Source organism: Colias philodice, chromosome 7 (genome assembly GCF_061535455.1).
Source record: "Colias philodice isolate Cphi_HAF_F1 chromosome 7, ilColPhil1 Martin Lab GWU primary, whole genome shotgun sequence".
Lineage (NCBI taxonomy): Eukaryota > Metazoa > Arthropoda > Insecta > Lepidoptera > Pieridae > Colias > Colias philodice.
The window spans coordinates 10,172,839-10,461,196 of NC_143092.1; the positions used below are offsets into that span (position 1 = coordinate 10,172,839).

The window sequence follows — 288,358 nt, forward strand, 5'->3', positions numbered from 1 at the left end:
ATGACAATAATTACAGGTAGTATGTGACTCTGACCTTAAAATCTGCGATATTGTGTGTCACTGGAGAGGAAGTACACATGATTCCCGCATATATAGAGAAAGCTCAATAAAGCGGAGGTTTGAGGAGAATGAATTTCATGGGAAGCTGATTGGAGATAGCGGGTATCCTTGTACTTCGCATCTTCTAACACCAATATTAAGACCAAGGACACAGGCAGAAGAAAGGTACAACCTGAGTCACATACGAACGAGGAATACTGTAGAGCGTTGCTTTGGGGTGTGGAAGCAAAGATTCCGCATACTCAACGAAACAATGCGAGGGTCTCTGCAAGTGATCAAGACCACTATTGTTGCTTGTGCAGTTTTGCACAATTTAGCAATACTCTTTAATGAGTCTATTTTAAATCAAGGTATTTGTGCAAACTAATATGTAAACAAAGTATATTTAATAATGCCAATACATAAAAAATAAGCATATTTTAATTCTTTATTTTGTATTTTTCTAGATCCTTCAGGCCTTGAAAATCAATTATTAATCGATCCAACTATCCCTGATAATATAGAAGATGAAGACGAAAATATAAACAGGGCCATTTATATTGAAACTTATTTTAATCAATAAAAACCATATTTTATTATTTTTCAAAATTTATTTTTTTTAAATATTCCTCCTCTAATGCAAGTATTTGGAGCTTCTTCTCGTGAAGCTCCCTCTCTTGTTCTATTCTTAATAGGTGAAGCTCCCTCTCTTGCTCTATTCTTAATAGATGCAACTCTTGTTGTTGCTTCATTAATTCCTCCCTGCTTTTTTTTGCAAGGAGGAATAATTGATGCTCGTAATTGGAATTTGATTTCCCACTGTAAAAATAACATAAACATTAAACATTATTTCACATAAATCACAGCTGAACAATAAGCACAGGAAATTTCATGAAATTCTATTTTCAACATTACATACTTACGTTTTTTTTGGTTTAGCTTTGAAAATATGATGTGTAGGATTTATACGTGGCAATTCAGTGGAGAAATTTGGCAATTCAGGCTAAAAATAAAAAAATAATAATTATTTTAAAATAATATAAATTTTATTTATAATACTGATATTTTTGTATAACATAACTGATAAAAATATTATACAAATTATTATATAATATGATTACCTATGCATGTGCAGTGCTTTCATCATTTTCATTCAATTTCAATGTATCATCAGCAGACTCCTTAGTAACTTCCTATAAATATATAAAATATAATTACTCAATCTCACAATAAAAAACTATATATGCATAGCGCTATTATCCCTTAATGGATATTCCAAATTAAGGAATAATAGCAGTAGAAAATGTAAAAAATATAAACCTGTTGGCCATGTGTTGCATCGCTATCGAAAGGATTGTTATCAACCACAAACTCATTAGGAAGAGCTGCTATAAGCTCTTGATCTTCAGGCGGAGGACTTGGTGGCGGAGGTCCCCCGCCTGTCATGTTTCTTGCCGTTCTAAATTTGTGTTCCGAAGCCTTAGCTTTCTTCAAATTCCTCCACTGATTTTGTATTTGGCTTAAGTCCCTTTTATGGAGTGAAATGATATTATAACTGAAATATAAATACAATAATAATGTTATTACACTGTAACAATTTATTAAATACAAGAAACTGTTAGAATAAGTAAAACTAAAATAACCAAGACAAAACATCTTCCCATGCAAGTTTTTTTGCTGTATTTGTATTAGTCGACGTATCCTTATTCTCTAATATAATATGTGCTCGCTCGAGTACTAATTATTTTCGAAGCACTTTCTAAAGAGCAATAAATATTTATTAATAAGCATTAAAACATGTAAGGAAATAAGTACATTCTATTAGATTTCTTGTGTACATTACGTACCTTATCCTCCTCACTCCAATTCGTCGAACGAGAACGTTTATTGATCATTGAACTCATTTTAAATTAAAACTGAATTTGAATTTATCAAAAATCTCAAATCTGTACAAATGTTTGAAATTTGAAAGTTATCAATATCCTGTCAGTTAAACGTCATACAAAATAAAGTCTACCATTCATATTTGTCAAAAAGTACATTTTTAGTCAAGTTTTACGTGAATAGCGGGTTTTATTTCGATAATGTTACTAGAAAAAAATACATATATTGACGTAACTTAGTTGAGAGACTGCTGAGATAGGTTTATAAGTACCTAAGATTATTTTAATCATTGTTTAAGGAGTTGAGAGTTATTTAACTGAGAGGTGTTTATGCAACAGATCAGTCAGTTTTTATAAGTAAGGCTGGTAATTTTTTACGACATCACATTAGAAACCTCAAAAATAGCAGTACTTCTCCACTATTTAATGGATGTTATTATACATATAAACCTTCCTCTTGAATCACTCTATCTATTAAAAGAAACTGCATCAAAATCCGTTGCGTAGTTTCAAAGATTTAAGCGTACAAAGGGACATAGGGACAGAGAAAGCGACTTTGTTTTATACTATGTATAATATAATAATGATAGTGATAGCACAGTATTACAATATTATTTCCTACAGTAAGGAAACGCCTTTGATGTCGCGCGATGCCGCCGCCAGCGTAGGTACTTACGCTGCCACACGAAAATACGCTAGGGTTGCAACAAATGGGAAATAAAACAATTGTGATTATTAATATTATGATGAAATCATTTATTCATATGTACATTCAAAATAATTGCGATTATTAAATCTGATGTAATCATTTGTTCATAAATATATAATTACAGATATTGCACTGCTAAATATTATTTACGTGGACACTTTATTTTTGGATGTTCTTAATTGTATATTATACCATTTAAGAAGTAATGCATTCGCATTGGGATGTACAATCTGATTAGAAAATAATGAGGACAACATATACATAGCTTTGATTTTAATTCAACAGATACAATTATTAATACAATCTTTCTGAAATATTGTTTCCTTCTGGGATTTCAATGTAGATTTACATCCGTAAACGGAACAGTTTTTGCGCGCCATAATAGAATATGTAAGTACCTATGTATAATAAAATTATTACACAAAAAATACGACTGCGTCGTCCTTTCGCGATAGTTAATGCAAACTCAGCGTGATTGCATTAAGCGGCCCGCGTCGCCCGACCCCCCGCCAGTTCCCCTCCGTTTCTCTGCACAAGTACATTCGTCGCCATACTGTAGGAAATATGGTGATACTGTGGTGATAGTCCGGCTAACGAAAGATAAGACTGGAAAAGGCGGCAAATTCAAAAAATCATCATATTAAGGTAACCTAATGGTAACTTAGGTTATAGTTGGAAATAAAGTTTTGATACTTTAATTTATTATTACGAGCTTTGTTTTTTTGAGAGATTAACAACCTCTACAAACTCTTCATCTATATAATATTATATATATGTAATCTGGTACAGTTATCTGATACAGATAAAAAAAAGAACAGCTAGTGAAAGTAATAAAAAACATAATAAAATACAATTAAATTTTGTTTAATCAATATAATCATATTAAATCTAAAAGCCGCGTTCAGCCGCGAATAAAGAATAAGAATCACTATCATTATCTCTGACATCATTAACTCTTCCATTTCTGCAGTTATTCCATCTTGTTTTTTTTGTACTGCTCTTCAACATGAATAACATGGTTCGGTCATAGAAGAAATCTCGTTGAGATACTGATTTTGTGTCTTTAAACATTTTGAACGGACAGATCGTTCAATTTTATATTGTTGCTTTAATAGTTTATAACTGGATTACTGGTATCATCCATGCAAAATAATAATAATAATATTAAACAAATCATATAATGTGCAATGCAATCAAGATGAAAAGTATCAAAATATCAAGTCACACTGTGTGTTTTTCCTTGAAAACTACATCTCTTTCAAATTGTTTCTTTTTAAATTTATTAATCATAGTTTAAAGTTTTCGTCATGTTTTCAACTCAGTTTTCAATTATTAGAAATCACTAAAATCCTAAGCTAAAATCGCAGAAAATAAAATCACTTTGACAAGCTTTGACACATCAACACTCGGAGCAATTAACAAGCCTGGAGAAGTAACAATTAATTGAACGTTTCTTATATAGTGGCTCTCTTTTATTCAATACCCTAATTAATGCGATAGAAAGAGATAACACACTGTTATCGGCTTGGCATTCAAATCCACATGTAGCCACTTTTTGTTCTAAAAAGGTAGTGCTTGCCACTTTATCGAATACTAAAATATCGATAAATAAAAAAATTAAGTTATAAAATTGCTTGAAGATAATTTAAGATTCTTTTAATTTTGAATTATGGATAGGTAATTCCAAATTTTAAGATTCGTTTAATTTCGAATTATTCATTTACGATGCGTATTGCATTGTATGGTAGTGGTATTTATAAAAAAATATTTTTAGGTATTTCGGTTTAGGTTGTTTTTTATGGTTTCGTAAAAAGGTACGTATTTTTTCCTGTTTTCATAGATTCATTCATAGAATTATACGGAACCCTTCGTGCGCGAATCTGACTTCCACTTGGTTGATCTTTTTACAAATCAATAATCGTATCCTGCTAATATTATAAAAGCAAAAATATATAAGAATGGACATTTGATATTCTTTCACGTAAAAACTACTGAATGAGTTTTTATGGAACTTTACAATTATACATATTATAATATATTATAGATTAAACATCAGAATAACATATAGGCTACAATTTACCGCGGGAAAATAACTCATTCCCACAGGAAAAAAATTGGTAAAAGTTTAAAATAAATTGCTTCAAATAAAACAAATAAAATTTAAAAAAATTTTTACAACATTTTATTTCGATACTTAATTAACAAATTACAATATTTATTATTTAAAATAGATGCCACCTTAAACTTGTGGCACAGCATCTCTGCAAAGCACTTTACGTTTCTTCCCGTCTGATTCGAAATGATTTGAACAAGGCCGAGAATGTTTTGAAGGCTTCCAATTTTCCCTGTGCTATAGCTTTAACCCAAACATCTTTTAATTTTTCTCAAGCCAGAAACCTGCAAATAACAATAAAATCCATACTTAAATACCTTTTTTTTTCTCCTAACCTAAAGCAGTCATTATCAATGAAGTACTTCGTACCTACTCAAGTATCGATAATTGCACAACACTATGGAAGTTATATTTTGCATTTTTTCTAAAAACTAAGCTGATTATGATTTCATTTCAATGATTACGGTTAGATAAAACATAGATGATTATGAAAATAACGTAAATTAGCTTATTTATAATACAATTAACAAAAAAATTGATCGAAACACTAACCTGTGAAAAGACAAATTCCAATCTTCATCCGATTTCCCAGTACTACGGCTTTTACAGCCGTGAACAACACAAGCCATGTAATCTTTAGTAAATTATCTTTTCAGAAAATAACATAAGAAACTAGAAAACACGTTTTTCACTTCAAAAACAATAATTAAAATCACCATGCGTTAGTGACCAGACTGGTCACTAAAACAAATTTCAATGACTACATGTCATTTCAAACTGTCGAACTGACATATATCTGTCCTCTTTTTTCGCATGACATTTTGCCATAAGCCAAAAAGGCCAAACTAGTGCTTTATTGTTCAATTAATTGTTACTTCTCCAGGCTTGATAATTGCTCCGAGCATCAACAACTCAGGTTTTAATGACAGTTAACTGTTAAGTGTTGCCAAATAAATTTTCGAATTTCGAAATAAAAAGCCAGTCTCATCTTTCGAACCAGACGTGACTAGTATAGATTTATTTATTGATTTAATAAATGAAACGATACCAATTTAAATTTCGCGCTGTTTATGTATGATGTGCGCATGTCTTAATGCTCTAAGGCGCATGCGCAGGTTTCAATTATTTTATAACTAGTGCCCCGGCTTCGCCCGTGGTACATATTTAGTATCCTATATCCTTCTCCTGGCTCTAAACTACCTCCCTGCCAATTTTCAGCTAAATCGGTTCAGCCGTTCTTGAGTTATAAGTGGAGTAACTAACACGACTTTCTTATAAATATATAGATTTTAATAAAATAAATAATTTAACAATTTCAATGATGGACCTATACGGACCTAACGGTAAAGAATACGATTTTGATAAAATTCGCCAATTTTGATATGGATGAGGTGCTAAAGTGTAATTTTTTTATACCCAAAATTAAAAAAAAAATATTTAAAAAAAAACTAAAGGGGACCTAACGAAAAAATTGTGGGACCTTATAGGACCTAACGAAGACCTATAGATTAAGGTCATTTTTGACCCAAAATTCTATGGATGGGGTGCTAAAGTGTAATTTTTTTATACCTAAAATTTAAAAAATTATTTAAAAAAAAACTAAAGGGGACCTAACGAAAAAATTGGTGGACCTTAAAGGACCTAACGGGGACCTAACGATCAAGGTCATTTTCGACCCAAAATTCCATAGATGGGGTGCTAAGTTTGCACTGGTATTTTTGTCTTTGATATTTGTCAAAATCGATTTTGGTAAAAAAAAATAATGTATTTTTCTTAAAAACATAGGTATATCTGTGAACTATCAGTATTGTTATAAATAATTTGAAATAACCACGAAATAACTCAACCCAAATCATATTTATTTCGTATAAAATATAAAAAAAATTGAATTGTTATGAAAAATCTTAGTGAAAAAGACACTTGACGATATTGGCATATTCCTTTTTTATTTAACAGCTGTCAGTCATTGTCAGTGTCAACGTGAAACGTCAGTCAATTTGACAAATGACAATTAAATATTAGGTTAAATTGCAGATTACAGGTTGTTTTTATAAAAAAAATTTCAATTGAATACTCTAAAATCATGTTCATAACTAATGTTTTGCTAAAAAAAGCCAAAAGCAAGTAAGTTTTTTTGAGAATACATTTTATGAAACATAAATTTCACTGTATTTTTTAAAGCAATTTCATTTAAAAAATTCTAAAATTTTTATTAATTATTAATCTGAAATCTTTACTTTGTAGACATATAATGGTTCTCATGGAAAGTGTAGTTTCGGGACATAAATTTAACGCTGTAAGAGAGAGACTAGCAGATAAATTGGAAGTACTCCGCTACGATCCATACAGTAAGTAATTATGTTTTAAATCTATCTGAGATTAAGTCCACAGACACTGTCCTGTGTAATTAAAAGTGTTTGATAGATGTTGCGGCTGTTTATTATCTTATCCTCTAATTTCCTTAATAATTATTAACCTTTCTCTTGTTTTACATTAAGAATAAAATATAACAGAAATTGGGCTACATTTACGCTTATAATTGGCTTATGAGTCATTTCAGATGTATTGCTACTTGCAACCAACACTTTATAAAAAGGCATTTGATATTTTAAATTAAGTATAGATTTTAAATCAGATAGTGTGGATTATTAAGCAGTTTAATATCATTTATCCAAGTCTAGCTGTTTAATTGAAAGTTAAAAAACATAGTTCAGGCTGCTAGATAATTGTGCTGTTCATTATGAAGAAGTTATGTATAATAATTATATTAGCTTTAACACTTATACAGTGTAAACACATTGCCTCAATCAAGCCAATAAGTAGGCTGCTAATTGAGATAGTTGGCTGCAGTACATATAAGTACATAATAATACTGTTAGATGTGTTATTTTAGATTTAAAGTTTGAATCTGCTAAATCTCCAATAAAATAAATAATGGTTTATTATAACTGTTCAGCGTATATGTAATGAAAGAATGGGGTGTTAAATAAAAAACTATATATTTTACATATAATAGATTTAATGCATTCTGGGAAACATAATCTTTTTGTGTTGGATTGCAGACTGGTACAATATTTAACTTGTAATAAGTATAATAAAACCAAGAGATCTTTGAGTGGTTCCAAAAGTTACAGATTAACTTGAGTGTCATGCATACATTATTACAGTAAATCGCTACTGCACCTTCTAATGTATCTACCTTTAATGTAGTACCTGTGTGTACCTCGAAATGACATGAACCTTACAAGATTTCTTCTTTTCTAATTTCAATTAATGAAAAGAGTGCTATATTGTACCTTCATCTATTTTTTTTAAACATTGGAGTGTATGTTACTTCAATATAGCATCAGCAAACTGGTAAATTACCCAAAGCTACCAGATAGATTCTTGTTATTTTTATTGAAGCGTGGAACAACCTCTGTTAGAATTAATAAAATACTTGACTCATATTAGTATTAATAACTGAGATATTATCCAACTTATATTTATTTTCATGATCAAATATCATGGTATTATTTTTTTCTTTTGCAGTTCAACATGAAAGTCTATACAAGGAGAGGAAGAAGATAAAAAGTATCAAGAAGTAAGATTAAATATAGGATAATGAAAAATGTGTAGTAATAATGTACAAATTAATTATTTCAATAGTTTATTTAGTTACTGTATTTTAAAACAATAAACAAGTCTTTGGAATAATTGTTTTATTTCTATAAATTCTATCGCATGTCGTATATAGGGTTGCCAACTATTTAAACTTTCATAGTACATATTTTAGTAGGAATTTTTTGATCTTATAATAAACATATTTTTAAGAAACTGTACTGAAATTTACTCAATTAAATATCTTTATGTTGTTTTTTTTCTATTTTCGTTATTCTTGATTGATAGATATCAATGATGTTGGCAACACTATTCACTTGATAAAAACAAATGTGTTTATTTTAGTATGAATACCTTATTTATTTCATAGATGTCATGAGAAAGAAATAATATTAACATTGCTACAATACTTAGGATTTAAAATGGAAATCCTAACAATGTTTAAAACATTATAGAATAATCCAATTACAATATAATAATAATTATGGTAATAATTAAAATTGTGATTATAAATAATGTGAATGAATTATAATATACTTTATGTTTAATTTAGAACATGTCTACATAGTAAATTCTCTATTCTTAAATACAATATTTATTTATTAAAATTAAAACAAAGTGCAGTGTTGAAATTAAGTGCAATTTCGTATTTCATTTTTTATATATTTTTTAATACTGGCAATGAATGCTACGCTAATAAAACATTTATAATTTATATTACATCCAAATATTAATTATAGGCCAAAAATATTAAATTAATTTTACATATTTGAAAACAGTAATAATTTTAAATATCAATGAATAAAATATGAATAAAGGAACACTTAAAACTATTCTCACTATTTCCTATTTGATAAAACTTTACAATTACAATAACAAGTTACCGATTTTAAATAACTTTAAGTTAAGATGTGGTCATACTGGCTCAGAATTAAATTGACTAGAATATGCAAAATACATAGTTATGACATATTTATGTACTTTTACAAAATATTGTTAAAACCGTTAAGTACAATAACATCCAGAAAGTAATAAGACAATTAAAATGTAAACTGCAAGCTTCCATTATGTACTGTAAATAAAATTAGATTTCAGAATCCTTACAAAATTAATTATTTTACTCTCTTACATATGAAAGTTAGGGCTGTCACAATTTCTTAAACATTCATGGTATAGAAATTAGTAGGAAGAATATTATAAAATCTGCCCGCTATAAGAATAATTATGAATATTTTACACTCACAATCATTGTGATTTGTTATTTTTTAGATATTTCCTTAACTTTTTTTCTATAATAATTGTACTTAATATACAAGACAACATGAGTTGTTTTTATTTTAATTAATATATTATTATAGTCACGTATCAATATGTAAGTCCAATATTCTTAAAAATTAATTATTTTATATTATTTTTATAATTATTCTAAAGAACTGAATAAGCAAATGTCATAGTTTCATAGTTGGTCCTCTAATGACGAAAATATAAGTAGTATTCATAGAAAAGAGTGGAATGAAAAATATCTACTTGTAGTCATGGACGTATAAAAAAAGACGGACGCCATATTACGAACAAACAACGTGAAGCCACCATAGTAAGCTAGCGATCGTGTAAAGACAATAAACACGCACACCCTCTCACCATAGTAAGCTAGTCGGCCGCCATTACGTCGTGAACTACCGACTGATTAACTGCGTCACTGTTTCACAAAAAATATTTAAAATGCCGTCTTGCGTGGTTAAATGGTGTCGCAACAGTACAATTTTAAATAACAAAACACAAGGGATTACATTCCACAGGGAAGCAAGTTATTTCTTTTATGTTTTAATGACAAAATTATTACGGCAAAATTTATAGAAAAAAATACAGCCGCCATTGTCAACAGGACAGCTGTTGCCATGGCAACATGGCACACACACATGGATGTTTCGCCGCCATTACTAGGCTTCACTCAATGTTTAGGCGATATACCGTCCGTCTTTTTTTATACGTCCATGCTTGTAGTTATAAAACATGAAATATGAACTAAGTAACGGTCTTACTAATAAAATGTTACCCATTCGCTATGCAATGGATTAGTTATTGCAATAACCTGTCTTGCTTTTATGATTGACGTTTCATGTGAGCAAGAGCAGGACACAGCTATGGTAGAAAATGGTAGAAATTTGTCCATTGTTTAACTTTTTATTAGTAGGGACGTGAGACAATATTTTTTGTTATTGAAAATAATTAAAATATATTTAAAAGTGCGTTACCCGTAAGTACCTTTATCTTGCTTTAGAAAATATTTACTAAATAAATATAATTTTTTAACTAGCAACAAGAAATAAGTTCCTAATTTATTAGTGGTATTGTGTCCTATATTTTCGTTTATTCTACGTTATTAAAAATCCTAGCTATAATATTATGAATTATGTGATATAAAAACACCAAGGATAAGATTCGAGGCACAATTTTGAGGGAAAATTATCTTTTTCCCCCACCCCTCTTTATTTCCTAGGAAAAATTCTAAATTTCCTAATATTAGATAAGAATAGGGTTGTCAAATATGATTCTCTAATTTTAACATTTTTAATTAAGTTACACACTACTAGCTCAAATCCATATCAATGATAAATTATTTTAATCAAATTTTAATATAATTTTATAAAATAAGACAAGAATATAATATTATCTGTACTAATAAAATTTCAAATTCCATTACTTAATAAAATATAATCTTACATCTTAATAATTCAAGTCATAGTTTATGTGAAATCTTATTCTAAGATATAGTTAAAAATATTTACAAATTAAAATTTATTTAGAATATAACGCAGAGATTCATGTATTTAAAACATATAATTGACTTAAAGTATTTGAAAGTCCCAAATGAAAATGATAAATAATTTAAATTTGTAAATTAAATTATTCTCCATTTTTTTATCTATAAACATATTTAAACATAAATACATATAGTATGAAGACAAGGATATTTCTTTTTTTATTAATTTTTTTGCAAATTTTTTATCTACTGTACTCATAATGTTCTCTTAAGCTACCTTCGATTAAAAAATTCTTAAAACTATTGACAGTTGAGATAAGGAACATTTTTATAATTTGTTTATTTTACATATAAATGAAGATTGCATAAATAAAAAATTATGAAACATATTCCAAAACATTAACTTAGCGTGTAAGTTGGAATAACTTACAAGTTCTAAGCTACTAAAGATAAAAATTACTAGCGCCTACTAAACACACACTTTTTGGGACAGAAAATTCCAGAAATCGCATCAAAACAAGACATTTTTATAAAGATATTGACACATATAAATATATAGAATTTGAGAGACAACATTATCCTTAAATTAAGTTACATAATATACTTACATAAGTTTTATTTTATTCAAACAGGTTTTAATACCATTTTTTAAATGATAGAGAAATATTTAGAAATAAAGTATTATACACAAGGTAAAATACTTCTTTGGAGGAATAATAAATATTCCTGTCAATAAATTAAATCTGCATTCATTTTAAAGGTGATTTTGTTTGTAAATGAACAATTCACCACAATAATAAAGATTTTTATAGTCTATATGACATGAAATAACGAAGTAAATATTGAAATGAGACCCTATTACAAACAGCTTAAAATGGATAATGGCATAACTACATTTAAAATTCGAGCATTTTATAGTATGAAATGTATAACGAAGAAATGAGTTCAAATATCAACCTTATTTGAATGAGTTTAGAGTGGTTTACAGTTTAGCAAAATATGTATCATATATTTTTTCGTCGCGGTCTAAGACAACCGAATTTGATCTTTCATTCGAACGCATTGCAGACTAACATTAGAGCGGTTTAAAAGATTTTTGACTTCCAAATTCAAAAATACATTAGAGCAGTTTACAACATTTCGAATTCCAAATTCAAACGCCTAGCAGAATAACATTAGAGACGACATTCGGAATTCGACATTTTAGAATTCCATATTTAAAAAATACTCGACTAGCGGTTCTCGAATTCCAAATTCAAACTGTCATTGTCACAGATAACACAGATTCACGCACTAGTCACTTGTCAAGTCATTTGCTCGATCAGCGGAGCAATGTCGGGATACTTTCATGCGAAGAACTCCGCTTTGCTCGCCATGTCGAACTCGGATTCCTCCATCTTGTACATCTCGATCAGCTGGAAAATATTTCATAAATTAAATGCATCTTAGTTAAGTCAATAAATTAAAAATTATTAAATATTTATAGCAAACAAAAAGAATAATGTTCTTTTTAAGTTCTGTTTAAGCGCGTTGAAAGTAAAATTTCAAGGTCGCTTCATGGCAATACCGTCACGTCATCGAGTAAGGCGACGATTTTGGTATCTTTGAATCTTGCGAAAGAAGTTTCACTTCTGACACGTGTGCTCGGCACACACGCTCTTTATTACATTTACCTTCTTCAATTGATAAAATTCAAAAGGTATTGGTCGTTCTTAACTTAGTTCCCAAAATTTTAATGAAACTGAAAGTATTTACATAATTAAATCCATTTCTATATAATCTACCTACTTAATTTCATCAAAATCATCTATTTCATCGTTGGTAATTTAATTTTGAATTTTATCTGTTAAATATAGACTTGTTCAAAACTACTCAACATTATATCACAATATAAACTGTGATGATCTACGAATAGCTCCTTATATTATTACAAAAAAATATTCTCACAAACTACAAACACTTTTAAGATGAACTTACGTTATCAATGTCCTTAGAGAGTTCTTCCACTTGCTTGTCATGTGTCGCTTTCAGCTTCTCTTTTTCGCGGTTTTGTTTGATTGTTTGGGTCTGGAAGTTATTCATCACTATTTTTATTTATGAAATAATGACATCTAATTCTATTTTTTTTTTCATTTCTACTCTGCACTTGTTCAAAACTACTCAACATTATATCACAATATAAACTGTGATGATCTACGAATAGCTCCTTATATTATTACAAAAAATATTCTTCCAAACTACAAACACTTACATTCATAGAAGACAAACCAAAATTAATCAATAAATGTTACAAATATTATAAACCCGAAAATTTTAAAAATTTACATCTTATCGGGTTTTTATCTTTGGTCTAAATTAGCACCTAAGCTGCTTTATAGAGTTCCTACTAAATAAATATACCTTTCTCTCGTCCATGAACTTCTTAGTATTGTTCTGTTTCTTCTCTCGCAAGCGGCGATCTTTTTCCTGTTTGGTCTTCAATGTTTTGTCATTAGCCACTTCCTTGCTTGTCTCTACGCTGATTTTCGCTTGACGGGTGTTCATTTCTTTTAGTTCCCTGGTGGAAAAATGGTCTGATATAAATAACTAGATTTGGAGTTTATCTTATCTGAAATCTGGATATACTATTATCAGTTATTCAATAATTTTGTCTTTTATTTATAGCCAAAAACATAATTCATTTAATAGGCATGACGACAGTATCCATAAACGATCGAATTAGTGTTTTTAAGGGAAAATTTATAATAAATAAATTAAAAATAGGTACTTAGAAATAGTAAAAACATTAAGATTAATGAGATTATCAATAAAATAAAACATTGAAATTCTGCAGTCGGCCATCTTGACTGAAACACGCGTGACGTCACGTCTATGTAAACAGCTTCGCGTCAGGTATATTTTGTTGTTATGAATATGTTGAGAATACGCATTTTTATTTATTTTCTATTTTTTAACGTATGCTTTATCGACTCAGAACAGAAATATAATTGCGAATTTACGAATATGTGGTTCGGGTTCCTCTCCGTCCAATTTATACAATCATTTCATATTATTTTCTCTTTAATACTTTTTTTGGGTATTATTTTTATGTAGATTCATATTGCAATACTGCACACCACTTATAAACTTTGAAATTAGATTCTATAATACTTAATAATTAAATATTTGTTTAATTTTGCTTCGCTATGCATACAGATAATTATGTATTTACGTAATAGTGACGTCACGCCTACGCCATGACACCTGTGAGTTGTTTTGGCACAGTTAATAAATATTTTTTGAAAAATAGCTTTTATCTTCGTTAAATTTAAGTATATTAGCGAAATATAGGGTTTTTCTTGTTTAATAAACGTATACACACATTATGGAAGAGGTTTTGAAAATCTTTCGTCATGCCTTAGGTTTTTTTTTGGTAAATTTAGTAAACTTGATTAACACTGTTTGTTATACCTTAAATTTTTTTAACAGCCTCGTTTTTGCAGATAACTGCCTAATAATTTTATACTTATAATCATCGTTTATCTATAGCACATCGCGCCGGTAGTAAGGCTGTAGTTCATGTTATAAAAAATATTGGCACCCTATAGATCTGACCTGTCTTGCAAGTCTTTATGTAGTGATCACCAGTTAGCTCACCTGTTTCTTTTCTTATTTTGCCCTGATGATAAAGCTTACTTTAAGTGATGATCAACAGTTATTCCATCTACTTTTGTGTTCGGTTTTTAATTAATTACGTCTACGACTAAGTGACTAATTAATTTGTGTGCATCAATCAGTAATAAAACAGATTCTATAGAGGAAAGACGTTTTCAACACGAAAACACAGTTTAAGCAAAATTGAGCCTTATTGCCGCAACATTTTGACTGACCGGTTGGCTTAGTTGGTAGTGAACCTGCCTTCAAAGCCAGAGATCGTGGGTTCGATTCCCACCCGGGGCAAATATTTGTGTGACGAACATAGATGTTTGCTCTTTGTCTGGGTGTTAATTATCTATATAAGTATTTATTTAAAATTATATACATATGTATGTTTATCAGCCATCTGGTTTCCATAACACAAGCGAAAGCTTAGTATGGGATCAGATCGTGCCGTGTGTGAAAATTGTCCTGAAATATTTATTTATTTTGCTTGTTCTGCCTATATACCTCACCTCTCATGCTTGGCCTCCAACTGCTTCATCTGCGCCAGCTGGGTCTGCTCCATCATCTTCTTGAGCAGTTCCCTCTGGTCATTGAGCCGTGTCCGAGCAGCAGCACATTCCTCACGTCTGTGCCGAGCTGCCAGTTCTGCCCAGGCGGAGGATTGTTCCGTTACTAGAGTGCGGAATGTGGCGTCGTTGCTTAGTTGCTCCTTGCTGGAATGGATTTTTGTTAGCATTGGAGAAAACGTTACTTGAAAGAAAGAAAGAAAAGAAATTTATTGCCAAAAAAAAACAACATTATAAAATTTATCTTAAAATAAGGCAAACGGATAAAGCCTCAGCAAAATGCTGCACAAAAGCAGCGCTGATTTAATTTACTTAATTGTTTCTTGCTGGAAGGTAGTGCTGTTTGGGTAGTGTATCGAAATGGCGCTCTAAAACTTATCGCACGAGACATGTCATTTTCTTTTGGCTTTAAGTTTCTGTTTGAGTAAAGTTTTGATTCATATGGTATGGGAAAAGTAAAGAGAAAACAATGCGTAGTGCGCTCAGGCAATAATTTTGTTGAATCTATTGCATATTTACATTAATTATGTAGGAACTAATTTTACACTACTTAAAACAAGCGAATCACCAAATAACATTTAGTTTCCTATAAATTCTGCCAAAACTACTTTTAAATATAACATTTTCAGCCGAGATCCACACCAAATAAAATCCAACAAACAATTTTACCCATAAACATAAAATAAAACATCAAACTCACTTTTTCCCCTTAATCATTTTCTCCAACGCAGAGCACTGCTGCTTCTGCAACAGCATTTTCTCTTTGGCGTGACGTTTGCGCATCGCTTCTAGATCCTTCTGCTGTTTCTTCCCGGTCTTCAGGAAGCCCTTGTCCTGACGGAGGGACTCCACCGTTATGGGCTCGAAGACTAGGGGCTCTGCAATTGTACAATAATAATAGTTAAAAAAAAACTAAAAAACACGCTTTTTATAGAAAACCGAACTAAAAAATATAAAATTTTATCAAATTAGTGTATTGTCATCGGTCCTCAATAAATCTACAAAGTTTGAACGAAATCTGGCCGTTTATAGTGGGTCAAAATCGCGCCCAAAGAAGTCGGTTACAAACAAACATACAGGTGAAGCTAATATAAAGCGTGCTAAATATATGCTAAGTATTGCCATAGTAACGAAAATCTTGCTTGTTTTTTCCCGACTGCGCCAAGAAGGTAGTGTTTTTTGAAAGTATGTATTGTGCATAAGAAATTTGTCTTCCTAGACAAAAATGTTTTCAACAACATTTTTTTTATCATTGATCAAAAGCTCAATTTAAAGGAACTTCCAGTAAATTTTTTGCAGCAGTAGAATCAAAGGCCAATGTCCAGAACGCATCTCTTATATTGGCCATTTCTGCATATGACCATAAATCAACTCAATAAAATATTATTCTTGGTATAATATCTTGCGTTTATATGTTTGTTCATGGAAATACTTGAACCTTCATCAATGAGGTGCAATTATATGTAATTTATTGTCTTCTTGGCCTTCGTGCAGAGCCAAAATAATAAACGCTATAATATTTAGAAACATTTCCACGTCTGTTTATGTTGTCTGTCATATGTTTCCTTTAAATATTATGAACTTTGGTTGATGACACGCAGCATACAACGGCCTGAGGGCCAACTTAAGATATTCGTTTTTGTGTACATTTTTAGAACATATTTTGAACTCATATGGCACAAAGAATAGGCAAAAGTCTTAAAAACCTCAATACCCGCTATTTTAAAATATTAATAGTCTTCTAGAATATAAGAGTTTGATACCTATTATGTTTACAATGTAAATATGCAAATTATGTAAATTACGAATTGAAGAGTTGAGCCTGATTTACGGCGTGTCTATCTATGGATTTGAAATTTTTGTGCCAGTGTTTGTTATCAAAATCCCCTGAAGCTATTTGCCCTGGATATTTACTTGGAATTTTACCATTTTTTACGACAAGTTTGAACTGTTTTTTATCCTACTTATTGATCGATAGTATTTTCATAAGCCTAATTTTAAAGCGTGTGATGGTACACTGGGTTTAATTTCATAAAAATACTCTGTTGGTCTAGTAAAGGAGAATATTTGGAAAATCTATTACCTTAATATTACCCATGTTTATCTAGAAAGGATATAAAATCTGCAGATGCATATGGCGAACAAAAATAACTTTCTAATTTAGTTCAATGACAGAGTTGAATATTATTATTATAGTAATTTGAAATATCAGGTAAGTTGGAATTTTGATGTCATAATTATAACAAGAACAGACCTTTTTTTTCGTTGTGTATTTACATTTATTTTATCCAATAAACATGCCGACGCGGTCGGTAAAAGTTTTTAAAATTGGTCGAGTAGTTTATTAGGTAGTTAATTAATGAACAAAGAAACAATAAGCCAAATCTTTTCTCTGTATAATGTAAACCAGACTAGACTGGATAAAACCAGTTTAGATGATAATGTAAAGAATGTAAAATATTATTGCTATAATTTATATTTTCATAATTTTTTGTCGAATTAAAAAAATAACTTCAAAACAATAACTAGCTATAGGTATTAACAAATCCACCTTTAATTAGCTAGTATTTTTTCCAAAAAATATCTTATAGTACATATTAAGTACCAAAACAAATCAATAAAAATAAATCTCTCAAATTCTATAATTACCTATTTAATCTTTTAATTGATGATTAAACAACATTACCAAGCTAAACACCACTAAAAATATTACATTTTTTTAAAGTAAAAAATCCATAGACACATAAAAAAAACCAAACCTTTATAATTCCTACTAATCCAATTCATTTCACAAAACACATTTTACACAAAAAACTGAATAAAACACCGCTTTCAGCTCTAGAGTTCAGAGCTATGAAGCCGCGTATCGCAGGAACGTTCTAAATTATTTTTAGTTGCGAGATGACGCGAAACCGAGGTTTTGAGATTATGCTTCATATATTTACTAGCGACCCGCCCCGGCTTCGCACGGGTGCAATGCTGATACTAAATACACTACAGAAAAACTGTGAACGTTGTATATAAAAACATAGCGGCCCGCTCCGGCTTCGCACGGGTATAAAATAGATAGCGAGGCGGCCGGCCGGTACCGCCGCAAACGCTACGTCCCGCAATTTTTAAATCTGTAATATCTTCGAAAATATTCACTTAAGAGGGCGTATAAAGCCAGATAATTCTACGATTAAGCCCCGCACATTACGCGCCATGCCGCGCGCCCTCACAATACCCTCATACACCCGGCTCATCCAACGTACGTAAAGTTCATCGCACGCTAAATTATACACAATATTCTTCGCTCGTTCAACGCGTATTTTCGGTAGTTAGTAGGTATGTTGTCTAAAATAATTCTATAAAACAGTGAAGTTGAAATCCTCACAAATTATGTAATATGTCTTTTTATTATTATTTGTTTATAATTATTATTAATGATAATCGATACATATTATAAAACAGTAAAAAAACTGTCTGTATGAAATATATAAAAAAAAAACAATATTAGGGAAACAGTATAGAGCACGAATCCGTAAAAAAAGTCTGTCGAAATAGCGAGTATAGCTGATACTATTTTTAAATAAACATACGCAGTCGACGACACACATTCCTCCAGAACTTTATTTTGATTAATTTGGTTATAGTCCATTGAATGAGTCCCTCCAAGGGGGGTCTAGAGTGCATGAGTTAGTAACGTAAGATGTTTCTTCGGAAACATGTCAAGAGTCCCTAGGTAATAAACATACTAAAACCCCGGGCCACTAGGAGGAGCCCCGGAGTGGGGGGAGGGGGGAAATGGGTCCATTTTTTCATTTTTCGCTTAAATCTCAAAAACGGTACATGTTAGAGAAAAACTTTCAAGGAAAAATTGAAAGGCCATAAAATTATCTACAAGTTGTACCTGAATCATTTTTTCCTATATCCTACCGTTTCTGAGTTATATGCAGTAAAACATGATTTTGGCTCAAACAATTTCAACATCAATCGATCAAAAAATATTTCTTTCTTCCAAAAAACTCAAATGTGCAACTTGTGACCAGTACTGATAGATTGCTCTTAATTAGGTCTATAATTGGTAAAATAAACACATTCCTCCATGGAAGCCTTTAGGAGGAATCGATTGTCAAAATATTATATTAGGGCAGTTTGAGTTACTGAACTTGATCTTTTTATTTTTTTCTTCCAAAAAACTCAAAAGTGCAACTTGTGACCGGTACAGATAGATTGCTCATAATTAGGTCTATCATTGCTAAAAATACCAGATTCCACCACGGAGGCGTTTACGGGGAATTGAATTTTATCAGGGTAGTTACGATACATGAACTTTTTATTTTTTTTCTTCCAAAAAGCTCAAAAGTGCAACTTGTGACCGGTACAGATAGATTGCTCATGATTAGGTCTATCATTGATAAAAAATACCAGATTCCACCATGGAGGCGTTTACGGGGAATTGAATTTTATTAGGGTAGTTAGTTAAAAAGTTCATGTATCGTAACTACCCTAATAAAATTCAATACCTCCTAAAGGCCTCCATGGTGGAATCTGGTTTTTTTATCAATGATAGACCTAATTATGAGCAATCTATCGGTACCGGTCACAAGTTGCACTTTTGAGTTTTTTTGGAAGAAAAAAAATAAAAAGTTCAAGTATCGTATCTACCCTAATAAAATTCAATTCCCCGTAAACGCCTCCATGGTGGAATCTAGTATTTTTATCAATGATAGACCTAATTATGAGCAATCTATCTGTACCGGTCACAAGTTGCACTTTTGAGTTTTTTGGAAGAAAAAAATAAAAAGATCAAGTTCAGTAACTCAAACTACCATAATATAATATTTTGACAATCGATTCCTCCTAAAGGCTTCCATGGAGGAATGTGTTTATTTTACCAATTATAGACCTAATTAAGAGCAATCTATCAGTACCGGTCACAAGTTGCACTTTTGAGTTTTTTGGAAGAAAGAAATATTTTTTGATCGATTGATGTGGAAATTGTTTGAGCCAAAATCATGTTTTACTGCGTATAACTAAGAAACGGTAGGATATAGGAAAAAATGATTCAGGTACAACTTGTAGATAATTTTATGGCCTTTCAACTTTTCCTTGAAAGTTTTTCTCTAACATGTACCGTTTTTGAGATTTAAGCGAAAAATGAAAAAATGGACCCATTTTCCCCCTCCCCCCACTCCGGGGCTCCTCCTAGTGGCCCGGGGTTTTAGTATGTTTATTACCTAGGGACTCTTGACATGTTTCCGAAGAAACATCTTACGTTACTAACTCACGCACTCTAGAACTTTTTATTCAATGGACTATTAGATTGTACGACATTTTTCGACTCAGCAATTATTCTAAAAATAAAATCATTCTTATAAATGTGTAGCTGGGCTCTTATGGGTCTATATCAGATGTTCCAGATCTTTGATTTTTTTTAATCAACAGAAAATTTCCATCAGACGCAACAATTTTTGTTGACGTCACTCCTATAAATGTTAGAGTGTGATCTCAGGGTCCCTTATCATACATTCTAGATCTTCGAATTTGTATATTTATATTGCCCAGATAATACCTACACAACAAAATAACTTTCATTCAAAGCCGTCCAATAGTTCCGGAGATTGGCGTGTACAAACAAACAGACACATAGAGTTTTTTTAGGATTTACGGGAACAAACCTATCCAATGTCCTTTCTCAGGTCTCAAGCTATCTCTGTATCAAAGTTAGAGCTTAGAGAGCCAGACATACATACAGACAAACAGACAAAAATTCTATAAACTATGTACCTATATTTTTGGCTCCTATATCGATTGAAAATCACGCCCCAAGTAGGTATTCGTAAAAATATTCAATGTACAGTTTTTACTTTCGTACAATTTTTTTTATACCTATGTGATTGTAATATTATTATCTAATACAGATTGTAAATATATATAATGTGTAGTTACTATTCACAACTTGTATTGGTTATTTACTGGAGCAAACATAGGAATCTACCTATAGTAATACTATAATATATATATATATATATATATATATATAATATTATAAAACATTCCCGATTTTCCCGAAACGAATTTACAGAATTTACACAAATAATAATATCCAAACTCGCCTGGATAAACTTTCTCAAATGAATCTATAGTTTAGGTGGTCTGTTGCGGTTCTGCATCAGGTGTTTCAGTTTTCAAAATAAATTATTATTTTATATTTCCCGGATAATATAATAGTACCTACACAACAAAATAACTTTCATTCAAATCCGTCCAGTAGTTCCGGAGATTAGCGTGTACAAACAAACAGACAAACACAGACAGTTTTTTTTATTTACGGGATAAAACTCATCCTATGACCTTTCTCAGGTCTCAAGCTATATCTGCACCAAAATTAGAGCCCAGACATACATACAGACAGACGTACAAAAATTCTAAAAACTATATTTATGTATAGATATGTACTACATATTACTATGTAATACAGATTATGAATATATTATATATATACATATACATATTATGTATATTATAAAAAAATACCTATTCAATGTAAGTACAGTTTTGACTTTCGTACGAATTTGTTATACCTATGTATAGATGTTATGTATGATTATCTAATACAGATTGTAAATATAATACATATGTACTATTCACAACCGGTTTACATATTATTGATATTATTATTTACTGGAGCGAACATAGGATCTGCCTATAGTAATAATAATAATATAAATCTTTCTTGACTTGATTGATTGCACCGCGACTGTAAGAATTAGGTACCACTATGAATTTTATTTACCTATCTATAGTTGCTGCTGCTATCGCGTCAATACTCAGCCCGCGGAAATTATTTTACAGAAACTAAACTTTCTCAAATAGGTAAATCAAGACTTATCTTTTTATATTATAATTATTATTTATTAATATTATAACAATACTATTATAACTTACCTTCGACATTTAGTTATCTTTTCAATTTGAATCTTTTTTAGTTCTCGTTTCTTAAGTCTTTTCATTTTGTTGTTTACAAATCAATATTCGGCGTAATTATAAAACACGGCGCAGCAATTTTAGCGTGGTCTACTCGTCTCAACGGAGCGATAGCGTCTGATGTATGAAATAGAATTATGTTTTTAGCTCCCGGAACGTGCGATGGAAGATGATTTCTTGCGTAATTAAAAATATAGTAAGCGCCAAAAGTGTTTTATCGTGATTAAACCAAAACTAAAAGTAATTACACAAAATGCTCGGACAAATATCTTGCAAATGTTTTAATATAATTGTTTATGAAAAAAAAATCTTAATAAGTATTACCATGTCCAGTAAAAAACGTAAAAGTGTGAAATTTAGAGGTAACTTCGTGAATTTTTTCTATCGAGTCAATTTCAATATTTTATGTTTTTGATCTGACAATATAATCGAAAATATCATCAAGTTTTACATATATTTTATTTTTTATATTTGGTCTTGAATATTACACGTATCAACTAAAAGTTGATTGGTGATTTGACTTTATACGCGCCCTTAAATCATACGGAGGGCCATATAGATCTATATTAAATGAACAATGTATTCAAGGTATTTAATTGGTTAAGGATTAATGCTGTATTGGTTAAAATCGCATCGAAAATTAGCCATTATTTGTCGTAAAAAGTAAATGACAAAAAAAAGTTATTGTGGGTTATCCATAAGAGATAGACATATACCATCGCGGACTTTTCTGTAGACCTTTTCAATGTGTATAATACTTAGTACATTATTTTGATAATACTCGTAGGGTTCAGCCTGCGTTTGCAATGTAAGCGGAAAAAATGTAATTTTTTACGACATCACATTAGAAACCTCAAAAATAACAGTACTTCTCCACTATTTAATGGATGTTATTATACATATAAACCTTCCTCTTGAATCACTCTATCTATTAAAAAAAACCGCATCAAAATCCGTTGCGTAGTTTCAAAGATTTAAGCGTACAAAAGGACATAGGGACATAGGGACAGGGAAAGCGACTTTGTTTTATACTATGTAGTGATTAGTATCAAGGAACTAGATGAATAAACGTTGGAGATAATAAAAGTTTTTACCGGTTTTAAACGCGGGTTTTTCACTATGTCATCAAAAGAAACATACGGACGCTTTACGCTGAAATATAGATTTTTTTCACACATAAGTTTTAAGTCGAATTGAAAATCCGTTAAAAATCAATCATCATCATCATCATCATCATCATTCCAGCCTTTCAAGACGTCCACTGCAGGACATAGGCCTCCCCCAAAGATTTCCAAAACGACCGATCACCAGCGACCTGAATCCAGCGGCTCCCCGCCACTTTGATCAGGTCGTCTGTCCATCTCGTTGTAGGCCGTCCCACACTGCGACGTCCTGTACGTGGTCGCCACTCAAGAACCTTTTTGCCCCAACGGCCATCGGTTCTGCGGGCTATATGCCCAGCCCAGCGCCACTTCAACTTACTAATACGGTGGGCTATGTCGGTGACTTTAGTTCTTTTGCGGATCTCCTCATTTCTGATTCGATCACACAAAGAAACCCCAAGCATAGCCCGTTCCATAGCTCGTTGAGCGACGCGAAGCTTCTGCACCATGCCCGCGGTTAGCGACCACGTCTCAGATCCATAAGTCAACACCGGTAACACACACTGCTCGAAGACTTTCGTCTTCAGGCACTGAGGGATTTTGGACGAAAAGATGTTGCGTAGTTTCCCGAACGCTGCCCAGCCGAGTCGGATTCGACGATTGACCTCTTCCCCGAAGTTGGACTTACCTAATTGGACGCTTTGTCCCAGGTAAACGTATTCGTCAACAACTTCGAGAATAGAGTTTCCAACTGAAACCGGAGTGGGCACAACATGGACATTTGACATGATTTTCGTCTTGTCCATGTTCATGCTAAGGCCCACTTGTTGTGAAACTCTGTAGAGGCCACCGAGCATTGTATTGAGGTCTTCCAGGGATTCTGCCATGACTACGATATCGTCGGCAAATCGAAGGTGAGTGATGTACTCGCCATTAACATTGATGCCAAGTCCTTGCCAGTCCAGGAGCTTGAAGACATCTTCCAAAGCAGCGGTAAACAGTTTCGGAGAAATAACATCTCCTTGTCGGACCCCGCGCTGCAGAGGAATTGCCTTTGTGCAATGCTCCTGAACCCGGACTGACATAGTGGCATTTTCATACAAACTTCTCAACACTTCGATATACCGATAGTCAATGCGGCAACGCTGAAGAGACCTCAATACGGCCCAAGTCTCGATCGAATCAAAGGCTTTTTCATAGTCCACAAACGCCAAGCATAATGGCAGATTATACTCCTCCGTCTTCTGTATAATCTGCCGCAGCGTATGTATGTGGTCCATGGTGCTAAAGCCTCTTCGGAAACCGGCTTGTTCGGGAGGCTGGAAGTCATCAAGCCTGCGTTCGAGACGATTCGTGATGACTCTCGAGAACAGCTTATAGACATGGCTCAGCAGTGATATTGGCCTGTAGTTCTTCAACAGGGTTTTGTCTCCCTTTTTGAAGAAGAGGACAACCATACTGCTGCTCCATGCTTTTGGCGCAGTGCCCTCGAGTAAGGTGGAAGTGAATAACCTCTGTAGCACTCTGAGGATTGGTTTGCCACCCGCTCTCAGAAGCTCAGATGTGATTCCATCCTCACCCGGCGCCTTGTTGTTTTTAAGCTGTTTGAGAGCCATCCTAATCTCGTACAGGCTGATGTCCGGGATATCTTCGGTGTAATGTCGGGTTAGTCGGGCTCTAGGATCTTTCGCCGGACTCGCAACAGGCTTAGCAATGGAGGTGTAAAGGTGTCCATAAAACTTCTCGACCTCGCCTAGTAGCTCCGGTTGAGACGACACAATTTTGCCACTATCCGTCTTCAGCTTAGTCAACCGGCTTTGCCCAATAGATCCATCTCTTGCGAACACTTTTGAGCCTTTATTTCGCTGTATCGCTTCTTCAATGTTTTTCGTATTGAAGGAGCGGATATCGTGTCGCAAGGACTTTGTTATTCGTCTATTGAGCTGCCTATATGACTTCGCTTCATCGGAAGTATTCAGTAGCAAAGAGCGTCGCTCTGCCAGGAGCTTGAGGGTATGGTCGGAAAGTTTTTGTGTTCGATTCTTACGGGGAATCTTGCAATGATGCAACCCTACCGTACGAATCGTTTCGATAAGCCTGTTGTTCATATCGTCCACAGATACGTCATCGCCTAGGCAAGCGAAGCGATTTTGGAGCTCGAGTTGAAAGCTTTCGGGGTTCTGAATTTGGGTGCGGAACGGTCGAAGAGTTGACTTAATCAAGCGAGACCTTTCGAGTTTCACATCTATATTCAATGTGCCTCTTACCATACGGTGATCGCTGCCGGTTTTGACCCTGTTGATCACAGAAACATCATTGAATATATGTCTCTTTGTAGTCATGATAAAGTCAATCTCATTCCTCGTTTTACCGTCGGGGCTTAAAAATCAATAAATAAAATAAATAAATATATAATATAAATAAATAAAAATCAATAAATTCCGAATATTACTCGAGTAAAACCCCGTCAACGAAAACACAATCTTTACTGGAAACTGGGTTTCCTGAGTTTTGCTATGAATAGAATGACTAAACAAAATTGCAATGCAATTTGTTAAATGGCTGGGCAATTTTTTATAACAAAGACGTATCTTAGATAATATTGATATAGAACTTTTAATAGTTCTACGCATCACTAGATTGTGCTGATTTTTCTATTTACATAAATAAAGTATCCGCTATTATTTCAACACTACATTGCTGATTCATATCTTGCGTAAAATGTAAAGAAGAATGTAGCATTGAATAAATCTAAAAAAAAAATCTCCTACGACTAAAAAGCCTCCGTCGGTAAATCGGTAAGTCGGAAAATTTCAATAATTTATGTGATTTTAACATTTTGTATTATAAAGAAAATAAAAAGTACATTTTCCTCGTAGTAAAATTAGAAATATTCTTGTTATTCTCAGTTAATACACGCGTTCTATTTATATGTTCAAAAGTAAATACACATTTACCTGTAGCTTCGTGACCTTGGGACTGTATTTTGAGTATTTATAGAATTTTATGGGAAAGCCGAAAGTCTATATTATATTAATATAACAGATACTACATATTTGCAGTATGTTGAAGTGATAAAACATATGAATTGTAATTTTTAATCTATGAAAAGAAAGGGATAATTTAAAAAGTATTAAGTTGGGGATTTGTTCTTTCTTGGATATTTCGTGATACAAAAAATGGTTGCACTACAGATTATAGCTGTTTTTGTAAAGAATTACAATTATAATATTATAACTCTCAGAATAATTATTATAACTCTGAGATTTTTATCTCCTAATAATTTCTAAGTAGAAACTGTCAAAAAAGTTCAAAAACTGTTCCAGAACCACTTACATTTGACCAAGTTGGTAAAACTTGCTAAAAACCAGTAAACAAAAAAAACTGGTTGTTTGTAAAGTAGGTTTACGATCGAGATGTTTACGTGATAACGTCTTATTGGTGGCAGCGCTCGAGATGAGACGGGAGATCGGTCCGTCTCTCTCTCGTTATACCTGCGATCGTGCTCGTGAGGTTTTGGTGTGACACAAGTTTCTGAACATGTCACCCGACTAAAACGATTTTAAAAACGTTATCACGTTAAAACATCTAGATTCAAAACTGACCTTCCTTCTTCACCTCCTCCGGTTTCTTCTCCGGCCCACTCTCTTCTATTCCCATGGCTTTCATGTTATCTGTCCGTTCTTTAGCTGCTCCCATGAACGCTCGGGGATCGGATAGGGCAGCCATGAAATCTAAGGAATAATAGAAATATGTGTAATTTTGTAAAACATGTGCTAACTACAAAAAAAAAATTGAAAATTTTAACTTTAATTTGACCACCTCCTTGGTACAGTGGTTGACGCGTGAGCGTAGTACCGAGGGGTCCTGGGTTCGATTCCCGGTGGAGACGAAGAAAAAAAAATGTCTCGGTCTGGCAGGACACAGAAGGCCGATCACCTACTTGTCCCTAAAGAAAAATCGATCAGTGAAACAGATGTATGCATAATACATCTGCCCCTTACCCCACTTGGGGACACGGGACTGCACTATTTACTTTAATTTAAAAACTTATATAGAATTATATGAAAATTGTTATTGTGAGACGGAATTCGAATAGTAAATAGGCTGTTAAATAAACCATGATCTTCTATCACTACTCTATAAAAGTTTCTAAATTGTATTTTAATGCTACAAGAATATTATATAATATCAACATATAGTGCTCTGGTAGTGGTTGATCAATAACTTTTTTGTAAATTATAATGATAGACACACGTGTTACACATTACGTGTGGTAACATGTTTCGAGTGATGGCGTGTGGAGGCGTGTTATAGCGTAAGGCGACATGTGGCAACGTGTGATGGTGTGTGGAACAGTGTTGTGTGTGATAAGTGTGTTGTTAAGCCAATAATTCTAAATCCCGACTTAATTTCTTACTTTCAACTCACCTTCAAACCCATCCGGCACGTAGATCTTCAGCTCAATATTACAGAACAGCATAGGCAGTGACATCGGGAAGTTGGCTTCTGTGCGCAATGAGATGTGTCTGTACCCAGCTTGTAGGCCATCTAGCGGGAGGATCCGTTGGCCGAGCAGCTTGCCGTTCTCGTCGTATACTCCGAAACGGAGGACTGCTAGGTCTGGGAGTACTACCTGATGAAGAGCAAATAAAATGTATGCGTGTACTAGAGTACACACGTAAGAAGTGAAACTTCTTTATGACCTTAAAAATGTCACGAGTATGGCGTAACGCAAAAATGTCACGCGTACGGCGTAACGCAAAAATGTCACGCGCACGACGTAACGCAAAAATGTCACGCGTACGGCGTAACGCAAAAATGTTACACTAAATTTTTGTCCAACCCCGATAAAGAAGTTTCACTTCAAAAATAAAATTTAATTTGTCTCTTCACAACGTAAGTATTAAAATTAGTGGCGAACGTATACTCCGAAACGGAGGACTGCTAGGTCTGGCAGTACTACCTGGTGAAGAGCAAAAATAAATAATTTGTCTCTTCACAACGTAAGTATTAAAATTAGTGGCGAACGTATACTCCGAAACGGAGGACTGCTAGGTCTGGCAGTACTACCTGGTGAAGAGCAAAAATAAATAATTTGTCTCTTCACAACGTAAGTATTAAAATTAGTGGCGAACGTATACTCCGAAACGGAGGACTGCTAGGTCTGGCAGTACTACCTGGTGAAGAGCAAAAATAAATAATTTGTCTCTTCACAACGTAAGTATTAAAATTAAAATTACTGGCGAATATTAATGTATTTAAAATGAGCTACGTTAACTTTATTAGCTAAGTTTTATAAACAGCATCGCTTTTTCCAGTATAACCATATATGGACAGATAATCTAATATTATGCACATTTTACACATTTTCATACAATATATTCTTTATTTAAAGGACTTCGATGTTTGATATTTGATAAGTCTGAGAATATGTTGTAAATTATGTTATACCTAAGTTCTAAATGTTAAGGTAAAACAAAGTAAGCCGGGTTAGTCAATACTCTTAGTACAATATGATAGTCTTCTTACAACTTAAATTCAAATTTTACACAAAGCCTTATTCAAAATTGACCATTATTTACAGGTTTATACAGCACTATATCTTTTTTATGTATAAAACCCTGTCAACCCACCTTCCTAAACAAAAACGGCTCTTCATTATACACCGGATTCAGTCCATTGGCCGGAACCATGCGAGTCCTGAACTCCTTACGAATGGTATCTGAGGGTAGACCATACATGTCCACTTCTACGTATGTTCCCACTTTCTTGTCTGAGAGAAACTGCCCGGCTATTACCTGGAGGAAGAAATTTAGAAATCTATACTAATATTATAAAGCTGAAGAGTTTGTTTGAACGCGCTAATCTCAGGATTAAAAAAAATTCTTTCGGTGTAAGATAGCCCATTTATCGCGTGGCACAGAATAATGTGGCAATAATTAATTAATTCATTCATTACGATTTCATAAGACCTAAAGGGTTACTTGTTAAATCTCAAATATTATATGACCTAATCAACTAAAGTTTCTTTATACTTACAAGAATGGCGAACATTGCGTTAAGCTCATCTACCAGTCCGTTAAAATTCGGGTTCAATGTTAATTAACTTTTCGTTTAAACAACTTCCCACATTTTGCTAATTTTGTTAATTTCTTCCGACCTGCACAGCACAAAACAATAACGCCAACCACCGGTCAGCAAACGGCCAAAGCATAAAATTTTAGCAAGTACCCTCCTTTTCAGAAAAGTTCCATCAATACCTGCACAGCACACTGTGCCGCAATAACTCCATCTACGGGCGCATCAGCGAACGGATCGAAGCTCCTATCGGCTCGCCGCATGAAGTCCGGCTTCAGCAAGTACCCGCAATTCCCGTTGTATTCGAACTTTCCCTGGTTGAGTTGCATGGGGAGATCGGAGGTCTGGAAGTTCAGGGACACCATCTGGCAACCCGCGTTCCAGAACACCTGGAGAGAATAAAAACAGTATAAAAATAAGGTCAAATTTATGTCAATTTTGTACTATAACAGTAAGGAATTATGGAAAATATCAACGATAGCTAGGTCTGTGTTAAACTGGTCAAGAATAATTAGAAAAATGTATAATTTATTAGAAAACGGGAAAAATATAGGTATTATACTTGGCTAAGTTCTGTATAAGCTATAAAGATATCTCGTAGAACTTGTCAAAATTAGTTGAAGCCAAGTCAATAATAACTTCCATTTATTTTATCTGCTATTAATAAATATATTCATGACATACATTATAGGTCTACCAGAATCTGATGGCATATTTATATTTAAGAAATAAAAGATTTTCATGTGGCAACTTATTTGACAACTATCAAATTGGTTGTCAAATTATTTGTCTTTTTTGCAGTTGATAAATAATTTTTAGGATTTTGTCTAAAAAATCTTCGAAAATGTCGAAAAAGCCGCTGTGATCACAAGCAAGAGGTGTTGTTTATAATGTGTATAGAAAAATATTTGATGAAGAAGGGTCAAACACATCACAATTTTCAATTTAGAAGATTTTATTGGTAAATTGGACTTACCCGCTTTGATACTTTCAATTAAAAATATTATATTTAGGTAATTATAATATGGTTTGTTGATTGGAATATAATTTTATGAAAACTTATTACAGGAGTTTTCCAATACGGCTATTCGTCAAATCCAAGCTGTCCAAGTCAATTTTATAATGTGTGTATCTGTTAATACTTACGAAAATAAACATAGTTTTATTTTATTTTTATTTTATTTTATAAAAAATTATAAGCAGTCTAGTTTTCTATCGATATAACATCGATATTTTCACATGGCATAATGATAATGAACATACAAATATAGGTATGTGTAAATAATAATATGTATTACCTGTATAAAAGTAATATGTATATTATACATGTAAGTATGTACCTACATAATATTAAGTGGATATCTCATTATTAAGTACAGTATTGTCCACTTATGTAATGTGACTAATGATATTGAGAACAAACTAAAAAATAAGCAGTATCAAGATCGTTCAGTCCATTTTCCCTAGGGTTGCACACTCAAAATTTTGATTTCCCTAATTGCCATCAGATTCTGGTTTACCTATAGCTATTAAAGTGTTTTTTCTGAAATTTCAAAAAAGTTCTAAAATAAATCACCATATTAAAGTTACAGAATTAAAACAAAATATTTGAACATACCTGGGGCATATAATTAGAGGAATCAGCTCTAGTGCCCTTGGGGTAAATTCTCGACATCTGCCTCTTGTTATAATTGACGAAATCTATGGCTTGGCTCTTCAAGTAATTCATGCCGGTGGTTTCAGCGAAGGAAGACATGTTGTGGTGGATATTGCGTTCTGGAACAAGTATTAATTTTATTTATATAGAGATTACTTTTTATTGTATAAAACACAATCTGACTGATCAACAACACAAAGATTTACTATTTCTATTGTACCAATCGGGATGCAATTTTACACGCAGATGTTATACTTACAATCTACATAAAGCCACTATATAGATTGTAAGTACGCACTAAGAAAGGATCTTGAATTCTTACCCCTAAGGGGATAAAAGAGGCTGAAAATTTGTACCCCGGAAATTTATCTCGACTACTCGGGTAAAGCTGCACGCAAAATATATAAGCGTATTGCGTAGTGCGTCATTACTTTTCCAATCATTTAATCCTTTTATTAAATCTTTATCTTTCTCACTTTTAATAAAACTATCAAATTATAGTAAAGGAACACAATTCATTAATTCCACTATATTTAGATTATTATTACAATAAATTACGACCGGTTTCGAAACATCATCGTCCTGACGATATGGATATGGAATTAGTGAATTGTGTGTTTCTTTACTTCAAAATGCAGTTCCATGAAGAGGTAACAATACAAAGTATAAATTATACTATGAAATTATTTGAAAAGGTTTAGTGGCTTTGTTAGAAGTCAGAACGCGTAAACAAGGCTCATCCAGTGTTACGGATAGGTACTGGCCGTTTATTACAATAGTTACTACGAGCTAAATTGACGAAGTATTTCCTCACTTCTGCTAGCTTTTTAGTTCTGCAGCTGCTTCTACAATACTATCTCTCTCTCTCTCTACTCTCTCTCTCTCTACTCTCTCTACTCTCACTCTGTACTCACTCTCGGCCTCCTCGAAGCTGATGAACTTGATGGGCTGCGCGTAGTTGACCATGGAGGAGAGCCAGGGGTGCACGTTGGTGGTGGAGCCCGTGTACTGCACGGGGGGCGGCGCGTCCTCACCGCCCACTGCGGCTTCTGCTACTATCTCTTCGGGCTGGAAAATTTATATTATAAAATTAATTTAAACAATACAAACCGGTTTAGAAGGACTCTTGATTTCCATTGAGAGACTTTTGTAGTGTTGGTAAAAATTGAGAAAGTGGGTAAAAATTGAAAAGGCATGGTTCGACGCGGTCGTTCACTTCCTCATAAGAAAGTATGATGCCGAATGACGCAAGTGGTGCATCTGTACTTTAAAATTTAGTAAAACTTGATATTATATTGGATAAATAATGCACTGGTGGAACATAATTTCCAAAAACACAGAAGAATAATTTCGACTTCTTGTCTGATATGAATATGTAATAATTTCTTGCTCTCATTTATATCTGTCTGCTAAAATCTTCTACTTTGCTTCAATTAAAACAGAAATTAGATTACCCTAATCACTACATAGTATAAAACAAAGTCGCTTTCTCTGTCCCTATGTCCCTATGTATGCTTAAATCTTTAAAACCACGCAACGGATTTTGATGCGGTTATTTTTAATAGATAGAGTGATTCAAGAAGAAGGTTTTAGTATACAATTTATTATGTTTTAGACAAAGCGGGCAAAGCCGTGGGCGAAAAGCTAGTTAACTATAATTGAAACTTATTATCTTTAATTATTATATTTAAATCAAAATCATCTAGTTACCTTCTTATCAGCAGGCAAAGCAACAGCTGAAGCATCTTCCTTAACCTCATCTTCAATAACGAACTGTCCTTGTCTGAACAGCTCCAACTCTTGTTTCTCTACTTCCGGCTTTAATCTCTTGTTCTTGATCATTATCTTGCGTTTTAGAGCTGATGGTGGGGGGAGGGGTTGGCCTGGTTCCAACTGTAAGGTAAAGAAACTTCTTTGGACAGGTATTTCTTTTATTTTTGAGCTCTAAACACATTCTTCATGCACATTTTACATAAAATGGTATGTAAGTGGATACATTATTTAATTATTAATTATTTTTTTTACAGACGATACAACAGAGATAAAATCATGGTGTGGAATTAAATCATTAGTTCCAAACAATTCTACGTTCATCATTATATGCGTTTTAATTTTTATCCTTTAAAAACATTCCATAAGATACGAAAAAGGTGGCACCTATAAGCATCCGTAACATCTGTTGCGAATGTGTTGCCAATTCAAAATAATCTTAATATTTAAGATATTTATTTTTTAAGATATTTATTATCCTTGGGCATTCCTTACCATTGTCCGAACTAAGCATGCAATCTGGGTACTTTATTTTCTAAAAGAGAAGGGCAAACGAGCTGACGTACCTGATTTCAATACGCCCATAAGCATCCGAAACTCAGTCGCAGTGACAATTCAAAGTAAGGATCTAATTTATTTTATAAGTAACATAATGATAAAATAAATAAGGATCGTCTTTGTTGCTGCAATAAAAAAGAGTGCATGCCGAGCAGGTGTCAGAAGTAAAACTTCTTTGGCAAGATTCAAAGAAACATAAAAATTGGCCATACTCCATAACGGTATGGCCATGACGCAACCTTGAAATTTTACCCACAACGCGCCTAAAGAAGCTTCACTTCAAAAACTTTTTACTTTCCACAAAATTATATCGAACTAGTAATTATTTTGACTTGAATTTATCATGGGAGTATCTAAATTTTAATTAAAAATATGTTGTTTCGTTTCCTTATTGTTTATTTGGAGTGACAGTATTCACGTATAAAGCTTTGGGTATTTAAGCTATTCCTTTTCAATTCGAATAAAAATTGGTAACATTTCCTAAAACCCTGAAACTATGACACATCCGCGACTGTATGTAACGGATGCTTATGGGCCAAGGTACTTACCCAGGGAAGAATTTTCTGCTTATTTGCCCTCCTGTCCTATAAATAGAGAATATATTTTATTTGATGAATGAACGAGCTTTATTTGAGCTTCCTTTTTGCTTACCATGGGCATATATTGTAAACTTTAAGAAAAACGGCCGACACAAATATAAGCAACTAGTTTCTACTAGGAGGGTCATAATTTTACAATATACTAAATAGGATGAAAGTACAGAAATCGAACAAGATAGCTTCCAGATATATCAATTATCGAATGAAATTATTTCCTGAATTGTACTAAAATTTGCACGAAGTTGTCTAGCCTAAGATACTACGAGAGGATAATGACAGTGATCATTTTTATAGCAATAGTTCTATAGATGTGTATTAAATCTATTCAATCTTACCAGAAAAATTTGCCGATTGTTGGAAATTTCGGGACTCCCCAAAAGACCTAAAAAATAAGATTTTCCATTTCCTTACCGGATAGTCTGCCAAAGGTTCCTTCAGCAGAAGATCTCCCAGGATTTCATCGCAATACTTGGCTAATTTATACTGCTGGGCCTTACAGCAGTGGTTTTCAAAGGACAATATGACGGGATAGTCTGAGGTAACAAAGGCTGTATCTCTAAGGGCATAGATGACGTCTTTGAATAGAATATCTGTGCACATCGCCATGCCGTGGGTGATAATGGGCTCTTCGTCTTCGCCTTTACCGTCCCAGCAGTCGAGTTCTACACACCTGTGAAGTTTTTATTTATTTAAATTGTATGTAGCAATAATAGGGGACCAAAAAGATAAATTTTCGTCATAGCTTATATTTTCGTCAGTGGGGTTATTTTAAATCTGAGAATTTCTTTATTATATGTACAAGAAAATATGATTGCAGAACGAGTATACGATTATTAATTTGGAAATTGATGAGAATTCACAACTTATGATAAAAGGAAACCAAAAAAAGATTTATACGTCATATTCTAGATGGTCTGGTGAAAGAAATAATTGGACTAGACCTAGCCATGTCATAAAAACTTTCCGTTTTCACATGAACAAACGAACAAACACTTTTGCATTTATAACAATTAAAAATTAAGAATTACTTTGGCTACTTACCGACATCCAGCCAAAAGCACCTGCCTATACATTTCCACAGAGCTCTTCCCACCAAACTGTCTCCCAGACAAATACGTATTATGGGACGAGTTTATGTAATAGTGAGATAGTGGTTGGTCCATTTCCATATAGAAGTCGAGTCTGTCGAGAAACACTGGCGCGTTCTCGTCTGACATCAGGTAGCGGATTAAACCGTCCTTTGTGAGGCATTCTGTAAGAGGTTGTTGTTTATTTATTCCTTACTAGCGGTTCGCCCCGGCTTCGCCCGTGGTACATACATATTTACGTTTTCTCTACATAAAAACCATCCTCGTACTTCAAGGAATATAATAAAAAAAGAATTATCGAAATCGGTTCAGCCGTTCTCGAGTTATGCGCTTACCAACACATTTTGCGATTCATTTTTATATATAAGAAGATTGTGTACTAGCCGTGTAAACATATGCATTTAGTATTATTGAAATAGTACAAAAAGACACTCAAATTTTAAGCTATTGCATAGCTTCTATCGCGGGCCTTGAGCGCGGGGACCGAATCCAGAAATTCCGTAACGAAAAAAACCTCACGCTCCCCACTCCGACGGTGGTGTGGCTTGAAGGCATAGCATGCAATAGCTTTACCGCGGCAGTCCCCGAGTGCCACACGTCTTTTTATTATTTGTATAGACATGTACATCAAAACAGATGTAAAAATCTAAGATACAAAATAGTCGTAGGTGTAGAAATTGGTTGGTAGATGTGACTATTTTTTTTGTTGAATAAAAATATTCTATAGTAAGTTTATCAAATTGTAAGGATATAGTTACCCGACTACGGCAAAGCAAAAGGAGGGTTATGATTTTGACAGGCTATGTATGTATGTATGTATGTATGTATGTATGTATGTATGTATGTATGTATGTATGTATGTATGTTCATCTGTTCCCTCGTAACTTCTAAACTACTTATCAGAATTCGACAAATAACATATCATTAGAAGCGTCTTAATTGTCCGCTGGTTATAGGCTATATGGGGTTTCACAAAATCTAATGTGGCGCCCTCTAGCGGACAAAACATACAGAGTAAAAAAATAAAGTTAAGATAAATATGCCGTGTTTGGTATCATTTGAAAGCTTTTTACTTGCACATTTTGAATATATATATATCTATATATTACTAGCATTTGCTTGTGACTTTACCTGTATTCATGGGCTGATTGCATATAATTCACATCTTTTCGTTCATAGCTTCTTTATTAGTTCATCAATTTAACTTTTGTTTTATACTTTTTCAGCGTCGTTTTTTGTCGTAGTTGGGTTTTAGTTGTTTTACTTTTTATCTTGTTAGCTATATATTGAGGACAGATTGAAGTAAATTTGGAAAATCCAAAAGTGCACGCCTCATAATTTTTTTTTAATAAATATTTATTAATTATTATTTTTGTTTATTTAATAACAATTAAACCACATCGAATCAGACCCTGAAAAATGAAAGGGTTCTATTCCTGAGCATACTCAAGCGTAAGAGAAAAAAAAAGACTCGATTAGTAAAGTATTTCGGTCGCTATCGTGTTAACAAGAAAAAGGATCCGCACATACAGACACACGGACGTCCAAGACAGAACTTTTTTAAACTGTTTTTTAACTAGTTTAAATAACAAAAATGACATCAAAAATATCATGAACGTTAAAAATAGTGTTTTTTCTTAATATGTGTGTGTATGTATTATCTTACAAGTGCAATGTATGATACATACAGACATTTTAAGTTTGAAAAATCAGATGTTTTGCGCGAAGTGACAGTAGTACCCACCTCAACGCTTCGCTTATGAGGCGTGCAATAGGTTTACAGTTAAGTATAACAAAATATCAACGACAAACATGTAGGGATAAATTCATTTAGTATTGTTGAAATCCTTTTTGAGTGTATATTGTACTATTCTGTAAATATAACTTCCAAAATCGTACGAAAAGGGTTAAGTATTTGGAAAGATATAATAGTGAGCCAAGTGTACTTCAAATTGTAAGGGCTTTGCAAATAACGAGATCATTATGTAACAAATAGATTGAATATAGTGAGGTCAGGGGTTAGGTCCTTTGAAAGTCGTTGAAGAATATGCAGAGGCTATTCTTGACAAAATATATGGAAGAATTTTGTATTAGCAGGTATATAAGCAGTGGGTAGAAAGATTTGTAGCCATTGATATAATTATTATATGATTAGGTACGTATTATAATCACTACATAGTATAAAACAAAGTCGTTTTCCACCGTCTTTTTTTGGGTTTTTTTAATTGATAGAATGATTGAAGAGGAAGGTTTTAGTATATAATTTGTTATGTTTAGGAAAAAGCTATTATAACTCTAGTCTATTAAAATTTAGGTTTACAGGTAGGAAGGTACTTGGAAGTTTCTGAAATTTTACGAATAAGTAATGTCTAGGGCCTTGTTTTCGAAGCAAATTCCCGGGACAAATAGCCTTATTTATTATTCACGAGCGAACCTGTCGTACTCCGTACTGATAAAAGCAAAAAAATAGGCATTCGATGTTTTCACAGTTATTTTTCTAAGAGCCTCATTGTGATTTTAACAAATGTAAAAAATAGAAAAATATATATTCAATTTTTTTGTTATTTTAAAGCTTAACAACACCTTCTTGGTAGTAAGGCATAAATTCATAAATTTAATTATATTTTAAAATTTCTAGATCCAGGATGGCGCGATGGGTAGTTTTAAAATAACAATATACCGTGAAAGGTAAGACGTCAGACTAATTTAGACAGGAGCTTCTACTCATGAAACTGAAGTTGAAGACTGTAAGGAAACTTCGCTAATCAGCTGACCGATTTCCATACAAAGTCCAATTTTTTTTTCTACGAATTCAGCAAAGTTGTAGAACAAAAGTTGTTCAGTTTCATGAGAAGAAGCTCCTGTCAAAATGCGTCTGACGTCTTACCAGTCACCCTGTATATATTAAAATATTGCATCAGTAGATTTGTACTTTGTAGTAACCTTCTTAGTAATCTGTGTCAGTATTTAAAAAAAAAGTAAATTCCCAGTAATACTCACTAGCTGTTTTCGCTTCTTCATTCTGTTCATATGTATCAATAATTTCCACGGCTCGTTTATCATCGTACAGTGGGTAAAGGATTTCATTAAGGCGGGGGTCGCGTTGCTTCTCGTTTAGAAAGTTCACAAATTGTTCCAAGTTGATGCGGTCTGATTTGCCTTGCGTACTGAAATTATTGTGGATAATTTTAAGATTAAGTATTTAAAGATTTCAAATTATCGAATATTTCTGATGAATCTGATCAACATTTTACCTAATACATATGTGAATTTCAACTTGAGTTTTTAAAAGCAGTACAAATACTGTAACTATGCACGAAGAAAACACAATAACAACGAAAGAAACTGGTAAATGAACATATCATCGATACTCACACAGTCCTAAACAGTTCCTCAATATCATTCCTGGGGCAGATCTTGTGGTACAAAGCGTAGAACTTATCAAACGTAAATGCTTCTTTTTCCATAGACTCATTCTTCCCCGAGGGGAGACCGAGTTCGGACAGACATTGATACACAAGTTTCTCTGTTTTGCCCGACGCGAACGTTCTAGCTACCACCTTCACAGGGACTTTGCCTTTCGGATCCGTGAGGAAACTGAGACGCATCCAACTAAAAGGAAAAACATGTTAATAACATAATAAAATGATGTTTAAATTAATAAACGCAATAGGGGAAACTAAACTTGTATATTTAGATTTATTTCCTCAGCTTTCTATTTGATAAAGAACATTTTTATAATTAATTTCGATTAGGAATCGAACCCACGATCTCTGAGTTAAGTTCAAGTTTGAGATTTAATCAAAATCGTGTATAAGTTATGTAGGTAAATCCTAATCAGATTAATTGCATTAATAAGTAAGTATGCAAAATATTAAAATTCACAACCATAATATTCTCTGTAAAAATTAATAAACAGTAAGAAAAAAATCAACTTGTGAGAATAATAAAAAAACTGTGATTATGAAACTACTGCTAAGTATAAAAACAATTTGCAGGAAACACGTGCAAGAAAAACTTGGAACAAAAACAAAACTACTTTACATTCAATATGACACATTTATTATATAAGTTGTAGTGATATTTAAACGAAGTTACATATGTATGAGAAACAGTATCGAATGCATTAAGAAAGTTAATTTAGAATCTAAATTCTAAATTTGAACGCGCTCATCTCAGGAACTACTGGTCCGATTTGAAAAATTATTTCGGTGTCAGATAGCCCATTTATCGAAGAAGGCTATAGGCTATATTTCATCACGCTAAGACAAACAGGAGCGGAGCACTGCGGGTAAAACCGCGGAGCACAGCAGCTAGTAAATAAAACAATTATCGAGCAGGATTTGAACCCGCATTTTTTATTATTTTCACTTCAAATAGGAAATTTAAGATTCTACGTACTGTTTCATAAGATTAGTCCTGGGGCAGCAGTTGTTTATTTTGTTATTGTGTGTGATGTGGCGGAGGCCCTCCTTCCAAACCTATGAAGCATCGTGCATGCATGCGTTGACCTTTGACCTTTGCATTTTGTATTTTGATAGCGGACCTTTTTACGTATTCATGAGTTATTCTGTTTTAAGCTTATTTTCCGCTATTTTGTCATTTTACGTGTTTTTGGCCACTTATTTCACAGTTATGTATTTTCGATATAGTGGACCTTATAGTGGACACTGCATTTAAATATAATTATAAGCAGCCCGTATAGCATTATAATTTCCTGATGTATTTCTCTTCTTTATTTCTTCTGTATGTGTTAAATAAATATTGCATTGCTCTTATTCAATTGACTGTCTGAAGATTTTTTATGAAATAATATTTGTTATTAAATTGGTTCATTTTATAACCAGACTTAAAAACGATCAAAGAGAAACCAAGGCGTATCACATACATTTATAAAGGATCACTTAATACCATTATAGGAAGTCGAAAAAGTAAAGACTATAGCCTTGATATAAAAATGTATTGCTTCTAAAGTGCCCTTAGGCTGTTACCGAAATCCCTAAGGCTCGATCTTTATTGATTGAATGGAAATTGATGACTATTAAGTAAAAGCCTATTGGGAAAAGGTATAGTTAAGTTTTAAAAGGTTAAACTACTTAAATATGATGGATTGAACTTGTCACATAAATTTATTTTCAATAATAATCTAATACATTTCTTTTTCTTTTAAACGCTCACATGATACGTCCATATTTTGTGAAAATCTGGCAGTGTAGGTAAGAAAAAAACACTACTAATTTTTATAGATTTTAAACTTTCAGGCGTCCAATGGTTAGTTTGCCAAAAAAAACATAAATTTAACTGAAATTATCAAGAACAAAATAGCAGAAAAATAAACCTCCAATTTATTCTTCTCATTTAAATTCTCACCGTTCTCTTAGTAATCTCATTTTAAAATCATATTATGTTTTGGAATATTATTTCATATTCCGGCCACAATTTACATTTCGATACAAATTATACAAAGGTCAAAGTATTGGAAACAACTGTTAGAATATAAACTATTAAGTGGATGACAAAACAGAAGACGGTTAATATAACAATAGAAAAAAAACTGCATAATCTGTGACTTATAGCCAAAACAAGGAACATTTAAATTGTTATAAGAGAAAAAAATATTACCTATATTGTTCAAACTTTATGTTAATTTAACATATAAACTGTTTTTACGCTGTGATAAAAATTATCATGCGGGTTTTAGCGAAGGCCACAGATTTTCAAAATTATCAAACACTGTTACACATAATCATGCAAAACATTATAATAATGTTAATATCCATGCTGACATCATTCGTGCCTCTGTCCAAAGCACGACTGTATGAAAATATTTTCCATCTTTAAAAATAATGATAAATATGTTTTTTTTTTAAGCTATTGCATAGCTTCTATCGCGGGCCTTGAGCGCGGGGACCGAATCCAGAAATTGCGTAACGAAAAACCTCACGCTCCCCACTCCAACGAGCGCGGAGGTGTGGCTTGAAGGCATAGCATGCAATAGCTTTACCGCGGCAGTCCCCGAGTGACACACGTCTTTTTTTATTATAGTCGTGCTATGGAGCTAAATGTTAGTAACATTGCAAGATCGTAAAGCTTTTTTGCAAGTGAGTGTCGACAAGTGTTGCCATCATATTGAAAGAATAAATGTAGTTTAAATAAATGTGCGTATATTATAACTTATACAAGGCATGAACTTTTCTTGCCACTGAATTTTGTAGCTAAAAATCACTACAAATACATATCAAACACACTCTAAACATATTTTTTCATGTTTATATATATATTTTTATTCCCTAGTTTTGTTTATATGGCAACACTTGTTCATATAATTCGTAAAGATTTTTTATATGGCAACACTGATCAACCCAAAGCGTCAGCAAAGCGACAGTTTTACGATCCAACTCACTGCTTCTTGAGACACGTCATGGGACACACGTTGTTAGCCTTCACGTTGTGAGTGATCCTTCTCAGACCCTCCAACCATACCTTCGAGAATTTTCTACGTTAGACCTTAATTATAGCATACTACGGGTTTTTTTAGGTTGATTACTGAAACGTATACTTTAAGACTTTTAACATTTTCCACACTAGAGCAAAATATTCTTATTATCTCAAATAGTAGGACCAAAATACAGAACGGACCGACTCATCTTTTTTGCTGATATCTAGTGTCTCCGATAATTCATTTAGTACTTTTTAATGTAGGTTTTTTTTCATACATTTATCATATTAGCTGGAAGATAAGCCAAACAAAACATATCGAGAAGATGGGAAACCATTAGATTCTATCGAATTTTTTTTTTCTATTTCCAATGCGTAACACAACAGTCAATTGACTGAGATAGAGCAACGCTTGAGTATTCAACCATATACCAGTAGTAGAAATTATACTTCTATAGACAAAGATTTAATATAACGTATTCACTTAAGTACCATTTTGATTAAATGTCCAGCTGTAAGTACTAAATAACAGCTTAAGAACTCACTTTAACGGAGTGTCGTAAAAGTGTGTAAAATAAATTCAAAAGTTTGTAGGCGGAGCGAAGTGCGTTGAGTTGAAAGTTTTCATGTTTTAGTGAAACAATTCATAAAATAAGTATTCTTGGGCTTTTAACAGTTCAGTCATGTACTTTAGTATCAACTGAATATAGTTCTTTAGGATAATTTTTTGTGCAAATATTTATTTAAGGCATAGTATAAGCAAGGAGCCAGAGATTTGGACCATTTTTGTATTTTTTATTGCCAAAAGAAACAAAGTAGAAAGGCCAGCTGATTTTTAGTGGTCACCACCCATAAACACTTGTAACACTGGTGGTGTAGGCTGTAGCCATAGATATCTAAATAACAAGGCATAGCTGTAGCTTTGTCGACCTTTTAAAGACATTAACAGTGATTGTCAGTACTTTACATCTTAATAAATTAATAATATAAAATACCTAATACAATTTATCAAGTTCATATATCTGAGATTGAAATAATTGTGAACAATTGAATAGTTAATGAATTTAATCAAATTTATGGAAACAATAAGAGTCATGTTTAATCTATTTTCAATTAAATTATTCAATTTCAACTCAATTGAGATATCCAATATTGTATTCGAATGGGTCATGAGCTTTTAAAATATAAAATATATGAAAAATAAAAAAAAGTATGTAAAATATAGTCAAACAATCGTAATTAATAAATTATATTCGCCTTAGAAGTATAATTTCCACCTCATAAGTTTTTACTTATTAATAAACTACAATTTGAAACTACCCTCCTCCAAAGCATTTTGATTACTTCACCAAATCTTATTAACATAATAAGTACAATACTTATACTTTTTCTTTAATTTCTAGAAGAAAATCATTTTACACTTTCGCTTGCTTGAACGAAATCACTATAAAGGAATAAGCCGATCAATTGAACACGAAATATTATCCTTATATATATTCGAAAGTATGGAAGTATAAATTCTACGAAAAGAATGCTATTGCATAGCTTATATCGCGGGCCTTGAGCGCGGGGACGGAATCGAGAAATTCCGTAACGAAAAAACCTGACGCTCCCCACTCCAACGGGCTCGGAGGTGTGGCTTGAAGGCATAGCTTTACCGCGGCAGTCCCCGAGTGCCACACGTCTTTTTAAAGTGAAACTTTTATTACATCGTCTCAAACTTTTTGGTCTGTGTAGCGCATGTCGCGTGTATCGCGGCTGCCGAGTAGGTATACCTACTCGGCAGCCGACCGTCACGCGACATGCGCTACACAAAGCAGTGTTCGGAACCGTTCGAACAGTTTCACTTTTACCGTGGTTTCATAAAACCACACAACGTTTTTTTTATAATCAAATTCCTTTATAATCCCATATTATCTACAGTTTCTCTTCCCTATTTCCTAACAAAATCAACAAATGCTTCAAAACTCGACGTAATCAAGTTGGCAATTCCATCTTTATCCCCTAAATTCGAGAGGATCAAAGTACGCTATTTAATTATGAATTCGAAGATCTAAATCCGTTTTATATTTTTCAAGATGGCGAATAGCTCATAATCTTTGCGATTAATTGAAGTTTTATCTTTATTAACTAAGTTTGAGTCTTTAACTTGATTGGTTTGGTGTAAATGTAAATTAAAATTTTCTTGGATTGGTGATAACATAATTACAGATCTTAGATTACAGATTGATATTTTGCCTGTAGATGGGATAAACTTTTGTTATTTTACTAAAGATAGACATTTATATACATAATACAACGTCTTATTTAACCATAACGAAACCGAAGCGAAGCGAAAGCGTGTTTTAAATCATCTCTAATTACTAACTTATAAATGTTATACTATTTTTTTTTAATTTTTTGAGGGTAGTAATCAAAATGCTATCATCAACTTAGTTTACCTTAGCAGTGTTAGCATCAGGACAGACTACATGCTGATAGTTGATGTTTATATAATCTGTCCCACTGCATATCGTGAGTGATTTCTCTTCCAGTTGGTCGCCATGTTTCGTCACCAGTTTGTCGTTTAGTTTTGTATCCTGGAATAAACGGTTATTTGAAGTTAAAATGTACATTGACTCTACACTGCCTAGTTGACGTAGTTATTACAAACACCAGCTATAATCACTATGAATATTAATAAAGTGAGGGTAGTTTGGTCCTATATCAATTGGAATATAACGAGCCTCAAGAGTCGTAAATTCGAAGTTAACCTACAAAAAGTGTAATTTTCATTTCTAATTATTATTAATAACTATAATATAATTGTATGACATGTTATAGGGGTATAATATTAGGGCCATTTACAAAATAATTTCTTAAATGGAAATGTGAAATATACTAGATACTAAACTGTAATTGCATTTCATATGACGGTATACAAGACAGACTTGGTGTTAAATTATAATTACTTATTATATTATAATTACTTTCATAATTAAAGCTGGCTTTTCACTGCCAAAGTCTTAATCCACCACTCGCAAATTAGGAGTATTTATCTGAACTCGCTTATAGAAAAAAGTAACTACTACTGTAAATCAGATATCTATCTATTACTGGTAGAACTTAATTATATAAAAGCCTACCTTTGGCACACCCCCCGACCTCACATCGCTCACTTGACAAAGCTCTATGACGTCACCATCCTGAAACAAAATATCATTTTAATAAAGTAAAAAAATATATATATTCATTTGTTATTACATTTGACGGTTAATAAATAAAAGAGTCTTTGTATGTTCCATAACGCAAAGTAATAAAATATTTATATCATTCAGGCCGTTAATTAAATGGAGTCGTTTAATAAAGGGCTAGCCTAGCATTGATCGAGGTAGATCGCTGCGACATCATTACAATAAAACTATAAGTGAAATAGGGTTGATATTTTCTATTAGTAACAATTGCAACGTTATCATGATAGGCTCAAAAGATACATCTCTATTTTCTAAGAGCAAAGGTAACTAGTGTAAATCGAGTTATTGTTTCAATAAACCAACACGTATAAAAGAACACCAATAAAGAAATCCTCCAAAAGAAGGCATAACATCTACAAATCCTATGCCAGAAACATACATAACCCAAATCACTAGATATCCCCCATATTCGAATTTGCATATAAAGCAAGACCTCTGGCCTACTAAGTAAACAGACTCGTAGCGAATTCTTCTAGAAAACCTCTATCTCGAAAAGTAAACAGAAACTCACGAAAGAATAGAACACCTCTATCTCAATAAGTATAGAGAAAGTATATACAGAGACAATCCAGGATCAAATCACAAAGCTAATTTCCGCCACGCTCAGCGCAGATTACACTGTTCCTGGAGAACTGGCGTCCTGTGAACGGTGAACTTAATATCCGATGCAGGATATTGGTTGAAATACGGGATATAGTAAAAAAGATTGGTGGAAAAAAATAAAGAGACTCATTAAAGATGTAAGAACTGATTTCGGCGGAGACTTGAACATCGTTATGTTTATAACTGTCGTTTCAAACCTTACTGATTTTGGTTGGTTGATTTATGGTATTTCAAATCTGTTCTATAGGGCTCATTGTCTTTGCAATTAAATAAATTACAATTATATTGGACACAACTTAAATAGAATATAGCCTGTTGTCACTTTACAGTCCAACGTAACGAAAAAAATATCCCAAAGACAAATTAAAATACTTATATTTGGCGCCCAGTACAATCAGGACTTCTTTAATTCATCTAATCGCATCGCAAAGCTAAAGCATTCTTTGAGCATTAAATAAATACCCAGACTTTAGTTTCAGTATCTTTGTTTTTACTCGCAATTTACTCATTCCTCATTAATCCAATACGCCAATTAAACATTTCCAACGTAAGCATTTAAAAGCGTCCATCAGAGACAAAGCAAATGAAACTCCAGCATTATCTCATTTCATCGCATCGTCTGTTGTTGGTTGACCTACATTCGATAGTTCTGCGTCTGTCAAACTGTCATGTGCAGAACGGGAGCCTTGAGCGAACAAATGCTATTGTCATTGAATACAATCTTGTGTTCTTACTACGGATGTGAGAACAGACTCGAAGGACCGTTCGTGTGTTTTCAGTTGTAATTTTATTTTTGACTCCGGAATTTTCACATACCAACAAAGCTTTAGCTAATAGAACTATCTACAAGTTTTAAAATAAACGATTATTATTAGTATTATATTGTTAGTAACTGTTTTATCGAGTACTTAGTTGAATACAAAATGAAGATTTTTAATTATCTTCTAGACATTATGTAGCCAGATGAATACGCATGGCTATGTGACGTATCTTTTTTATGCCTTTAATATTGAAAACGTGTATGATACGACGCCCCCGCAGTGTGATGCAAAATACAGTTAGAAATCGCAACTATAAAAATACCTTTACACAATAAAGAAATTGCTTTCAATTCTGAAAGCATTGCATCCACATTTTTCTTTCAATCGTGCTCTGAATATAAATTCCTTAAATTATAAATTCACTCGTACAAAATACAGGTAAAATTTTGTACGTAATTAAAGCTTTTGTATTGGAGTGTCACAGAGTAGCGTAGCTCTTCATAATTTCAACCTCGAAGTCAACTTTAAGAAGTTTAGCATTGGGCGTTGAGTGCACTCTACGTATTTGTTACACTGTGACCCCTAATTATGTGCTCTGACAATTATGTTTGAAGAAAGGAACGAGAGGGTCGATTATTCTCTTATATTTTCTCTCTTTGTTTTGCATTGCGATTCTGAAGCTTTGATTAATTACGCAGTATTTAATGGAAGTGCTTTTTCTAAGCTTTTTCTGTGAGGGTGTAATCATCACTACATAGTATAAAACAAAGTCGCTTTCCCTGTCCCTATGTCCCTATGTCCCTATGTCCCTTTGTACGCTTAAATCTTTGAAACTACACAACGGATTTTGATGCGGTTTTTTTTAATAGATAGAATGATTCAAGAGGAAGGTTTATATGTATAATAACATCCATTAAATAGTAGAGAAGTACTGTTATTTTTGAGGTTTCTAATGTGATGTCGTAAAAAATTACATTTTTTCCGCTTATATTGCAAACGCAGGCTAAACCCTACGAGTTTTATCAAAATACTGTACTAAGTATTATACACATTGAAAAGGTCTACAGAAAAGTCCGCGATGGTATATGTCTATCTCTTATGGATAATCCACAATAACATATTTTTGTCATTTACTTTTTACGACAAATAATAGCTAATTTTCGAAGCGATTTTCACCAATACAGCATTAATTCTTAACCAATTAAATACCTTGAATACATTGTTCATTTAATATAGATCTATATGGCCTTTTACACCGTATGATTTAAGTGAATATTTTCGAAGATATTACAGATTTAAAAATTGCGGGACGTAGCATTTGCGGCGGTACCGGCCGGCCGCCCGGGCCGCTATGTTTTTATATACAACGTTCACAGTTTTTCTGTAGTGTATTTAGTATCAGCATTGCACCCGTGCGAAGCCGGGGCGGGTCGCTAGTCTTATATATAAAAATGAATCGCAAAATGTGTTGGTAAGCGCATAACTCGAGAACGGCTGAACCGATTTCGATAATTATTTTTTTATTATATTCCTTGAAGTACGAGGATTGTTTTTATGTAGAGAAAACGTAAATATGTACCACGGGCGAAGCCGGGGCGGACCGCTAGTTAATTAATAAATTTGTAGGAATAAGGATACTGGAATATTAATTAAGTATTTTTTGTTTTGTTTAAGACAAATAAATATTTAAATCTTTTAATTACCTACCATTTATTTTGAATACAATAGAAATAATATACACCTGGACGATGTTCGCGATTTTATATTTAAAACATATTTATAAACATACTTGAACATTATGTACATAAAATTAACGTTATCCCTTCAAGGAAATATAAGCTCCTTATGAACAGGTTTTTAACAATGGAGATTTCGGATTCTTAATCCTATTTGAGAAGAAGCTACAATTCTGAACATAAGAATCGTATAATATTACTTTTCATCAAAAGATCTTTTCCTTCATATATTCGTACAATATCTTTTTGTACCAATATAGTCAAAGAGGACTTTGTTGGATTTGATATAATATTACGAGAGTCATTGACCTGACTTGATATTTACGTCAACTAAGAAACAAGGGTACTAAGGACAATACATGATAAAGTTATAGCTTTATATGAAACTAGCTTTCCATCCGCGGCTTCGCCCGCGTTTTCAAAGAAAAACCCGTTCCCGTAGGATTCCCGGGATAAAACCTATCCTATGTCCTTTCTCGGGTATCAAAATATCTCTATACCGAATTTCGTGCAAATTGGTTCAGTAGTTAAGGCGTGATTGAGTCACAGACAGACAGACAGACAGACAGAGTTACTTTCGCATTTATAATATTAGTATAGATAGTATAAATGTTTATTGTGCTACTAAACTTGGTATTACTTGGTGCGATAGTTTGCACCTAGACGGTAGGTCACGATTTCAATTCCAAAAACCTATGCTTCACATTTCCTTTTATAAATGCTTCGATTCTATCATTTAATTTAGCAGTCGTTTAATAGATACAAATTGTCATATTATTATTTTCATCACAAATCAGCACACACGCTTTTTATGGATGTTTTGATAGTTCTGCAATGTAACTGCAAACTGAAAACAACTGTTGATGAGGCTTAAAAATAAATACAGTCCTATAAACGATTTCCATAAAGGTACAAAAAAGACGGACCAAAGTAAAGAAAGTTTCCTTAATTCCAAGGGTTGGTTAATGACTCGTTATCAACAATACTGTCGAGGGTTGTTGCGACCCCTGGGACGCTATTTGCACTATAAATGGGGTATGCTTATTTAGTTTTCAGCTCGAATGGCCTTTTTATGGAGGCGATAAAATTGTGACTGAGCATCTGTAAATAGAGATGACATGTTTGGACGAATTGGTTGAGACTGTAAACGATAATATAGTATGGTTACAGTGCAAGTTTTTTAATTAGCAAGCGGTAACTGTCGAGATATTTTTAGGGAAATAATTGCTTGTTAAAATGACTTTTGGTGTCGGAGGCCAAGATCCTCTTTGGGTCGTTGTGCCGTTGAAGTAAGTAAGTAAGTTTTAAAGTAACTTTTTAATTTTATTTGTTTAAATTTCAATTAATTTTATTCCATTTTGATTATTATATTGTTATTTTAATTTTATCTAGTGATTATTTTAAAATGTATTTAATGTGTATATTATTATTATTTTTTAATGTAATTAATTTTTGTAGTGCATGCAGTGCTCATTTTTTATTAGTTGTACATCATGTCCTATATTTTTTGTGTACTTTTTATGTAAAACAATCGATGTACTGCTGCTAATGAGCCTTAATAAAATAAAAATAAAATAAAGTCAAATGACAGCGCCATGAATGGAGGACAAAAGAAATTAATCTTTTGGATCAATAACCAGCTATATTTAATACAAATACAAATGCACGAACACTTAGATACGCTTTTGTACAAGCTTGTGCCTTGTATGTTTTGCAGTCGGCTTGTCTCGATCTAAAATTTCCGCCCTGCCCGTAATTCGGTAACAAGAACCATTCTATTTTACGATGCTTTTGCATTGTGACTAATAGTATAATAAAATAACACTAAACCCTTACTAAACCCATAACATTTATGATAATTGTTCAAACGCACAAAAGTAATAAACCATCGCTATAAAATGTAAGTATAAATACGAGAATGATAAATTATAGAATAGAATAGGAAAACGGACGGAAAAATCCATAGTAAACATACATTTACGAAACCGCGAACTATAGAAACAATATACACGAATCGAATAGCAATACTATAACGTATAAACATTACAAATCGCTTGAACAATACAATACAAAGAGAAGTTAATCGGAATGAAACGCATGACCCGAAGACGAAATAAAACCCGTACAGAATTAGACGTAATGGCCCATTCGATTTATGCTCGAGTTCATTGTAGATTTATATGATACTAGCTGATGTTTCTGTGTTTGCTTTGAATAATACTTCTCTTTGCGTATCCACGATTATTTCTTCCTTGAACCTAATCTTATGAGAAATGTGATAATATGATAGAATATATTATCTACTCTTAAAAAAATGAAATGTGATTTGTATTTTCGCGATTAATAAAGCATTATTTAATATTTTGTAGTGGAAGGAAGCGCCTACTCACTAACGAGGCTTTTGTCTTTAATATATGTTAATTTGCAAGACATTTTTTACAAGATACTTAAAATGCAATGATTTCTATAAACATTATAAAATATAATATATATTTTGTAGGTTACCCAGAAAGCGATGCTCCTGTTATTTTGTACTTTTTAACCGACTTCATCTTATTATGTTTGTTAATCATAAACACAGCCTTCCGAGTTCCGTAATAAATAAACAATGTAGTCTATCAGGAATGTGAAAACATAACCTTTGACTGTCTAAGCTCAAATTCCCAAGGGACAGTCAAAAAGAAAAATCAAGACGCTTTGATGTCTTGTCAAGTGTATCTCTTTGAGTGGAGGTAAATCACGCGTGTTTACTCCAAGGTGTAAAAATAATTCAATTAATCTTGAACACGGTATTTACTCGGTAGTCGGTTGAAGTTTGGAAGAAAATTTGTTGAATATTTTAGATACTTTCAAAGTTTCAAATGATAATTACACATTAAAGAATCACAGTTTATGCACATCCTGTCAACTACTTCATAAAGTTGAGAAGAAAAAGACTGATAATAATTTTACTCTACAATAAATATTCCTATTTAAAAAGGCGAAAATTAAGACAGTCTTTTACCTTTTTATTTGAACTCGTATATAAATACAAGTTCATGAGTAGCCTAAAAAGGGTTTAGTTCCGAAGCAAACGATTTATCTTGTCTGTAAACAGCTTTATTTTAATGAAAGATCGATCATCAAGAAAGATTTTGTCATGATCTCGGAGATTGCTTCGCCTTTACAGAACTCTGAAGAATGCTAATAAAAGTTTTTAATAGATATTTTAAAAAGTCCGTGAAATGTATTATGATTTGCTATTAAGAAATACCTATTTTAAATAAGATCTTACATACCAAGAAAAGTTTTTTTATAACCACGCGAACATTGGATATTAATATTTGTGTAATTATACATCTATATATTACAACAGTTTATAATATAGGTAGTACAATATTTTACTTATATCTTGGTTTTCTTTCGTGGGTCACGTCCTCAAAAAGGTTGAGAAACACAGCCCAAAGGCCTAACCTAATTGTCACCGCTAAAACGCATTAGCACTACGGAAAGTGGCGCAAAGTCCCTAGCTTATCCAATAAATAAATTAGCCTTGCGACTGGCCATTCGCAAATTATCCCTGAATAAGGTTAAGGCGTCAAATCCTCACTAATTGAAATTTACATAGAGCTGGAAATTGGATTCGCGACGAACATGCATACGTAACTAGTTTTCGCCGGTGACTGACCGCCATTTTGAATTTATGATTTTTCGTTCATTAGCCGTTTTTACGGCAGTGTTGTAGCGTAATGTGTGAAATATTAATTACGAAGGGACGAAAGCGAATTTTAATTTTTAATAGATTTATGTTAAAATTACTTAGATAGTAGGTAATATGAGATTCTAAAACTTAAAAGTTATTTAATTCAAAATATAAAAACTGTTTTATTGAGAAAATTGAAGCAATCAAATTGGAGTAAATTTTAGTAATAAAATATCTTACCTTCCCCTCACTCTTCCAATATATAAAGAAGCCATATTCATCGACCTTGAACAGGCAGTCCTTCTCGAGTTCAGTATTATCTTTCTCTTCCGTCCATCGGTCGAAAACAGCGCCCTGGAATATGTTTTTATATTAGTAGATATCCATTTAAAATATGGTTTTATTTAAAGATAATATATTTTTATTTAATATATGAAAAAAATGACTATAAGTGTACAAAAAATACTGTCCGACAGCATTATCTGGTACGAAACCAAGTTTGTATGTGAACTAGACAACTGGAAAATAAACACGCACATTATTTTGTAATACTTTTGAATTGTAAAACATTTTCATCACATAATATTTTACCAGTACAAACTATAATAGAAACACATTAGATAGAGGTTAGGAGAATCCACATGGTAAAATAGTTGGAAATTGCGAAATAACAAGGCGAATGTTTTTCGTTCATTGTTAACGTTTCTATTCAATTCTTTAACATTGTGTTCTATGAATTGAACGCTTTTTGCAACAGTTTTAAATGCACCGTGGCGGGTCCCTTTTCAACAAATTAAGCTTTTATCATATGCACCTACATACCCAGTATAATATGGAAAACTATGGAAATTTTCAGAAAAAACTAACTTATCTTAAACCCGTTTTTCTGCAGCAATGTATCACTCATGGGTATAGGTTCAATATAAATAACTTTCAACCTTCTCAGACACATGTATAGCATCATACTAATATTATAAACGCGAAAGTTCGTTGCTATGGATGGATGTATGGTTCTTTGTTACTCTTTTTCGTAAAAAAAACTGGGCGGATTTGGATGAAACTTTACAGAAATATAGGTCAATCAATCATAATTACACGTGAGCTTATTTCGTCCACGATGAAACTGCGAGGCATGGCTCATTTTTGATAATAACGTCAATACACTTTCCTACAATGACAGGAATATTTCATATAAACTTTACTACAAAAACAGAATAATAATTTACTTGTAATAACGGTTCAGGAACGGGGATCTGCCAGTTGAACTCGAAGCGCTTGGTCATGGTGCTCGATGATCTTCACCTCGCTCCCACCACCGTTTTTACCACGCTGTCATTATCTGTGGACAAAGAGACATGTAAGTATTATTTATGATTTATAAAAAAATAAATCTTGTGCATATAAAAAAATGCCACAGTTTGAGAAACTCTGTTCGACTTTTTTAAAGCCACAATGTTACTACATACTTATCAATTGTGAGTGAGTGGGTAGAGGAGTGAGTGGGTGGAGGGAGTGGGTGGGTAGAGGAGTGAGTGGGTAGAGGAGTGGGTGGGTAGAGGAGTGGGTGGGTAGAGGGAGTGAGTGGGAAGTGTGAGCGAGTGGGTAGAGTGGGTGGGTATTGTGAGTGAGTGGGTAGAGGAGTGAGTGGGTGGAGGGAGTGGGTGGGTAGAGGGGTGAGTGGGTAGAGGAGTGGGTGGGTAGAGGGCTGAGTGGGTAGAGGTGTGAGTGGGTAGAGGGAGTGAGTGGGAAGTGTGAGCGGGTGGGTAGAGTGGGTGGGCATTGTGAGTGGGTGGGTATTGTGAGTGAGTGGGTGGGTAGTGGGAGTAGGTGGGTTGAGGTGTGAGTGGGTAGAGGGAGTGGGTGGGAAGTGTGAGCGGGTGGGTAGAGTGGGTGGGTATTGTGAGTGAGTGGATAGAGGAGTGGGTGGGTAGAGGAGTGAGTGGGTAGAGGAGTGGGTGGGTATTGTGAGTAGGTGGGTATTGTGAGTGAGTGGGTAGAGGGAGTGGGTGGGTAGTGGGAGTGAGTGGGTAGAGGTGTGAGTGGGTAGAGGGAGTGGGTGGGAAGTGTGAGCGGGTGCGTAGAGTGGGTGGGTATTGTGAGTGGGTGGGTAGAGGAGTGAGTGGGTGGGTAGAGGAGTGAGTGGGTAGAGGAGTGGGTGGTCAGAGGAGTGAGTGGGTAGAGAAGTGGGTGGGTAGTGTGAGTGAGTGGGCAGATGGAGTGAGTGGGTAGAGGGAGTGAGTGGGTAGGTAGTGTGAGTGAGTGGGTAGTGTGAGTGAGTGGGTAGAGGAGTGAGTGGGTAGATGAGTGAGTGGGTAGAGGAGTGAGTGGGTAGAGGAGTGAGTGGGTAGTGTGAGAGAGTGTGTAGAGGGAGGGAGTGAGTGGGTAGAGATAGTGGGTATGTAGTGTGAGTCAGTGGGTAGTGTGAGTGGGTGGATAGAGTGGATGGGTAGCGTGAGTGGGTGGGTAGAGGGAGTGGGTGGGTTGAGTGAGTCGGTAGGTTAAGTGAGTGGGTGGTTGAGTGAATGAGTGGGTGAAAGAAAGCATTTTCAAAACATGTGAATGTGTTTCTTAAATGGGATCCTAAAGTATTTTGTATGATACTTATACAGGGTGTCAGTTCCAATAGTGTAACAGCGTTATGTAACTGCTGTTCACATAAAATATAAGATATATTAAAGATAGGAAGTCATTATGGTTATGTGACTAGTGTAGACTTATCATGTCGTTGTCGTGTTTAGTATGGGAAATAAACCTTTTAGAAACAGTAGTAATACTTGATATAAAGAATAGACAACCAAGTTAGTTATACATATATAAAAGCTATAAACAATGAAAAAAGTAGGTACCTATTTAATCAATAATCAATTAATCAATCTTAGTCTTAACCCTAGTATTGGAAATATCTTCCTACCTATAATATAAACATGTATTGTAGAAACTCCAATCGCTATTACCTAATTAATTATTTTCAACCTATTACCAAATTTAATTAAATCAATTTCCTTATATTTAGGAATCGGGTTATTAGGTATCTATTAGAAAGCGTCATATTTTCGTAAACACCACTTAAACCAGCGTTTACATGCATGAGTTATTCCGTATGCACTAGGTGTTGATTTTCGACTTTAGCAAGGGATTTTGTGAGAATTCACTTGAAGGCTCTTGCCCGTTATCCGGGCTTACCCCATTTGTGCAGACCATATAAATACTTTAAACGTAAGCTGTTCGTGGAGTTTATATGATAAATTATTTTTAATATTTAAATATCGGTTTATACTACAATATTATCAGTGCAATATGCTCTGCAGTGGAAACGAAAAAGCTGTTCATTATTTCTTATAAAAACATTCCTTTGTTACGAAATAATTTTAATCCTCATTATAACCTGATATGTAGGGCATGCACCCGGGTTTACCCGGTTCCGAAAAACCCGGGTAAACCCGGGTTTTTTGATGATCTTGAGAACCGGGTCTGAATAGTATGAAACCCGGTTCTCCCGGTTCCGACCAAAATATTAAAATATAAAGTATTATTTATTAGATTTTGCTGCATTATTTTACCAAATTTATTGTATCTGGCAACGTCAGACTCACGTGCATCGCGAATTTTTGTGCCACGCCTCAAGCGTGGCTCCGATTGGTTGTCTAACCTTAGATGCTATAAGTTTCCTACGGTTGTATTACCAAAAAAATTAGGCTTCGAAAATGACAAAAATTAGGCTACAGAAATATTTTTATTAGATTTCTCGTGAATTTGAAAAGCTGTTAATTTTACTGATTCATATAATGATCCAGTCATGTTTTTGTTTTTGGTATCAAGCTGAAATTTATATCGAATACTCAAGTCTTCGGTCCCTTTTATGTGAAAAAGTCGAACTCACAAGCCAACGCATCAAAAGATACAGCCGTAAATGCTGAAAATTTTCGCAAATTTCGACATTCGCATGGGACTCATAACCTACAGCTGGGTACTTTTCATGTTTTTATGTGATATTATGATAACAAGAGCGCCGAGACAACCGTCAAAACACTTAGAGCGAGCGCGCACGAGCAACTTTGTCTCCGCAACTATTTTGTCTCTCCCCTCAATTTGTATGGGGAGTTGCGTCGCTACGTGCGCGCACAAGGAATAGAATACGCTATCGATATAAATTGAGTACTGACATAAGCGTATGATGTTTCGCCTAAGGATTCGGTCAGATTACCAACGACGACGACGACCACGAACAAAATTTTCATCCAGTCGAAATTAAATAAATTGTGCAAAATACAATTAAAACATTTTTTTTTCGAGATCAATGGATAAAAAATAGGCTTTTCGTAGAAACGAAAGTTCTAGTAGCTCCTAGGAAAAAATGTATTTAACCTTTTTTATAGATAATTTTAAGATGTACAATTTTGGTTCCAGGTGATTATTGTATGATAAACTTACCGTCTCGGCGAAAATCGCAAAAAAAAACTATTATTTTATTAATTGACCTCGAATTAATTTTTTTCCGAGTACCGTAATGACGGGAGATCTAAATATTTTATTTTGAATAAATTTTGGCAAGATTTGAATTTTGGTCGTGGTCGTCATCGTCGTTGGTAGTGTGACCGAACCATTACCAAAATATCATGAGCTTTTGTCAATAATTAGCGTTATATTCCATTGAAAAGTTACATTTGGGGTTGCATTTTTTAGAGGACGCAATTTTATTTTTTTGATGTGTAGGGGGGTTCAGTGTGAAGCTATCACCAAGTTTGTGGGGTCGCCACCCTTGTCCCACGGCCGCCATCTTGAAAATAGCGGTTGATATGGTTTTTACAATATATCTCTCTAACTATTTATTTGATAAAAAAAATTGTTAACATTGTTTGTTGCAAATTAAATTCTCTACAACTTTGGTCCAGTAACTTTTTGTCGTAGAACTATAAATAAAAAAGTTATAAGCGAAAATGTTCAGAAATTAGAGATATTTATATTTTTCAATAAAACTTTTTTTATCATTTTACGAAGAAATGATATCAGACCATTATTGTAGATTGTTTTTTGAGGAACAACTTTTATATACAACATTTTTTTATTAAGTAAATAGCTAAGATTTTACAGCGCTCCGAAAGGAGTACTATTTTTCAGAACTCTTAACTATACAGTATACATATATATTGTGTGTACTAATAATAATTTGTCATCAGTAATTGTTTTTAATATTTTTAATAATTAATAATTAATTTTGCAATATTATTAATAATTAATTATTGACTGAACTGACTTGAAGTCTGAAAGCGCGTTTTTTTTACGTCGAAAAGCAGGGCTGAAATGTTCTGCAGTGTGCTTCCATTGTTCTGGAGTCTGGGAAAAGAGCCAATAGCCATTATATGTATAGTTAGGAGTACTGAAAAAATAGTACTCACTTCAGAGCGCTGTAAAACCTTAGCTATTGACGTAATGAAAAAATGTTGTATATAAAAGTTGTTCCTCGAAAAACAATCTACAAAAATGGTCTGATATCATTTCTTCGTAAATTGATAAAAAAAAGTTTTATTGAAAAATATAAAAAGCTCTAATTTCTGAACGTTTTCGCTTATAACTTTTTTATTTATAGTTCTACGACAAAAGTTGAAGAAAATTTAATTTGCAACAAATAATGCTAACAATTTTTTTTATCAGATAAATAGTTTAAGAGATATATCGTAAAAACCATTTCAACCGCTATTTTCAAGATGGCGGCCGTGGGACAAGGGTGGCAACCCCACAAACGTGGTTTTAGCTACTCACTGACCCCCCCTACACATCAAAAACATAAAATTGCGTCCTCTAAAAACTGCAAGGTTAGGCCTAAAAAATGTAACATTTCAATGGAGTATTAGCAATTTCTATTCCTCGGCGATACTGACGTTTGACTAAAGGGCCAAGGTACTTTTATAAGACTGATAAATAAAGAGAAGTATTGAAATTTTGTTTCTTTATTAATTTAATAAAATAAGACACAAGCCACGTAAAATAAAAGGCCTATCAGGTACTTTTACAGTTACTTTTGTTTAATTTCGTATTTTTTCCGAAGTATTATAAAAGAACCGGGTAACCCGGTTCTACCCGGTTCTGAGGTCGATTTGGAACCGGGTTTCAGAAACTTGGAACCGGATCCGGTTCAGCATGCCCTACTGATATGGGAACGTTTCTAACCAAATTACAAGAAGCTCGCTTCAGTTTTAACATACCTACAATCGTAGGTATACGAAAACCTTATTGTTCGTGGCTTACTTAAAATGTGACAATAATTACCTATTTGTTGAATGAGAAATGTTTTATGTACCCCGCAGGCGGTAGAGACAAAAGGGAAATTCGGTGATGCCAAGTTTTTATTACGAATAATAGGTATATACCGCGTTTACCGTGTTCTTGAACAAAATATGATAGCTAAGAGATAATATAGTTACGTAATAAATTATAGTTTTTACCCTACTGCGACAGAAGAAAGGTTCTTTTCGGGTGTAGGTATGTTATAATGTTTGACATATTTCTTTGACACACCCTAAATGTTGTACGAATTTTGACTTACGAGGTGTTATAATCATCAGAATTGTGGTACAGTATATAGGCTTCATAAATTAGCAGTCACAATTTTTATTTTTAATAAATAAAAATTCTTGTTTTCACTTTGTTAACATTGGCGTGCCTTGTAATTCGCCAACTAATGTGGTGGTGAAATAATAATGATATGTTTTCCTCATATTTCTCGTATACAATATGGTGCTGAAAGAAAAATATGAAAACTAAGATATAAACATGTTGGGGATTACAAATACAGTTGAGTATCGGAGTTCCGGGTTTTAAAACAATAAATTAATAAAAATAATTTTTAAAAACATAAACAAACCCTTCGATAAATAATTTCTCTACATAGTATACACTAGCTGTGCCACGCGGTTTCACTCGCATTGCTCCGCTCCTGTTGGTCTTAGCGTGATGATATATAGCCTTCCTCGATAAATGGGCTATCTAACACCGAAATAATTTTTCAAATCGAACCAGTAGTTCCTGAGATTAGCGCGTTCAAACAAACAAACTCTTCAGCTTTATAATATTAGTATAGATACACAATGAAGCTAAAAGAACCTTGCAAACATCAAATTTCGGACAATCGCGCAAAGCACTATAAATTTTCTTTCATCAACTTCAAAAAACAAGAAACAATGTTCAAACACAAGCCATATAATTAACTAACTTATACCTTGCTACAATATACCGAAAAGTCGCTACAAAGCAATTTGCGAGTTCCCATCCAGTGTCAAGTAACTCTGAATTACAGACATGAAGTTTGAACGTTGATAAATAGGGCTTTTGTCTTTACTCTTTACGAAACTTCGAAGCGTGGGTAGATTTTATATCTGTTGATTATGTCTTTACTTTTTTTACTAACAATCTCTTGTAGACTGGGGTAGAAGCCTTTAAAAATAATGAAAAGATAAAAAAAATCGCAGTCGGATGAAACCCATTAGAAAAGGAGGGGAATATGATGAAAACAAAAGGAAAAATAAATTACGGTCAATCCAAGTTCGGGAAGTGGGAGGGGGGAGCTTTTAAGAGAAAAAAATGGTTTCTCTCGATTTCCGACAAAACTACAAGTCCTACAGAAAAAAGTTCCATGGCAAAGTTGTAGGTAATTAAAAGTTCTACAACTTTTGTATTCACAATTTTTTCACATAACCTCAAAATTCAGGTGAAAAATTCAAAAAACCAAGTTTTTGGTCTTTTATTTTTATCTACTTCAAAATTTATTTTTTTTCTACGAAATTTGGTGGAAACTTACTTTATTATGTCCCAAATACACTGTAATTTATTTGATTGAAAATATTTATTTTTTCGCCTTATTTTGAATTAATACCAAAAAAACAACCTAATTTTCAATCGAAAAGTCACCCGTCAAAATATCAGCTTTTTTCAAAAACTTGGGGTGCCTTTTATTCATTGAAATCTCTACTTTCATATGGTGTAAAAAAAAATAAACACCACTATAGTAAATGTTCTCAGGAAATGCATACAAACAGTGTAATAATGAGCTTTTACTAAATCAGGCACACTTCTTGAACTCTATATCTTCTCTTGTATCGGCTTTACGGTAATATTTCAAAAGAAAAATAAATATCTGTTCTAAGTTTAATATTTTACAGCATATTCAAAAGCAAAATGATGTCGATAAAAACATTTCAGGTAGTTCGAGAAGTGTGCCTGATTTAGTAAAAGCTAATTTTCACACTGTTTGTATGCATTTCCTGAGAACATTTACTATGGTGGTGTTTATTTTTTTTACCATATGAAAGTAGAGATTTCAATGAATAAAAGGCACCCCAAGTTTTTGAAAAAAGCTGATATTTTGACGGGTGACTTTTCGATTGAAAATTAGGTTGTTTTTTTGGTATTAATTCAAAATAAGGCGAAAAAATAAATATTTTCAATCAAATAAATTACAGTGTATTTGGGACATAATAAAGTAAGTTTCCACCAAATTTCGTAGAAAAAAAATAAATTTTGAAGTAGATAAAAATAAAAGACCAAAAACTTGGTTTTTTGAATTTTTCACCTAAATTTTGAGGTTATGTGAAAAAATTGTGAATACAAAAGTTGTAGAACTTTTAATTACCTACAACTTTGCCATTGAACTTTTTTCTATAGGACTTGTAGTTTTGTCGGAAATCGAGAGAAACCATTTTTTTCTCTTAAAAGCTCCCCCCTCCCGCTTCCCGAACTCGGATTGACCGTAATTTATTTTTCCTTACATTTTTATCATATTCCCCTCCTTTTCTAATGGGTTTCATCCGACTGCGATTTTTTTTTGTTTCAAAAATTATCTACTCTAGTCTATTGAAGAAGTAGCCTATAGTTTACTGACAATAATTTGGTACTTCTCGAAGGTTAGCAATACTTACAAATTACGATATCTAGGAATGTTTTCGATGTGTAAAATATTAACATTTATTTTGATAATTTTATAGTTCCCAATTAATTCTTTAGTATACGTTTAATAGCCGAAAATATTTATCTATGTGTTACATAAATCGAATATTGCACTGTTCTTTGAGACATAGTAAATGTAAAACAGTTAAACCCCAAATGGTTATAACCCAAAGTCTAATAAATTACATGTGACGTCTATAAAATTTTATAGGTCTATGTTTGGCATCCATAAGACCATAAAAGATGATAATTATATTAGTTACAATTAATCAATGCTTCCTCCTTTAAAATCGAGAATCCATACTAATATTATAAATGCGAAAGTAACTCTGTCTGTCTGTCTGTTACTCAATCACGCCTAAACTACTGAACCAATTTGCATGAAATTTGGTATGGAGATATTTTGATACCCGAGAAAGGACATAGGCTACCTTTTATTGCGAAATATGTACCACGGGCGAAGCCGGGGCGGACCTCTAGTAGAGAATATATTTCTCTATTCTCTAAGTAGGTATATTATACTAGCTAGAGCTGTGCCCCGCGGTTTTACCCGCCTATGGCCTCGATAAATAGGCTATCTGACACCGACAGAATTTTTCAAATCTGACCAGGGTAGTTCCTGAGATTAGCGCGTTCAAACAAACAAACTCTGCAGCTTTGTAATATTAAGTACAGATATGTATAAATCTTGTATAGATATAGAAATACTGTAAAATTAAAACACAATTCCCATTGATGTGGCAAACCTATTCTATTTTTTAGACGAAATAACACAACGGTATTATTTTAGACGTAAGTAGGGCAGAATAATAATTGGTAGATAGAATTATTCGGTTTCTAAAGTGGATCTTGAAATACATATCTTGAAATTCTTTTTATTTCGCACATCGTATAATTATTTTAAGGGATAGAATATAAGGGAGCGTCCATAAATTACGTGAGGTGTTTTTGTCAATTTTTTGACCCTCACTCCCCCTCTGGTGAGATATCATGAGATTTTATTGAACCCCCTCCCCCATCCCCCCCATCTCACGTGAGATTTTTCTAAATGTGGGTTTCTTATGTTTTGGTATTTGTCATTGTAAAAAGAAAAAAAATTGCTTCGTGCTTTTGTTTACGACTAGTTAAAAATAGTAATTAATATTGCTGAAAGTTTAGTGTTATAACAAGGTAACAATAGAATATTTAAATCTTAACCGTAACATTAAAATCTTAAGCATGTTATTTGGATTAAATTGACCAAAAGAGTATAATTTGTTTTGTTTCAATTAAAAAAAAAATTGCGTGATATTTGCCGACACCCCCCCTCTCCCCAACGTAAGGTTAGATGAGATTTTACTCGACCCCCTCACCCCCTAAAATAACTCACGTAATTAATGGACGCCCCCTAATATGTTAGAATATTATTTTAGTTAGAATATTGTATATTTATATGCATATATACTTATCTATTTACCATATATTATGTGTATTCTATTTATGTTTAGTTTAGTATCCTAATATTTTTCCGTTTTTTAAGTATTTTTTACAATTTTATTTTATCTTTGTGCAATATTTGTACATGTTACGTCTTACTGTAACTTTCACTATTGTACCGCGCCTACTCTCCTACTTCCCAGCTCTCCTTTGCTTTTTGGTTGTCTGGTAGAAATCGCTCATGAGCGATAAGACCGCCTACTGTACCTTAACCTCTTGTGCTGATTTTTATTGTCCTTCTGTCAACCTGTGTGTACAATAAAGTGTTTTTATAATTATTATTTTATTAATATTAAATTACTAAATAGTAAATAGTATAAAAGAAAGTCGCTTTCTCTGTCCCTATGTCCCTTTGTATGCCAAAATCTTTCAAACTACGCGACGTATTTTGATACGGTTTTTTAAATAGATAGAGTGATTCAAGAGGAAGGTTTTAGTATATAATTTATTAGGTTTTAGGCAAAGCGGGCGAAGCCGCGGCCGGTAAGCTAGTTATTAAATAAAATATGGTCCATTATGTAAATAAAATTGCTTATTTTTCTTAATAATAATTTTCTAAGGGAAAAATAGGATAAACAGCAAATAAAATATTTACTTTCTAAATTAGAAGTTTCGACTAGTATGTGGGTAAACATATATTTTACCACCCTTCAAAGTTCCGAGTAAGCGCAAAACTTAGTCCACATTGTGTATGGTTTAATATCGTAAACCACGGATATTATGGCTTGCTATTTTATATCGAAAATTATTTTCCTTTGAAAAAGTCTTTGGAAAATGTTTGGATATACGAATGCACTTTGATTTTATTTTTATTTTTTATGAAATAAAATTATAATATGTAATAAGTATTCAATTATTTTAAATTAATCGCCATTTATATTGCTATAATAAAATAATTAATCTGTATTGTAATAGGTATGCACACAATTAAATTATATAACCGTGATTTATATTATAAAAAACGCGTTACATATTATACTAGAACTATAAACAAGAAGACCCACGTGTAATTGAATTAAATAAAATACAAATACATATAAAACAAACAGATATAATCCGATGTTCGTTTAACCAATCGACAGGTTTAACCAAGCGTGTGTCGTTAACGAGAGAACAAGTAAAGAGGATTAAACTTTCAAATAAATGAATTCATGTGAAATTTGTTCGCATTGTTTAAATAACAGCCTATTGTATTATGGGTACGGTATAGATAATATGATAACAACAAAATTCAATTACAACATTTTGAATGGGTAGGTAGGTTATGTTGTTAAAAAAAGAGCGTGTATGCCGAGCACACGTGTCAGAAGTGAAACTTCTTTGGCAGGATTCAAAGATACCACAATCGTCAACTAACTCCATGATGTGACGGTATTGCTATGACGCGACCTTGAAATTTCAACGCGCCTTAAGAAGTTTCACCTCAAAAACTTGATGTAATAAAATAGGAAAGGGTTAGTCTCTGGGCTCCGAACGATTATTTCGAGTAGCAGTGAACTCATATAATATTTATTTATTATTATTATTTTTTTTTATATGTACATATTAGAATTTATTTATTTATTTAATTATATTAAAGAGATTGAACTTCCATAAGATTATATATAATAAGCCCAAAATTGAAATTTGTGTGCAATTGAGCTTAAAAAAGCAGTTGAATATACGATTAAACTGTTAACCAACATGTCATGTGAAGAAAATTTAAAAAATTTCAAATATTTATACATTGTATAAACTTAATACCATAAAATTAAAACTCATAATAGGCAATTTATATCATTACCATGATAACGTTACAAGGGCCACGGAAGACGTTCAATGCATACAAAGTTAAATCAGTTAGTCTGATCATTATCAACGCAGATCATGAAAACGGCTTCTCCATGACTCTTTGACCCAGCCTTAGAAATAATTAGGTTCAAGACATTGACATAAGATGCAGACAACACGAATTTCCGCTTAGTGGCCCTTTATTCCCTCAAGGGTAAGTAATATCCGAAAGTAATTGGAGGAGCAGAAATAATTGACAATATTGTGATTACATAGTTGCCTTATTTATTTAAGAAAGTATGCTTATGTTTACAGCTGATATGGCTTTAGGAAAAGGCGAATTGCTTTCTATTTAGGCGAAAGAAGTAGGACGTAAGTTTCCTATGGCTATGGTAGGGTCGGAGGTAGACCGATTCGCAACTTAAGGAGTTAGGTACAATCAATTATCACTTTAAATAAGAGACATAAAACTGATTTTTCGTATTAACTATTGATATAACATCCCATTCATTGCGAATAAAATTGCTGAGCTAAATAAAGAGAAAAAGGTACGATCCTTAGGTAGCGCATTAAAAGCTATTTCGTTTGAAGAGGCACTCACTAACCCTTTCCTTAATTAACCCATTCTATGTGTGAATACTCTCATGTGGGAACAAATCATCAACAGGATCTACTTTCAATTAAGAAATAATTAGTTCTTCGTGTTTTATACTGATCTGGCTTTCTAATTTAATTTTCTCATTATAGGATACTAGTGGTCCGCCCCGGCTTCGCCCGTGGTACATATTTCGCAATAAAAAGTAGCCTATGTCCTTTCTCGGGTATCAAAATATCTCCATACCAAATTTCATGCAAAATGGTTCAGTAGTTTAGGCGTGATTGAGTAACAGACAGACAGACAGAGTTACTTTCGCATTTATAATATTAGTATGGATAATACATAATTCTCGGTGTAAGTTCACTTGTAGTCATATTTTTATTAATTTTAAAGACTCCTTCCAAAAGTGTTAATAACTGTATGCTACAAGAAGAATTTGTAAGTCTGCAAATACCCATATAATAAATTATATAGCAACTGATGATGATTGAATAATTTAAGTGGCCAAGTTTCGACTCAAATTGGGTCAAGATTTCGTCTTGAAGTTAGTTAAACTCTCATATAAAATGAATTATATATGTTAGTATTATGCAGACTGTATAAACCTTTACATCTTTAGCATACTTTTCCTATATCATTTTCCTTATTTATTTAACTTCTTAAAATGTTTGTTATTCGTCTTTTGCAGTATGACGACAAATAAATACGTCAAGACGAAATATGCTATCCTTAAGCACTATTAATATAATGGAATACCAGCCGTATTCAGGTTTTAATAAATTACATCGTCAATAAAAATTAATATTCAGAGCAAATCGTACTTTGTCCCATAAATAAGAGTATAAGAGAAAGGTGCCTAATGCCTATGACTCGAGAGCGTAAATCTGACAGATCCTGAATTCTTTGTAAAGGTAAAAAAAACTTGTTCTAACAAAAGACTGCTTACTCGTGAGTAGAAAATTGATCAGAGAAAAGAATTTTCTCCGTATCTCGAAACCAAGACCTCACCTAATGCGATAATCTTGACAAGAATGCTCTAACGTTCGGTACATCGACTCCAAAGGTCAATTCTTCTTGATTCCCAAGATTGTCCGCTCAGGGTGTGAACACATTTAATCAAGAGGTCGCCATTAATTGCGACCACGCCCGTCTGCCCCATAACTGGGTCATGTACCCCTATATCGATCTCTGGTAAAAAGGCGTGAAATCGTTTTGCAATGGGTGAAGATGCAAATGCAGCAACTACTTGCCTTGTAACGAATAGTCGAGGTGTAAAGGCTTATTGGTGGTTAGATTGCGGACTAATACTACAAACAATAATAATGATTTGAAACCTGTGAATAATTCTAAATGATGTTTTTATACCGGAGATACTGTATCTAATTTAAAGTTCTTTGGCATATTCGTACCAACAATGCTAAAACATATAAATATGTGAAATTGAGAAATGTGTGTAATTCATGTTTTTGTGGTTATGTTTATTATTTTAATTTTCCCTATACCAACACAATAGTTAGCGGGATTATTACTCAAGGTTCATTTTTGTATTTTTAAAGTTTCCACCAACAAAAAGGATCAGAGTTTAGTTGTACGTAAACTTATTAGTTTCATAATACACTGTTAAAAATACAAAGTACCTTTCAAATGTTTAAATTAATTGTGGAATTGAACGACTCTATTTCAGTAATTGCTCGAGAATTTTCCAGAAGCTGTATAAACATGATCTTTTACGTATGATAATCATCCTGAGTTCGCATCAAGTCGTCCAGCGAAGCGTTAAAACGAGAAATTCTGAAGTTAACTGACTCTTTGACAAACACGAGGACATATTTCAGAAATATCCTAAAATTTTAACATTCGGGTAAAGGAAATCTTCATGGTTAGTTACTTTACTTTGAATATTATGTATATTTATTCGTTCCATTTTTTATTTATTTCTCTCTAAGTGATTTTTACAGAGCAAAAATGTCTTTGATGATTTGTTTGAATTCATAAAGTGTGTGATACAGTATACGAATATAGAAGGAAAGGGATAAGATATGAAAATAAGAGGATAATTTGGAGGAAGGGGTTACGAAAAAAATATGAACTATAAAACGTACCTACAGTATCTATTTCCTTCGAAAGTTATACTGAAAAGTGTGAAATATACATAATTATTATGTACTTAAGTATTTATCTAAAAAATAGACCTTTAACGTTCTGAGCGAGAAATGCATGTGAATTTACGTAGATAATTATAATAATTAATATCTAATCAGTTCGATAGGTCAATTATTATATTAAAAAGTTTTAATTTTTTAAAAGCGTTGTCGTATCTAGGTCAGCTTTTAAACATTAATCAAATTATAAGTGAATAACCTTTTCGTAACTTTAAATTCCCTCATCACTTTGTAAACTTAATGAAAAGTGTCAGTTTTAATTAGTGTGGAAAGCGAAAATGTATTGCCTCTTTTGTCCTTTTTAAAATTGTTAATGAAACAATACATTTACCTGGGATGTGCTTAAAAATATATATGCCTATTTTAAACCTTTTAGCAAGTTGAATAATGTGTTAATACAATAAATGAATGCGAAGAAAAGCTATGATATGAATCTAAATCGTTATACGTTTTCCCTCCTGAACTGTCACAAAATTGGCTTGTTTCATTTATCGTTTTGTATGGAGATAAATGATTTTTTTATAACTAACAAAACAAAGTAACTGCCCCAGCAGACGTTGATCTGCCCTATTGCCTTTTTTCCGTGTTTTCTCTCCATAAAAGGCTTCCTTTTATCACAGACTAATAATAATATACTACGTCTTTTATATAATGGTGACCGTACAAATACATTTGAATTAAATTAAATATGAAAATATCCATGCAAAAGAGTTATCTCTGTAACGATCCAACACAACCCTTAATTAAAATGGATTTAACCCCGGTGGGTATACAAAAACACGGGATATTCAAAACTTGCCAATTATTTTAGCTATCAACACACGCGAAGCTACAATATTTACTAAATTATACGAATGTTTGTAAGGAATAATCTACGAAACTACTAAACAGATTCATCCACAAATTAACACATTATCCTCTATATAAATTCTCTATTGGCTATGAAACTTTATCAAGAGCAAGCTGGTAGGTAATGAATAAATTGGCTATAACCGTTTTAAAGTTGTTAAGTCAACTATGTAAAGCACAAGAGAATCCATAATTATATGCACTAAGGTATTTCATATGCAGCTACGTCGGAGAATATTCTAACACTTTGAAATTTATAGTACGACACTTCACTAGATGATTTTCCGCTTAATTTTCTTTTAAATTGACTTTTTTGCGTCGTTGTAATATGTTTATAATGCGTATGATTGTGTTTTAATTGGAAAAGGGAATTGTTAAAAACAGTGTAACGGTACATTTCAGGAAAGTTCATTTATTTTAATTAATACTTCGTGGCCCATAATAATGAATACTAAATAAATAAATAAATAAATATTATAGGACATTATTACACAAATCGACCTAGTCCCACAGTAAGCTCAATTAAGGCTTGTGTTGTGAGTACTAGGCGACGATAAATATAATATTTAATAAATAAATATATAGATAATAACACCCAGACCCAAGAACAAATAATTGAGTTCATCACACAAATAACTATTTGCCGTGACCGGGGATCGAACCTGGGACCGTCGGCTCAGTAGGCAGTTACTTTACCACTGCGCCAACCGCGTCGTCAATACTGTACGATATATTTTACATGATTATAATAATCTGGAAGATTTTATACTAAATGTTGTGTATATTTCAAAAGGAAGCAACTTCTCAAAATAAAACACTAATGGGATAGAAGGATAAAATATAGTTACCGAAGAAAATACACAAAAATAGAATTATTCTTACCTCTTAATTACTAGAAATAAAACCTAACCTAACTTTACATTTAAGTGAAGACCAGAAAATATTTTAATTAAAATCTACAAAAAATCTACAACACAACTGCACTTCACAAAGAAAATATTTAAACTAGCTCAAAAGGGAACCTTACGGGATTGTAATCTTATTTTCTAAACGGCATTACGAAGCCCTAATGGGATTAAAAGTTAATCCACTTTCCACTTGCTGGTATCACGACATAACACTGTTCGAGCATTTTCAGTTTGTGATTTTATAGTTTTCTAATTAGAACGGAAAACTATATGGTTAAAAGACCCCATGGTCGCTTGCAGTCTAACCAGAGACTATAAAATATGTGCAGTGCTTTTGGCTAGTTGAACATAACTACGGTACGAATAATACTATAGGTACGAATTAAGGGTATGGAAGTAATGCGCGGTTAGTTCATAGATGGATTCCCGGTTGGAGTATTATCAGCTGGGTATTCGTAGCTGTTAACCGTAAAAAATTCCGGTTATTATTGGAAAAAAGTTGTTAATCAATTTCTATAATTTGCAAGTCTTCAATTGAGGAAGAATGAATCACCAACAGTACCATAGTAGTCGATTGAGACTAGACAGTTCCCGTAGGTTCAATAAGAAACAGGAAATAAGTTATTATCACATTGTGTGTAAACATCATAACCACGTTTTCATTTCAAAGAACCTACACGTGTAAACTCAATTCTGAATTGAGAATATTCCTTTCCTTTCACAACGACCAACGAAAACCCACAAGTACAATGGTTCTATTTAAAGTACCCGGTATGTTGTCAACAATTGTCGAAATCTTTCACAATATTACTTCCGAATAAAATGCTTCAATGATTATTTTTCTGGGAGGGACCATTTAACGCCAAGTCGAACCTTAAAAGATTATAATATAATAGGAAATAAATATTAATATATCATCTAACAGGAAAAATACTATGTACGACGTAATATAAAATATAACATCACTAGATTTCCGCCCGCGGCTTCGCCCGCGTTTTCAAAGGAAAACCCGCATAGTTCCCGTTCCCGTGGGATTTCCGGGATAAAACCTATCCTATGTGTTAATCCAAGTTACCCTCTATATGTGTGCTAAATTTCATTGTAATCGGTTCAGTAGTTTTTACGTGAAAGAGTAACAAACATCCATACATCCATACATCCATACATCCATACATCCATACAAACTTTCACATTTATAATATTAATAGGATATATAAAAGTGAAGTAAAATATACTTGGTTTAACATTTTCGTAACTTCTCAGTGCTAGTCTGACCCAAATATTTCTGGAGCAATTTTCGTTCGGAAATCAACTATGCTAGAGCTACTTTAAAATGTAACGCTAGAAATGGAATTGCTATAGACTCGGTTTGTTTGGTTGATTAATTATTACAAAGGCTCACTGAATGGCCAATTAAACTTGTTCAATTGAGCAAACCAAATACCAAATACAGATGAACTAAATCAATTCCCTCTACGTATCCAGATAATTCCTGCCATTGTTCGACCCACATCTCGGTTAATAGCCATTCTACTAAATTACGTCATATTTCGTGAACTGAGATGAAAATCCTTGGACGGCTGAACGAATTCAGCTGATGTTAATTCCACATTAATCTGGCTCAAATTTGAATAGGGTTTAGCAACATTTCTAACGTAATTAACAATATCACAAGGTACAACGGTTGTTACTTTCGGCTATTTAAGTACTTTGATGTAATTTTATAAGGCTCAATGTTATGCTATTATTTTAGAACTAATATTTGATAGAGGCTTGGATGTTGAGACAAACATGATGATACATTCAACAGTTAGTATCTATTTACTTTTCTGCATAGGTTATAATAGATTTCAGATCCAGCTCTTCTTGTGATTTGAAGATATTTTATCAATCCTCAAGTACCAATGGGCATATCTTTGCAAAGAGTACGAAGTAAGCAATAAAATAACAATATTTAAAATATTTCTAGCGATCCACACCCCGTTCATTGTTAAATAGATGACATGCTGTGCCAATCATGTGGAAATTAACGCTGAAAGTCAACTCGAAGTCGTAAAATTCTATCAACCGAGTTCACAGTTACGAAGCTGATAGCTCACATCATTCCGAACTGTTTACTGAAGCACATTGTATATAAATTAAGCCTCTATAAGGTTTGGTTTAGAATAATTCGTGCGCCCAGCGACCTAGTTTCTGCGGGTTTTGTGGTCCATTTTGTCACATTTAATGGATTTTCGCTTCGGGCAAAAGTAAATGGGCAAACTTTCAGACTAGCTTTATTGTCTATGGTAACAGCCCTCTCTAGATTAGATTCTGTTGAACTGATGATGTGATAGAAGCCGTGCCCATGCCTTTGATTGCGTAGGAGTAGAAAAGACGGGGTATTTTCCGCTCCACATATTCCAAAGACACTACTTTTTTAACATAACTAGTGTTCATATTCGTAGGATTTACAATGTTTTCTTAATTTTCTAAAGATGAAATATTTATAAGAAGGAATATTACAACGTATAGTATACGTCGAAATAGATATACCAAGCATGTAGATACCTATAGAAAATTCTATATTGCCTGGGGATTTGAATTTCCGTATTTACATTGGAAGTAGGGCATGCAGAACCGGATCCGGTTCCAAGTTTATGAAACCCGGTTCCAAATCGAGCTCAGAACCGGGTAGAACCGGGTTACCCGGTTCTTTTATAATACTTCGGAAAAAATACGAAATTAAACAAAAGTAACTGTAAAAGTACCTGATAGGCCTTTTATTTTACGCGGCTTGTGTCTTATTTCATTAAATTAATAAATAAATAAATAAAATAAATAAATAATAAAGAAGCAAAATTTCAATACTTCTCTTTATTTATCAGTCTTATAAAAGTACCTTGGCCCTTAGTCAAACGTCAGTATCGCCAAGGAATAGAAATTGCTAACGCTAATTATTGACATAAGCTCATGATATTTTGGTAATGGTTCGGTCACACTACCAACGACGATGACGACCACGACCAAAATTCAAATCTTGCCAAAATTTATTCAAAATAAAATATTTAAATCTCCCGTCATTACGGTACTCGGAAAAAAATTAATTCGAGGTCAATTAATAAAAAAAATAGTTTTTTTTGGGATTTTCGCCGAGACGGTAAGTTTATCATACAATCACCTGGAACCAAAATTGTACATCATAAAATTATCTATTAAAAAGGTTAAATACATTTTTTCCTAGGAGCTACCGTTTCTATGAAAAACCTATTTTTTTATCCATTGATCTCGAAAAAATTTTTTTAATTGTGTTTTGCACAATTTATTTAATTTCGACTGGATGAAAATTTTGTTCGTGGTCGTCGTCGTCGTTGGTAGTGTGACCGAAACCTTAGGTAAAACATCATACGCTTATGTCAATTTGTATCGATAGCGTATTCTATTCCTTAGCGTTTTGACGGTTGTCTCGGCGCTCTTGTTATCATAATATCACATAAAAACATGAAAAGTACCCAGCTGTTTGAGTCCCATGCGAATGTCGAAATTTGCGAAAATTTTCAGCATTTACGGCTGTATCTTTTGATGCGTTGGCTTGTGAGTTCGACTTTTTCACATAAAAGGGACCGAAGACTTGAGTATTCGATATAAATTTCAGCTTGATATCAAACACAAAAACATGGATCATTATATGAATCAGTAAAATTAACAGCTTTTCAAATTCACGAGAAATCTAATAAAAATATTTCTGTAGCTTAATTTTTGTCATTTTCGAAGCCTAATTTTTTTTGGTAATACAACCGTAGGAAACTTACAGCATCTAAGGTTAGACAACCAATCGGGGCCACGCTTGAGGCGTGGCACGAAAATTCGCGATGCACGTGAGTCTGACGTTGCCAGATACAATAAATTTGGTAAAATAATGCAGCAAAATATAAATAATACTTTATATTTTAATATTTTGGTCGGAACCGGGAGAACCGGGTTTCATACTATTCAGACCCGGTTCTCAAGATCTTCAAAAAACCCGGGTTTACCCGGGTTTTTCGGAACCGGGTAAACCCGGGTGCATGCCCTAATTGGAAGCGTTCAAACGCAAAGTGAGCATGAATAACCTTTTAAATGTACTTTATCGGCTGCGATAGGAATACTATTGAATTGCTATTGAATGTCAAAGACCAAAAAAATAAAATTTAGGACAAAGGAAGCAACGTGTAGTATTTACACGCGTTCATTCCTTTCGTTTTAAAAGTGTGAAAATGTGAATAAAAAAAAACATCTTTTTTAGTGTGGTCTGGTGAATGGTGATATGGTCCGAAACACTTCCTACTATATAGGATTCGATTCACACACACAAACAGCTACATTGGAAATAGAAATACTCATAAAATGAAAATAAAATATAAATGTCGCGTCATGGCATTACCGTCACGTCATGGGGTAAGGCGACGATAGTATCTTCAAATCTTGCTAAAGAAGATTCACATCTGAGACTGATCTCTTTTATCATAACTTTTTTTAACCAAAAATCGCTTCGAATCCTAATGTATTAGCCGATTAAACTAGCACATATTTACAAACCGCGGAACACTTTGGTTCTGGCCGTGACATGGCTGCGTGTGCGCCGGTGTAAACAACGTCATAGCGTATGAGCCACATCATGTGTACCTATGTTACATGTGTGAATACGTAATGTTTTGATACACGAGAAAATGTTACAAATACGTTAAGTGTAATTCGTTCAATATTGTTATCCCCTATGGCCCTATAGTATTTCAAAGTGTATCGTATTTTTTCCTCATTGTTATTTCATTGTTTCATGAAAAAAGGATATTGATATTTTGTTTTATGTAAAAGGTACCCTGAAGAGTTTATTTATTACCGTAATTCAGAAAAGACTGCGGTAAAGTTTGTGTTAAAAAAATTCACCTTATTTTCATTAAACTTAGAACTCATATCTGAAAATTATACTTAATGTGTACTAGGAATTATTTGCTTAATTTTACGACAAGTTACAATAGGTATGGAAATAAGACAGATAACATACCAACATTCGTTAATAAATAAATACGTTAAATATTTAATAGATTGCACATATAAAAAAAAAATTCAGCTCCTAGACTACATATACACACACAGAGATCAAGGTAGTTTAACCATAACACTATTTTATAACATACTGAGCAACGAAGTTACATAGTACGGGATTCAATTTAGTTTTATTCAGCTTGAAAGCAAATTTTATAGCCGATAGGGTTCCGTGCCAAATACACGCACATTTGATATAACGATCTAGTACAAGATAATAAGTTTGATAGTTTAAAAATATAATAAGGCTCTGCTTTTACACGGAGCGTATAGCGATTTTATAGTAATAGTGTCTTATTAAAATAATAATGTTATTTTTACCAAATTTTCGAGTAAAGTATTTTTTTACTCCTCTGAACTAAACTTGACTGCTAAAATTGAACATATTAATAACAGGTCAACCCGGGACAAAAAAAATCATACAGGTAACATATTCGATAAAATTCAACAACCATCCATTGAACATAACAACGCAATTCAATAAATCGAATACACTAAAATAACCATTAAACCTAGAACTTTAGATATGCTACATAGATATACACTATCAACCATCGACCATAAATAACAAATCTCATTTATAAATTCAATTATCATTACTCACTATGCACGCTCCTTCATATTTAATAGCCCATATATTTATATTTTAAGAACTTCGGTTTAAAATCTTTAATAGATCAAACTGATAGGAATAACGTAATAAATAGCATATACAAGGTGTGTCATAATGAATGGTAAGCCTGGGTAACTGGAGATAGGACGTTGTGGCGGTTCTGGAAATTATATGTTGTTTGGTAAATGTCCTTCAGTTTTTGAGATAATTCAACACATCCTACTAAATGTTATAAATGCGAAAGTTGGTATGTTTGCTTGTTGTAAGAGTACCTTCACGAAAAACTACCGAATCGATTTTCATAGTTTTTATCCCAAATATCCGTATATAAAAACTTACTAGGTGGGGTACGGGAACTATACGGGTATTTACTTTGACTCGGGCGAAGCTGCAAATAAAAACTAGTCTCGTATAAGCATCTCATGCACGAACACGAAACAAGCTGGCACAGCACGATTCGTATAATCCGGCCATTTATCAATGATCCAATATAGCGCGATTCTGTCTTCTCGAGCCGTGGCGAATAAATTTCACGCCTCTACAATCTATTATACATATAGAATGAGGATAATTTAAGGAAACATTTGCTATGCTATGGTTTTGGCATTCAAAATTACTTTTTTTGGTATTTAATCGGCAAAGCATTCAGCTTTTTATGTACCTAGATAATTTTTTTGGTTTGGAGGAAAATTAAGCCATCAGTGTCTTTTTGATTAGGCCTGTAGACTCTAATTGTATTTTATTGGGAATCATATCAAGAATATTGAAAACAATTCATTTGTCCTATTGTTGATAGTATAGGATTAAGAAATTGACCGATAATTTGTTACTCTATATTGTAATTTGTATTGCCATGCAAATATACATATTGTAATCCCTGCAGCCTTTATACGGATTTAATAAAACAAAAATAAACTAGAATATAAACCTATTTATTTTCGAACAGAACGGAGTTTGTTAAAACATTTTCCAGTGGAGTTTCGTTTAATACCGGTAATGCAATATCGCCAGTGGCACGGATCTTAATCTATTTATCACTGTTTCAATATGAGGATAGATCTAGAATCTAGATGATCTAGATCCTACTGGATTTGAATTCTATCTCTAAATTACATAAACGGCTAGAATGTTTTATTATATTTAATGGGTCTATTTTTCTAGACGACGTTCATCCATGTAATAAGTTTCTGCGTGATTTAGGGTCCTTGAAGTATTATCTCCAATATGAGATTACAGAGAAAACATTCGAGAAGAAATATGAAGTTGGAAAAATATTTCTCAGATTTTATTAATTCTACTTGAAATTAATTGAAAATGGCTGAGAGCGATATCTTCTAGACAACTCAATTTAAAGTTTGTACCTACATGTGCCATTTGTATGTGCCGTATTAAGTGAATTTCCAAAGAAAATACGACATTATATTAAAACATGAAACACTACCTATTGTCCTATATCATAATCTTCTTATATATAGAAATGAATCGCAAAATGTGTTGGTAAGCGCATAACTCGAGAACGGCTTAACCGATTTCGATAATTATTTTTTTATTATATTCCTTGAAGTACGAGGATGGTTTTTATGTAGAGAAAACGTAAATATGTACCACGGGCGAAGCCGGGGCGGACCGCTAGTAATTTTATAATATTACAGGACATCTCATTTCGCATAAAGTACAAAGACTAAGTACGCTACTTCAAAACAAATTAAACACCCCATTTTACGGACAATTAAAGCAGAAGTTGAAGAAACTTTCAAGTACTCCCATCATACTTACCAGAAAATAGTCCCCAATATGAAATTGACACCATACAAATTGGTAGCAAATGAGCGAATCTCGATAAGGGCCCATTGTCCCCTCGTTGAGACCCTTGGCCCATTTCCATTGTCAAGCCCATCACGAGCAATATTATGGTTAAATTTCATCACTCTTATATTCTTAGTAAGTATGTAGTTGAAATGAGATTTGGTTGCTATAGGAACGGATGGCTGATGTGCTCCAAAGACCATAAAAGTTCGGGAATTTTTGATGTGGAAAGGTAAACGTGAAAAGTACCTCTCCAGTAAATAGTAATAAGGTTGAATATACTTCGGACTCATCGTATTCAAAACGGCGAGATTATCTGCCAGATCAGATAATCGTATACTAACGTACCTATATCCATTATTCAGCTCTCTAACATTTTTACGCATTTTTTACCTTTTAGGATTCGCAATTCCTTGGAATTGAATTAGCCGATATGATAGGGTATGTATTCAATAAGGCATGAATAGTTGCAGTTAACAATATCAATCTTATTCAAAGGTAAGCAATCTAAACAATGATCAGTTCTTGATGACTGCTCAGTCATTTAGTTATTAGTTCGCCGTAATATATGACATGACTGCTACCCTACAGGTTGTACACTTTTAGACTTATTGGTTTAGCTTATAAGTAAAATTATACAGAAATTTAATGATTTTAGTTGCTGTATTTGATAGTGTTAATATATTACCAACAGCCTACTAGAACTACCCCAGTTGTTCCCTTCTTCAGTGTTCGTTCTAAAATAATTGAAACATAAAACTACTGCAACAAAATTCCACTACACGTTAAGTAATTAAAAACTTTCCGCGGGAATTTTTTCATTGCGTTTAATTAACAAGAAACAATTGCATCGTGCAATTAAATTATCATAATTCTCTTGACATTAACTGCATAAAACACGCAACTTTAATCTATTGTTTTATTATTTTTAAGAAATGTTTAAAGCGCTTAATTTTGTGTTTTAAAAAATTAATTTATGAAAATAATTTATCTTCTCATCCTTGAGTAAAAAGTTTAATGATCCTTAATATTGTCTTTTGAATTATATGAAGGTTTTTTTGCTATACTTTGCTTTCTCCGTGTAATTTCAAGGACTTTAGACGAAATGTTTTGCTCGTTAAACACTGAAATAGTACAACTTCACTAAACTTCTTCTAACTCTTTGTATGAACTATAAACTAAACGGAAACAAATGCTATAATATCAGATAAAAGCTTCACAAAGCGCAATTTAAAAAAAAAAATGTGTGTATCAAGCACACGTGTCTGAAGTGAAACTTTTTCGACTAGATTAAAAAATACAAAAACCATCGCCTTAAGAAGTTTCATTTCAAAATTGTAATCAAAAGTAATTTATTAAATACAAAGAAAAAGTACCTATAGCACGACATCAAAGTTATTTCAAAACCGCGATTATAATTTGACAAAAACCCCGGTCGACATCCTATGAATACAGAACCAAGAATCCTTAAAAAGGGAAATAATTGAGGTGGAATATGAAATGTTTCGTGTCTATACACTTGGGAGTAAATACAAAACAAACAAGAGGGTCGAACTTTGATCGTGGGTGGGTCGTGATTTTTTAATGACCTCTAAAGGACGGATTTATAAATAGACAGATTTATAAACTTAAAGGGCAGGTTTATAAATACTATTAGTTTTAGTCGTGTAATATGATTACTGAGGCAGATATAAATTTTCAGGTAATACATAGTACCTGTATATATGGTATATAAGTTTAATAAGAATTCTAATATTCGAAATTTTTAAAGGAATAAAAAGAAATCGTTCATGAGACGGATTTGAGCACACGACCTACACCGAAACAACGAAGTTTATACTAGTAAACAAATCATTTGGTTGTACCCAATTGTACCTGCATTTTATTGGAATTTGGCTCCTATTTCATTGGTTTCATTCATTGCATAATATGGTATAATTACATTGTTTTAATTTAGTTTAGCATCAACAACCTACAGATTAGTTTCAATATATCACAGTATAGTGTATACTAACAACATAATATGATCAAATTTTAACATTTGACAGCCCTACATGCAAATATTGTCCAGTTGGGCTACAGCAAAGTTTGTTTATACTTAATTCAGCATATTTTGTGTTTGGCTCCTAGGAGTCCGTTTGAATAAGTTATCATGAATGCTGATTTTATATGCTAATTTCATGTATGAAAACGGCACTGGCTTTAAACTTGGCAACAGTTTTTTTTTATCTATTCTAAGTAAGTAAGTATATCGTTTAAATTGATTAAAAAGCAGTTGAAAACACCTTTTTTAAAAGGTTAATTTTTTTTCTCTTATCTACGAAATTTTAAGGAAATATAAATTAAAAAAACAAGCAATGTACAGAAATAGACCAAAACATTTATTTCCGTAGAAAATGCCTTTTCGAATCAGCCTCGAGCAGAAATGGGTCAACCTATATACAAAGGAATGTGCTTTATCAATAAATGTATTGGAACTGTCCCTTTGTATAAAAATATGTATATTAAACTAGATTTCCGCCCGCGGCTTCGCCCGCGTTTCAAAGGAAAACCCGCATAGTTCCCGTTCCCGTGGGATTTCCGGGATAAAACCTATCCTATGTGTTAATCCAAGTTACCCTCTATATGTGTGCTAAATTTCATTGTAATCGGTTCAGTAGTTTTTACGTGAAAGAGTAACAAACATCCATACATCCATACATCCTTACAAACTTTCGCCTTTATAATATAGATATATTAGATATTTCATATTAGATTGTGATATCGATTTATTTATAAGAATAGTAAAAATATGGTTTACATCTCAGATAAACTTTACACACCTGAATCTATAAAAGTGTATATAATTTTAAATGTCTATGTTATTATGAAACAAACTTATATTTAAAATGTATTGTAAAAATAATTAATATAATATATTATATGCACGCCACATAGTTTAGTTTGCCAAAAATACACACTTGTTATCGTAATAATAACAAGATCTTATAAAAATAAAACCATGTTAGTTTGACTGTTATTACGCGAAACTTTGCCTTCATTTCGTATACTTACAAAAGCAAAATTAAAATAATAAACAGCACGTTACAAATTGATAACCTTCACTGTTTTAGTAAAATCGTCTGAGTCATTCATAAAATGTATCTTGTTTTACCTAAACATGGTTAGAACTTTGTTTTATGATTCCCAGAACAATATGCGTTAAATCATAAATGTTTACATGCTGGCAAACTCTGTAATACCGTAAACATGTGACGTTAGGAGCTAGAATGTAGTTGCTCGGATTCACCATGTCTGATGTGGTAAAGACTGCTATGATATTCGCCAGTTACGGGTTTTTAGAGGCAGATTTACGCACCGTAAGGATCTTATATTAACGTTGTAGGTATTATTAGTAATAATGGGAGTGCATCGTTTTCGTTTTAAGGACGGCAAGAAGCAAGTAGAAGGGAAATAATAAAGAGATTATCGGTTGATCGGTATACTAGGAATGATTTCAATTCTGTAAGATGTCTATAAATGACAAATTGAGGTAAGTACATGAAATGTAATAGCACATAATGAGCATTAATCAAAACAAACAGATTCGGTTAATGATAAAAGTACTGAGTTTATTTACAACTAGCCTCATGTTCTAGAATTTCCACAACAATGCACGCATCTCAATATTCCAGGAGCTTCCTTCGCTTGCTAGTAAATATTTTCAATGAGAACCATGCAGCTTTCACGACGCTATAAAACGTTCTGCATTCTGTTGGAAAATCACGTAAAACTATAAACTATGAATGCGCTATAACTTTGTTATTATAATATTTGAACACCGTAACAGAAAAGGAACATATTTGTATACAATTATCATAAGAAATGATAAGTCAAGAGGCGTATTCATAACGGAACTTTTTTGGAAATACCCGCGTTGTTATGTTTTATTCAAAATGTCTATAGAAACTTGAGTTTATAGCGTATCTGGCTGACCTTAGTTTTGTATGTGAATAGAATTAGAAATGGTGCCTTAACGCTATAGGATTTGAATCCTTATCCTATTTTCATAAGGAAACGAGTAGAACTATCTTATACATTTATACAATACTAGCTTTCCGCCCGCGGCTTCGCCCGCTTTGTCTAAAACCTAATAAATTATATACTAAAACCTTCCTCTTGAATCACTCTATCTATTAAAGAAAACCGCATCAAAATCTAAAATCAAAATTTAAAGATTTAAGCATACAAAGGGACATAGGGACAGAGAAAGCGACTTTGTTTTATAGTATGTAGTGATGAAGTGATTAATGCATTGTAATTTGTACTCTTTTTATTCAATTTTTACGCTCAGAGGTCGGCTACTGACTTGACAGGACTAAGCGTACCTATATCTAAATGGAGTATAATCGATTATTTGATTAAGCATAAAATTGACATTTCACCGTTATCCTTATGGTACGGGAGCTATTAACGTTAAAAAAAAAGTCATTTTAGTATAGTTGGTTTTTTGATATACTGTTCCTCTTGCTATTTCGGTTAGAGTTCGGGCTGTCTGGCTGGTCGCAGTGGTTGCGTTTTTTAGTGCGCATCTTATCTGCACAGGATAATTTCCTTAATTTTAAGTCATTTTTTAACGCGTAATTTTTAATATTTTGCCTTTAGATAGATCCATCAGACATAATTTTTTTATTGCAAGAGGTTTTTATCGTTGTTAAATAGGTGCCAGACGCAATTTTTTATTTCGTTTTTATAAAAAATTAAAATTATTTTAGAATGTCTGTAAATTTCATATTATGTTCTTCAAACATAATATAATCTAAAATTAATTAGCCAGACGCTAATTCGATTGTTAAGTATTAAATATGTACAAATAAAAACGTAGTGAAAGTAGGTAAATACATATAACAATTTGGTGATTGTGTATATGGAGAGATAGTTTAAAGTGCAAGAGAGATAGAAAGGGTCGGCCGCGAAAATTAAATAACAATAAAAATTACTTTTTTTTTCGAAAATATACGATACATAGAAATTGAATTGTTCCTACTCTAGGATTCCCTGTGTTGTGGGAACAAGTACCTTCCATTGGTACATTTTATTCCTTAGGCTAAAAAATAAACTATTAGGGTGCATCAACAATCTTCTATACAAAACAATTTTTTTTATAACTAACTAGCGACCCGCCTGGCCCTGGCTTCGCACGGTTGCAATGCTGATACTAAATACACTACAGAAAAACTGTGAACGTTGAATATAAAAACATAGCGGCCCGCTCCGGCTTCGCACGGGTATAAAATATATATAGCCGGGCGGCCGGCCGGTACCGCCGCAAACGCTACGTCCCGCAATTTTTAAATCTGTAATATCTTCGAAAATATTCACTTAAATCATACGGTGTAAAGGGCCATATAGATCTATATTAAATGAACAATGTATTCAAGGTCTTTAATTGGTTAAGGATTAATGCTGTACCTATTGGTTAAAATCGCTTCGAAAATTAGCCATTATTATTTGTCGTAAAAAGTAAATGACAAAAAAAAGTTATTGTGGGTTATCCATAAGAGATAGACATATACCATCACGGACTTTTCTGTAGACCTTTTCAATGTGTACTATTATAGTTAGTACATTATTTTGATAAAACTCGTAGGGTTCAGCCTGCGTTTGCACTGTATGTGGAAAAAATGTAATTATTTACGACATCACATTAGAAACCTCAAAAATAACAGTACTTTTCCACTATTTAATGGGTGTTATTATACATATAAACCTTCCTCTTGAATCACTCTACCTATTAAAAAAACCGCATCAAAATCCGTTGCGTAGTTTCAAAGATTTAAAGGGACATAGGGACAGAGAAAGCGACTTTGTTTTATACCATGTAGTGATGATGATAACAATATTAATTCATTAATCTTAATATATATACATAAATCTCGTGTCATAATGTTTGTCCTCAATGGACTCCTAAACCACTTAACCGATTATAATAAAATTCGCACACCATGTGCAGTTCGATCCAACTTGAGAGATAGGATAGTTTAAACATGTAGGTACCACGGGCGAAGCCGGGGCGGACCGCTAGTATACTAGCTATATAAATTCATGCTAACTACTTTAGTTAAATTCAATACAAACTTAAACATGCGAGTGTGTACTGTGTGTGTGTTCACGTGTGTGTGTCTTGTGTGGTGTGGTGTGTGTGTGTTGTGTGTGTGTATGTGTGTACATCATTATTGAAACTAATTTTCTAGTTGCTTACAGATGATGGAATATTGGAAAACAATAACAATTCCTTAGACGATAACATAAATAATTCTGACAGTGTGAGGGAAGATGATGATGATTATGAAGATGGCTTTTTAAATTTAACAATGTAATTGTTTAACCTTCATTGATATAGATTTTATTCTATTTTCAATGTATGGTAACTTTAATATTTTATTTTTCACTTTTATGTTTTTTTTTTTCATTTTAGCTTTTATTTATAAGAACAAGTGTAAATAATATTGTATTCTTGCAATTATTTCCTGTCGCATAATTAAAATACACTAGCTGATGAGCTGCATTGCTTCATTACTTTTTTTTATTTATACACATTATTTAATACTTAACAATCGAATTAGCGTCTGGCTAATTAATTTTAGATTATATTATGTTTGAAGAACATAATATGAAATTTACAGACATTCTAAAATAATTTGAATTTTTTATAAAAACGAAATAAAAAATTGCGTCTGGCACCTATTTAACAACGAAAAAAACGTCTTGCAATAAAAAAACTGTGTCTGATGGATCTATCTAAAGGCAAAATATTAAAAATTACGCGTTAAAAAATGACTTAAAATTAAGGAAATTATCCTGTACAGATAAGATGCGCACTACTAAACGCAACCACTGCGACCAGCCAGACAGCCCGGACTCTAACCGAAATAGCAAGAGGAACAGTATATCAAAGAACCAACTATACTAAAATTCTCACTTGTCAACGTCGGTAGCTCCTATACGATTATTTATTTCACATAAAATAATATAAACAAGTGATGAAATAGTAGACCAAAGGAATATCACGATTTTCCCTACCTAATGCCATTGTTTGAAGTGTCAGTCATTTTGGCCTTTCTAACCGACTTAAAATAAGGTTAACTATTCGATTGTAGTTTTTGTTTGTTGTGTTTTTGACAACTGAAGTGTTTGCTTCAGATATTTTTTCTGTTCATTTTTTTCTGGATTTTTCGGTCTTATTCCAGGGTAATTTTTTTTTAATTTCTATAAACCCATCCATTAATACCATTTTTCATAAAGATGCTAATTATTATCCACTCATAATAATTATGATTGTGAATAAAGTTTTGTCTACTTTTCATATAATTTTCTAACGACTAAAATAGATTTTATTTATAGTTACTAATGACCCTCTATTTATGGCGCCCGAGGGTGTCTGCTCAGTGCTCAATCACACTTTGAATTAGCTTAATGGATAAATTAATCTAAAAATTATATTTCCAAGAAAATAGAGCACATTTATAAAAAAAAATAATTCCTACCTTCGAACTTTTTCATAGCATTTATTTATTTTATTTCAAGAAGTTTTCGTGTTGATATTAAAGTTAAAACTCCCAAATGTACCCTACGGCTATTTACCTAGTATAATTTTACAGTACAGAAAATTTCTGTATCTAATTTCCAGCGTTGATGATAATAATTACGCCGATGATGCAATTAATAAAATACTGGCGCTATTAAATTCAAAATTACATTTTAAATTAACAGAAATAGATAAGGAGTTATCTAGTGAACTGTAAATCTAGATATTTTTAACTGTCTACCTTTAGGTCTTACCCCATCTAGGATCTGAACCGTGAAGGGGTTGTGCCCAAGGGTGAAACAGGGCGTAAATGTGCGTAATTATAGATGAGGGCTGGTTTACGCAGATAAAAGTGGTAATATTTTATGTTGCTAACTTTATGCCAAATAAAATAATGTGTAATAGGCTTTGCTTGGCGTTTTCACGCGCGAACAAAACATTTATGAAGTAAAGGTAAGTGGTAAGGTCAGGTAAGTGATTTTTTTTTTATTCCGTGGAGTTATTCAAAACGCGCGAAATCCAAAAAAATATCAAAAAATCTATTCAAACTTAAAATATTAAATTGTAATTGTACATTCAGAATGGACATCACCTTTTAAGAGTAAAATTGAGAACATTATCGAAGAAATGAAAGCACCAGAAAATTTTAGAACTAAAAGTTTGTAACTGTGGTAAAATTTATCCGTTGGCCGAGTTTCCAACAGTTGCTTGGATGTTTTACAATTTAAATACCCATTTAGTCCTCTGGCAGTTCTGTTGGTCTTAGCGAGATGATATATAAGCCTATAGCCTTCCTCGATGAATGGGCTATCTAACACCTAAATAATTTTTCAAATCGGACCAGTAGTTCCCGAGATTAGCGCGTTCAAACAAACAAACAAGCTTCAGCTTTATAATATTAGTATGGAAGTATAGATTGTATGAGAGTATATCATATAGAATCTATATATAGAATCTGGAAATCTTTACACCATAAATAAAAATCCATAATTCATAGAATAACAAAAATAATTCAAAGACAATATTTTAAATGCGGAAGATAAATATTCTTGGGTAGGGAAGTAATTATTATAGCAGGAGAGAAAACTAAATCTTAAATCTTTTAAATTTTAGTATTACGTGAATTATCTTGCTGGAAGCTGTTTTTGACAGAGCTAAGCCTATTTAAATGCAAAAGTAAATGAATTGCTGGTGACGCTGGAGTGTTGTTTTTAATTGTGAAGTTTACCGGATCCAAGTTGCGGTATTTAGTTCAGGATCCATCGCCCATTTTTGCAAGTGATTACTATCAAGCTAATTTTCCGTGAGTAGCTTTATTTTGATGAGACGACCAATAATTTCATGTACGAAACTCGATTGTGGTAGCTAACAGATGGTTCTCAAATATTTATTACGCAATTTGTAGGACAATATGTCTGTTGAATTATATAAATATTAACTAAGTGAAAACAAAAAAAATCAGCTGGTAATCATGTATGATGACCTCGTATCGATACACATTGGAAAGAGGGGACTCTTTGATCAAACCATAGATTTTGTAGGACAAATTTAGATAATTATCTTGAGATTGAACAAAAAAAAATTCAGTTTTAGTAATAATTAATATTTGAGAAACATCAAATCAAAAAATTGTATCCTTGTTACCTCTGTTAGCTATAGTTCATTGAATAAAAAGTTCTAGAGTGCGTGAGTTAGTAACGTAAGATGTTTCTTCGGAAATATGTCAAGAGTCCCTAGGTAATAAACATACTAAAACCCCGGGACACTAGGAGGAGCCCCGGAGTGGGGGGAGGGGGGAAATGGGTCCATTTTTTCATTTTTCGCTTAAATCTCAAAAACAGTACATGTTAGAGAAAAACTTTCAAGTAAAAGTTGAAAGGCCATAAAATTATCTACAAGTTGTACCTAAATCATTTTTTCCTATATCCTACCGTTTCTGAGTTATACGCAGTAAAAAATGAATTTGGCTCAAACAATTTCCCCATACTACACATCAATCGATCAAAAAATATTTCTTTCTTCCAAAAAACTCAAATGTGCAACTTGTGACCGGTACTGATAGATTGCTCTTAATTAGGTCTATAATTGGTTAAATTAACACATTCCTCCATGGAAGCCTTTAGGAGGAATCGATTGTCAAAATATTATATTAGGGCAGTTTGAGTTACTGAACTTGATCTTTTTATTTTTTTCTTCCAAAAAACTCAAAAGTGCACCTTGTGACCGGTCCAGATAGATTGCTCATAATTAGGTCTATCATTGATAAAAATACCAGATTCCACCACGGAGGCGTTTACGGGGAATTGAATTTTATCAGGGTAGTTACGATACTTGAACTTTTTATTTTTTTTCTTCCAAAAAACTCAAAAGTGCAACTTGTGACCAGTACAGATATATTGCTCTTTGCCCGTTTTGTTCTTTAGTTCGTATTAATATACTCCTAATTAGCTTATCTTTAATTTTATGTAAACAAATCTTACAAAACACACACATTAAACTAAACTTTGTTCACTCCAACAAGACAATATCAATATTGGAATTCTCTTCACATAAAGTAATTAAGTTACCAATATTATCATATTTTATATCTAACTATTTTCTTATTATTCTTACGCATATATACAAATTATATTTTTATAATATATTATTATACATAATAAGTAATCAAACAAAAGTTATAAATATGCACATTATATATCCCAATTTTCACATACTTCTTACAAAATTTTTAACAAAATTATTAAGTAAAAAATTTATATTAAATATTAACGTTAATCACTTGTACCACACAACATCATGCGATACTAGAATATGGCCTACCGTATCCTTTCTGATTAATTTTAATATTCTGCAGCTAATGAGAGGGTACTTCTTAAACTTATTGTTCTTTGGTTCGTATTTTAGTCTTTATAATGTGAAACAAATAATCCTTGTCCGTTCTTTATATTTCATGCATACAAAGCTTAACAAAGTTATACTTATTCCTTATATATTTAAAACTAAGCTAAATCTCCTGCTCAAATTCGCAAAAAATAACAATGTGTGATTTTATACAAACATGTGTGCTTAATGATTTAGATAATAACATGAATCCAAGTGCAGTATACAGTGACCCGGAATCTTGTTGCAGCAAAATACGTAAGAATTCATATTTAAAAATATTAACGCAAAACATTCGTAGTTTGAGTGCTAACTGGGATAATTTGCTTCTATTGTTGTCGAGATTTAATTTTGTATTTGATATTATAGTTTTAACAGAGTGTTGGTTGTCTTGTAATAATATAATTCCTACCTTGATTGGTTTTAAATCGTTTGCAAATACAAAGTATTTAAATCAGAATGATGGTTTAACTATTTATGTACGTGAAAATGTTATGTCTGTACTTCTTGAAGAACCGGATTTTTCTGAGGCAAATTGTTTAGTACTAAAGATTGGGAGTGATACAGCTCTTATAGCCATTTATCGTTCCCCGAGTTTTAAAAATATTCAAAATTTTATTAATTCTTTGCATTCGATCGTAAATAAACTATCCATGTATCCAAATATTATAATTACAGGCGATATAAATATAGACATAAAATCATCAAACACAGATCATTTATCAAGTGAGTATCTCAATTGTATAGCTATGTCTGGACTTTTACCAGCACATTTATTGCCAACCCGATCAAACAACTGTTTAGACCATGTTATGGTTAAAAGTAAAGAGTTATATCATACTTTTATTATTGATTCTTTAGTCACCGATCATAACCCAGTAGTTTTTTGCTTGCACTATTCTTCTAAAAATAGGCCAAAAAACGAACTTAAATCTATAACGACAACCGACTCTGATGCCTTGAGTAATTATTTTGATAAATTAGATTTTACTCAATTATATACAATAACGGATCCTAACATAGCCGCGTCTTATTTCACTAATCTTATTTCTCAGGGTATACAACAGTCTACAACTACGAAACAAATTTCTTGCCGCAAAAAAATTATCAAACCATGGATTACTCCTGGTTTACTTCGCTGCATTAGACTTAGGGATAAACTACAAAAAAAATTTAAAAAAGCGCCTAATAATCTTATCTTATCTATAACTTATAAACGTTACCGTAACTTTTGTAACGCATTGTTAAAAAAAGTAAAAAGAAATTATGAACGGACACTTATAATAAACTCAAGTAATAACAATAAATCACTTTGGAATTGCATAAAAAAATTTACTCACATGAATACTCGAAATCAAAATGGCTGTGACTTACTTAATAATTCTGAAAATGCGGTTGAAACGCTAAATAGCATCAACTATTATTTTGCTAATATTGGTAAGGAACTTGCAGAAAAGAATTCACATAATACATCTGATGCGACTCTTCCTTCCTCGTCCAATTTTTTAAATTCTTTTTGTTTCTATGAAACCGACGAGATAGAAATAAACAATCTGATAGTCTCTCTTCGAAGTGATTGTGCAGTTGGATGGGACAACATCCCAGCCAATATAGTTAAACAATATAGACCTATATTTGTTAAGCCCCTTGTGTACATTTTTAATTTGTGCTTGTCTTCTGGGACTTTCCCCAATACTTTTAAAAAAGCCATTATCCATCCAATATATAAGGCGGGAGATAGAGGTTCTATGAATAATTATCGCCCTATATCGATACTCCCATGCCTCTCAAAGATATTTGAAAAAATAATGAATACACGTTTGGTTGCTTACTTTGAGAAGCACTGTATTTTATCACCCAATCAATTTGGCTTTCGCAGATCGAGATCAACGACGGATGCACTACACAATCTTATCGATCACGTTGTGGCTAATCTTGATATAAATAGAAGATGTGTTGCCGTCTTTCTCGATCTCGCGAAAGCTTTTGATACGGTATCGATGCCCCTGCTATTAAACAAACTAAATTATGTCGGGATAAGAGGTAAACCATTTGAATTGTTCAAAAGTTACTTAACCGATAGAACACAAATTGTTAAACTAAACGGCTTAATTAGTACTGAACAAACGCTTTCTTTTGGTATTCCGCAGGGAAGTATTTTAGGTCCAACGCTTTTCTTACTGTACATGAATGACTTGACAAATCTATCTCTTGACAACGGCAAAATAATAGCTTATGCAGACGATACGGTTTTAATATTTGATGGTCGAACGTGGGAGGAAGCTTTTTCACATTCACAGTCTGGTTTAAATATCGTAAGTAATTGGCTGCTATCTAATTCGTTGACTCTAAATTCTGATAAAACCAAATACTTAACTTTTGGCATAAACAAAAATTCTATAAGACATTCAAGTAACTTAACACTTAAAGCTCATTTCTGCCCTGATAAACTATCTTGTACATGTATAACTCTTCAAAATGTTGATTCCATTAAGTATCTAGGTGTTATTGTTGATTGCTATCTAAATTTTAATAAACATGCAACACTTCTGGCTGCCCGCATTCGTAAATTGATAATTATTTTTAAAAATCTCCGTCACATCATGAACTTTAACCTCATTAAACGGATATACTTTACATTATGCCAGTCCTTAATAAATTATGGAATATCTGCTTGGGGTGGCATGGCTAAGAGTTACATGCTTACCATTGAGAGAGCACAAAGATCAGTTTTAAAAGTCATGACCTTTAGGCCAATTGATTATCCGACCAAAGATTTATATAAAAAATGCCAAGTCCTAACAGTGCGACAATTGTTTTTGCTGCAACTTATTTTAAAAAAACACCAGGAACTTGAATTTGAATTAAACAGCACTGATAAACGTAGATCCTACATGGTATGTGAGGTTAAACGTTCTCAACACTATTTTCCTATGAAGTTTTATGCTAGATTAGGAGATTATATTTACAATAAAGCAAATAAAATCTTAAACATATATTCTATGAATAACTATAAATGTAAAAAAACAGTCACAGATTGGTTACAGGAGTTGTCTTATGAATCCACCGAAAACTTACTAAAGATAAAACTATAAATTTTGTTTCACATATAAATATTATAAAATATATATAATTTGTTTAATATTTAATCAATTACATACTAAATTTATTAAAATTATAAATCAATATTTGTTTATTTTACCTATTTTTTGTATTTTTATTTATTCTCTTATTTATTTATAAGTTACCTATTTGATATATTTACTTTATTTTGACACACATATACACACACCCTCACACGCCTACACACACACACACACACATTACTCATAAACTTAAAATTTTATATTTATTTATTTAATAATCATATTTGTATAATATGCTTGCACATTCCATTTATATAACTAGCTCACTTCAAGTTTTTTGTTTTATTAAAGTTCAAATGACTTAGGGAGAAGCTGGTGCCTGTATACACAGGCTAGTTCTTCGAACTAAGCCTAAAACGGGTGCCACTTATACTTTTTACTTGTGAACAAAACTATAATGAATATGTCCATGTCTATGTATATGAAAGAATAAGAAATAAAATTAGGTCTATAATTGGTAAAATAAACACATCCCTCCATGGAAGCCTTTAGGAGGAATCGATTGTCAAAATATTATATTAGGGTAGTTTGAGTTACTGAACTTGATCTTTTTATTTTTTTCTTCCAAAAAACTCAAAAGTGCAACTTGTGACCGGTACTGATAGATTGCTCTTAACTAGGTCTATGATTGGTAAAATAAACACATTCCTCCATGGAAGCCTTTAGGAGGAATTGATTGTCAAAATATTATATTAGGGTAGTTTGAGTTACTGAACTTGATCTTTTTATTTTTTTCTTCCAAAAAACTCAAAAGTGCAACTTGTGACCGATACAGATAGTAGACAGTACGATACTTGAACTTTTTAACTAGCTAACCTAATAAAATTCAATTCCCCGTAAACGCCTCCATGATGGAATCTGGTAATTTTATCAATGATAGACCTAATTATGAGCAATCTATCTGTAATGGTCACAAGTTGCACTTTTGAGTTTTTTGGAAGAAAAAAAATAAAAAGTTCAAGTATCGTAACTACCCTGATAAAATTCAATTCCCCGTAAACGCCTCCGTGGTGGAATCTGGTATTTTTATCAATGATAGACCTAATTATGAGCAATCTATCTGGACCGGTCACAAGGTGCACTTTTGAGTTTTTTGGAAGAAAAAAATAAAAAGATCAAGTTCAGTAACTCAAACTGCCCTAATATAATATTTTGACAATCGATTCCTCCTAAAGGCTTCCATGGAGGAATGTGTTTATTTAACCAATTATAGACCTAATTAAGAGCAATCTATCAGTACCGGTCACAAGTTGCACATTTGAGTTTTTTGGAAGAAAGAAATATTTTTTGATCGATTGATGTGTAGTATGGGGAAATTGTTTGAGCCAAATTCATTTTTTACTGCGTATAACTCAGAAACGGTAGGATATAGGAAAAAATGATTTAGGTACAACTTGTAGATAATTTTATGGCCTTTCAACTTTTCCTTGAAAGTTTTTCTCTAACATGTACTGTTTTTGAGATTTAAGCGAAAAATGAAAAAATGGACCCATTTCCCCCCTCCCCCCACTCCGGGGCTCCTCCTAGTGTCCCGGGGTTTTAGTATGTTTATTACCTAGGGACTCTTGACATATTTCCGAAGAAACATCTTACGTTACTAACTCACGCACTCTAGACCTCCCTTGGAGGGACTCATTCGATGGACTACTACCACAATCGAGAGTTTCGTATAGGAAATTATTGGGCGTCTCATCAAAATAAAGCTACTCACGGAAAATGAGCTTGATAGTAATCACTTGCAAAAATGGGCGATGGATCCTGAACTAATTGTGTATGACCATTATAAAGTATAATTTATTCTAACATGAAAATATTATATTTCATGAGGTAGAAAGTGCAAAGTTCGTTGAATGAAGTATGTAGGTATAGATGTAATGACGTCAATATACATTTTTTGTTTACTTAAAAATAATGAACATTTTGAAAAGTAATTTTTTTGTACGGAGTTATTTGGGGAAAACGTCGAATGAAGTTAAATTATTTTATGTCCTCAAATTGAAAATTTCTCAAAAATGTGTTGTATAGTTACTTATAAATTTACGACTTTGGCGTGTATTCCTTTATTTGTATCTTACACGTGCCAAATTGCGATTCCAGGTCAACAGGATGTATTGGTTTCGACGATACATCCTATATAATATGTATTCTCTTTTTCTAATAAAAATAAATAACTTAGCCACAAATAAGAATAAGAATAAGAATATCTTTATTGAAAAAGTAAAATAATACATTTAAAATTTGGGGAAACTAAAGCCTGTGTTAGTTGGAACTTGGAAACTGTGTTACAAATAGGACCTATATACCTTAGCAAAGACTATGCTGGCGCTTGTAGGTTTGTCATATGCTTTCTCTACTTTACGAAATTAAATCAAAATAATCCAAAAATATACCCAAAATTCAAGTTGCTTTATCGACACATTATTTATTGCATAATATTTTTTATACAAAAATTGTTATGTTTAATTTAACTTGCAACATAAACCGATTGCATGATACAAACCAGATGTTTCATAAGTAGGTATTCTTTTTCTGTGCGTATGCGCTTATTACAAGGTCTATTTTTGATCTGCTCTTATTGTAAAGCTGTTGAAATTTTATGTCTGGGTTACGTCTGTATGATATTTAATCTTAAAACCTTTAGTTGTAGTATTTTTATGTATACTAATCATACTGAAGAGTATGTTTGTTTGAACACACTTATCTCAACAACTACCGGAACGATTTCAAAAATGCTTCCACCCTTGGAATAGGTATCGAAGATATCCCTGAGTACTAATTCTATACATACTTACATATAGGTATGCAGATGCCGGGGCGGACCGTTTATATAAAATGTAAGGTAGGTATATTTTTTTTGGTGATTGATCAAATAAGTAAGTACATATTATGTAGAAAGTATTGATTCTCGATCTAATTATACCTTTATATACACGTACCTTTTAAGCTTGTAATTCTACATAATATAAAAAGTGATGTCCCGTGTCCCCTAGTGGGGTAAGGGGCAGATGCATTTTGCATACATCTGTTTCACTGATCGTTTTTCTTTAGGGACAGGTAGGTGATCAGCCTTCTGTGTCCTGCCAGACCGAGACATTTTTTTTTCTTCGTTTCCACCGGGAATCGAACCCAGGACCCCTCGGTTTTACGCTTACGCGTTAACCACTGTCCCAAGGAGGCGGTCAATCATAATATACCTACCTACCAAAACAATCATAAAAAAAGCATAGAATCGATAAGTGTTGTCAATAAGTTTTTATGAAATACCTAAACATTATTATAACAATTAGTCATTCACGAATTAAATAGTAATAAAAATTGTTTCTATATGGTATGGTAATTAACACGTGAATCTTATTATGGCTTTGGTATGTGATGGGATATTATTGCTTAGTATTGCGATGATGTAGACATATTATATTTTGTCTGTTTGTCTGTATGTAGGTATGTCCGGGATAAACTTAAAAAGTTCTGCATAGATTTACTTCAAATTTGGTATAAAAATAGCTTGAGACCCGTGGAAGGACATAGGATAGATTTTATTCCGGAAATCCCACAGGAATGGGAACTATGTGGGTTTTACTTTGACTACGCGGGAGCGCGCTTTTAAAGAGATACCTTAGAAGTAATTTAGGTACGTTCGTTATATATACCTAGGTATATACTTACCAGCTACTTAACTAGTCATTACAATTTACATACAGTGATTGGTATTTTTCCTTTCAAAACTAAAAATTGTGATTATTATATAGGTACGATAATTGCTTTTAAAACAATTATCGTTATTGTATCACAAAATATTATCGTATTGGAATAGTCGTAACTAGGTATCATTTTATTTTATAAAATAATTACTACGACTATTGCAAAAATTACATTTATTGGACGTCACGTCAGACGAGGATAAAAACATTTTGATAAGCACATCGATCCCACGTCAATTTGTTGTTTGCAAATACATTACAGATGATAATAATAACAAACTTAAATGCACAGTTATTTTAAAAAGCAATGTATAACTCACAATAGCGGACTATCAATGTCAAAATTTAATTATAATCAACGATTCAATTAAAAAACAATAATATACCTATGTACGTAAAACCGCTGTATTTTTTTTTTTTACTTTTCAGTTATAACAATTTTCATAACCTTTGCTTTGTGGTTATACAATTTAAGACTATGTTATTCGTACATATAATTTTGCCTGACAGAGTGCTTACACTAAGCAACAACCAAACCGGCCAGTGTTAATAACAAATAAACATTGTATGGCAATCTATTATCGTACGTTGGTCAAACCGAAACGTGACTACTTAGGATAATCGTTTACTAACCTTATCAGTATGCCAACAACCGCAAACACAATTATCACTAAAACAGCAGTCCACAAACGCAAAACAACACAATATAGGATCGGAATTATGTCAATAATTTGTTATATTATGCTATCGTTGGTCCGCTGAATTGCGCGCGAAACCCGACACGCGTGACACAGACAACGCGAACTCGCGGACTGTAAGAAAAGTGGAAATCGGATGTCTATGCTCTATGGCAGGTGACCCGCGCATGCGCGCTCGGCCAAGGTCGCACGTGAAGTCTAGTTTATGGCTTCATGTTGATGATTTACCTTACGGTTGCGAATACGAATTACGATTTACAATGTGTGAATTAGCGTGAGAGTTGGAGTGCCACACATCTCAATTAGACACGCATAAATTGTATTTAGATGTTAGCTATTCATATGCCATAATATGCTACACTTCCCCAGAAACTAGAAACTATGCATGAAGGTGCATACCTATATATGTAGTTAATCTTTAATCTTTATCAAATTTATTAAAATAAAAAAACAAATTCAATTCCGTGTTTTATATTTCAAGTTTCAACCAACAAGATACCTTAGTACCTAATGACAATTTTTTTTAAAGAAGCCTAAAATAAATAAGGAACAAAAATAACTTAAAATCTAATGAACAACCTTATTTTCAATAATTTAACAAGAAAAAAATAGCTCATGGTCTTAATACATTTGCAAAACCGCCACCAAAATAAATCAACAAAAAAGTAAAAAATCCATCTTTATCAAATGTAAAAGAGACTAAGAAAAGATTTAATAGAAAACTTAAACAACAATAATAAATAAATATGTAGGTACTACAAGAGATAATAAAATGATTGTACCGCTTGCATTTTAAAAACAAAAACAAAAATGAACTTGATTTTTCTAATCAGTCTTTACAACGTAAACTCTAAAATAAATTACTTTTAAAAATTCCACGACGCTACGATAATACACGATGCGTCAAGGAATGCAAAATTTATAACTATAAAAAACAATAAACAACTAGTCGTCAATATAAAATGGTGACTGTCTTTTATTCAACAATTTGGCGGGCGGGATCTCCATCGAGTGTTTGTCATTGCAATGACGTTTCAGTTCCGAATACTTCCTAAACTTCGACCCGCAAAGTAAACAATCGACGATAATTTTTCTGACGTTGTGTATCTTCCACTCGTGGTCCCACTTATCCTTCAGAGACCCGAAGTAGTCCGCGCAGAATCTACATCGAAACCTAGTACTTTCCTTCGAATGATAGGACCTTATGTGTTTATTTAGCATAGATTCGAAATAGAAACTTTTATCGCAAAAGAAGCAAGGGATCGGCGTATTTTTATTGTGATATTCCATGTGTTGCGCTATCATTTTCTTCGAGTGAAATTTGCGCTGGCACAGGTCGCACTGGAAGAACATGGTGCCGTGGATTTTCTTGTGTTTCGAGAAGTTGCTAGAATCGCTGAAGGATTTATCGCAAAAGGTGCACTTGTATAGCGTGAGTTTGGCGTGCTCGCGTAAATGGGCTTTATATTTATCGACTTTAGTGAACGTTTCTGCTTGGCAAACTTCGCAGAGGATAGTGAGGGTGCCATTTTTATTAACTGGCGTCTTCGCTAGAGTGCTCCTTATGACATGTTCGATCAAATGACGTTTGAGATCGCTGATACGGTCGAATTTCTTCTTGCACACGTCGCACACCTACGAATAGAGAATGAGCTTAAAATTGGATTTCTGGAATAATATTACTAGCTAAAACTTTAAGCTGGGAATATAGGGATGAGACATTTCTAAAGCAAGTCTAATGCAGAAGCTAAAGAACATAAATAATGCATATTTAAATTACGAACTTTCCATCAGAATGTCATGAATATTATAATTAGTCTAAACAAACTAACTACCTATTTTACGTGTGTAGGTGAAAACCTACTCTTAAAATATTCTAACTAAATAAGTTGATGAGGTACTATGAAGCAGTCTACAATCCTTTTTATATGATAAGCTAAGATAAAAAATATGCAAGGATTTACCAGAAAGGTGACAGAATTTTCAGCGAATTTCAGCCTTAATCGCAACCTTGTTGAAAAAATATTCATTCGTTTTTTTTAACTGAAGTTTAAATTTAGGCTCAAGTCATGGGAGAAAGGTAACAAATTGATATACACACCAATATTTGCTGCTTACCGAAAGTGGTAAATGTTAAAAATATGTAACGACGATTCAAAAGTGCTTCTAAAAGAAGTCTAATTAAATAAATAAATGTTTGAGTTTAATTGGAAAATCCGGTTTTACTTAAACGACGTATTTAAAAATAAACTAAAAACTGATCAACGCAACCAAGGCTATTTATAAAAAATTTGGAAAATCCAAAAGTGCACGCCTCATAATTTTTTTTTAATAATTATTTATTAATTATTATTTTTGTTTATTTAATAACAATTAAACCACATCGAATCAGACCCTGAAAAATGAAAGGGTTCTATTCCTGAGCATACTCAAGCGTAAGAGAAAAAAAAAGACTCGATTAGTAAAGTATTTCGGTCGCTATCGTGTTAACAAGAAAATCCTCCGCACATACAGACACACGGACGTCCAAGACAGAACTTTTTTAAACTGTTTTTTAACTAGTTTAAATAACAAAAATGCCATCAAAAATATCATGAATGTTAAAAATAGTGTTTTTTCTTAATATGTGTGTGTATGTATTATCTTACAAGTGCAATGTATGATACATAAAGACATTTTAAGTTTGAAAAATCAGATGTTTTGCGCGAAGTGACAGTAGTACCCACCTCAACGCTTCGCTTATGAGGCGTGCAATAACTTTCTTATATTACGAATACTTTAATACAATATCCATCTATGGCATTGACCTCAATCTAGTAATACGTAAATTAATTAATATCAGTATCACTAATTGGAACAAGAAATTATGTGTGTAGATAACCATTTGGATTGTTGAATCATTTCTCATATCGGCCGTTAAACCCATATTATTTATCAATAATACTATCTTTATTTTAAAGAGGTCAAACTTGTGAGGGGTATTCATTTGTATGAGGTTATTTGTACGATTGATTTTTATCGATTTTTCGTTCGAGTATTAAGTATATAATATGTATTCTGATATGTGACTAATCATATCCTACAAATATTATAAATGCTAAAGTTTGTGAGGATGGATGCATGGATGGATGTTTGTTACTCTTTTACGCAAATACTACTGAACTGATTACAATGAAATTTGGTATGTAGTTAGGTGAAGACCTAGGCTGAATAAGACATTGGCTATTTTTTTATCCCGGAAATCGCACAGGAAAGGGAACTATTCGGGTGCGGGTATATTATGATTAGACATCGGATTATATGCACTAACAAAATGCCAAAATATGCATGCAAATATGCACTAAAAAATGCCGAAATATGCACTAAAAACGACTGATATGCCTAAAATATGCACAATACAAAATCAAAAACCTTTATTATTTTTATATATTTTAATCAATGTACAAAAAATAAAAAAGTGAAATTTTGTTAAAATTAATATAGTTTTTGTGGCAATATACAATTTACGAGCGCAAATTTGTGACATTTGTCACCCGCGAGACCAGTTTTGCCACCTTAGACCTTTTCGGGCTAAATCTAGCCCTATTTTTAAAGGCTAAAAATTTACTTAAAATGGAGCCCATTTTGTAATTTTTTGCCATTTTACCATGCCAGAATAGGGTTTGTTTACTCGCTGAGCGTTCTGATTGGCTAATAAAGGTTAGTCAACCAATCAAAACTCCCGCTACTTAACGAAATATGCACGATTGGGGGAAAAAGGCTAAAATATGCACTAACGCCGTAAATAGAGAGTTTTATGCATTTGCATATGCAAATATGCAAATGCATATAATCCGATGTCTAATTATGATCATAATATGAAGAAATTAATGACAAAACTAACTACGAAGATTTCCCGTTTTTAACAAGAAAATAATCGTAGTATCTTTGAATTATGACCGTTGGAATAATTATTGGTTAAGATGACCACCCATTAGGTAATTTGTAGACATTCTTGAATAACTGACCTCGCACGTTATTTAAAACGCGTTAACGGTCGGAAGTACCTGATCAAGATCTCTAACTGGAATCGTTACACTTTCCTAAGGAGCTGGATACGACGTAACTTTGTAAACAATGATGTCGAAATACTATATAGAAATAAAGGTGTAAGTATATCACTGATTGCAATGTCTTGTTGCTAATTTCCTTTTTTAAGTAAATCGTGTAAACAACACAATTACGCAAAAATAGTTTAAATTAATTGACACACGAATTACGAAATGATTATAAAGAACGAGAACTGAGAACAGCATCGAAGTATATATAAATAGAAAATGTATTAAAATAAATATACCTATCAGAAAAACTCCAGAACAATTTAACCGGTTGTGATGTAAATTTGTATAGCATATGTTAGGTATTTGATCCAACCTGTGTGCTCGAATTAATAAAACAAAAAAAAAACTAAACTAATAAATATGCACTTAAGTCGCTAATAAATATTCCCAAAATCCCGCCTCACTCCGCCCTCCCCGCTAAAAATAAAAATGAAAAAAAGCAATCACCTTTCGACATCTAGTGTTCTTATTCCACTTGGACCGTACCAGGAACATCTTATTGGACATCACTTTCTGTATCACCGAGTTCGCTTCAGCTATATCCCTCTCCCCCACTCTGTAGTCCACCACACAATCACTATCCAAACTGCACTCCGAGTCACTCTTCACGTTATGCAAGCCAATATGAGCCTTATAGTCCTCATACTCCTCTGTGGTGTATTCACAGTAATTGCACGTGAACTTAAAGTGCTTTTTGTTTATATGGTCCTGTAACGCAACATCGTCAGAAAAGGACTTCTTGCAGTAATGGCAGGCGTGTTTCCGAGTGTGTATCTTGGTGTGGTTGCGAAGAGTGAATTTTGAGGCGAATACCTTGTGGCACTTGTCACATTCTAGTTCTGGGTCGCCGTGACCTGGAAGAATCAAATATTGTTGTGCACTAGCGCCGCCCCGCGGAAAAAAGCAAAAACAAAATGGTTTAGCAATTTAAAAATTCGTTTTTTTATTGAGCCTATATGTATATGACCTGGGGTTAAAACTTAAATATTTTCATTACAAATTTCATCTAAATCAGAGCCGTGGCTAAGCAGTGAAAGCGTTACAGACAGACAGACTAAAATTTATAACATTATTAATTATTATGTAGCATCATGGCATTTTGAAAGAAAAGGTAAATAAATAATAGGCACAAAGCAATGGGCTCAGACTTCAGAGCATTATTATGTACAGTTACATGAATGTTCCTTTTTTGCAATACATTAAAATATCATATATAAATTATTTAAAATTTAAAATGACTCAAGTAGGAAATAATATAAAATTGATCAAGCCATTTTGAATTCATAAATTGATTAGCTTACCTGACCTACCTTTGTCCACATAGATAAAGATTAAATAAAGACACAATATGTTATATACTTATCAGTAATTTTCTAAGCTAAGTGTAATCATGTCAGAGAAATATACCAATAACATGGACCAATAGTACCTATATTGGTCCATGACCAATAATTAGAATACATAATGATAAATTTTCATAAACCATATCATCTATATCTCTATATTTAGATTTAGATTTATTATTTTGATTTTAAATTAAATAATTGAGCAATCACTTCACTAGTTTTATAAACCAATATTCTAATATGAAAATCCCTCAAGAAGTTACAATAAAAAGTACAACATATTTCCTACATCTATATAAAATCCTCTGATTAATTTTACCACCAAGAAATAACATAACTTTCATCTTACCCAAGCAATGCTGTTCAAATTTCGATTGAGTTTTTAAATTCTTTTTACAATAAGTGCAATTGAATTTAAATTCTTCATCATTAATGGTCGAGGCTTTAGGGCTCTTATGGCTTGAAACCATGTGCTGTTTGAATGTTGTTATTTGATCAAATATCTGCTTGCATTTGTCACACTGGTACTTTTTGTTCATTATATTATTAGTGGTGTCTGAAAAATGTGCATGGGAATTTGAACTTTATGAACATAATGTGAGATTACAAATTAACATTATTACAGTGGTTTTATAATTTGCTATTAAATTTATACTTTAAGTAACTTATATACACAGTATTTAATAACAAATAACTGAAAGATAAATATATTTTATACTGATATACCTTAGTCATAATTATGGATTCATCTAAATTAATAATTTATTAAACAAAATTAATAGCTAAACATTTACAATTACTTAGTTCTATGTTATTTTAAATCCAACCGTTAATTAACTATGATAATTCTGTTTATAATATTAAGGTTTGAGGAATATTATTCATATTTAGCTTAATTTATCTCATAAATACTGTATTATAAAAACTAAACTCAAATAATCCATATAAAACCTATTAATAAAATTGATGTAAGTAATAAAAATAAATAGCAATTAATTGTTATTAATAATTTAATATGCAAGATATACATACCCACAACAACATCACTATCTTTACATTCCAACGAGGGATCATTGATTGCTATATTCTGTATCGTCTGACCAAACTGTGAATCATGTCCTAAGTACAAAATAGTCCGTTGCTGTTTCGACAACGACTGTATATCTTTGGACATTAACTGTCTTAGAGCACTATCGTTACTCTGAATATCTATGTATTTCAGTTCCTCCCTATCTTTATTCTCTTTAGCAGTAATTATATCATCAGAAAGCTGGGAGAGATAAACACCACACTGTAATTCATCATCTTCATAACTAGTCTGATTGTTTGTGTCCACCGAATGACTCTTTCTAAACTTTTTGTGCTCAAACTCTTCTGGCGCTGCATAATGAATTGATTTGTTGCAGTTGAATACATTCTGGGTAATGTATGTGCTATGCTGTTCCACCGTTATGTGACTTGAGTGTGATTCTTGATAAATAGAATATTTCTCTTGGGCCTCTGTTGTATTGTAGTTGTTATATACATATGGGCTCCTCGCTGGGTCAATCCAGACTTGTGACTGGTTGTAAGAGGAGTCATTATGATTGCTTTCACTTACAGTAGCGTTTTGGATGGATTCAGAAGAATTCGAATCTTCGCTGATATTATAACTGTCTACGAGTTTTACATTGCAGTAACCCGAGTAAATACACATGACATTCCCTTCTGTGTCCAACGACGTAACATTTAAATCGAGAATTAATTTACCGGTAACTTCCAAGTTTGTTTCCAAAACCAAACACTTTTTGGGAATGAGGAACACTGGATACGGTTCTTCCGATACCGTAGCAAGCACTTCTTCTTCGTCCATTTTTTGTTAAAACTACGACACAAGAAAAAATACATTATTTTTTTGTTAACCGGCGTTTTGTTGCTATCAAATCGTTTATCAGAGCAAGTATAAGGTAAACCAATTACTAAAATACCCCTTGTGAATATTAAAATTAATAAAAATTCAACTTACCACGTGTTACGACGGTGTCTCGAAGAAATTCCTCCAGTAAAAGGATGATTGAAGGCAGGCATAATTACTTTTAAGTTCAATCTACCTTCAAGTTTAAAATCAATGAAGAAGTTATTAAATTTAAAGCGTTCTATTTAATGGACCTTGTATCTATATTATATTATTTTTTTATTTGAAACCTGTAATTTTGAACTATGTTATTAATTTTAGAAATATTTAAATAATATATATTATCATATTATATTGTTTTTTTAATTTTTTAAATCACACTTGAATATTTTTGTTTAAAAATCGAATGCGAAGATCACAACATAAATAATAAACTCTAACTTTACTTCATTAAGGTTCATTTCAGACTTTTACGTTTTTTTGACAGTTACGATTATGACACAAGCACAATATTTACGGTGTTTAAAAAATTATTTTTAATTTCCCTGTTCCATTAGGGCAGTGTTTCATGGATGTGATGATGATAAAATATATTATTATGTAGTGTCTCTCTAATAAACAAATCGCTATGTCTTAATAAAAATAAAAATATCCTTTATTTTAAGCATTTCTTTTCATTTTAATAATTATCTATACTAATATAATAAAACTGAAGTTTGTTTGTTTATTTGAACGCGCTAATCTCAGGAACTACTGGTCCGATTTGAAAAATTCTTTCGGTGTTAGATAGCCCATCATCGGGGAAGGCTATAGGCTATAAATCATCACGCTAAGACTAACAGGAGCGGAGCCACGCGGGTGAAACCGCGGAGTGAAGCTAGTTTGAAATATGTCTTAAAAATGCATATTGGAATTAGAAAATTCTTAATTTGTTATAATTCAATACATCATCAGCTGTTTTTTTCTGAGAAAATATTAAATGAGATCCATTCCATGCTTTTCCAATGGCTTTGACCTTAGGCCTTAACTCTTAGCCTTAACTAGATTGTATGTTACATACACAGACATACATTATGTCTGTGATTACATAAGTGTGGATAACTATTTTATTTATGGATAATACGTTTGCATTTCCTTTGAGGGTTTAGAGCCCAAGGCATATTTTGTAAGGCTATATTTTGTATGTTTAATGTCTAAGTAAGCTGTAGCCTGTATGAAATTGTATATTGGCAAAACATAGAACATGTACATATTATATGTTTGTATTTTGTAATATCTGTAAAGTAGAATCATAGTAAATTTTACTATCGTAAAATATATAAACATCTAAATAGTAGGTAGTTAGATATTTGGAAATTATGCCCTGCCCAGGATAAGTTAAATTTTTACTTTCAATAATGAACATAGGACAAACATAAGGCTACGTTTCCATCAGAGATGTGTGAGGATGTGTAGCGAGGGATGCGTGCGAGGAATACATGCGAAGTATGTTTCATAATGCAATAATTTTGAAGAAAAGAAGACATTTCACAGCTTGCGAAGCTTGCAACGCATCCTCGCACGACACATTTCCCTCGCACACCTCTGATGGAAAAGCACCTTAAGGGACCGTTAAGACAAGTTACACTGTATACCTAGTACCTACACACGTCTATGTTAAAACAGTAGTCAACGGACAAGTTCAAATTTAAATAGATAAAATAAAAACTTTTTTATCAACATTTTTTTATTGTTGTCTGTAATCAATACCTAACAAAATCAAAGTCAAGGTTGGGAGGATTCATTAACACAACCTTATCTATTCAGATAATTAATCACACATTTAATATGTATAAATATGGGACTTTCTCATATGGAATTTATATGTATCTTACTACTGCAAGAAACAATTACTTCAATATGATCTTTAAGCTTATAATAACCTCGTTGCTAATTTCATTGTTTATGTGGGCAAAAGGTATTATTTTTTTACAAAAACCAATAGTCGATAGTTTACAATTAGAATCAGAATAGAATTAAATCTCAATATTTTCCCATACGACAAACTTTTAATTCTTATATCCCATATCCCATATATATAACTTTTAATTTTTCAGGAAGTCCATTAGAAAACCGATCCAAATACGTCATAAAAGAGTTACAAGAACAAACATCTCGGATCGTTGGCGGCGAAGATGCACCTTACGGCTCCGCCAGACATATGGTAGGGTTGCTGGTGGGTACCGCTCTCAAGTGGTTTACTTGTGGAGGCTCCATTATAACGCAGAAACATGTATTAACTGCTGCCCATTGCGTAGAACCCAATATCGGCTGGGGTGAACTGCTTCCGTGAGTATATGGCTTTATTAAAAAAAAAAATAAGACACTATCATTGTCTATGGAATTTCGAATAATTTTGAATTTATTGTAAAGTATATTTCGTTGATAAAGATATGATTTAAAAGATACTGTGTTATAAAATTTGAGAAACTTTGAATAAATTGCAGTAGGTAGGTAGCTAAATACGCACGAGTATAAATAATTTTAGATTTTTATTACAGGAAACTTTTTCTATATTGTAACCGACTAACCGCCAATTATTTTTCTTTCAGATCTTTCCATGGTGTTGTTGGTACACATTATTGGAATAAAACAGATAATACTGAAATAAGATTCAAAGGGTACGCTATTCACCCCGGTTGGTCGTGGATCACTTTAAAGAACGACATATCCGTGCTGACGACTGCCGATCTAATTGAGTTTAATGCCCGCGTTGGCGCCATTTCGCTGAGTTCAAATTTCGTGCAAGTTAGAATAAATTCTTTTGTGACTGGGTGGGGCAATCTTGAAGTGAGTTTGAAGTGAAATCCGTTTGACTTTGTTTTACAACTTAAAGTATCAAAACGTGGCCATTTTTGTTGACTGATATAAATTTTATTTACAGCTTTTCGGCGAAACTCCGCATAGACTGCAAATTCTTCGCGTCAGTACAATCTCAAACAAAGAGTGTGCGATCAGGTTGTGGTGGGAAGAAAATGTGGATGGAGTAAGAGCGCCGCCATTTGATGGAGCTTTGGAAATTTGTACACTGCATTCCTATGGTCATGGGATGTGTCATGTAAGTGATTTTGATATAAAAAAATATTTTTTTCAAGATCTTATTGCAAGGATTCTACATAGATTGTCATAGACAGTTTTGTCATCAATAGAAGTAATTTTAGGTATTTTTTTCTCATTTACATGCGACATCTAGAATTTACTTGTTGTTTAACAAGCACAATAGGTATGTTTTTTATTATAAAAATGTTAGCGAACATAATATTTTAATACAGGTACCTAATAAGAATTGTCTAATTCTCTTGTTATTAATTTATTGACACAAACTAATTGTTTTCAGCGCCATCTAGCGTTTAACCTGAGAATCTAAATTTTGTACCATTTTACAACAAATTCATAAAATCCTATTACAATTTACAGGGTGATTCGGGCAGTGCATTAGTGGATCAAAAGACTAAACAACAGATCGGTATTGTGTCCTGGGGCTTCCCTTGTGCCCGGGGAGCGCCTGACTTCTTCGTCAGAGTTAGCGCTTTTATTGACTTCATCAGAAAAAGTGTCGGTATTAGGAACCTATAAGGTCATGTGGACTTGTTGTTATTGTTTTTATGTAAAATAAATATGGTTTATTTGTATTATGTACGTTTTATTTAATTTTTCGTTGATGAAGGAAACGTTCATATAAAATGATAGTTTTTCGTTAAAATATATTTTATTGTTTTACTTCTATATTAACCATTTTATGTGAATAGTTTAGCCAGTTAGTATTTAAAAGATATTGAACTTTTATTTCTTTCTAATTATTACGACTATACGCTTACTAGGTATATGACTAATTCTTAGTCACAAATCACAATGGACCTTCAAAAATACAGAAATTCATATCCAGCTGTAATAAGTAAAACTGTTTAACACATTAATAAAAATAAAATAAATACAAAAATTTTACTGTCATTTAGCTTCAATAAAAATTCGAGATCAAAGGATAAAAAAATAGGCATATCACGATTTGCACTGAAAGGGTAAGTTTGTAGTTTGATCATAAAATTACTTCAGAGAGTTCACACGTATTTAGGTGTCGAGCAATTTTAAGAAACGCTGCATGCGTTTCTTAAAATTGCATATTTTGACGACGAGTTTTTAATTGTTTATAATACAGAAACTGTGGCTCTTAGGGCACAGAATACTTAATCGTAGCTAATGTTAGCTACATTTGGTAAAATGCAATCCATGCTTAGGGCAAAAATCTATCGATCTTTTTATGATCTAGAATTTTTGGGCAAAAGTGAATTATGATAAAACTTACCGTTTCGGTGAAAATCATGAAAAACCTATGCTGTGTTTTTTACCTGTACCTATGTTTTGAACAATTTATCCGCAAAACATCATATGCTAATGCCAATTAGGTAGTATCGATAGCGGGTTTCTATATTCTTTAGCATTTCTGCCATTTGTCTGGAGATAAAGTACTTAGAATACTGGAGACTATATAGGTAGTAGAAGATTGAGCTTTGCTGAAAAGAAACATATTCCTCATTTTAAAAAGGAAATAGTTGTGAAAAGATTTTCGAAAATTCACTATTATTTTCCAATAACCTTGATCTTTGGCCTAAACTATTTTATTAAGTTATTGCGTTCACATTTCCCTCGAGAGTTTCAATCCAACACGTAACTTATATGTTTAAGTAGATAAGCTTTTTTAAAATTAAACTTGAAAGTGCTTCTGTGGTGCTTCTTCACGTATCGACTCACACTAGGTTTATTTTTAATAATAATTCTATAATAGTTGTGCCAAAAATAGCTCATGTACGCGTACCTAGGTATTATTCTAGTCCATATACCTACTATAGAAATAGAGTGACAAACATACATTGATATATCCATACATATTACATTCTCGCAAACTTTCGCATTTTTAATATGACTAGCCAGTAGGATTTTTAAAATAGGTATACATATTTATTTATTTAGCCCTTATATTCCATGACATTTAGATACAATTTACAACAAAAGATACTGTATAATACATGAAAATATTTATAATGAAATTCGGTTAAATGCAGTCCTGGCCCCTTACGGGTATCTAGGCCTCCTCCAACTTTCCCCATTTCCTCCTGTTTCCAGCTGCCTTCATCCAGTCTTTGCCCGTCAATTGCAGAATATCATCAACCCAGCGAGCCCTTGGTCTGCCTTTCTGCCTCTTGGATCCTGGGCCTATCCATTTCGTGGCCCTTTTTGGCCATCTATCTTCGGAGTAGCGGGCGATATGTCCAGCCCATTTCCATTTTAAGCGCTGTGCATGTTGTAACACGTCTATTACTTTGGTTTTTGCTCTGATTTATGTGTATAGATCCTTTAGTTTCTGTGATCTGTGGTATAGATATAGATCATTTGAAATGCATAGCCCATGAATAGTCAGTAGTCAGTTGTAGTCATAAAATATACCTATACTGTTGTATTAACTTGGTAACTGACAAGTTCAAAAAATAGATAATACCATTCCTTGTTTTATCGACATTTTTATTGTTGTCTACAACAACAAGTCAATGTCAAGGTCAAATGGATTCATTAGCCCGACCATATCTATTTTGATATAATTAATCACATATTTAATATAAATATGGGACTTTCTCGTATGGAATTTATATGCATCTAAAAACTACAGGAAACAAACACTTCAATATTATGTTCTCTAAACTTATAATAATATCGTTACTTATTTCTCTTTTTACGGGGACGAAAGGTAAAAAACTACACTGTGTTAAGTTTAACTAGTCACATTAAGTTTTTAATTGAGTCTTCTGTAAAATATAGGTAATACAGAATCCGAAATTGTATATATTTTGTTGTATTTTCGAGTGCTTTTTAATTTATAAATACCACCAGTGTAGTTAAAATAACTTTCAAACAAACATTTATTTTATAATTTTTTTCACATACAACTATACAAATCCTATTCAATCTGGTTGTCAATATTATTATTTTTTTCAGGGAGTCCATTAGAAATCCCATCCAATAATGTAAGAGAACAGACGCCACGAATCGTCGGCGGCGAAGATGCACCTTACGACTCCGCCAAACACATGGTTGGTTTGCTGATGGGTGAAGTTTTCAAGTGGTTTACTTGTGGAGGCTCCATTATAACGAATAAACATGTATTAACTGCAGCCCATTGTGTTGTAGCTAATCTTCTTTTTGATGAATTTCTTCCGTGAGTATAAAGCTTTATTTAAAAATAAAATATAGAACTCTATTTCGTTGTCTATGGTCATTTGAAAAAAAAAATATTTAAAATTAGAATTTAGAGCTCGTTGTTATGATATGGTGATAGTTTCAAAGAGAATACAAATACATACTACGTAAGAATAGTTTAATGAAAATAATTTTGAACCTTTTATTTAAATATATTATAAGGAAAAATATTACGAGATTGTTTAAAAAGTTTTAATATTAAAGACGTATGAATAAATTGCTGTTATTACGAATACACTGAAGTTGTTTAGAGAAGCAAGTTTTTTCTCTATAATGTTACAATTTTTTTAGAACTTTCCATGGTGTTGTCGGTACACATTATTGGAACAAAACAGACAATACTCTAATAAAATTCAAAGGGTACGCCATTCATCCCGGTTGGTCGTGGGACACCATAAAGAACGACATAGGCATCCTGACGACTGACAAGCAAATTGAGTTCAATGCCCGCGTTGGCGCCATGTCGTTGAATTTGAATTTGGTGCAAGGAAGAATAAATAGTTTTGTTACGGGATGGGGCATACTTGATGTGAGTAAATTGACAGTTTAGCGATATTGGATATTTTGCCGCCGCTATTATTTTTTTTAACAGCATGTTTCGAAAAAATATTTAAATTTAATTTTTTTTTATACTTAGTATGACGGCAAAACTCCGCATAGGCTGCAAATCCTTCGTGTTAGTACAATATCAAACAAAGAGTGTGCGATCAGGTTGTGGTGGACTGATAATTTGGAAAGTGGTCGATCGCCTCCATTTGATGCAGCATTGGAAATCTGCACTCTGCATTCGCCTGGTCATGGGATGTGTCACGTAAGTATTTTTATAATTTAAATCCTTTTTTTGGCGCCTGAAATCATACATTCATTTGTTTTGATTACGTTTTAAATTTTATAATGTTAAAAAATTTTAAAATTGTGTATTTGTGTGTATATTTAGGGGCTGATGTACGTTATAAGATTTTAATTTAAAAGTTGAGATGTGTTTGAAAAATCATGATGTATTTTCGAAGTTAAATATTACACTTTTCTAAACCGCGTTTTTCATTCAAATCTTACGATTTTGCCACGATGCTACGATATTATGTCGTATTCTAATTGATTTATATGTATAATAGTCCGTTTTCTTATGGGCATGCTTGTATGGAAAGGTATACATTTTTGAGTAAAGCAATGAAATTTGGTTCGAATGTTGTACTCGTCCACCTTAGCCCAAATCGCCTGGTAGCCAGTGTCTACTCCCCGGCAGAAGGGAGGGAGGGGGGGTTATAGAACAGAGCGCCCGGCGCTCGGAAAATAAATTCTGGCGGATTCATTTGGCCCTTTGAGTCGAGTTTGGTGTCGTTATCAGGTAACTAGATGATGCCCAATTCATTCCTCATACCAGTTTTTTAGGGTTCCGTAGCAAAATATGTCACAATCTTTAAAATAATAAACTTTTGGCAGTGGCAAAATCCAAACAAACCAGTATATTTTTATATTTTTGTATCAAACTTGATTTATAAAAAAATACTGTCTGAAAGGCTATTTCATGCAGATTATAAAAACATTAACATGTAACATATATCTTACCATTTTCAATGTGAAATAAATTATAGAAAGTACAGGAACGTTCGTCAGCGCAGCGTAGGGGACGGCTAATAGACCCGAAAAATAAGCAATAACATAAAACAAAAACCAGTCAAGTGCGAGTCTGACTCGCCCATCGAGTGTTTAGTACTTATTTGTCCTATGCCATGTTATCTAGTCTGGTAGGACCTGGTTAACTGATACACACACACTTTCGTCTTTATAATATTAGTGTGATTTTTAATCATCTTTAAATTATAAATGAAGTCAGGTAACATTGTTAAAAATAAAGATATATAATAATAGAACGTTTTGTATTAATAATAATGACAACCACCTCCACAATTACATAATTCGGTACATTTGAGCTGGCGTATAAAACACTTCAATCTGGAATTGCAAGATTTCACGCACCGACATCTTATCAATTCAAAGCTTCTCTTTTCTTTTTATTTCAGATGGGCAAGGAATATTTTGATTTTTTTAGGTCCCTAAATATATTATACAGCCTGTAAAACTGCCCTTAAGGTGTGTTGTTTAAGGGCAGCTTCTGTGGGAGGCAAATTTTCGATTTGCCTGTCCGTTTTTGTTAAAAATTTGTTTGCGACCCTCATTTACTGTCACAGCGGGGTACAATGTGAAAAACAAACATGTACTTATGATAATTATAAAAAAATATAAGTTCTGGATAAGAGTATCCTTAAAATATCGTGACCGTCCTTACCTATCATGCATTGTAATCACAAACTTTTCGATTTCACTGTCTGCATATTTGCCACTGTAAAGTGCTTCAAATCCTCGTGTGACATTCGGATGTGCCTTCCATACCTCAAATGCAGGTGTACCTATAGTTTTTTTAGACCTTCTAGCTTTGGAACACACGATATAGTAGTAGTAGCCAAAATAATGTTAAGAACAGTCGACATATATGGCTAGTACAGAATATCATGTATTCCAAGCTAGAAGGTCTAAAAGAACTATAGGTACACCTGCATTTGAGGTATGGAAGGCACATCCGAATGTCACACGAGGATTTGAAGCACTTTACAGTGGCAAATATGCAGACAGTGAAATTGAAAAGTTTGTGATTAAAATGCATGATAGGTATAAGGACGGTCACGATATTTTAAGGATACTCTTATCTTATCCAGAACTTATATTTTTTTATTATTATTATAAGTACATGTTTGTTTTTCACATTGTACCCCGCTGTGACAGTAAATGAGGGTCGCAAACAAATTTTTAACAAAAACGGACAGGCAAATCGAAAATTTGCCTCCCACAGAAGCTGCCCTTAAACAACACACCTTAAGGGCAGTTTTACAGGCTGTATAATATATTTAGGGACCTAAAAAAATCAAAATATTCCTTGCCCATCTGAAATAAAAAGAAAAGAGAAGCTTTGAATTGAAAAGATGTCGGTGCGTGAAATCTTGCAATTCCAGATTGAAGTGTTTTATACGCCAGCTCAAATGTACCGAATTATGTAATTGTGGAGGTGGTTGTCATTATTATTAATACAAAAACGTTCTATTATTATATATCTTTATTTTTAACAATGTTACCTGACTTCATTTATAATTTAAAGATGATTAAAAATCACACTAATATTATAAAGACGAAAGTGTGTGTGTATCAGTTAACCAGGTCCTACCAGACAAGATAACATGGCATAGGACAAATAAGTACGAAACACTCGATGGGCGAGTCAGACTCGCACTTGACTGGTTTTTGTTTTATGTTATTGCTTATTTTTCGGGTCTATTAGCCGTCCCCTACGCTGCGCTGACGAACGTTCCTGTACTTTCTATAATTTATTTCACATTGAAAATGGTAAGATATATGTTACATGTTAATGTTTTTATAATCTGCATGAAATGGCCTTTCAGAAAGTATTTTTTTATAAACCAAGTTTGATACAAAAATATAAAAATATACTGGTTTGTTTGGATTTTGCCACTGCCAAAAGTTTATTATTTTAAAGATTGTGACATATTTTGCTACGGAACCCTAAAAAACTGGTATGGGGAATGAATTGGGCATCATCTAGTTACCTGATAACGACACCAAACTCGACTCAAAGGGCCAAATGAATCCGTCAGAATTTTTTTTCCGAGGGCCGGGCGCTCTGTTCTATAACCCCCCCTCCCTCCATTCTGCCGGGGAGTAGACACTGGCTACCAGGCGATTTGGGCTTAGGTGGACGAGTACAACATTCGAACCAAATTTCATTGCTTTACTCAAAAATGTATACCTTTTCCCATAAGAAAACGGACTATAATACATACCTATATCGTGATGATTGAGCCAATTTCAGCGCCATCTAGTAGTGGGAGTAATGAACAATTATTACAACAATATTTAGCACAGATGATAATATACGTTAAAAATGTAAATTATTTATCTTTTGCAGGGTGATTCAGGCAGTGCATTAGTGGACCAAAAGACTAAACAACAGATCGGTATTGTGTCCTGGGGCTTCCCTTGCGCCCGGGGAGCGCCTGACTTCTTCGCCAGAGTTAGCGCTTTTGCTGACTTCATCAGAACAAGTGTTGGTGGTTTACTTTAAATTTACATATTCTTCAATTGTTTTTAATAAAAAATACAATGTTTATTTTTTTTCGTATTTTGTTTTTCTTTGACATTTTCAGAAAGTCGGCGGCCGTACACGGACTGCTTCAAGCAGTTAAGACTGACGGCTTGAAGCCGCGACCCCGCGGTGAAATATAGACATTCATTCACTGCCGTACACGTACTACTCGAGCAGTCGCGACTGCTTCAGGCCGTCAACTGCGCGGTTTATAGCGACAGCTCGAGCAGTCAACGACCGACCGCTCGAGCAGTCCGTGTACGCTCAGCCGTTAACTGCTTGAGCTGCCCGTGTACGGCCGCTCTATATCTACCTATTGTGTTTTGACTTTTGTGTATCGTTTGGTACATATTATTGCACAGAGACAGATTGTATTTGTAACAATGTAAGTACGGGATCCGACTTAGAAAAGGAACATGCTTTTTGCATCGAATATAATAAATTTGAATAATATAAGGATTTATTAAAATATTAAAGTCTTATACGGTCTTATACATCTTGGTAATTTAAGTTCAAACTTATTGCTTAGATTAGATTTTTAATTTGTTTGTCTGATTCCATAATCTGCATGTTATTACTTTATTTAATGAATAGTCATCACGTCCTGATATTGTAATTTCTCTGATTTCTTAATTTGATTTGATATATTTATGAATGTAAAACCATGTTAAACTGTACTTGGTATTTGAAAATGAAAGAATAACTTAGTCAAAAATTTTCGACTAAACCAATAAATATAGTTAGGTTTATAATTATTTAATCTTAATGAAACCGGCTTTTATAAGCACAAAAAGTTTCGTCGACACCGTGATACGGGAAATTGGTGCAAATGGTCTATAATGGTGATAATGGTAATACCTAATGGTTAGTATAAATTCAATAGATATTAAATTAAAATACATTGAATTTTTCGATTGTTTTATTGAGTTCACCCTTGAAATTATCCATCCAATGTTTTTCTATACAAAGTAACAAAAGCAGCTTATAAATTAAAGAACTAAATTCTCCCGAAGCCAGTCTTTGAAGCCGCTAATCCTGACGAAGACGTCCGGAGTGCCGCGTGCGCACGGTAAGCCCCAGGAGACGATGCCAATTTGGTGACCTGAATCTGTTACCAGAGCACTGCCGGAGTCACCCTGGAAATAAATAAAAAAATTGGTTGTCTGTAATAAAGTCGATTATTACAGACAACCAATCTACTAGTCGTGACAACGTCCGATTGTGCCTTTTAGTCGTTCGTTCCGCGCTCTCGCTTGCACTTCAAGCCTTACATGGAACGCCTCAGAGCGAGGTAACGCCGCATGAGTCATGTTTTTTCGTGCGTGCAGCCGGCTCTATCGAATTATAAGACGTCACGTCAAAAATGTATTAAAAAAGATTTTCTTCCAAGACTTTGTTGCGTTTGTTTTTTGAGAACCTATAGCCACCATTTTATTAATCTCTTATGTATAAAACCCTACCGCCGGTGTATACAACTTCTATCGTACCTAACTTGAACATTTAAAAAATCTAGCAATGTTTGCAATTTTTTATATTTACGTTCGATATGGAAGGATTGTAGCATCAGTAACACCTGCTTCCATCTCCTTTTACAAACACACACATCGACTGTGACATCGACTATAAACATTCTATTAAAAAACCCCAAGTACGATAATTTTAATAAATTCAAACAACAATCGTTAATTGCATAAATATGGGTATGTAACATATTATGTCTGAAAATTATCACTACTGATAGGATATTGATAAAAACTATTATATAAAATAGCTTGGATATTATTACTTCTCGAGTCAGACGGCAATATTATGGGAATGAAGATGTACAAAATCATTATAATTTTTGCAACAGCCATTTTTGGAAATTTGGGTAAGTATTCGTTTCTAACATGAATTTATTTCTTTATTTTGTCTTCAGCTGTAATTGTGTTAAGAAGATAGTAGGTAGATAATAAATTATTGAATACTAGCTTACCGCCCGCGGCTTCGCCCGCTTTGTCTAAAAGCTAATAAATTATGTATATACTAAAACCTTCCAACAACATAGGTAGGTAGGTAACAAAAAATAAAAAATATAGGACAGCGGAGAATAGCATCAGTACCTGTACAAATCAGTCCACCATTCATCTGGCAGCTTTTATATTACAACAGTGAATCGAATTATCTCATAGGTGTTTTAATCTCTGTTAGAATTATAATAATATTTTACTCACATTGCATACTCCATGTCCAAATGAGTGGATGGTGCAGAATTCTGTCTCAGGCTTATAGTCCGGGAGAGCCATGCCAGAATCAATTGACGCTTGCTTCAGTTCTCTGTCACACCGCTCATCTTCCAGAGTAGTGACGGTTAGTTCTTGCAGGTTAGGAGACAGAGGGCCTTGATGCTGAAAAAAGAAAAGGAAATTAATGGGTTAGGTACATGTTTCTTTTCAGTATAATTTTTAGGCAGTTAAGTAATTAAGTAAAGAAAACTTGTCATAATATATTATGTGAGTTTAAGAGAGTTTTCTTCAAAAAATTTTCAAGAAATAATAGCGCACTCGTATATAACAAAATTAACTTTAAAACAGTAGCACTCAATAAAAAAACGTACCTTTTTATCATTACCTAGTTAACATTCCATTTGTAATTTTTTGTTATTAGTTATTATGTTACAAAAATATTTTTACAGAAATCGAAATAAAATTACTAACTCATATCTGACGCTTTCACACAACTGCAACATGCACTCATGGAAATCATATAAAGAACTCACGTAGATTCTTCCCCAACCAGCCACCTTCGCAGTGACACCAGCACCAATATGCTCTAAACTTAACGGCACCAGCTGGACTCGTTCTGACAGAACTATCTCCGAGTGCGTGACTAGAAGACCAATATCATACGTGACATTGAGAGGATCCCTGATGTAGATGTGTTTCGGGTGGGTGATGTTCCTTTGGATGCTGTAAGCTTGCCCGCCGACGTTCCAGTAGTTTGTGCCCACTATTACACGTAGCGTTCTGAAATTGTACAAAATTATTACAGTAACATCGAGTACTTATGTAAATAATAAATGTAATGTTATGTAAATTAATTTCCTAACTAATTTACTATTCAGCTCGTGTTATTTTTTTAAATTTTCTCCACAACCACTAATATTTAAAAAAATAACCGTTAAAACTTACGGAGTCAATTGTCCATCTTGGTAAAGCCGTTCAAAACAGTGTGCCGCTGATAGAACATGCCTCGTGGTGATCACAGAACCTCCACACTGGAAGCTACCGATCAATAGGCCATGGACGAGCGCTGCCATGTAGGGCACACTGCCTTCAGGAGCATCTACACCATTGACTATCCGAGCATCTTGCCTTGAAAAGTATTGGCCTAGATCCGTGTCATGTAGGGGAAGTGCTGAAACCAGTTAAATAAGAACTAATAGCAAATCAATTGTTTTTGCTAGACTTTATAACTTATTTAATGTTAGATATCTACATATACTTACTAATATTATAAAGCTGAAGAGTTTGTTTGTTTGTTTGTTTGTTTGAACGCGCTCATCTCGGGAACTACTGGTCCGATTTGAAAAATTCTTTCGTTGTTAGATAGCCCATTTATCGAGGAAGGTTATAGGCTATATATCATCACGCTACGACCAACAGGAGTGGAGCCACGGGGGTGAAACCGCGCGGAGCAGCTAGTACTTTATAAGTATTAATAATTACTTAAGCAATTTTTTAAATGAGATTCATAGATAGTATTTTTCAGTCAATAAAGTTCCTTTAGTTTGTTACAAGTCCATAAATACCCATCTGTTTAATGTTGTTAGGGGAATATTTAGTTAAATATAGAAGATGAGATTGATTAATATAACATGATCATAGATATGGAAAATATGGTTGGTAGGTACTATTTATATATTACGTATTAATTATTATGCATTATATTTAGAAAATACACAAACGAAAATGGTGATAGGACCAACTCATACTTCTCAGAGGATAATAATAATTGATAAAGAGTGCAATGATAAAATCTAATCACAAAATTAATTACATAAATATAATTAAATGGTTTACAATGGTATATTGAAGCAAACCAAACTATTCTGTTTCCTTAAAAATCACAATCACTACATAGTATAAAACAAAGTCGCTTTTTCTGTCCCTAATCCCTATGTCCCTATGTGTATGTGTATGCTTAAATCTTTAAAACTACGCAACGGATTTTGATGCGGTTTTTTGTAATAGATAATTAGATAGAGTGATTCAAGAGGAAGGTTTTAGTATATACATAATTTATTAGCTTTTAGACAAAGCGGGCGAAGCCGCGGGCGGTAAGCTAGTATTCAATAATTTATTATCTACCTACTATCTTCTTAACACAATTACAGCTGAAGACAAAATAAAGAAATAAATTCATGTTAGAAACGAATACTTACCCAAATTTCCAAAAATGGCTGTTGCAAAAATTATAATGATTTTGTACATCTTCATTCCCATAATATTGCCGTCTGACTCGAGAAGTAATAATATCCAAGCTATTTTATATAATAGTTTTTATCAATATCCTATCAGTAGTGATAATTTTCAGACATAATAGGTACAATTAAAAGTTTGTGAATTAAAAAAACGTTATAATAATAAAATCAATTCTATGCTTTAATAATAATTATTAATTAGGTATACTATGTCAGTACCTACTATATACTATTTGGCTATACTTAGAAGTTCTATTACCTAGGCTACACAGTGGTAAGGAGTTGGATAATATTATTGTGTAAATGAATTGAAAACTTCTTTTCAAATAACTATAGATTCAATACAGTATGCGCAAAATAAATATTATGACTTGAGTTATAATAATTTCTTATTCGTTCCTACGAATATATTCACATATGTTCAAAATGAAACACCAAACTTCGTATTCAACAATTTATTGACGTAAAGCGTTTTCGATCCAGCTTCTGTAAGCACTGACTCTCACGAACATGTCAGGAGCGCCGCGAGCGCATGGTAGACCCCATGAGACGATACCGATTTGTTGGTTGTTGTCGTGGCGTACGAGTGCACTGCCGGAATCACCCTGGAAGATAAACAATGATATTACACGCTAGTTATTACAAAATTATTTTGATATATTGATAAAAATGATGATAAAAGTAAAGGGTACCTAAATCATAATTATTTCGCATCCATATAGTACATCGTGCTATATTTCGTTAATTATACCTACTAATTAGAACGTGGGTGAAAGAAAAATCCGATAAATTGGTGACAAGTTTAAATATAATTTTCGATCTAGGTATTATAAAACTGTCTTTGTTAGTTGATCTTCTGAATAATTTAAGAATTTAATGTAGAATTCATTTTCAAATACGATGAGCGAGACTATCGAATTTATTTTGTACATTAAATTAACATTCTAAATGTAACACACGAAATAAAGGTGAAGAATTAGATGAAGGTACTTACATTGCAAGTGCCCTGGTTCACGGCGACGAAGGTACATATCTCCAGATGAGGCTGGACAGCTGGAGCCGCAATGCGCAGTTCTCTGGCCACACGAGCGACGGTGTCCACACAGAAGTTGTTGTCCACAACCGTAGATCTGAGCTCCATTAAATTGGTTGCGAGGGAACCACCAGTCTGGAATTTTTTTACTTTAGTAGCTAGGTACATGGACTAATATATTTATTAGTCCATGGTAGCTAGGAATAATTAAAGAACAGTTTAGCTGACGATAATTATTATCATCTCTGTATGCATAGAATCGTTTAATTATTCTAAAAATAGCAAAAGTTTTTTACATATATTCTCTTAAATTTAGTAGTTAAATTTTCTATAACGACATTGTAAACATTTGAATAAATACTTATCAAAAAAACATACACAATCTCTTAAATTGAGAAAATTGTCTATGACGTAGGTAAACTAAAATGCTAATTTTAAAAAAACAACCAAAACACATTAATAAACTCACCCTGGTTCTACCCCATCCGTTAACTCTAGTCTGCACGCCAGTACCAACATTATTGTACGACAAAACAACAGGAGCGATGTTATTGTTGAACACAATATTGTTGGTAGTGACCAGGAAACCGAGGTCGTTCTTGATGATGGAGGAGACGTAGTTCGGGTGGCTGATGTTCCTGGCCAGGGTGTAGCTGGTGCCGCCGCTGTTCCAACGGTTGGTGCCCACTGTGGCACGGAGAGTGCTGTGGAAGATATAAGGAATTAAAATACTTGGCGTAGCGTATTTTATTTTAGACGTAGCGTAGTAATAGAATCAATCTTATAAAAAAATCAGTAAAGAATGATACGTAATATAAAATGTTTGTAATAGGAATTAAACATGTTCAGTAATATTCAATTACCAATGAAAAAACTCATAGCGTTACTTCTAGTAGAAAAAAGGGATTTGATAAGTTTTGATCTAAAACTTAGACGGATTATAGTTACATAGGTTGCTAAAACACTTAGTGAAATATAAAGTCATAAAACCTGGACAATCTACCGCCGCTGAAGACATGATCAACACAATGCGCAGCGGTGAGGATGTGCCTGTTCGTGATGATGGAGCCGCCGCAAACGAAGCTCCTCACGAGGGATCCCTGGCTCAATCCGACCATCCAGGGCACGGAACCAGCCGTAACGCCGCCCACGATGCGGGACTCTGGGTCCGTGTGGTCGAAGAATATGGACATATCATCTTGGGCGGGGAACGCTGAAACATTTTAATTTTAAGTAACTAAATAATATTAAAAAGGGGTCCAACAACATAAAATAAAAAAATTTCAATTGAGTTTGTGTTTTATTTTTTCATCAAGATGGTTAAAGTTTCTCACAACTTACCCAAGCTACCTACAAGGAGCGTAAAAGCGACAATTCCCGCTTTGAACAACATTTTTCAATCGGATTAACTTTCGAACCTAGCGATCATGACTTTTATACTTGTTTATTTATTATCTTTTTGATTAATATAATATCTCGTATCAAATCCATTCAAACCAAAAATCCATTATTGATAAATGACATTGAATAAAATCAACTTTACGTTATCATATTGAATAGGCACGTAAATCGTAGGTTATTAATTGGCTCCCTAACTATTTGATATTGTTTTATCTTGTTTATACTTCCTGTGATTAGCTTCCTTCCTTCCATAACTGAATATTAAAAACCATTATGGACCCAGAATGGATCTCTGTGCGACGCAATTTCTCTTAACGTATCTACCTACCTACCTATTATTTTATACGAGATCATGGAAATGACTGTTATAATTTGTTAACATATTGTATTTATGTTAAGGGAATATTATTTGACTCTTCAGCTTCTTTTATCAGCTTAATACTCACGTATCATGTAAATGCATGTAATTATTCGATAACAGCTATAGATTAACAAAATGCAAAGATGAAGTGATTCACGTATCTGCTCAAATAGATTATTCACGTAATTATTACGTATTATTTAAACATACAATTAACGCTGATTATAGCAGAAAACCGGCTTTATCAGTCCATATTTTTATCGTTTTTAAACAGTTAAATAAACTAGGTACCTATGTTTATGTACTTCGAAGTACCTAATTGTTCGAAGGTGTTGAAAATGTGACATTGTGACATTTAGGTAACCGAATTCAATTTTTTTTAGATATTGAGGGTGTTTTAATTTTTTGCCTAAATTAAAACGCTTAATTCTAATAATGTTTAAATTCTGTCTGTGAGTTTGTGTTGTGTATTGTGATGAAATAAATATCTGTCTATTTCTTAACATCTATTTTTTCAGCCCTACGACGAATATGAAAAGATCATGTTCTTATACGCATTCCAAATTAAAATACAATTTTTATTTTCTTTCTGTAGGTATAAATACTGATGACACATTTAGGTACAACCGAATTCAACTTTTTTTTAGTTATTGAGGACGTTTTAATTTTTTGTCTAAATTAAAACGCTTAATTCTAATAATGTTTAAATTCTGTCTGTGAGTTTGTGTTGTGTATTGTGATGAAATAAATATCTGTCTATTTCTTTACATCTGTCTTTTCAGCCCTACGAGTTACGACGAATATAAGAAGATCATGTTCTCATATGCATTCCAAATTAAAATACAATTTTTATTTTCTTTCTTTATCAATATTGACGACCAGTACTTACCAAAGCTCCCCACAAGGAGCGATTAACCGATTCCCGTATAAAAAGCAACATTGCACCAACTTCGACCTATCGATTAGTTTTTATAGTTGTTCAAACTTATCTTACTAATTAATAAAGATTATGTCCAAATCAAAAACTGCGATGAACTATCGAGCAAAAAAATCCACATTCAGACTTTAAAAACACAAATATAGGGTTTCTTTTTATGTGTATTTTGTAAGTGATCTTAATCTACCATTTTGCGCGCTATTTTGTATTGAATTATAATTTCAACGTAATTTGTTAATTCCTCAATATAATTTGAAGCATGATTTATGTATATTGTTATTCCTAATTCTTTTAAAATAATTTAATAGTAGGTACTTTAGTAGTAGTTCAGTATTAAAAGTAGGTAAGTATCAGGGGTAGGAGTAGTAAGGGTGTAGGAAAATGAAACAACAATTACTTTTCAATAATATTTTATTCATTATAAACTAAATAGTTAACACATATTTACAATACTCATATACAATTATACATAGGTAAGTGAAGTTTCTTGAGATTTACATTTTGTGAGTTTCATTTCGATCGTCGTGTCTAATTTGTTTTGTATTTATGTATTGTTTCGAAATAGACGATTTTTATTTTATTTATTTTTTATTTGTTATCAACTTATCCTACAACATTTATGTAACACAATACAATATAGAATGAGAATTCATATAACGGACTTTTTTTAATTTATCCATACTAATATTATAAAGCTGAAGAGTTTGTTTGTTTGAACGCGATAATCTCAGGAACTACTGGTCCGATTTGAAAAAAAATGTTCGGTGTTATATAGCCCATTTATCGAGGAAGGCTATAGGCTATATCATCACGCTAAGACCAACAGGAGCGGAGCACTGCTAATCAAGCATAAATTATTGTTTACTGAATACAATACACGCGTAAATAACTACGAATGTAAAGTAATTACGAACATTGTTTATACAATTTCAAGAGATAGTTTTATCTATAATTGGTATGGATATATGAAATAGTTTTTATTGTAATATACCAGCAATTTCAACAGCACATACATTACATAAGGGCCGATTTTTCAATGCTTGGATAAAACTTATCCGTCCATTAAAGTATTACACGATAATATTAAAACGTCACGTAATCTGTCAAATACGGGCAATTAGAATACGTTTTTTAAATTGTAGTTTTATACATTATTCGACGAATAAGTTTTAACCAAGGATTGAAAAATCAGCCCTTAACGAATAGGTTACATCCATTGTAAACATTACATTATAAGGTAGATTTCTTAGTTCTTTAGACCGCCAAGTATGATTTATTTTTATGGATATTATCTACTTAATTACTACATATATTATATAGACAACATTTAGTATACTAACAATATGTTTTCAATACAGTGTTATATCATTTATAATCAGAACACATCAAATCCTTCATGCATTATAATTAAATGATAATTAGACTTGCAATAAGAATCAAATTTTTTATTATCATTCAACAATATCGCGATAACGAAAAATTAACATTAATAATCCCTATAATGATATATTTACAGTTTTTATCAGACAAATTCAGATCTATAAGTATGTACTGAATTTTTTTAGAATATTAACTCTAAAGTTATCAACCGAAGCGAGTTTATGACAAAAGAAATTACTTTATTACTATAAAATATACTGTACTTTGTACATACATAAAAAGAAAAAAACACAAATGAATATTATATTCTTAAGTTCAATTTCTAATCATCTATACATATAATAAAACAGTAATAACATTTCCTAGAAAAGGTAATTTTATATTTTATAGAACACAAAGCAATGTACCTTTTTTGGTTTTCTATTTGTATGTGCGTCAATCACTTAAAAACCACTAGGCAAAAGTTGAGAAAATGTTATATTATAGTGATACATCTCTATTAGGTACAACTTAAAAGTACATTTAGTTTGAGAAAAGTATAAGTGGGGTTGGTTGTAAAATGGGGTATCATTGAACAGATCTTAAAATAGGTGTTTCTTAATAGGATAATGTTAAAATACAGAAGGATATACGCATCCATTTTGTAAAATTGTTTTCATCAAAAACCTACGAAGTAGAGAATTTATTAGTCCACGCGAAGAAAGTCGCGGGCGGAAAGCTAGTGTACTTATATTAACTGTACACTAAGTGTAAATGCATATAACAGGATAAATTTAGCATCAAAATGTATAAATATCAATTGTATTGTACATATTTGGTATATAATAATCATTGGAAGTGACAAAGGTACATCGAAGAATATTTTTATTTAAAAACTAGTTACACACATAGAAATTTATCTGAATTATCTATTAATTTTACTGAATGTCTCTGACATTTCTCAAATTCGAGTTTCCTAGTTCACTTGCAACTACTTCATAATTGGTCAGAACACCACCGCCCAGAGAAGTTTCCTAATTTGGGCGCTATCACGTAAGTATCGTCCTAATTAGGGTGCTATAACGTAGATTAGTATCCAAATTAGGGCGCTATTACGAGCTGAAGTGTCATCTAGGGAGACAACCCCTTAGAATATTACTATCCTTATATTACTATCCTAGATAGGGCGCTATCTCACAGAATAGTGTCCTGGATCGCTATTCTGTAGAATAATGTCCTAGTTAGGGCGCCATCGCTTAAAGTGGTGCTTATACAATATTCTAATAGTTAGTTTAGTATATTATAAGACAGCCAACACGTTTAGGATGTTGTTTAAGCACACCCCGGACACTCCATACAAAATTATCGTTTTGACAGTCACACTGTAGAGACTGCAAATGTATATGTTAACGCTTTATGGTTGACACATTTGTGACTAGCGTAAAAAAAAAATTCGCGTTTTTCTGATGAAATACATCCGTAAACAGCACATTATCTAACAATTTTCTACGAAAAACGATAATCACAAATCCAAAATAAGTGTTTAATTTTGGCGGGAGGCAGAGTGTCCGTTCTGTAGCGTTTAGCTACTATTATGTATTCTGTGGTTTAAGTAAGAGCGTATCGACTATTACTAGTATTTAGCGCCAGTCATGCAAACACTTTCCCTTACAGCTGGACCTTGTGCGGTAGGGCACCGTTTGGGGCGCCGGCGGAGGGCGCGAAGGGCGCGGTTTCAGGGCGAGCAGTCACCGAGCCAGCGACATTATCGCCCCCAACGCACGTACTGACAAGGGCACTGGGGTTGCTAACACTAACTCCGGTATACTAGACAACAGTAAGGGTAGGCGGGGTAGTTCATAGTACGAGAGATACGCGGCTAGGGCTTTGCGTGTAGCGGCGTCACCCTGTTTCCCGCCCCGTGTGGTAGTACTAAGATATCGGCGTAGTAGGGGGATCAGTTTGGGCTCCCATACGTCAAGCGCCTGTGCCACCTAGAAGTGAAATTAAATTAGAAAATAGTATTGTGTCAAAGATGAAGTGAAATCTTTTATTGCCTTAAAAAAAGAGCGTGTGTGCCGAGCACACGTATCACAAGTGAAACTTCTTTGGCAAGCGTCTTTTTTTCTTTTTAAATGATATCAAAATTGTCGCCTTACTCCATGACGTGACGAGAAAAAGCGCCCAAAGAAGTTTAACTTCAAAAACTATTGTGTGCTTTTATAAAACAACGTTACTGAAACATTTGTTCACATTAATAAACGATGACTATAAAAACGGCTCTGACGTCTTTCGCTTTATGCTTACTCAGTGGAGTAAGGATAAAGCAAAAGATTGTCGACGGTCACGCGACATGAAACCGTAATTCTCATGATACTTGACCTAAGGTTTCCTGGAAGAAATCGCTGTATAAGACGGCCTTTTTGTACGTATTTCTATTGTTTGTGTTTTTGTTATTATTTTGTTACTGGTGCAAATAATGTGTTCATTCATTTATTCACCTTCTGCTTGATGGCGACGGTGAACTCGTTAGAGATGAGCGGCTCATTTTGCTCCGCGCCGTCGACCGACATGGCGTCACGCGACCGGCGCCAGTGACTGTCCATGTGGGATAGTAATAGCTTTATCTGCCACATGTGGTATGAGGTCGGATCTGTACGCATTTCCTTTATCATCTGGGGATAAAGTGTATTAAAGATCAATAGAATGGTTAGATTAGATTGCGTAATTTAGAACTCATAGAAAAATTAACAAAACCTAAAGCATTCATATTGTCAAAATTGGATAAAATTTAAATAGGACTAGAGAAGACTCTTAATTAAAAAATAATTAAGTCGAATTGAGGAATTCTTGCTTTCTTTTTAAATCGGTTGAGAGTCATACTTAAAGATATAATATTGCCAGGAATAGTATTTTATTTATTTAAAGATAGGTAAACATTTAGCCACCGTTTCACCTGATCGGAAGTGACAACGCGTTCTAACTTGGAACATGTCCGACAAGAAAGTTACTATTCACATTTTCTTTAAATTCATCAAGATTATAAGCTGGAAAAGCTGAATTTGGTAGAGTTCCCAGCATCATTAATTGCAAGAGAAAAGATGACTCAAATCGTCAACAATTTCAAGATACAAATGTTCAAAAGAAGTCATCTCAATAACCTTACCCTCAAGAAAGTAGTCCAAATCGGCAGCGCCTGCAACACATCTTTGATCACACACTCGTAGGTCACCACACTTAGACTCTGCATATATTCCTGTTCATCTTTACTATACTTTCTGCACACACAACCCCTATTTAACAACCCCAAACTCCTAAACCCTGCCTTCTTTTTTATTAATAGCAAGCAATCGGCACAAATGTTGCCAGGTTTCGAATCAAATATGGCCTCTTTAGCCAGATAGTGCTTCACGAAATTCCGGACCTTTTCGTCATTGGTAAAGAGCTCAATATTCTCTGACTGCGCGGACCAGATGTTGGTCTTATCTAGGGTTAAAGTTTGGGCCAGAATGGTCAAAAAGCCTTGTGGATCGTCTAAATAGGACAGACATCCAGCCCGCTGCTTTATATCCACACACCATGTATATTTTAGGAACGTTCTGAAATTGAGAATCGGTGGTAAATGGTAAATGTTAAAAATACGAAATGACGATTTGAAAGTGCTACTTAATAGTAGTCTAATTGAATAAATGAATGTTTGAGCTTGAGTTTGAATATTGATAAATTAAGTGACAATGAAGACTTTGGAAGTGTTATAATTACTGTACTTTAACAAGATTGTTCCTATTTTTACAATTTACATTAATAACAATTGTATCATTAAATTTCCTCTGGTTATTCATATAAGCGTAAAAAATAAGCCAAAAAAAAATTGTAACCTCTATTGTTCAAATCTTTTACCCAACTTTTTAAACCGTAAAGTAACTTACTTCAATTGATCCCAATTTTGATCACGTTGGAAGGTAATAGGCCAATAGCGTTTATCGTTAATTTTCACCTCTTTTAGTGTATTCAACTCTGGTATAATGCACGGCGCTTTCATTTCTTTCATTGCTCCTTCTAAATCTATCACCTATATAAGTACAAAAAAATTAAATATTAGTCGAGTATTCTTTTCCTTTTTGTTTAATGATATAGAACCCGTTAATATCGGTCCAGTAACTAAAAGACAATTTACAAAAAAAAAGAGCTTGTGTGCCGAGCACACGTGTTAGAAGTGAAACATCTTTGGTGGTAACGCCAATATAATTAAAATAGTAAATGTAGAAATTAAACGTTTATTGTTTGTGGTGTGTTCCTTCATCCTTCCCTACATACGAGCACAACCAATCATCGCGTGGTCACTAACCACGTGACACGTCCAATAAGACGTGAACGCGACGTTCGTGTCGCTGCGGTCAGTCGAGTTCGCTCCGTTCCTTCGCGAGGTTCGGGACTCGGCCACCGCCGGAGAGCTTCCACGAGGCTCTCTAGATCATCAGGCATTGTGCCCTTGTAACACCACCGGGGTATCCCGTGCCCCGGCCCTTGGTCGCGCTCACCGCCGCGTGTGTGTTTGTGTGGAGTGTGGGACTGGACGCCGTTCTTGCCCGCCGCGAGCTGGAGGACCCTGACCGCGTGGCGGCGCGTGTGTTCTGGACGCTACTCCCTCCGACGAGGTACGTGCCGTGTGTATCCTGTCTATCCCTCTTTGCTAACACCACGTAGATCTGAATACAGTCCACTTTCATATCGGGAATATATTTACGTATATTTTTATATTGGCGCGACCATTGAGTGGTACCTTCGACCCGGATAGTAACCATTGAGTGGTCACTTCGAGCAGGATAATACCTGATGATTCCACCGCCCTTATTAGGATACTCATTGTGTAGGACCTAATAAGCGATTAGTAGTATCTTCAATGCGAAATACTATTTAATATACCGCATATAATAGAACGACAATGCGTCTTCTACTATTCATATAAAATATATTTTAAACCCGCCCTTATTAGGATACTCATTGTAGGCCCTAATAAGCGATTTAATAGTACATTCATTGTGAAATAACTATAATATACCGCATAGATCGACATTGCGTCATCTATTATTTTTGCTTAAAATATATTTTATTCCGCCCGTAACATTAAGTTACGCGTATATTATTATTAAAATAGTTAATTAAAACTATATTCATATCGTTTATCCGCAGTTATAACGCTAAAATCATTATAAATCGAACATATTTCATCATATTTATTTATCCGCTACCCGCGCTCGAAATTTATAACGTTATCTAGGTCATTCCGCGATCCGCTGTTATAATCCGACCATATTGAAAATTCATACTCGGTTCATATTACGCTTGCGTCGCTGACCTACTTTATTTAGTCGTATTACTTGTTATTGTAACTTGTATTGTAACATTCTCTGTTTGAATATATACTTTTGTTATTAAAAATGCCGCCTAAGAAAATGACTAAGTTACCTGATAGTGACGCTTCGGATGTTAATGATTCGGAAGATATAAATGATTCGCAGTTATCCATGTTATTAGCTAAACGCGAAATTATATTCGAAATGGTGCAAAGAATTTATGATTTGTCTTTGAACGTTCATAACAACGCTGCGTTTATGGAAAGTTTCCTTGACGAGTCCGCGCAGGTAGAATCATTACGCGATGATTACAAACAGTGTTTAGACGAATACAATACTCGTTTATTATCATTAATTCCCGCCGCGAAACCTGATTATAAAAGCCTCGTTGCATTCGAGTCTTTATATAGCAGGATTAAAAGAATTAAATCGCAATATTCGCAACCAAGTCCGTCACACGGAGATATTAATAATTTGCATAAAAATAGGCCTAAATTACCGCCTATCGAATTGGTACCATTTTCGGGTGATATTCGCTCATTTCCGCTGTTTCTTTCGAATTTTGAATCAGTTGTTCATAACAATCCCGGCCTTACAGATGCCGAGCGTTTATATTATTTACTAGGTAAATTAACGGGGAAGGCCACAACTGTTATAGCTGGTATAACCCCCTCCGCTGAAAATTATAATTTAATATTACAAACTTTAAAAAATAAATATGATGATAAACGTATGTTGGTTTCCGCGTATTTAAATCAAATGTTTGATTTTAAACCTTTGCATTCTCCGTCCGCAACAAACTTTGATTTATTTACAGATAACTTTGTTAGCGCAGTGCGCGCCTTACAAAATATAAAGTTAGATAATATTACAGATTTAATGATTGTTCATATCGCGTTGAAGAAGTTAGATTCAGATACTGTTCGCGCTTTCGAGACTAAGTTTGGTAGTGAAATGCCTACTTTTGATAACTTAGTTCAATTTATTCAAACTCGTGCGAAGGTATTAGAACGCATTCATCCTTCCACAAATTCGGGAATAAATAAACCGCCTCGAAATAATAATTATAACCGCAGTTTAAATAATACTTCTTCCGCACCGCCTAAGACGTATCAGTCTTACGTAACAACCGCTGATTCCGCATATAGTTGTCTTTGTACAAATATAACGCATCAACATTTATTTAAATGTTCAAGTTTTCACAAAATGAGTCCGCAGGAACGTTTGAAATACGTAAAGGATAGAAACGCGTGTATAAATTGTCTCAGTATAAAACATCGAGTTTCTAGTTGTTCGTCTAATTCTAATTGCCGCATTTGTAAATTAAAACATCATACGATGTTACATTTAAAACGCGAATCTTACATTCCCGCGCCTGCGTCTCACCCCCCGCCGCGCAGCACACCGCCGTTGCCTGCGCCGTCACCGCCGTCGGGCGAGTGCGTCCGCTCCGACATTGCGCTATGTACCGCTAGCTATACAGCTGATACTGATAACGCATTTCAATGCAACGCGCCCGCGAATAAACAACATACTATTTTATTATCAACCGCTGAAGTCGTAGCTTATAATTGTAAAGGCGAACGGCTTGTTATTCGCGCGCTTTTAGATTCCGCTTCGCAAAGTCACTTCATTACGAATGAATGTTGTGAACGTTTAGGTATTAAACCGCAGAAAACCGAACGTACTATTATTAAGGGGTTCGGTGGTTCAGAAAAAATTGTAAATAGTAATTCCGTAAATATAAAATTTTATTCGCGTCTTGACAACAACATATCTTTTAATATTTCACCGCTAGTTGTTGATCATGTTACGGATTTACTACCTACCGCTGTTATAGACACTTCTGTCTTATCGCATATTTCGCATTTACCGCTCGCAGATGAGAGTTTTGGTACGCCAAATAAAATCGATTTATTAATCGGTGCTTCTCTGTTCCCTCATCTGCTTCTCCCCGACGTAGTTCATGCATCTCGTGACTCGTCGGCGCCCGCTGCATTGCGCACGGTGTTAGGCTATGTAATAATGGGTTCAGTACCCACCATACCTAACATACATAAACCGCCCTTGACGTGTTGTCACGTTCAAGAGACCGCCGCTATTGACTCATTAGTCAGGCGTTTCTGGGAGCTCGAGGAGCTTCCTACCGCACCGCCCGTTCAACATCCCGATGATGTTGAATGTGAAGAATATTATAAATTAACTACAACCCGCGACCCCGTGAGTGGTAGATATATTGTTTCGCTTCCATTTAAGGATGATTTCTACACTCTCGGTGTGTACGGTGCAACCGCACAGAGTGCAAAATCATCATTTTTGTATATCACAGCATTTTCATTTACCTACATATAGCGTTAGTTCACATTAAAACGTCCTGAAACCTGCCTACTACATGCCGCACCACGGTGTACATCGAGCCGATTCGAGTACTACGTCATTACGAGTTGTATTTAATGCATCCGAAAAAACATCGACGGGTGTAAGCCTTAATGACGTCATGTATAGAGGTCCGAATTTACAGCAGGATATCTTATTATTAATTTTAAATTGGAGACAATATCCTTACGCATTTATAGCAGATATCGAAAAAATGTTTCGACAGATTTTAATTTCAAAGCAAGATCAACGTTATCAGCAAATAGTTTGGCGCGGAAATCCGAATCAACCACTCAGAGAATATACTTTGTCCACTGTTACGTATGGTACAAAAGTAGCGCCCTTTTTAGCAATGATGACGCTCAAGCAGTTAGCCAAGGACGAATGCAACCGTTACCCGATAGCAGCGAGGGTGTTAGAAGAACAATTCTACATGGATGATCTTCTTAGCGGTGCATTTGACATCATATCAGCGAAGCAATTGCAAAGAGATCTCATCGATTTACTCAAATCGGGAGGATTTAATCTCCGCAAATGGTCAGCGAATGAGTCATCATTATTAGAAGACGTTGATAAAGCAGAAAACCTAGCAAGCGATACGTACAATTTTAAGCATCAGGAATCAACGAAAGCACTCGGTCTTAGTTGGAATGCACGAGATGACAATTTTAAGTTTATGTGCAAACTATCTCCGCAATCCGATTTACAGCCTACGAAACGAGAACTACTAGGAGAAATATCAAAGATATTTGATCCTCTTGGTTGGTTGGCACCAGCTGTAGTTCAACTAAAACTATTATTTCAAAGCGTATGGTTAACTAATTTAAATTGGGATGACGTCATACCAGACAAGATTAACCTCGAATGGCGAAAATTAAGAGCAGACATAGAGAATATTGGAAATATCGAAATCCCGAGATGGATTTGTAGCGGGAGAGACGATTGCATTGAATTACACGGTTTTTGCGATGCGTCGTTGAAGGCATATGCATGCGTAGTATATGCACGGATAGTGCGTAAAGATCAAACGCACATAACACTGTTAGCCGCTAAAACGAAACTTGTCCCCGTCAGCAAAACTAGCCCTTCGTCAAAGACCGACATATCGTTACCGAGACTAGAGTTAAGCGGTGCACTCTTGCTCTCGAAACTTATGACAAAGGTCAAGCAAAGTTTAAGCGATCGCGATGTAAAAACGTTTGCGTGGTGTGACTCAACAGCTGTACTTGGATGGCTACAGGGCGAGCCCAGCCGCTGGAAGCCTTTCGTCGCAAACAGAGTGATTAAAATAACAACAACTTTACCACCACAGACTTGGCGTTATGTTAAGTCCAGCGATAATCCCGCAGAGTGGAAAGGGCCCACCTGGCTACTCAGTGATATTAAACATCAGCAACAATTAACGTATGATACTAAATTAGAAGCAAAGAAAATGTTATCAAACGTAGTTACGAAGAATAATAATATTTCAGCGAACTTTATTAGCGATTTTATTGACAAATACAGCAGTTTTACATATGCGTCACGAGTACTAGCATGGATATTGCGAATATTCTCGTCCGTAACTAAACAAAATTATCTTACTATACAAGAGTTGCAAAATTCACAATTAAAAATTATAAAAGCTATACAATATTTAGAATTTCGTCAAGAAATAAATGATTTAAATAGCTTAAGTAGAGTTGATTCAAAGAGCAAGTTATTATGTCTTAATCCATTTCTAGACGAAGAAGGTTTATTAAGAGTTGGAGGTCGTCTAAAAAACAGCAACATCTCATATAACATGAAACATCCCTACATAATACCACAGAGCAGTCATCTTACAAATTTATTAATTGATTTAGCACATAAGTCAACATTCCACGGTGGAGCGAGGTTGACGAACTCTTGGCTACGTCAGCGATATTGGATACTCGGCGGAAACAGAGCGGTTAAGAAACGTTTATATAATTGTGTAATATGCAAGCGACACAGCCCGGTAAAACAACTACAAATAATGGGAGATTTACCGGGAGCTAGAACAAACCCTACTAGACCGTTTTATCACACGGGGGTTGACTTCACGGGACATGTAGACGTGAAATCAAGCAAGGGTATTAAAACAAGCAAAGGATATGTGGCCGTATTTATCTGTATGGTCACAAAAGCGGTTCACTTAGAGTTAGTATCAGACTTGTCATCATCTACCTTTTTAGCAGCGTTACGTAGATTAGCAGCAAGAAGAGGAACTCCTCGTCACATATACAGTGACAACGGAACGAATTTCGTAGGAGCCAGCAAAATTTTAGCGAATGAGTTTATTGACCAACAATCTATTTTAACAGAGGAATTTTTCACGGAAATTAGCGAGATGCAAATCGAGTGGCACTTCAATGCACCTTCCTGGCCTAGCGCGGGAGGACTTTGGGAAGCAGCGGTTAAAAGCCTGAAATATCATTTACGTAGAGTTCTAGGCGATCAAAAGCTAACGTACGAAGAGTTCGCCACTCTACTTTATCAGCTAGAAGCTTGTCTAAATTCGAGACCCCTATCTCCTCTATCTGAAGATCCTGATGACTTAGCATATCTCACACCTTCCCACTTTTTAGCGAGCGGTCCAATTTTAACAATCATAGAAACTGAGAGAGATGAGAGAACGAGGTGGCAATTGACGCAAAAAATATTTAGTGATATTTGGAAACGGTGGCGAGCTGAATATTTAACGTCATTATCAGCCAGAAGCAAGTGGAAAACATCAAAGCCTAATATCAAGTTGAACGACATCGTGATTATACACGACGCTCTTCTACCTCCAGGAAAATGGGCGTTGGGTCGTGTGATTGAATTACATCCTGGATCAGACGGCTACGTCAGAGTCGTAAGCGTAAAAACTAAGACGGGTATTATCAAGCGACCGGTCATTAAATTGTCCATTCTTCCTGTTAACACAGAAGAAACAAATCAGCAAAAGCTACAGAGTCATACCAGCAGCTCATCACCAGCAAGCACCCCGAAAAAAGCGCATTTCAATTAAAACATTTCATATAAACTTATTATCTATCGTTCAAATTAACATTATTTATTTTAATGCTCACGTCAGCTACAAACGTAATATTATACAGTAACAACTTCAATATAACAAGAATAAACGTCGACAAACATTTTATATTCTTCAATAAATTAACATAGTTGAAGATGGATAGAAATTAATTAACTACGCCAATAAGCAACCAAACTTCAAAATTTATTAATAATTAATTATATCAATCATCTGGATATCATCAGCTTTATGAAACTTTAAAAAGTAATATTCATTGTAACATCGTATTATACAAATAAGCCACGGTTGTAAACAATTGGAGTTCCATGACCGCATGTTACTGAATCAGCATTTCGATTCAACGAGGCGCACGCGACCAGGCCTTATCAATGGTGTCAGATATATTATTGCGAATACATTGTCTGAGATTAAAGCTAAATATTCATGATTAATTCACATAAACAACACACTTATAAGATAAATATTGAGCCGGAGGTGTATCCGAAATCCAACTGATTCAGCATTTTATAAACACCCATGAACGCTACCCATCAAATTTGGAGCTGGGTAAAAAAGCTACAACGACTCCCTGCTAGCTCTCGGGAAGCGCATTCAGGGGATAGCAGCAGCAGCGGGCCTGTGGTGTGCGTGGCGGCCGGCGGCGGCGAGCGCCCTCCGCGGCGCGAGCGCCTGCCGCGTACCAGCGCGCAGCGTGCCATCAGTGACCCATGTGTTAGTTTTAGTGATAAGTATGTGAGTGTAAGGTGTGTAAAACAAAAAGCAGAGTAAAGTGTGTGTGAAACAAAAAGCAGAGCAATGTGTGTGTGCGTCATTCAGTGAATCAATAAAAGACAATTCCCTATTTTAGAAAAGTGTAGCCTTAAGTTCGATATCTGATGATTGTCGGGCATCATTTGTTAATAGCTTTTAAGAATATTGTTTTCACCTTGTAATAGGTTAGCTCATCGTCATATCTATCATAGCTTTCATTTCCATCACTCTTGTTGCCCGGGAGCATGTACGGTGCAACCGCACAGAGTGCAAAATCATCATTTTTGTATATCACAGCATTTTCATTTACCTACATATAGCGTTAGTTCACATTAAAACGTCGCGAGCCGCGTACGTATGTAACTCATTACAGCATAGCAATAAAATCATATTATTTAGCAGCTTAGTTTTAATAGTAGCAGCAGCATCCCAGGTGTACGAACCATAGTCCGTACACGGTGACTCATTTAATATTGCCCGCAAAACGTTTCATGTGCCTCGAAAGAAAGCTTCAAGCTTCACCTAAATTAAGGTTGGCATATGATGACGTCATAAAAGATTATCTAACTAAAAATTATATTTCACCCGCGCCTCCGTATGATCCGCGTGACCCTACACCTATTTACATTATACCGCATCACGCTGTTCTGCGCGAGGATAAATCGTCGACTAAGCTGCGCATGGTTTTAGATGCTAGCATGCCAACTTCTGGAAGCCAGCGTTCATTGAATGACCTTCTGCATGTTGGGCCGAATTTACAAGGCAATTTGTTTACAATAATTTTAGGTTTTCGTCTCCACGCGATTGCCATGACCGCCGATTGCCGCCAACAATTTCTGCAGATTTTCGTGCGTGAGTTTGATCGTCGTTTTCAATGTTTTTTATATCGTTTCAGCCCGCAGGATCCGCTGTTTCTTTATCAATTTAATCGAGTTTGCTTCGGCATCAAGTCTAGTCCTTATCATGCACTGCGCACGGTAAGACAGCTCGTAGAAGATGACGGCGCGAAATATCCGCTCGCGAGTAGCATTGCATCTTCGTCGTTGTATATGGATGATATCGCCTTCTCTATTCCCACGGAATGTGAAGCAGTTTCCGCGTCGCAGCAGCTCATCGATTTGTTTAAGGGAGCTCAGTGGGATCTAGTTAAATGGAATAGTAATAGCAAAAATGTGTTAGATAATCTTCCCGCTTCGCACAAACTTTTACCCTCCGCGGTGGAGTTTGATAAGACCGTGCAACATAAATTACTTGGTCTGCATTGGTCTACCGTTGATGATTGTTTTCATTTTAAAATTACCGCTCCCGCCGATGTGATGTGCACTAAGCACTCCATCTTGTCAATTACCGCCCGTCTGTGGGACATGATGGGCTTCGTTGCTCCCACAGTCGTGTATAAAATCCCATCAGACAACTTCTACCATATTTCTGGTATTGAAATTCCCGCTGACATTCTTTCGCGTGGCATTTCGCCACAAAATCTCGTACCGCACCCTCTGTGGTTCCACGGACCCCAGTGGGCTCGTTCGGACCCATCTGATTGGCCTCTTAGGAGTCTCGATGGTGAGTCTATTGCAGACATTCCCGAACGAAAATTATTAGCGCACACTGTGTGCTCGCCTATAAAGCATTGCGCTTTATACGATACCGCCCTTCGCGTCTCGTCGCGTCGTGTATTTTATATTTATAGGTTCCTTATATTATTAACCCGCCGCGGTGTTATGATGACCGTAGAGGAACCTAATTTCGCTGAGAATAAAATTATTCCCGCCCTGCAAAATAAATATTTTGCAGAGGAGTATTATAATATACTCTTTTATAAATTTTATTCGCAGGCTCTCAACCGCTCGAAGCCTTTTATTCGCAACAGACTTATCCTCATCGGACGTCTAAGCGATTCCGCCCTGGAATATGCACATAAGCATCCAGTGATATCACCGCGCAATGATCACATAATTATCATGATCATTGATTATTATCATATTAAATATATGTATATTAAAACGCATTTGTTTCGTGTTATTTTAATTACCGCGCTTTTATTAGCTTTACCCGCACCTCAAGTCAAATCTGATCACGTCAGTTTGCTTGATAGGTTCTCGCTACTGGACAAGTTAGTTCAGTCGTTTTGGAAACGTCGGAGATTGGAATACTTACACGGTTTGCAGGTTAGGCAGAAATGGAATACGCCTTCGACACCTATTACTCCTGGAACGGTCGTGGTTGTAATAAATGATAATGCACCGCCCCTAACCTGGCCTTTAGCCGTCGTAGAGAAAGTACATCCTTCAAAGGACGACGTCGCGCGCGTTTGTACAGTTAGAACCGCCAAGGGAACTTACCTTCGCCCGGTCGTTCGTTTATGTCCGCTTCCAAGACAATAGTTATATCGCATTAGTATATTACCGCAGTTAGTTAAGTTTAATTTTAAGTTTTGCACCGCTTTCGTTTATAATTTCTTAGTTATAATACCGCCGTGACTTTAGGAATTTTTTATACCCCGCTCGCTTTACGCGATCCTAGAGTCATAGAATTTGTTAGTTATATTTCCGCCGTGACTTTTAGGATTTTTTATTATCCCGCTCGCATTTTGCGCTCCTAGAGCCATAGAACTTGTTATTTATATTACCGCCGTGGCTCTTAGGACTTTTATCAACCCGCGCGCATTATGCGATCCTAGAGTCATAGTTTTTCGCTGTATCTTATGATTGGTTTTAAATGGTGACCCATTTAGGGCGGGTGGATATGGTAACGCCAATATAATTAAAATAGTAAATGTAGAAATTAAACGTTTATTGTTTGTGGTGTGTTCCTTCATCCTTCCCTACATACGAGCACAACCAATCATCGCGTGGTCACTAACCACGTGACACGTCCAATAAGACGTGAACGCGACGTTCGTGTCGCTGCGGTCAGTCGAGTTCGCTCCGTTCCTTCGCGAGGTTCGGGACTCGGCCACCGCCGGAGAGCTTCCACGAGGCTCTCTAGATCATCAGGCATTGTGCCCTTGTAACACCACCGGGGTATCCCGTGCCCCGGCCCTTGGTCGCGCTCACCGCCGCGTGTGTGTTTGTGTGGAGTGTGGGACTGGACGCCGTTCTTGCCCGCCGCGAGCTGGAGGACCCTGACCGCGTGGCGGCGCGTGTGTTCTGGACGCTACTCCCTCCGACGAGGTACGTGCCGTGTGTATCCTGTCTATCCCTCTTTGCTAACACCACGTAGATCTGAATACAGTCCACTTTCATATCGGGAATATATTTACGTATATTTTTATATTGGCGCGACCATTTGGCAAGATTCAAAGACACCAATATCGTCGCCTTACTCCATGACGTGACGGTATTGCCATGACGCGACCTTGACATTTTACTCTTAACGCTTCTAAAGAAGTTACACTTCAAAAAATCTCATGATTATTTCACAATAGAAAATATAAAACTACCTGTATTTTCGCATAGCAAAGTTTCCCGGTGTCGAGATCTCTCGGCAGTATCAGTCTCGGTTCGACCGCCAGCACGTATAGATGTCTGAACGCTTGCAAGTGATATCTGTTCAATTTTAATAAAAAAATAAAAATTTGTGTGAAAGTAATATAATGTTTTTACAATTCCGTTTTAATGACACTTAGATTAAGTTATTGTGTAGAAATAAGTTTCTCAATGTTTATGGTTTTGTTATTTTTCTTTCTTAATAAAAAGTGTTATCATTTTTTATATTAATAAACAATTAAAACGTCTACACTGATTTTTATTTGTTATACTCCATTGATTTGTAAAATATAGTCGACATAATAATATGACACTAAAACCACATTACATAGTGCATACAAGGTCTAATAGAGGTTAAACATTTAACATAGAGAAAACCTACGTTTTATTAATACATTTTAAATAACATATAAATAAACCTTTAATAAACATACCTATTATCCTCCGTATGCGTGGGGAACTTGGGGAAGAACGCAATAATAAGCGCGGCTACCGCTTCCGGCGTAGTTGACAACGTGGCCCGACATCCTCCCAAGAATAACAATCCTATCGTGCAGTGTACTGCCATCTGTAAAAAAATGTATTGTTATCTATCTAGATAAAGTCTTGTTATCTCAAGAACGGCTTAACCAATTTGGCTGAACGGTACTTTCGATTTAATTTAGTGGTAATATGTGGCATGTCTATCAATTTGGGCTGAGTACGTCTAACAAAGCGTGTGCGCGCGTTTTTACTCCTGTTGTGTGTGTGTGTGTGCGTGCGTGCGTATTTGTATCGTTAAGTGTACGTGCGCTATGTTTGTGTATGCTTATTGTTATCCGTGTATCTGTTAATTTACGCACGTATACACACACTTGCATCTATGCACGTGCATGTATAGATGCAAGTGTGTGTATAGATGCACTTGTGTAATGAAGAAGCACGTGTGTGTATAGAGGTACGTGCATGTATAGATGTAAGTGTGTGTGTAGATATACGTACGTATGTAGAAGCGTCTGTATGTCTATCTGTGTGTGTGTGTGTGTGTGTAGAAGCGTCTATCTGTTTTACTACAAATAAACTTTGGGCAGGGTTTAACTTTAAGCGCGGGTTCTCTTTAATCTGGATTTGTCGTATTTCACATAAACAAGACGTATTAAAGTGACAGATCCCTGGTTAAAGTTACTGTGTTCAAATTGTTTTGTGGTAGAGCGTGGTTCTATGACGTAATGAAATACGAATATAATATTTATTAGACATCTTTACTCGACCAAAGTCGGCAACAACCCCGCAACTGCTTATGTCCGTTATTTAAATGACGATCAAAACAACTATTCGAGTGGAGGCAGGTGATATTTGTGTTGTTTTGATCGTTATTTTGAATATGACATGAAGTATAATTATTATTTGATAAATGATCATTAATACTTTTATCCAATTGATTATTTTTAAAATAATTAATTAAGTTCATCAATTGATTTACTTTTAAAATATAATTTTATCGTTAAATTAAACGCGCTATCGTATATGTATATCTATCTGTAAGTGTGTATATCTGTTAGTGTGTGGGTACGCACCTGTGCCCCATGTGTGAGTGGTGCGCGCTCCGGTCTCGCGGCGCCGCGCGCGGTGCGCGTGCGCAGCCGCCGGCACACGCGTAGCACTGGGATATCTCCGCGACCCGCCATTATCTGTGGGGACCGTGTAAATTGTATGTGAAAATGTACTAAATTAAATTTTGATTAGCTTATAAGACATTTTAAATAAATAAAATAAATAAATCATTTATTTGCATTTAAACATGGTATTTCAAGGTGTTATAATTTACAATATAATAAAATGTGTAAGAATGTCTGTCATACATGCTTACCAGTGTCAATTTACATGAAATTTTGAATCATTTTTTTTTCCTAGAATCGATTAAAATAGAGGTATAAGACTCTGGTGGAACTTGCAGAGGATTAATGTAGAAATTAAAGACATTTACGGATTTTCAACGCCGATTTACTCATTATACAGTTGACCCGACGTTTCGCACACTTTACAGCGTGTAGTGTGTAAACATGCAAATTGCAATATATCCTAATTGTTGCATCATTAATTATTAGGTACACATGTAACCCAATTATATCGATATTTAAGCAATAATTAATACGAATAAAGGTGCAGTCTTAATCATGATCTTGTTGTTTTAATTCGTCTCCTAATACACTCCGTACAAGCGAACGTGATCACGGGGAGTATCCCCGTCGGCAATCTCTAAATGAATACTCGTGTAGAATTAAATAAGAATAATTATTTAATATTTTATCTTCATAAGGAGGATTATTATTTCTCATTTTTTTTAAGCAGTTAGATCTCACCATGCCAGCAGCAAGCAAGCACACACAGCACGTGGCCTCCAATGTCGCAGCCCCCGCTAAATCCGGGGCTCCGGCCCAGGCCGCATCGAGCCTTCGCACAAAGTGTAACGCTGTGTCCCGGGCCTCCTCGCAGCCCGAGCCCGCGTACCGGAGCCCGAGGGCGAAGCACGCGCCCGCTATTATGTTGCAATAGGCTTGGCTGCGAAGATACGTTAATTATAATTAAATCCGTTATACGTTTTAGGGCCGATTTTTCAATCCTTGGATAAAACTTACCCGTCCAATAAAGTATTACTCGATAATATTAAAATGTCACCTGTTAACTGACAAATACTGGCAATAAGAATACATTTCATAAATGGTAGTTTAATACGTTATTCTACGAATAAGTTTTAACCAAGGATTGAAAAATCGGCCCTTAAAGTAATATGAAAATACTAACAAGTGTAACTCAGACTCGCGGCACTAAAAGTTACATACATCCGTAAGTGCTGCAAAAAAAAGTTCACCCATTCGATTTATAACCACGCGAAACTGTTGTTTTACCTTCAATTTATAATAATCGGAAATAATTTGGAAAATCCAAAAGTGCACGCCTCATCATTTTTTTTTAATAAATATTTATTAATTATTATTTTTGTTTATTTAATAACAATTAAACCACATCGAATCAGACCCTGAAAAATGAAAGGGTTCTATTCCTGAGCATACTCAAGCGTAAGAGAAAAAAAAAGACTCGATTAGTAAAGTATTTCGGTCGCTATCGTGTTAACAAGAAAAAGGATCCGCACATACAGACACACGGACGTCCAAGACAGAACTTTTTTAAACTGTTTTTTAACTAGTTTAAATAACAAAAATGACATCAAAAATATCATGAACGTTAAAAATAGTGTTTTTTCTTAATATGTGTGTGTATGTATTATCTTACAAGTGCAATGTATGATACATAAAGACATTTTAAGTTTGAAAAATCAGATGTTTTGCGCGAAGTGACAGTAGTACCCACCTCAACGCTTCGCTTATGAGGCGTGCAAAATGTAATTGCTATATGTTGACCAGTATGAATTTGTTGTTAAAATAGTATGATAACTATATGCTAGTCAAATTTAAGATAAGATTTGAAGAAAAAAAAAATTACTCATTTAAATAGTAGTTCATTTATCCAACAGTAAATAATGTCAAAATTGCTAAACCCCTTTCAACATGTATAGGTATATTAAGAAGAGCTGGAACGTCAACACATTTACACATTGCACATGTTAGGCCGGGAGATACTGACACAAAATTTCGGGTCATTTGTAACAGGATGGCGGTCTAGAGGGGTCTTAGTACGCAATGAAAAAAAGAAAAACCGGCCAAGTGCGAGTCGGGCTCGCGCACAAAGGGTTCCGTAGCAGCAAATATAATAAATTACAGTTAAATCAACCTATCTCAAAAACTATAAGAGATACTTTGATCAAACCAAAAATCGTTGAAAGAGTTAATTAGCATGCATCACCTCTATTTTTTTTAGAATTTTATACCCCGTAGTTATAAAAATAGAGGGGGGGGGACATACTTTTTACGACTTTGAGAGCTGATATCTCAAAAACCGTTCACTTTAAGAAAAATGTTTTTTAGAAAACTTTATATCATTTTAAAAGACCTTTCCATTGATACCCCACACGGGTATGTACATCGAAAAAAAAAATTTCATCCCTCAGTTACATGTATGGGGGGCCCCACCCCCAATTCTTTTTTTTACTATTTAGTGTCATATTTTTGTAGCGGTTCATACAACACATATTCCCATCAAATTTCATCACTGTAGTACTTATAGTTTCCGAGTAAATCGGCTGTGACAGACGGACAGACGGACAGACGGACAGACGGACATGACGAAACTATAAGGGTTCCGTTTTTGCCATTTTGGCTACGGAACCCTAAAAATGATGGTCAGAACGCTGGTACCGGCGGACTAGTCGCGTGGGCGTTAGTCACACTCGTCGGATAAATAGCGAAAGTCCAACGATTTGTAACACAAATAAACGCACACAGATACACGATAGCCCTTAAAAAAGATGTAGGCGGTAGTGTCATGCCATACTTTTACGATGTGACTTACAGTCCGCCATACCGACGTGAATGCGTTGATTAAAAAAAAACAATTCAACCATTTGTACCGGGCTAACTTTTGCACAGGTAACCATCGTCGTGCAGCCATTTACTAAAATCGCCATGCCATACTTTTCGGGCGATTCCAAATGGTCGCCATACCGCGGAAAATCTGCAAATTTTTGAATTTTTTTTTCTCGCCAAACGATTTGTACCACCCTACATTTTTTTTTCAACAACTCCTGAATGATTATAAATAGAAGTGTGATAATTCCATACCTGTGGGAGGTGGCGAATGTGTATAAGATTTTTTTCTTATTGTAAGATTTTATTCGTAGTTTGAACGATTTGTAGCAGTATGGCACTAATTTTTCCCTCTATTAAAAGTATGGCAAATATAATAATGGTCACGTTGCATCATATACTTTCCAAAAATGCCGTACTGGTACAAATCGCCAATTCTTTTCATTTTTTTTACGTCTTGGCTTAAGTCTTACAATCATCCGCCCCATGTTTGCAATCTGCGATATTTTTTTCTAGGTAGAATTGTATACAAACAAACAGAATATAATGATCCCATACTGTAAAAAATTATTTTACGTATTGTACAGTCGTATTTTTGAAACGTGACGAATAAATTAATTTTTCAAGTATGGCAGCACTTTTTCCCCCTAAGTACTAGAAGTATGACAAATATAATAATGGTCACATTTTATCAAATACTCTCCAAAAATCCAAATGCAATACTGGTACAAATTGTTTGGCGAAAAAAAATTTTTTTTGCAGATTTTCGGCGGTATGGTGGCCATTTGGAATCGTCCGAAAAGTATGGCATGGCGATTTTCGTAAATGTCTGCACGATGATGATTACCTGTGCAAAAGTTAGCCTGGTACAAATGGTTGAATTGTTTTTTTTTTTTTAAATCAACGCGTCGCGTCGGTATGGGGGGCTGTAAGTTACACCGGAAAAGTATGGCATGACACTACCGCCTACATCTTTTTTATGGGCTATCGGTAAATTCTAAAATGTTTGTGTTACAAATCGTTTGACTTTCGCTATTTATCCGACGAGTGTGACTAACGCCCACGCGACTAGTCCGCCGGTACCAGCGTTCTGACCATCATTTTTCTTTTAGTCATTGCGTAATAAGACCTCTGTAGAACCGCCATTCTGTTATCTACAAATGACCCGAAATTTTGTGTCAGTATCTCCCGGCCTATGTATGTGTCATATTTTGCAATTGTTTATAAATACAGGGTGATGTAATTGGTGTAGTACGAATATCTAAAAATCTATGAAGAATTTTTTGATACAGTAAATGGAAGAATTATAGACTATTTTACAGTATTTAATAAAATCATTTAATTTTTTGTTCATTTTCATTAGAAATGTCAATTTTTCTCACCAAGGTGGAAATTTGGATGATAAGGATCTTGTTAGAAAAATATAAATTTTGACTAAAATCGGCATTTTTTTTTTCAAAAATCAAATTACTAATTAATAATCAGAGTTATCACATTATTAAAAAAAATAAGCCAAACTATACACAATTTTAACCTACTTGATGCAATCCTCAAAGATCATGGACATAGTGTATTGCGCCTTCCACCATACCATCCAGAACTCAACCCAATAGAGTTACTATGGGGCATAATTAAAGGGAAAGTAGCATCACAAAATGTGAACTTTAACTTGAAAACTGTGGAAGAATTATTTAGAAAGGAAGCAAATGCTATTAGTCTGGATATGTTTAGTGACGTTTGGAGAAAGACGCGAGAACATGAGGAAAAATATATTCAATTAGAACCAAAAGTAGATAATCACACTGACTCATTTATAATAACATTAAGAAATTCCGACGGCGAGTTCTTCGAGCGATGAAAGTTTCAGTGAAGTAGAAGATTACGATTATGATTAAATAGATTCTTCTTCTTCTCTATAGATACTGCTTTCTGAATTGGTGGTAAATGTTAAAACTGTTAAACTGTTATGACGATTCAAAAGTGCTTCTAGAAGAAGTCTAATTGTATAAATGTTTGAGTTTGAGTTTAAAACCAATAGTGTGAAAATTATACAATAAATATGTAACACATATTTGTTAGCGCGTATTGGTAGGTATTACGTACTTACTACAAATATAATATTTCTTAGATATCTTTACTCGACCAAAGTCAGGACAAGACTGCTCCGCAACTGCAGAAGACGTCCGTTATTTAAATCATTATCAAAACAACCATCCGTGTGTTGGGAGTAGGGTTTGGGAATTCTCGACAATTTCAACGTCCCGGGACACGAGACAGGCTACGATCAAAGTCCCGGGACTTCCCGGGACTTCGAGACTTTTTTTAATTATAAAATTTGAACTTTGATTTCTGGTGAAACGTTCAATAGGGATTTTTTTCGATCGATAAAAAGGGATTTTTTTTAAATCAACATTAATTATCGGTTAAATCAACATTTATTAAACATAAAATATAATCACAATAGTTATAACTTTAATACAACGTCAAATAATTGGTATGTTTATTCCTATAATCACAGATTAACTTTTAATTTAAAACAATTATTAAATATTATTATAATAAAAGAAACTTAGTAACAATCATACTAACTTTAATATCATGTCATAATACTTAATATTAATCATAATTTGGTAATTTTTATAATCACAGATTTGTTTCCTTATCTGTAAAACAGACTTTTGAATCAGTCTTTCAAATTATTAATCAGTTAAAAAAATAAAATTACTTTGATTTTATAAAATAGGGTTTTAAAAAAATCAGAGCATTAACAGCTTTGTCCGACAATCTGCTTTTGATTTTTGTAATAACGCCACCGGACAAGGAAAACACTCTCTCATTTTCAACAGAAGTCGGTTTAATTGAGTTTAAGGCTTTATAAAGTAGTTCTAAAATCTAAATTTTATGTATGAAGTATGTAGACCAAGTAATTATTCATTACAGTAACAGATGGCGCTAGCTAGGCTCATGCAATGCTTTGAAAATAAAAATTAATACAATTCATACGACTATCGTGTCTCGTCTCGAGTCTCGACCCAAAAGTCCCGGGACACGAGACAACGAAATTTACAAAAAGTCCCGGGACTTCGAGACACGAGACGTCCCGGGACCCAAACCCTAGTTGGGAGTGAGCGCACGTGTTATTTGTATTGTTTTTATGACCAGAATTTTAATTATTATTTGATAATTGAATAATTATTAATACTTTTATCCAATTGATTATTATTAGAATAAATAATTAACTTCATCAATTGATTTACTTTTAAATTATAATTTTACAGGTAAATTATGAGAGCTTTCATAATTATATTTGCATATATTTATCTACAACGCACCCATTTTACAATTCAAGTCTAAAATGAAACTAGAGTCGCATTTATTTTTGAACATACTGTAAGTGAAATTGCATAAGTGTGAGTACTGTGAACATGCCAGCTTTCCTTAATTGACCGATAATTATATTTAAAAAGTACTCACTTCATAGCTTCATAGTCGATATTCTCATCAGTAGGTTTGACGAAGCAATACGGGTTTATAGTTGACGGCACCTGACTCTCGACCCACTCCTCTGTAGGTTCGATACTATCCCATAACACTAGACCTGAAAAATAGAGTTGTACATATATAGATTTTGATTTAGAAAAGAGTTGTTACTCAAATAGTGCTTTACGCCATTTTTTAAACATGAACGCATAGCGGTAAAAATACGAGGAGATTCGAAAAAAAGCACTTAAAAATCTAGAAAATTACTGTTTTGGTATCTTTGAATAGAAACCGTCAAAGAAAACTCACAACTAAATAAAAGTGGAACTAGTGAATTATGTGTTTCTTAACCCGCCAGCACTCGCGCCTCAAGAAATTACATCAGCACTCGCGTGTAGAGCATTTTGCTCACGTTTATGAATGTCAATAAATGCAAGTTTCATCAAAAAATATTAATAAAAAAATATTTTATTCAATAAAATACACATTATTTATTCTACAAAATATATATTCAAAGAGTTAACAATATTAATCTTTTTTATTTTAATTAACAATCATAGACACTAATTTGCCAGTCTTGTAAGGCAGTCTTCCGGAAAAAATTGGACAAAAAAAAACTTTTCAAAAAATAACTTAACTAAATATAAATAACTAATCTTCGTCGTATACGCGAGCTTTACACATATCACATACTGTACGACTATGCTCGGTACATAAAAATTTTTGGCAGTAAATGCAGCTCTTTTTGGTCTTGCGATTTTTGCGTCTTGGGCAAACCGGGCAGATACCAGTTGGTTTTTCGTCTTCTGGTAACGCAGATTCTGCTAAAAAACGTTTCAACACTTGCTGAAGAGGATATGAAATATTTTGGAAGGTGCTTCTTCTTTGGATATGTGGCTGTGTTAGTTGAAAAGCTAGTTGCTTCAAGTAGTCTCTGCGCTTGATGATTATACCCGTATTTTCTTTGTAAATGGTTTGACTGTTGATTCCGATTTCCGGCTATGTTTAGGATCGTGAAAAATAATCTCAGCGACCATCTACATGCCACTCTTGCCACAGAATACTCTTCTTTTGGTCGATTCACAACATCAACACCTCCTTTCGTTTTATTATAAAAGGTGATAATTTCTGGTTTCACGGTAGTTCCAGTTGTTGGATCGATTCTGTCGTCGTTATGAAGTGTACTTATCATAAGAACATTTTTTTTTATTCTTTTTGTTTGGTACGTAAGACACCAGAACCTTGCTCTTATGAAAACCAAAGATACTACTAAGTTTTGGTCTAAAATAAAATAAAATTTGTTCATCCCTTCGATCATGATCCATCTATAATAGAAATACATAATAGATTACATTTCAGTAATATAAAATCATAATATTACATAAAAGTAGCAGTAAAACTGTCCCTAAGATGAAAAAAAAATAAAGTCATGAGTAAAAAAAGTACTTGCGTCGATACCCGCGCGATGAGCAATACGCCGCCTGATGGTACACGGCGCAACAAACCACCTCGTCCAAGTGACTGGCGCACACTGTCGAGAAGTGAACTGCATACAGGGGTAGGAGACGGAACAAAACTCAGCTACCAAATGAACGATGTACGTACGAATAATTTTGACAAAATGGCGCGTGTTTTAAATTTACTGTGAGCAAAATGCTCATAGCGCGAGTGCTCGCGGGTTAAACAAAAATCTTAACTATAAAATGCAGTTCCATCAAGATGTAAAGTATAAATTATAAAGAACTTCACTTCTGACACGTGTGCTCGGCACAGCCCTTTCTATATTTTATGAAGTGAAAATTTCTTTAGCGGCGTTGAGCACTTTTTCTGTAATGGGTATAAAATCTTAAACTCGCGTCAAAACACGTGACCTGATCGAAAAAGCATAAGACGGATACCATTCCAAAATATCAAACATGCTCAACGTTAATAATCAAGTTTTCACTTCTGCCGGCACTCCCGGAGTGCAACCCGTCTTTTTTTTTTTATTCCTTACCTCTAGATATAACCCGTAACATAAGCAGATCGGGCCTCACAAAGTCCAGCATATATGCAGTGCTGGGGGGCTCCAACCACTCAGCGAGGGCCTGGTTATTGGACTGCATGTAAATCAGCCCCAGGGCAAGGGTAGCCCCCGGTGACGTCACGTCAAGGTTCACTGTAGTACCCTCACGGATCGCGAAGGACCCCTGTTTGTACTTGTCTTTTTGGTTGCCTGGAAGGTAGATACGGATGTATTCTTTTTATAGAAGTTGAGATAGTATTTCTCGATATACTGTATTGATTTTGAGGAAAATTGCACTGTTCTGTAGCAATATTGCACAGTAATGAATAATTGAATGATGTTAACGTAAAACAGGTGTCTTTTTTCCTGTAAACACCTACTTCATTCACACTGACACAAACATGTGACGCATTAATTCACACATAAATGACATAAGTGGCACAACGACACACATGATACTGACACATCTAAAGCCGATACACAAGTGGCAAATACACTTGTACATCACGAAATAGTATAAAACAAAGTTGCTTTGTGCCGTCTGTGTCTGTTTGCTTAGATATTAAAATTTACGCAACAGACAGAGTAATAATTTTTATTTACATACATTTGTGTATGAGAAATTAATTAAGTGATACAGTCAGACATATTTTGTATTCTTTTCTTTCTTAATTTACACTAAAATGTATAAGCATAATATTGTTATCCGTTCAAATATATATGTATGATCGTTGTAATTTCCTTTAAGCAAAAAAAAAAAATGATTTTATTATCATAGCAAATGAACATAAACATCTCACCATTCCCCCGTCTATCCCCCCCCAGCATATACGTCCGCAGAGTGGGTGCCAAGTGCCCCAGGTGCGGCCTGTCCCCGGCCCGCAGGCACACGCAGCCGAGCGCCAAACCCGCGGCTAGAGCGTAGCCCTCCCGCTCTACGCAGTTCTCCATTTCTGGGCCTGGCGGTTTGCCTGTAAATTTATTGTCTAATTAGTTTACCAGTGAAATGTGCATTGGTATCTATCGTTTTATTCATTCTCAAAAGGGACTAAGACAGACGTGGCGTCACATTAGAGCGACTTTATGATATGATATTTGTGTCTGGAGAAAGTTAGGAAACCAGAAAATTAAAATTATTTCGACAAAATTTTAATATCTTTTGGTAATATGGCTAATAATGTACACAAGCAGGCCCACGCCCAGCACTGCGGCCACCAGGATGTGCTGATGTCCAGCTCCACTCACCGATCTCCCGCAGCAGCACCTGCGCGTAGTGGTCGTGCGCGGTGCGCTGGTACAGCAGGCCCACGCCCAGCACTGCGGCCACCAGGATGTGCTGATGTCCAGCTCCACTCACCGATCTCCAGCAGCAGCACCTGCGCGTAGTGGTCGTGCGCGGTGCGCTGGTACAGCAGGCCCACGCCCAGCACTGCGGCCACCAGGATGTGCTGATGTCCAGCTCCACTCACCGATCTCCCGCAGCAGCACCTGCGCGTAGTGGTCGTGCGCGGTGCGCTGGTACAGCAGGCCCACGCCCAGCACTGCGGCCACCAGGATGTGCTGATGTCCAGCTCCACTCACCGATCTCCCGCAGCAGCACCTGCGCGTAGTGGTCGTGCGCGGTGCGCTGGTACAGCAGGCCCACGCCCAGCACTGCGGCCACCAGGATGTGCTGATGTCCAGCTCCACTCACCGATCTCCCGCAGCAGCACCTGCGCGTAGTGGTCGTGCGCGGTGCGCTGGTACAGCAGGCCCACGCCCAGCACTGCGGCCACGAGGATGCCGTGCTGGATGTCCAGCTCCACGCTGCTGGCCGGCAGCAGCGCCTCCACGTGGATGCTGAGCATCTTCGTCGCTTGCACGTCCATTGTGCCTGCCGACCGATACATATGTCACGATTTGAACAAACTGTTAAAGCCTCAAACGTATTTTAAACGCGATTTATTCATTATATTATTGTCCCGACATTTCGCACACAGCTACAGGAAACACGTGTTACACGGGCATACATGAGACACAAACACGATTTACACGGGCATACATGTGACACAAACACGTGTTACACGGACATACATGTGATACAAACACGTGTTACAAGTACATACATGTGAAACAAACACGTGTTACAAGTACATACATGTGACACAAACACGTGTTACAAGTACATACATGTGACACAAACACGTGTTACAAGTACATACATATGTGACACTGACATAAACACGTGCATACACACAAGAAGGCCTTCAGTTTTTTTGCAATTTATTGGTGCATTGAGCAATGGTGACCTTTGAAGTACTGAAACAATTTTTTTTTCAGTAATTTCTTCCTACCTGAAAAGTGGTCAAAAATAATCATTCTAAGATACTTTAAACCTACCTCTATAAGTAGCAGCTAGACCCAATAACAATCCGATGCTGATCATCTCATGGCATTTGACGAGATACTCATACATGTTCATATATGGCATGTCCTTCAAGTGACCGTTCAACCCTAAAGCTAATAGAAATCCCGCGTGTTCTGTTGACATGTCCTGCGTGCCCTAAAATATTTGGAAAATGTTATAAGAAATGCATAGAAAACCATCCCACCATGTATACTATTTACTACTATAGATTTTACGGAAAATAAACTAACAATAAAAACTGACCGAAGCAAAACTCTGCTAAAGCGCATGTATTAGGCAGTTTTCTAATGAGTGTATGAGTAATAGACTTGCAACATTTCTGCACGTAACTTATAGGACACCTTTTCTCTTGTTATTTGTTCTTTGGCATCATTATTATGATATTTGTAATATTATGTAAAATTAAAATGTAGGTAATATTGACATGTTAGCAACTATGGAGTTTCTTGTCGGTTCTTCTCCATAGATACTGCTTTCCGTATCAGTGCTAAATATTAAATCAGTTATGACGATGCAATAATGCTTCTAGAAGAAGTCTAATTGAATTAATTAATGTTTGAGTTTGAATTTTAGTTACAATTTTTTCTAACTTTTCACATTTCTCCTCATTTTTGTCAGTGTTTTGAATGTGTATGTGTGTTTTAAGTGAAATTTCTTTCTTTCACAACTCACCCTGGGTTTATTATAAATGATCCAACTGGAATCTATATTGGAGCCCGTCATGGGGACCAAAGCAAGGCCCGCAGCGACCCCATTATGGAAGGTGGGCCACAATAGGCAGTGGGGGGAAGTGTCACTTGCACTAAGGTTTATTGTGTTCGAGCGTGGGGGGGGACCGCGCCCGGATACACATAGTTTTGGTAATGTGAGCGGCTCCGTGGGGGAACAGGGCAGACTGCGGAGGGTTAGCATCCCCCTGGAAATTGTAATAGGTTAGCATTCCCCTGGAAATTATAATAGGTTAGCATTCCCCTGAAAATTGTAATAGGTTAGTATTCTGCTGAAAATAATGTATTTAATGTTTTGAAAATAATATCAAATAGTTAAATATAGGAGCATGAGTATATGCAAATAGTAGTTAGTAAGTAGTTTTAGTACTTAGAATTTTTATTATATGAAAATTCATATTTTAACAAATTCTAATTTTCTCTACCAATTTTATCTGTATTATTCGCAGAAAAAACTATATTTTTTCTGTTAAAGATGGGCTCAAACACAGTTTTCTAAATTTTCTACATAATAGGTGGTTGATTGTTTATACGGCAGAGCAAACATCGGGGTAGGTGGGCCTTATGTTTAGTAGATACCACAAAAATTATTTGCTAAAAACTTTTATTATATTCTTTAAAAAAAAGTTTTGAATTACATATAAAAATACATCAAAAAAGAGCTTTTTATATCGACTAAAATAATACCTTCCAACCGGCAAAGCCATAGTCCTTGTTCCCATCGCATACAAATACTTCTCTTGTTCTTCAATAAAGTCGTGATCCGATATCTCAGGCCTTTGCAATAAATGTATCGTCACTGGTATCGACGATTGCAGGAGGCTGTACACTTCATCCATTCTGAAATAAGTTTTTTAAGTTTATTAACAGCTTTCTATGTTAATTTATCGTATGTTAGGTATTTTTAAGTTAAATTTTAATCGGGCGCTGGGGTTTTTGTGTAATATCAGAAACATACTCTGAAATATTTGTCCGATTGTCAGCTTTTGTTCACATAGCCTTTCAACTTTGCTGCTACGTGTTGATTTGAAAAAAAAAAATCACAATTTTTTCAAAAAATAGCCCCTATTCACACATAAATAAGTGCCAATTCATATGAAAATCATTCTCAATATAATATTTTTCAAAAATAACCCCTATTCCCATAGACCTAAGGTCTAAATCCTCACCTATGATCCCTCGGATATAGCAAACGCAACAATTTAGTGTTCATATGCTCCATGCCAGTGGCCTCGTCTTCATTAGTTTTAGTGGTTGTTGGTTGAGGCGCCTCCATGGGATTGATCTGTTGCGAGTATGCTGTTTCTTTCTCTAACACTTCGAGGGCTAAGGCTGGAAATAAGATTATACGTAAAATTTATTTATTTAATTAACCATTTATTGTACCACACCATTTAACATTACAATGTACAATATAGATATATTTGTATGGATGCGAGGTAAAGTACAAAAGGTGACCTTATCGCTGAAAAGCGATTTCTTCCAGGCCACCTAAGGTAGAGGATAAATATATAATACATATTAATGTAACGCGGTAAAATGTATTGAAGTGCTAGCTAGTGTTTAAAATATTGCTTAATGATTGGCCAGTAAAGATGGCTTATCTTTAGAAGAATATTTTATAAATTTGCAGAAAAAGAAGAATATTCCCGAGAATTGACTTTAATCGTCTGCTAAAATCGCCATAAGTATTAATCTACGTTTGGTTTATTTTTAACATTAAATTTTTACATATATTTTAGAGCTGACCTGGAAACGAATACCAATTTAACACACAACTTCAACACTAAGTTAAACATACTGGTGACTCACTCCAAGAAACGTAAGACACAACGAAAATAAATAAAACATACATAATCCCAGAGTTAGAGACGCAATTAAAAAGTATTATACTCACATTCCATATACTCATCCGTAGACTTAATCGTCTCAGCGATTTCCGCCTGCAAAGCCAGATCCTCCCTCATGGCCAGTCTATAAGCCTCTAGCGGCCAGTCCACGGGCGGGTCCGCTTTGCATCTACTGAATATGGTTATCAGCATCAGCCCCACCGCTGGGGGAAGGTTGTCAACGTCGCGTAGGCTTATACCTGGCGATTGGGATTATTTGTGATATTAATTTAGGGGTTGTTTTAATGTAGAGGTGGAGGAAAATCTAAAAACATTCTATTCTTTATCACTTGCTGTAAATGCTGAGCAAAAATCAGTTTAACATATTATGTATTAAGCATTTAGTTACATGTGAATATATTACTATTGTAGATTTTTAACGTTGTAATTTTTAATAAACTTTCTTTCTTTCTTTCTAATTTTCACACGTCACTGTGGATATTTACCCCACTCACAAGTCAGCTTGTCGTTCATACGGCACTGTGGATATTTACCTCACTCACACGTCAGCGTGTCGCTCGAAGAGAACGGCAGATACGTACCTCACCTCACCACTCCCACTCACCTGAGTATGTGTGAGTATATCGTATTTCATTCGTACGCCGGCGTTTACACATAAGATTACTTATAAGTTTATGAGGACGGATGGTTTGTTACTCTTTGACCGATTACAATGAAATTTGGTAGCTGAAGACCCAGAATAAGGAAGACCAAGAATAATAGGCTACTTTTTATCCTGGAAATCCTACAGGAACGGGAACTATGCGGGTTTGTCTTTCGAAATCTAGTCACTGTAAACACGTACCCCTATGGCAGGCCAGCGTAACGGCGCGGCAGTGCGGCGCGGCGCCGGCGGGGTGCGGCGCGCGCGGCGTGCTGCTGGCCGGCGCGCCCTCGCCCGCGCACACGGACCGCACCCCCGCACCGCGCCCGCAACCCCCCGCGCACAGTATCTGCACGTATAGACGTGTAAATACAGAATACACGCAAAAAATGAGTGATTAAGATTTTTTAGCTCTAGTAACTATTTTGATCAGTTTAGTGCAGAATACAACGAAGAGTTTTTAGTCCTATCGGAACACTCGTCAAATGTGTGCATACCTTAGTTTAGGTGTAGAATGTATATTATCAATATTCATACTCAACGCGATTTCTATAACATGATATTAAATTATGTAGTTAAACAATAAACACGTACCTCAATAATATCCCGGGACAGATCATTGACTTGCGGCATATATGGGTAGTATCCATCGTCGATGTCCTTCATCAGCGAGTCCAAATACCCAAATATACTTGGCGGTTGCGCATTAAAATAATTAGGTTGAACCAATTTCTTCAACACCTCCTCACATAGATGGGACTCACATTCGCCAGCATAACAGAATTCCGCTGGAAAATCCAGCCAATAATGATCGATGTATTTCTCCAAACATAAATCTCTAGCGATGCGATATAAAAACGTGGATAGGTGTTTCAAATCGCTCCCCAGTAGAGTGTTTAATTTGAAATCTTCATATAGCAAATGGAATGTATAAAACACGTGCACTGTGTACGGAAACAAGAGGGAGTTGGCATTAAATTCCATCGGTTTGTCTATATCGACTTTTTGGTCTTTCTCTTCGCTTTGCAGTAGCGGTAAGTTCAGCATATTTGATAAGGGCAGGCCGATCACTTTGTGCAGTTTGGAGTTCAATAAATAGTCCCAATCGTCTTGAGTGCCGTCGCTGGACGTTCTTTGCTTTTTGGTGGCGACTTCCACTTCTTCATCTGTTAGTTTTTGGGATTTATCTACGTCGTATCCAATTAGCGAGAGCATTAGGTTAAGGAACATATCCCATTCTTGGTCTGGTGTTAGATCCTGTGAGCCGGGTGCGTTTCGTATGCCGTACCATTTGATGATAACCTGGAGAGGAGAAAAACACGTAAAGAATGATTTGTACTTATGTGCATATTTTTTATTTATTTTTTTTTACAAAGAAAAATATATGAATATTGTTTTCAATAATAATGATGATGATGATATTGTTCATGAAATTAATAATAATTCCATAATTCCAGGGCCCTGGTGAAAGCGCCCAACGACCGGGCGAGTTTATACGTTCGCTAGCTATGCAGATACTGAGCCATTCTACGCACGCGCGGCCTGTGGATAGAGAGCATAGCGTACGGGATGTGGATGGGAATAGGTGGGTGTTTTTTTATGTCAGAGCAAGCAAAGGAGCAGGTGGGCCACCTGATGTTAAGTGGTCACCACCGCCCATAAACACTTGTAACACTAGAAGTGTTACAGGTGCTTTGCCGGCCTTTTATGGACAAATAAGCTCTTTTCTTGAAGGCCCCAATGTCGTACGCGGTACGCGGAAGGAAGTTGCGGGTTTACTTTTATCAGTCGTAAAAATTTCCAATTTTAGGAAGATTAGAAAAATGATTTTAACAATAGTTAGGGAAATTTCGATTTACAGAAAAATTACGATGTCAGGAAAAATTTTTATAAGTCAGGAAAATTTCCATAAGTCGGGAAAATTTAAGACAGGAAAATTTCCATAAGTCCGGAAAATTTCTATACGTCAGGAAAATTTATATAGATAAGGAAAATTTGTATAAGTCAGGAAAATGTTTATAAGACAGGAAAATTTCCATAAGCAGGAAAATGTCTTTACGTCGGGAAAATTAATATAGATAAGGAAAATTTCCATAAGGCCGGAAAATTTCTATACGCCTGAAAAATTTGTATAAACAAGGAAAATTTCTATACGCCAGGAAAATTTCCATGAGAAAGGAAAATTTAAGACAGGAAAATTTCCATAAGTCCGTAAAATTTCTATACGTCAGGAAAATTTTTTGAAGCCAGGAAAATTTCTATACGTCAGGAAAATTTCTATAAGCCAGCAAAATTTCTATGCGTCGGGAAAATTTCTATAAGGCAGCAAAATTTCTATAAGGCAGGGAAATTTCTATATGCCAGGAAAATTTCTATACGTCAGGAAAAATAGTAGTATTTTTCCTGACGTATAGAACCGATTACAATGAACTATGCGGGTTTTCCTTTGAAAACGCGGGCGAAGCCGCGGGCGGAAATCTAGTATGTTATATAATTTCACTTGATAAAATCAATAATTGCTAAAAATTGCTGCTGATATTTTTAGCGAGTCATCCATAGCGTAACTTTGTTCAGATCCGGCCCGAAGGACCACAATCTAATTTTTTCTCTGTGACGTCACAGTGCGGCTGACGTCACGCTCACCTGCACGGTGAGGTCGGGCGGCAGCGCGGTGGCGAGCGCGGCGGTGCAGCGCGCGAGCAGCGGCGCGCACGCGGGCGGCGGCAGCGACACGCGGTACAGTGACGTCACGCTCACCTGCACGGTGAGGTCGGGCGGCAGCGCGGTGGCGAGCGCGGCGGTGCAGCGCGCGAGCAGCGGCGCGCACGCGGGCGGCGGCAGCGACACGCGGTACAGCTGCCCGGCGCCAAACATCACGCTCAGCCGGTTGCCGGCCGCGTCGCAGAGCCCGCGGATACCCGGGTGCCCTTAACGGAACGACATAAGTAAAAATTCAAATCCAAATTTCATTGTAATAAACGTAGAAGATATTGTGCTGTGAGTTGTGACAAACTAGGACGGACGGACTGAACGATCTTATAAGGGTTCCTTGTCCGACTACGGAACCCTAATAAAACGAACATCCATACATCTATCCTCACAAACTTTCGCATTTATAATATTAGTATGAAGTAGAATCAGACACAATATGTACTTCAAAGAGAAAAAAAAATGATAGGTATCAAATTAAACGGTCAAAAAATATCTTGACCATATAAAAAAAAAACTAAATTATAATTTATATCAGGCCGAAATTTAACGGAATCTCAAGCAGATTTTTTCATAAATTGAGTTTTAGAAAGCAAATGCAGCAACCGAAAAAACTTTATTTGCAATTTTTTTTAAAGTCATCAAACATACCCATAGTTTCCTTCTGCTCTATTCTAGAAACTGACGAGTGAGGTACAGGCGACAATAAATGCAGAGCTGAATCATCAAATGTCGTATTATCACATCTAGTCGGTAACAGACTACTTCGGCGAGGAAATGGTGACTGGAAAGTCGATCGCTTAGTGTAAGGGGAGTCTATTAATCTAGCGAGCACTCCGCCTACATGGACCTGAAATTTTGAGAAATATTTGGTCATTGGAAAATAGACTTTATGATAATATGTATAAGGTACTGTTTTATTTAGCGCGGAAGTGAATAGAAAGGATGAAGAAGCAGTAAGGTGATAATATCAATTGCATACTGTAGAATATTCATTGAAACCAATTTTAAAACGTTGAAACAATTAGAAATGCACATAAATAACAAATTCAAAGCCAAAATCGCATAAAAATAATTTTAACTACTCCCACCTTGCCAACAAAATTGTTTCCAGACTGCAGAATAATATTTCCCATTTCGTCAATCAATGCCATCATTTTCAAATGCTCCAACACCACTGCGTCTTTGGCCATTACGGACGAAACCCAACCTACTATTATGTTTGTTTTAGACGTCTGTCCGTGACTATGAGATTTCTTCAACCGCATTATTTGTAATTTGCTCACCCCCTCCACTTTTACCATAAAGCATAGATAATTATGACCAACCAAGTCTGTGTGTAGAAACGCCTTTATATCTTTGGGATTCTCTATGGGATCGCGGCGTATAACTTGACTATCTGTGAATATGTGGTCAATACACACATCGGGGTATAAGGGTAGTGATGGAGGATTTTGTATCATCGTATTTGCTAACATCGATGTAGAACTAGCCTGGCCGATAGACGCGTGTGGTGATAACCCTTGCTGGTGAAATATATTAGCCATAGGACTATTCTGTCTCGATCTGGTTGGCGTTAAAGGTCCCTTTTTGGAGTGGAAAGGGCTGCCAGTCCAACTGTTCATAGATTTTCCCATACTTTGCATTGGACTGTTTACGAAATCAACTGACTGGCTGAACACAGTCGAATTCATGTTCGAGCACATAGCTAGACATTCATCCCGTAATGCTCTTCGTAATTTCCATAACGAATGCGTTCCTAACTTCCAATCATATAGCAGTATGATACTGGGCTTCGAACTGACAAATATTATTTGCAAATCGCCATCATTATAGTATTGTAAACCTTGTGAGGGCGATTTCATTAGTATCGGTGTGACTTCATCTAACGGATGGCTGAGAGAAAAGCATGTGGGTAATGGACAGTCTGGATCATATCCAGATATGGATTCTGCCCGCAATTTTGCGCTCATTTGCGACTGTTTGAATGTTCTAGACCTCGAAAAGGAACTATTATGAGATTCATTTAGTTTAGAAAACGATACTGGCAATGTGGAATTATGTAGAATAGGCGGTGTTTCCTTTTCGAGAAGCACTCCGTATTTCATGGGCCATACTTTTTTGACTTGGAAAGGTATGCTGGTTATATATTCTCTGCCATCCATAGCATATACCCTCATGCATTTGTTGTCTACAAGTAATATTGATGGCATAGTTTTGCTTTTTATGTGTTCTGTATTGTCTTCTATCTTTATGTTTTTCTTGGAATCGCCTATTTGTGAATTCAGTGCGTCTATGAGCATAGTGTTGTTTATGTCTATGTGAAAGTCTGCGAATGCGGCGTGTTTGATGGGATTGTCCATGGTGTAACAAGCTATGGTTTCTCGTTGTTCAGAGGCTGATGTTTTTGAACCAGGTGTTGAGATCAGTCCTATTATATAAGAAAAATATATATCTATAACATTGAAATCATTAGTAACATATTTCTCTTAACTGTTAAAATAACATGTTGCTAATTTAAAAAACGTGGTAAGGAAAAAACGTTAACTGTAAAATCCTTGATATCAAACTTAAAACCTTTTCATTCATTTAAACTTAAGTTTTTACATTCCAATTATATTTGATACTAGCTTCCGCCCGCGACTCCGTCCGCGCGAATGTCGGTCTTCGCGTGGATGGTTTTATTTCTCCATTTTGAGTAACTCTGACAGTAACATCTTATAAATATCTATTGGACTCAAATACGGCTAGGCCTATAATAATACCCAACGTGTGTTCGCTGTTCTACAGAACAATGTCTATGGATAAAACTGAAAAATTAAGATTATTTTTTTTCTTCGTATTTTTTCAGGATAAAAAGTATCCTATTTTACGCCCAGGATAATAAGGTATAATTATACCAAGTTTCATCGAAATCGAACCGTTAGTTTTCCCGTGATGTCTTCACATACAGACAGACAGACAGACAGACAGACAAAAAATTTTTAATCACATATTTGGGTTCGGTATCGATCCAGTAACACCCCCTGCTATTTATTTTTTCAATATTTTCAATGTACAGAATTGACCCTTCTACAGATTTATTATATGTATAGATGTAATGAATTCTTCATAATTAAATAATTGTGAATTTTCATTGTAAAATAAAAAAAAAATCTGTGGCATTCGGGGACTGCCGCGGTAAAGCTATTGCATGCTATGCCTTCAAGCCACACCTCCGTGCCCGTCGGAGTGGGGAGCGTGAGGTTTTTTCGTTACGGAATTTCTGGATTCGGTCCCCGCACTCAAGGCCCGCGATAGAAGCTATGCAATAGCTTAAAAAAATGTCTGAACCAATCTTGTGTTTTAGTAGTAGTAGAGAACTATTAACCTAAATCTTACCTTTAGACCATACAGCAGTACACCCCTTCACATACAATTCTTCTTCATAATAACAGTCTGTTTTTGGATTAAGAGGTTTCTTGTTTGATTGTGTTGTTTGTGCGCTATTTAGGTTAAATTTTTTGGACATATTACTGGAGCTATTCGCACTGCCAGCTCTGGAAGGACCAGGTTCGTCTTTCTTTAGCCCGCTCATGAGTTCCGACTTGATGGATATATTGAAGTCAGTTTTGAGTCGACTCGGAGGTCGAAACGAATCAAAATCGTATTTTGACTCTTTAGAGGATTCTGGCTCTATGTCTTCTGCCTCTGAAATTGGGAATGATGTATTGAAAATTAAAGTCTATGAAGTGATTTTGGTTGTTGGTTGATTTATTTAAAACTATCGCTCTGCCATGGCTTCACACAGCTAATTAATAAAAATTTAATAAAAATATGTGTACATAAATCTTAGTATATGTTTCGAGTTAATTAAGTAAAGAAAACTACCTATGCAATTTTTTAGTCTAAGTTTAGTAGTGTTGTGATGAATTGTAGCAAACTAAACAAACTTTTGTAGAAACCAGAAATTACGAAAACTAAATAATAGTTTTCGAACGAAAATAAGTCTATCATGTTGTTGCATCAAGAGGACAAAGTATAACCTAAATAAACTTTCTTATTCTAATTGAAGTATTATAATTTATTTTTTAAAATAAAAGAACACATATTGTGGCATAAATATGTAAACAATAAGACAATAAACCGTTGCTTCTCTTTTGGAACGCAGCTATGTATTCTGAAATCATAGTAAGTACTTTGTTTTATTCTTAAAGTATTAGCTTTCGTAGTGCATGCAATGTTAGGAGTATTTTAAGTGACTGTGAAAGAATTATTCAAATGACTTCAATATATTCGAGCTTATTAGTTGCAAACAAAGAAAAAAAACTAATCTTTTCTTTATAATATTAGATTAGATAATAATATTACTTATAACTTAATAATGTCGCAAATACATATATACATATATCTAGATGTTAACATATTTTCTTAGAAACAATATTTTTTATATTAACTATCATGATTACACATTTTTAAATTTTTTTTTTGTGTGGTGTTTCTCAATGTTAGCCAGAAGGGTTTCTACATTTTAACGCGGACGTGTGGGCGAACTGAAGTTTCACCCTGGTAGCGACATGCGCAAGGGCGTCCCCCCGCCACGGGGATCTCGAACCTCGGCTTGGGCTGTCGCGTGAGTGGAGGAGGCCAGAAGGGCCCTAATCGGACGGGTTTTAAATATTAGTTTGCTCAGAAAACTATAGGTGGGAAAAATTGCCATGCAAAGTACATAAGTAATATAAAATAACTAGCTTCCGCCCACGACTTTGTACGTGCATCCCTGTTTTTCCCCGTTCTCGCAAGAATTTCGGGAAATTCTTTCTTGGCGGAGGCCTACGTCCTAACATCTACCTGCATGCCAAATTTCAGCCCGATACGTCCAGTGGTTTGGGCTGTGCGTTGATAGATCACTATATCAGTCACCTTTGAGTTTTATATATAGAGACTAACAATAAAACTGTTACTTGTAGTTTTTACCAGCTTTTATCAAAATAAACTTCCAAGTGAACAAATACTATATCTTTACTTTACAATTTTAAAGGTAAAGAAACTAGCAAACCACCTGTGGCTTCACCCACATGGTCAAAGAAAAATTCCCATAGGAATGAAATGTTTCACTGCAATAAAATGTACCTTATCACTCTCTAGCCTCTTTACTATATTATTTAGTCACAAATAGGCTTGTCGTTGCGACAAAACCATTGCTGTTTAGACAAACAAAGACATTTTCACACTTATGATATAAGTAAGGATTTAACGCTGTAAAAGTGTAAAGTTCTCATGGAATTTACCTTTTGCCTTGTAGTACACTTCTCTGATCGTCCACCATTCTTGTTCTTCTTCATCTTTGTGGTCTGCAACACTATCGTCTTTTATGGCGACATTTGTTAACTTATACAGCAATGTGCTTTCTGACAAAGACACATTGTGGCCCTTGTTGTAAATCTTTCCAGGATGCTTTGCCAGGACAGTCCGACCGTGCGGCACAAACTCCTTAAATTGATAAGTAAAATTCGTATTGGTTTAGAAAAATCAATAATTGCATCAAAGAAAATGCAATGTTTATTGCAGAAAGTAAAGCACATTTCTCTAGTCTTGATATATATGCGTGCTTTTTTTAGTGAAATAATTGCCAATTCATACATGAATATTAAATTTTAATAAAAAAATAGAAGAATTATTATATAAAACTGTATTTACCAGAGGTTCTGACGCCGCAATCATTTTATCTTCATCCAGATTTGTAGGAAGGAATAGTATACACTTTGTGAATCATATAATTTAATATTGTTTAGCTCTGTAAACAATATTTGAACAATTTTGTTGTTGAAAAATGTAAACTAGCAAAATGCATGCAAAATTTGCAAACACCGACAATCTGCAAAGTGCAAACTGCAAACGACATCTAGTGTCACTGTCAGATTGATAACGTGCAATTGTCATTTGTGACAGATATGTTTTTTTTTTATGGAAAGTAGCTGCAGTAGCTGTAGTTTTTTGTCATAGCCTTGTATACTATCTTATTTGTGATCTTATTGTTGTAGCACGAAGTTTGATAAAATGAACTATTAAGTAAAAATTGTTAATCTTGTAGGCTTTGCTTGTAGGTAGATATTACCTACTTCCATTTTGGATTTAATGAATTTTCATTAAAAGCACAAAATTTCTATATCATGATATTGCAATTTGCCCAAGGGGCTTGCAAGTAGCAATGGAACTAAAATTTATGACTACAAGGTTGCCTATTGCCATACTAAATCTTTACTTGCTGTTCACTCAAGACGATTAAGAAAACATGCTTTTCAGCATTGTTTTCACGAATAAAATTAACAGCTTATATCTGTTATACTCGTATCTATACTAATATTCTGTGCTAATATTATAAAGCTGAAGAGTTTGTTTGTTTGTTGAAAATCTCAGGAACTACTGGTCCGATTTGAAAAATTATTTCGGTAATTAGATAGCCCATCAATTATCGAGGAAGGCTAAAGACCAACGGGAGCGGAGCAATGCGGGAGGAACCGCGGGGCACAGATAGTATATCTATACAAATATTATAAAGAGGAAAGGTTTGATTTTTTGTTTGTTTGTATGAATTGAATAGGCTCCGAAACTACTTGGCAGATTTGAAAAATTCTTTCACTGTTGGAAAGCTACATCATTTCTGAGTGACATAGGCTAGGTTTTATCCCGGAAATCCCACGGGAACGGGAACTATGCGGGTTTTTTTTTGAAAACGCGGGCGAAGCCGCAGGCGGAAAGCTAGTCTAATAATATCACTGCTAAATTTAATTAACATCAGTTCAGCTGCTCTCTGTTTTAAATGTGACTACCAGCATAATTGTAGTTGTTTATTTAGGATTTCTATGGGACAAAAGGAAAATAAAAGAAAATACTGTTAATATGAATAAACTTTATTACTACAATAAAAGTATTTAATTAACCGCACTTGCTTGTAACAAAACATTTAACAAAATACTTTGGGAGCCAACTTAACACTTTGGGTGCTGACTTATTATGCCCTAAACAAAGACCAGTGTTTCTCAAACCACATCGACTTTCCCCCACCTTATATTCCTTTTATATTATACAATATACATAGATAAATGAGTAACACGCAAATTTGTGCTGAACTTTAATCCTGCTTTAACAACGTAACTAAAATTTATAGACTCACAGCACTAAATAATTTGCGATCTTAAAAATAAGATAAAATCTTTACTTGACTAACAATAACGATCACCAATTCCTTTCGGATAGGAATTCTTTTTAAGAAAAGGTGATATAACAATGGTTGACGATGATGCGTCGGGTATTAAAAAAATATATATTTCATTAAAATCTGTTGCGATAAATAAAATAATAACACGCATAATATATAGTGTACACCAAAGCGCTAAAATCAATTATTTTGTTTGCAATACATAATATTATAAAACCGGAAGCCGATAAAATGCGGTTAAAATAAATAGAAAATAATTAAAAACCAATCAGTAAGTGTAATCAGTGCATCATCGACAACTATTACTATAAATATTTGTTATTAAAACTCTTATCAACATAACGCAGATCTGACAGCACCATATTTTCTATAACACTTTAAAAATATATAAGCTCACCATATTATAGAAAATGTATAAAATGTAAAGGATGTAAATGATAATATACAATACTATGCCTTATTCCTTCCTCGGCATGGCCCCATTGGTATCTTAACACTACCTAGTACCTATCCATTCAATATAAGGCTCTGACTTTCCAAGGCAAACAAAAATTTATTACTGTGTACAGAATACGGGTATATACGATTTAAAAATTCACTAAGCCCCCATGCGCTTATAAAATCTCATCAAGGAACCATCGAAAGCTCGCTAAATTACAAGAAAATCTAACAATGCATAAACATATTAACATAATTATGACAACATTAAATCATCATGATCAAATATATATAGTTGAAAAACAAACAAAACTTTTTACTTGCAGATACAATTTTAGACATTTTGGAATGCCGATACGCTATCACTACTTTATATGTAAAATAGATGGATATATATATAGTAAATACTTTATTTCAACATAATATACAATAATAAAAACTACTACCTAGCTTCTATATACTACATACATTTGGTCTTTGGATGAGCATGTCACATTATGGCTTGTGTCATCGTTTGTAACTTTAAATAATATAAGTGCACTTTAGAATTTAGTACTCGTTATTTATCCTTTAAAATACTATACTAGACTAGACCTGCAAACGAAAGCTACGCACCGTTTAAACTTCTGTTAATCAAAATAGAACATCACAGAAGCCGTTAAATCCATTTCGAAATAAAAACAAACAACTAAAATTTGAGAAACACTGTTCCACAAATCATTAAAATTAAATGTGGTATAAATATAAAAGACAATTTAAAATTTGATGATAACGATGTTGGAAAAAGGCGCGAATTCTATATAAATTTTCGATATAATTCAGGTACCTAATTGGGACATTACTTAGTTAAAGTAATTTTTTTAGATTAAAAATATACCTTGATACATTAACGAGTGTTTGAAAAACAGATAAATAAAACGAAAAAACACTTGTTTTTTTTTCAAACTAAAACTAAATAAAAATTATCACAAGTTATATACGTAACGAGTTTCACTCGTAAATGTGATTGTTTTTATTCCTGGTAATATCACCTTTAATTGATATTTGGATAAATCAACAATCTCGATGTGTTACCATATGTGAAAAATTACAGGATCAAGAAATACATTAAAATTTTCGTGTAATTGTTAACCACAATAATAAAACTAAAGGGGTAAATGTTACCAATATATATAAAAATAGTGTACATTAAAATTGCACTTTTGCATTTTTCAATAAAATCATTTTAAAAATGCAATGCAGTCTATGCATGTGTCTTAGATTCATTATCGTCTAAAACATTAAGGCGATCTGGATATTCTAACTTTATACATACTGAGGTTTACTTTATATTTATGATGACTTATTTTTGGCATTTAAAAAATTATTGTGATGAATGGCCGGATACAGCAAGCTCTTTCAGTAATTGGCGATCGAAAACATGCTGTATACCGTATTTTTTTTAATTTTATTTTTTTATACACATAAAAATACATTATGCCTTGTTTTATTTCAGTGACAACTAACTATCACCCTTATCTCTTCCTAAAAAGCAGGATATCGCAGCCTACCTCTAAGTATACATATAGTTCTTCTATTTAGTATAAATAAAGTCTATATCTAGTTTATAAAAACTACCATTAAAAGTGTACAATTACTCTTTATGCGTACAATGTAAAAGTAGATTTATATATAAATATTTTCTGATTATAAAGTAAATAATTTTTGGAATATCTTTTTAAGGCTAGGCCGGTATTTTATACCGTGGAAGGGTCCTCGCACACTTTGGCGACTTTAGTGGTCTCTTCTATTTTAGAAGTGTTCGCTGCGACCTCCGCGAGCGTGGCCAGCGCGAACAGGTCCACACTGTGCGGGGAACGATTGCACATATCCATGTTCTGCACCACTGTATTCAGTGCTTCTGTTGCGATCTTTATTTCAGGGCTAATCTTGTTGCCCCCGTTCATATCGTTGGACACTAAACTGTTGATTTCGAGTCTTGTGATGCTTATTTTCCTTGGCTTGCGTTTCTGACTGCCGATGACTTGCTCGCGCCAATGTTCAGCCATCTCCCGCCGCTCGTCCATAAGAGGCCGCGGCACGGAGTTGATTATCTGCGACGATTCCAGCGCTTTAGGTTTCAAATTGATCGTTTTCTTCTTACGTTTATTCTCACGTTTCTTCTGCTGGAACTTCTCGAGGCTGAGCGACGGCAGCGCTTTGATTTTCGCGTCCAAGTCGAAATCGGCAGCTTTGAATGTTTTGTTTAGATTATTGTCTGGTTCGGACGCTTCGACTGTATCAGTTTTTTCGCTTTCAGTCGACGTATCGATTGTAGTGTTCGATTTCGAAGTGTCAGTGACTATTTCTTCTTGTATGTAGCCTTGATCCCAACTACAGGTAGCGTTGTAGACTTCCTCCATTCTATCGGGATAGTCCCTCCTCGGCCGCTTGTTCACGAGAAGCCCTCCAACCGCCATGAACTCTTGGTAACGCTTGCCCTTGCACGTTCGTCCCGATTTAGAATTCTTCTCATCGTCCGACCAATTCCTGCTATCGTCGTCTTTTGAAAAACGCTTATCGACTATTTGGTCTATCACATCTTGGTTAGTGAATTGGTCGTTTGGAGGTTCAGTGTGGTTGTAATTGAACGTATGCTCTTTCCCCGCTTCGAACTCGTCCTCGAACATCTTAGTGGTTTCCGTTAAAGCGTTCTGGAGTTCACGTATACTATCTTCTCCCTGAATTTTGGGTTTTTCTATTACATTATGAGATCTGTATTCCGTCGAATTTGAGATCGTGTTGAACTTAAAGGAAGGGGGTGAGTAGTAGGGGTTTGGAGTTGTATTTTCAGTCTTAGGCGTGAGGAGGCTGCTTAATCCCCCCATTTGAGCTTCGTCGGCGAGTTTGCCGGGCGTGAACATCGAGAGGGGTTTCGGTTCACTGTCGTGAGTGTTATGGTTGGTTTTCTTATTGAAGTCTATTTTTGTAGAATTATTGTTTGTCTTCTCGTACTCGTGATCGTGATAGTCATTGTTGGGGGCCTCGTGCTTGTCGGTGGAGTCCCGCGGCCGAGAGGAGAGCGTGCGCAACGGCGGGGCGGGCAACTTGTACCATTTGAAATCGGGATTCGCGCTAAAGAACGCGTCTTTGTACTAAAAAAGAGACAAAAGATACAATTAATTAATATATAAACTTGTCTTCAATACAGAGACTATATTGAACAATGTTAATGTGTACCTGTTTAGCAAGACCTGTGTAGCAAGCTTTCTCCTCCTTGTCCAAGTTGGCCCACCACTCGCCGAGAATTTTGGTTATTGATCTGTAAAAATGTGCAGTAAGCTTTAATATTTTTATTTCTCAAGAACAACAAGAATCTAACCCAAATAAACGACACTCAAAAACACAAAAACTTGTTTGTAAACTATCTACTAAACTTAAAATTGATCATAGTGAATAATTTTGTAAACATAGAATTTATACATTGCATATTACGAAACTGGTTTTACATTCTGACTGATTTGACCAGAATTTGTGTAATTTATTTGTATATTTATTATTTAATTAAGAATGAATACTTTTAGGTAAACTCATATTTCTTGACTATTCTAGACACTTCTTCTCTTCTGTTTCCTATCTATTACTTTTACAAACCATTCTTTACCTGTTCTCCAAATTCGGGTACTTGTCGCGCACCACGCTACGGTGTCGTTTGCAGAATATCAGAAATGCGTTCATGGGGCGGCGCGCGTGGTGCGCCGGCTCCCCATCACCATCCGGGTCGTGCATTATCACTGTCTGGAATAGAAGAGAGTTCTGAATGAAGCAGTTCGATTGGCATGAATATAACCCTGTTGTAATTTGAGCAATGCTGGGAAATACAGCTGAATTAGCAGTTCGATTGATAAAGAAGATTATCCTAAAGTAATTTGAGTAGGTACGTAATTCGTTTGGCAAAGGAACACTTTTTGATCAGGAAATATGATCCTGAACTAAGGGCGTTTGTCCACTACAAGGAATTTTACGGTCCGGCATTCCGATTTTTTACGGTCCGGTATGGCACGCCATTAATCTATATACTAGCTTGTGCACTATACGTAATTTTACTGTCCGACATTTTACTTTTCCCTATTCCGGATGGTTTTTTGTGTCTACGAGTCGCTGTAGGTATAATTGTTTTCGAATGCCCACTTGCTTGGATTTTACTGTTTTTACTGCATATGCCAATTGAAAGCAAGCTCTTGTTTTACTTTCTTTTAGTTGGCAATGAGATTTGAGAAGTCGGTATTGTTATTTTATATACATTGACCAAGCATTGACCTATAATTATTATCTAAGTAAGTGTTGGTAAGTTAAAGTTCAAGTGGGAATAGCTTTAGCTCTTCGTCACCGATTAAAATAAATAAGTGAAACACGCATTTTAAATCTCTTACGGAACTTTACTTTTTATTATAACGAAGTAATATAATATTTCACCTTCTATATTTTTTACTCGTTTCTTGTAAAATGCAAAAACAATCATTTATGATAGCATTATACCGCCAAACTTCCTTGAACTGTACCGCACTGATCCGAGTAAAGACGGACAGGTGCACAAGCAATTCATCGGTTTTTTCATGCCACACCGAACCGTAAAAAATCGGAATGCCGGACAGTAAAATTCCTTGTAGTGCACAAGCGCCCTAATTCTATTTGGAAAGAAATATCTTTTGTTTTTGAAGTCATTGCATTGAGAAAACGGCTCTAAAACTATGTTATGCTTAGAAAAGTGTTCTTAGAAGTTTAATTGAAAAAATAAATTGATGAGTTTGAGTTTGAAAGAAACACCTTTGAACACGAATATTCTAATAATATTAAACAAGAATAAACAAAAAGCCTTCTTAGCAGAGAGTTTTGCAAATATTCATGCGGTGGCAAAAGCTCGGTAGAAAAAAGCCTACTTCCAACTATTTTATGTTCATTGTTCATGTTCATCATTGTAAAAACGAAAGTTTATGTGGATAGATGATTAATGATTCGATTAATGGATCCTTATTATTATTAAGTACTAGCGGTCCGCCCCGGCTTCGCCCGTGGTACATATTTACGTTTTCTCTACATAAAAACCATCCTCGTACTTCAAGGAATATAATAAAAAAAGAATTATCGAAATCGGTTCAGCCGTTCTCGAGTTATGCGCTTACCAACACATTTTGCGATTCATTTTTATATATAAGATTTCAGACAAAAACGACTGATAGGATCGGGAAGAAATTTGGCACGGGGACGCTACCTATTATCTGGATACAAAGGAAGTTTTAAGTATCAAGCAATTAAAAAACTTGTGAAGTAAACATAGGTTAGTAGATACTGCCAGAGTTTGAAATTAAATTGAATTCTTTTTAATGTGTGTATGTTTATAAATATTTTTTTAACAAAAAAGTAAATAGAACTGGATGAAATTTAAATGGGACCAAAGGAAAGGTATATATTTAATAAAGGTATTGGCTTGCCATTTAAAAAACAAGAGTAACATAGTTGTAAGTTCAGTTGGATAACAGATAAAAAAATAGTTCGTCCTCATAGAATATATGTCCTCTTTTTTGAAGTCAGATGAAAATGTGAGCAAAAGCCAGGAGGACATTGTCCTATAAAAATAGCAAATCTTTATCAAACTGCATTGCAGGTATCTCGGTCTAAATTTATCTGATAATGTATGAAATGTGAATCATTTTCTGTTTTGCTAAAATGCAATTTATATTTATGTCTTGATGCATTTCAGTACAAGCAATAAATTGTGTGAATGTGAACTTGGGAGGATTATTAGCTCTTATACCATGATGTCAACTACTTTATGAACATCAACACGTAACTATGATGATATTACTTGCAAACCAAATCAGTGAATTTAAGATTTAAAAACTTTGTGAAATGTTTTATTATGAAACTGTATTTGACATCCTGTAAAGTAATATCGAACTTCTGATTCAGGCGGAAACAGTTTATCTTCATGAATTTAAATAAAACTTTAAAGCTGTATAAAATTCGTCAGTTTTTACTTATATTTTAAGGCTTGCGAATTCATAAATGCCTCTTACATAAAGCATTTGATTTCGACTAGTGTACTAAGAATTAAGATAATTAACAGGTATCATTTACCTATGATTCTTTGAAGGGAAGATATTCGAGTTAGAAACTGATTAAACTTCAATTGGTCTTTTGAATGTAGAATATACTTATGATTATACATAATATAAAACTTTTCCTAAAAGTGGCTTTCGTAAAGAGACAAAACCTAAACAAGCAAAAGGTAAACTTTATGATTGCTATATTTGATCATATAAAAGGGAAGCAAGGACAGACCCTATCTATTCATATCTCACATACAACTGTACCATAGTATAGCTAACAAAAATATGAATAACAAAAAAATAACTCCATTTCAAAGTCATCGACCGCTTATCGGTGTTTATCACGTAACGAAGTTAGGACGATACATAAATAAATAATATGAAAGAGCAGAAATTCTTTGTGGAAGTCTTGAAATATCTAAATCTGATATCAAGCTTTTGTGAAACAGGGATGAGTGAACTGGAGGATGTCAGCATCGCTGCTATCATTAAAAATGAAGAGTAAAAATCTTATTCGATTATTTTACAAGCTTGATACAGCTTCCTATATTTTCCTCAATTATAGTGGAAGTGTTGTCGCTTTTGTCGTTTTAACTTATTTATCAGAGCTTGTAATTTACAAATAGAAGTTTTGTGCTATAAGTTTTAGAACTATTATAGAAATACATTTATTATTGCATAAAATTTTATCACGCTATTTATTGCAACACTTTGAGAAATTATTGTGTGTCATCCAGTGTCATCTTATAAATCAGGAAATAGATATAAACTTAAAAGGGATATAAATTACTCATATTTTGAGGAGTTATAGTACTTTATATATTTGCTCTGCCTTTAGTTTTATTAAATATCATTATAATATGTAGGTATATATTTATTATTACCGCCGAATAAATTTATTACATATTTTCAATCATACCCGATTACCCACCCTTTTCGAAGTTACCGTACACATAGCCATAATAAATCCACATAACACAAGACTGACTATTGCCCAGTATTCGCTTGACCGATATTAAGTCCATAAAACCTTACTCCATAAGTTTAAAGAATGCAAACCATGTATTTCTACCGAATGTAAACCTGCCACCGACATACTTTCCATGACCTTTTTATCCGGTTTGTTTTCAAAAGAAATGCGACGGAACACCTAGAGATCGATAAGTAATTTTATACCACAGTGTCCGTTTATGTGTACCTACTTATTGTATTTGTTGTTTACCCATGTTTTATTAAGCTATGTAAGCCCTTTTTCGTGTATTTGATTCATATTATGTTCGAGCTATCTCTTCGATTTAGCCTTCTTTTAAAAATTAAATATTTAATAGGTTTATTTAGACAATAGAAATCTTCAAATTTCACTTCAGTTCAACATCTTCTAACGTTCCTCATAAATGTCTTTACGACAGTAGATTTGGAAGAGCATTCTTATAAAACGGTTCTGTTTAAGGTACTTTACAAATTGTAAGAATTTATCATTTAAAAACAAACCTAACCTTAGTCAACTCACAAGTATAATCTTATTTTCTCTAGTAATTAACAATATAATGGTAAAACTATATTATTACGATTCAAAAGTGCTTCTAGAAGAAGTCTTACTGAAAGATTTGAGCTTGGGTTTAAAATATAAAAAATAAACATCAATACGGCAACCCTATCACCAACGCAGTCGGCAGTAGGGCCTGCAGTCCCGATGCGCAGGAGTTTTCACTTTCGGCGGGCAACGGCACGGCCTTGACACGCTTCATTTTACGGTCGAGGTTATGTGCCTGTAGAAATTTTCGTCTTTTTAGGACGAAACAATGATTGTGATCTGTTAACGTGAGTAAAAATATTTTTTTTCTTAAAATTTTTTGGCTTTAAAACTTGGCACTTATACTATATTATATTGAACGATCAACGAGTATTACATTGAGAAGGTCAAGTATTTTGTATGTAAAGAAGGTAATATAGATTCTGTGTTCTGTATTTCTATGTTTCAACAAAATTATATTTATATTTTCTCAATTTAAACAACATAATAAAAAATAAACACAGACGGTGTTTCAAATGTAAATATTGAACGAAACATTTTGTAATACAGCTCCCGAACACAAAAAGAGTACGTACTTCATAATAAAACCACGTTTAAAGTTTAAACGACGCTTGACTTATTTAGGCTAAACGGTTCAACTGAGTGATAGCAATTCATAGCACAATTACCATAATTGTTTGTAAATGGCTTCGAAATAATAATATAATGTATAAGTTATCATAGTAACTATGTATTTCTAATAATAATATGAGTACGTGTTTTTTCTGATTTAATTGGCTACTTTATAAATTTCATCAATATATTTACTAACTACTGAAATACATAGTGACTGTCTACTTGAAATACGTACACAATGTTATTTTTTTCCCTACGTAACGTTTGTAATTGTAAAAAACGTGGTCCTTCAGAAATTAGTGCATTATAATTTAATCAATAAGTAATTACTAATTTACATCGCACAAATCATTTAACATCATGGCAAAAATATTAACGAGCATAATTTTTTCAGTTTCTGCGTATTCGACAACCCTACCTCCTATCAGAACACAAATTTACTAAGGCCTTCAATCTTTTGTTCCACCAAAATATTAAAATGTAATAACAATTTCGCGCAAATTGTTACAGGCTTCGACGCAAGGCAATAATCATGCATAATACCTACCCCACAAGGTCAAGTGTGTAACGTGCGAAAAGATGAAGGTCACTTCAATTCATTTGTTTCAGACGAAAATCGTGCCCATTCATGTCGCTAAGTGTCATTGTTATAAAATATTTAAATGCAAAAAAAAAAATATTTAAACGAGTGGCAACCCTGGGGTTGTTTCTAGTCACGTTCATATTATCTATGGCGACCTTTTACTTATTTGATATTTCGTTTGTGATACATATCTACAAAATAAAGGATAAAGAAAATTCATTGCAAGGTTGTATTCACTATTCATACTAATTATTACTAATATTACAAACAATACATTCGCCGCTTCACTGGACATTTATTAAATTTGTTAAATCCAAGACTGCAACCCCTATGAAATCTTTAGTACAGGAAACTATATAGAAACTGTAAAAAAGATGGCTAGAAGAACCGTGGAGCACTAGAATTGAAAATAAAAACGTCTAACATCGTTTAGTTATCATTTAGAGACGTGACTAACCATATTTTTGTTCGAGTATTATTTCAAAGTAAAGATACACATCATACGGAATATTTTCTGTCCTATGAAGAATGTGTTAAGAATAAAGGTTCACACATATTTGCATGTTATTGCGATCACCACACTTGTGTTGAAAAGAGAGAAGCCGATGCTTGGATCTGGCCATCGAGATTTTTGTTAATAAATTCCTTTCCAACATGTTTTGTCTCTTCTCCTATAACGCAGAGTATCTTTAGATATCCAAAATTTATGGAAAAAGGTAGTTTGCAATTGCCTATTAATTTGTGGACCTAAAAAAATAGCAGCTGTATATAAAAGAGCAACTATGGAGTTTCTTGCCGGTTCTCCGTAGATACTGCTTTCCGAATCGGTGGTAAATGTTAAAAATATGTATTGACGTTTCAAAAGTGCTTCTAGAAGAAGTCTAATTGAATAAATAAATGTTTGAGTTGGAGTTTTGAGTTTGAGTAGGATATTATAGGCACCTTATCTCAAACGCATTTGCGTTATCTATTGCCACATTGGATTCGAAACATTTATTTTAATTAAAATTTAGCGTATTTTTTTACATTACTATGAAAAAGTGATTAACTATTGGTTATCTTTCAGAAACGCTTAGTCAAAAGTAAGTTAATAAAGTTATATTTTTATTGTTTTTGTGTTTACAGTAACTTCTAGTTTATTTTTGTCAACATCTTTTGCTTTTTTACTTCAAAACTTTCAGACTATGCGGGTCAAAGAAAACTTATATTTTTCTTCAAGTGTGCAGATCTATTTTGTTCTTAAATTATTCTTCCCTAACCTTTAATGACCATTGACCACTTAACAAATATCATGACCTCACCTTCCAAACAATATTTCTTGATTCCAACTATCAATTGATCAATATCCATTTATAATGTATAAAAACCGTTCAAGGTTATAACAACACAAATATCTGTAAATGTTTTTGTACGGTAAGCTAAATAGCTTAAAAAAAATCTTATTACTGCCTTATTTTCCGTCTAATAAACCATTAAAAGGTCACTTAGTGCGCGCCTGCTTGTCTGCGGAAAAGCCTAAACATGTACACGTGAATAAAGTGATAACTTCAGTTTCTCTCTGAGACAGTACAATCTGCATATAGTCGATGTATTTGTTCTATTTGTATAGTTTAAAAAAATATAATTACATAAGCGTCTAGCGTCGGTAAAAGCTTAGTCCTGCATTAGAGAGGTCTATTCTTTTACCCCGTAAGCATTTAGTCAACTGTTATACATATACATTTGATTATAGGTTAATAAAGAGAAGATTTTTTATTCATATCACGCATTTTACATATATTAAGATAGGAGTCGAATCTCACGCACAATAACATGTGGATCTCCGAGTTCGGAGTCAATTCAATTCACGCCGAGTATTAAGAATCACTATTATTCAATACCTAGCCGTTTTTAGCCAGCTTGTTAGGCTTCGTTCAGGATTCGTCTTGAAACCTAACAAAGGACACAACAACAACACAATAACTTATATTTTGCCTACTGTATAATAAAGCCATATCACATTTCATTAGGAGCTGGCTCGAAGGACCATTAATGCATAGCGCATCTTATTCTGATTATGTTATAATATCCATTTAATATACTTTCAAGAGGCCCATAAAATTTTCTCCTTTCCAAAATAAACCAGGTTATTTGGACATTCTTGTAAACACATACGAATTTTAGGGCGCGGGTGAGAGATCGCGTGTTACTAAAAATAGACATTTTGACGTGTTTTCAAGCGTTCCGACAAAATAATTGATGTCATGTGGATAAAGAAACTTTGGGAAAGTGCATGTTACCAAATTCTGAACTATGTATATTTTTCAAGATTTAAAGCGATATAGTTGCATCACACTCTTTGTTACTTTGTATTCGAGTCGGACGTTTTCCTCAAAGGCTTAGCTAAACAACGTTCATGACAGACATGACGAATTAAAAAAAAACCCTGAAGTTTCCTAACTTCTATAACGATCATACAGAAAGTTGTGTAGAATCCGTGCATCAATCTGAAGTTACCTACTTATCATAGTAAGAAGACATGGATCAGTTTAATCAAGTCGTCTCTTTTACTTTTCATTTCATCAGAAATTAGAAGTCAATAAGATAATTTTATGAGCTGTTTAAAGAAGCCATAAGTTTGTTTTTTAAACAGTTGAATAAACAAATTATCAACTACTTTCCACTGATTGATTTGCGGAGAATAAACACAAACATATTTTTGTTACCAAAATATTATTTTAATTACCCATGTATAAATACGCGGCGTTGTTCCAAGAAAAACATGTAATTAGGGAGCTTATTGGTTAATAATATATTTATGAGTTTAAAAATAATTTCGTGTTTACGTAATGTCCGTTGCAAGGCAACAAATTTTACATATATCTGAATTCTGAACTGAATCACTGCTTTCAAGTTTTGTAAATTTTATAAGTTTTTAAATGTAGCTTACGTCTATCTTGGAGATAAGGTAACCAATAAAAATTGCTTGAGGGGTTCATATACATATATGAAAACATAGGGAAGGCCGAAGGCTCAAGGCTAGAGCCTAGAAGGTTTAAAAACGCAATATTATGCTGTTAGAAACAGAAATCTATTACCTATGCTCACAGCAGACGAGTATTTGGATCCTCCCCAAGTAATTTAAGTATTTTCTATACTTTCCCATTAAAAAGTTCCACAAAATCATTAAAATTTTCCACAAACACGACAAAGCTTTGATCTCATCAGCCACGAGCATTTTACCAAAACACAATTTGAGGTAATGCGATTTAAAATTAATTAATATCGCATTAATTACTTTAAACACAACATGTACGCGGTAATGACAAGCTCGTTTACATAATAATTATTATTATCGATTTTCTATAGACATGCTAATGCTGTCAGGCGGTACACGAAAGCCGAGACATGTTTGTTAAATATTTGTATAATAGCATAGAAATTTGTAGTTTCTTATTCTTTTTCTTTTGAGTTATATACGTTTTTGGATATAGAACTTAGCAATCCATCATACCAACAAAGTTTTTTTATGGTGTAAAAGCATTACGTCGTATAAGCGTTTGTTATCCCTTTTTTATAACAAACTAGCTGTGCTCCGCGGTTTTACCCGCAGTGCTCCGCTCCTGTTGGTCTTAGCGAGATGATATATAGCCTATAGCCATCCTCGATAAATGGGCTATTTAACACCGAAATAATTTTTCAAATCGGACCAGTAGTTCCCGAGATTAGCGCATTCAAACAAACAAACTCTTCAGCTTTATAATATTAAGTAAAGATAATGTTATAAAATTACATCATCTCACAAGGTGGAAAATACAAGTCGAGAAATAAGCATTTTGAGAACAGTAACACCACATGGGCGATAGTTTTCAGGCATAAAATGTCTCACAATCAAGAGATTAAAAATTTTATTGTATCCTTTATTTTTTTTTTCAGGAATCATGAGGAACGTAACTATTATTCATAAAGAAAATTCATAAAACAATTTCAATATCATACTCTAGTGAGTGACCCTCTTCAACAACTTACTCGGAACTTGGTACGTGACCAAAAATAAAATGTCCTGTAATTCTTAACCTACATATGGTTTTCCGAACAATTCATTCATGTTATAGGAATAACGTGAATTGCGTGTTTTAAACATTTCAAAATGATTTGATTTCCTTGTAATATACAAAGAAACTGCTGGTCATTAGTTCACTAAATACTAACTTAGCGTACCTTCCAAATTTACTAAATTCCTTGAATATGTAGTCACATTGGATGACATGAAAATGTACTTAAGACCGAACATTTACAAATAGGATTATAAGTGTCATACGTATATTATCGAATTAGATTATATTTCCATTGAAGAAATTATATTCGGCGATTAAGACACGAAAAAGTTATGAATTATCCAGCATAATTAATTCACCTTTGTAATTGATAGCCTTTTCTGGAAATAGCTTTAAAGTATGTTCTTAAACTGAAATAGTTCTAAAACTATTTGCACAATGTTTTTGTGTTCAGAGCTATTTAGAGGGTATGCAGAAGAAACGGGTAGTCCCCGGAGTCATTACATAAATTGAGTGTATAAATGTAGCATAACCTGAAGCATGCAATGTTAATGCATTTAAAATTGATGTAGGCAAAACAACAGATGTAATGATTAGTCATAAAGTCTTGTCTCATGAAGAATACGTAAATTTTATGAAACGGCATAAAGATGACACATTTAGATATCACCCTAAAATCTATAAATGACTTGTTAAAAAGCTATAACATATTTAATCCAAAACTACAAATAGTACTTATTTAGGGGCATCGATGATAAAAAGCAATTGTATAACATTGAAGGGTTTATTTACAATAAGCATCGTTTTTGTATATTGTTTGGATTTAAAGAAACAAAAACATAACTCTCAGTCATAATAACTTCAGAAATCAGAACTCATTTGAAATTAAACTCTATTAGAAGTTGATTAAGCACGCTTTTGTATTATTACACTGTGATTGTAGAAATGTAGAAGCGAGACCCGTCGCGACTAGACTTTATGTAAATAGTCTCAATTCTCAGTAATGAATCCGAAAAGCTGCTAGTATGTTTGACTTTATATGATTCAGGAAGATTACAATTACGTCCAACGACTATAAAAGATACAGTATTAAAGTTAAAGAAATAGGGAAGAATAGAACATATGATTCAGAACGATTTGTTTTTATCATTGGCTTTTTGGAGATATCAAGAAGTTGATAACCAGCTAAGACACACTATTACAGGTAAATAAATGGTACACGTTAACTTTTCAGATTCCGTCCAATTTAATCGATACTATTCTCTGTTGAGAAGTAGTCTTCCAGATTTCATCTATCTAACAATGATACAACCGGCCGTTTTCCACCTGATAATCTTACATAATTATCCAAGACGCGACAATATCAAGGCGAAGGTACTGTGACCCAATTTCCTTGACACTCTACTCACTTTGTAAAGAGCACGACCGTTTTGCCGTCTTATTATGTACTTTTGTAAAATGTGATATTGTCGTCTGTTGAAATGTCGAAAATATGCTATGATCATTATTTTAGTACGATTGAAAAGTAGGAATGTTTTTGACGAGCTGATTGTAGTGGCTCAGTGAATGCCATCTTCTTTGCTTGTGTGGGAATGGATGGTAAAAGGATCGAAGTGTTATGAAATATTGGGAATTAAACAATTCTTAACTGATTCCTAAATGATTAATGCTGGCGTAAAAACACAAGTTATTTTTTGTGCTTGTAAGAAAGAAAACGTTACGTATTTTATAATTTTTATGAGAAGTAACTATTTAGTAATGTATGGTGATAATTCTAAAAGCCACAAACAAATTAAAACAATTAGCAAGATGGAGAAATTAATAATAGGTACCTATACAAATTGTAATTCCACACTAAATTATGAAACGAAAACAAACAGCGTAATGAGATAACTTGTACGAAATATAAACTAAATAGAATAATATACACCTAATCAGGCTTAACATCTTTAAGGTATCGTGTTAAAACAGCTTTAAGCTCTGTAAATTAGTTACAACTTGTCTTATCTGTGTTAAAACTATTATTGTAGTGTTACTGTTTTTGGGGTGGGCTTAATTTGAATTTCAATTAAAATAAGCGTGTACAAGCACATGAAAAATTGGTATTTGGTTCGGGGAGACTCTGTTGTCGTTTATGTTGTTGAAGACTTTTTTAGACGCGTTGAGAGTAACATTTCAAGGTCGCGTCATGGCAATACCGTCACGTCATGGAGTAAGGTGACGATTTTTGTAACTTGCCAAATTGTATCTTGACGCGAGTGCTCGGCACACACGCTCTTTTTCTCTTATTTTGGGTATAACCTACCAGTTATTATTCTGTGGTATTACTAAGTAGATTTTATTTGTAATTGAATTAGTTACAGATAATACGACAAAATGCAAATTTTTTTAAATTGTGATCGAAGTAAGAGGAATTATCAGAAAGTTACTCGACTTCTGATTCAAATTTAGCTTTATAGGATTGTTATTATTATTATTTAAGTAATTTGTAAGTACATAAAGATAAAGTGAATGGATAGGTACATCATCGTGAACAAAGTAGGTACCTAGATATTTACCGTTTGTTAGAGAAAGCATTCTCAGTTTTTTTTAATAATTTGTCTTACGGTGTTTCTGTTCAAATTAGGCAAGAGGCGAGACTAACATTTTTATGTCTAGCTTGAGTCACATTACTCACATTAGTATTGTGATTAACTAATTCGGTAAAATAACGTATAGTTATAGATACAAGCTAACGACAAACAATTTATACACTATCACATCACAGATTATGCAACAAACTAATTTTGGACCTACTCCTTCAGCACATAAAGGCAATTTTGTATCGTACGCGTGTCCAACATAAAATTGGACGTTTTATCAAAACAACACGTCCGAACTCCGAACAGACTACTAGGCGTGTGGGAATTAATTTATTAAATTTTCTTTTACTCCATTTTTTTATTCACTTTATCAACTGACTCGAAAAAAGGAGGTACTTAATTCGACTGCTGTAAAGTTTGGGTTTGTTACCTTAGAACTTTGGACTGGGTGAATTTTGATGATTCTTTTTTATTTCAGTTTGCCTTCAGGTTGGTCCCATTTAATTTGTTTTTTATAATTTTTACCATATGAATGCAGTGTGGTTTTTTGTTAAAAAATAATTGTATTATAGACATTGCTTTGAAGAATTTTTGTGTAACAATTTTCCACGAGCCGCGACCCCGCTTTTTAAACGAATTAGGTTCGATGGACTGAATATTTCAAGCTCGATAGATAGGTTAATTAATAGATTCATGATGCAATAACTTACCTAGTTAAAAGAGAATTCTAGGTAGTAAAATTCTCTATTTTATATTAGCTATACTCTATAGGATTCAATTTTTTGTATATACCTAAGTAGGTAAGTATTACGCAGTTCAATAAAGAAACGAATCTTCAATGGCGGCCAAAGCTGACACTGACGTATGGTAGGGTCAGCAAAAAAGAAAATAAAAATAACGTAAATAGATAATTATTTTATTAATTACTAGCTTTCCGCCTGCGGCTTCGCCCGCGTTTTCAAAAAAAAACCCGCATAGTTCCCGTTCCCGTGGGATTTCCGGGATAAAACCTAGCCTATGTCACTCAGAAATGATGTAGCTTTCCAACAGTGAAAGAATTTTTCAAATCTGCCAAGTAGTTTCGGAGCCTATTCAATTCATACAAACAAACAAACAAACAAAAAATCAAACCTAGTTACGCATCCACCCCAACCCTCGGTATTAGGTTGAGCAATAGCCTTCCGCTGGCCTCAGCAAGACCACCGGAGAGTTCTTGCAATTTAGCATAAGCGTTGCAGTTATTGAAAAACATTTATTTCGCAATAAGGTATCGATTGTATCATTGCATGTAATTCTGGCATTAACATTTGTGACTCCAAATCGTCCACTTGTTATAATTAAGTAATCATTAAATAAGTTTAATTTAATTTTATTTCTTTTTAGGGTTCCGTAGCCAAAATGGCAAAAACGGAACCCTTATAGTTTCGTCATGTCCGTCTGTCCGTCTGTCCGTCTGTCCGTCTGTCACAGCCGATTTACTCGGAAACTATAAGTACTACAGTGATGAAATTTGATGGGAATATGTGTTGTATGAACCGCTACAAAAATATGACACTAAATAGTAAAAAAAAGAATTGGGGGTGGGGCCCCCCATACATGTAACTGAGGGATGAAATTTTTTTTTTCGATGTACATACCCGTGTGGGGTATCAATGGAAAGGTCTTTTAAAATGATATAAAGTTTTCTAAAAAACATTTTTCTTAAAGTGAACGGTTTTTGAGATATCAGCTCTCAAAGTCGTAAAAAGTATGTCCCCCCCCCCTCTATTTTTATAACTACGGGGTATAAAATTCTAAAAAAAATAGAGGTGATGCATGCTAATTAACTCTTTCAACGATTTTTGGTTTGATCAAAGTATCTCTTATAGTTTTTAAGATAGGTTGATTTAACTGTAATTTATTATATTTGCTGCTACGGAACCCTTTGTGCGCGAGCCCGACTCGCACTTGGCCGGTTTTTTTTTTAAAAGTCAAATCGCTCCCGCAAAGTTTAACTGGCGCAGCCGGTAGGATAGCCATATAAGGTCTGCATGTCTAGAGGTCTTCAAAATTAGCCCTAGAACATTGCTATAAAGGCCGTGCTATCCTGAAAGAACCGAAAAATAAATTTGTTAAACGACCACGACGAGGAATAATGGGATCGACGATCGGTTGGTGAGTAAAACTTTTTGCCATCCTTTCTGATATATTCCCATATCCTTTTCACGAGAGTGTAATTTTGACTTTTAATTATTTTTAACTGTTATTTTGGGATTGAACGTCTCGCATTATAACGGATCTGGTTTTAATATGAAATTCTATTAAATCAGTAATTAGTTATAACTTATACATAAGAAATATCGTATTAAATTCTAAGAATTGTCTTGCATAAAACTCTGCACAGACTAATTAACTATAGAGTGTAACTGAATTAAAAGTTTTAAATTAGAAAATTAAATGATTTTTGCATAAAGAAATATCAATATTACTTAATTGATTTAATTGATCTCAAAATCGATCGTAATTCAATTAATAATTTTTATATTTTATATGTGATTTTATACCTTATTTCAAGTTTTAATTTTTATAGTAATTAATAACTTATATTTTTTTTTATTGTGCTATATTTTAAGACTTTTTATTATATCGTGTTTTTAATTGATTTTTGTGTGTGTGATTTTTATAATTCGAAATTATTGTAATTGGTTAAAGACTTCAGAACTTTAATTACTCTGTACTTATTTAACATGGAAAGCGTAAACGTAATAACAATTCCGAGTGATATGTTAAAGCTTATTCCTCTTTTTGGTGGAGACAAAAGAATTTTGAATCTATTCTTTCGAAAATGTGAATATATAATTAATAAATTTAGAGGGCATGAAGAGCAGAATATTTACGTTTTACATGCAATAACTAGTAGATTAATAGGCGATGCCGCCGCGTTATTATCCGAGCGCGAAGATATTAACACTTGGCCCGCGCTAAAAGAATTGCTGGAACAACATTTTGGTGACCCTCGTAGTGAGGATTGCATAAAAATCTCGCTCGAGTCCTGCAAAATAAAATCCGGGGAAAGTTATCTTGAATTTTGTAATAGGATACAGAATATTAGATCATTACTAATATCGAAGGTTAATTTATCGGTAGATACGGAAATTAAACGCGCGAAAATTGCGATTTATAATCATACAGCCCTGAACGTTTTCTTGTATAATTTGCCCGAAAACATGGTGCGAATTGTTAGACTGAAATCGCCTAATACATTAGAACAGGCATTAGAAATTGTGTTAGAAGAAGTTAATTTTCACGAACAATATCAGTCGCGCAATCGTACCCATAATAATACAACGGTGCCCCAATTTTTACAAAATCCTCAACAAAGATTTAATTTTGGGACACCGAATGTACCTCAAAAATTTGGTTTTAAATTCACACCCCAACAACCGTTTAATAAAAATCCACAATTTGGTTATAAGCCACCGTTTAATAAAAACCCACAGTTCGGGTATAGGCCTTCATTAAATCAAAATCCACAATTTGGTTATAGGCCAACATTTAATCAGAACCCACAATTTGGTTATAGGCCTCCTGAAACTTTTGGTATGACGCCACAGAATTTCGGTCAAAGACCTCCTCAAAATAACCGCTTTGAGTCTACTGACGTTTCCATGAGGACGGCACCCCCTCGACCACAAAATATAACTCAGCCAGGTTTTAGAGTGAATGAAACCGACTTACATAATGACAATTCACTATATGACAATTATTACTATGACTATAATCCTTACGACTATACGAATTATTATGGCTGTAATCCTTACGATACGAATTACGAATACGACGCGAATGAGATTTATACACCCACTGACGATACTCAAGACGATAATGTGCTTCCGTCTGATGAAGAAAATTTTCAAACGAAAGCCTCTACAAAGAAAAAATCATAGAATTAAATTGCAATCCAAATCTGAAATTTCCACACATTTATATCCCTGAAACTAATTCCAAATTTATGGTTGATACTGGGAAGCAAAATTTTAACGCGGACGCTTTATCTAGAATTAGAGTTAACGCTACGCATTCCGATAATGAAAACGAATCCATGGTTGTTAATATAGGCGATAGAGACAATAAGCCAAGAACGCGTAACGACTCTAGTACAATTTCTATACCAGAACGCGATTCTAGTGAAACGATATCTATTCCCGACTCTGAAACTCTATCGGCGCTAAGTTCTCCTAGAACATGTGACTACCCAGTCAGGTCACCATCTGTAACGTCAAAATCGGATACAGTTCATTCAGCTAATATAGTAGAATCGTCCGGTATACCTATATTACATGAAGCAATAGATACGAAACCAAATCAAATATTAGTATATACGTGGTTTAAGAACGAAATGCAAGTTCACGACCTTTCACGTGAAAAGCAAAAGGTTTTAGAAGTATTCTTGCCTACTAATAACCCAGATCTAGTAAAACAATTTTTAAAAGAGTATATTAAACCGAAAGTTAAGTATTTCATTTATTTCGAAGATGATGAACATCGCAAACAGTTCACTAGCATTGTCATAGAATTATTTCGAAAGGATACAGTATTGTTATTTGAATGTACGGAGCGTGTAGTTTTTATAGAAGATGAGAAGGAACAAAAGGCTATTATAATAAAACACCATCAAGGCAAAACGTGTCACCGCGGTATTAAAGAGACTCTAGCAAGTATACGTAGAAACTATTTTTGGCACAATATGCAGGAAACTATTTCAGCCCTTATTAATGCTTGTGAAACGTGTTCTAAAATGAAGTATGATCGTAATCCCTTTAAACCCATTTTACAGTTAACTCAAACACAAGACGCGCTGTTGACGACTGGTTCTAGATTTTAGGTGGCGAAAGAAGATGAAAATAAACTTGTGCGTATATAAGTAGTTTAATAATCAAAATTACAGAATGCGTTTGGTAGATTAATTTTAGTGAGGGAGTGTCCTGCTCAGCGGTTGCGTGGCGAGTCAAAGTAGTAGAGGACAGTGGGGTCAATCCGCGGCCAATCGCACGGCGCCGCGACGTGACGACGCGATGACGCAGTCGCAACGCTCCGTTCTGCACGATTTTATTGCGGCAACATGCTCCCGGCCTTGGAACGTGCTGGTTCCAACGAACTGTCGACCACGAAGCGAAGAATCAGCTATCTGGTGAAGGAAGCGGACAAATTTTAGTGAACGCCCGACGCACGATGCCGTCTGCAGTACGAATGTCGGCCACTCGTGCTACTCCATCCTTCCCCGGATATGTCGCGTGGATGCGCCCCAAGCTCCACTTCAACGGCGGCAATCGGTCGTCCTTAATGAGAACGAGCGTGTTCTCCTTGAGCTCCCCCTTGTGCTGGTGCCATCTGGTTCGCGTTTGCATCTCGGAGACATACTCTTTGGACCAACGATTCCAAAAGTGCTGGCGTATTTGCTCCACCCTCTGGAACCTCGGGAGACGAAGCTCAGGCACGTCGTATAGCAGCTCAGCCGTTACAGGTGCAGTCAGCGGACGACCAACCAGGAAATGTGCAGGGCTAAGTGGAAGGAAATCATTGGGATCTGTGGAAAGATGGGTCAAAGGACGGGAGTTCAGGACAGCTTCAACCTGGGTCAATACTGTGCTAAACTCCTCGAACGTTAGATGTGCGTTACCTACTACACGTTTGAGATGGTGCTTGCAGCTTTTTACTCCAGCTTCCCACAATCCCCCGAAATGACTAGCGTAAAAAGGTATCATTTTAAAATTAATATTTTGCGAAGTTGCATATGCTTTAATTTCATCAGAACAGGTAGCTAAAAATTTTTTGAACTCATTCATGAGACCGACAAAATTCTTCCCATTGTCAGAGAAGATAGTCACGGGTTTACCTCGCCGCGATATAAAACGTTTCAAAGCTAATAGATATGATTCCGACGATAGATCGCTAACAAGTTCCAAGTGAACCGCGCGTGTAACAAAACATATAAATAAGCATATGTACGATTTTTGTAACTTAGCACCTCTGCCTTTACGATTCAACGTGAACACTGGGCCAGCGTAGTCGACACCACAACGTATAAACGGATAACCTGGGTCCAGACGCTCCTGCGGTAGATTCCCCATAATAGGCGCGACCGTAGTCGGTTGCAGTCGTGCGCAGCGCATGCACGAATGTACCACCTTCCTAGCGAGGTTTCTGCCGCCGACCGGCCACCACATCTCTCTGAGCGTAAACAGTAGAAGCTGTGGCCCGGCGTGGAGTAAACGTTCATGCTCGAACCGAAAAAGCAAAAGTGAAAAATGATGATTAGCTGCGATTAAAATAGGAAATTTTTTATTAAAACTAAAATTTGGCGAATTTTGAATACGCCCACCTACACGAATTAAATTATTATTTGCGTCAAAGAATACATTTAATTTAGAAATTTGATTGTAGCCTGATATATTCGTTATATTTTTATTATTTTTAAGCGCATAGTAAATATCGGGAAACGATTCCTGTTGACTCAACTTTGCTAATGTTAATTCAGCACGATTTAATTCCTCGACTGATAATAAACCTGTCCACTTATTAGTTTTATTTCGCGCGTTATTAATAAAACGTAATACATAAGCAGCTGCGCGTTTAAGTCTATTATATTGTGAAAATCGAGAAAAAATAATTAAATTATCGTTTAAATTATTACTTATGTGACAACAAATATTTGTAGATTTAATTTCCGGTAAATCTGTATTAATTAATTTGGAATGTTTTAAATCGGTCAATTCAAAATGTACATTATGTAAAAATAACGGACCCTCCCACCATAAAGATGAGGAGCTAAGCGCTTCTAGACTTTGCCCGCGTGAGACTAAATCGGCTGGATTATCCTTGCCTGCGACGTGACGCCATGGATGTTCCTTGGTCAGCTCGTGAATCTCTGCCGTCCTATTTTGAACATAAGGTTTTAATAAATTAATAGGCATACCTAACCAACCTAAAACGATAGTTGAATCTGTCCAAAATACAATTTTATCAAAATTTGAACGCAGTGATCCAATAAGCTTATAATATAATCGTGCACCTAACAGCGCACCACACAACTCTAATCTAGGTATAGTTGTAGGTTTAGTCGGCGCGATCTTACCCTTCGAACATATCAAGCGCACTGTGACATCAGCTGTTGCATTGATCGTACGAGCGTATGCGCAAGCTCCGTACGCGACCTGTGAAGCATCGGTAAATATATGTAGTTCGGTTCGCACTGGATCAATGCACATAACGTGACGCGGTATTCGTAAACTACTAAGAAAAGATAATCCATTTATAAACTTATCCCATATTTGCGAAATTTCGTTAGGAACCGATTCATCCCACGTCAATTTTAACAACCAACATCTTTGTAATAAATGCTTTGCGATAGTAATAAACGGACTCAATAATCCTAGCGGATCGTATATTTGTGAAGCACACGATAAAATAATACGTTTTGTCACTACTTCACTCTTTTGTATAATTTGCGTGAAATAATAAATATAATCATCGAGACTATTCCATCCGATACCTAAAGTTTTATTGTTACAAGTTTTATTCAGTAAACATAGATCGTGTGTTTGCGATTCATTAACGCTAGGCGTAATTAAATTTAAATTATGACTAAAAATCCATTTTCGTAATTTAATACAAGCTGACTCTAAAAGACTACTAGTTTCTTTACAAATATTTTCTAATTCGGATATAGAATTCGATGAAACTATGAGATCGTCAACGTAAAAACAATTATTAATAGTATCGGCTACATACGGAATATTCGAGTGTTTGGCTAATTCCTTTAAACATCTACAACTTAGATACGGTGCGGATGCCGTTCCGTACGTCACGGTGTTGAGTCGGTACACCCTCAGCGGCTCTGAGGGATCATCCCGCCACAAGATCAGCTGCAGGTCACGCTGATCTTCAGCAATATTCAATTGCCTGTAAAATTTTTCAATGTCAGCGCATGCAACATACCTATTCTCGCGAAAACGTAATAAAATAGAAATCAAGTCACCTTGAATAGCAGGTCCAATCATTTGTATGTCGTTTAATGATACGCCGGAACTAGACTTCATACTCGCATCAAAAACTACGCGTAATTTAGTTGTGGTGGCGTGCTCCCTAAACACACCATGATGCGGTAGGAAATAGTGCGGATTCCCATACGTATTGACGAGACTCATATGACCTAAATTAATATACTCCTGTATAAAATCAGAATACATCTTTTTATAATTAGTATTTTGCTGAAGACGTTTCTCTAACGCGTAAAAACGACGTTCAGCTTGTGCGCGTGTATTACCTAATAACTCAGGTGATTGTTTCAACGGAATTGAAACACAGAAACGACCATCGGAAAGTCGACGTGTTGTGCGAATAAAATGTTCCTCACAAGCAATATTATCTTCGCTCGATAATTGCTGTAATTTATTGCTAGGCGCGGATAATTCTTCTAATTCCCAGAAATTCCTAACTAACTTATCGAGTGAATCATCTTCCGTGGATAATGTCGAATAATTACAATTAATATGTGATAATTTTTTATTACTAGTATACGGAAAAGATTTAATTGCACCTGACACTATCCAACCTAATTTGGTGTTTTGAAGGAAAGGACCACTTTTCAGGCGCATTTTTCCTTCGGTTATTAATTCCCAAAATAAATCAGCACCGATCAGTAAATCAATAGGTTGACTTTCGTAAAAATTGGGATCAGCTAACAATAAATTGTGAGGAATATTAAATTGATTTAAATTAACCGTGGTTGTAGGCAATTTTGATGTAATTTGGGGCAAAATCAAACATTGAAAACGGGCAGTGAAGCTCCCGTCGCGCGATTTAATTTCAATGTTACAAGATTGCGAACATTGCGTAATAGAATTACCTACACCGTGAATATGTTGAGTGGACTGTAATATTCGTATATTTAATTTATTTGCAAACGATTGCGTTATAAAGGATCGCTCGCTTCCGCTATCTAGAACTGCGCGTGCGCAATAATACTCACCCGATTCATTATATACTTCAACTATCGCCGTAGACAATATGACAATCTGTTGCGAAGAATTGTCATCCTTTGTATGCATAACGGTTTGTGCGTGATTAATACATTGAAGTTGCATGTGTGCGTTATCTACTGAAACCACTGAAACGGGATGCGTATTAGTAAGCGAGGGGTGCTCGTACGTAGTTAACGTCACTGTATTTTGTTTAATTGGTGATAATTTAATTGCATCACAAAGTAAACTATTGTGCTTTTGTTCACACTTTCTACACGGACCAAAAAGACAAGTACCAACTAAATGACCTGGGCGCATACAATTAATGCATAAGTTTTTATCATTTATGAAATTAACCCTATGTTGCGGAGATAAGTCGAGAAACTTCTGGCATGAATACAGCTGATGCCTTTCGTTACATAGCAAACATGACTTGTAATGGCTGCGCGACTTATTGGATTGCAATTTAGAGTGTTTGTTATCCGAAACTATGTTGCAATGAATTTTAGATGATGAATTTTTATTTTGGTAAGTAGAAAATTTATTTGAGTTATTTGAAATACTAGGTTTATTGTGATTTACGGATAGTGTAGTTAATAAATCGGCTTTTTCTTTAATGAATTCTAATAAATCGTTTAGTTTAATAATTTTGTCCTTGTTTATTTTGTAAAAGGTATTTTTAAATTGTTCCCACTCGCGTTCAGTGGTAGGATCTAACTTTGAAACTACGATATAAATAATCAAAGTGTCCCAGTATTCCGTGGGTTCTCCTAAGATTTTAAGAATACGTAAATTTTTTAAAACTGTATCAATTAAATTGTGTAATTGAATAGCCGATTCTCTTGAGACGTTTTGAAGTGAAAATATTGCCTTAATGTGACTTTGCACTATCAATCGCGTGTTATTAAAACGGTGTAATAAAAGCTCCCATGCAACCAGATAATTTTCGGATGAAAATTCTACGTTTTCTATAACGATTTTGGCATCGCCTTTTAAACTCGCCTTTAAATAATGAAATTTTTGAACCGGTGGTATTGTTTTCGAATTGTGAATTAAGGATGAAAACGTGTCGCGAAATTCTACCCAGTGTTCATGTGAACCGTCAAAGCTAGGTACAGAAATAGTCGGTAATTTTACTGAATCGTTATTAAAATTGTTACAGGTCGTATGGTCGTGCGCTAAGGAACAGTCAATGGATTTATTAACAGATCTATCCTCGGAATTATCTGGGTTTACCATGCAGTCCAGCATCGCCAGGACAACATAATATTCCCTCTCAAACTCTACGCGTGATTCTATGAGTTTATCCGTTTCTGACTCCGGGACAAGATCTTCGATTTTACTTTGTACTTGGTTGAAATCGTTCATTAAACTTTGTGCACCTGGTATACGTAATTTTAGTTCTGCCCTTTGATGTGTATCAAGATCCACGTTTTCAAAAGACGAAACATATTTCTTAAAATTCGTTAGCCTACATTTGATTAACCCCCTTTTTTTCCTCAAATCCTTAAGCTCCTTTTGCTCAGAAAGAGACATAATGACTGCAGTAAAAAGCTACAAGTACTTACGTGCCACGTGAAGCAGATTCTTCGGTTGCGTAAAAGCACGTGAGGAGGCAAGCAACACCAAAAGCTCTGGAATATACAAAGCACAGTATCACTCAGATGAAGCTTTACAGGGTTGGATAAATTAGCTGGCCGTCTTACCAAACTGCACTGTAATTTTGCGACTTCTTCGCCGATTGCGTCTCCAAAATCCAGGATGTGATCCGGTGTCGAAGGTCCAGAAAATGTTGACGACGAAAGAAGAAGACAATAAACTTGTGCGTATATAGTTTAATAATAAAAATTACAGAGTGCGTTTGGTAGAATTAATTTTAGTGAGGGAGTGTCCTGCTCAGCGGTTGCGTGGCGAGTCAAAGTAGTAGAGGACAGTGGGGTCAATCCGCGGCCAATCGCACGGCGCCGCGACGTGACGACGCGATGACGCAGTCGCAACGCTCCGTTCTGCACGATTTTATTGCGGCAACACGCGCCTTTCCAAGAAATATTTATTGATATTTTTCAGATAGAAGGAAATTATTACTTAACAATTATCGACGCATTTAGTAAGTTAGGTCAAGCCATTCCAATAGATAATAGATCAACGGCAGAGGTAGTGCGTGCACTCATGAAGTATTTTTCGTTTTACGGCACTCCTAGAAAGATTAGTTCAGATCCCGGTAGTGAATTTAACAACGAGCTAATGAAAGAATTTTTGAATTTACATAAAATTGAGCTTCATATCGGTTCACCTAATAATCCTAATTCAATGGGATTAATTGAGCGTTTACATTCGACCATTAGCGAAATTTATAGATGTGCGAAATATGAAGAGAAATGTACGGATGCAGCATCAGTAATGATGTATTCAATTATTGCCTATAATAGTTCAATTCATTCAGTTACGGGCTTAACCCCTTTTGAAGTAGTATTTGGTCACACGGATTCAGGTAGCTTATTTAACGCAGATTTCGAGAAGCATTATGTACAGCAATTGGTTAAGGACCATGCAAAACGTTTAAAGGTTCTATATAAACATTTAGCAGAGAAAATGATCGAAACTAAGCAAAAGGTAAAGGATAGGAGAGGTGGTGAAGATCAAATCAGTCTCCCTTCAGGAAAAATTATATTTGCGAAAGACGTTAATAAGCGAAAAAGCAAGGATAAGCCGCGATTCCATAAAGCTAAGGTTATAGGACAAGGTTCAAGGAACGTTATACCGATAGAGATTGGTAAAAGGAAGACTAAGGTCCCTATTATAAATGTAAAACGCCCTCCACAGGTGGTGTTGGCTGATAGTGATGAGGTCCGCGCTGGCCCTTCAACTACAACCTCTTCAACATAACCCGGGAATTTATCCTGTGAAAGAAGGGCAAGCATATCTCCAAACAGACTATTGGACTATAATTAAGGTTTTAAATTTAGATAAGATAAATGATGACTTAAATTTTATTATTAGCAAATACAGTGAATTCGATAGTTTAATTAATAAGAATATTTCATACTTACACGATTTTCAAGTGGCAAAATATCACGCTGAATATATTCGCGACATAACGGTTCAGAAATACGAACAGTTAGTTCCACACAAACGCGTCAAGAGAGGTATCCTCAACCCTCTGGGTTCCTTAATTAAAATTATAACGGGAAATTTAGACTATAGTGACGCAATTAGATACGATAAACTTACAGCTAAACTTGAAAACGATCAGACTATCATTAGAAATAAAATTACCTTAATATCTAAAATGCTCGATAGTTTTATCAATTCTACTGAAGTCTTAAATCAAAATTCTAATATATTAGATAAGCGTTTAAAAATTGTAGAATCTATGATTAAGGAATTAGCATCTAAGGATAATCATTGGGTTTATACTACTTATGTTGTAAGCCTTTTAAATTTATTTGTTAGTAATTTTCGTTCTATTTTTATAAAATTAGGAGAAATAGAGACTGCTCTAGCATTTAGTAAAGTATCCATATTACATCAAAGTATTATTAATTCTACTGAGCTGTTGCAACATTTAATTTTTATATCTCAAACTGAAAATTTAGTGTTTAAAGCGAGTGAGGCAAATTTAGTAAAACTAGAAGAAACTATTAATGTTAAATCGTATATTAAACAAAACCAGATTACGTTCATAATGGAGGTTCCAATTACAGATAATTATACTTATAACTATTACAAATTATACTCTTTACCTATGTACCGTGCATCCGATAGTAAAACCCTTTCCATATTTCCTAAATATCCTTACCTGTTGGCAAAGGGGATGAAATACTTACCGATCGTAAAGCCGTGCCGATCGCTCGCTGCTGGAGAACAATTCCTATGCGATGAACAAAATCAAACGCCATATCCTGAAACTACTTGCATAGAACAACTGCTTAAATTTGAAGGAAACCCAATGCACTGCGAACAACAGCTAACCAATATAGAGAATGTGAGAATTCAAAGAATCACACCTATAAGTTGGATACTTTTCTCAAAATACAGAAATACTCTGACTCAAATTTGCAATGGTGATGTCAGCAAATATCCTGTCGTGGGCACATACATAATGACCATCGACGAACCATGTAGCATCGAGATCCAGAATATAACGATTCGCCCTCACCAAGTAATCACTGAGAATGATCCTGTAGAACCAACAAAAATTATAGTTTTGCCGCAATTACCTGTGAATAGAACTCCAATATTATCCAGTACACGTGTACTCAATATGCGAGGCATCAACTTGGACGAAGTTAAATATATGTCAACGATATTAAAGCAATCAGTGTTCAGTGATAGTGAAATGGTTAACAGTGAAAGAAATTTTAGATTCAGTGCTACTTTAGGCTATACGTCTCTATTTTTAATCTTTGTACTTGTAATTCTATTTTTACTTTACTTACTTCGTTATAAGATATTAAATGTAACATGTCTGCGAAATCATCGGATAGTTATTAAAAATGAACAAACCGATAATTTCGCACTTAAGGAGGGAGGAGTTACGCATCCACCCCAACCCTCGGTATTAGGTTGAGCAATAGCCTTCCGCTGGCCTCAGCAAGACCACCGGAGAGTTCTTGCAATTTAGCATAAGCGTTGCAGTTATTGAAAAACATTTATTTCGCAATAAGGTATCGATTGTATCATTGCATGTAATTCTGGCATTAACATTTGTGACTCCAAATCGTCCACTTGTTATAATTAAGTAATAATTAAATAAGTTTAATTTTATTTTATTTCTTTTTTTTTTTAAAAGTCAAATCGCTCCCGCAAAGTTTAACTACCTTTCCTCTTTATAATATTTGTATAGATTTCAAATTGTTTGTTGACAAACTTTTTGTTATGGTATTTGTGTATTTATATGAATTATCATATTTACGTATACAGAATGTAACAAAATCCCCATAATATGTATTTGTAATGAGCCCATCAAACTGAACAAATTTTCCCAAAGAACATAATATTTTGTCAAATTCCAATAAAACATTATTTACTTTCGCAAATGCATAATTGTCATTGTAAATTTATGATAAAAACTATTACTTAAGTATAGGGAAAATCAAATACATTTTAGTGATTTTATTTTTCCATTTTTTTTTGCATGCCGTACGGCCGTGTGTAAGCGAGAGGGAATGATAAGCGCCGCCATTGAAGATTCGTTTCTTTATTGAACTGCCTTATACCTAGTTAACTTCAAAGCGAGTTCATTCAGATTTCATCAAGAAATACCAACAACAAATCCTACATTGCATAATATTTTCCTTTGTAGGTATCTACGCTCGTCTAACTCCGGTGAGTCCTACCTCAATACTGCTCATCGATTATTATCGAAGCTATAGGTACGCTTCTCATTTATAGGTACCTAATCCTATCAAGGGCACAGGGTTATGCCCTAATAAAAACTAAAGTCAACCGCAAATTACACTGTCACATAATACCTATTGTAACATCGAGAGAAAACACGCAAACAACAAAGGATTAAAAAAGTGTCCTTCGCCAAACAAAAGCGAATCTTATATAAAATACATCCACACACGGCATCTGTAAACTTGCACGTGATTAAAAAGTAAAAACTTGTTTGCTATCGCAACTGCATTACAGGCTTAAAAATAGCCGATGAAATTAAATAGCAGCTAATCGACTGTAAACATCGTTGATACTTGTTTATCAATAATAAAAACGGTCACACTAATTATGATTCGAAACTCGACAATATTGTGACCCTACGATTGTTAAGATAACTGATTTATGACATAATATTTAACTATTGTTTTTGCTATTCCGCCCACTACCTACCCGAAGATTGGTAGTTAGTCGGTACTCGGTATGACGTTGAAGTTCGAATAGGAAAAATAAGCATGTAGGTAGGTAGGTAGATAGCATTCAATTAACATTGCTATGCTATGCCATTCGGATTATGTGTTATGATAATGATATACTTTGTAGTTATGAATAAAAAAATATGGCAGCCATTTTACGAAACACTAATAACACATATTATTATCAAATGTTCATTGCATACTTTCTATGAGTCGACCGTCGAGAGCATTCCATTTTAAGCGCGCTATTTGTTTTGTGTTGGCATGCAAAGAAAATATAAAATGTGCACTCAGCGACATTGAGATTTCGGCTCGTTAATGTGAATAGAAAGCGATGCTCTATAACTTATCGGCCAATTGGACAAACGACTATGATTTTTGCTGCATAATTTTCAAGGGCATTCCAATCTGCCAACATATAAACCACTATAGATGTATTACATTAGCGATTTCCATATGATTCATGAATGAAACTAGCCAAGTGCCAATCGAAAACTATTCGAAATAAATATTTGTTTCATGTAATTAATACAGTAATAAAGGAAAAAACTTACGAACTCGGCAGCGATACGTGTATCACACACATGACGTCACTTGACGCAGCACAAACCCGAATTATTAAGGAAAATGAGAAGCAAACTTAATAAAAACAGCACTGGAATGAACTATGCACTAGACTTTATTAGATACAATATAATATTTAAGTCATAACGAGCGATTTAGGACATTTTATAATATTTATTATTGTCACTGACTCCAGTTTTGACAAGATGGTCGCGCACCGACTGTTTTGCTTTGGTTGTCAGCTGATACGAAGCACTGTTCTGTTTCAAGTCGAGCTGACAAATAGGCTATCTCTTTTTGTTACGTATTGATCGCTGGGCAAAGAATGAGACGGATAGATAACACTTGCCAATGAAGACATTGGGTGCCCAACAAACGTCACATTTTGTTGCTTATAATAATGTAAAGGGAAAACACTGAAATAAAAACTCTTACCTGATATTGATGAATTGAAAACACTGAGGAAATTATCCAAAATAATTTTCTATTTCACAAGACTACGTATCCAATAAGAGTTTAGCTATATTTGACCGTGACAAAGCTATGTGTACGGCGTCATGAACGCCATCTTGTTATTGTTTGGAAAATGTCGACAACGTAAACAAATAAAATGTTTTACATAATTTGTTTATTTGACTATAACTTTCTGTATAACTATGCATCAAATTTCAATATCTTAGTTTCAAGCTCTTAGTTTTTTATTTTAACTCATGATAGATATAAAATTATCACGTGAAAAGTTAAATGTATTAATACAGCGTTGTTTTTCACATATACTAGGTGGCGGTAGTAGTACTGATTTATGATTGTATCCATCTTGTATACATTATGTTTCTATTATAATTTATACTTCCTTAGTAAGTCTATTACTCACAACCTACTTTTCTATTATGAGACTAATAACAATCAATTAACTTATGTTTATCATTCATATTTATATTCCTTTGTCTATTTTTATTTTATAAATAAATTTGCAATTGTGTTTAATGCATCCACTTGTAGATATTTACTACTTGCTTGGAATTTTGTTTTGTTGCGTTATTTTTAGCGAGAAGGTCATTGAACAAAATTTTACATAATATAATCATTACCCATAATAAAATTACTAGGTAATGGGTATGTTTGTTTTATACGTAAAGGGACGTTAGGTAGGTATAAGTTTTCTTATGGGAACAAAATAGGATTATTCATTATATATTTTATTGGTCTCTCAATTTTTTCGTACTAAGTATATACCTACCTACTTACCTAGGTCAAAGGCGATTCTGTTTTTTTTTGCCTTCAGGAATATTCTATGGGACTCCGGACTTTACCAGTCTTTTGTTATCAATTATTTGTCAATGTGAACATGAACTTAGAGAATATAATAAAATTAGCTTAGAAGTAATACAGTTTTATCTGTTCTGTGATTACTTATAATATTTATAATAATACGCCTACTTGACAACATTTAGCAATAAATAATCAGATTTATATTCATGATATCTGCTATATTGTATAGACAGGGTTCGGAAGGTTTTCAGGTTAGTTATAACTATCACGTCACCCAGATGGAAAGGACTAGCTTTTCGCTCGTAGCTTCGCTCGCGTAGTGAAAGGAAAACCCGTATGTATAGTCCCCGCTCCCGTGTGATTTTCGGGATAAAAATTATGATAGGTCCTTTCTCAAGTCTTAAAAATAATAATATGCCATCAAAAAAATCCCGTAAAAAACAAGTCTCACAACTTGGTTTTTCTATCGTAAAAAGTTGTGAGATCCATGTAATAAGTCGGTTAATTTATTAAGTCCCTACTTATGAGACCTTAGGTCTTTAGTTATTAAATAAGATATTATCTTATCAGGATTAAAAATATTATTCTTTCATTTAATTTCATATACTTACCTATGGGTTTGTTTTTCTATTTGAATATAAAAAGTTTTAAAACAAATTGCTTCCACACTAATGTGATCTGCGATAACAAGGCGATAAGTAACAGTAAAAGAACTGCAATAGTTTTTTAAGGTTTCTTATCAAATATTGCATAAAATAAAACACAAAATAAACTGGTACATCCATTTACTTCAACACCAAGAGTATTTACAGATATATATACAGTTTTTACAACACATTTACTTGATTTCATACACACAGTAAGGTAACCTTGTATTATTTTAAGAAATGTTACTACAAATCGTAAATAATTTAATCAATCTTACATACATTATTAAAATATATCTTTCGTAAATTACACAACACAGCAATAAGGAATTTTTCGCCTTATTTTCGTACGAAGGAAATTGCGTAACGGATTACGGAAGGGATGAAGTACTAAGGTCATTGCTTAAATTGGGTGTAGTCATTCAGAGTAAGTAATTTAGAATAAATCCAAGAAAGCGGAAAGTCATTTCAAATTTAGAAACAACAAAACAGATTAAAAATAAAGCTTTTTTTCGTTTATTGAAGTTGCAAATTTGAAATAGGAACTTTTTGGAAACCATAGAGTGCCATAGATAACCTAATGCTATGACGTCAATACACAGATAAACAATAATTATTGCTTCAAGTAGAAAGTGTCACAACCGGGTATTAAGCGATATTTATTAAACTATAATAGACACATACATTTCTAGTACACCAAATACTTAAATTTAGGAGATTTTTACATATTTACACAGGGTGTATAACATCGTAGTTTTTGTAAAGGTTTGTGCAAATTCGATGCTCAAGTTACGAAACAAAAAAATTATGTAACACATAATATCCAATACATACATACATAATATATTATTATTGTATAACTTTTACATTATGTTGTATCGATTAATTTATTTCGACAAAGAATCAACTGTTACAATAAATATCGTAAAATATATTTGTAAACGTAGGTAATATAGGTAACTATTATAAGTATAATAACTAACTGACTTTCATATTTAGTAGGTACGTCTTTATTTCATCAGGTTTTTTTAAATAGCTCAAATAATAAACAAAACTTGTAATCAAACCCTCTTAATATATCTATTTACAAAACTCTTTTCAATCGTAAAATAAATCTTTCGGTACAGTCATTCAGAAAAATCTACATCTTAATTAAGAGTTTTTCATGTGTGCATTATTATCTGTAAGGCAAAGGTGCTACACACAAAACACAACGTTAATTATTACGTATAAAATATAGTACAAATATTACACTAAAAACTAATACCCGTACAGTATCTTTGGTTTAAATAGGAAAGGTAGAACTTTTTTCTAACACACCACAATCCTGACGTGTCTAATACTGGAGCAATTATAAAATGTAAATCGTTCCTGCAAAATCTTTACGAACATTGCATAGCCGATATTAATAATTAAACGAAAATATCCATAAAAAACGGGAGAATAGTTAACCCAACGTCATGTTAAACCAAATAATATAACAACAAAACAGGACAGTCGAAGTCGAACTTATAAACAGTCATAACTCATAACTTAAGAACACCGCAGTATCTTTCTAAACGCCTTTCTAAACTCCGGGTTAAAGATAGTATAGATCACAGGATTAAGAAAGGAGTTGATGTAACCGAGCCAAGTGGTGAGGATGAACACTGTGACTCCTGGAGAACAGTTCAGCCCGAATTTGGTGCAGAGGGCATCCAGTACTGAGCAGGTGAAGAATGGCGCCCAGCAGAAGAGGAATACACCTGGAATAAATGTTACTGAATAATTCTATTGTTAGGTTAAAAAACAAAAATTCCTGTCAACACCACAAGTGCAATTTCGTAAGATAGAAAATATCTTCAAGGGTATTTAATGATTTACGGTTAAACCGAGAATAATCTGATTTTAAATATTCTAGGGCTAATTAGGTACGTTTACATAAACTATATTTTAACTACTTTAAGTGAATTTGCAAAATACCAAAGCTTAGATTATGTCTACGTTAAAAAATTTTTTACACGCCGTCCATTGATATCTCGATGATTTAGCAATTTTTACCCCTTTGCCTAAGGTCTATTCACCCAGCCATTAATTAAAGCTAGGTATAATCTTTTCTAAATTATTTTCCACAAAAGCTTGTGTCGTAACATCGATTAGTTGTAATAACCAACAAGTTGATTAGTATGTGTTAAGTTACGAAGCGGATAGTTGTTCCCAAAAAGGTCTAAAGATCCAATTTCACTACCCGCCACTTATTTTTAAGTAATCCGATAGTGTGAAAGGGGTTTAAAGGTTGTTATCCATTATATTGTTAATCTGGAATTACTGAAGGGTTTGCTCGTGTTAAATGAGTTTTCGCGGGTATCCTGTTTCTACTTTCCTTACAGAAATAGAAATAGTTTAAATCAAAAAGAATTCGCACAGAATTGGAGAAACAGCAAGAAAATATTATTAACGTGTCAATCGTCGAAGTCGTCGACAAAGTTTATGAAAATAGTAGAAGAAATTCACCTACTAAAAACTATCTTTGTAATTTTTTTTAAATCAATCGGTCGGTCTTTGATAATATTTTTAAACGTATATCTGCTCTGTTAGTTACTGTAACACTAGTTGTTGAAATAAGGTCCAAGACTCTATTTAGCGTTTAAGGCTAGTACAAAACGACTAAAAATTAGGATGTAGCTGTCATCTTATCTTTAAAATCTATAATAGATTAAGTGAATCATAATCACCAACTCACCCAAAACAATGGCCAACGTCTGGGTTGCCTTCTTCTCCTTCTTAGCGAACGACTTGGCTCTCATCTTGCCCGCTCTATTCGCTCTGAATATCGTGAACCTGGCCGCTGATGCTGCTGACCTGAACCGTCTCCGTGGTGTGGTGATGAGCGAACTGTTGCTTAGACGACTGAGCTTTTTCCTGAACAAGTTTTTGGACAGTTAATAAAGCATTTCGTTAGAAGAAGAAGTTGAAAATAAATTCTTAGTACGAGTGTTTTATGTTATTGAGGACCGATTTTGAAAATGATTATTTTTTAGAATGCCTGTGCACCCGAGGTAAAAATCTCAAGATTCAAAGTGTTGTATTGTTTTTAAATAATTGACATACATTTAATAAATAAAAATTTCTAATAACTATGGTTTTAGAAGCTATTTTTGACAACGAGCTTCAGCACGTGACAACTACACAGCAGAATATTTCACGATTTGCAATTTTAGTGAGGTAATGGAAACTTATTATTTGCTAGTTTTCCGCCCGCGGCTTCGCATAGTTCCCGTTCCCGTGGGATTTCCGGGATTGCATCATTTTCCCGGGATAAAAAGTAGCCTATGTCCTTTCTCGGGTATCAAAATATCTCCATACCAATTTTCATGAAAATTGGTTCTGTAGTTTAGGCGTGATTGAGTAACAGACAGACAGACAGAGTTACTTTCGCATTTATAATATTAGTATGGATTAAGTATATATATTTCGAATATATCTTGTAATATAACACGTAATTTTATACCAAAGTTAGGTATACGTGTCATTGTTTAATTGTGTTTTCACAAATGATAAACCGATGGCAAATCTGCCCACCAGAGACTAAAGAGCAGTAACAGCCCTTTTGTGATTTTTCGTTTTATTAGTGATTCTGAAAGCGGGTTTCTTAAGCTTTCTATTGAATTAACTTACTTATTTCTAAGACTATAAGAATGGTTTTTATTTAACAGTTTTCACTTACTGCAAACGAAAAAAATTAACAATTTGGCGTGATTTCCCAACTAAAATACAGTATAAATTATACTGCAGATTAAATTTTAAGGTTTCATAACTAAAATGCAGTAAGCAATATAATTTTACAGTTCTTTAGATAGTTTTATATTTCTGGAAAAAAATTAAAAAAAAAATTAATACGCAGTAAAATTTACCGCCATACAAGCTATTTTTACTGCAAATTAAGAAAATACAATTTATTGTCACGAACTCCCAACTAAAATGCAGTAAAATCAAAGCTTGTCGCATTTTAGTTGTGAATACTTAACATTCTTTTATCATTATAAACTGACTAACACGCAGTAAAATACAGCATTACTGCAGATTAGTTTGGATAGCATAATGACACAGATATGATTATTCCTAGCTAAAGTGCAGTTAATGTTTTAAATACTGCAACTGTGAACTAGCTATTTTTCTTACTGCACTAGTAAATTGAACACTTTTTTCTTAAAAAACTAACTAAAATGCAGTATTTTTTTGACCTTACTGCATGTTAGGTAGGTTTCTTGACAAAATAACTGATCCAAACGCAGTAATAGGGCTTTTTGCTGCATTTTACTAAGTTTAAAATGGTATTTTTTACAAAAAAGGCTATGCAGTAATAGGCACCAAAAAGAATAAGTGGCCATAATAAATTCAGTTATTAAGATATATTTTTTTTTATTGCTTTAACGTGTGAACCTATGCCTTTACAACCTTTCTGCATTCAAATTTTTTTGCTTATCATTCTGTTGATTTTTTAAAATCAATTCTTAACTTTAAATGCGTTTTACTCGAAATCGTGATTTTGCTGTTACTGCACTTTAGTGTATGGTGGGCAGAAATGTGGATAAAATGACATATTGTTATTGTCATGCAAAATGCAAATATTCAACAATAGTATAATATTTTGCATAATAATTACATTCGAAACGCATTTGTTCTCTCGACTGTACAAAATTAACAAAGGCGGTTCAATTTTTACATGTACAATCGAGTGAAGAATATTACATTATTTTGTTGTCTGTTTTTTATTATTCAGTTTCATTGTATTGATGTTAATAAAAAACAGAAGCAACAATTTACAAACGATATCTTGTGAATACTAAATAAGTTAGGATGTATCTTAGTACAGATAAAGATGTCTAGACAGTTAGATCCTTTTGGGAGATGAGTCCTAAATTAATCAAAGCTTTGAACTAATCTTAATCACAACAATGTTTTCGTATGTTGAGGGTCAAATGATAATATACTAGAAGAAAAGTTATTATCTGACATCTTTGTACAATATGCATACATATCATATATTTTATCATTTGTATTGACAAGCCAGAGGTCGTGGGTTCGATTCCCACCCGGGGCAAATATTTGTGTGATGAACATAGAATATGTTTGCTCTGTGTCTGGGTGTTAATTATTTATATAAGTATTTATTTAAAATAATATAATATGTATTATGTATGTTTATCAGCTTAGTGTGGGATCAGATCGTGCCGTGTGTGAAAATTGTCCTGAAATATTTATTTATTTATAATTTGTATTGTCTCTCCTAAAGCTCACATCTATCAAACTAAAATCATTTAGTGTAATAAGCAGAAAGAATATGCAAGAATTATGCATAAAACTAATAACAATAAAGGACTACATAGGACTCCATTACAACAATAATATCATTATCTGCTCGTTGTTTTCTTATATTTCTACGTTCACCAACCATAAATACCTAAGTAACTCAGGCCATAACAGTATAAAAACAAAGAGCATTATTATTTTTCTTAATAAGTAGCGTCAGACAGATAAATACAAAAAAGCATTATAATTTTTCTTTATTAATGTGTTAAATAAATATGTATTTCTGTCACGACTAGACATTATTCCATAAGTGGCCACCAGATGGCGGATCATTCTTTATGCCCAAGGAAATGGTACTTTTTGCGTTGAAAGGAATTAGGATTGCGTTGTGATTCGACCGCTTCATTGGAGGGAATTCGGGATGATTTCAATTTTAAATTTTCGTTCTAATGGCGCTTTGATTTTGCGGGAAAACTATGAACAATGTTAGATCATATAATATGTTTTATTATGTATCTGTATGTACCTACATACATAATAAAATCACGCCCGTGAACGATACCGCGTCCAAAATCAACTTAGTTACGTAATTTTTTTCCAAATTAAGTCTATTTAATGAGTAATGATGCTTTATTACCTATAATAAATAACTTTTTTGTGTAAATAAAATACTTTTTAATTTAACGAAATTCATTGGATCAGTTACGGTGCATTTACATCAAACGAATATAGAGCTAGAGCTAGAGCTATCAGCTAGAGCAAGAGCATTCTTCGCGATCTTTTAGTGCAAACGAATACTCGTATTCAGTGTTTGTTTAGTAAATGCAGGCGCCAGACATGTGATCAAATACGCAAATACCTACAAAGTCGCGAAGTGTGGCACTGACATTTGCCTATTTGTTCAAAGTTTGAACACATATTTGAAGTTTGCCGAGTCGAGTCGGTTTTTCTGCGAACATCAAAGTAATCAAACTTCAAAGTTGCTTCAAAGTTTGTGCGCCCTGCCACACTTGTTGCAATGCTTAGTAACGCGCGCGCCGCTGACCGGAGCAGTTGTGTGTGTATATTTTGAGTGTCATAATGGAGTGGAGTAATGATGTAGTTATCGAATTTCTTCAGCTACTTGAAGCGGAACCCTCCTTATGGGATCCAAAAAACAAAGACCACAAAAACCGTTACGTTGTAAACGACGCATGGGTCCGAATAAAAAATAATTTATCACTACCGTTTACGGTAGATGAACTAAGAAGAAAGAGAAATAGCCTAGACCTAACCCAGTATAGGGATAATTTAAAAAAAAATTAAAGAGACAACAAAATCGTCTTCCGATCTATCAGCCATCTTTGCAATAACTGTGCCGTAAAACATTTGAAAACAAGTCTAGCAGGCATATTTGTAATCGTGTTTGCGTCAAAGTTTTCACTTCAAACTTTGGTCAAATGTTTGCTCAAACTTTGAAGCCAATGTGTAGCGCCAGCCTTTACAACATTGCATAGAATCTTTTCGAATGCAGAATTTGACATATTGGGGTTAGAATGAGCATTCGCTAGTTTGATGTAAATGCACTGATAAGCTAGTTTTAATTAAGATTGTTATGAACGAAGCACTGAAGGAACAATAATTAATGAAACAAAACAAACACATATTAAATAAATGAGGCAATATTTCACATTCAGTAACATGCGACTACTCACTTCAACTCCGGTTTTCTCTCCTCCCGTTTCCCGGGGGAGGGAGGGGGGGAGTGCTCTTTATCGACGTCCATGTTGGAAGGCACGTAACCAGAGTCGTTATTGGTGTTCGGATCCACCATTGGAATCGGGGACGCTAGGTTCGCCATTATTCTGGAAATTTATAGGTTTTTAAGATATGGTGCATAATTGAATAAAAAAATAGCGAATGTACAAAAATAATACAAGTTTTAATTGTAAGCTTGGCTTGAAATAAGTTTTAATTAAAGTCCTTTAATGAATAATTTGTGGAATCGGTTTGTAATTAATGCTTAAGTACTTTTTCTAATCAATTTGACCTGATTATAATTTTAATAAGTACCTACTGCTCCGCTTGCCTTTATAATAATAAAAACTTATAAAAACAGAAGTAACATAAAATTCTTTAATAAGAAATCAGTTTAGCAGTTTTAAGCCTTTAAATAACCTACAAATACATGATCAAAATATGTAATATTTCCTGTTTATAACATTATTATTTTATTATAATAATGCGTCTTTCTGACTTACAGCCCTGTCTCCTCCACTACAGCAGCCAGCATGAACCTCGCTGATCTGGTGTGCGCCAAGTCATCTGGGTATACTCCCATCTCTGATTTATCATAACTGTGAAATAATACATCATTATTTAATATCATTATATTTTCTCACGTAAATCATGAGAAAACCTCCTTTCAAGTTAAAATAGACGCAATTAATTTTTCCCGTAGCATCTAAGAAGGTTTCCCGGAGAATTAAAAACACAAAAATTGCAAAATCGTTTCAAATAGTAAATTCAAATTTCAAATTCAAACATTTTATTCCATAAACATGGCTACAATTCTGATGTTATAGAAGAACAACAACTTGAGCTTGATGAAAATTCATACAAATACATTTCACTTAAAATTAAGTGTAACTGTGATCACCTATTAATTAGGTATATGTTCTGTTACTGTCAAATATTTGATTTACAATCTTATATAAAAGTGGGGTTTCCTTTAACTACGCAGGTGAAGCTGCGGGCGAAAAGCTAGTACCTACGTTACATAAATACAATACTCACTTGTCATCATCATCATCATTACTCCCAGAGGCTGTGTTTGTCGGTCTGTCTTCCAACGTCACATCGTACCGGTGCGTCTGCGCAACATTCTCTATGATCACCGCTGCTGGCCCAGAGGATATTGCAGAACTTATGGTGGATGATGTCTTGGCTGTGCGTTGCTTTTTCGCGCGCTGTCGGATCGCCTGGAAGTGAGAGATGCTTTGAAAACTATCTGCGTTATGTCTTAAAAAAAAAGACGGGTTGCACTCCGGGAGTGCCGGCAGAAGTGAAAACTTGATTATTAACGTTGAGCATGTTTGATATTTTGGAATGGTATCCGTCTTACGCTTTTTCGATCAGGTCACGTGTCCTGACGCGAGTTTAAGATTTTATACCCATTACAGAAAAAGTGCTCAACGCCGCTAAAGAAGTTTTCACTTAAAAAAAAAAAAAAAACATAACTGCATCATTGTGCAGTAGGATGATGGATCTTAGGCTATTTGTGCCAAATGGATGAAAAGTAAGACCTTTTGCAAAATTAGTATCGGTTTAAACTGCATTCAATTTCGGGCAGTGTGTTCTACGCGCTATATAAAAATTAAAAACAAATCAAAGACAATGTTGTTTTTAATTTCATTAGTAATAAGCTTTTTTTTAATATTATAATAATTTTAAAGAATTTTACCAGGAATACTTAACGTATCCCTGGTAAAATTCCTTTAATATTCAGATCATTAAATGGTTAAGTGCGACCCAAACTTTTCGAAGTTTCATTAAATATTCAGTCTCGTGATAAATACCTAAACTAACCGCGGGAGGTTAAAATAAGCCTGAATTGACTAGACCTAAGAAATATAGCGTCTATTAAGCTCATATTCCAAATATTATAAAACGAACACGGATATAATATTACAATTGCTCACGAAATGAAAATGTCGTGACAAACGGGCCTAGTTCCCAAGTCCAATTTATGGATACTTAAAATGTAATATTAAACTTTATTGCAGTTAATTTTGTTTTATTTAGTAGCTTATTTAAAGCCCAAATTCTTACAAGCTGCCTTTTGCTAAACAAAAATTACTTTCTTATAAAAATAAATTAATATGCTATTACAATAACGATTATTTTCTAGAAAGAAAGGGTCTATATTACTACACACATATTATGTAACACTTAATTGTTTAGATTTATTTTAATGATTTACTATAATATAAAGCAAGTATATACGATAGAACTGTAATTATAACCCTTATTCTACCTGATCTAATTATTAAATCATAAGTAAAGATTTCGTCCTAAACCCTTATGTTTTAGAGGTCCTGAGTCTGTACTGAATTGTGTATGTAAGGTTTGTAATTCTGAATAATTAATGGTAAGTTTCTATAGTGTGAATTTCAATGTGAGTGCTTGTAATGTTAAGTAAGGCTGTAAGGCTTTGTATAAATTAAACATAAGGTATTGTATTAAAATTGGCGTTATTTGACTATTGAGTTTTAAATATTATTAGCGGTTTCACCCGCATTTCTCCGCTCCTGTTGGTCTTAGCGAGATGATATAATATAGCCTATAGCCTTCCTCGATCAATGGGCTATCCTAGCACTGAAAGAATTTTTCAAATCAGACCAGCAGTTCCTGAGATTAGCGCGTTCAAACAAACAAACTCTTCAGCTTTATAATATTAGGACAAATATATAACTAGCTTTCCGCCCGCGGCTTCACCCGCTTTGTCTTAAACTTAATAAATTATATATTAAAACCTTCCTCTTGAATCACTCTATCCATTAAAAAAAACCGGATCAAAATCCGTTGCGTAGTTTTAAAGATTTAAGCATACATAGGGACATTGGGACAGAGAAAGCGACTTTGTTTTATACTATGTAGTGATTATTGTAAATTAAAGTATCCCATAATGGCACACAATATCATAATTATTATTAAGATTTATGATTATGATTGCCCGTGATTTTATGTTACTCGCAAAAGTCTAATATAAATCAGTTTAAGTAGTCATTTCAAATATTACCCGAAGAAAAACTCACAAGGAATATTAATCGATCCCTTATACATGGTGTTCTAATTTTACGGTGATTGTTTAAATACTACAAAAGTCTAATAAAAATCAGTTCAGTCATTTCAAATATTACCCGAAGAAAAAGATCATACCGTATAATGATAAAAAGATATTTAAATTTCTAGGTATCGCTATGATTAAAGTGGACAGGAAAATCCGAAACACCTGTTTTTGATTTTTCTGCTGGAAATGTTTTTCCCTGGTAAGTACGTTGTTTTATTCACTATTATTCACTGATCCTGCACGTTATTTACTTTTTCCTAATAGTTTTTTGCTTTCATTTAAGTTTTGACAAGCAATCGAATCGATTTGATCTCTTGATTGTTTAGAAAAGCAATAATTTTCTATCACTATATACCTCTGGTGAGATATGCAGTAAATAAAGAAATAATCGAAATATTAACTCTAATTGTTTTAATTTATTTCATGGTCCATCAAGCAATATATTAATTAACATTTAAAAATTTACCTCAAACTTCTGTTGTGTTCACGAAATTAATTAAATTAAATTCACAACGTTATAAAATACGAACGAGACATTTTTTTTTCTATAAAATGTTACACACTTAAGTTTAATAATTGTGCATAATTTATAATTTCATATTAATTATTATTCACGTTATTTCATACAACACGGACGAAGTAGCTTCTTGTGTATATTTAAGCAGAAAAACACCTTTTCCGTGTATAAAGTATGAAAATTATATCAATAAAGGCAAGGAAAATATTCAAAGAGTCCAAATTAAGAAAATTGAGACTCTTTACATTGAAAATGGGACGAATTCCGGATCAAGCATGCTTCCAATAATATATTATTTTGGCGGAACGGAAAAAACGCACAAGGAATATTAATCGATCCCTTATACATGGTGTTCAAATTTTCAGTGTGTTGTTTAAATACTTTTAATACACACTATATCAAATGGGTAAATAGGAATTAGAAAGATGATGATATACTAACTATATGATTTCACCATCGTCTTTGAACAAAATATTATTGCCAAAAAGCATTTATATTTAAAAGTCCTATAGAAAAATGAAGAACATGCCTTACAATCTCTTACAATTTACATTGGAATGTCTAAACGCCAAATTTATTAAACATGCTAATACGGCTGTAAAATAGCTGTGTTCCTGGAAAAATACTCTGTATTGGAAATAAAACTTTGAAATTGGCAAAACACGATCACAAACAGCTCTAGAGCGATTCGCAATACACCTTACAAAACTTAGAACCATGATACACGTGTAAAATCAACGTCCAATATAAGAAACTTCGATCCTTTGAGATCGTAAATCTAAAACCACGAGTGCAAGCAGCAGCCTGAAGTAATAACGCCAAAATAGGCGGCAGAATTTCAAATTCTAGAGTATTAGGTATTCCCTTTGCCGTCAAGGTTTTCCCTTGTCACCGAAAAATTGGCTTTGTTATTTTTAGAACACCCTGTACAGCAGAAAGTGGGTCATACAGCAAAGGAACGGGAAGAATTACGGAAGTGCACATGACAAGCACAAATCATGAAACACTCCTCAAAGGGCTTATTGCCATCTTATTGTGTGAGGGCCTTATATTATCTGCTATTCTCTGCGAGCTGATAACTAGGGCTGCCTGTATATAGTTTAAAAACTTAGATATTTAAATTTAATAATGTATATACTTAGATAAAAAGTATCGTTAAAGTTAGGTTATCTTTTATTATGAAATAATAATTTATATTAATATTTCAATTTAACATATTCCTGAGCAGACTATTCGCACAGCATTTTCTTGTTTAATTTCCTCGACAAATGAGCTATCTATGTAATACCGAAAGAATTTTTCAAATCGGACCAGTAGTTCCTGAGATTAGCACGTTCAAACAAACAAACTCTTCAGCTTTATAATATTAGTATAGATACAAATACACATACAAATATAGCACTGCAATTGACGAGTAAAAAGCTTTAATAAAACCAAATAATTAAGAATCTTATATCTATTTCTATTATACACATTTTCATATTACAACTTCTTATTTTATTAGCAGGAAGTAGAATAATAGGTTAATAGGGTTGCCACTAGGATACGATTTCATTAAAAGTAACTTTTCACAGCCCTGGCCATAAATGGCCGGAAAGTATCAAAGTTTGACAATTCTAACTTCCTTTGTATTAACATGAATGTTTCTTTGACAACTCTTGTTACAGAATAAACAACATAAAAACTATATTAATATTATTCAAAATGGGATATCTGAACCATACAATACATTTCTGTAACTGACAATGAAGCTTTATTTCTTGGCCATGAAAAGGCCATCTTTCTTAATAAAGAAGAAAATGTATTATCTACATTAAAAATAATATAAATGACAGGATTCCGTGCTATACATACAAATACGTTTGAAAACGAAAATAGATAGGTATTAATAATTTTGGCTTAGAAATTTCATTTCAAAGCTCTTCTTTTTCAAAGCTTTTTCCGTTTTCAGTCGAACTTACTGTAGATATGTATTCAGGAAGGATAATTTGTACGTAACTAAGTAAAATTCAAAAGAAAAATTCTATTAAGTGAGTGGTATAGTTACTTTTATAAAAACATCAACACCTGCCTCTACTTCTAACAGAACATAATATTCGAGAATATTGTTTATCATGTGAACTAGCTCGACATACATATTCAATTTTGTTCATCCAGCGATGGATCAAACTTTATTTTAAACATCTTTATTCTTTGTAATAAAAATCCATTCGACAAGCTTTAAAAACACATATTTTCAATAATATTTTGTACTTTACAATGAACACGGAAGAGCGAAACTTCATAATATCTGTTCTACAAACTTAATAAAATGTTATTAAATCGCGAAGTAATATGACAGTGTTGTGAAAATTATGAACATAAAATCGGGTAATAAAATTTTATATGAACAGCCGTAAAAGTATATCGTTAGGCGATAAGTTATTCTTTGTGAATAGTTATTTTGGAAGTTTTGCAGAGATTGCTTCGAATCTGGTTACGTTAAAAGGATTGCAAACAACTTAGTAGAAATATAGGTATATGATTAGGTAGTATATTGCATTAGGTAACAACTATCAATTAAAACTAAATATTTTATTTTAACTTGTTTTTTTTGCACCTACTGCAGTTACCCCATGTAAGTAAAAACCTGCTATCACTAAATTCACAAAAAAACATTAACTGAACAATGGACATACCTTAAAAATCCTATAGTACAGGAACATCATGATGATACACGGTATATAGAAGGATCCGAGCGAGGAGAAGATGACATAGTCTGTGCTATTAAACAGGCATTGGTGTGGACTGCGGTCTGGCGTGTTGTTAAGCCCCAGGACCACGGGGGAGCCTATCGCAGCAGACACTAGCCAGGCCACTCCGATCATGACCCAGACGCGAAGGTTGCTTTTGTGTTTCGCGTACTTTATTGGCTGTGTGACGGCTATGTACCTGCAAAAGAAAAAGTATAATATAAAAAAAGAGCGTTTGTGCCGAGTTCACGTGTCAGAAGTGAAACTTCTTTGGCAAGATTCAAAGATACCGAAATCGTCGCCTTACTCCATGACCCGGGGGTATTGATATGACACAACCATGAAATTTTACTCTCAACGCGCTTAAAGAAGTTTAACTTCAAAAATGGATGAGATGATGGTTGGATCTATCAAAATTGAAAGAGAAGAAGAAATTCGATTGCGGCGAGTTGCAATTATTCGTCAGCATCAAATTCTTTCTACTATGAGACTATGAGATATTACGGCGAGATGGCGAGGGTAGAGACTTCAATCGTGATCAATTTAATTAAATTAATTTTTCTTTATTTTTTTCTAATTCTAAAAGGGTTCTTTTGAAAGAAGCCTATGAGTAAAATTAATCTCTTATTATTAAATCGTGACGTAAAAAAATGATGTCTGCTTACTATAATTAGACATTCGTTTTGATTGAAGCTGTAAATAATACAAGAACAATGTACATATTTGCTGTTCAATGAAAGTTCAGAAGCAAGGCTAGAATATAACAATTTCCTAGTAACTGGTTAAGAGAAAATACTTATATATTATCATCGCGATACGAGGATAGCTGAACGACGACTTTCTGCGCATTAATAAAGTTGATATATTTGAAGAACTAAAACCGAGATTTTCATACGGTTTTCTCCATGAAGCAAAGGTTAGGCATATGATGTAAATTATTTCATGCAAATTTGGAAAATTTATGTTGCTGTTCCAAGATTAATCGCGCTCCCTGAAGGCTTTGTAACCGTCTCTTGTACATGGATATGGCCATAATGTTTATGAAGTCACCCTCGTAAATAGTTCATAATTTATTAATAAGAAGAGACAAAATACGCCAAATATTTTAAAATGCAAATCAAAAAATCTAAGCAAATAAGCCTTTAGTAAAAAAAGATTAAATAAAGTTTAAAAAATGTAGATAAAAAATCCCAGATTCAAGGTATTCGTTCTTACTATAAATTTCTTTGTTATATTTATGTTTAGTCAGTCTTTTGGTAAATGTAATTTTAATAATTTAAATTTTTAAAATAGCTTATAAAAATAAAAATAAATTCTTGAAGACAAAAATTCAAGGAATGTATAATTTCCAAATCAACAACAAGACATTTGCTATCACCTAATTTCTATTCTATTTTATTGTACTTGTATTACATTATTATCGAGGTATAATATCTGTTTCATCCTTCATTAACAAAAGTATATAAATGTCCAATAACTTTACCTTAAAAGGGCTCTAAAATCACTGGACCGTATTTCATTAAGTTTATTCAATTATCAAGATAAATACGGAGAGGATAGCGAAGAATTTAATTACACGCTATTAAGAAAAATGTTATCTTCGTGAAACGTTGCAATTTATACGAACAATTAGGAAATAGATCGTCTAATGATACTGGAAAGCCTAATAGAATTATCTAGAAAGGTTCAATGTATTTTTGAAAGAAAGAAGAAAGAAAGATAATACATTTTTCGTTGTTATTTTCATTTATATTAAGTTTGGTAACTTACAAAGCAAACGTTATACCAGTTACTGATTGGGAGTAATTATACTTACATTTTTTTACAATTTTTAACAACCTATGGAATATACCATATAACATGTGATTAATATCGGTCAAGCCGTTTCCTACTAGTAGGGTAACTAACATTGTGACCATTAACACTAACATTTTATTGGTATAGATTATCAGGCTATTCAGCTTGTGTGTATCCTTTATAAGTGAGCAGTTTAGTCAATTGAGAACTAGAAAAGACACCTACACACTCATATAAGTTGAAATATGTAATAAATCTTTTGTTATTAAAAGTTCTGAATTTTTGAATGTGTTTCAAGGAAATCTTTGAAACTATTGAAACGGTTTTGAATATTTCATCAGTAAAAACCTGCGAATGTCATAGTAATTTTTCGGAGTGAATCCGTATGTAAACCATACCAACCATGGTCCATGTGGTTAATTAATTTTTAAGCTGTTTTGCTCCAAAACCAATTATTGTTCATTGTTAAAAAAATGCCTCTTTTTAAAAGTAGCTTTAGAAATACATCTGCGTAAAATCCATTGTTTTCCTGACGATGCACCGTGTTTGTTTTTAATTAGCCTTTGAGAGTTTTTAGAACATGACTTCGAAAAACATTTTTCATAAACTGACAATAAAATATTTTCTCTTGTTTTGCTCAGGAGCAACATTTGCTAGCTGGGTAATCTTTATCTTATATATAAAAAAGAATCGCAAAATGTGTTGGTAAGCGCATAACTCGAGAACGGCTGAACCGATTTCGATAATGGTTCTTATGTAGAGAAAACGTAAATATTATGTACCACGGGCGAAGCCGGGGCGGACCGCTAGTCTTATATATAAAAATGAATCGCAAAATGTGTTGGTAAGCGCATAACTCGAGAACGGGTGGACCGATTTCGATAATTCTTTTTTTATTATATTCCTTGAAGTACCAGGATGGTTCTTATGTAGAGAAAATATAAATATGTACCACGGGCGAAGCCGGGGCGGACCGCTAGTTAAGTATAATTTTAAAGATTTCAGTAGAACGTTGAACTCTATAATTAATTTGTCATGAAATAAATATCGAAATCTATGCCCGATTTTTTATTTGTACCATCAGTTTTGTCTTCTTGTATTTTTCATAAAAATATAAAGTTTATAATCTACTAGCTGTGCCCCACGGTTTCACTCGCATTGCTCCGCTCCTGTTGGTCTTAGCGTGATGAAATATAGCCTTCCTCAATAAATGAGCTATCCAACACCGAAATAATTATTCAAATCGGACCAGTGGTTCCTGAGATTAGCGCGTTCAAACAAATGAACTCTTCAGCTGTATAATATTTTTTTAAAGTATAGATTAGTTTTACAAATTTGCATTACTAATAAAACTCGAAAGTTTTATTACTTTTTAGTTGGCAGTTTTCCACTATATATTATGTCGGTCCTTAAAACCCGCCAGAAAGCGGTTGGGGAAAATTCATTTAAAGCTACGCTATGACGCTTCCCATTTTATGCTTTTTCTTTTATTTTTTAATAATGCGATGTCCTTTTTAGATATTGTTTTCATGAATAAATTAAACATAGGAAACCAATTAAGTCTGTCTATTGTTTTTAATTTCTTGGATAAGACTGAAGTTAATTTGTTATAAGACGGTTTTTTAATTTAGAAACGAAACAACTAAAGGGAAATAAACAGAATAAGAAAGAGTTTTGTCACGATTTGTATGAGAGAGAAAACGGTAAGCACATAAAAAATTATCTAGCCTATTATTTAAATTAAAATACACTTTAAGCACAATCCAGATATACCTAAGTTGATACAATTTACTTTTAATAATAAGTAGGTATTTATAGATACAATAGAGAAAACAACGCTGAACCGATTTAAAATATACATATATACCTATGTTGAGGTTTTTGCAACATACAATATTATCTTTGCAAAACACATTTTAGGCATGGGGTCTCTCGGGACCTTTTAGAGGATTAACAATGCAGAGAGTACATTTATTATACCATAGATAATTTGAGCTGTTGGGTCTTACGTTTTTTTCTGTTAATTCCTCATAAGAAGGAAAAAGGCAGAAGTTTTTCATAAAACGAATATTATTCGACTATTTACTAATATTATAAAAAGATACTTTAGTATCTCTTATTTTCAGACGTATTGATGCGATCATAAATATTCTTAACAGAAAGCTACAATAAAAACTACTAAGGGCTGGATTTTCAATCCTTGGTTAAAACTTACCCGTCCATTAAGTATTACACGATACTATTAAAATGTCACCTGTAAACTGTCAAATATGGGCAATTAGATTACATTTTAGAAATGGTTGTTTAATACGTTATTAGGCGAATAAATTTTAACAAAAGATAGAAAAATCTGTCCTAATAAGAAATAACATAGGTTTTATACCGCACCGGGTAAAGCCGGGATAAGCAGAGTCTATACTATCAGTTATGACGTCTCAACTAGCATAGTTAAAAAGATTTCACTATCAAAATATGGATCTGAATTTAAATAAATAAATACACCATACCTGTCAACTGAAATAGCGACGAGGTTGAATATACTGGACGTTGAGCACGTGACATCCATCGCGATGTAGCAGTCGCACACCACAGCTGGCAGACCCCATACTCCGTTTGCCTGTAAACAGACGAAAATAAAAAGACGTGTGGCACTCGGGGACTGCCGCGGTAAAGCTATTGCATAGCATGCCTTCAAGCCACACCTCCGCGCTCGTCGGAGTGGGGAGCGTGAGGTTTTTTCGTTACGGAATTTCTCGATTCGATCCCCGCGCTCAAGGCCCGCGATATAAGCTATGCAATAGCTTAATTATAATTGAATGGTTCATACACATACATCTATTTGAACCATAAATAAACAGGACATACTTAAAACTCAAACTCATTCGAAAAGCAGTATCTATGGAGAAGAACCAGCAAGAAACTGCATAGTTGCTCTTTTAAAATAATGTCAATATTACAATTTAATTTTTCATAGTATGTAACTACATATATCATAATATGCCTTAGAACTGTCCTGTTGTTCTTACGCACACGTCCATGGATTTTCATCTTCCTACAATACTAGCTGTGCCCTGCGGTTTTACCCTCGCTCCTGCTCCACTCCTGTTGGTCTTAGCGTGATGATAAGCCTATAGCCTTCCTCGATAAATGGGCTATCTAACACTGAAATATTTTTTTAATTTGGACCAGTAGTTCCTGAGATTAAAGAAAAGCGTTTGTTAAGGTTTTATTAACAACCAATTCCTATTTCTTTTATGATTTTACATTACATTACAATCACATATTTTTATGATAACTAAACATTATATAAAATAATTGTTTAGCTACATTCATTTGCCGAATATTTTCAAAAAATTTTTAACTTCACTAATTTTGCTATTATAACAATATATTTTAGAGGCATTATCCTAACTAATCTTTGAGCTCATCCCCATGTTTCTATGTCCAACAATGTCATGTAGGATTACAAAAATATATTAAGCCAGGTTTTAATTTAGTCGTTGGAGTCCCTAAAGACATTGTAGTTAGTTCGTGAGTGGACAAGCCAGGATTAAATAGCAAGAAAATTATATATTTTTGCATTTTTAACCGACTTTAAAAAAGGAGGAGGTTCTTAAGTCAACTGTGTATTTTGGCAGCAATTTATTTTTTGTTAAAAATAATAATTAAAGTATTTACTAAATTATAATATGCTCTATACATTTTAGAATATCCATTAGCAAGAAAAAGAAGTCAAATATCATCCTAACAGAGCTTTAAAGAGATTTTGTATAGAATTGGAAAAACATTGGAAGGGAATCTATTCTACGGCTTTGGAATTCACAAAGCTGTAATAATTGCACCTGGGACATAGAAATACTATACTTTAGTCCCTTTTCGATTTAAAGTTTTAATAAATTAAACAGTTTTATAGAACTATGCGGGTTTTTCTTTGAAAACGCGGACGAAGCCGCTGGCGGAAAGCTAGTAAATAAACAAAGTATAAAAAACTTCAACCAAGTTCAAACAAAAACTTCTGAAGTGTTTTCGTATAATTTTAAGACGAATTTTTCGTCGATGATGTCAAATCTTGCGAAAATAACTAAAATTAATGCAGTGCTTGAAATAATGACAAGCTTTATATTTTAGATGTTATGAATATTTTATTACTCTTTTCTTATTTGCTTCCGCAAAACAATTTTTACTCAGATTTTATAAACATATATTTACAACTAGCTACTCCCCGCGGTTTCACGCCCGTGGCTCCACTCCTATTTCCGTCTTTCTACTCATGTGCCTATTGGTCGTAGCGTGATGATGTATTATAGCCTCTAGCCTTTCTCGATAATTGGCTCGATAATAGGCTAGAAATAATTTTTCAAATCGGACCAGTAGTTCCCGAGACTAGCGCGTTCAAACAAACACTCTTCTGCTTTATAACATTACTATAGATATACAAAAATACATACATACACGATGTAAATACAAACTTACATACACGTAGGTATAAGAAACAACAATGCTCACAATATAGGTAATATCCTTCTTCTAAAAGCTGTACAGTACAGTATTACACAGTTATCAATCTATTTGGCCCCGATCTCTAGCTCAGCAATCTGTTATGACGCGTCAGATAAATAAAAACTTGTATCGAATATCGCGGTAAGATTACTTTTGATTTACGCCGTGAAATCTGCTACGTGGAAGCTGAAATATGTCCTATCCATTCCTACTAGGTATTTATTATGGCTGCTTAATGAATTTGATATTTTTGATTTTATGGCATTAAAATTATAAAAAAAAAGGCGGAATTTAATTTAAATATTTTTTTCCTTCACGCCAATCCGGGGCGGACCACGAGGTGGGTTTGAATCGCCGCCGCTGCATGATCGAACTTTTTGTATTCTTTATAAATTTATATGTCTGCTTATGTTTAACGGTTTTACAGTATACGCATAGAACTCATTTTTTAAGTAGGTTACAAGAATCGAGGTCTTTTATTTTTAGTTTGATAGCATTCAAATCTTATATATAAAAATGAATCGCAAAATGTGTTGGTAAGCGCATAACTCGAGAACGGCTGAACCGATTTCGATAATTCTTTTTTTATTATATTCCTTGAAGTACGAGGATGGTTCTTATGTAGAGAAAACGTAAATATTATGTACCACGGGCGAAGCCGGGGCGGACTGCTAGTGATTTATAAATAAGGAATCGAGGTCTGCTTAATCCTACTAAACAATATATTAACGAAACCTTTTCTGTACCGATCGTGCTGAGACAAACCTCTTTGTGGTAACAATAATGGTTTTACACCATTTCTCACCTAATCCGATACATAAAAATCCATTAAATATACAAAAGACCGAAACATCTGATTAATTTATCACGCATAGATTGAAACGTGGAGCTTTTAAAGTAATGAAGCGTTCCGTAAAATATACAAATTCGCTTTTAATCCCATACAAGGGTTTGAGTAAATAAAAATAAACAACGATATCGCGAATCAGGAAATTCCTTTGATTTCTTCGTACTGGATATATTTTGTAAATCGAATTGATTACGCGTTGATGATAAAATTACATGAATAGATATATAATATAGGTATGCTGTTGGATTTGGAATGTTTTTCTTGAAGATTTGAATAATATAAAATGTGAATGCTATTAAGAAAAATTATGTAAATACAAATCGATTTTATAATAGAACTAGCTGTGCTCCGCGGTTTTACCCGCAGTGCTCCGCTCTTGTTGGTCTTAGCGAGATGAATAGCCTTCTTCGATAAATGAAATGGAATGAAATTAAATACGTTTATTATGGATACATATGAAAGATACAAATAAAAAAAATGGGCTATCTAACACCGAAAGAATTTTTCAAATCGGACCAGTAGTTCCCGAGATTAGCGCGTTCAAACAAACAAAGAAACAAACTCTTCAGCTTTATAATATTATACATAGTATAGATTAGTATAGATAGCGTAGCAGATTTTCCGCAATGTATTAGTTACGTAGTCGGTAGTAACATACTTTGTAATTTGTAGCATTTGCGTTGTTAAAATAGCGGAATCTTCAGCAAATATAAAGCAGTAATAATTTTTTGACATAGGTATATTAATGTTCCACTAAGTTTAGCAAAACAATTTGGAACGGATCCCAAATAACATCCTGGTATGAACGACTCCCTAAACTAAATTGTTTAAATCAAAATATACAAATAAATGTACTATATTCGATATATTCTGAATCTATTCGTTTAAGGGCCGAATTTTCAATCCATGGTTAAAACTTATCCGTAATAAAGTATTACACGATAATATTAAAATGTCACTCGTAAACTGTCAAAGACGGGCAAAGAATACATTTTTGAAATGGTAGTTTAATACGTTATTTGACGAATAAGTATTAACCAAGGATTGAAAAATCAGCCCTTATAATAATAAAAGCAATCAGTGTTTCAATATGAAATAGTTTTTTTAGTTTCTGTTAATTAATATTATGAATTAACTAACGCCACTGACTTCATCCAAATTAAATAAGAACATATAATTTTCCCAAATGGTTTTGAAGGAACATGTTAATGACTGTCCTTCTGTTATAGCTATCGAAAATACTATCCTAATTTTATGCATCAATTTTCTCAATACATACTTTACAAGCATAGGCTTCTCATCTGATTTTCACAAAAATTACGACGATGTATTTTTCAAACTTATTTCGACATACGAAACCTTATAAAATATGAACACAAAAGAGAGTTGATACCTACAGTTAAATAAAAATGAAATTACAATTGAACTCAATAAAAATGTATTATATTTACGTTGCTAAAACACCAACATTATTTCAATCTCACGTCTCAAGGGATCTTAATTCAGAGTACGTCCTCTCAACTGGGTATAAATTGTTAGAATGAGTGCAAATGCCTCGAACCCATTGTGGAAAAGAGTGCTGGCAAGTTTTTGTATTTATATGGCTTTAATCCTTAATTTGTTTCTGCTATAATATGTGGATTAATTCCTAAACTAGCTTGCGCTCGTGGCTTCACTCGCGTTGTGTTAACTTAGCAAAATACTAAAATCTTCCTCTTGAACCACTCTATCTATTAAAATATACTGCATCAAAATACGTTGCATAGTTTAAAAGTTGCATACACACGCGTTGACTATATCTGAACAAATTAAATACTTAAACCTTCCTCTTTGACCTCTCTATCTATAAAAAATTGCATCAAATACGTTGCGTAGTTTAAAAGCATACATAGAGACATACAGACACAAGCAACTTTTCGTTTATACTATGCAGTAATTTGTTTCTTATGTCTACTATATGGTGGTTATTTATTTGTTTTCTTAGGTCTGGAGAATTGATCGCTGCTCGTGAATTACCTCGATCGGTTTTTGGTTCGATTTATAGACTAAAAGAAGGAAAATACGTTCCTCTATAAGACTCGATAAACAAAGTAACAATTAAAATCCTCATTCTTATTAAATTACTAATAAACTATTTGTACACCAAAGAAAACTTGAAAACTTCTATCCACCCAAAAATGTCAGAATACTACCTAAAAATAAATAATCAACATAACACGCACATACTATTCGGTTAAATAGTGGCTACGATCCTTTCCTATTATATTCAGTATAAAAATTATTGCCACTGAAATCTTAATATTTTCGAGACTTTCTCGTCTTCAGAGTTATAAAATTTGACCACCCCTTTTCTTGGGCTTTAAACTTTTAGCCGCATAGAGAAGCTTCCGCGCTTTGGAAATGTTCAAAAGTAATCAAAGCTTTTTCGTAAGCTCTTTATAATAAGGAGAAAAATAAAATAAAGCCGGTGTCTCTCAGCTAAAGTTAAATTTTTGAAATAAGTTCAGTAGTTTTTTAATGAACATAATATTAGTCACAACATTCAAAACTATAAAAAATAAAATATGTATTACCTTTTTTTAATTAGTGTTGTATGCATAAATGCAAGCAATTGATATAAATATATAGAATTTCTAAATTGTGAGATGCAGTACTTAAAACTGCCGAGAGGCCTTCATATAAAATGCAGTTTCAGCTTAAATATAAATAACATTACCTTGGTTTTAACCCTGTCGAAGCATTCAGTTTACGCTCTTTTAGGTGTTAACTTTCAAGGTGGGTTTAGATAAGTCTGAAATATATGAAAGAGCGGCTAAAATATCTACTTATGGTGGTAGGAATTGCGACCGTATTCGTATTGGGTTTGAAGCCAAATTTGAGTAAATACTGTGAAGGTGTTTAAAGGTATATCGCTTTTAGGGCGATTAAACATGAGATATTTATGTAGTATGCGGTAAAATCATCATTCAGCGCTTATAAAATACTAGTAGGTTTCAGCACGTGACTGCGCTTGTTTTCGATTAAAATTTTCATTTATGTAGATTAAAACTCATTTCTCGACAATAATGAATCAGAATCACAAAAAAACACAAATTTAGTGTTTGCATGTTTGTGTATGTATCTACGTATTTGTGTATGTATCTATGTATGTAAAGGTCACTGAAAATTTTCCGATAATATGGCATTTAAATTGTTGCTATAAAGATATTTTATTTAATTCGTTTAAAAGCTATTTAAATTCTTAACATATTCTCGCGTCGCATAATGAAAAACACTGCCTAATTTCGGTAACAAAGATTCTTCAATTCACCTAAAAATGAGAACACTAAAGCTTAATATAATCATATTATCGTGTTGAATAAAACAAAACATACAACAATATTTCACAAAACAATTTGCCGTAAACTCTAAAAGTTTGCTTAAAACTTGTGTTTAAAACTTTTTAACAATAAAATCATTTCATTTGAATAGAACTTGCGCTAATCAAGTTTAAAATTTTAGTTCTTTATTATGTTATACAATATAATTTGTCGGGCGGATAAATAAAATCTTATTTCTTCACAAGCTTTGTCCTGCAGTTTCACATCACAGCACTAATTATTTTTAAACGAAATCTTATCTCAAATGGTCAGAACTGGACTAAATTTAAATGTGACTAACCGCAAGCTTTCAAATAAAAAAAAAAGATCAAAATCGGATCACCCAGTTGAAAGTTCTGATGTAACAAACCCACAAAAAAGTCGAATAATTGAGAACATTCGAATAAAATGAAATATCACTGAAGCTTATTATTGGTTTTATTAATGACACGTTTAATATATGCGGTAAGGTTGGTTGGAATCAATTCTGTACAGTGCTTGCTACAAATTATTGCGGTTTACATTATCTATACTAATATTATAAAGCTAAAAAGTTTGTTTGCTTGAAGGCGCTTATCTCAGGAACAACTAGTCCGATTTGAAAAATTCTTCCGGTGTTCGATAGCCCATTTATCGAAGTAGGCTATATATCATCGCCCTAAGACTAACAGGAGCGGACCAATGCGGGTGAAACCGCGAGGCACAGCTAGTTTGTAATATTCTACCACTAATACCGTATTTTGTATAAATTCACGATGTTTCGTTCAAAACAAATCAAAATATTATGTCGTACAGTTCATCTTGCGTATATCTGAACTGATATTATAGAGACGATTTGATTGTTTGTTGACTATGGTTAACTCTAATAAAGACTGTTGTTTAACTAAAACTTAAAAAAAAAAGAATCTTTTCCACTGTAAACTAGTTATCAGATCGAGAGTAGAGCCAAGCTTCTTACTCTCTCAGTCTCTACGCGTATTCTACAAGCCCCAACAAACTTACAACCTTAGTTAAAATATGTGACTTGGCCGTTTTATTACGAACTACAATATGTTCGAACTAGCTTTCCCCGCAGTTTAACCTGCATTGCTCTGCTCTTATATTTGTCTTAGAGCGATAAAAAGTAGCCTTCCTCGATAAATGGGCTATCTAACACTGAAATTCATTTTTCAAAATGGACCCGCAGTTTCTGAGATTAACGTGTTCAAACAAACAAACGAACAAACTCGTTTTCTTTAAATAAATAAAATTTTCTACTTTTCGCCATCTGAAGTTGCCAAAACTGACTTATTCCTGATAAAAATTATTTTGATTTTCATGCAGACCGATGTCAGACGAAATTGTAATTTATACACGACTGTCCGAAAATGGTAATAGTTTCAGAGTTCATGTTATATTCATGTGTGTTTATTCAACCATAACTCCGAAATGCCTCAACAGATTTCGACGTTCGTGATGTACAGTAGAATCCGTTTATTATGACTCCGCCTATATTGACCAACCGGTTATTATGACGTAATTGCACTACGAAGTTTGGTTTTCATATAAAATTCTTTATAAAAAGTCGGATATATTGACTTCCCTTACAGTGACATGCCGCTTATTATGACCCATTTTTAATAAATTATGTCTGGTTATAATGACCGGCATGATTCTTTACACGGAAATGTGGGAAGATTATGTTGTCATTGATAGCGATCTCCTCACATCCGAAGAACCCACCGATGAAAATATCGTACAGAAGATTAGTGCTAAGGAACAACTGGAAAGTGATGGGGAAGAGGAAGTCGAGGAATCACCATTACCTACCGCAGAAGAGGCATTAAAAGCTGCAGAATTATTATCACGATTTGTTCACAGCAATATTGAATATGATTATTTGACCAAAGCTATGTCTTCTATACACAATAGTATGAGAGACTGTTTTTACAATAAAATGAAAAAACAAAAGCAGACAAAAATTACAGTGTACGTACAGTAAAAAAATACACTTGTATGTGTTATTATAATAATCTGCTGATTACGTGCAATTTTGATTTTGATTTAATATGTACGTATACATATGCAAGTATACTATGTTTCTGTATTAAAATACTTAAATACATACGTATTTAGATAAAAAAGATTTTTCATTTCACATAGCGCTTTGTATGACGTCCGCTTATTATGACGTGTTTGTCGATTCCCTTCGATGTCATTATAAACGGATTCCACTGTATATCTAGATTTTAGATATTCGCTAGTGAAATATATTACAGTTCTTTTTTTGGCTTTTAGTTTTGATTTATATTTTATGAAAGAGCAAGAAAAGAAGTAGGCTTCTTGATGTCAAGTGGTATAAATAAAAACACTGTTGGTGTTGCAGTAGTTTCGCTGAAATTAGCCTGGTAACAGTATTAATAACCATATAAGTGAAGTCCCATGTCCCCTAGTGGTAAGGGGCAGATGCATTATACATCTGTTTCACAAATCGATTTTCTTTAGGGACAAGTAGGTGATCAGCCTTCTGTGTCCTACCAGACCGAGACATTTTTTTTTCTTCGTCTCCACCGGGAATCGAACCCTGGACACCTCGGTGTTACGCTCACGCGTCACCCACTGTACCGAGGAGGCGGTCAATAATATCCATATACGTACATAATATATCTTATGAATTAATAGAAAGAAAGAAAATAAATTAATTGCCAAAAACATTACATGCAAAATTTCTCTTAAAATTAACTGAGGCAAATGACACAGTCTCAGCTAAATGGTGCACGAAAACAGCGCTGTACCGATGATTGAGTTTCGTCTTAACATTATAAAAATTATGTGTCTTATTTTCAAAATCCTCCTCTAATCTAGATTAATTTCAACTTAAAACAGTGCAATTTTTGTGAAATGTGTAACTACACAAAACAAATAAATAATCCGATTTTCCATACTCCTATTCCTATGACGTAATACTTGTTATCACGCTAATAATATATACAGTGTAAACTATAGTGTTACACAAAGACAATCACCAAACATGTTACATCGTTAACTAGCCTATAACCCGGTTAAAACTAGGTTTACATTTAATGAATAGTAATGTGCCGTGTGTTTGCTTACTCTGTTTTGGTTACTCGATAATACAAAGGAAATTGCGTGGAATAAACTGAAAAATACACGATGTATTAGCTAGTTTAAGCCTAAGGATTCGCTTGCTTTGGTTAAATTTGAATTATCTATTTCATGTAATAAAACTTTATTTTTGATATAAATACGTCCTTATTTGAAAAAATTATGTTGCGTTAGGTATATCTTTATTTTTAATTCGAAGTTGCCTAGAGCTTCTAAAATTAAGCTCAATTGCCTACTTTACTTTTAGCATGTTACGTAATACTGTATAATCTTAATACTATTATAAAGGCGAAAGTTTGTATGGATGTATGGATGTTTGTTACTCTTTCACGTAAAAACTACTGAACCGATTACAATGAAATTTAGCACACATAGAGGGTAACTTGGATTAACACATAGGATAGGTTTTATCCCGGAAATCCCACGGGAACGGGAACTATGCGGGTTTTCCTTTGAAAACGCGGGCGAAGCCGCGGGCGGAAATCTAGTATAATATATATCTAAAAAACTTCCTCATGTTTGAGTTTACGTTGAGGAAATTGACAATTTGTATGTCATGTAACATCTCGTGACCATCGTTGAAAAGTGTTCGAAAAGTCGGGGTAAACATTCAAATGAATTCGCTCGTGTTTCTAGAACTTGACCAAATTACAGACTAAATAAACATTAATATTAACCAGAGAAACGCTCTATCTATCAATGAAAACAGCAGGAAAATCGGTGTAGTAGTTTTTCAGTTAAACACAAACATACACGCACACAGTTGTATTGAATATTGATAAATCGTATTTTAATCCATTTAAATTCTATTTATAACTAATTGTCAAAAGTCATGCTCCAACAATAATTTAACTAGAAACGCTTTTGAATCGTCATATTAAAAAGCAATTAGGAACAAGCGGTATAGTCGGAAAAGGTAAATTCTGATATTGCTAGTAAAATTTAAAGGTATTTATTTATCAATTTTCAAGTGTTAATACTTAATGTTTTAAATTATACATGTTAGGTTAAGCGCAGAGGTAGTCGTAGAAGACAGTTTGGCAATCTAAACAAAAGAGGAGAGACTTGATTATTTTGTACATGTCCAAAAAATTTAATGCTTACTGGAAGGCTCTATGTGTTGTTATTCACGACTGTTCAGGCATTAAGTATAATTTATTTTTATTTTGACCCGGTTAAACCCAGCCGGAGCCGGGGTCAGTGGCTAGTACCACAATTATGAAGCCTATTAACCCAATTACCGAGATATGAAACGCACAAAGACAGGCGTGTAGCATGTTATTCAAAGGGTCCAACACATTTGAATATTCATGAATAATTTGTGCATTTTGTGACGGTTTGTAGGCATGGCGGCACATCTATTATGACTGAGAACTTTATATTATGCATTAAAACTTAAATACATACTTATATTTGTAGTTAAAAATGTTCATTCAGTCAATATGTTCTGAAATATAGGGTGTGATCGTGTCACGTACAAAAATATCTTATTTTTTTAGTATAAACTAGTATGGTATTATAATATTATTTGTTGTATAAATGGATTTAGGTAGGTAGTTATATGTATTATCACGTGGGTGCAATATGATAGAATAAAAAGTTGAAGTCCTGAAAATTGCTTGACTGAGCAAAAGTTGCATTTTCTCTAGCGCAGCGAAAAAACGTTGTTATTTTGGTATTCATAAAAAAAAAACAAGAATTCATTTACTAATTTAAACCTTACTTCTCTAGTTATACATCTATACAAATATTATAAAGAGGAAAGGTTTGATTTTTTGTTTGTTTGTTTGTTTGTATGAATTGAATAGGCTCCGAAACTACTTGGCAGATTTGAAAAATTCTTTCACTGTTGGAAAGCTACATCATTTCTGAGTGACATAGGCTAGGTTTTATCCCGGAAATCCCACGGGAACGGGAACTATGCTGGTTTTTTTTTTGAAAACGCGGGCGAAGCCGCAGGCGGAATGCTAGGGCTATAATAAAAGATTTGCAAATCTAAAACATTGTATCTACTGTACTCTCCAGATAAACGAATATTAAATGAAAAAGTCTGGTTTTGATAAAAATTGTGTAGCACGAAACAATGCAAGAATAACTGAGAATTGATACTCGAAACTCTTCAGTTAAAATTTATTACAGTTATGCTTTTAAGATATTATATTGTTAGGGTAAATATACACGAACAACTAAATCACGTTAATGTTGTATACAATGTTGTATGATAAGAATTTAAGATGAAAAGTAGGAAAATGTGGGCTCTACCTATAGATACCTCTACTTACCGGACTCTTGCTAGTAATGTCCGTTTTAAAAATGGTTAATCACTACATAGTATAAAATAAAGTCGCTTTCTCTGTCCCTATGTCCCTATGTATGCTTAAATCTTTAAAACTACGCAACGGATTTTGATGCGGTTTTTTTAATAGATAGAGTAATTCAAGAGGAAGGTTTTAGTATATAATTTATTATGTTTTAGACAAAGCGGGCGAAGCCGCGGGCGGAAAACTAGTAACCTAATAATTGAAGACCTGCATTGAATATCTACCTAACGTGTACAAAAAATATTTCGTTGTTCGTTCTCTCTGGCAGTTCGGATAAGTTATCCAAAAATAGTACGCATATATTCATCTGCTAACATTTTAACACGAATAATATAGTATAAGGTAATAATATTTGATCCCATATTATACATTGCTATTATAATTTAAAGGGGGTGGGAATAATTATAATTTGAATGTAATAGAATCGATTTGGGATCGTCAATTGTCTGATTGATAAAGGCAATTTGATAACAGATAGCTATTAACCAAAGTGAGGGTAGTTGGGATATCAAATGTATTGATCACTTATGGACAATTTTATAACAATTTAACAAATGACATTTATATCAAAAGTGGTTGTTAATAACATACAGATAGAGTTGGTAATGACATACACATAATATTTGTAAATATAAAACAATACGTAGTATTAAAAAAAGGTATGGAAATCAATATTTAAAAGATAATACGATCAAATAATGAAAATTAAAAAAAAGAAACATATTAAATATTTTACCGCCTTTTTCAATCACCAACAATAAAATCCATTGTCACAAGTAATGTTCTATTTAGCTTATCTGATAGTTAAAATAAAAACAAATGTATTAAAATGTAAGACGAAAAGTGTCAAATGGTTTAGTTACTATTAATAGTTACTTCATAGGCAACTAGTAAAACTGTTTAATACTATACTAGTACTTATAGTATTAGATTATCTGAGCTAATACTACAGATTAAAAAATAGCTAGATTAATCTTCCTAAATTATTGGACATGTGGTGGATATAAATATGCCAATAAAATTACTATTAACGTATAATTAGTGCATTTCGTTGAGAAAATTGCAGTTGACGTTTGAAACGAGAGAAACCACATTTGGTGTTCACATGATTTGCAAAATGTTTGCAAACTGACAGTATGCGGCGTGTGCTCAGTGCTTTGGATATTTTAATGAATTTCAAGCTTATTTCTAATTAGGGCATAATTACGGTGATAGCCATATATGTGACTAGCTGCGCTTCGCAGTTTCACCCGCGTGGCTCCGCTTCTGTTGGTTTTAGCGTAATAAGTTGTAGCCTTCCTCGATAAATGGGCTATCTAACACTGAAAGAATTTTTCAAATCGGACCAGTAGTTCCTGAGATTAGCGCGTTCAAACAAACAAACTCTTCAGCTTTAGAATATTATTTTCATAAATATTGTAAGGTAAATTTGCCTAAACAGAACTTTCTAATTGAAATAAATATATAAGCCATTCTTATTTTGAGTACATATGTAATATATTATGATGATTTTCTTCGATCGTCTGTTGGTTTTTCACATTTGTAAGTCTTATAGAAGCGAGTATAAGAGCATACTGCAATTAATAAAATACAAAAGTGTACTTACTCTATCAAATTCAATGCTATAATCCTATATTGCACTTTCTAAAACGCGATAAACCGCTAGTACATAGAGAACCTTATGTACGTCGAGATCTAACGTTAGTTGGCGAGGCTTATGTTCTTAAAGGATTATTTATCACCCAAAACACTTGGCCAATATTACCAGTATATGTGCTGAGAATATAAAGATCTTGATCTTTTAGTCTAGATATTGCGTTATATACCTACTAAAGAAGAGGATTATTAAGACATTTAAATAGTTAAACATAGCAATTTATAAGAGTAAAGCAAAGTATTAAAGTACCATTAGCGTATGTATAGGTCTAGATATATATTTGTTATCTTATTATTTTGAAGATATCGTTATAAAATAAATATAAAGAAAGAGAAATGAAAAAGAGTTATCAAACAGAACTTTGTATGTACACACAGCATCATACAGTATTGTCTCAGTTGAAAAAATGGCAAAGGATAAATTGGTCCTAATTCTTTTGTTTTCGAATTACACTCGAAAAAACATGTTCAACGAATTTAACGTGAAATTTTATAACGAATTAGGCTTGAACACACGCTACTGAACAAATTGGCTTTACATACGATTCCTGTGTCTTTCAAATTGGCTTCAACTTTCAAGTGACATGAAAGTTGAAGCCAATTAGGTAATTACATTTCTATTTTTGGAATTAAATACTAGGTATTAGCGTGTGTTATTTTGACGGTAAAATATAGCTTTATAATAACGTTCAACTGCCTTTCCTTACTGACGTAATCCGACCTAAGCCGATTGATATAAACATATACAGCGTACCGTACATAATAGTATGCTTTGATCTTTAAAATTACACAACAGATTTTGATGGAATTTTTAATAGATAGAGTGGTTCTAAAGGAATATGTTAAGGTAAAGTTTTCTACATTATAAATTAAACATTTACTAGCAACACAAAACAAAACAAAACAATTTCAATTCTTTGATTCATCGTGAGGAAATCTTCATGACTAAAAAGTTAAAAAACTTCTGAACAACCCGAACTTTCAGCTAAAAAGCTCAAAAATCCTGCCCCATTCAACATACGGATTGATGATACCTTAGAGACCACATATTTAAATATTTAATGAAATCCACAACAGGTTAATAGTTGCCCAGCTATTAACATATGACCCTAGAGTTTCACCTGTGGGCAAAAACTTTCATCGCTGTAATCCCTTACTTATCTCAAGGGGTTGTAACTTGTAACTTATGTTTGATCCTACGTCTTTAAATGCTGTGGTTTAGTTTAAATACCGGTTTAACCAGTCGTAGTAACCTTTATAATATTAGTATAGTATTTAATTGTATTTACTGGTCATGTATTACCATAGTATAGTTGTATTCACTGGTCATTCCCCTATAATAAAACAGGTATAAAACAGCCTTCTGAATTTCACGATTTAATCTAAACTTGTCTCGCATTATTTACTCAATTTAATTATTTATACATTAGTAAAACGTTTGAGTTAGAAGTATAGAACGTATTTGTTGTATTCTCTGGTCATTCCCCTGTAACAAACAGGTAGGTATTCTGAATTTCACGCTTAATCCATACGAATTTCGCGTCATTTCCCCGATTTATATTAAAATTTATTAAAACTAATAATGAAATAGCATTTAAAATATTATGAGTTTCTTATATTCTCTGGTCATTACCCTGTAACAAACAGGTATTCTGAATTTCGCGCTTAATCCATACGAATTTCGCGTCATTTCCCCGATTTATATTAAAATTTATTAAAACTAATAATGAAATAGCATTTAAAATATTATGAGTTTCTTATATTCTCTGGTCATTCCCCTGTAACAAACAGGTATTCTGAATTTCGCGCTTAATCCATACGAATTTCGCGTCATTTCCCCGATTTAAATTAAGATTTATTTATAGTAATGGAATGCCAGCCGCACCACACTCGTCTCACCAATTGTTCTCGCGTCAAATGGCTCGGAGGGGATTGGCTCGATTGAATTGTCAAAATTGATGATGTGATTACACCCGTCTCACACATTTGAAATGTTTCAAGTGATTTTTTAAATCGATTTATAGGGTTCGTAACCTTAAAAGGAAAAACGGAACCCTTATAGGATCACTTTGTTGTCCGTCTGTATGTCAAGACCCTTTTTCTCTGAAACACGTGGAGGTATCAAGCTGAAACTTATATTGAATGCTCTCTCTACGTCTACGGTCCTTTGAAGCTGTGAAAAAATTATAAGCCATCGCAATAAAAAGATACAGCCGTTGACGCTGAATATTTTCACAAATTTCAACATTCGCAAGGGAATCAAAACCTACAGGTTGAACACAGTTTCGTCTTATAGCACAGATAAAGGAAAAATTGTTAAAAGTATAAATTTAAAGTTTACAACATTGTAAAAATGTGTTGGTTCGGAGCCCTCGGTGCGGTCCAACTCGCACTTGAGCGATTTTTTAGACGAGTCACGATTCGTTATGAGCAGCTTTGGTGGGAAATGTTATATGTTTTGTAGTAATGTGCTTTTTATTGATACGTGGGCGGAAAGGGTCACATTTAATTTTCAGTAATTATCGCCCTGATTTGAGTTATTTTTAGAATGAGTGTTTGATGTCAGTGATTTTTATTATTAGGAATATATTTTAAAGATATCTTCTTTGCATTTATGCAAAGAACTGCTGAATGAATTTTGTTAAATTTTTAAATTAAAAAATTTAAAACTCAAATTAAAATGAGTTTTATGATTTAGGGTAGGTATTTATACATATAATCACGTATTAAATTAATTAAAATTATAATCCCCGTGAAGTGCTTGTGGAATAGAAGTATCAAGAAACCACTATCTCGATAGCTTTGAATTTCTTTTGCATATTTTATATAGCTTTTAAAAGTTTTACGCGAATAAGCTGTCTTATGATAATACATATAATTTTCTTCGTTAGACGATGAGTACCACCAGGACAAAGGCGGGATTATTAATTCCGTTCATCTTTTACTGAATTTATTTGAAATTTTTTACATTGTGAAAAATCTATTGTAACTGGTTGACTCACGTTACTTTGTCAGCTCTCAATAAAAATATTTTTCCCATTTTATGTGTCACAAATTATACAACATTTGAAACATACTTTTTCATTTCGAACCTAGCAACAAAAACAAACTCGTTAGCATTTTTTTGGTACCTAAGTATCTATCGATCTATTTCTATTATAGTTTTCTCTACATAAAAACCATCCACGTACTTCAAGGAATATAATAAAAAAAGAATTATCGAAATCGGTTCAGCCGTTCCCGAGTTATGCGCTTACCAACACATTTTGCGATTCATTTTTATATATTAGAAGATTATCCTGTTTCGTTCTCTCTTAATAAAAATATTATGATACTGCAAATTTTAACCTAAATTGATAGTATTACAATGCATTTTTTACCATATAACAGCATAATAAGGCATCGGAGAATAGCGTGTTAGAAACGTATTATTTTACCTTTTATAAACTGAATTATGACAGAATAATATCATAAATGCCGGACCATCGCGTGTGTTTTATATAAGAATCGTGATTTTTGGATATATTTTTCATGTATCCAATTTAAATATAATGGATTTTACACAAAATTTAGGCACGGTTAACATGTTAGTTTATTTTCATCTTAAATCTGCCCTCGAAAATATTTGTCTAATTTACTTTTATATATAAGTCACGAAACGATTTCTATATTAAGTACATAACGATTTATCTTTTCAGGAAAAATAAAGGCGTAAAGTACTTAAATTTGAAAGTTTTAATTGTGTGTTAGTTTGCGTTTGGCCTATTTCGAAAACTCTATCATCAGAAGAAAGTTACATTCTTGATTCGTAGTAACAGATGTCTTATTATTTATTGGTATTCTTAGCTGAGAGAGAGAGTAGTCCTACTTATAACATAAACACAAAATATGTATAGCACTATGTTTGGTACATTATCATGCGAAAACTCACTGTTCGGATTTTAACGATTCTTCGCAGCGATGTATCTTATTTTCTAGAATAACACATAAGCTATAGAAAGAAATCGTGTGAAACAGGTAGCGTGAAATAAATAAGCAATCTTCCGCCAAATTGCATCGAAAATAACGTATGTCACAACGTTCGAAATGTTCCTGAAAGTCACCGGTACATTTACATCAAACGAACATAGAGCAAGAGCATTCTTTCGTGATCTTTTACGGTTCACATCAAACGAGCGAAAGCTCATTCTAACCCCACTATGTCAAATTCTTTTAGTGTAAACAGGCGTAGAGCATTCTTTCGTTGTTCTTAGTGCGTTCGAAAAGATTCTATGCAATGTTCTAATACTGAACAACACTGAATACGAGTTTTCGTTTACACTAAAAGACCACGAAATAATGCTCTTGCTCTAGCTCTAGCTCTATGTTCGTTTGATGTAAATACACCCTTAAGACCTGTTTCTTCGGCATGTGCCAACGAAATGGCGATTGTTTTTTATGGATAATGGTTATAAATGCGACGATTGTGTACGTGACTCGGATCTTTGGTGTCTGATTGACTGAATATTTACTAAATCTATGGAAGATTACGATTGTTAAGGAAGTATTAAGGACTGTTTAGCTTCAGTAAAAGAATTGCTTCATGATTCAGCTTTGCTTTGCAGCTATTTTACATAATAGGTAAATTAATCTCTATCTCCTATTTTACGCTTCATCAAGTACCTACTTTCCCTTGTCTAAGGTGCTTTTTCGTCCAAACATGTAAATTCTGATCATTAAGATCATTAAAGATGCGATTGGCATGAAAATAGAACAAACAACTTCGGCATAACTATAATAATTATAACCATTGTATAGCATAGTATTCATACTAGCTCTACCATCGCATTCTTCATGACTCTACCTAATTATGAGCAACTAGAGGTCCGCTCCGGCTTCGCCCGTGGTATATATTTCGCAATAAAAGGTAGCCTATGTCCTTTCTCGGGTATCAAAATATCTCCATACCAAACATGCAAATTGGTTCAGTAGTTTAGGCGTGACCGAGTAATAGACAGACAGACAGAGTTACTTTCGCATTTATAATATTAGTATGGATTATTACGAACAAATGAATACTTAATTTAGAACTTTCGTACATCAGATTAATCATATTAATTGGAAATAAAACTATTCATATCAGTCACGAATTAGGAGAGGTAACTTTGCTGCGGTACCACCAACGCAGAAGTTTGACATCAAACTTATAATTACACACATAATGAATCTATGGAAGATTACGTTTGTTAAGGAGCTCTTATGGACTGTTTAGCTTCAGTAAAAGAATTGCTTCATAATTCAGCTTTGCTTTGCAGCTATTTTACATAAGGTATAGGTAAATTAATCTCTATCTCCTATTTTACGCTTCATCAAGTACCTACTTTCCCTTGTCTAAGGTGCTTTTTCGTCCAAAACATGTAAATTCTGATCGTTAAGATCGTTAAAGATGAGATTGGCATGAAAATAGAACAAACAACTTCAGCAAAACTATAATAATTATAACCATTGTATAGCATAGTATTCATACTAGCTCTACCATCGCATTCTTCATGGCTCTACCGAATTATGAGCAATTATTACGAACAAATGAATACCTAATTTAGAACTTTCGTACATCAGATTAATCATATTAATTGGAAATAAAACTATTCATATCAGTCACGAATTAGGAGAGGTAACTTTGCTGCGGTACCACCAACGCAGAAGTTTGACATCAAACTTATAATTACACACTTGAATAATATACGATTATATTATAGTTAAGAATATGGAAAATATCATTTAATTATTTATCTTTAGAAAAAAATTTAAGGGGAAAAATAAATTAAGCGCGTTATTCAGATTTCATTCTATTTTTTGTTGTTTTCTGTAAATTTCATTATTTATTTCGATCCTTTTTTGTGCTGGCAACTTAAATTACCATGCAGTGAAACAAAACTTATTTTAAGAAAAGTAATACAGAAGGCGGCCTAATTATTCATACCTCATAAGTTTTCTCTTCAAGGTAACTTCCTGTGTGCCGCTAATAATACTTGCGAGATCTATTACATAATTACTGAAACCATATAAAATATAACATGGAAATATTACGTAGTTAATACTAAACTCACCAAATAATATACTCCAAATGGCATCACAACAACTGCGACTAAAAGGTCCGCAACAGCCAAACTAACAATGAAATAATTTGTAGCGGTCTGTAAACTCTTTTCCCTTGCCACACTTAAAATCACCAACACATTACCAAACAGCGTTAACAATGGGAACACTATCAACGTCAACGCCCACAGATTATACACACCATCTGTCAAACCTGAACTGTCATTTCTGTCAAACACGAAGCTGTCAAATGTGAAATTTAAATATGTTTCGTTCAAAAACGTTCGATTGTGATCCGTATACGTTGAATTCGTCGTGCATAATATGGGTTTTGTTCTCTCCATTTTACGGAGTTGTACATTTTGTTTTATGTGATTCGGTCGTTTCTGACTGGATGGTCAAAATTGTTCGCGCGTACTCCGCCGCGAGGTCTGGCGTCATCCATTTTGAAACCGCGGACCTGGAACAAAATGTTGATTAGTAACGGTTTTAGATATTTTATGCTTATAATTATGTATGTATATGTTACTACTAATAAATCCCTCTTAATAATAGATTTATAATCATGTAATCTATACTAATATTATAAAGCTGAAGAGTTTGTTTGTTTGAACTCGCTAATCTCAGGAATTACTGGACTGATTTGAAAAATTATTTCGGTCTTAGATAGCCCATTTTATCGAGGAAGGTTATATATAGGCTATAATATATCATGACGCTAAGACCAACACGAGCGGATCACTGCGGGTAAAACCGCGGAGCACAGCTAGCATTCAATAATCCTGTGATACAAGAAATGAAGCTTATTAAATTCCTTGCATTAGTCGTCTCAATGAAGCCGCATTCTTCATCTTAATATCACCAATAAAATCTAAACGGAGCTTTATTGAAATCAATTTTTCTTAATAACGGCTCTCTCAGTCAATAGTCTTCTTAAAAAAAGAAATTTCCCGCGCGCACAGATCTTTATAAAATTAAATTCGCGCCAAAAGAACGTTGACGTATTGACGTTTATTCCGTTTATATTTATTCTGAATTTATAATAAGGAATCCATCTTTGCCAAACGAGGCATGATAATTGAATTTGTGTTGTGATATTGTATTTGTTCGTTATTCGTGGGGTAAATATATCCGTCGAGATGAATTGAATTATTTGTGCCTATTGGAGTGTTTTTGAATTTATTCAATTGGTTGGTGGTATAAGAGTCGAATTAATTTCGACAGTAATAATTTTTAACAATACCTACGCGATGTAATCACTCAAGTACTTTTATTTATTTCGTAAAAATTAATAAGTAATTTGGTGCGTTGTAATTGAAGATTTTTCATCATTGAAGTGTAATACTTTTATATTATCCGATAGTTAACGCGATTATCTATTTAAATAAAATACCCAATTGAATGAATATTCCTTCAAAGCATCTCATCATCTTATTAAATTGCAACTAAATTAAGAATTTTAAACACATGGTACAGTCACAACAACAAGTCATATTCGTTACAAAATAGTGTATATTTATAAATTTAAGCTGTACCTCGGTAGAATTTAATCAGATACCAAAATAACATTCCTGTTTCAACAAGTGATTTGCGCCCGGTTTGTTTCGAGTTACGTGGACAATTAACAACAAAATATATTATATAATTTGTAGCTTTATTATATAGTTTATAGCTTTCCACCCGCGTCTTCACCCGCTTTCTCTAAAATATAATAAATTATATACTAAAACCTTCCTCTTGAATCACTCTATCTATTTAAAAAAAACCGCATCAAAATCCGTTGTGTAGTTTTAAAGATTTAAGCATACAAAGGGACATAGGGTCAGAAAAAGCGACTTTGTTTTATACTATGTAGTGATAGAGAGAGATATAAAAGCCATCAATATAACTAAGATGAAATAACTCAAAGTTCGAATCGTGAAATTGGAATTTATCAGAGATGTAATAGTTCTTTTAGTTCAGAGAATTTAATAAAGGATAATGTTATTTGATCTGGATTCCTGTTTGTTCAGAAGAATACAGTTTAAAAATATTTCATGTGTCGTAATTGACTGGTTTATTATTTATTTGTCTCGACTCTAGATTGACATTTGAACCCAAAAATATGAGCCACCTGTTGGCGGACTATCGTTTTTCGATTCCCAAAGCCAAGTGCTAAAACACAATCACATTCACAAACGCAAAAATGGTATGTATACGTATACGTTACGAACACTATTTGTAAAAAAATACCTAGCTTTTGAAGTACCTAGTGATTGTAGCCCAACGCTCCAGTTTATTCAAGTCGATATAAAATCAAAGCTTCGTATTAGATTGGGTATCATTTATTACCAGCACATAAATAAAGCCATTAATTTTAAGGAGTATTTGAAAAAAATGCCTACCTCAGGTGGCTTGTACCGCGAATCGGCAATAAAACACATTTATACTCGACGATGTCGTACAATAAACTGATCATCAATTGAACAATACATGATATGATTCTTTTAAATAGCAACCTTATTTCTTTAAGAATAGATACGGGAAATATGTTGACTCTTATAAAATGGATGGAAGCGATAGGTAGCCGTTGCGGACGTCTTTTATGGAATTGAATTAGGGGACCTAACGCAAGGTCTAATGGACAGCACGGATTGGTACTGTCGAGGAGAAAAGTCTATGTAGGTATTGTAACATTTACTTTAAAGTTTATAAATAGTATAGTTGAATGTACCCAAATTATGAAAACACATATAAATACGCGTTTATTAGCTTCACCTGTATGTTTGTGGAACCGACATGTTTGTATGAAACCGAATTCTTTATAGGTACTTGATTTCGGATCGTTGACAATACAATAATTTTATTTAATTACATTGTTTTTGTTATCTATGTATTAAATTAATAAAATCGTAAGCTTAAAAGTTGCTTTTTGTCAAAAGAATTTCAAAACTCCGGCAAAAATCTAACTGAGGTGCTATAATTACTGTATACTGTATAGTGCGAAAACCACTTCTTGGTCAGCGGCCAACCCGATGTCAAAGTTGATCAAGCCCTTTGAAAGTGTTTCGCGTGGCTTAACAATTTCAATCTAACAACAGCCTAGCTTTTTCTGCCCTACACGAAGGCACTCAACTGAAATGTGACAAAGCGGTCATTCATCAGCAAATAAATGTTTGGCATTTCATACGAAGCTAGAGTCGTACAAAGAACTTTTGTGGGAACGAGGCACAATAGTATGTATTTTTTCAGAAATAACAAAAAAAATGTTTGTCATACTTTTTTTCAACCAGTGCGGTGCCCTCAAGCAAAATTATAACAGAATGCTAACTTTTAATGTTTCTAATTTATTTTATTTATTTACTAAGAATCAATATTTTTTCCAGTTATATGACATCTAAATAAGGATTCTGTAAGACATGTCTACTTAATATTTTTATTTAAATTAATTTTTTAACAGAAGAGATTTTGGCCGCTTGAAGTTCTACCCCTATGCATCTATAGAACTAGAAAAATGTTATTAAGTATAAGATAGTTCGTTATTTAGTAACTTTTAATATGTTTCAACAGATTTGTTATAAACGCGTGAAATGGGCCATAAATTTCCAAATCAATTTCTGGTTTATAACTCAATTTTATAGCCCTGACGTCCCACGGCCCCAAGTGGGGTATGAGGCATATTATTTTCTAGATCATAAACGATTTGATAACCTAACTACGTCTTAATAGGAGGACTGCTTATATTGTCATAGTGAAAAGATATAGTATATATATTAAAAAAAATATTGTTTCTAATAATAGGTTGAAGTTGTTCTTATTTAAAAACACAACAAATAATAAAATTTATTAATTAAATTTGAGTTGATCTCTACACAACTTAATGTTTATTTAGTAAGTCAATTGAAAAAGTATGTATAGAAGCTATATCCTAAAGTTTATTATAATATAGTATACAGGGTGTCCCACTATTGGTATACTAAGCACGAAGGGACTTGTAGTTTTGCATACACTGATCACGTAAAAAATACTTAAACAACAAAATTGCATCAATTTTTGCAAAAATTTTCCGCCGACCGCTTCGCTAATGTGCGCATTTTGTCTATGAAAACATAATCTTAAACGATAGGTCACGTGCTGGTAGCAAAGCTGGGCGGGTTGCTTGTTATGGGTGTACACATAGAGTTTTAAGAATTCATCTATTTGAAAAAAAACTTTGTCTGGAATTTTATAAGTATTTTTTACGTACTCGTAAAACTAAACTAAACTCGTAAAACTCGTACTCGCGTATGCAAAACTATAACCTCTTTGAGCTTAGTATACCAACAGTGGGACACCCTGTATATCTGTGAAAAGATGACTACGATTTTGCGTAGTCAAAAATTTTTATTAGATTATTAGATCTTTCTGTATTTTTAACTCGATTGTACTAGGGACATTGGCTACCTTCAGTATGAGTGTCATTTAGTATGTATTTGCATTATGAGTCAAGTTGTTGCAAATTTATCGCTGTTTAATTTAAAAAGTGCGACTTCTAGATACGTATAAATCTTTCCAATAAATTGATATAAATTTATTTATACCGATCTATACTTACTTTAGTTGTGTATAAAATGTTAGAAAAAATTATGTTTTCTAAAAAAAGTAGACCTTACTTTCCCTCCGTTATATTTATTATTAATTTATCATATACAACATAAACAGCGAGACAAACAGACATACATAATTACTTTCAATTTGACTCTGTTTAATTATTCTGTTAACCTAGGGTTAACTAAGCTTAAAAATGTAAAAGCTCTTAGAAATAGAGCTTTTAAATTGAAGTATGCTACTGCTGGGTTTCCACACAATTTTTAAAAATATCATTTGTGAAGTGAAGCGTCAAAAATATCTTGACATTTCGAGCTACGCCTTTCAATGTAGATTAAAAATGAAGGCACAGTAAAAAGAGACAACTGAATTAATTCCAAAGGGATTAGAGAACGACTTCCCGCGCTTTATTATAATGTACATTCTTCATAATTCTAATTAAATTCGTAATTAAACCTCCTTGAATGTTTAACTTTTTAATGTTTACAACTTCACCTTGTTGTGGACAGATATAAGTTATGTAGTTTTTACTTAGCATTAATGCTCTGAGGGTTTTTACGATGCAAGTTTTTGAGATTTTTTTTTGTTTGTCGTACCTAAAGATTATTGAATAATTTTTTTGGTTTGCTTTTTTGCTCTAAACAGATGAATTGTTTAAATTCAATTCGAAAAATATATTTTTTTATTTCAATAATAATAAATAATTGTGGTATTATTAAGACCGAAGATACTACTTATACGAAAATGAAATACACAATATTAAATAATATAATAACCACACCAACCAACCAAACAAACCCAGCCAATCTTCTTGATCTACAGCTTTGCGTGTATTATATATCTCCCTTTCCTTATTTACTCCCAGAATTTATAATTTGGACGTATGTACTGCAATCTGGTAAAATTATTACAGTAGAATTGTAATGTTCATACATTTGAATCCAACAAGTTACATAGCAATACTACGTTCCAGTCATGCTGCTATCCATTCTCATACCGTTTAGCTTATTAGGCATCTTATAGACGAACGTTTGTTTTGTTTTATAATAACGCTTTATGATAAGCTATGTGTATAGTGATTTTTGTTATTGCTTTATATTTGTCCAAGTTTCCATTTTTATAGGAAAAGATTAATCTATGTGCAAATATAGTACATTATTTGATATCTAAATTTATGTTAACCTTGGCTTTCCTTCTGCAGTTTCCGTGTTGCCTAAATCTTAACAAAATTGAAAATATAATATGGTAAAACCTTCCTTTTCAACCACTCTATCTATTAAAAAACGCACAAAAATCCATTGCGTTGTTTCAAAGATTTAAACATACAGACAGCGGGAAATGACTTTGTTTTATACTATATCGTAATACAAATATTATCAAATTATAAACTCAACCACACAAAAGACGTCATAACCAATACAAAAGACAATTACTAGATATTCCCAATGCATTTTATTTAAATTTAAATCGAACAAATGAAAAACGTACGGTTTTAAAACACAATTGCTAGTAACTCCCAATGCACTTTATTCTAATCATGTTAAAGAAATGAAAAACGCACGTTCCTAACAAGCCTTTTGCTACAAATTGACAGAGACGTATCTGGCAATCGTATGGAATTACCTGTCAGCCGGTGAAATAATTCTATCCATTGTGTGAATCCAATGTGGAAAATAGTTCACATGTTTTTACATTTTAAAGTTCTTTCTGTGGTTTGTATCAATGGAATGAAATATATTCTTTTGTTTCGTGGAATTTAATATTTTTTATTTATGTGGCTTTGTTTTTATATTTTGTAATTAAATAATATGTGTAATTATTAATTTTCGGGAGCTTCTATTTTCTGAGAGCTTTTGAATTGTATATGAAAATGTAATGTTATATGCATCGATAATAATTTTAATTGTATCGATTTCATATTTAATTGTACAGACATAAATTGTAAACAAAATATACACTTTGAGGCATGTTTTTCTTTTCTGTATTTGGTACATTAAATCTTGTTATATTATATTTATTATGTTTTGTAATCTTATATATAAAAATGAATCGCAAAATGTGTTGGTAAGCGCATAACTCGAGAACGGCTGAACCGATTTCGATAATTCTTTTTTTATTATATTCCTTGAAGTATGAGGATGGTTTTTATGTAGAGAAAACGTAAACATGTACCACGGGCGAAGCCGGGGCGGACCGCTAGTAGTTTATATAAATTGGATTAACACGTGTATCGTGTAAGCTTTTTATGTGTGTTGAACAGGCGTTGATCCAGCCCTTAGAAATGTTGTGGACAGTTACAGCCAGACAATCGGATTATGATTTTATTTAAACTAAATGTAGAGCATGTCAATAAATATAATATATTTACATAAAATAAATGTATTTACATAGCGCTATTAATCATATAATATAATTTTTTAGATATTGAAACGTTAATCCATACTTATAATATTATTACTTATTAATATTATAAATGCGAAAGTAACTCTGTCTGTCTGTCTGTTACTCAATCACGCGTAAACTACTGAACCAATTTTCAAGAAATTTGGTATGGAGATATTTTGATACCCGAGAAAGGACATAGGCTACTTTTTATCCCGGAAAAATGACGCAATCCCGGAAATCCCACGGGAACGGGAACTATGCGGGTTTTTCTTTGACTGCGCGGGCGAAGCCGCGGGCGGATACCTAGTTATGAATAAATCTAATATTATGTTTCTTTTGTTTTCAGGTGCACCATTTGAAAGAAGTTGAAAGCACGTAAAGAAGACATTTTAAACAAAATCTATGAAGCTTATCCACTAAATAACTTGAAGCTACAGTAGCGACCCTTGGTATAATCATAATCTTTGCATAAGTTTCATATGCAAATATGATTCTCCTAATTGACAATAAAGGACCCAAACATATCATTTAATGTTAGGATTAAACCCAAATGATTATCCCTAAAACGTTGAAAATTAATAAATCACAACGCTAAGTCAAAAACACATTAGCCGTAAATCAACATGGTTTCCGGACATCAATCTGGTTAATGAGGGAATTAGCAGTGTCCGCGCATACAATGAATTTCGAGGGTTTCATTTTCATACACTTTTTGGTAATTTACAGGGAACCATTTGCGAGATGGCGGTGCATATTAATGACTAATGTTCACTGTTCGTATTTGGTCTGTAATATATGAAAGAAAGTCGGTTTCACTACCAAATGAAGAGGTTTTAATGACTTGTTATATCTGAGAATTACGATGGGAACCTACTTGTATAAAATTGACAAAAATTATTTTAATTCTGCATTTAATTATAGGTATCTTACTAGACTATGGACACTATGGAGTATCAAATCAAAATTTTCAAGATTTTAATAGTCCAAAACATATGATTAATTTTATATCGATTAGTTTATGAAAAAGTAGGTAATTATTAATTTATTTTATTTCAATTTTGTAAATATATCCTAGTAATAATAATTTCCTTTGAAATAAACTTCTGAGTTCTGACCAATATAACGAATCTTTGAGTGGGTTGATGAAATTGAAAAACCTAAATGAAATACATTTATTTTGCGCTTCTATTACCTTTGAACTGTGAAGGTAAATGGAAAGGTAGGAAAATATAATTAAATTCACTAATATACCTTCTATGACACTTTAATATATTTTCTTTGTATAAAATAATATAATGTATAAGTAGAAATAGAGAAAATATAAATCACACGTAATCTACTGGACCGATAATAATAAAACTTGGCAAAGTAGTAGCTTATTACAAACTTTAACTAACAACTTCTTATTCAAAATAAGTGATACATTAATTTAATTATTATAGTTTGCACTGTAGACGAATTAATTAGAACCTTTTTTTGTCTTTCAGTCGTAGAATAACCAAGAACGCATTAAAGGTACTTCAATGCAAACTGTTTAACGTAGTAATTACTACTGAATATCAAAGAAAAACTCATAACCACATGCACGTTGAAAACATAAATCTTACGCGGTAAAAAACTATTGACATACATTCAATAGAACATATAGAGAAATCTTTTATTCGTAACCATAGAATAAGCTTAGAAAGACTAATGTTGAAACCACCTTTTTGCTTATAATTAACTCGCTATGCCCCGCGGTTTTACCCGCATTGCTCCGCTCCTGTTGGTCTTAGCGTGATGATATAGCCTTAATCGAGAAATAGGCTATCTAACACCGAAATAATTTTTCAAATCGGATCCGTAGTTCCTGAGATTAGCGCGTTCAAACAAACAAACTCTTCAGCTTTATAATATTAGTAGTATCATTGGTTGAAACCAGTAAAATTATTTTCAGCACTTTGTTGAGTAATTTTGTACTGTAAAGGTCTGTCAAGAGTTAAGTGCTCGGAAGAAAAAATTTCAAGATTACGTATCTTGAAATTTTGACAAGATGAAGTCTCATTACAAGGGAGCTGAAAGAATCCAACAATTTTAATTAATTTTGCGGTGAATTCGTAAATAATTTCGAAACATTTCTTGGAGTTTTGTATAGCTGTTTCTCGTCGTTTCTCCTGATTTATTAAAGTCTAGACTTTAGTGTAAATAAAACTTGAAACTGGTTGTAATTGTGTACTAAGAGACCAATAAAATTTGAGAATTCCACTGTAAATCAATAGAAAGAAGAAAGGTTAATTTTAGTAACCTAATCAAATTACAAATTATATTTTTTTAAGAATTGAATATGCGCATATAGAAAAAGTTATACAATAACTGTATGCAAGCGTTTAATTGGCTTCAAATATTGTATCTTGTAATTTAATTATCATTTTGTTTGAAGAAGTTAGCTATAGCAATACTATACACCAAAACTATATTTTTTGTTAAGCTAGAGTTAGAACAGCTAGACACCGCTATTTATTACCTGAAATTGATATTACAAAAACATTCCTGCATCCTTAAATCCAAACCAAAGTGATTAAAATTAAAATACAACTTAAGAAGCTATGAGGAAATTGTGGAATCTTAAACACCGCCGTATGACCGGAGATTACTTGAGAAAGGTCAAGAGAGTATAAAAGGGTCGGTTCTTGAATGTGCTTCATGTTTTCTTCAAATTCACGCAAATAATATATTTACTAATGTTTTGGGTATTTATATTTATAATTTATCTTTAATTGGTATATTTTATACTCTTAATTTATGCTCGTCGCTCTACATGTGTTTTTAATGGTTTAAAAAAGTGTCAGAAACTGCAAGGTAATTCGAGGCTTCACTCAAGTTGTGTTCGGTAATAAATAATTGCCCCCCTGAAAATTTTGATTATTATCTGTCACTGTGATTGTTTTTTCTTATATTTAATTTTAAATTAAATTTTATCATAAAGACAACCACCAGTTTCTTAAAATTATCATCAGTTATAGTAATTATAGCATAGTAGTAACATAGTAAAGGTAGTAAGCTAATAGAATAGAAGGAATAATCCACATCACAACATATATAATATAATTGTTTGTTTACAACCCCATAAACATACCCCATTAATATTGATTCTGTTTCCTCTAAGTGGGCCATTGAACAGATGACATAAATAAATATTCCTAACAAATTCCTCTAATGTGACTCGTAACTTGGGGGATTATATACATCAATTCACTTGGTTTTTTTCTGCTGTCATATTTTTGGACAAATAACGAACACGTTTCTTAGAAAGAAACTACATATTTATTTGTAACTAGCTTTCCGCCCGCGGCTTCGCCCGCGCAGTCAAAAAAAAACCCGCATAGTTCCCGTTCCCGTGGGATTTCCGGGATTGCGTCATTTTCCCGGGATAAAAAGTAGTCTATGTCCTTTCTCGGGTATCAAAATATCTCCATATCAAATTTCATCAAATTGGTTGAGTAGTTTAGGCGTGATTGAGTAACAGACAGACAGACAGAGTTACTTTCGCATTTATAATATTAGTATGGATTTGCTTATTAACGATTGTATGCTTGAACTTTATTCGTTTACTGCTACTATGTAGTACAATATTATTTTATAAAACTAACTCAATTTTGATAAACCGTAGGTGGTAATCAATTCTAATTTAATGTATGTTCCGTAAGCAATTAATCCGTAGCAGTGTCGGTCGTAGCTCACGATAGAGCCGGAAATGGTAGAGCCATAATATTATTTTCATTTAACATTTAGTGTTTTTTAACCTTTTAGTGATTTCATCTTTATAAATTTTGTTAACAAAGAAAGGTGAAATGAGAATGGAAATATCAAATAAGACATTATTTGCAATATTATGAGTGGTTGTAACGCTATCTCAAATATACGCTCAAAGTTAAGCTAACCTTACAAATGTAAACAAATATTTCACGCATGTCTACGTCCAGATAAACGTGTGTAGTCCCCGGGCAGACAATTTCATTGTATGGCGACAGTAACTCTCAGCGATGGCCGAATTGACTGTGAATAATGGAGAGACTCTGGGAGGTGTCGGTAGTGTTAGCGAGTTTGTAATACAATAAACTTTATTTAACACACACACATAAATACAGATAAGAAAACAAAAGGGGAAAGAATTACCATGCTAAACCGTAACGGATGTTAGTGAACTTAGCAGATCATTTTTAGCAGATCAAAAAAAAATGTGAGTTCTTATCGCGTGCAGTTGAGTTCTACAGTTCCTGATACTTTTTAGAAATAGTTCTGGCGTTTTTACCTTAAAAAACGACATTTGAAAAAATGATCTGCCAACTTCCCGTAGCAATCATTTTTAGCAGATCAAAAAAAAAATGTGAGTTCTTATCGCGTGCAGTTGAGTTCTACAGTTCCTGATACTTTTTAGAAATAGTTCTGGCGTTTTTACCTTAACAAACGACATTTGAAAAAACCCGACCTGGACCCGGCTTAACGTGATGCTAAGACGTAATGCTACGACGTGATGCTACGGCGTGATGCTACGCTGTGATGCTACGGCGTGATGCTACGGCGTAATGCTACGGCATGTGTTACGGCGTGATGCTACGGCGTGATGCTACTTTGTGATGCTACGGTGTGATGCTACGGCATGATGCTACGGCATGATGCTACGGCGTGATGCTACGGCATGATGCTACGGCATGATGCTACGGCGTGATGCTACGGCATGATGCTACGGCGTGATGCTACGGCGTAATGCTACGGCGCGATGCTACGGCATGATGCTACGGCATGATGCTATGGCATGATGCTACGGCATGAAGCTACGGCATGATGCTACGGCATGATACTACGGCGTGATGCTACGGCGTGATGCTACGGCGTGATGAAATATGACATTAATAAATTTTCTAGTGTTTCATTTTACGCGAGTATTTCTAAAAAGTATCAGGAACTGTAGAACTTAATAAAACCACAGCGGATGACGTGAACGAACAGACTTTAATTTTAGTAGTAATATTACACATTACATACAGTAGGAGGCGCTAGTGATACAAACTGATTTTGTTACCATATTAAAATAATACCGCCACTTAACAAAATCAAAAAATGAAGTGACAATCACTAGCTTCTTATAAGAAAACAAAACACAAAAAAAAATTTATGAGAAAGTTCTTGTGTAAAAGAGGAACAAACACACAATTGTATATAAACTTACTTTTAACTATAAGTATATAGGATAAGATACTTTAATTAACAGGTAAAATGCCAAGCTTCTTCATAAAATAATAATGTTTTACAGAATTTAAACTTTTTGTAAGTATGTCTGCTGGCATTTCAGTTGTCTGTAAATAGCTTAATTTTATATAATTATTGGCTACAGCCTCTCTTACAAAGTTGTATCTAATATCAATATGTTTTGATCTACGATGGAAAATAGGATTCAATGCTAGTTTTTGAGCACTTTGACAATCATTAAATAAAACAATTGGATCCGATTTTCCAACAATTTCAAACAATAAATTTCTTAAATAAATCCCTTCTTTACATGCTTCAGACATGGATATATACTCAGCCTCAGTGCTGGATAATGCTACATTTCTTTGTTTTCGACATTCAAAAGATATAACAGTATTTGACAACATAAAACAGAAACCAGAATATGACCTTCTGTCAGTAATATCTGAACCCCAGTCAGCATCTACAAAACCTTCTATAGAAAGATTATTTTTACAAAATACAAGGCCATAGCTTTTAGTCTTTTTTAAATATTTTAGAATTCTCTTTGCATGCTTCCAGTGGGTTTCATTATATGCATTATTAAACTGACTTAAGTAAGTAACACTAAAAGCAATATCTGGCCTACTAAGAACTGCTAAATACATAAGTCCACCTATCAACTGCTGAAATGGATAATTATTATTACAAATAAAAGATTTCTCTAATTTTAAATTTGCCTCCATAGGAGTTTCTGCAGTTTTACAATGTATCATATTAAACCTTTTCAACAATTGATCAACATATTCTTCCTGATCTAATGTTATTTTAGTTTCATCAATTTTAACTCTTATACCTAAGCATTTTCTAATTTGACCAAGATTTTTAATTTTAAATTTACTACTTAATTCTTGAACCAGCTGTTCAGTAGCTTTCTTACAATTTGAAAATACAAAGAAGTCGTCAACAAATAGTGCAATTACAATTTTTACATTATCTTTAAATTTTGAAAATAAACATGGTTCATACTCTGACTTTTTGTAACCTAAACTAATCAAGTAATCATTGACTCTCTCATACCAAGCTCTAGATGATTGCTTTAGGCCATATATCGCTCTTTTCAATTTTAACACTTTATTTTCACCATCATTACACTCAAAAGTTACAGGTTTTTTCATATACACAGTTTCATTCAGAAAACCATTAAGAAAAGCGGTAGTTACATCGAGATGGGTGATATCTAAATTTAATTTAGCTGCTAATGCAAACAGTAATCTTAGTGTGGAATATCTAAGCACAGGGGAAAAAGTTTCATGATAGTCCACTCCAGCCTTTTGAGAGAAACCTTTTGCCACTAATCTAGACCTATACCGCACATTATTATCACTGTCATATTTCTTTTTGAACACCCACTTGCACTGAATCACCGAACTATTTTGAGGATGGTCCACGAGCTCCCAGGCTTCATTCTGTTTGAAAGAGTCCAATTCTTCCTTCATGCTAGCTCTCCAGAAAACACTCTCCGGGCCATTCAAAGCTTCATCAAGCGTGACTTCTCTGTCAATATCTTCACATTCTGCAATACACAGATTTGTATACCAGTCTGGTTGCCTTCTTGTACGTTTTGGTAGTTTTTCTTGTTCAACCAAGGTAATGTCTATAGTGGCATCTAAGAAGCTGTCGCTAGAATCACTTACTGAAGAAGCTTCTGCATCTGGAATATATGTCTTATCTTGATCATTATCTTCTTCTAAGATTGTACTTTCATTTTCTTTTGTGATGCTTTCCTCCACTGAAGACTTGCAGTCGACAGGTATCTGTACAGTATCTTTAACTGACTCATTTGAAGACTCCATGATAACTATGTCTCTGCTGGTAGTCACGGTATTGCTTGTTTTATCATAAACTCTGTAGCCCTTAATATTTTCAGCATAGCCAACCAATATCAGCATTCAGCTGTTTGGCCTTTTCATCCCATTTCAAACGTCTTTGTTTTGGAACATGTACCATTACTTTGCTGCCAAATATTCTCAAATGGCTTAAATTTGGCTTCTGGCCTGTCCAGACTTCATATGGCGTCCTGTTGTTCAGTCCCGTAACCACAGATCTATTTCTGAGATATACAGAAGTATTTACCGCCTCTGACCAGAATTTCTTGTCTAAATCAGCATCAAAAATCAAACATCTGGCCTTTTCAACGATGGACCTGTTCATTCTTTCGCATAGACCATTCTGCTCCGGGGTGTAAGCATTTGTCCTTTGGTGGACAATTCCTTGCTTTTTCAAGTATTTCTCAAATTCCTGACCACAGAATTCACCTCCGTTATCTGTCCTTAGAATTTTTATCTTTCTGTCTTTCTGTTTTTCAACCATGGACTGAAACTCAACAAAATATTTGAAAACTTCACTTTTTGCTTTCATAAAGTACACAAAAGCCATCTTACTGAAGTCGTCCACAAACAAAACATAATATCTCGATCCCCCTATCGATAAGTTTTCCATAGGGCCTGCTACATCTGAATGTATCAATTCTAGCAAATCCTTAGTCTTGGATGAACTTAGCTGGAATGGTAATCTGGTTTGTTTGCCTTTACAACATATAACACATGATGTTTTATCTATTTCTGCCATGTCTGGATATAATATTCCATCTACAGCTCCATTTCTCATTTTGTTTAAGCTGTTACTGTTAATATGTCCCATGCGCCGGTGCCAAGTCTCACTCGATGCAATCGCTGTTGCTGCTAGTATCTGTTCTGTTTGTAATGTACACAACTTATACACACCATCAATTAATTCTGCCTGGCCAACTAGTTCTCTCTGTCGATTATATATATAGCAAACATTTTCTTCGAAAATTACACTGTTGCCACTTCTAATCAACTGACTGACGGATAGCAAATTGGTGGTTAAATCTGGTATAAACAATACATCTTTCACTGTGATGTCATATTCTACATCTTTCACAACTGTGACAATGTTGACATCACCAGAACACAGCACTGGAACTCTAGTCTGGTTTGCAATAATAATTTCTTTAATTTCATGTTGATGCGACGAATTCACGAGGTTATTTTTACATGCCGTCATGTGTTTACTTGCACCACTATCAATATACCAGCTGTCTTTATTGAATTTTCCAGTCAGGAAAATAGCATTAAATGCGTTAGTTTGTTTCCTTTTCGTTGTTTCTTCTTGCGGACACTGATTTTTGTAGTGACCGGTCTTTTTACATCTGTAGCATTTAATAACCTTATTTTCAGACTTTGACATTGACTTCTCTGACAGTTTATGGCTATTTTTAGGGTTGCCATTTCTCGTAGAGTGAGAATGAACCATAGAGGAGGCACTAAAATGACAAGGAATGCGTGAGAGAAATACACTTATGACTATAAAGCTAAGAGCAAGAGAGACAGAAACATTGTTTTTTGTTTCTCTCATGTTATGCGATTTCTTTTGTTGGGGACAAAGGCAGTTTGTCCCAAACAAGCGGCTACAGTCCATTGTTTTGCTAGTTTTCTGTTTTTTCTCGCTGTTAAGTGACTTCAAAGTTTAATAAACGTTGACAGTGATCTGTTTTAATCCGACTTTAAGTGAAAATATGGTGCGTTGTAGTGTGATTGGTTGTAAAAATCGGCCGGAACGAAGATTACCAAATATTACCTTTCACACGTAAGTAAACTTATTTGAAGTATATTGTTTTATAGAACTGGATATAGTTGATACATTTTCATTAACTCTAATGTGAAATTATCTACAAATATATAATATTTTCATCGAAATAGACGTAAACATTTTTTTGTGTTATCCGACTAAATTACGAAGTGTTCTTGTTGTTCAGGACGCCATTTGTTTTTACGTAGTTTCAAATTTATGGTATAATCATGTGATTAACATTAGGGATACCAGTACAGGGTAAAATTTTCCCCAAAATCGTGAAATGTTTTTTTAATATTAAATGTTAATGTTTGTGTAAAGTTTGTTACACGGTTCGGTTTTCCGGTTCAGCTTTCCTCATTTGCATTGGTTTAAGTATTTTTTTTTTCAATGTCGGTTTTTTTGTATATTCCAGGTTACGATGCACATCATAACGCTGAAGACTGCGAAGCTGGCCCTTCCACACGAGCTGCAGCTGCCACTGAAGGCAGCGAGGACCCTGCCCCGTCAGGAGAGGCGGTGTTGGAGTAAAATCCGGAAGGCCACCCCCCGCGCCTTCCTCACCGAGGTGCGGCGCGCCTTTATAAGAACGAACGAGCGGCGGAGTCGTCCATTTTCGTCTGCTACTCGCGCGCACATTATCGCGGACCCTCTGCCCATTTATTTCTACCGTCATTTTGCTGTTCATTTTCAAATAAATGTATTTCGTTTAATTTGCTTTTAATTTGAACTATTTCCAGTACGTTTTTATTAGACTACATTTACGGCTGTATCTTCTAATTGCGTTGACATAGAAATTTGATTTTATTACTGCTTAAAGGTATAATAGACCTAAGTTTTTGATGTGAATATCAATTATTGAATACCTACATTACATTTGCGTTCATGAGTAAAGGGGTTATAAGATTAATTTTTTTTTTTATATAATGTAATAAAAAATTCATGTTTTTCGTAATTATTCCCGTATCTGTTTTATAAGATATTATTCTGTCTTCTGATTCAAATTCAATTTGAATCTGAATCAGAAGAAATAGCAATTAAAACCGCATATTCTGAAACTAGCAACTACTTGCAAGGGAATCACAACCTACAAGGTACTCCCCACGTCCTATAGCACAGACAAAGAAAAAATTGCTACAAGCAACATTTAAAGATACAACATAATAAAACAATTAGGTTTGTTCGAAGCCCTCGGTGCGCGAGTCCGACTCGCACTTGACCTTTTTTGTCCTAATTTTACTGTATTTTCTATTATTATTTACCATTGATTGAAATGATATCTAAACTTTAGCCTTGTTTTTTTATAAAAAATATATGAACTGGGATATTTCGATATTTGTGGTTAATTGCGAGAAGTGTAAAAGCAAAAGTTGTAATAAATATTTTAAATACCTACAACTTTACCATTAAACTTTATTCCGCAGTTATAGTTTTTTTAATCCCGATCTCAGATCGATCGTAAATAACTTTTCCTCTAAGTTTTGTTACCTATATTCTCTTCCGTTTGAAATTGATTTCATTGTTCTATAATATTACTTTTATGTTTCAAAAGTTAATAAAAAATCATGTTGAACAATATTACTTTGTTAATTTCAAAAGTTAATATTAAATTAGTGGTCCACTTAGGTCGTGCACATGGCCCAGGGGGGGGCATGGCCCATGACCCCCATGACCCCCCCCCCTGGATCCGCGCTTGTACCGGCCGGCCGCCCGGCTATATATTTTATACCCGTGCGAAGCCGGAGCGGGCCGCTATGTTTTTATATACAACGTTCACAGTTTTTCTGTAGTGTATTTACTATTTAGTATCAGCATTGCACCCGTGCGAAGCCGGGGCGGGTCGCTAGTTAAGTTAATAAATAACAAAATCTTTTCAAATCTGTCTTTTTCTTCATAAACCTATCTTACAAAAAAATACCCAAACATTTATAGATATTTTGCCAGTTTTTCGGATAAAAAGTTTTTGTAATAGTTGGCAACATTGACGTAAGGATTCGCCATCTCGTTCGGGTATACGCCGATGTCGTCTCTAGTACATTCTCCCTCTACGCCATTTCTCATTTTATGCGTTCCTCTAGCAATAAATGCACTATCGCGATCGGAAGCGGAAACAGAACCAATTTCAGACGACATATCCATTAGCTTCGTTTTTATTATATCAGATTTGACCTCGCAACCTGAATGTTCAATGGCCATTATCATGGGGGCATACTTTTCGGGCAATCCCGCCAACATCAGTGCACCAACCCACTCATCTGTTATTCCAAAACCCGTTCCCTGCAATCGCTGGCTGTTTTCAATTATTTGCGTCACATACTGCGTCATTGACTCACAATTTTCAAGTCGAATGTTGATGAGATTTCGTAACAAACAAATCTTCCTTGTATAGCCGGAATCATCAAACATCTTCTTGAGTGTAGTCCATAAATCATATGTTGTGACCGCCTGCTTAATGTGAACATAAATCGATGGATCGATTGACAATATTAGCTTCGCCTTGGCTTTCGCATCTTCAACTTTTTGCTCTGCAGTAGCGGTTGATTTCAACTGGCTTTGTATGCTCGCCGCCATGCCTTCCAACACCAACAAATTTTGAGCCGCAAAACACCAATCATCATAGTTCTCGCGTCCTCGCAACTTTGGAACACTTGCTAAGTAGTTCGTCGTCATTATTATCGCAAACCTAGCAGTAACTTTAAACTTTAAACTATAAAAAACAAGAAAAATACGCAGCTGGGCACATAACCTAATAAAACCACAGCGGATGACGTGAACGAACAGACTTTAACCCTTATTAAAACGCTGGGAGCTATACTTCCCACGTCTCAGATTGAAGTAAATCGTGTTTTATTTTTATATGCTTAAACCTAATGCAGTGTAATATTTATCTTCGCAATCTTAACATTATAGAGAACTTTTTTTCATGGAAACACTTTTCAGAGATGTATTACATGTCATGGTAAACACACGTCAAAGTTAGGTGACGTGATTTTGCAGCCGAAAACGACCGTTATTTTTTAGTTTTTGGTGTAGTGCTAAAAAAAAATTAGATAAGTAGATTTGAGTTCTAGCTATGTAAACTAGACTATATTACGGTTGCGTGAAACGTTAAAATATGCCCAGAATCTTTCGTATATACCTTGGTAGAGTCGATTGAAATGAAGTCTTTAAGTGGGAAGATATCATCCCAGTGTTCGTCACTGCACACGACATTCGGAAATTGTATATATAAAATCTGTGTGTCTAAAAAATTTTTTTTAGTTGGTATAAGCAACTTATTTATTGTTATTCGTTATTTCCTGATCAGATAATTAGAAATCTTAACTCAATACATTAGTATTTACCTATTGTTTTTATTTTGTTTTAGAAAAATCCCCTTTTTATGTTGAAGTCATTCATTTTTCAATTCCCGAATTCTTCCCTCAGTAAAAGAAACTTGCATTGATGAGTACTTTCACATCCTTTATTAAAAAACTTGATCTTTATAATTTTTTACGATAACATTAAATTCACAAGTGGAGTCAGGGCAACTAACTAGTGTTTTAAAATATTGATGTCTGTAGTGGACACTGGGAGCTATAGTTCCCACCTTTCCAAACTTTTTACAAGAGAGAACAGATGACGGGATATATACTTCCCACCGAAAAAAGGGTACTTCCCCCCCACTAACCCCTTTTTTGTGTGTATTTTTGAAATCTACGACCCAAAATTACCCAGGAACGTATATTACTTTTTTGTTAGCTCCTCCACAGGCTCGCGTTTGAATAAGGGTTAATTTTAGTAGTAATATTACACATTACATACAGTAGGAGGCGCTAGTGATACAAACTGATTTTGTTACCATATTAAAATAATAGAACTCAACTGCACGCGATAAGAACTCACATTTTTTTTGATCTGCTAAAAATTTAAGTTGGCAGATTATTTTTTCAAATGTCGTTTTTTAAGGTAAAAACGCCAGTACTATTTCTAAAAAGTATCAGGAACTGTAGAACTCAACTGCACGCGATAAGAACTCACATTTTTTTTGATCTGCTAAAAATTATCTACTACGGGAAGTTGGCAGATCATTTTTTCAAATGTCGTTTTTTAAGGTAAAAACGCCAGAACTATTTCTAAAAAGTATCAGGAACTGTAGATCTCAACTGCACGCGATAAGAACTCACATTTTTTTTGATCTGCTAAAAATGATCTGCTACGGGAAGTTGGCAGATCATTTTTTCAAATGTCGTTTTTTAAGGTAAAAACGCCAGAACTATTTCTAAAAAGTATCAGGAACTGTAGAACTCAACTGCACGCGATAAGAACTCACATTTTTTTTTGATCTGCTAAAAATGATCTGCTAAGTTCACTAACATCCGTAACGGTGCATTTACATCAAACGAGTAAATTCTCATTCTAACCCACTTAGTCAAATTATTTTAGTGTAAACAAGCGTAGAGCATGCTTTCGTTGTTCTTAGTGCATTCGAGAAGATGCATGCAATCTAAGGCATGCAATGTTCTAATACTAGACGACACTGAATGCGATTTTTCGTTTACACTAAAAGATCATGAAAGAATGATTTTGCTTTAGCTCTAGCTCTATGTTCGTTTGATGTAAATGCACTGCAACAGTAATTGTTTATTTATTCAAAAAGAAACAGGTACAATATGTACTTATTATGCAGACTGACTTTCGAACTAGTGAAATCTTCTTCGACTTTGAATAGTATGTGGACATTGGGTTTAGTTAAAGATATTATTTATTTATTTATTTCAATTATAACTTGGTTATATCAAAAATCAAAATATAGAGATAAACAACATTAAGAAAGAAATGATTATTTTATCTCTATGATTGTTGTTCTTAAAATTATTCATTATTTTCCGCTATAACAAGGACCATACAAAATCGCGTTTATTTTCTGTTAACTGCAGTAGTAACAAGTTATTCTGTGTTCGAGATCACAAACAAAACTTTGGACGTTTTTCAAGAAATAGATTTTCTCGTCTTTTTGGGTTCTTTATGAATCATTATATTACAATGAAGCAAATACTTCATGTATTACTTAAAAGTAACTTATCTAGACTCCATAATATAAATATCTAATTCTATTTAGCTCTTAATTTTTTTTCTAAACTTTATCGATATTTTATAGAACAACAGAGCTATAAATGATCGTGTCAGAGGCCGAGAAATCTTATATAAATATCAAAATATTTCGTTGCGAATTGCGTTGATATTTATAAATTCATACCTTTCTTGGAAAGAAAACAATGTCACCTGTAAGTGATATGACCCCAAAAGACAGATCTCAATACCTTATTGCGTCGTATAATTTGCGCCGAATAAAAAGTAGAGCCTATGAACTATGTATCTATACTACATATAATATTATGAAACTCAAGAGTTTGTTTGGTTGAACACACTGATCTCAGGAACTACGGTTCCGATTTGAAAAATTCTTTCAGTGTTAGATAGCGTATTAATTTATCGAGGAATATAGTTAATAGCCTTTATATCATCACGCTAAGATCAATGCGAGCGAAGCAATGCGGGTAAGACCGACCCGATCAGTACGACCCGAAAAAAATACAGGCTAATAAAAATGTAAACTTTGTCACAGTTTCTAGACAAATAATACAATTGAAAAATCTCTATAATTAAATTAAGCTTGCTTCTTAAGGGGGCGCATAAAGCAAAATAACCAATCTTCTATTAGATGATACGTGTAATATGCAAGACCAAATCTAAAAAATAAAATATATTATTATATCAAACTAGATGATATGTTCAACGATTCTGTTTAATCAAAAACATAAAATATTAAAATTGACTCGATAAAAAAAAAATCACCAAGTTAGCTCTAATTTTCACACTTTTACGTTTTCTACTTGACATGGTAATACTTATTATGATTTTTTTTTCATAAACAATTATATTAAAACATTTGCAAGATATTTGTCAGAGCATTTTGTGTAATTACTTTTAGTTTTGGTTTTATCTGCGATAAACCACTTTTATCGTGACAAAATCAAACGTTTATCTCGAGAAAAAAAGAGCGCCAAGAGTTTTTAGATTTGGTCTTGCATATTACACGTATCATCTAATAGAAGATTGGTTATTTTGCTTTATGCGCCCCCTTAATAGACGAGAGACCCTATTAAATGAATCCCAACTGATCATGGTAGGAATAACTTCTGACCTATGAATCCTGATCAAAACTTTGACCAAAGCTCACGATAATTAAATAATCCGTCCGTATAAATTAATAACGAATTTTCCTCTTAATTTCTTTCTTGTCTTTGATTAAAATTGTTCCTCAAAGGGATTTCGTTTTGATTAACGCCGTATTCTTGTCATGATTTGGTTAAAATACTTTAAACTAACTTGAGCCTGAAATAAATAAATAAAAAGTTTTCATCATTTAAATAAAAAATTGGTTGTCTGTAAAGTCGGTTTACTGACGATAGTTGAACGTGACAACTTCTGATTGTGCTTCTTTGTCGCTCGTTCCGCGCTCTCGCTCGCACTTACATGGAACGCCTCAGAGCGAGGTAACGCCGCAAGAGTCATGTTTTTTCGTGCTTGCAGCCGGCGCTATCGAATTATAAGACGTTGTCACGTCAAAAGTTAAAACGAAAAAACCACCAAATGTAGGTGACAAAAGGTTCAAATAAATTTATTAAACTCGAATAAACTATAATGCTACAGGTTTAAAATAAAGTAGAATACAATTTGTAGTCATAAATCTATCGCCGGGCTGCAGAGCGTAAATAAGAATACCTTTTTTCATAATATCTTATTTACTTATATTGGTATTACAATCTTACTTACATTCAGTAGAATAAAGTCGTGTTAATTACATAACTGTAACCCAAGAAAGGATGAGCGCATTTTATAAATTTTTTGATAGTCCTTTTTTTTATTTTGAAAAAGTCTACACGCGTGTCGGGGCGAGCAGCAGTCTTTTCTTACTCTTACTAATATTAAAAACGTGAAAATGTTTGCTAATGGATGTTTGTTCCTCTTTCACGGGAAAAGAACTAACTGCACGAGTTTGAATGATACTTAGCAGTCATCTTATGTACTTTTATAACACACTAGCGGTCCGCCCCGGCTTCACCCGTGGTACATAATATTTACGTTTTCTCTACATAAGAACCATCCTCGTACTTCAAGGAATATAATAAAAAAAGAATCATCGAAATCGGTTCAGCCGTTCTCGAGTTATGCGCTTACCAACACATTTTGCGATTCATTTTTATATATAAGAGATGGCATAGCAGATAAGCTATAGCAATAAGTTTGCTTTTCCCCACGAGTGACACCGTACAGCACAGCTAGTATTCCATGAATCTATAGAAGAGATCAATAAAGCATTCATCTTTAAAAATTCACCACCATTTATAACCTCAAAGTGACATAAAAATGTAAGCGTTTACCGAGTCATCGAAGTGGTCCAAAATTAAATTAGGCCCATACAAACTTCACTTTGTTAGCTCAGTGGACGTACTCCGATAATTTATTACTCTATCGACCTTTAAATAATGGACTTTATTAATATTTTATCAAGATAATCGATGGTCCTTAAGTAATTTTGGATCGTTTGTATTTTGTAAATATGGTCATAATTTATGGTAGGCTTTGTTTGTTTCATGGTTATTTATTGTGTGCATTGTCATGTTTGTTTATTTTCTATAATATAATATTTATAGAGTAAATCAAGCGATGGAGTAAAATTTTTGGTCGTGAATGTTTATAGGAAAGCAAACATGCAAACAAAACTATCCTACGGGAACGGGTTACGGGAACTATGTGGATTTTTCTTTGAAAACGCAGGCGAAGCCGCGGGCGGAAAGCTAGTTGAACATATACCTAGAGTATTTTATTTATTATTAGTATCTCCGGAACGTCCACTAATGGACTGCGGTATTCTTCGTGAATGATGCTTTTAAATGTGGGCGGTCTATTATCTGGGCTAATATCTACATTGTTGTACTCATTAATTGAATAAATCACTATTCTTTGTATAACTATTAGAAAAATACTTAATGGTTTCTGACATCTTCAATGAAAAGTTTAGAGTGAAATATAAGAAAACCAAAGAAATTTTAAATAAAGCAAACATTTTTTTTTTTTACTTTAAAATAAAATTTATATACATAACATTACTACATAATATTATGAAACAATTTCTTATGCCTCGTCTGTCTTTCTGTTCAGCATAAACTCAAAAACTGCTGTAAAGATTTTCATTCTGTTTTCATCAATTGATAGCTTGGATCATGATTCTCGAGGCAGATTTCAATGTACCTATAATTTGTTAAAAGCAGGCAAATTCACGGTGGGAAAACCAAAACACACACAACTTAAATATTCATGTCGTTACGAATTCTTTTGGCGTAGGCGTACCATACTTATTACGTTTCATGCATTGAAGAGAAAAAGGCAATTAAAATGTATATCCAGCACGTGTAGGTTTTTAATAATAAAGAGTTAATCGAGCTCAAATATGTATTTGTATGTACAAGCGTTGGGTTCGCTACACTTGTATTCAACACTGTGAAATAGCTTTTCTAATACCGGGTCCAGACCGGTGAAATGTAACATGCAATGTAACATTTTGCCTTTCATTGCATGTTCGCTGCTGGTGTGGACGCATAGCGCGCTCATAACGCGCATTCACTACGAACATCCCGCGTTCGTCTGTTTCCACCATTCTGCCGCGAACACGGCCCTTCGATACACGTTTTTTTCGTGCGCGTCAAACCGGTAGATCGAACGAAGCATGGAGTCCGAAGACCACGTTCTTGGACGATTATCAGTAGTTACTTCATTATTAATAATACATATCAACTCATGAAAACACGCCGAAGACCCTTTCTTTTGCTCATTCCACGCAGTCTCGTCCTCCATGTTCGTTGCGTTCTCAAACCAGTGGGTCGACACTTAGAACATTGTTTTGGTTAGGCTTACATTTGCAAGCAATTTTAAACTTCATTCCATTGACATAGAGTTTAAATTAATTTGTACTTTTTCAAGAGCCTATGTTAAGTTTAGCATGCCAACATTTAGAAAAAATAAAAATATTTCTAATGTTGGCCTCTCCGATGTAATCGTATAATATTAGATTTAATATTTTAGTTTTAGTTATTTATTATTATTTCTTCTTTTTTTTTAAACCTTATTTTTGTACATTTTAATTTTAAGCTAGTACATTAATAAATTATTTCTTTCTTTCTCCGATTTCTTGTCAATGGTTAAGACTTAAGCATAGACAACGTCTTGATGATTTGAATTCAAAATGGCGTTTTATGTTAATGTTTGTTTTGGTGGATAGAGTTAAAATTTGTTCTTCATCGTAGATTATGTTATTTACTCAGTTAATACTTAATGTACAGTACAATGAATTATCCCAAATACATTGAACTAAGCCTGCTCTTCAAATTTGTAATATTTATGCCAAAAGTGAAAAAAGAAGAAAGTGTTATGTGTAAACAAATGAATGTAATCTTGTGTGTAAATAATAATTGTAATTTGTGACTAAATATTTGCAATTTGTACCCAATGACTGTTCTTTATGGAAGATAAAACATAATAATTACATAACAATGTATTCTCTAACAAGTGTTCTAGCTGTAGAATCAATTGGAGAGGAGATATTGTTATAACAAAGAAAACAACGGCTTCAATATTGGTATCGAAATTTATAACGAGATTTTAAAACAGAAATCCCGCAAAATATTTCAAGGAAAAGTATAAAATGTGAATCTAGTTGTATTCACATACTAATCAAGTCGAATTAAGTACTAAATGCCTAAATAAAGATATTCAGTAAAATTCAAATGGAATTATCCATTTTTGCTGTTAATTGTTTTTTTTATAGGTATTATATAAAAATGTTATATAATTAATATTATATTATAATAAACTTATTGATCTACATTGTTGATGTTTTATTTTTAATTTCCTCCAAATTTGATTAGGGATGAGAATTAGTAGGGTTGTACCGAGCACCAAAAATTTTATCGATATCGATAAAAAGTTTTATCGATATTAGCACTCATAAATAGGCATCACTAGCATCATCAACTTTTAAATGTTGGCAGCAATGTGGGTCATTTTTGACGTGAACTTCTCATAGGTTGGTATAAAAGATTTCCCATAGCGAATACATGCATATGTGTGCGTGAGCTCGAAATCGAAGTACTGAGTGCCGTCTCTTACCTATATTACTTGCTCTGTGTCTCAAACGACCGTCCACATTGTCTGCTCCGCGCACACAACGCGCCCCTTTGTGTTCGTCGAAAAACCGACAAATTTCGGATCGCTCCGCGCGCGGCTTGTAATGCTCGTAGCATGCGCGTGTAATGCACAATTCGCGCGCGCAAGACGTCCAAACTATGAGAAATTGTTACAAAGTGTGTTACCTTTCATGATACATTGCAGCAATGTGGACGGTGAATTCTTTCATTGCATGTTACATTGCATGTTACGTTTCACCAGTCTGGACCCGGCATAAGGCGTCGTATATTTCTATGGAAACGGCATTTTCATATATTGTCAAAGCTCAAAGCTGTGCGCCAATTGCAAAAAAATCTATTTCTTCTAGAAGCGACCGTGTCTATTTTCTGTATATTTTGTTTGTTATTTAAAGATAAGAAAGGGTTATGAGAGGATCGCGCGAAATGAAATTCAACTTTACTTGAAAAATATACGTGCGTTATTCTAATATATGTAATTGAAAAAAATCCTGAATTGTAATTTGTCGAAATTTGTGATTCCTAACTAGGTAATAAATTATAATTTCACGTATTATTTTTCGATAGAGTATAATCTATCGAAGTAAAATGCATTACGCACGCTGTTAAATTGAATCCATCTATTACAGACAGACAAACATTCAGACAAGCAGATAACAAGTTTACTTTTATATGCTTTCTATTTTAAATATACAGTACAATAATTTCCTACAATTGCTAAAAGAAATAGCTTTTCATCATTTAGCATCTCAGTGATATAAATTAGATTCAGGAACGCAAAATGTACAAGATTACATTTAAGTCAAGTCAGTTTTAGGGCTTAGAAGTTCTGACAGTATAATAAATATTCTTAAATATTATATAACTTTTATGAAATTGAGTATGGATCAGCTGTTGGTGACGTCACTATATTGTTTGGAATAAAAAAGCGATCGGAAACTTATTTGCGTAAAATAGGTTTTATTTTGAAGGTTCTTATTAAACTACAGCGAAGTTAGGATGTAATTTTTTAGCTTGTACTTATTCTTCATATTTATATCTAAGGTTTCATTTTTCTGGATCTTGAAAAATATTTCTTTACTTGGTAAAATGTATCGCGATGTATCATTATTAAATAACTATTTTATATTGCGTTAAATATTAACGAAAAAAAATTGGAAGATGTTTTCTTGTTTTGAATTTTTGATGGCCAATTTTCCGTAGCATGTTTTAAGATATTGAAAAAGCTTGGAATTTAACCAAATAATATCTATACATGAATTAGGTATAAAAATAAGTAACTAAACTATTCATAGCTTTTCGTGTCTATTACTGGCCGATTAAGGAAAGCTGGCATCTTCACAGTACTCACACATATGCAATTTTACTATACAGTATGTTCAAAAATAAAATCGACTCTAGTTTAATTATTGTAGACTTGAATTGTAAAATGAGTGCGTTGTAGATAAATATAATTATGAAAGCTCTCATAATTTATATGTAAAATTACAATTTAAAAGTAACTCAATCGATGAACTTAATTATTTTTTCTCATAATCAATTGTAATATAGTATTAATAATCATTCAATTATCAAATAATAATTAAATTTCATGTCATATTCAAAATAACGATATAAATAATACAAATAACACGTGCGCTCACTCACAAAAAACAATACAAGCGAAACCCTAGCACGTAAGAGATAAGGCTACATTACAATAAAAGCTGTATAGTTCAGCTATGTATGAAAATTTTAACTCACGGCGTTTACATTTTGTTTACAAAACTTATTACTTAAAATGATTACATAATTAATTAACCTAGGTAAAGTAAAAAAATATTCTTATCCGCGTGCCGCGAAGTATCTCGTCGAATATAGTTAGTAGTAGATAATAGATATACCTAACGTCTTTGTTTAAATTACATCACCCTGTATTTATAAACAATTGCAACATAAAAACAATAATTGTCCCCTTCACCGTCATAAGCTAGTCTGCGCGCGAGAGAGACAGACAGACTTTTCATGATGCGTATGCACTATGACGTCACGCCGCGCGCGTCTTCACAGACACTACACATGTGCAATGTTTAAATGTGTTGACGTTCCAGCTCTTCTTAATCGGCCAATAAGTGTCACTTTGAAATTTACTTCGAGCTTTAATACTTAATATTTATCTTTTAAACCTTTTCTAATATTATGTAGGCGCTTGTAATTACGACAAAGTAAAAGTATAATGTTATACCAAAATGAATAAAGTAAATATTTATGAACCAAAAAACTTGCAAATGTAGACCGCAATTAGCAAGTGAGCATAGAGAGAGAATAACGAGTAACTCACATAAATTTAACAAATAAGGTGATTTTCAGGTATAAAATATAAAGAAATAACTTTTTCTGGACATTTAATTCTACGCCATCTAAAAAAATAAGAAAAGCTTACTTAGATTAAAAAATAATGAAAAGGTACCTACTTACACATTTATAAGTAGGTACATATATTATATTATATGTATACAAGATACTCTAAAAACGTTTAAAAAATATTCTATATCCTTTTTTTCGATAGTAGATTGAACCCAAGCCCCCTGCTACAAAAGTCACTAACCACTATACCACACGTCAATAAAAAAAAAACTAATGAACAAAGCGCACAAAGCTGGCAGTTCTAGATACGTCAAACACAGACTTTAGCTTTTTTATCAGTCTAGATAAGCTTTGTCGGCTACGCTTTGAGACTTACACGAATAAAATACCATTTGCGTACTTTTTCCTCTTTATTTAGTAAGAAGTAGAATTAATAGTTGTTTTATAAATATGCTTTGTAAAAAGCGAATTAATTTGGTAATGTATTTTTTTTGTCATTCTTTCCTTCAGACAATATCGGGCTTAGAATCAATTGAGAGTGTACTTGAAAAGAATGAGAATGTCTTAAAAATTATTGATCTAGATAATATTCCAATGACTTTCATAGAACTTTTTTTTATAAAAATAGCAAATTTCAATGATATTTTGTCTCGTGGAAAAAAAAGCCTGTTTCGGCTTTGTTGTTATGTTAAAAAATCCGGTTAGATAGTTCCTTTTTGCATAATAAAAGATACTCTTAAAGATTCGCGCCATATCTAGATGGCCATGCCAGATGACAAAAAAAATCCTTGTTCTAGAACTTTCTAGAACCATCGAGAACACGAGTCTCAATGGAAATTTTCATGTTAACGTAAACACTGAATTCTCCAGTTAACCTTTGGATATTTTTTGGCTCGTTGCGTACAATGAAAGGGTTTAAATGGGACCCTTTATCCCGTAATGTGCGTTATTTGAATCGAAATACGCGTTTTCAATCTTGATTGACGAAGAATATCGTACAATCTTTTTTATCTATGGTTCTATTCAGACCTTAGTTTGTGTTGTCTATAAATGTTTAAAGCTATTGAACTATTTTTATAAACATTTATTTCACGTTATATTCAATGGAAAATGGAAAAAATCATATCCGTGTAGAAATGGTTAAAGAAGAACTATAAAATGTATTTTGAAGACAGAAGAAGGGATTTCTACTAAATGGTCATTTAACATGTTCAAAATTGTGTAGTGACACAATAAATAACCGTTTAGGTACGAAAAAAGGTATAACTTGGAAATTCGACTAATTAAAGTTTTTATCGATTATTTTGAAATGAAATGAAATTTTCACTATCTATATGATGTTATTCATGTTTAAACATATTTACCAGAAAAGAAAAGACACCAAACATCTTTACAAGATGTTACTTTTTCATAGCAGTAGGTAAAACTATATAAAAAAAAAAACAAGAAAAACACTAGACTAAACACTCCGTTGAATGCGGTTTGTAAACAGCCATTTTCATTCTCCCTTGGACTTTGAAAATAACGTCTTTTTAATAGTTTCTAATGTAGGTAGTCTCTAAAACGTTGAGAGACCTATTTAATATTGAAGAGATCTACGTTGTGAATGTTTTTCAATGTATTTTTTTAATACAACTTTTTTGGAGCAGTTTTTATATTGAAACTATGGATCGGTATGAACTTTACTTTTGGTAAGCTATACTAAACTTTAAAGGAGCGAAATAGAGTGAGGAAAATTGAAAATGTGAAGTGTACTTGACAGATGTCAGGGGCAGAGAGAGTTTATAGTTAAATGTTATATAAGATTTTATTTTGTATGTTTGTATGTTTTTTTTTTATAATTATTTTACCAAGTATAAAGATATATTTCTCAGTGATTTCTTCAGCTTTCCGAATCGGAGGTGAATGGTAAATCTATGTAATGTCGATTCAAAAGTGTTACTAGAAAAAGTAAATTGACTACATAAATGTTTGATTTATTGTTGCAAAACTCAAACTAAAACTCAAACATTTATTTATTCAATAAGACTTCTTCTAGAAGCACTTTTGAAACGTCATTACATTTTTTTAACATTTACCACCGATTCGGAAAGCAGTATCTACGTAGAAGAACCGGCAAGAAACTCCATAGTTGCTCTTTTAAATCATGTCAGTTTAACAACTATTAAAATAAATAAAGGTCTCAACTGATCCGGATATTTTGAATTTAGCAATAAACAGTTGTAAAGAAAATTATTACGGTTCTGGAGGGGCGCGTTGATAAAAAGGAAAAATGATAAAGCTTCCATATTTCATTTTGAGCGTTAAAGAAATGGGATTTTGCTAGATGTAGAGTTCAGCTTACGGAAAACAAGAAAATTATTTTTCGATACTATAATGGGTTTTATGTGGATATTGTTTGTAGTATATATGAGATGTGTGTTTTATCTTCTGCTATACTTATAGCCTTTAAGCCTATATAGGTACCTATATGGGACCCGTAATGTGCGTTATTTGAAACGAAATACGCGTTTTCAATCTTGATTGATGAAGAATATCGTATAATCTTTTTTATCTATGGTTCTATTCAGATTGTAACATTAGTTTGTTTGGTCTATAAACATAGCATAAAGTATATTAAAATAAAAATACGTGTGGCACTCGAGGACTGCCGCGGTAAAGCTATTGCATAGCATCGCACTTGCATCGCATCGCTGTGCCGGTTGGAGTGGGGGGTGTTAGGTTTCTTCGTTACGGAATTTTTACATCCGGTCGCCGCGCTCACAGTCTGAGATAGAAGCTATGCAATAGCTTAAAATATAGACTATAGTTTCCAGAGGGGTTAGGATATATCGTAAACAATTTAATCACAGATATGGACTGATACACAAACAAATCTTTAACATTTACATATTTTGTTTACTCTACTACCTTTGTTCAAACTAACGTTACCGTCGTGTAGAAAAAAATGCTATCTGGAAATATTTTTTAATATTTTATATTTTTATTTCACGAGTAATTTTTGAGAAGAAATAGCATGAGACTGGTAGTTGCTCTTTGCAAGAATTGTTTTTTTTTTATTGTACTACACTGCTATGCCTGAGACAAACAAATAATATGCCAGATAATTATGTGTGTAAAACAACTGATTTTTTAACTACCCAAACAAAAGTTTTTTTACAGAAACATTTACGCTTAAATGGTTTCCATATAAAACTCATTATATTACCTAGCTAAAAGTAACTTATAGAATATCTAAAAGATCCTAAAATGTGTTCAAAGAGCTATCGGAGCCAGTGTAGCGAATTTTACAATCTATTTAATCGGCACATACCTACATGAAATCTACGTAAAGTTCTTCAAGCAGAATTTAATGTGGAAACTTTATATTTTCCTGCATTTTTAATATGTGAACTGAAATTATCTTTACAAATATAAAGGAAATTAAAAAGTGTTGAGATTTTTGTATTCAACACCGTGTAATAGCTTTTCTAAAACTTCATATTCTATGGAAACGGCATTTTCATATATTGTCAAAGCTGTGAGCCAATTGCAAAAAATTCTATTTCTTCTAGAAGCGACTTAAGTGTCTGTTTTCTGTATATTTGCTTATTATATAAAGATAAGAAAGGGTTATGAGAGGATCGCGCGAAATGGAATTCAACTTTACTTGAAAAAATATATTACGTGCGTTATTCTAATATGATTGAAAAACAGCTGAATATTTTCCCTGTCACCGTACTATTGTTATGGCAATTTCATATAGGTATTCTAGCCATTAAAAAAATAAGAGAGGACAAAATATACAAAATAGGTATAGAATCGTTTATCCTCTAAAGTTTTAATATTTTTATTAATTTATTGACATGTACCTACATCTTATTCAATAGGAAGTTGCGTGCTACGACTCTGAATCTTAAGTGTGAATATTTTTATCATTATTTTTAAACTAGCGACCCGCCCCGGCTTCGCACGGGTGCAATGCTGATACTAAATACACTACAGAAAAACTGTGAACGTTGTATATAAAAAAACATAGCGGCCCGGCGCGGCCGGCCGGTACCGCCGCAAACGCTACGTCCCGCAATTTTTAAATCTGTAATATCTTGCTATATAACTTGAATGATGTTATAAAAACAAAAAGGACATAGACTTATATAATAAAGCGTATAGGATATAATTTTTTTATTAAAATGACCATAGTAAACAAAAGTAAAATTTGTTATTTGTTATACTGTAAGAAACTTTACAGAATTTAAAAACTAGTAGATCTACTCGTCTTAATCGAGAGTAGTCTTTGTTATATTATTATATTTATTTTCCTTATAGTTTAACATGTCTTTAAAATTACTTATTTTCAATTTTTTTATATTGTAAAAAAAGTCTTATCCAGGCAAATCACTGCATAAGGTACTCCAAGGCAATTCTTTTTCCGTTTAGTACATACCCAAAAAAAGGCTTCAGGAATAAAGTTATAAATCCCCTTTTAGTGCTAAACTTTACGACACTTGCTCGTTTCTTATGTTTACAACTTGCTCTTAAAGCTAATATGTATAGGTCTTTATGTCTTTATCTCTAATCTGGATTCTAGAGGGTTCTTGATCGAAATAATTTTTATATTTATAGTCCATTCAAATGTGAGCCTTTAATTATTAAGTTTATTCGTAGACTATACATAATTCATATTATTGTTTTAGTAGATATTTATTAATTTAGCAAAAGAAAATGTTTAAAAAACAAATTATCCTAATTATCATTATTTTTTTGAATACTAATTATATTATCATAAATTATGTAGAACTAATATTTAAAATTTCTTAATTTCATTAAATTCCCACCTTTCGTAGGTAACTATTTAAAAAAATATGTATAAAATGCTATAAAAATAAATAAACACTAACATAAACTTATTTACTGAAATAATTAACAATACCCATATTTCATGGATTAAATTAATGTTTATTTATAGCAGTATTTCGAAGCAAATAAGCCTGTATATTTTATTAGTCTACCAGACTAACACCCTCCATATTTAGAGCTTAATCTTTATATTTATTGCAGTCTGTAATTTAAATAATTTTATATTCACATAGGAAAATAAAATTTTATACATGAAATAAATACTCTAATTTTGGAGTCGTATTTTTGCCGCATATAATTTTTTGGTTCTTTTAAAAAGAAAGTATTGATTTTTCTTCTTTAACATATTTTAATTTTCTAAAAAGTAATTCAATTAAATCCTCTGTAAATCAACTTTGACCTGCGTCTAAATACCTCGATTCCACGAAAGGCACAAAATTTTCTAATGCACAGTGAAATTTTATATTACAGAAAATATTCTCTATAACTCTTTATTCTATTCACGTCCGTAAAAACAAGTTATAACATAAACATTAATAAGAAATAACAAAGCCTAAATACCTACATCTAAATCAAAACATTTTCCATAACCAATTTCGTGGAATACATTTTCCTTCTAAAATAAATCTATAAGATCTAAAACAGCCCTCAGATACGTCCAATATTTTCTTTTAATGTTCCCGACGTAATTAGGGATGTCCGCACGCTATCGATGAAACACTCACGATATTAAAAAGTATCGACCATTTTGCTTTCATATAAACCTGATCTTTGTTACATTATGTTGATTACGAATAAGATGGTCCGGTTATATTTTGTTATGATTTAGGCTTTGACCAAATTTATAAGCATTAGGTAAATTTTAATTTTAATTTAAATTACAACAAGAAAGACGTAAGTAATTTGAGAGGAATGAGACGAGTGAGTACAAAGTTGTTGTTTAAAGCAAATGTATAAGCCCATAGCATGACTGAATTATATACAATTTTGATACTAAAAAGCAATATCTTAATTTAGGGGTTACTGCAAAACATTAACTTTGATTCATTTCCTTGACCTGGGCAGATGCAAAACCAACTCCGTATACAAATAAAATAGCATAGAAACGTGCCTAAAACGTGAATAAAAGAGAAAATACAAACAATTTAATAGAAGTGAATAGACACATATTTCCCGCAGAGCAATTCTAAACGCTGCACTTAACTAAATTATTCCATGAAATATCCACCGTGGTTATACAGAGCAGTTAAATTATAAACGAAATTAATTTGATGAAATAAAACCTGCACCTAGTTTAGACTAGAATTTGGTTAAAGAGGAATAATTTAATTTACTTGTCAATGTACTAACTTTAACTAGGTACTAAATTAAAAAAAAAATGTCTCAATCGTGAAAATAATCGTTAAATATTTCCCAAGATCGAAATATCTACTTCATAGTCAAAATCTATAATCAATTGCCTTGTATACCCCAGGTTTTTAATAAAATATCTGAAAGTCAAATATAAACAAATATTCATAGGTATTTGTTTTATCGATAAATTATTTTCAGACATCCCTATTTATAATCCCAGCTTATGGGATACGTATCTGCGTATTTGTCATTGGTTTTACAGTTTTATTGTGTTGCCGAGTAAAAGTTTTAGTGTAACGAAATGTTTATTTTATTGAATCCCAGCTCATCCCATTAGCGTAGGACTTTACCTGTTGTTATTTTTGTAAATGTACGCATTTTCTTGAATTTAAACTAAAACCTTTTTGTTTTAAAACTAAATTGTTAGGAGATATTTTATGTCAAACAAAATAAATATTTCGTTTATGTGAGAACTCATATTTTCTTTTATCGTTATAATTATGCCTTGACAAACATTTCTTTTGCAATTTTCTGCAATTTTCATATGTGGCGATGACTGTCATATGAATATCATTCTCGACATCATATTTTTTAAAAATAACTCCTATAATTCCTATTATATGGAAATTTGTTACCATGACAACGATCAATCTAAAAGTTATAGCAAATTTTACAAAAAAAAAATCACGAATAAGCTGCCTTATAAATACTATTACTTAACTTTTTTCTAGATAAACGGTCTTCATATTTTAATTATAATATTATGCATATAATGTAAGCATTTCAAAACAGTAAAAGAATACAAAAAAAAAAATACACCATCCTCAATATTTTCTCTATTCTCTTAGGTTTTAAAAGTAGAAAACTTATGACTCTTTTATTTTGCCGACAATATTTAAATCAAAAGGAGCGTTGTTTAATAAACTGAAGATAATAATGTTATAAAATAATATTTTATTTTATGTAAATTCCAGAGCATACTAATTTTAGTAGAGATTTAGGTTACCAACATAATAATATTTATTATTATTTTCATCAGAATATCGTCCCTGTTTTGTAGAGCGTATTTTATTAATTACTAGAGGTCCGTCCCGGCTTCGCCCGTGGTACATATTTCGCAATAAAAGGTAGCCTATGTCCTTTCTCGGGTATCAAAATATCTCCATACCAAATTTCATGCAAATTGGTTCAGTAGTTTAGGCGTGATTGAGTAACAGACAGACAGACAGAGTTACTTTCGCATTTATAATATTAGTATGGATTAGCGTATTCATTTATTATGTATTAAGTACTAATTTCTGAGGTAGGTACCTATTAAAGCTCGCGGTTTTACTCACATAGTAGGTACCCAAAAATAATTAAAAAAGTAAATTTGTACTCGTCTAGACTATAATAATCTTTACCAAACTTTATACTGATCAGTTCAACTACAAATACTATACATATATCATTTGTCTTTCAATGTTATATTATGCATGAATAAATTATATATGTAATAATAACATATATATATTAAAATGTTATTCCGCTCTTCCAAGGCAGAATTCTCCAATCTAATCGGATAACAAAGGGACAACCGTATATCTTTCCGGTTTATCCTTCAAGATGCATCTTACTTCAATAAAAATATAATCTCACATCGGACCAAACCCCGTACCATGTCTTAAAGCAATATTATTTCCAATGGGGAATAGAGACAGCGCTATATAAGTCGTATAGTGCCATCACTTTCCCACACTGGAAATAAGACTGATATAAGGTAGCCAGTACATTACCCGGGATACACGACCTACTTTCGCGACCCCATGAGATGAAAAAATCACGAAATTTTCAACATTTTTTCATTAACCACCCGCTCCTTTGATGCGGTTAGCGAATTTAATTTTTACAGACTATTTTCTGCTTTATTATGTTTGTTTTCGTCTGTTTGCGAACGATTATTAAATGTTTTTTAACGTGTGGGAAATAAAATCGACATCTTTTTTATGAGTATAGAATTGTTTAACGAAATAGCGCCGTAGCCACGGGTACAAAGCTAGTTTAATATGGAAATAATATACTGTATAATGCATAAACTTTCTCAACTTTAATATTATTAATCTTACAATAAAAAATCTATTTAAATATTAGAGAAACGTCGTCGCAAGCCTGGGGCTTATTTCTTTTATTAAATGAAGAATATAATACATATATATTACTAGTGGTCCGCCCCGGCTTCGCCCGTGGTACCTACATGTTTAAACTATCCTATCTCTCAAGTTGGATCGAAATGCACATGGTGTGCGAATTTTATTATAATCGGTTAAGTGGTTTAGGAGTCCATTGAGGACAAACATTGTGACACGAGATTTATATATATTATTAAGATAATGTATTATATAAAAAATGTTAAGCAAATATCACAGTATTTTTTGATTACATTTCATTTTTCTTCAAGCATATTCAAATTCTATGTAAATAGATTAAAACTAATTCATTTCAGAATAAGATATCAAAGCTTATATTTTCTACAAACAAGTGTTCGTACATAGGCAGATAGTAGATAGATAAAATTTTGAAACATCCAGAAGTAAACCTATATAATAATGTTAATTTGCTTCATCATAATATTATAATGTTGATGTTGAAATCAATAAACAAGATTTCAGTCTAATCATGTCTCTACATAATTTATATATAAATTGAATATCAATAGGTAATTTCTGTATAGGAGGAATTCAGGAATAGGGAGGTAAGTATATAGAATTTAGTGAGTCTATACGACCCTATAGAATTTACTGTAAACATCTTTGTGTCATGCAAATACGTATCACTACATAGTATAAAACAAAGTCGCTTTCTCTGTCCCTATGTCCCTTTGTATGCTTAAATCTTTAAAACTACGCAACGGATTTTGATGCGGTTTTTTTTAATACATAAAGTGATCCAAGAGGAAGGTTTTAGTACATAATTTATTAGGATTTAGATAAAGCGGGCGAAGCCGCGGGCGGAAAGCTAGTAATGAATAAAAAACAAAGGTGTATTTTACAAAACGAGTAAAAAATTCTCTGAATATTTGCAGTGCGACTATCCGAACTGGTGTGCATGAAAGAAAAAAAAACAAAAGAGCTCGTGCATTTAAAAATGGAATGTTTTTCAATTCATATAATCCATGAGTACTAAATCGAAACTAATTTAACGTTCCTAATTCGATTCAGCTTCATAATCTCAGGATTGAGAACTTTTAAAATTCATAATCTCCGAACAAAAGTATTCAACTTTTAAACGCGAATCAAACAAACGAAACGAAACCCAATTACGACTTAAACTTTTCGAATATTCGCGAAATACATAATAATGAGAAAAATTACTACTCAAAAGATATTATCCAAATTTGAGTTTTAAGATTAATAGCAGAGGGTAGGTTTTCGTTTGAACAAGTTCTGTGAGGTCGAAGTTCAATTGAAAATTGTTTACAAACTATTTGACAGTTAATTATAGGATTGTTAGAGTTTATTAGTGTTTTATTAGATTGTTGTAGTTTTAATGGAATATTTAAATTAAATTTGTTTTGTGGATAATGGAGTTCAGTTAACAAATTATTGCTTATTTTGAAGTTTTGCGTGTTTAATGAAGAGCTTAATTAGTGAAAAAAAAAAATTATTGTAGATAGATTTGGAACGTGCTGTAGATCTGGTATTTACTTCATGAAAATATAGAAAAAAGCTGAAATTAATAAAAAAATCTGTTTTTATTTTTAAATGAAAAGAATTAAGTATAATACTTAGATCGTTTATACCTACATAACATTTATCTAATATTCTAGAACTATTAAGGGAGGCCTAGTGACCTAAAAGTTTTCTGCAAACCCACATTAGCTCTTATCTATCTAGGCTTATCAATTTCCAACACCTTTGTGAGGCAAATTACTAAATAATATGTAAGTATATTAGCTTCAAAATTTGGCATCAAACAATTACTAATAATATATCTAGTAATTTGATTTTTTAATCAGTTATGTCTCAATAAAATTATAGACAGCTAGCTTTCCAACCGCGGCTTCGCCCGCTTTGTCTAAAATCTAATAAATTATATACTAAAACCTTCCTCTTGAATCACTCTATCTATTAAAAAAAAAACGGGTTGCACTCCGGGAGTGTCGGCAGAAGTGAAAACTTGATTATTAACGTTCAGCATGTTTGATATTTTGGAATGGTATCCGTCTTACGCATGGAATATGAGGGCTAAAAAAAAAAAAAATTTTATACCTATTTATACCTATAGATTTTATACCCAACGCCGCTAAAGAAGTTTTCACTTCAAAAACCGCATCAAAATCGGTTGCGTAGTTTTAAAGATTTAAGCATACATAGGGACATAGGGTCAGAGAAAGCGACTTTGTTTTATACTATGTATAGTGCTAACTGCTAAGTAGGATAATTTACTGTATAATAAGACGTAGAATAAAAGGAATTTTTACCGTATGCCATAATTCACAAAGTACCCTTAAAATAATATTTGAAGAAATTTCCCAACCAAGAACACATCTTTAAATTGAATTTCGCCAACTCTTTAAGGTGATTGCAACGATCTGTTCCCAGCCAATATCCCGCTAGATGGCGCTGAATTCTACATTTCTAGTTTATTTGAGTTTTTGCGTAATTGGAATAGTCATCAAACCTAGGAATAGTCATGGCGGTTACTGAATATTATATTTTATTGAAATATGTTATATCATTGCCTTAAAATCCACCCAATTCGGTAAAATTATGCGTTTTAACATCTGTCATTGCATACAGGGTCGTTTACACAAACAGACGTATACAAAAATGATAAAGATTTAACTCTAGATGGCGTGAATGTAAAGCGCGTCACACACGGTGAAGATACTACCTATAATATTTTATCTAATCTAGTAATATTTTATATTACAGTATCTTAAGGTATCCGGTATCAGCGTTCTGACCATCATTTTTCTTTTTTCGCTGTAGAACCGCCATCCTGTTACAAATGACCCACAAAGGAGAATGACCACGGGTGGTATCGGTAAAATTTTAGTTGTGCCACGTATTCGTTATATTGTTAATTCCTATTTGTATTTATAATGATCATATGTATCAATATTAAGTCTTAATTAAACCGGATAAATTGAAATAATAGTAAAAGCACAGACTAATAATAATATACTACGTATGTAAAAGTAAAAGTTTTTCTTTTGAAACATGTATGAACTTTCGCATTAGTAGGAAGTAGGATTGTTATAAAAATAAAAGTTATATTTGTTGGCGTAAACTATTTTATTGTAATTTTGGGAAATAAATAATGTCAAAATTGATTACCTACAATAAAACGCAGTTTTATTTTATTACCTACATTACACTATTGTTTTTTTTTTATCAAAACATGTATTTGAAGTAGCAAATATGATATTATGCTGATCCAAGCATTTTCACTCAAAACTAATATCACTAATGATTTGTAAAAGTAAATTATTTCAAAATACATTTCATAACCAACAAGTAAGAATAATTATTCATACAACAACAAATCAAAAACACTATTTACTATGGAAAAAAAACCAGGAAGGTGAAAAACATATTTATGATTTCGATGCACTCGACTTTTAGTAAAATAATAGGTAAAAATATTATTATGGTTTTGATCACAGACATATCTGTGGTTTTGATTTTAGCTACTAGTATCAGAAAGCTGCGTGTTCAATGCACGTCGGGGTCCCACAACTGTGGAGGAAGGAAGGTAGAATACCTCCATCGAATAAGTGAAGTTTCTCGACATACTCGATTTGCCGGCCGGCCTCAATGAAGATTGTCCGAAAGTTGTATATGTGCTCTGTAACGAAAAAATTTCGCTAGCGCGATTCAGAGTGAGGTGTCGTACAATATACCTAATGAAGTTTTTCATCTTTTTATTTTACTGCAAATACAAAATAAAAATTAAACAATGGTAATGTAAATTCTAAACAAACTACTACCAAAATACAATTAGAACAAAAATCATTTGACTTGTTTATTTCACCCAGAGGCCAGAGGCGGCTCGTGACAAAATTGTATAGGTGTTCACTTGAAATAAAACATCGAAAATACAATAGCGTTCGGGATGATTTATTACAAAAAAATGAGCACCACATTTTATAAATGTCTATAACACTAAAAATTACAAAGTACAGGCTATTTCAAAACGAATTCAATGACTAGGTATCAATAATTAGTAAATCACCGAATTTGCATTCGCGAGCGTAGGTATCCATAGTGTTTGTCACTGACGGTCACTGACCTCTATAACTTATAGTTATAGAGGTCAGTGGTGTTTGTTGTGTAAACATGTATGTATTTGAGTAGTTAGTAGTTATATTCTGAATTTCTGATCCATGCCTATTCACTCAAAACTAATAACACTAATGATTTGTAACAGTAAATTATTTCAATAGGTAGGTATTTGAACATTTCCCAACAAGACGTAAGAATAATTATTCGTAGGTATACAAGATACAATAACAAATCTAATACACTATTTATTATTTTATTATTTACTAGCGGTCCGCCCCGGCTTCGCCCGTGGTACATGTTTACGTTTTCTCTCCATAAGAAGTAATAGCTAGAGAGCTAGCGCAAAGCTACCTGTATGTATTTGACCAGACCTGGATTTTTGTGTGTTGATTCCCCTATACCTACTATACATGATATGAGGAGTCACTAAGCCCATAGTGGTGGACGGGGCGCGCGCTTAGGTAAGACAGGTGGAAATTTTTGGCGAACTTTGAAACCATTTGACCACGTCTGCCATTTTGATATTTGAAAATAGATTATTATTACTATCGGAAAATAACAATGGCAGACCATTATCACGCGGATAACATTCTGGCAGACACTTATGAAAGTGCTGAAAAAAATACAATTTTGAAAGTATTTGACCAGATCTGCCATTCATATATTTTATTTATTAGGGTCTTAAAAACTTATTTTCGAAACGGCAGACATTTTCATTGCGTACAGACTTCAGCAGACAACAAAACTTTACAGACTTCAGCAGTCAACAAGACTTAGCTTCTACATGGTCAGATGTATATATGTATTACGTTCCCTGACCTTACATCAATGATTTACTTTATTAATGTTTTTATGGTCATTTACATTTAATTTTGAAAACTATGGAATAAAATTTATAAATTTGATGATACAAAACTAAATATACATTTGTAAAGAATCTCAAATATAAAGTTGTGTTGCAAATAACAAATCATCATTTAAATATTTAGTTTATTTCTTTATTTAAGAAACAATTAACAATTACAAAACAACATAAAAAAACACGCATGCATTTATTGAAATGTTCATTCATCATCACTATCGTATGGCGTTGTGTGACTCGTCTTCATAATCCATTGAATCGGATTCTGTAAAAGTAAAACGTAAATTATATAATAAAAGAAATGAGTCATTATAAACTTACCTAGTAAGGCAATGCCTTTGATGTCGCACGATGCCGCCGCGCCGCCAGTGTAGGTACTTCTGCTGCTACATGAAAATATGCTAGGGTTGCAACAAATGGGAAATAAAACAATTGTGATTATTACTATTATGATGTAATCATTTATTCATATTATGTACATTCAAAACAATTGCTATTAAACACTTGACCGTAATTTGAAGCTTACTTCATTGAGAAGGTACCTAGCTTTTTCCGCCTATTTTTCCCTCTCTTTCCGTTGTATGTATGCTATCTCTCTCGCACACCTCTCCACCAGGTGGCGGGGCGCACGATAATGTCGGGCGCTGGATGTTTTTCATTGGCGTCTAGCTTCCGCCGCGAGAAGGTTGTCTACAAGACTACAACCTTGGTGCTATTAAGTATTAAGTATTGCTTAAAGCAAGTGCTAAAAGTGTTAAAAAGTGTATCCCGTCGGATCGGTACAGTGAGTTATTTTTACATCTATTCTAATAATATTTTACTTAAAAATGAGTAAAAATCTTTAAAGTCAACGGTATAATCGTTGGACTTTATTTAAAATGCTGAGGTTTTTAATGAATCCTTCAGCAATAGTTTATTTTTCAATATGCTTAAATACTTAATAGCATGAATAAAGATATTTAAAATTAACGATACAACCGTTACATTTTACTTGAAATAGTAACTTTTCTTTTGAAATATTTCATTATGCAATATGTAGTATGTACTAATTAATATTTGAATTTTTAATACTGTGAGTAAAGCTATTTTAACGGTGTTACCGTTCGGCTTTACTCGAATCGTTAATATTACTTTTGTGATTATTTGATATTACTAGATATATCAAATACCCTCTCTTGTATATAGATATTTTTAATATTTTATTTCATTTTTAATAATGTGTTTTTATTACAAGGGTACAAGTGAATTTTTCGTGGAAAAATTACAATTAATACTTAGTATGGATATGAGCCAACTCAAAGCTTTACAGGCATACAATCCATTGCTACGACTTTATTACATTGTCGTTATCGCTAGGAACGGTTCGGAATTCCTATCATAGTTTATTACTAAAAATTATCGAACGAGATGAGTCAGCTCCAAGAAGTCACGACATGTCAGAACATGTTGTGATATTATTTTATAAATCGTACGGGAGTTACCGCTCAACTGAATAATGATGGAATTCGCTCATGTATAGTAGATACGTACCATGAATGTTCCACACATTCAAAACTATCCCCGTAGTCTATACGTGTCCTTTTATGAGTATTATTCTGATCCGTTTTTATGTGAAAATAGACATATTACACACGGCTAATTTGATTGAAAATTACGTTTCCTATGTTCAAATGATGCAACTTTTTTGTTAAAACGAGTAAGTACCAAAAATTTTACAATTAAATTCTTTGGTTTACTGAACTTGTGCTGAAAGGGTTATCGTATAATAATTATCGAGATATCTTAATATAAATTCGATTTAGATACACTTATTTCAAATGATTTACAATTCACTTCTAACGTTTTAGAATAATATTATAAACTTGTACACCTTGACAAAAAGTAAAAAATTGCGGGTGAGTGGAGATTATTTTGTGCAATTAAATATAACGTCCTACGACGGTATGGTTGCGTTCGTAAGGAATGTTAACGGATATAAAGCAACTAAATGTTACATCGATTGCATGAACAAAAATAAATATGAATCGAAGTTCATTTTAAAATTTAGTGAATTGATTTGAATTATGAATTTATTAAATGTCGCTAACATTGGAAAATAAGTTAAAGGACCTTGTTAATTGCTATATTATTTAAATGATTATTTACTGCTATTTTTATATTAGCACTAAGGTGTATTCTTGCTCGAAGCAGAATACATAAATGTGGCCACTACTCCTCGCAGGGGCTAGCCAGGTCAAATTCACCCTCGCAGGGTGTCTCTTAAGCATTTTCTGGCAGGCCCTACTTATTTCTAGTTACAAACATCCCTCGCGCAGCTGCCGCTCGCAGGGAAATGGTGCAAATATATATCGGCCCTCGCGGGGCTTTGATTACAATCGTCCCTCACGGAAAAAATGGTGCGAATATATATCAGCCCTCGCGGGGCTTTGATTACAGCCGTCCCTCATGGAGAAATGGTGCAAATATATATCAGCCCTCGCGGGGCTTTGATTACAACAGTACCTCACGGAGACATGGTGCAAATATATATCAGCCTTCGCGGAGCTTTGATAACAACCGTCCCCACGGGGAAATGGTGCAAATATATATCAGCCCTCGCGGGGCTTTAATGGCGATTGGTGCAAATATACAAAGGATTGATCATTAAAATGATCATAGATATTTGCTTTTGTCAACGAGGACCCACGAAAGAAGTTTTGGATATGACCGTATCGGATCTTCATTCTTCTAAGGTAGGTAGAAAAAGGTTTTGAAATCTACTTCACAGTGGGCAGTATAGTAAATGACCTAATAAATACAATAAAGGTTAGATACGTCAAATAATGGGCGCATGAAATTGATACTTCGTATCCTAAAAGTTTACGCTTCAGGAATCAGGAAACCACCATTGGTTTACCAATTATGGAAATTGGAAATGAACAAATTGTATTTACCAATGCAAAGCCTAATCGCAACAAAGGAAGGCGAGTCGGATCAAATATCATCCCACAGATGATTTGTGGCGGTGGTTTCGAGGATTGTCACCAAGCCTTGTGTCAACGGTATGTTTGGTATCGTAATTAAATGGCACTAGCCGACCAATTTTCATATACAAACATCGGAAGAGATTTTTTATTCGCAAAGCGATTGAATGTAACAAATGACGATTGATTACGTATAGTTGACCTCTCATAGGCCTATTTTAGTTGCCCGGTCTTGTAGGCAATTTATTTGACTCGTTTTTCAACCCATTTGACCTCATTATTGCACCCATGAGATTTTTCTTCGGGGCTCAAACAATAAATCGCTGAGGGATTAGGATAATCGTTTGTTAGACAAGTTTTTTTTTTTTTTGTCATCCCACCAGGATTATTATATTGTATAATAAAGTTATATACAACTATTAACGTAAAACGTTTATGTACTCAACGAATGCTGAGAATACTGACTGTTGAGTTACATAGGATAGAGGATAAATAACGGAAAGTCAATCTTTCCAAACAAAAGCCTCTTATTATTAGATATTACTTGGAACCCCTACCCTTAACGAGAAAGCTCTGCCAAATGACTTCTCATTTCTTTGCTTTGAGGGGGGGGGGGGGGGCAATAAATGAAATGTACAGGCTATACGGCTTTTAAAATATAAGTCTGGTAGGCGAACTAAACTTTGCTGGTTTAGTTCTTGCTATATCGCTATCCGTGCCTGCTTCTCGTGTTTACGGGTGAATTAAGTTTACCAATAGTCATAAATGCAATGCTATTCAGAGGATATACTGCATTTAAAACATGACAAAGTCTGGTAAGCGAACTAAACTTTGCTAGTTTAGTTCTTGCTATATCGCTGTCCGTGGCTGCCTCGCGTGTTTACGGATGAATAAAGTAATGTCCTGTCTTCGCATCCACAGCTAACTGTCCTATACTGTCATAATCTTAACACAGATTCATTCGACATAGCTCCCCACGAGCTCAGTTCTTCATTTTTGCACACGCACAACTGTGGACAACACAAGAGCAATGCCTCCATTGGTAGCAGTTACAATCAAGGGATAACTAACCTTAGGCTAGCCATATTACGGATGTTGGAACAACCGACTATATTCAGGGCAATTTTCTTTGTTCAGTGTAACGTTTAGACTGTCGTAGCATTCCTACGGAACAAAGATGGGATCAGATCTGCATCCTTAATGCAGTTAATCGAAAGGAGATACTTTCAGACGACGATAGTATTCAAAACCCACCATATTCCTTAACATAATAATGCATAGTTAAGCTTATAATCTCTCTTGCCATTATCCTGCAGCAGAATTCCTTGGCGATAATTTATCCTCGTTAGAACGAGCAAGGGTTGTTACGATAATATGAGAAATCCTAGTCAGTTAGAGACCTGAACGACGCGATAGAGTACCGCTATTTCAGTAGTAGTAACACCTAGAAGGGTGAAGGTATTCTGGAAAGCTGAACTGAAGGCCCGGTCAGCAGCATCAGCCACCTAATAGACAGTGTTCAGTGCTGCACCACTATAATCTGCAAAATGACTCTGACGGTATGAAAATGTGGAGTACATTTTCAAAATATCAAATGATATAGTTGGAATAAAAATCCTATTTGCCTCCGTCTATCCAAAAGACATACGGAGTAGCTAGTAGTAGTTGGTTGAATTAGAATAAAGTAACTATAGTTAAAATCCTTTGTTACTGACTGGATAAATTTGGCTCTTTTCCTATCTGACGTTCATATAGCTGTTGACTGCCTAGTGTTGTGCACAAACACTATTATTATAAACTAGCGGTCCGCCCCGGCTTCGCTCGTGGTACTTACGTTTTCTCTACATAAAAACCATCCTCGTACTTCAAGGAATATAAAAAGAATTATCGAAATCGGTTCAGCCGTTCTCGAGTTATGCGCTTACCAACACATTTTGCGATTCTTTTTTATATAAGTATAAGAATAAGAAGATAAGTCACGTTATGTAGTCCGGAGGCTTTCGGTATATAAGTTCTGATGTAAATCATAATTATATCTTAAAACCGAATTGATTAAAAGTAACGTACTTGGCTGTAGTAATTGCAGTTTTGGGACACAGATAAGCTCCTTATCATTTTAGTCTCTTAAGTTCAGTATATTTGTTTCCAGTACAGAGTTTATGACCTATCAGTTTTAAATAAATAATTCATGCATTGTACTGAAAGTACTAGCCATGTTTAGATTATGATTGGTGGCGTTGGCTCTAAACATTAATAGCGCACGGTTTGGTTGGATGTTAAAAATCTGTATTATAATTAAAACCGTTTACCTGTTTTGATATTTTATTGCCTTATTCAAGGGGTGACCTTTTAAATTTATTTCTGACCCCAAAAGTAAGGACCAAGTTCTCTTCTTGTCCGCTTGTAGCAGGTTAGGTTAAAACTGTGTGAGTTGAGACAGTTGGTAATTCTATGTTAAGATGATTCAATTGTGCTTCTACAGAGTTCTAATTGAATAAATAAAGGTTTGAGTTTGAGGTATTTTTGCCTCGTCGGGATCAGCTGTTGCTTCATTTTGTAAGTAACATCTAAATGCGTAATTGAAAGTCGTTACTGGCGCTTTCGCAGATTTACGCTAAAGATAGTGAAAATTGTAGTAACTTTAACTTTTCAAGCCCAAAAGGTTAACTAAGGTACGCTTGAACCAATCTCATAAGTTCTAATACTTTTAATCATTATGATTAACTTTTTGGTTCTTATTTGATTAACTTTTCATCTGGGATTGTTAATATATTATATAATATAAAAATTTGTGTTATTTATTGGTAGGTATGCTATCTGCACACCTTACTCTTTCAAATAAAGAAATAAGTAATTACTTATGTATTCAAATTCACATTGGCGTCCATATATTGTACACCAGGTGGGTAACAAACAGGTCTCAATGAAGTAAGCTTCAAATTACGGTCAAGTGTTTAATAGCTGTGTTTTACCTGAAAATAAAACACATATTAAATACTTACCTATATTTGAAGCTTACACTTAACGTCCACCTGTTGTGGATTTCGACTCAATGAAAAACATCCAGCGCCCGACATTATCGTGCGCCCCGCCACCTGGTGGAGAGGTGTGCGAGAGAGATAGCATACATACAACGGAAAGAGAGGGAAAAATAGGCGGAAAAAGCTAGGTACCTTCTCAATGAAGTAAGCTTCAAATATAGGTAAGTATTTAATATGTGTTTTATTTTCAGGTAAAACACAGCTATTATTAAATCTGATGTAATTATTTTTTCATAAATATATAATTATTATTAATTACATAATATATTGCACTGTGAAATATTTACGTATCACTTTATTTTTGATGTTCTTAATTGTCTTTTATAAAATTTAAGTGACGCATTCGCATTGGGATCAACAATCCGATAAGAAAAGAATGGAGACAACATATACATAGCTTTGATTTCAATTCTACAGATACAAAATATACAATCTATCTAAAATGATACAACGGATGTTTCCTGCGTTTTCTCGTCAAAATACTGAAACAACGTAATTATTGTATAGTAGTTGGGCGTGAAAGTAAAAAAACAAATGAAAAGTGTTTTCCATATGATTATTTATTAAATTTACGCGATTAAGAATAATTTCAACGATACAATTTAGTAACCGAGAATTCAGAGGATTAAAGAAAATACCTGCCTGATCATTTTATCAAACTCTAAAAGAATTATGGTTATTTCGCATCACTCGGTTTATTAGTTTGGTAATAATTATTAAAGGTAGTTACAACCCTAGCCATTGAGTCGAACGGTAGGCAACACAATATCGACTTTGTGCGGGTACATATGGTACATTTCTTCTTGCTGTGAAGCGTAATTATTATTATTAAGATTTTTTAGGCTATTTTGAATCAGCTGTTCTAATTTAATTCTAGAAATTTATTAAAACGTGATTTTTTTAAAAGTATATTATGAGTTTATAAATACCTCAACCAATAGTTATTGTGTCCTATCCTCATTTCTTTATATCTTGGTAGTTAACTAAAGTGTTAAATTTACATAACCTCAACAACAACATTTACACTGCCACTGCACTAAAACTAAACTAACTAGCTCTCTAGCTATAAGAACCATCCTCGTACTTCAAGGGATATAATAAAAAAAGAATTATCGAAATCGGTTCAGCCGTTCTCGAGTTATGCGCTTACCAACACATTTTGCGATTCATTTTTATATATAAGACTAGCGGTCCGCCCCGGCTTCGCCCGTGGTACATGTTTACGTTTTCTCTACATAAGAACCATCCTCGTACTTCAAGGAATATAATAAAAAAAGAATTATCGAAATCGGTTCAGCCGTTCTCGAGTTATGCGCTTACCAACACATTTTGCGATTCATTTATATATATATACTAGCGGTCCGCCCCGGCTTCGCCCGTGGTACATAATATTTACGTTTTCTCTACATAAAAACCATCCTCGTACTTCAAGGAATATAATAAAAAAAGAATGATCGAAATCGGTTCAGCCGTTCTCGAGTTATGCGCTTACCAACACATTTTGCGATTCATTTTTATATATAAGAAGATAAGATTATGTGAAAATAACCAGGAAGGTGAAAAACATATTTACGAAAACATAGTAACATAATATGGCTGTCGCTACAATAATTATATTTCAATTTTATCTTTTTATACCTAGTAGAACTGGCCGACGAATAAAAAAAATCGTATTAGAATAAATACAATAAATTACGGAACAAAAAAAGGATTGTAACTGAATTAGGTATGTTTGTTTCTGGGCGCACCGTTTTCGACGACGCGACGCGCGACGTAAGCGTATAGGTATAGGTACCTACTTTGCTAAAACAAACTAATAAAATTGTGTGTCTGTCTGAAAATTCGGAAAAGCATATTTTGCAAGTTTGTAATTACTTTGATAGTTTACCGATTTATAATAATTGTAATTGTAATTGTATAATATATAATTTGCAATGTGGTGAAATTTCATAAAAATCACGGGCCAATTTTTTGTTTTGAATCCCACCGAAAATATAATTGCGTTATTAGAATAATTAATTACTATACCTACCCACGATCAATTATTACAATATAGTCTCAAATGCATACTAGAGAAATATTGCAATTTGATTCAATTAAAATGCATAGCATACAAAAATAAATTCACAACACAAGAAATTCCGCGCGCAAATCATAGCGCGTGTCAATGAAATCAAGAATGTTTTATATCAAGCCGACGCGACGCGACGCGGACGACGACGCGACGCCGAACAAAAGTACCTACGACGGACGACCACGCTTCGAGTTGCCAAACAACATGAGTAATAAATTGTTTACAAAAAAAACAAGTTTTCCATTTTTCTGTATGAGTAGACAGAACTTCAAAACGCCACCTGCTACGGTTTATATTATGAACGATTGTTATAAAAATAAAAGTTATATTTGTTGGTGTAAACTATTTTATTGATCAATAATTTTGGAATTTAAAATTGTCAACATTGATTACAATAAAACGCAGTTTTATTTTATTACACTATTGTTTTTTTTATCAAAACATGTATTTGAAGTACCATATAATATTATGCTGATCCAAGCATTTTCACTCAAAACTTATATCACTAATGATTTGTAAAAGTAAATTATTTCAATATACATTTCATAACCAACATGTAAGAATAATTATTATTATTCCTACCTACAACAACAAACCTAAAACACTATTTACTATGGGAAAATAACCAGGAAGGTGAAAAACATATTATTATTTACGATTTCGACGCACTCGACTTTTAGTAAAATATAGTAGGTAAACATAATATTATGGTTTTGATTTTTGCTACTAGTATAAGAAAACTGCGTGTTCAAACTACTTGTTTGTCTGTCTGAAAATTCGGAAGTACTTTGGTAGTTTACCGATTTATAATAATATTGTATATATCGTTGTTTAAAAAATATTCAATCACAATAAAATATGATATATGTACTGATTTATCACTGGTTTCAGTGATGAACTGATGAGTCAATTATAGCCACTATACTTTCGTCATACGTGTGTATGATTGATGTGATTTGCAACGTGGTGATATTTCAGAAAAATCACGGGTCAAATTGTCCCACCGAAAATATAACTGCGTTATAAGAATAACTATACCTACGATAAATTATACATAATACAATATAGTATGATATAGTCTCAAATGCATACTAGTGAAATATTTTATTTGAATCAATAAAATAAAAAAATAAATAAAAAATAATAATAATACAAAAATAAATTCACAACACAAGAAAATCCGCGCGCAAATCATAGCGCGTGACAATGAAATCAAGAACTTTCGAGCCGACGCGGACGACGAAGGAGCCTAACAAAAGTACCTACAATCATAGGCGGCTCGTGACAAAATTGTATGGCCGTGTTCACTTGAAATAAAACAACGAAAATAGGTACCTACAATAGCGTTAGCAGTACAAAAAAAATGAGCACCACATTATAAATGTCTATTTATACACTAAAAATTATAGAGTATTTCAAAACGAATTCAATTATTATTTAGCAATAATTAGAAAATCCCCGAATTTGCATTCGTGATCGTATTCATAGTGTTTGTCTACACTAATATTATAAAGAGGAAAACTTTGTTTGTTTGTTTGATTGTAATGAATAGGCTCATAAACTACTGGACATTTTACCAATGTTTGCAAGTTTGTGATTACTTTGATAGTTTACCGATTTATAATAATTGTATACTTATATCATTGTTTAAAAATATTCAAACACAATATGATATAGGTACTGATTTATCACTGGTTTCAGTGATGAACTGATGAGTCAATGTTAGCCACAATACTAATCACTTTCGTCATACATGTGTATGAACTATGATTGATGTGATTTGCAATGTGGTGAAATTTCATAAAAATCACGGGCCAATTTTTTGTTTTGAATCCCACCGAAAATACATATATTACTAATTGCGTTATTAGAATAATTAATTACTATACCCACGATCAATTATTACAATTTACAATATAGTCTCAAATGCATACTAGAGAAACATTGCAATTTGAATCAATTAAAATGCATAGCATACAAAAATAAATTCACAACACAAGAAATTCCGCGCGCAAATCATAGCGCGTGTCAATGAAATCAAGAATGTAATTTTATATCAAGCCGACGAGCGACGACGCCGAACTAAAGTACCTACAGTACCATTTACCTTCAGTGTACAATACAGTTTACAGACCTACGACGGACGAACAATAATGAGTAATAAATAAAAAAAACATAGTTTCTAAGGTCATTAGTTTTATTTTATTTTATTGTTATTTTCTTTGAACGATTGGAAATGAAATTACTCAATTTTTACACAGAACTTTGATTTATTAGAATTATGCTCATCACTATCACTACATAGTATAAAACAAAGTCGCTTTCCCTGTCCCTATGTCCCTATGTCCCTATGTCCCTTTGTACGCTTAAATCTTTGAAACTACGCAACGGATTTTGATGCGGTTTTTTTTAATAGATAGAGTGATTCAAGAGGAAGGTTTATATGTATAATAAGATCCATTAAGTAGTGGAGAAGTACTGTTATTTTTGAGGTTTCTAATGTGATGTCGTAAAAAATTACATTTATTCCGCTTACATTGCAAACGCAGGCTGAACCCTACGAGTTTTATCAAAATAATGTACTAAGTATTATACACATTGAAAAGGTCTACAGAAAAGTCCGCGATGGTATATGTCTATCTCTTATGGATAACCCACAATAACTTTTTTTTGTCATTTACTTTTTACGACAAATAATGGCTAATTTTCGAAGCGATTTTAACCAATACAGTATTAATCCTTAAACAATTAAATACCATGGATACATTGTTCATTTAATATAGATCTATATGGCCCTTTACACCGTATGATTTAAGTGAATATTTTCGAAGATATTACAGATTTAAAAATTGCAGGACGTAGCGTTTGCGGCCGCCCGGCTATGTATTTTATACCCGTGCGATGCCGGAGGCCGGAGCGGGCCGCTATATTTTTATACCTATACAACGTTCACAATTTTTCTGTAGTGTATTTAGTATCAGCATTGCACCCGTGCGAAGCCGGGGCGGGTCGCTAGTTATGCATAAGATAACGAACGCGAATGCACGACATCTAGCGCGTCAATGTCTAAACATCGCCTTTCGTTTAGACATTGACGCGCTAGATCTGTAATAAGTATATAGTCTATGCGCTAGATGTCGTGCTTTATGTCGTGTTTCGCTTGGCAAAAGTCACGCACACTACTGTAGAAGTGTCAAATTTTTCCGGTATTTTACTGTTGTTTTTCTAAGTAAATATTGTAAATTATTGATTAAAAAGGTCGAACGCGCACACATTTCATTACAGAGAAGTGATAAAATGATTAGTTTTAAAGAAATAGTGTCTGTGTTAAGTGTTTAGAGGTAATCAAAAATGTATGGAGGGACGGTCGGAACATCAACCTTAAGGGCGTTTGTCCACTACAAGGAATTTTACGGTCCGGCATTCCGATTTTTTACGGTCCGGTATGGCACGCAATTAATCTAAATACTAGCTTGTGCACTATACGTAATTTTACTGTCCGACATTTTACTTTTCCCTATTCCGGATGGTTTTTTGAGTTTACGAGTCGCTGTAGGTATAATAATTGTTTTCGAGTGCCCACTTGCTTGGATTTTACTCTTTTTATTGCATATGCCAATTGAAAGCAAGCTCTTGTTTTACTTTCTTTTAGCTGGCAATGAGATTTGAGAAGTCGGTATTGTTATTTTATATATACATTGACCAAGCATTGACCTATAATTATTATCTAAGTAAGTGTTGGTAAGTTAAAGTTCAAGTGGGAATAGATTTAGCTCCTCGTCACCGATTAAAATAAATAAGTGAAACACGCATTTTAAATCTCTTACGGAACTTTACTTTTTATTATAACGAAGTAAAATAATATTTCACCTTCTATATTTTTACCTACTCCTTTCTTGTAAAATGCAAAAACAATCATTTATTATACCGCCATACTTCCTTGAACTGTACCGCACTGATCCGAGTAAAGACGGACAGGTGCACAAGCAATTCATCGGTTTTTTCATGCCACACCGGACCGTAAAAAATCGGAATGCCGGACAGTAAAATTCCTTGTAGTGCACAAGCGCCCTAAGGCGGTTAAAAATTCTTCTGAATTCCAACTTGTGATAAATGACGGTAGTTTGAAAGTTCAAAGTACAGGGTATAGAATGATGGTGGGAATGAGAGCGGTGCAAAAAACTTGATTGACCTTTTACGTCCAGTGTTGGAGTGGAGCCAAGGTAATGATGGGACTTTAGAAGGAATCTTCACTGCATAGTATAAAACATAGTCGCTTTTTCTGTACCTATGTCCCTTTGTATGCATAAATCTTTAAAACTACGCAACGGATTTTGCGATTTTTTTTAATAGATAGATTGATTCAAGAGGAAGGTTTTAGTATATAACTAGATAAAAAACCCGGCTTCGCCCGGGAGTTGATATGAGATGACGTGGTAGAGTCGAAATAAAAAAAATAAACTATGACGTAAAAAGTAAAAAAAAAATTTATTGAAAACGTTTTCTCATTATTTACAATACTTGTTTATAAACAACATTTTTCATTTTATTGTCCGGAGTATATATACATAAATTTTTCGGATTTCCTACTCTTGAAGCAAGCTACATATAGCTGACCGTGAGAGAAGCAGGATTCTTTGAGGTTAATGCCACAATATTTTAAAGTTTGTCCTTGCGCTTTGTTAATTGTAAAACTAAAGGTTAATTTTATTGGAAACTACAGTCTTTTAAATTGAAATGGCAATTCCGAAGAGATCAGTGGTATTCTAGGTATAAATACTGTCTGTCCTTTGGTCTTTCCAGAAATAAGTTCAGCTTCAATGATATTATTCGATAGCTGTTTTACGATCATTCTAGTTCCATTACATAATTTTGGGGAGTTGAGATTTCTGAGTAGTATGATTGGAGTTCCAATTTTCAGACGAAGGCAGTGTAATGGCATTCCTGGTACTTGTAAAGAGTTTAGAAATTCAGTGAGGAAGTTGACACTTTCTTCAATAGATACCATCGTGTCGATCGATTTATATATTTTCTCTTCATCAGGTATTTTCTTCAGAATATTAAAATTGATATCGTCAACAATATTATTTTTAGTGGCCAAAATTGCTCTTTGAAATAACCACTCTGCATTAGTATAGTTCTGAATAATATTTGGATAAATTTTGTCGATTAGTTCGTCTTCAGTAGTGGCTATATTACAGAAATCACTGTTAAGTTCAATGAGGCCGGTCGTTTGGTCAGTAGGATATGTACCTTCGCCGATTTGTAAAAGTATTTTAGCAAATTGTGCTGTTGTTTCATCTCTTGATAATTCAACTCTCATGTTTTTTGTTAATTGCAGTATTTGGACTTGTAGCCAGAGATGTGATTTTTTCAAGCATGCATTGATATCGTCTTCTGATGTTGTCTTGGGAATAACTGGAAGTGTTTGTCGAAAATCTCCTGAGAGTATGAGTAGAGCTCCTCCCATTATTTCAGAGTTTTTTCGCAATTCTTGTAATGTTCTGTCCATGGCTTCTATAAATTTTTTATGGGCCATGGTGCATTCATCCCAGATGAAAATTTTAGCTTGGTTTAGAATTTACCACGTCCAGATTTTCCTGAAATTTTACATACCGGGAATTGTTGTTCGGCTATATTCAATGGTAGTTGTAAGGCAGAATGGGCAGATCGTCCTCCTTCCATAAGTGTGGCTGCAATGCCAGATGATGCTAGTGCCAGTGCGATGAGTTTTTTAGCACGTATTTCCGCCAGTATTAGATTTATGAGAAACGTTTTACCGGTGCCTCCTGGTGCGTCCAAGTAAATAATTCCACCAATATCGTTATTTATCCGGCTCATTATAACGTCGTAAACTTTTTTTTAATTGTCATTGAGAGTTGTGAGCATTGTATTCAAGTAGTTGATTGATGTTGTAACTTTTTTCCTTCATAATTTCGTAGTTTAGCACACTAAAAGCATTTCTTTGTGGTGCTGGCATTCCAAGTTCTACTTAGGCTTGATTATTTATTGCTAAACATTTATCTTCTAAGCGAATGAGTGTTTCATTGAAGATCTCGTCATTGAATTCTATAGTCAGTTCAGGATTAGCTTGTCGGACTTGGTACAATATATCATCACTCATACTCCTTTTGAAAGAGTCCCATAGCTGTTTTGGGTTTGATGGGTTACATGTTGTTAATATTATAGGGAAATTTCACGAAAAAAACCCACAAATAACTTATTTCTATTTCGTTTCAAAATCGAGAGTTAATTAAACACACTATTAAAAATACTCACACGTGATACTTCTAAATAAAGGCTCACAGATAACTTCTCTTATTTTCGTTTTGAAATCGCTCGTTTCGCTGTTCAAATTAAACTAACTCTGGTGAGCGACACCGGGCTCTTATATATTCAGAGAGCTAGGCTCTAGAATATTCGAGAAAATTTGAAAATATTTTCTCTCTCACACCTTCTAGAGTATTCTGGTCACTATCGTCCGCCATAATAAAAGGTTCTATAGCGGTAGCATTTGTACTAAAAGCGCGAAATTTTAAAACCTAAATTTTTTAAGGTTTTGAGAACTAATTTGGATAACTAAAATTATGTCGCTTTAACTCCAAAATATAAGTTAGCTAATGACGTACAAATACACAAAATTTAATAACTTTATTATAGCAACAAATTAAATTTAAGACTTTATT

At 33.6% G+C, this 288,358-nt stretch overlaps 11 protein-coding genes and 2 long non-coding RNA genes across 17 annotated transcripts; 6 read left to right on the forward strand and 7 right to left on the reverse strand.

Moving 5' to 3' along the window:
• Window positions 1-6,745: 6,745 nt before the first annotated feature.
• Window positions 6,746-8,440, forward strand: mRpL33 (mitochondrial ribosomal protein L33). The gene is made up of 3 exons (XM_089697605.1): window positions 6,746-6,868; window positions 6,989-7,092; window positions 8,276-8,440. The coding sequence occupies exons 1-3, from the start codon at window positions 6,828-6,830 to the stop codon at window positions 8,329-8,331; spliced, it is 201 nt and encodes a 66-aa protein (XP_089553731.1). The 5' UTR covers window positions 6,746-6,827; the 3' UTR covers window positions 8,332-8,440.
• Window positions 8,441-11,387: 2,947 nt separating this feature from the next.
• Window positions 11,388-93,877, reverse strand: norpA (no receptor potential A). Of its 4 annotated transcripts, none has more exons than XM_089697632.1 (23): window positions 93,711-93,877; window positions 52,824-52,936; window positions 51,838-51,951; window positions 44,708-44,767; window positions 44,024-44,161; window positions 41,548-41,627; window positions 38,520-38,756; window positions 38,145-38,311; window positions 35,098-35,308; window positions 34,468-34,726; window positions 34,006-34,041; window positions 32,840-33,022; window positions 32,044-32,197; window positions 31,091-31,248; window positions 29,655-29,861; window positions 29,028-29,192; window positions 27,823-28,027; window positions 26,997-27,125; window positions 16,017-16,194; window positions 15,260-15,463; window positions 13,509-13,665; window positions 13,086-13,175; window positions 11,388-12,523 (listed from the first exon to the last, which is right to left on the reverse strand). In XM_089697632.1, exons 2-23 carry the CDS (start codon window positions 52,878-52,880, stop codon window positions 12,455-12,457), a joined length of 3,258 nt encoding a protein of 1,085 aa, XP_089553758.1. In that variant the 5' UTR covers window positions 52,881-52,936; window positions 93,711-93,877; the 3' UTR covers window positions 11,388-12,454. The 4 variants fall into 4 exon arrangements, with proteins under 4 accessions (XP_089553758.1, XP_089553759.1, XP_089553760.1 ...); XM_089697633.1 differs by lacking the exon at window positions 93,711-93,877 and adding an exon at window positions 68,275-68,370; XM_089697634.1 differs by lacking the exon at window positions 34,006-34,041.
• On the forward strand, window positions 52,839-104,786 carry LOC149487325 (chymotrypsin-1-like). Of its 2 annotated transcripts, none has more exons than XM_089697659.1 (5): window positions 52,839-52,954; window positions 103,212-103,443; window positions 103,707-103,944; window positions 104,039-104,212; window positions 104,572-104,786. In XM_089697659.1, the coding sequence occupies exons 2-5, from the start codon at window positions 103,316-103,318 to the stop codon at window positions 104,728-104,730; spliced, it is 699 nt and encodes a 232-aa protein (XP_089553785.1). In that variant the 5' UTR covers window positions 52,839-52,954; window positions 103,212-103,315; the 3' UTR covers window positions 104,731-104,786. The 2 variants fall into 2 exon arrangements, with proteins under 2 accessions (XP_089553785.1, XP_089553784.1); XM_089697658.1 differs by lacking the exon at window positions 52,839-52,954 and adding an exon at window positions 102,858-103,072.
• On the reverse strand, window positions 94,354-101,315 carry LOC149487326 (uncharacterized). The gene is made up of 5 exons (XM_089697606.1): window positions 101,227-101,315; window positions 100,254-101,085; window positions 99,571-99,777; window positions 98,323-98,729; window positions 94,354-95,410 (listed from the first exon to the last, which is right to left on the reverse strand). The coding sequence occupies exons 2-5, from the start codon at window positions 101,071-101,073 to the stop codon at window positions 94,721-94,723; spliced, it is 2,124 nt and encodes a 707-aa protein (XP_089553732.1). The 5' UTR covers window positions 101,074-101,085; window positions 101,227-101,315; the 3' UTR covers window positions 94,354-94,720.
• Window positions 104,787-106,771: 1,985 nt separating the features above from the next.
• Window positions 106,772-112,000, forward strand: LOC149487327 (chymotrypsin-2-like). Its single transcript, XM_089697369.1, has 5 exons — window positions 106,772-106,784; window positions 107,143-107,362; window positions 107,695-107,932; window positions 108,041-108,214; window positions 111,383-112,000. Exons 1-5 carry the CDS (start codon window positions 106,772-106,774, stop codon window positions 111,536-111,538), a joined length of 801 nt encoding a protein of 266 aa, XP_089553495.1. The 3' UTR covers window positions 111,539-112,000.
• A 460-nt stretch (window positions 112,001-112,460) lies between these two features.
• Window positions 112,461-116,060, reverse strand: LOC149487328 (chymotrypsin-2-like). Its single transcript, XM_089697150.1, has 5 exons — window positions 115,983-116,060; window positions 114,730-114,955; window positions 114,318-114,564; window positions 113,773-113,946; window positions 112,461-112,695 (listed from the first exon to the last, which is right to left on the reverse strand). Exons 1-5 carry the CDS (start codon window positions 116,041-116,043, stop codon window positions 112,549-112,551), a joined length of 855 nt encoding a protein of 284 aa, XP_089553276.1. The 5' UTR covers window positions 116,044-116,060; the 3' UTR covers window positions 112,461-112,548.
• A 416-nt stretch (window positions 116,061-116,476) lies between these two features.
• Window positions 116,477-118,510, reverse strand: LOC149487329 (chymotrypsin-1-like). The gene is made up of 5 exons (XM_089697370.1): window positions 118,396-118,510; window positions 118,045-118,267; window positions 117,524-117,758; window positions 117,016-117,189; window positions 116,477-116,626 (listed from the first exon to the last, which is right to left on the reverse strand). The coding sequence occupies exons 1-5, from the start codon at window positions 118,445-118,447 to the stop codon at window positions 116,477-116,479; spliced, it is 834 nt and encodes a 277-aa protein (XP_089553496.1). The 5' UTR covers window positions 118,448-118,510.
• A 4,144-nt stretch (window positions 118,511-122,654) lies between these two features.
• Window positions 122,655-160,271, reverse strand: shtd (anaphase promoting complex subunit 1). The gene is made up of 25 exons (XM_089697672.1): window positions 160,088-160,271; window positions 159,679-159,880; window positions 157,790-158,098; window positions 155,500-156,839; window positions 155,060-155,258; window positions 154,457-154,626; window positions 152,294-153,001; window positions 151,901-152,048; window positions 151,104-151,295; window positions 150,376-150,538; window positions 149,894-150,046; window positions 149,151-149,394; window positions 148,451-148,613; window positions 147,765-147,944; window positions 146,872-147,042; window positions 146,063-146,281; window positions 144,061-144,184; window positions 138,466-138,664; window positions 137,680-137,793; window positions 136,558-136,691; window positions 136,078-136,183; window positions 125,042-125,184; window positions 124,279-124,711; window positions 123,614-123,787; window positions 122,655-123,106 (listed from the first exon to the last, which is right to left on the reverse strand). Exons 1-25 carry the CDS (start codon window positions 160,109-160,111, stop codon window positions 122,861-122,863), a joined length of 6,258 nt encoding a protein of 2,085 aa, XP_089553798.1. The 5' UTR covers window positions 160,112-160,271; the 3' UTR covers window positions 122,655-122,860.
• LOC149487331 (uncharacterized) lies at window positions 133,097-135,876 on the forward strand. The gene has a single exon (XM_089697644.1). It carries the CDS (start codon window positions 133,127-133,129, stop codon window positions 135,017-135,019), a length of 1,893 nt encoding a protein of 630 aa, XP_089553770.1. The 5' UTR covers window positions 133,097-133,126; the 3' UTR covers window positions 135,020-135,876.
• Window positions 160,272-161,283: 1,012 nt separating the features above from the next.
• On the reverse strand, window positions 161,284-193,150 carry bbx (bobby sox). The gene is made up of 4 exons (XM_089697655.1): window positions 192,899-193,150; window positions 165,691-165,824; window positions 165,267-165,348; window positions 161,284-165,181 (listed from the first exon to the last, which is right to left on the reverse strand). Exons 2-4 carry the CDS (start codon window positions 165,813-165,815, stop codon window positions 163,784-163,786), a joined length of 1,605 nt encoding a protein of 534 aa, XP_089553781.1. The 5' UTR covers window positions 165,816-165,824; window positions 192,899-193,150; the 3' UTR covers window positions 161,284-163,783.
• LOC149487333 (uncharacterized) lies at window positions 183,342-187,875 on the forward strand. Its single transcript, XR_016315907.1, has 2 exons — window positions 183,342-187,017; window positions 187,652-187,875. It is a non-coding gene; the product is annotated as an uncharacterized LOC149487333 (long non-coding RNA).
• Window positions 193,151-195,841: 2,691 nt separating the features above from the next.
• Window positions 195,842-212,650, reverse strand: LOC149487334 (dopamine D2-like receptor). Its single transcript, XM_089697607.1, has 7 exons — window positions 212,504-212,650; window positions 208,146-208,398; window positions 202,895-203,079; window positions 202,360-202,455; window positions 201,814-201,963; window positions 197,550-197,728; window positions 195,842-196,572 (listed from the first exon to the last, which is right to left on the reverse strand). Exons 1-7 carry the CDS (start codon window positions 212,560-212,562, stop codon window positions 196,361-196,363), a joined length of 1,134 nt encoding a protein of 377 aa, XP_089553733.1. The 5' UTR covers window positions 212,563-212,650; the 3' UTR covers window positions 195,842-196,360.
• Window positions 212,651-247,347: 34,697 nt separating this feature from the next.
• Window positions 247,348-248,394, forward strand: LOC149487335 (uncharacterized). The gene is made up of 2 exons (XR_016315908.1): window positions 247,348-247,696; window positions 248,097-248,394. It is a non-coding gene; the product is annotated as an uncharacterized LOC149487335 (long non-coding RNA).
• The last annotated feature ends 39,964 nt before the right edge of the window (window positions 248,395-288,358 follow it).

What these genes read in the sequence shown, in the direction of transcription:
- mRpL33 (XM_089697605.1), top strand. Translation starts at nt 6,828, where the DNA reads ATGTTCATAACTAATGTTTTGCTAAAAAAAGCCAAAAGCAA. An exon ending in CTAAAAAAAGCCAAAAGCAA is followed by an intron (nt 6,869 to 6,988) that starts GTAAGTTTTTTT and finishes TTTACTTTGTAG; the next exon opens with ACATATAATGGTTCTCATGG. An exon ending in ACTCCGCTACGATCCATACA is followed by an intron (nt 7,093 to 8,275) that starts GTAAGTAATTAT and finishes TTTCTTTTGCAG; the next exon opens with TTCAACATGAAAGTCTATAC.
- norpA (XM_089697632.1), bottom strand. Translation starts at nt 52,880, where the DNA reads ATGACCAAGCGCTTCGAGTTCAACTGGCAGATCCCCGTTCCTGAACCG. An exon ending in CTGATGCTAACACTGCTAAG is followed by an intron (nt 41,628 to 44,023) that starts GTAAACTAAGTT and finishes AAATTCTCGAAG; the next exon opens with GTATGGTTGGAGGGTCTGAG. An exon ending in GAGGAACTGTTTAGGACTGT is followed by an intron (nt 38,312 to 38,519) that starts GTGAGTATCGAT and finishes CAATAATTTCAG; the next exon opens with TACGCAAGGCAAATCAGACC.
- LOC149487326 (XM_089697606.1), bottom strand. Translation starts at nt 101,073, where the DNA reads ATGGACGAAGAAGAAGTGCTTGCTACGGTATCGGAAGAACCGTATCCA. An exon ending in AGATAGTGATGTTGTTGTGG is followed by an intron (nt 99,778 to 100,253) that starts GTATGTATATCT and finishes CACATTTTTCAG; the next exon opens with ACACCACTAATAATATAATG. An exon ending in ATTTGAACAGCATTGCTTGG is followed by an intron (nt 98,730 to 99,570) that starts GTAAGATGAAAG and finishes TGATTCTTCCAG; the next exon opens with GTCACGGCGACCCAGAACTA.
- LOC149487325 (XM_089697658.1), top strand. Translation starts at nt 102,943, where the DNA reads ATGTATAAATATGGGACTTTCTCATATGGAATTTATATGTATCTTACT. An exon ending in GGCTGGGGTGAACTGCTTCC is followed by an intron (nt 103,444 to 103,706) that starts GTGAGTATATGG and finishes TTTTTCTTTCAG; the next exon opens with ATCTTTCCATGGTGTTGTTG. An exon ending in CTGGGTGGGGCAATCTTGAA is followed by an intron (nt 103,945 to 104,038) that starts GTGAGTTTGAAG and finishes TTTTATTTACAG; the next exon opens with CTTTTCGGCGAAACTCCGCA.
- LOC149487327 (XM_089697369.1), top strand. An exon ending in CTTTTTGATGAATTTCTTCC is followed by an intron (nt 107,363 to 107,694) that starts GTGAGTATAAAG and finishes CAATTTTTTTAG; the next exon opens with AACTTTCCATGGTGTTGTCG. An exon ending in CTGGTCATGGGATGTGTCAC is followed by an intron (nt 108,215 to 111,382) that starts GTAAGTATTTTT and finishes TATCTTTTGCAG; the next exon opens with GGTGATTCAGGCAGTGCATT.
- LOC149487328 (XM_089697150.1), bottom strand. Translation starts at nt 116,043, where the DNA reads ATGGGAATGAAGATGTACAAAATCATTATAATTTTTGCAACAGCCATT. An exon ending in AGCCATTTTTGGAAATTTGG is followed by an intron (nt 114,956 to 115,982) that starts GTAAGTATTCGT and finishes AACTGGTTTCAG; the next exon opens with CACTTCCCCTACATGACACG. An exon ending in CTGGTTGGGGAAGAATCTAC is followed by an intron (nt 113,947 to 114,317) that starts GTGAGTTCTTTA and finishes TTCTTTTTTCAG; the next exon opens with CATCAAGGCCCTCTGTCTCC.
- LOC149487329 (XM_089697370.1), bottom strand. Translation starts at nt 118,447, where the DNA reads ATGTTGTTCAAAGCGGGAATTGTCGCTTTTACGCTCCTTGTAGGTAGC. An exon ending in GCTCCTTGTAGGTAGCTTGG is followed by an intron (nt 118,268 to 118,395) that starts GTAAGTTGTGAG and finishes AAAATGTTTCAG; the next exon opens with CGTTCCCCGCCCAAGATGAT. An exon ending in ACGGATGGGGTAGAACCAGG is followed by an intron (nt 117,190 to 117,523) that starts GTGAGTTTATTA and finishes AAAAAATTCCAG; the next exon opens with ACTGGTGGTTCCCTCGCAAC.
- LOC149487331 (XM_089697644.1), top strand. Translation starts at nt 133,127, where the DNA reads ATGTGCCTCGAAAGAAAGCTTCAAGCTTCACCTAAATTAAGGTTGGCA.
- shtd (XM_089697672.1), bottom strand. Translation starts at nt 160,111, where the DNA reads ATGATTGCGGCGTCAGAACCTCTG. An exon ending in TTTGCTATGCGAAAATACAG is followed by an intron (nt 125,185 to 136,077) that starts GTAGTTTTATAT and finishes GTACTTATATAG; the next exon opens with GTGATAGATTTAGAAGGAGC. An exon ending in CAAAATTGGGATCAATTGAA is followed by an intron (nt 124,712 to 125,041) that starts GTAAGTTACTTT and finishes TCTCAATTTCAG; the next exon opens with AACGTTCCTAAAATATACAT.
- bbx (XM_089697655.1), bottom strand. Translation starts at nt 165,815, where the DNA reads ATGCACGACCCGGATGGTGATGGGGAGCCGGCGCACCACGCGCGCCGC. An exon ending in TACCCGAATTTGGAGAACAG is followed by an intron (nt 165,349 to 165,690) that starts GTAAAGAATGGT and finishes ACATTTTTACAG; the next exon opens with ATCAATAACCAAAATTCTCG. An exon ending in ACACAGGTCTTGCTAAACAG is followed by an intron (nt 165,182 to 165,266) that starts GTACACATTAAC and finishes TCTCTTTTTTAG; the next exon opens with TACAAAGACGCGTTCTTTAG.
- LOC149487334 (XM_089697607.1), bottom strand. Translation starts at nt 212,562, where the DNA reads ATGGATGTCACGTGCTCAACGTCCAGTATATTCAACCTCGTCGCTATT. An exon ending in GTCGCTATTTCAGTTGACAG is followed by an intron (nt 208,399 to 212,503) that starts GTATGGTGTATT and finishes TTTCTTTTGCAG; the next exon opens with GTACATAGCCGTCACACAGC. An exon ending in GAGAGAAAACCGGAGTTGAA is followed by an intron (nt 197,729 to 201,813) that starts GTGAGTAGTCGC and finishes AAACTTGTTCAG; the next exon opens with GAAAAAGCTCAGTCGTCTAA.